General features: G+C 39.8%; 2 protein-coding genes across 5 annotated transcripts; both read left to right on the forward strand.

The window, feature by feature from the left end:
* The first annotated feature begins 1,054 nt into the window (after positions 1-1,054).
* CPB2 (carboxypeptidase B2) lies at positions 1,055-52,923 on the forward strand. The gene is made up of 11 exons (XM_055335622.1): positions 1,055-1,256; positions 17,189-17,264; positions 19,459-19,583; positions 21,078-21,186; positions 24,560-24,661; positions 26,900-27,004; positions 34,938-35,048; positions 38,188-38,281; positions 43,057-43,259; positions 48,019-48,106; positions 52,113-52,923. The coding sequence occupies exons 1-11, from the start codon at positions 1,183-1,185 to the stop codon at positions 52,295-52,297; spliced, it is 1,272 nt and encodes a 423-aa protein (XP_055191597.1). The 5' UTR covers positions 1,055-1,182; the 3' UTR covers positions 52,298-52,923.
* A 250-nt stretch (positions 52,924-53,173) lies between these two features.
* Positions 53,174-145,488, forward strand: ZC3H13 (zinc finger CCCH-type containing 13). Of its 4 annotated transcripts, none has more exons than XM_055335906.1 (20): positions 53,174-53,519; positions 59,588-59,713; positions 60,019-60,128; positions 62,718-62,829; positions 72,814-72,922; positions 80,338-80,477; positions 81,034-81,194; positions 87,795-87,992; positions 106,233-106,543; positions 109,386-109,850; positions 117,050-117,241; positions 121,164-121,247; positions 121,600-122,155; positions 125,494-125,597; positions 125,941-127,134; positions 128,088-128,609; positions 131,178-131,330; positions 132,370-132,570; positions 138,004-138,167; positions 143,216-145,488. In XM_055335906.1, the coding sequence occupies exons 2-20, from the start codon at positions 59,597-59,599 to the stop codon at positions 143,384-143,386; spliced, it is 5,064 nt and encodes a 1,687-aa protein (XP_055191881.1). In that variant the 5' UTR covers positions 53,174-53,519; positions 59,588-59,596; the 3' UTR covers positions 143,387-145,488. The 4 variants fall into 4 exon arrangements, with proteins under 4 accessions (XP_055191881.1, XP_055191882.1, XP_055191883.1 ...); XM_055335907.1 differs by having other exon boundaries at positions 131,181-131,330; XM_055335908.1 differs by lacking the exon at positions 121,164-121,247.
* The last annotated feature ends 79,340 nt before the right edge of the window (positions 145,489-224,828 follow it).

Raw genomic sequence — 224,828 nt, forward strand, 5'->3', positions numbered from 1 at the left:
TATTCATCTTATTGACTTGTTTTGAGTAAGTGAAAAATTAACACGGTTCTCAAATTCTGTAGTATTTTCAGATTCTGAAGTACTCAAAAATGTTTACTCAAAGAAGGGTCCCTCCTCCATCTCGTCTACCTTCTTATTCCTGCGTCTTTTCCACTCAGTTTTCTATCCACCTGCTGTAATTAACCACAATCTAATGGATTTCTGGCCTATTCTCCCGGTGTATCTTTGTCTAAAAATGATCAGATACACAAGTATATTCTTTCAGTGGAGTACCTTAATCCGTCAAATATGTTGTAATAGCTCTGAATCTCAGAGAGAGAAGTTTGAAATGCCAATCCTTTCCTTCTCAGAAGTCCCATTGCGGGAAGGTTGATTTATTTTGCAAATTTGCCTGCCCTGACTTCAGAAACATTCAAATGCACTGACCAGTGGGAATTCAGGTATGACACCTGGGTTTCCTCCACTTGCAGAGGTAAGCTGTGACCTTATAGCAGACAAAATGTCATAAGAGGCTGCCTTCAGAAGGACTCGTGATGAGCTCTGATTTAGATAATGGCTCTTATGGTGAGCTTTCCTAAGTAAATATGATTCTTCAAAGCAACCTGATTTCTTTTATCGCTCTGAGAAGTCTCTAGGACATAATATTCCTACTCTCTTATAGGTGGGCCCATCACTGCATATGAACAGGGAAAAATTTATTTAAATGGAGATTCTGTAATCCTCCATATAAGCTTCCTTCTCAGCCTTGTAAGAGCCACAATGTTGAGAAACTCGCCTTCCACTTCTTCACCTAAGTTGAAAATGTTGAAAAAGAGACAAGGGAAGCCCTCATCAGTTCTCCAGTGGAGACCTCCCCTCAGCATGGATTAGGAGCCATTAGTCCATACTCTAGGGCTATTTTTCTTCAACAAACCAGACACATCTCTGCAACATTACTATACTTTTATTCTCAGCCTCATCTTTCTTGAGGCGTTAACTATCTTCTAGATGGTCAAAAGTAAGAACAACTCTCATCATACTTTCTTTTTTGAGAGTGGAAATAGTAGCTAAGTCAATTGATCACAGAAATGAGAGGGAACATGCCATTATATTTTAACCAGTGTGTAAAGAAGGCTCTTATGTAACCAGCCAGCCTGGCTTTTCCCTCCAGAGAATTTTGTTTTTCAGCAAATTGCTGTTGGGATGAAGCTTTATAGCATTGGAGTCCTTGTAGCCATCTTACTCTTGTGTGAGCGGCATGTCTTCGCTTTTCAGAGGTAACTCAGTAGAATCTTAGGTCGTGGGGGGCCAATTTCCTCGCTCGTTTGCCCCATATGGAATCCAGTCAGTGCACTAACCTGGGAGCAAAATGTTAAAAGTTTGAAGGTCAGCTCTTTCAGAGATTTTCCATGTTGCCCTGATGAAAAGTACATTTCAGTGTAATCAGGATCTCACTAGACCTAGGGTCTTCTGTTTTTGTTTTTGTTTTTCCTTTTCTGGCTCTAGTTTTATTACTGAGAGAAAGCTGGATGATACGGATAATCAGGGGCTAGGGAGATTACAGCAATAGAAGCTTTTATAAAGGTAATTATTTACACTCTAACACATCACATGATTTACATTTTTTTTGTCTTCACACACAAAATATATTAACTGGATAATTTGTGTTAACTATGAATAACCCGACTGTGGGTAACTATGAATATTTTCATCTTGTATATGGAATACAGGGAGGAGAAGAAGGTAAAGGTATGAAATAGGAGGTTTGGCTTGTGTGTGAGTATTTACGTGAATATGAAAGGAAGAATAGGTGTGTTATAAAGAACACCTATGTGAATGTATCTAATTCTTATTTAGCTTAGTTGAGTGATTCCCTGGAGGTTTTCCACTCTCAACCACTTAGAAGAGTACAAATGAACTCCCATTCTAACACATAGACTATATGGCAAGTAGTTCACGCTGTGTGTCATATTGTGATTTATTACCTAGTGAACTCGAAGACTTTTAGAACTAATTTTGTTTCCTTTGAAATTATCTTATTTTTTCCCTTTGTTTTGCTTCTATGATTCTTCTCTGATCGTCTCCAAGACAAATGCCTCTCCACATTTAGTGAATAGTAAAGAGAGGAAGGACATACCAGGGAAGGAAAATTCTATCCAAAATACTTTCTTCTGGGGTATGGCGGGGGGCAGGGGGGGAGGGTCCTGGGCAGCTCAGTTGGTTAAGTGTCTGCCTTCAGCTCAGGTCATGATCTTGAGGTCCTCGGATGGAGCCCCGTGTGGAGTTCCATGCTCAGCGGGGAGTCTGCTTCTCCCCTCACCTGCTTATGCTCTCTCTCACTATCTCTCTGTCCTCTGTGTCTCTCTCAAATTAGTAAAGAAAATCTATAGGAAAAACAAAATACTTTTCTGAGTCAGAAAGAGGCACAGGACAGCATTTAAGGAAACAGAGCTTGACTTGAGAGCCTGATGCTGTGTTTGTACATTATCACTGATTCTTTTTTGTTCAATATGATTGTCAGGTGTCACACAACAAATTCCATCACCAAGTAATGATTGCTAATCGAAACAACATGTGAGTCAAATTGCTAGAATAACTGGTGACTGATGTCTCTACGTGTTATCAATAAGCCAGATGACTATAATTTCTAAGGTCCTTGCCATTTCTAATATCTCATAACTTGGCAATTGGCTTTACTTAAAAGTAGGGGAGAGGGCAGGAGGAAAACTGATCTCAACATGTCCAGCTGGGTACTGTGGCGGTATCATCCAGGAGAGAGGAAAAGGAGGGGACACATGGTTATCTAGCACCTGTGTTGCCTCACGCACTGGGCTCAGCACTTAGAAACATCATCTCATTAAATGCCTACAATCCTACACCCTCGGAATCTTTATGGCGATACCCAACAGAGAAGGAAACTGAGCCCTAGGAAGGATAAATCATTTGCCCCAAACCAAACAGTAAGTGTAGAGTTTGGATTCAAACCCGTGTTCACCTCACTCCCACCTCACCTCACTCCCACCTGTTTCACTGCATAGCATTGGTTCTAGGATCTAGGAATTAGGAAGAGAGCTCACTTGATGGAGGTCAGATAGAGTCACAGTGAGTTTGCAGAGAAGACAGGTGGTCCCCAGTGCAGCCTTGGGGAGAGGCGGGCTGGAAGTCCAGGGTCCAGGTCTTCACCGTGCTGGGTCTTTGGTGGCGTGGTGCCAGCCCCTTGGCAGAGGCCGCAAGGCCTGGCCGGCCACCATCTGGAGCCTGGCATGAACTGGACTCCTAGATAAGACAGTCACTATCTTGGTAGTGTCACAAGCTTCACCAGACTTCACAAGACTGTCGCAAGCTTCAACGGGTCACTTCAAAATGAGAAATCACATGACAGTTGAGCAGATATTATGCCAATAAAGGATTTACACACAAACACACACACATACACACACAGACACAGACAAAGCAAAGAAATATGTGAGAATATTCCTTCATGCACAGCTTTTCTTACTATTTCTTGCTTCAGCATGTACTTTGGAGTCCAATCGATAACTCTGCTTGAAGAGAAGAATAAAAACATGCCTACATTTGAACCAGTCACGGGGTATTGAAAATACGTGTCCATGTGTACTGGGAAAGGCCTAGCTGATAGCTGCAGCTTCGTGGGCAGACGCATACCTGAGTCCACCACCCCCTCCACTAGAAAAACAAAACTGAACTCTTTCTGTGAGTAAAAATAATTTTTTTTTAACCAGCTGTTTCTGAGCTCTGCTTTTCCAGAAACAGCCTATTACTGAAGCTTAAAGAGAAATCTAATTTCATTCAGGCAAGAGACTTTGATGAATTATTTCTGGGGGCAAGCCCGTAACCCCTTCTAGAAAAGAGGCTGGAAAAAAATAAATAAAAATAATAAAATAAAAATAAAATAAAATAAAATAAAATAAAAGAAGAGGCTGTCGCTCTGGCTTTTCCCTAACACTGTTCTCTGTTACTGCTTTCTTGGCCTGACGCTTTTCCTAAAGCACTTGGTATTCAGGCAATGCCTTAGCAGCTGATTTGTAGGTGCATTTTGACAAGTCTCATCAGGCAAATGCCCCCAAACGAAAACAAGGACCCCCCCAAAAAAGGGGTTAAACACGTGACCATCAGATGGCAGGGAGGAAGACAGCAAACAAACACACGGAACCCAAAACAGGTCTCTTGCAAATTGTCCCTTGCTATCTAAGACCACACAGTGTCAAGGGCAAAAATGAAATCCTGGCAGGAACCTCGCAACCAGAGAGAGGCATGCACCGTGTTGTGCTCTGATGACCCGTCACGGGGGCTGTTTATTGGAAACAGGCAGTAGGGGAAGCACAAGGGAGGAAAGGAAGGGAGGTGAGAGGGTGGAGCAGGCCTGCGGAGCGAGGCCTTCTGAACTATGACTAGGCCGCAGGCCTTGGCCCCTCTGTGGGCTTCACGGGTACCTGCCACCTGGAGCCCAGTTTATTCCCTCGCACTGAGGTCGCCCTCACATAACATTTTCATCTTAAACAACAGGGCACCAGGGGCCTTAAGACGCTGTAACGCGTAAATCAAAATTGCAGCCTTGAGCTCGGTTCCATGGCTCAGAGGCGTCGCACCCGCTTTTCAAACTCAAAAATAACCTTCCAGAACCGATGGCGAATGTGAACCTTCCCCTGGAAACTGTCGCTCAGGGCTGGAGCCTGATGAACACAATCCTGTTCTTGGAGGGAACCATGTCTAGGCTCAAAATCTCCGGATTTGCCAAACAAAGCCACAGCTGCGGTTTATTAGTTGTGCCGCCTTGGATACTTTTTTTTTTTTTAAGATTTTATTTATTCCTGAGAGACAGAGAGAGAGAGAGAGAGAGAGAGAGAGAGGCAGAGACACAGGCAGAGGGAGACGCAGGCTCCATGCAGGGAGCCCCATGCGGGACTTGATCCTAGGACCCCGGGGTCACGACATGGGCCAGAGGCAGATGCTCCATCGCTGAGCCCCCCAGGCGTCCCTCGGGGTTTAACTTCTTAGGAACTGTTCAGATTCCACTGCTGAGGAATTCTCCAGACCAGGGCTAGATGCATCTCTTGTGACTCCATGTCCTACCCCAAGGAATCTTGCATTCACTCCCACGTGTTCGTCCCCTGCAGGCGGAGCTATCTGACAGCATCTGAGTTACAACTACCCACCTGAAGTATTTCTTCTTTGGGTTTTAATTACTGTCCAGCCAACTGGAGGCCAGCCACATGCATGCTTGGCCTTCTTGGGAACAAGCCAGGCACCAGTTCTTGTGTCTCTAAACTCGAGGAAGTATGTTCAGACTCTCCCATTACCCCTTGGAAGTCCTCCCTGCAAGGTGGGGATGAGGGAAGTAACACCCCCAAACTTCATCCCCTTTGGGAGAAGGGACACTGATAGAACTGCAACAACTTGCTCCAAAGAAGTGTTGTCACAAATCTTCTCCCTTTCTCCACTCTGACCACTTTTCATAGAATCTTTCTCATGAAGTAAGGGGACGTGGTCAGGAAACTGATCCTCAGAAACTGGGAGTTCTGCATACAGTGACCTCCCTGACCCTCCTCCCATTTCCCAATTCTATTGTGTTGGCACTTGGGTCAAGCAGGTGGAGACAGGGAGTCCTGCTCACTGCAGCTGGAACTTGTACACATTAATATTTTCTGGAACATGTTTACCCTCATCATTTTAGTCCTCGTATTTCCCAATTTATGTTTCCTGCATTTCCTTAAAATTTTTCTCCTTAAGAAAGAGGGATATAGCCATTGGAATAATACATTTTTTTTAACCTTTGCTTTTTCTTTTTTTCTCCTTTCTGTTCATTAACTTTGGTCAAGTACTTTAGTGGAAGGTCCTTACCTTCTAATCAACACGACACTTCCTTCACATAGAACTGAAATTTAGCCTGTTGAGCAATGGAGACCTCACTGCTTTGTAAAAGGCGTCCCATTTCATTGTTAGCTTAAGTTGTTAGGAAATTCACTCTCGAACTAGGATTCACTCATAGGAGTCCCGACTTCATATCAGAATAGAGCTTTGAGTTTTTCGCTCTTTGGCTTGAAATACAGACAAGGGCCACAATCCTGACTCCAGCTTTTAAGACCCTTGGTGGTTAGGTCCCATCCTGCCCATTCATCTTGGTTTTATTTCCTGGTACATCCCAACAGAAGCCCCATATTCCTGCCCAGCCAGATCCCTTGCTATTCCTTGAGCTCTGGTTTTGCTTTCCCACTTATGCATCGGCACTTAGGCCATTTCATCTCCAACTCGCTTGCCAAACGTCTACTGATCTCAATCTAATGGCATCACTTCCCCTTCACTTTCCAGATCCTGCCCATCTCAGAAGTCCAGCTCAGAGTGTCCCCATTCTCTGATGACCTCAGCCCAAGTAACTTCTGACTTTGCATTTTTGTAACAGAGAATACAAACTTACAGAGCACTTTGCATGTTTTATCCCACATGATAGACCTCTGTATCCATTGTGGGTTAGTTTCGCCAGGCAGCAGCATCTAAGATAGGGATTTGTGTGTAAGAAGTTGACTAGAAAGTGGTATTGGGACCAACATTTGTGCAAGAATTAAGGAAAGAGGCCCGAGCTGAGGAGGAACTGAATAATGATGCAGTCACACGAAGCCCTGGGATCCCTAAAGCAGAGTCATTCTTGCAGAGTTATCCCAAACTGGGGCAAGGGCATATGCCTCTATAACCCATATCTATTAGTCATTGGATGTGGACTGTACCTGGGAGGGGGCATGACCTTGCCAGCATGGCCTTCTTCAGTCAAGAAAAAGTCCTGGAAAGGGACTCGAGGAACAGCTGCCAACACTGGCAGACGCTGGGAAAATGATCTATTCCTGGATGGGGACCTGGGCAGCACAACGTGGCATCTCCTACGGTCCAGCCCTTGTGCCAGATCAATCTACTTCAAATATAAGCTTGGGGAGCAGCTCCTCTGGGATTTCGGATTTTACCCAGTTTTGCTGGAGGAAACATACGAGAGGAACATTAGTGGGATTCGCTGTACAGTCCACCACAGCCGACCTAGTCTTGAGACGATAACCAATACTCCTCTTTTTCCTTTTTTACAATCCATTCCGTTTTCCTTTCACCAGCACCTACCGTGGTCTAGATGACTTACCTGGTGAGATGATCCAGCCTCTTGACCTCCAACGGTCTGAGCCTCCCATGACCATGCCCTTCTGGGCCATGACTATTGCACTAGTCTATACACGTCAACACGGGTTAAGGGAGTATTACAGAATGCCTAAGACCAAATACAGTCTTCCCGGCCAGCTTAACTGTGCAAATGCGGCCCTTTAAAGCCTCCTGGTTATCCAGGTCATTTACCTCATCTGGCATAACTTCTCTCTTGTGAGACAAGGAGAATGAAATGACTGGGGAGCAGCAACAGCTCTCAGTTTAACAAGACTCTTGCCATGACCCTTGTGGGAGCTTTTCTCTTCTGGGGACTAGAACTTTTAAATTTACAGAGCCATGTTTATAGATAGCAAGTAAAAATTGCCCTGATTCACCTGGCATGGTGGTGAATAAAGCCACTTCCACTTGGTTCCTGAAACCATGGATTCTAACTCGTGGAGACACCGCATCATATCATGATTATTGATTTAAAACTACATCCTGGAAGATGTTGCCCTTTCCAAGCCAGCACCTCAGCTAATCCATTCTAATTGCTGTATGAGGCTAGTAGCTTCTGGGTGGTGTGTGGGTATGTGCCCAGTGGATCCCACGGTAATGTGCCCATTCTGCGCCTCCCTTGTTGTAAAGTGGATTCCTTTTTTTTTTTTTAAGATTATATTTATTTACTCATGAGAGACACACAGAGAGGTGGGGGGCAGAGACAGAGGCAGAGGGAGAAGCAGGCTCCATGTGGGGAGCTGATGTGGGACTCGATCCCAGGTCTCCAAGATCAGGCCCCGGGCCAAAGGCAGCACTAAACTGCTGAGCCACCTGGGCTGCCCGTAAAGTGGATCCCTTAATCAGATACAGTGTTGGGGTGGGATCCCTTGCAGAGCAAACACTATGTAAGTCCTTGTATGGTAACACTAGTTGAGGCCCTGCAGGTGGAAGAGGCAAATACAGACCCAGAGTGGAAGGGGACCAAAGTAGACAATTCCTCACCAAGTGGTTGTTTGGTCTCTTTGAGGAATGGTGCTGATTAAAGGGCTTGGTTTTGGTTTCTGTTGCTGGCAAGTTGGACGTTTGGCAACAACGTTTGCTCTTTGAATCTTGATGAGTAGCAACTCATCCTGTTGGGCCATGTGTAACTTTACCCCTGCCATCATGTCTGTTCCATTCATGTGTCCTTTGTGCCAACACTGGTATGACTGTGACAGAGGCTGGCTGAAATCCACTGCCCAATTTTTTTTATTTTATTTACTTATTCATGACAGACACAGAGAGAGAGGGAGGCAGAGACATAGGCAGAGGGAGAAGCAGGCTCCATGCAGGGGGCCTAATGTGGGACTCGATCCCGGGACTCCAGGATCAGGCCCTGGGCCGAAGGCAGATGCTCAAACGCTGAGCCACCCAGGCGTCCCTCCACTGCCCAATTATTTTGTTGACATAGTTATTTAGTGCCTGTTGTTTGGTGGGTGCTCTCTGTTACGTGCTACAATGTGATACAAAGGTCCCCCCACTTCCCTAGTCCCCCAAAAGTAGACACCAAGATGAAATTAGACATACAAGAGATGTAGGGAGGAAAATGCTTGAGAGAAAGAAATAAGGAGGGGACAGGAAGAGGCTCTCAGGAGAGACATCAGACTGCAATGCAGGTTTAACCCCTGTGCAGGAGAAAGGGAAGGAAGGCAGGTAGACCACGGAAGTTTTATAGTGCAATTCTAAAAAAGGTTTTGCAAAGTTGGTAAGACGGTTCTTGAGCTAATGTCATCCATCAGAAGAGCCCCTCACCTTTCAGTAATGAGCCTGCCTTGTCATCCCCACCATTTTCAGTTATTAGCTGGAAGCAGCCAGTAAAAACTACGGCCTTAGCATTAACATAGGGACAGAATTCAAGCAGAGCAGCTGGCACTTAGCTTGACAGTCCCCTGAATCTGTACAGTATTACCCCCCAACATGCGTACACACCCTTGGGAGCACATCTGTCTTACCAAGACCTCCAACACGCCTGGCACGTCTTGTTCATCTGATCTAAGATTCACATGATGTCCTTTACATAGTAGCCTGAGATATCCAGACAGGCTAGTTAGTGGAAAAATTAATTCAAGTCAAGGAAGACTCTAACTATATACTGGTGTCTGTCCCAAGTAGATGTGAATTGTTTGTGATGTTTTTTTCTCATGGAGATAGATCGCTCAATTGCTGAACACCATATATCTAATAAGACTCTGCCCAGCGAAGAGGCCACACTGAGCACTGTGGCTACAATTTGCTCCTATTTGGTGGTGTCTGATTGCCTACGCACAACTACTAAGACCCATCTGGTTTTTGTGAAAGCCAAACTAATGAATTTAAAGTGATTTGTGGCAACCACCATTCTTGCATCGTTAGGTCTTTAAGGGTGATGCTAATATCTGCCATTTCTCCCAGAATGCTTCTTTGTGTTTGCTTTTTCTTCCTTCTCCTGCTGAGCGTGAGGGGGCACAGTTTCCCCTTTGGCTTTTCCCACTATGATAGCTCTTACTTTACAGGTAAGGACCTGATGTGGGGGGCGGGTTCTATCAATTACCGAGTATTCCATCTCAGTGTTACATTTGGGGACAGGGAAATGATCATGGGTGATCCACGGACCCAGGGCAGTGCCTCCACCAAGAGCTGGACCTAGATTTAGGGTTCCAGACTGCTAAGCATCAATGTCAACTTGGACCCTGCAAGATGACCTCAAAATGATTGAGCAGTTTCCTTTCTCCAGTGTGTAGAGTTCCTGAGTACAGTTTCATAGGTTTCTTTGGGAAGGGACAGAGGAAGTCATGGTCATACGCCCTTTCTGTACTGTTGCAGGGTCTTTCTTTGTGGGGACTTGCCTCCTCACTTCAGGCAAGAGATTCTGGGTCTAGGGACTGGCCAACATCTGGAAACAGGGCAATGGATTGTGACTTTGGATTGGCATAGCTGTCCTTAGCTTCTCTCATATTCATCCTTGATTTATTTTGATTGTAAAGATTGAGCAATACTTTTGTTGGCTGCCATTTATCTTGCCCTGGGAACTCTATGTTCTCGTAACTAACTCTATAGCTTTCTGTGGGTCGAGTTTTTCTGGCTGCCACTCTGACCTTGTTGTTAATGAAAACAACTGAGCCCAACTTGTCAAAGATGCTTAAACACTGCCACCTGGCTTCTATCGTGTAATGATTTAGTCATGGCCATCGCTATTGGGGAGCTCAGTTCTGTAACATCATCTCTTACTGTCAGCCCTCAGAATCTACTCCCACCTCTCCTCCTGGCCTCCTAACTGGTAGGTAGGGTTAAGTCATGACATAATCTGGCTGCACAAGTGCTGAGTATGCTAAAAAAGGAAAGGGACTATATCCCTAAAGCTGTGCACTCGCCCAACATACAGAATTTGACATTCCAGTTAGATCCTTGGGAAGTGGTGCTAATTGCTGCTAGGATGGTGTTTGGAAGCTGGTAGAAAACAGTGGCCTACATTTAATGAACTAGAAATGTCAGAGCTATTATGGCAGATGGTGAAAGAAAGGATAAAAAAAGTCCTAGAACAGGACATGCTAGAATGAAAAGAGACTGACGAAATACTAGAAAACCCACTGTACTCCCCTGATGGGCTCGGAGGACATTTGAAAACAACAAGGAATGTACTAGCAAAAGGGTCACTAGCGGTATAAGAAGCTTGGCAGTGGCTTTTTCACAGTCAGTATAGCTTTCTAATAGCTTTCCCCCCTGATTAAGTAAGAGTTCTTTTTGGTTAATAAATAATATTGAAAGGCATAAAATTGGGAAGAAAAACCTTTATTTGGATTTCATCACCCTGAGAAAACATCATTAACATTTTGGGGATCATTTTTTCATACATTTCTCTATACATTTATATACACCCTTGTTTAATTTTACACTCATTGAATACCGGGGTCTCCTACCAGAACTATAGAGACCTTCCTTTTAAAAAACAATCTTATTTCCTCCTTCCATGTCCCTCACCTACCCAGTCTTTCATTGTCATTCCCCATCATCCAGATAGATGTTAGCTACGTACTGCTTATTCATTCACCACTCTCTCCTCCTGCTTTTAACACACGTAGCTTTCCTTTTTCTCATTTTTTTCTTCACAAAAATGGGATAATGTTTTATTGGCTTCTCCATTTCTTGCTTCTCTCTTTCAGAATGTCATATAAATCTCCCGCAAGTTAACTGTTCTAAATCTAATTCATTCTTTATAATGGCTACAAAACATCCCAGAATGTGCAGACACTACCAGAATTCAACAATTCTGTTACTGAGAAGCATTCATGTGGTTTCCAGTAATTGTTACTACAAATGATCCTGCAGTACCTGCCTTTGAACATATTTCCTTAAGCACTGGTTGAATAGTGTTCACTAAAACTGTACCAGGGACTGACATAAAATTTCCTATTCTGTTTTTCCTGTGAGCCAGTCCTTCCCTCTTCTGAAAATCAAGGCTCCATAGGCTTATTTCCAGAATTTAAAATCTTTTAATCAGGCTTTCTAAAATAAAACCACCCTCCACCCTGCTGTCAAAGTTATTCTTATAAATCACAAGGGATGTCCTTTTCTGAACTCCTAATTGCCTCTAAGACAAAGACCAGATTTCTCAATGTGCACTCAAAACCTTCTCTAGAGGAGGACGAAAATAAGTTTCAAATTCATTTTTGTTTAGCTATGATCCTATCCTACACTTGGCAACAATGAACAGCTTGCTATGTCCCCAACAGCGCCTTTTTGTCTCCTGCCATGGGGCCTTTATACACTCTAACTTACTCAATCATCTCTTCCATAAAGCCTTTGCTAATAATGACAAGCGTAAGTTGCCATAATCTCTTTTGTATTTCCAGAGCTCTTGTTACATGTTTTTTTTTTAATACAATTTTTATTTGGAGTATTTTTAGATGTACAGAAAAGTTGCAAAGATATTACAGAGTTCCTGAATACTCTTCACTCAGGTTCCCCTACCATTAGCACCTTCCATTACCATGTTATATTTGTCAAAACTGAAAATCCAACATTATCAACATTATTATTATTATTATTATTATTACCTAAACTCTAGGCTTTATTTGGTTTTCATCAGTTTTTCCACTTATGTCCTTTCTCTGCTTCAGGATCTAATCTAGGATACAATGCTGTATCTAGTCATCACATTGCTGACATTTAATTTATCGAATGCATTGTAATATAGATAGATAGATGATAGATAGATAGATAGATAGATAGATAGATAGATAGATAGATAGTTTTTGTTTTAGAGAGAGAGAATGAGTGGGAGAGGGAGAGAGAATCTCAAGCAGGCTCCATGCCCAGTGTGGAACCCAATACAGGGGATTGATCCTACAACCCTGAGATTATGACCTGAGCCAAAATCAAGAGTCAGACACAACCAACTGAGCCATCCAGGCACCTCAAAGTCTAAGATTAGTTTTACTTTTTTTAAGATTTTATTTATTTACTCATGAGAGACAGAGAGAGAGGCAGAGACACAGGCAGAGCAAGAAGAGGGCTCCCCTGCAGGAAGCCTGATTCAGAACTTGATCCCAGGACCCTGGGATCATGACCTGAGCCGAAGGCAGACACTCAACCCCTGAGCCACCCAGGCGTCCCCTAAGATCAGTTTTAAATAAAGAACAAAACATTTTCTTTGTGATTAAAAAAATATATTTATCCCACATTTCAAAGACAATATTTGTCTAAAAATAAAAGAAAAACTCCTTTAAGTTAAAAAATGAGCTCCCTCTGATAAATGCCACCAATATACCTTAATTTTAATGTAAATAAAATTGTTCCTTAGAGGTAGAGTAGAAATTTGAGAATGCCATGGCTGTTAACAGATACCACATATATCTGCAATTCCTCACCTCACTGCTTCCATTCTCTATTTATCCAAATCTCCCTCATCTGCACAAATGGATGGAGAACTGCAGTATGAGAAATGTTATTAAGAAATTCTTTTCTTTCTGATTAGGTTGTATGTAAAAATAAGTCAATCCATGTTGATTCACACTAATCTATTGCCTTGGCTTTGCAAGAATTGCTAAGCAATTATTATTTATTACGGCCCTAGCGAGCATTACAAGGTGGGAAGAAATATGACAAAGCAAAGGTGAGAAAACAAATTAAACCAGGTGTCAACTTAAAAAAGAATCTGTTGATGTAATTCATCACTCTAAGAGGTGAAACTAGAAAACTTCGTGCTCATCTCATAAAAACATATGATAAAATCCACACCCATTCTTTATAAAAACTCAAAGCAGAGAGTAGAAGGAAACTTCTTCACCCTGATAAAAGGTACCTACAAAACTGCTACCAGCATCCTAATGGTAAAACATTATAAAGCTTTTCTTAAAAATTATGCATCATGCATATTATTTCCACTGTCATTCAACACTGTACTATATCCTAATCAGTGCAGTAAGGCAAGAAAAAAACTCTATAAGCATTGAAATGAAAGAATCAAAATTTAATATGTGCAATGATAATGATTTCTTGCAAAGAAAAAAACAACATTTCTACTTTAAAATTATCAAAACTACCAAGGGACCTGGATAGAAAAAACAATATATAATAATTAATTTCATTCCTATACCTCAAAAGAAAGAACTAAGAGATGGAATATTTTACAAATCACCATTTATAAAAGAAAAAAGAAATTTCCTAGGATAAGTATAATTAAAAGTATGTAATATTTTTATGGATAATATTATAAAACTTTTTTTTATAAAACTTTTTTTGAACGTTATTAAAAAAGGCCTAAACCAGTAGACAAATCTATCATATTAACGATAAGGAGACTCAGGAGAATACCAATTCTCCCAAATTATTGCCTTATAATAATACTAATCAAAACCCAAACCTTTTTCATGGAACATAACAAGCTGACTTTTAAAATTTATTTGGTAAAAATATACAAAATGAATAAAAATAAATAAATAAAAATAAAATTTATTTGGAAAAGCAAAATGTCAATACAAGAAAATCTCTAAAAAGAACTAGACAAGGGAGAGGGGAAGCAGGAGCTTGTCCTGTAGGCTGTTAAGATTTAATAGGAATCTACAATCCCACAAATGAATGGTATCAGCCTAAGGATAGACAAGTAAATCCAAGGAACATAAAAGAGATCCAAGAAATAGACCATACCACATGAGTAAGGGTAATCCTTGATCGGCCTGTATAACTAATACGTCCTGAAATAGCTTTATTTGCCACAACAAAAGTTTCTCATTCTTCTCAACAATTGATGAAGCCAACCGTCTCTTCCTGGTCCTCTCCACCACCTTGGAGATCTGAGCTACTTCCCTACTATAACTCCCTTGATTCTCTGCTTCTAGCCCCAGGGTGAGAATACATAGCACGTAAAGACTCCCACCTGCTCTTAACTGTGGCACATCACTCCCCCCTCCCCATATTCCTGTTGCTGAGAACGCAGGCACAGGGTCTCAACACAACCACACAGAAGAATGGGGAATGCAGTGTTTTGGTGTATCCCCAGAAACGAAAAATGACGTGATGAACAAGCAGTCTCTGGCAAAGAGTATGAAAACGTGTATGACAGAAATGGCATAACTGATCCTGGGGAAAGTATTAGGGATTAACAAATGATGCTAAGTAGAAAAAAGCAACTCAAGGACTTCTTTCCAATGCACCCAAATAATTTTCAAATAGATTTAAAAACATCAATAAGACAGACAAAAGACAAAACTAAAAGACAACCTATTGAATGGGAGAAGATATTTGCAAATGATATCTCTGATAGAGGGTTACTATCAAAACTATATAAAGAACTTGCACAACTCAACAGCAAAACAATAGAAACCCAAAGAAACCCCCAAATAGTTCAATTAAAAATGGGCAAAAGACATGAACAGACATTTCTCCAAAGAAAACATACAGATGGCTGATATACGAAAAGATGCTCAACCTCACTCATCATCAGGGGAATGCAAATCAAAACCACAATGAGCTATCACCTCACACCTGTCAGAGTGATAACGAGTGTTGGTGAGGATATGGTAAAAAAAAAAAAAAAAAAGGAAGCCTCATGTACTGTTGGTGGGAATGCAAACTTGTGCAGCCACTATGAAAAACAGCATAGAGGTTCCTTAAAAAATTAAAAATAAAATTACCATATGATCCAGTAGTTCCACTATGTATTTATCCAAAGAGTATGAAAATACTAATTAGAAAAGATATATGCACCCTTATGTTTATTGCAGCCTTATTTACAATAGCCACATTATGGAAGCAGCCCAATGTCCTTTGATAGATAAATGGATAAAGAAGCTGTGATATGTATATATAAATATAAATATAAATATTATTTATTATTCAGCCATGAAAAAGAATGCAGTCTTGCCATTTGCAACAACATGGATGGATCTAAAAAGTATAATGCTAAGTGAAATAAGTCAATCAGAAAAACAAATACCATATGATTTCATTCATATGTAAAATTTATTTTTTTAATATTTTATTTATTTATTCATGAGAGACACAGAGAGAGAGAGAGAGAGAGACAGAGACACAGGCAGAGGGAGAAGCAGGCTCCATGCAGGGAGCACACCCTGGGCCAAAGGCAGGCACCAAACTGCTGAGCCACCCAGGGATCCCCTCATATGTAGAATTTAAGAAACAAACAAGTGAACAAAGGAAATAAAGAGAGAAAAACCAAGAAACAGACTCAACTATAGAAAATAAACTGATGGTTATCAGAACAGAGGTGGGGGGGAGAATGGGTGAAAGAGGTGAAGTGACTTAAGAATATATTTATCATGATGAACACGGAGTAATGTATAGAATTGTTGAATCACTACATTATACACTTGAAACTAATACGACACTGTACATTATACTGGAATTCAATTTTAAAAAAAAGAAAGGCAAAAGTAATATAAGAGAATATCTTCAAAATCTAGAGATTGGGAAAAAGTTCTTAACACATAGGAAACCACAACTATAGATGGGAATGATAGATAAAAATATACCATAAAGAAAGAAAAAAGACAAACTGGTACAAGATATTTTCAATACATATAACTGACAAAGGGTTAGTACCTAGATGATAAAAAAGAAATACTAGTCAATTTTCACAAAAGATAATTGGATGGAAATAACTGTACTTCACTAGTAAATCAGAAAATTAGAAATAAAATTGTAAGAAGGTTCCATTTCACAACCATTCGATTGGAAAAATTAAAAAGTCAGACAGCATCAAATATTGGCTAGAAGAAGCAGTAGGAAATCGTTTCCACTGCTGGTGAAAATATGAAACAGGTACAAAAAGTTTGAGAAATAATGCGGTACTATTCTATGAAATTAAAATGTGTGTACCCCCCACCCCAAGATATAGCAATTCCACTTGTAGACGAATGCCAGCACGTGTGGACTATGGCTACATCCTTCAACACAGATGATAAACTTGAAAATACAATGTTGAGGGAGAAAAACAAGATACGGAACGATACATAGAGTGCACCGTTGTTACAGAGTTAAATGGAGCCAATCAGTCTAAGGGTAGCTTAAGAGTCTACACATCCAAGGATCCACACGTGTATTTAAGAATCCACACTGTAGAGGGACAGTAAAGGCATGAGCAAGGTGGAGATTTAGGGTCGTGGACACCTTTGGGGATGTGGCGGGGAGGCAGAGCCGGGCCCAGTCCTCAGGAGCTTCAAGGACACCCTATAACGCTGGATTTCTTAAGAGGCCTAATGGGTTCCTAAGCATTCATTTAATTAATAAGCAAGCATTGACGTAAACATTCCCTTATGCATCCAATATTGAATTTTTAAAATTAAAACATACCCAGGTGCACACCTGCACACAGAGAAAAAAGAAGTAAGGGCTCCCATTCAAGAGAGTTATTGATCCGGCCGTTGTTCAGGAGCAGAAAGAATGAGAAAGTCTATGTTCTCTTTTTAACACTTAATCCACAGCAAGATCCTCTGTTAACAATTAAAAAGCTTGTTTCCTTTTCACCGGTCTAAGGTGTCCCATTTTCACTTTTTTACTTGACATCAAAATTCTGCTTTATTTTTTCCCCCAGTGGCCAGGTTTTATCTGCTTTTCCTAGAACCTCCAAGCAAGTGCAGATTCTGCAGAATCTTACTACAGCATATGAGGTAATTCCTTCTTCATTTATCTTTACACTTGACCCTTGAATAGCACTGGTTTGAACTGCCTGGATCCACGTACACACAGATTTTTAAAATTTTTTTTTGAGAAATAGAGTATAGTACTGAAAATGTATTTTCCCTATGACTTTGTTTTCTTAAAGATTTTTTAAATTTATTTAGGAGAGAGAGAGCGTGCACAGAGGGAGGAGATGCAGACTCCCCATGGAGCAGGGAGCCCGATGCGGGGCTCGGTCCCAGGACCCTGAGATCATGACCTGAGCCAAAGGCAGGTGCTCACCAACTGAACCCCCCAGGCTCTCCTCCTTACGATTCTCTTAATGACATTTTCTGTCCCCTGGTTTGCTTTATTATAGGAACACAGTATACGAGGCACACAATATATGAGATACGTGTTCTTCATATATGTTATCCGTAAGGCTCCAGTTAACAGTGGGCTGCTAGTAAAGTTTGGGTGAAGTCAAAAGTTATAGGTAGATTTTCAGCTGCATGGGAGTCTGCACCCCTGACCCTACACTCTTCAAGGGTCACGTGTATATTGGCTCCATTATGTATAAATTTTGTGTGCCATGTTCTCTCATATGTTGTCTGACACACACAGACACACACATATAAAGCTGGTATAAGATATATATATATATACACACACAGCTGGTATAAACTCCTCTTTTTAAATTTTGAGATAGAGCACGAGCAGGGGGGAGAGGCAAAGAGAGAGAGAGAATCTTCAGCAGGCTCCACACCCATTGCAAAGCCTGACTCGAGGCTCGATCTCATGACCCTGGGATCAGAACCTGAGCCGAAATCAAGAGTCCGACGCTTAAGGAACTGAGCCATGCACGCGCCCCTAAACCCCTCTTCTTGTAGCCTCCTCCCCTTCCCCACAATCACATGATTCTGCTGGTTGCTACAATCAAAACTTCTTCATTTGTGCTATTGGCCTTTCAGCCAAATTCATAATAATGATAACGTAGAGAATTCAAGTGCATACTTACGGAACACCTGGGTGGCTCCATGGTTGAGCCTGTATCTCTGGCTCAGGCCGTGACCCTGGGGTCCTGGGATCGAGTCCCGCATCAGGCTCCCTGCAGGGAGCCTGCTTCTCCCTCTGCCTGTGTCTCCGCCTCTGTGTGTCTCATGAATAAACAGATAAAATCCTTTTTTTTAAAAAAAGTGTATACTTGCAAACATGTTATGACAGTAGAAGCCCAATAGAACTTTGCTCATGAAGCAATGGTTTATAAAAGCAGCAAAACCATGAGGGAACATTTATCAAAATCTTATGCCTGGGAACCATCTCCGCAGAATGCTTAAGGTGTAGAAAGCTGACAAGAGTTACAAAATGTCATGGTAGAAAATTGATGGCTCTCTTTTTGTCAGTCAAGGTTCTCTAAGAAGCAGACGTCAAAACCAGATTAAAGATGCCAGAGAAGGGGACGCCCAGGTGGCTCCGTGGTTGAGCATCTGCCTCTGGCCCAGGTCGTGACCCCAGAGTCCTGGGATCGAGTCCTGCATGGGCTCCCCGCAGGGACCCTGCTTCTCCCTCTACCTTTGTCTCTGCCTCTGAGCATTAACTTCACTATTTCGAATGGAATAAAAACAATAAAAATAACGACACCTGCCAAGCCTATAGCAAAGGGTAATTATAATGGGCAAAGGAAATGGGTGTGAAAGTGCTTGGAGAGAGCAGAGTCAAATAAAAAAAAAAAGTAAATATTATTGGAAGGCATGACCCAAAGTCCATAATTAGATTAAAGAAAAGCAATACTGACAGGATAATAATGTCAGTTCTTATTAAATTGGAATTTTTATTAAAGTCAACATTTAATGAACTATCTTTCTAGACAGAATTTCATTTCTCCTTTACACGTCTGACATGCACAGTCGGCTCTATAATTGGGTCATAAATATATTCATTCACTCATTTATTCCAGTCTCACCAAATATTTATTGAGCGCCGTGTAGGTCCCAGGCTCTCTTTAGCAACTGGGGTTCCACAGAAGAATAAAACAAGCGCCCTGCAAAATAAATGTTTACACTGCCACATGCGGGAATGGTGACCAGTGGCCAGGAAATGTCCTTTTCATTTCTCCTATTGACACACTTTTATGGCTTTAGCCACAGAAGACAATGATGTGAACAAGTGTTTTTGTTTTTATCAATTTTCCCCTTGAAAATGCAGATTGTTCTCTGGCAGCCAGTAACAGCTGAATTTATTGAAAAGAAGAAAGAAGTCCATTTTTTTGTGAACGCATCCGATGTGAGCAATGTGAAGGCCCATTTACACGACAGCACCATCCTATTCAGGTAGGCATCATTCAATATGGATCGAGTAGCCGTTATAAGCAGCTATGGTGCATTTTACCAGCAGGTAATAGAACTGCTTCCTGCAAAAATAAACACATCGAACATGGCAACATGGAAATCTCTGAAGTGGCCTGGGGATGAAGCCCAAGTGGCTAGAGCTCTTCGACCTTGGACGAGTGGCTTAATCTCTCATGCCCTAGGTCCCTTATCTGAGAATGCCTCAGACTCAGGGATCTGGGGAGCCTCTTATAGTTCCTTCTCATTCCTTCCTTCTCATACTCCCTCCCTTCTGTGCCTAGACCTGGGGAGCAAAATTTTCATTCATCTTAGTAGGTTTTGTTGGTATCTCTTGAAAAAGCAGCTGCTAAAGGGGATTTCTGGTTCCTTCCTTGCTTCACAAGGTCAGTGAGCATTCCTGAATGTCCGGCCCTCAACTAAACCTTGTATCAGAGGCAATTTCTGTTCAGACTCCATGTCCCCTTCCTTTTGGATTCTCCTGTCCCAAGCCTCCTTCCTGCATCCGCTACCTAAGAGCCAGTCTTCCACCAGCCACCATGGCACCTCCTGGAGGCCAGGCTCCCTTCTGTGTATCACCGGGCAGCCTTTCGAGAATAGGCCGCGATCATTATTCACACTGTTATAGGTGCTCGCTGCCTCCCAGGAACTGTGCCGAGCCCTCCTACATGCTGCTTTGTTTAATTCTTATTTAGCTCTGTGAGGTACTATCCTCATTATGCAGATGGAAAAATGTTTCATAGGTCACAAAGGAATCTCACAAGATCACACCGTGCACAACATAGCAGAGCTAAGAGTTGAACTCAGACTTTTCTCATGTCAAAGCCTTGCCTTTTATCTGTTGGCCTTAAAAAAAAAAAGAAAATGATATTAAATATTAAAATGATAGTCAACACTCAAACCAGTCATCCCAAGTGACGGAACAGCTTAATTCAGTTAAAATGCTTGCCTAGTTAACAACGTGGCCCTCGTTAAGAGAATTAACAAGCTCTCTTTCTGATGCCTCCCCTTTCCCTGTTCCTCCAGAGGTTTGATGGTCTTTGGCTCTGCAGAGCATTGGGTACAGGTCAATGGTTGTCACAATGAAAAACAAAAAGGAAAGGCTTTCTGCTTCTCCTTGGTCCTTCACTGAAAGTAGAATAATAATACCTTGTTACTCTGGATTTCGGAAAGTCATCTGTTGACCTGTGTTAAAGACACCGATGAATCATAATAGAGGAATGTTGGTAACAGTGGGGAAAAGGGGGAGGCCCTCCAAGCTCCCACGTAGGAGCCACTTGCTCTCCAGCACCATGTGGCCCCTGAATGTCAGCACTGCTTGCTGCAGTGTCAGGGGTTATTGTGCGCACCCTGCTGAATTTTGGCTCGGTGGATTTCCCCGTGATGTTTTCCCCATGCGCACCTGTTGCTGTGCCTGCAATGGGCCATGGGAAAATGAGTCCGGTTTGGAAACCAGCTCTCCCTCTGGTTTTCCCCCAGAGTCTTGGTGGAAGAAGTGAAAGATCTTATCCAACAGCAAACTTCCAACAACACCCTCAGCCCCCGGACCTCCTCCTCCTTCTATGAACGGTATCACCCACTACATGAAGTAAGTCATTACATTTCTCTCCAAAATTCCAATTTTCGTTTCATTAGCATTGCCATTTCAACCATGTGGGATATTATGAAAGAAATATAATTAGTGAAATAGGCTAAAAAAAAATCATGATTAGGTTGATTATACAGTGGTAACTTATCCTCTTGTAGGTTGTCTTTCCTGAGAAGATTGCATCATGTTTGGTAAACTGCCTCTAAGCAGGCTGTTTGTCCACAGCTGAGAGTATCTCTAACTACTAGGAGTAATACTGCATGCTAAGGAATAACCAGAAATTAAATAATAGAGCCTTTTCATTGAAAGTGCACAAAAAGATTAACAATCCAATGAATCATGTCTTTTTGGACCATTACTTTGATTGTACTCATACTGAAAAAGTGCTACATTATCTCACTGAATTAAAGGAATTTATTCACTCGCATTTAGCACACCGTAAACAAGTGCATTTTATTCCCCCTTAGGAAGAATCTATTTAAACTAATAACAATAACAACAACACCTGTATTTTAATCTTTAAGAAGTTGATTTTTTTTTCCTATCACTACTTACAGGTTCTAATTTTTCTAGAGGGAACCTAAGAAAGATGCTGGGGCTCAATTGACCAGAGTAAGCTTTCATGTAATACTCCATATTTGTTAGTTGAGAGGGTAAATTCCTTGGAGGACTTTCTTTTTTTATATATAGTATGCGCCAAGTAATAAAAATCCCTCAATACCTTTTTCTTTCCTTGGAGTATGCTGTTATACTGCTTAATATAAGCATTTTTATCATCTTTGGCTTGCTGCCCAGAAACTGTTAGGGACTATATCCATGTTTTTAAGACATCTAAGACTTAAGAATCAATTTTCTATTTAATCTTCAAAAGCATCTGTTCCTTTCCAGTTAGTTAAACCAGAACTCAGTCTGCTTCTCGAATCAATGTGCCTGGCTGATTGATGGGGAGCTTAAAACTGCATCCCCCTCCTTTATCTCTCCTCCCTTGTCTCTGTTCTGCTGTGACCTCTTCCCTCCAGGGTCCATCATCAGCCCTGCAGAAGCAAACTCGATGCCAGCAGTTGAGAAGCTCCGTCAGCATGATTTGCAAAATGGGGAAGATAAATATGTCACTGCTGTGCTGAATTTGGTCAAAAGAGGGGAATGCCTTAAGAAGAAGGGTTTTTAAATATTTTTGAAGTATTTTTTAATTACTTTGTTCAAGAAGGTTACTTTTTCTTACCATGTGTCCAGGACAGAGTTGGGAAGATATGGGGGGTGGGGGGTGAGAAGGAGGGTGAAGGAAAGGCCATGGCTGTATTAGTCTGCCCTAACAAAGTGCCACAGGCTGGGTAATTTAGACCACAGAAATCTATTCTCTCACAGCTCTGGAGGCTGAAGGTGCACAATCAAGTTGTCAGCAGGGTTGGTTTCTCCTGAGGAGTCTTTCCTTGACTTGCAGATGCCTGTCTTCTCACTGTGTCCTCACATTCCCTTCTCTCTGTATACACGTCCCTGGTTTTTCTCTGTGTGTTAATGTTCTAGTCTCCACTTCTTATGAGGACACCAGTAAGTTTGGATTAGGGCCAACGGTAACAGCCTCATTGTAACTTAATTACCTCTTTAAAGGCCCCGTCTCCCAAGATAGTCCCAAGATAGTCACATTCTAAGCTACAGGAGGTTAGAGCTTCAATCCTTGAATTTGGAGGGGAACACAATTCAGTTCATAACAATGACATGGAAGAACACATTTTGGACCTCTCTTCCCTCCTATCCTCAATCCTTTAGGGTTCATAGGAACTGTGGCCATCTTGCTCTCAGGAAATTCCAAGGCCTTCCTTCCCCTTCAGCATTGATCTCTCCTTCAGCCCCCACCACAAGGTCCCCTGGTGGGCAAGAGGTGTTCTTTTGTCATTGATTCTCACTAGGACACCTTAATCTACTGTGGAAAGAAAAACAAATGGCAAAAAAATACTGCTTAAAACAAATAGCAAAAGAAGCAAGTTATTCAAAGGATGTCACCTTCATTACACCAGATTAGATTGTGAAATGAATCAAGGTTTCGGTAAAGCTGCCTTCATCCAATGCCACCTCCCTGGTTGGAGGAAATCTACTCAACCATGAATGCTGTGACACAGAGTGGTTTCTTGTAGTAGATCCCTCAGATGTACTCATGCCTTAGAAGAGTAGCATGATAAACAGAGACCCATTGAGGAAATCTCTGATGGTTAGATGCCCAATACCTCAGACACAGACAGCATCGGTATTGGGTGACAGGTAGGCCTTCCAAGAGCTTCTTAATTCCCAGCACCAGACAACCACTCACCCTAGTTATATTACTCTAAGAGGATCCATAGGCAAATGGTGTGGCAGTTCCCATCAGCTGGGATTGCAGTCTGAAATTACCTCTTGGTAAGATCCTAGAGATAAGGGCAAGGGTTGGTCATTCCCATTTCAGAAGGTATAAAAATACAAGTATGGCCCTTGAGAAGTTGGTCTCCATTAAAACATGACTGAATTCCAACATCCAAACCCTGCTTTGAAGTGGGTTTTATTCAAAATCAGGGCCAGGAGGTTTTATTTTTTCCTTCCACTGTCATCTTGACAATTACCAGTACCACTAGACTTCCAGCCAAGAGAAAGTTTCTGAAACAAGCTTCTCAGAGAAAGAGAATATTTTTCCTCCAGATTGTCTTCACCCTTGCCTCCTGTCATTTTGCACATCTTGTTGTGAGTACACAGGTCTCTAGTGGGAAACAATGGCACTGCTATTTATCCTGTACAGAGAGAGCGCCCAGGACTACCTCAGGTTACCCTTGAAAAGTGAATATTTTTTTAAAAAAGTCCCATAGAAATGTGAACTCACAAATGAATGGTAAAGAGGATATCACACACAGAGGCAGGGTTTCAATGTAAAAGCCTTTAAAAATAACTTTCTGGAGATCTACTTTAAAGATTAACTTTTCCTACTTTGCCATAAGTTTCTTAGTCCTTTTCTACTCTCTCTTTAAACCTTGATGTTTTGAAAACCTTAATTGTATTGATTTTCCTAAATAGGCCCAAAGGCTTTGGTTCCTCATTCTTTCTTTATACAAAACTTTTATTTTTTATTTATTTATTTTTATGATAGTCACACACAGAGAGAGAGAGGCAGAGACATAGGCAGAGGGAGAAGCAGGCTCCATGCACCAGGAGCCCGACGTGGGATTCGATCCCGGGTCTCCAGGATCGCGCCCTGGGCCAAAGGCAGGCGCCAAACCGGTACACCACCCAGGGATCCCTATACAAAACTTTTAAAGGGATCGCCTTGCCTTGAAGAAGTTGTCTGCTTCCTTTGGCCAGGGAAATGCCTTGAACTTGCTCTGTGACTGACTTCTGGTTTCTGTTGTGATAGATCTACACTTGGATGGAAATTATATCTGAGAACTATCCTGAGATGGTTGAAAAAATCCACATTGGATCCTCATACGAGAAGTACCCACTTTATGTTTTAAAGGTGTGTTGTGGGGAGACTCGTTGATCTCTCAACCTTGGAGAACGTGTTAATTCTTTCCTGATGTTTATTATAACTTGGATTTTTTTTTCTTTGAGCTATGGAAATATTTGTATTACAAGTGTTCCTCAATTTCAATATCCAGCTATTTGGGGATTGGTTTTTACCTTTACATTCTTTCCCTTACTAATGCAGCATTGGTACAAAAGTGAAAACCCTATTTTTAGACTCTACTCTGTCTCTGTTTTTGTGACGTAGATAAGCCATTTAACCTTCCTGGGTTCAGTGGCTACCTTCATAAAAGGAGGGGAGTTGTCTGGATTATTTTTCCACATTAAGTGGAATAAGGACTTTATTTACTATCACCACCACCACCTCTGACTGGCTTACCTAGAGGGGAAAAAACAGATAGGAATCTGTTGTTAGACAAACACTGACACTGATGTAGTTTTTGGAATGAAAGAAATAATAACCAAACCCAGGGAAGGATAGGAACCAGGGCAATGTTGGGAGCTTGGCAGTAGGGCTGATACGATAGCTTCTGCTCCAATCCCTATCCATTTGGTTATTTACTTTTAGTTGAATAAATTGACATTAGTAAAGGTCAGTGAATATGGCCAAAGAATTTTTGGGAGCCATGAAACCATACTAATTCCTGCTGTTAATTTCTAATTCTACATTTCTTTTTCTAAGCAGTTTCCTCTGCTCCCCACGTCCACCAAAAAAATAATTAAGAAGTTCTAAAAAAAAAAGTGTCAGAAAAATACATTTGATGTAATAACACTTAATTTACATATAGTTTCCCAACATTATCTATCTAAATTGTGAGAGGAGAACCTCCTTAGTCATCCAAAGGTAAGATTTCGAGTTAGGGTTTCTGGATTTTCATCTGTTTTGACAAGAACCTGCCATGCAAACTCAAGCTAGACGTATGAAACTTCAGGTCCTCTTGACAGCTGAGTTGGTCCATCAAGTTGGATCTATGCAGTTGTGGTCTACCTGCCCATGACCTTTGCTTTCAGCCATATTGTGTGCACTCTTTACAACCTGTGTTTCCAGGACCCAGATTTACACATTGGAAGATCATGCTTCCTGCGTACCTTAGCCCCAGTCTTACTTGACAAAGGATGTGTACACAACGGGAGTCTCTGGGATTCCTTTATCTTTCCAGCATCAGGACCAATACTGAGAGAGTTTGCTTGGCACTGTTAGAAAGTTGAGTCAGGAGACTAGTCCAAACAGCTCAAGATTTTCTTTTACATTGAGTAGGTTAAATCAACCAGCTAGTTCTCATTCTGGGTGCTGTTTCACTCTTTGAAGCCAATGCCCTTTGACTTTCCCCCTTGCTTTCTTACTGGATTATCACTAGCTCCAGGTTAGTTTAGAACGAACCTCCCGAGTGCTGGAGAATGGCAATAAAAATTTAATTCTCTTTTTTTTTCTTATTTTGGACTTTCAACTCCACATATTTGCTTAATTTTATAATACTCTTCTTCCTCCCTTCCGTACCCTAATTGTTTCAAAACTAATTTTTAAAAGGAACCATGACTCATTTTGTTTGGAAGTGTTTTTGCAAACACTTCTGAAGGTACCAAAGTCTATCACTGAGGACAGATTGGGAGTTCTTATTCCAGAATTGGCAGCTTGCACTAGCTCCCCATATCATGAATCAGAACAAGGCCTCTGTCCCTGGACCTGGTGGTAATAAGTTTGTGTGAACTGAGATGTGTGCTTCTTTTTGTGTGAAATGGGGAAAGAGTCTAAACATAAGACGTATGCACCCTGGGGAAAATGGTGAGGGAATCCAAGTTTATCTCTGACACCACTGCCTTCCCTTTCCAAAACCTGTCTTTGTTCTGGTCTCCTGCAGAAAGCTGTCCACGCTACATATACCTATTTATCTCACAAAAGTGTCAAGATACAGCCTGAAATACTAGTGCTCTGGCCTTTATTTCTGTACTTCCACATGCAGCTCTGGTAGGACTAGGTAATTGTGGAGGAACAAGAGGGCATTAAATCAAAACTGCTTGCAAACCTCAGTCCTGACTCTCATCAGTTATGTGACCTTAACTAGTATCTTTTAATCTTACCAGCTTATAATGTCCCTTGAAAACCCTCAAAGGAATGCAGAGAATAGTATGTATTTTACAGATTTGTTGAAAGCATTAAATATAAGCACTATATACACGGAAGTTATTATCCTGAAACTTCTTGTTATTGTTGTTGGTTTTCCTTGGACAGGTTTCTAGAAAAGAACAAAGAGCCAAAAATGCCATATGGATTGACTGTGGAATCCATGCCAGAGAATGGATCTCCCCTGCTTTCTGCTTATGGTTCATAGGCCATGTGAGTATTTACATTCTCTTAAGCCAGAGTTTCCCAATGTGTGGCCTAAGACAACATGTGCAGAATCAGCTGGACTGTTTATTAAATGCATTTTCCCAGGTCGCGATATCCTAGAATTCTCAACTTAAACTCTCTGGTGGCGAGGTTTGGTAATCTACAATGTTCACAAATTGCCCAGGAGACTTCTGTGCATATGAAGTTTGAGAACCATAACTTCAAGCATTTAAATTGCTCTAAAGATTGCTCACCTTTTCCTTCCTACATTTCTGTCTAAGGTCAAACGCTGGAAAAATAATCAAGAAATATTTTGCAATTGTAGTATGTTTACTAAGAGCGATATACTGCCCTTGGGCATTGAACATGAAGTACAACATTACAGAGCAGATCATATTTTCTCTCATGTTATAATAGGGGATTTTGCCCTGAAGAAGCCCCTGGCAGCAAAAAATCCATACATAAGACAAAGAGTATGGCATAAAAATGATAATGACCATAAACCTCTATAATAATTGAAAGCATAAAAATTATGCTTCAGTTCCCATATAATGGGGATAAATGTCCTTTCTATTGATTTATACAGAGTCTTTGCCACTGGAAGACTAACTTAAAATATGTGTCCTTCTTACGATGGTTCTTGTCACTGTAGTCACAGGTATACAAATAGAGTTGTTTTAAAAAATTAAAGAAAAAAATAATAAAATAAAATAAATTAAAGATAGCCACATCAAAGGTAAAAACATTTCTGTCTCCACTGGGTCTTATCAAATACAACATCTCTACCTTCCCCTGCCTAGCCATCTTCTCTGCCTCCCTGATGGGAGCTATAGCACCCCTAGTCTTCTGCAAAGTTCCCAGCCACCCATGGGTACCACCTCGACCAAATGAGGATAGCTCTCAACTGACTAGATCCTTAACATAGCCCCACCATTTAATAATCCTTCCCCAAGCTGGGGAGTTTTATTCATTTTATTCATTTTAGGCAGTGAATGGATCACCAGTTAGTGGAAGAAGAAAGGTGAAAAGTGGGCAAGAAAGAACTCTTCTTTTTCATTCCATCACTGACCCTGGAAAGAGCCAGAAAGAAACTCTAATTCGTATTGACTCTAATTCATATTGAAGTCATCCTTACTTGACATCCTTCTCAAATTGACACTTCTTCTCTCCTACAACACATGCCGTCCTCTACCCTTTCCACTTGCCGAACCTTTCTTTACAAGATTAAATGATCTATTCCACAAATATTTATAAATTGTCTAGGAGTTTCCAGACTCTGGGGATACCATGGGAAACAAGATACAGCTCAAAAAACTTACCGTCAAGTATTTTGCCCCAACAACGTTTTTTTTTTTAATATTCATTTTATTTATTTATTCATGAGAGACAGAGAGAGAGAGAGGCAGAGACACAGGCAGAGGGAGAAGCAGGCTCCATGCAGGGAGCCTGACGTGGGACTCGATCCCAGGTCTCCAGGACCATGCCCTGGACCAAAGGCAGGTGCTAAACTGCTGCGCCACCCAGGGTTCCCGCCCCAACAACGTTTATCTGGTTTTTGTAGCCCAAAGCAACACAGTCAATCAACTCCTTTTGATGAACATTTGTGAGAATCCATCCTTGCCTGCCTAAAACTAATCCAGATCGTCTGACTTTCCTAACAACTCAAACAACTGTAGTAGGAAAAATAAAATATTTAAAATTTTTGCGTGCATAGATTTTATATTTAAAAAGAACCCAGATAAGAAGTCTTAGCTTTTAAGTCCCTATAAAGAAAATCTACACCATTCCTGTGTTTCTCCTTTCTTCTTGTACAACGACCAGAAGCACAACACTTCTGACACCAATACATGGGGTCATTCCCCATACCACGCAATTCTGTGACGCCAGCTGTGTGTCCTACAATTTGATTCAATTCTGACACTATCTACCTGGAGAATGAGTCAGATGCCGTTGGGCAAGGGCTCAGTCCCACAAGACTATTCCCTTATTATTTCAGATACCAGTTCAAAGTCCAGGCTGTTATCTGTGGTGTTGACCGATCAGCTACAAATCAAAGTTTCCCACGACCTCCTCCTTAGGTTTGATTAATTTGCTAGAGCAGCTCAAAGAACTCAGAGGAAACAGTTTACTTACTTTTTACCAGTTTCTTATTGAAAGGGTATGATAAAGGATATAGATGAACATCTACGTGGAAGAAATACATAGGGCAAGGCATATGGGAAGGGCCACAGAGCTTCCCTGTCCTCTCCAGATGAGCCACTCTCCCAGCACGTCCACATGTTCACTAACCTGGAAGCTCCTCGAACCTCATACTTTTGATATTTTTAAAAGAGGCTGCATCATGTAGGTATGATGGATCATTAACTCAATTTTTAATCCCTCTCCCCTTCCTGGAGGATAGGGTTGGAATTGAAAGCTCAAAGTTCCTGGCTTGGTCTTTCTGTTGACCAGCCTCCTTCCAGGACCCCACCAGGAATCATCTCATTAGAACAAAAGACACTGCTCTCACTCAGGAAATTCCAAAGGATTTAAAAGTTCTGTGTCAGGAACCGAGGACAAAGACCAAACACTGGAACAAAGATGTCCTTATTGCTCTTATCATTTAGGAAATTACAAGATCTGTGCCAGGAACCAGAGTGGGTGGAGGGCAGAGACCAATATATATGTACATCACAGTCTCTCACTCTCTTCTCCAAGTCAATATGATGCAGTCTCAGCTTAGGGAAACCCATTTCTCTACACATTGGGGAGCCTGAAGCCAGTCATTTCTTCCTATGAGGCCAATTTTAGATCCCTTCTACTTCTGCAAAGGCAGGGGCCGAGGCTGGCTTTTGCATGACTGCATCACTAGGACCAAACTCAGCATCTAGCACATCATAGAAGCCCAAGGAACATGTGTTGGGCATCGCACCTTGCTCAGTACTTGGCCGGCCAACTGGCTTTTTCTCAGTGCTAACCTCCCTCTGAACCTCTGACCTGGAGAACTTTCGTGTAGCTGCACACAAAGTTGGCATCTGCAACCTCAGGGCCTCCATAGAGCTCCTTCTGGTGCCCTCACCTTAGCTGACATGTGGCTTGTGAAGGACACTGCTTCAAAGAACCTCTGTCAAAGAGAGGAGCTGCCAAGGGATCCAAGCTGGGGATCAATGTTCCCCTGTCCTAATACAGGTTTCCCCTGCTTTCCAAAAGTTTGCAATATGTCACTTCACTTTGATGAAAGCCCTCCATTCATATGGGAATGGCTTTCTTCATAAAAGCAAAAAAATGCCCTTCAGGTTTCTTTCAATTAGCAAAAACAGGTACCAATGTGAAAGTGTTTGGAAAGTGGGGGGCACTTTTCACTTTAAGCTGTTTTGGCTTCTGGAAAAGTCTCATAGGCCGCTCTACTTTTGGACAGCGTGGGAAACCTGTACTGCTGTTGCCTTTTTCTCCAAATTCCTGAAGTGAACCAGTTGAGCTACCTTTGTTTTCTTTTTACTGTCCTCTAACGGCCTCCAGATAATTCCTTAGAACCTGGCTCATGGTTCTTTCTTCTTTTCCAATGCTTGCCACTATCCTGGGTGAATTCTAAGTCCGTAAGTGAGATCTATCCAAAGAATCATCTCAGCAAGTTGAACTCTACATCACTAAACCTAACCTCAACTCTATTTTAGTAAATTTCCTCCATGGCCATCCTCTAGATCTCAAAAGTAATTCTCTCCCTGACCTCTAGATCCAGAACATGGCCAAGGACGGTGACCAGAAATGATAAAAGGAACCACTTAACAATCTGACTTCTTAATTTCCTCTCCTTCTACTTCTGTCATTCCCCATACCTCTTCATCATCCATTCCCCCTTTTTCTCGAATGGTCTTGTCCCCTTCAGGAGTTCTAACCTCAAACACCTCACAGAATTAACTGTCCTTCTTCTGAGCTATGTTGTATATCCTGATTTTATTATCATACTTAGAACACTGGATTATTGCTCTTTCCTTTCCAACTTAACACTTTTATCAGCTTATTAGGGACAAAAACATCTCTAAAATCAGTTTTTGTTGTTGTTTCCCATAGCTCAGTATACTGTTTGTTCCACAGAACCAGCATTCAGCATCCTCTTGTTATTTTTAAATTTTAAATTAATGCTTCAACTTTAGACTCAAATACAACTCGGGGCCAAAGAGTACCTAGCATTGTGCTAAATGCTTTATTGTCATTGTAGAAAAACTGGGACTTACAGCTCTTTGCTGTGTTTCTTTTTTTTTAAATTAATTTTTTACTTACTTTTATTTATTTTCTTAATTTTAAATAATTTTAAAATTCAATTATTTAACATATAATGGACCATTGGTTTCAGAGGTGGAGGTCAGTGATTTATGAGTCTTACAAAATACCCGGTACTCATTATATCACGTGCTCTCCTTAATGTCCATCACCCAGTTACCCCATCTCCCTGCTTCCCCTCCAGTGACTTTCAGTTTATTTCCTATGATTAAGAGTCTTTTATGGTTTGTCTCCCTCTCTGATTTCATCTTGTTTTTTTTTCTTCTCTTCCCTTATGATCCTGTTTTGTTTCTTAAATTCCACATATGAGTGAGATCATGTGATAATTATCTTTCTCTGATTTATTTCATCTAGCATAATATCCTTTAGTTCCATCCACATCATTGCAAATGATACTATTTCATTTTTGATGGCTGAATAGTATTCCATTGAATATATATACACCACACCTTCTTTGCTGTATTTCTAGTGGTAGTGGCAGTGATGGTTTATTTTAAAATTTTTCCATTCATAGCATCTTATATGCCTTTTTGTACTAATTTATTCTGTCAAATGGCTACTGGTTAATTTGTTGGCAGGTATTGTTGTTGTTGTTGTTGTTTAGGGTCATTATAAAAACAAAGCTTTGGTGTATTCCAGGAAAACATTGGTGAGTAATTATATGCCATAGGTAAAGCTGATAGGAATCAGACAAGCCTTTATCTCCCATCCCCTAATCTCTCACTCTTGTGTAGGCTTCTGAACCTTCTATTCTCATCTTTTCTCTCTTGTTTTTATACTTACATAGTTTTTATATTTGGACAATTCAACTATGTTACTTGTTGGTAAATCATTCCTTCAACAAATATTTATTTGCTGTCATTTGTGTGTCAGGCATAATTTCTTCAGCCAACTACCTCATTAAGAGTGATTCATTGACTAGATACAAAACCATGACTGTAAATATATTTATAAAATACCATGAAAACTCATTGGATAATACATGCTTGGAGAGCCCCATCGTACACAAATTACAAATTAACAGTAAAGAATTATTAGATTCATAAGCATGTTTAGTTTTGGTTGAAAATGTTATTTTAAAAAAAATCATGTCTTTAAACACAGGTGATATACCAAGTCAGAATTATAAGACTTATAGAATCTTAGAGGTTGTATTACTTCAATGACATGATTATATATCTAGATTATATGTTTTTGAAGTATAAATGGCTGGATAAATATCTAATCTGAAAATGTCTTAATGAGTAATAACATTATTCACAAGGTTAACTGAGAACATTTCTTAGATTTCTTTATATCTGTGTAACTCTGCCCTTAATCCACACAATGCCTGGAAAAGAGCACAGGTTTGCCCAACTACCAAATACAACCCAATCTTACCCTTAGCCAATCAAGTAAATACCCAAAGTCCCGAGGAGGCTATAATACTAGCTAGCTGATCTGCTCAAGTCACCCTCCATTTTGGATTCACATCTCCTCTTATAGATAGGCATTGAAAAACCTCCTTAATGCACAATTTCCCTCTGTCTTTCCTTCTCCGAAGCCTCTCCACTGAGGTCCTGGTTTTATCCTGCTATTGCTCTTCAGATCACCAATTCCCTAAATTTAAAAGCTAAAATTATAAAATTCTCAGAAGAAAGCTTAGAAGTAATAGATCTTTGTGACTCTAGATTGGGTAATTATTTGTTAGATATGATGCCAAAAGCACAAGCAACAAAAGAAAAAGAGATAAATAGAGCTTTACCAAAATTACAAAGCTTAGTGCTTTACAAAGGATGTCATCAAGAACATGAAAAGACAATGCACAGAATGGGGGAAAATATATATAATAAACTTTTATCCAAAATATTTAAAGAAATTTTACAAATAAACAGTAAACCGACAAATAATCCAGTTTTGAATTGGGCAAAGTATCTGAAGAGACAACTCTCCGGAGAAGATATATGAATGTCTTATAAGCATATGAAAAGATGTTCAACATCACCAGTCATTAGGGAAATGCAAATCAAAACCATAATGAGATACCACTTCAGACCAACCAGGATAGCTAAATTTTTTTTTCTGTTTATATTTTATTTTATTTTTAGGATAGCTAAAATTTAAAAAGGATAGTAACAAATGTTGGTAAGGATGTGAAAAAAAATTGGAACCCTCATCCATTCCTGTTGGGACTTAAAATAGTTCACCCATTATTTTACAGTTTGGCAATTCCTTGAAAGGTTAAGCATAGAATTACCATATGACTCAGCAATTCCACTACTAGGTATACAGCCAAGAGAAGTAGATACGTTAGTTTACAAATGTTCAAGGCATCATTATTCATAATTGTCAAAAAGCATGCCCATCAGGCAGCCTGGATGGCTCAGCAGTTTAGTGCCACCTTTAGTCCAGGGCATGATCCCGGGAACCCGGGATCCAGTCCCAAGTCGGGCTCCCTGCGTGGAACTTGCTTCTCCCTCTGCCTATGTCTCTTCCTCTCTCTGTGTCTCTCATGAATGAATAAATAAAATCTTAAAAAAAAAACATGCCCATCAGTTTATGAGTAGAATAATGTGGTATATCCTTATAATGGAGTATCATTCACCAATGAAAAGGAATGAAGTAGTGACTAATACTACAAAATGGATGAATCTTGCAAACATTATGCTAAGTAACAGAAGCCAGATGCAAATGGCTACATATTTCTCTATTCCATTTATATGAAATATCTAGAATGCATAAATCCCCAGAGACAGAAAGTTAATGAGCGATTGTCAGGGCTGAGTGTGGGGATATGTGGAAGAGGAATAACTCCTAATGGGTAAGGATTTTTTTAGGCGGGGGGCTGATGGAGATGTTTTGAAGTCAGATAGTAGTGATGGTTGCAAAATTCTGTGAAAATTTTTTTAAAATCACTGAAATATACATTTTAAAATGGTGAGTTTCCTTTTATGTGAATTATATCTTAATAAAGTTGTTGAAAAAAAAGGGGAAAAAAGGAACACTTGGGTGACTCACTTCAGCATACAACTCTACATATCAGCTCAGGTCTCAATCTCAAGGTTGTGAGTTTGAGCCCCTTGTTGGGGTCCACAAGAAATTCTTGTTGGACTCTGACAAATGATCCCCATTAGCTCTGGAATTTCTGGTCCAAAAAGCAGGACTCCAAACAGAAGAAGTGAGTGAGGGTTCAGTTGTATGTTTCATAGATTTGTTGAAAGAATTAACATTAAAAATTTAGCTCCCCACATTATCAGGACAATGTAGAAACTATCTAGTTGTATCTGAGCATAGGACAAGGTTACTTGAAACTCTGATCAATATGGATAAATGAAAAAGGAGTGGGATTATATCTAGGTCTTGTTTCCTTAAATCTCTGAAATGAGCTGTATTACTTTAATAAAGAGTTCTTTTGCTTCTTGAAGAAAACTTTAGAAAATATATGGTTCTATTTTCTGCCTCCATTACATAATCAGACCTTTTTTTCCATGTCCAAGACATTTGCCACCACTTGGCAGCGTAGCATAATGCCCTAAATTTAGACTTTTCAAGGAGTTAATACTCTTCCTGAAAGTTAAATACACAAATCTAAACATTCCAAATGACTCTTTTTTAAAAAACTAAAATATATAAAAGAAACAGACTAAGTTTAGAAGGAATTAAAAGAGGTATTATTAAACATACTTGGTTTAATTTGCAGGTAACTCAATTACATGGGCAAGAAATGCTGTACACCAATCTTCTGAGGCACGTGGATTTCTATGTGATGCCACTAGTTAATGTGGATGGTTATGACTTCACGTGGAAAAAGGTAGGTAAGGACAAAGAAAATGAAATATGCCCTATTTGGGGATACAGGATACACAGGCTGAAATATTCACAGACTCTTGGATCTTGGCATAATGCTTTTGTTTAAAATATATATATATATTTATTTATTTATTTTTATTTATTTATTTTTTATTTATGATAGTCACAGAGAGAGAGAGAGAGAGAGAGAGAGAGAGAGAGGCAGAGACATAGGCAGAGGGAGAAGCAGGCTCCATGCACCGGGAGCCCAATGTGGGATTCGATCCCGGGTCTCCAGGATCGCGCCCTGGGCCAAAGGCAGGCACCAAACCGCTGCGCCACCCAGGGATCCCTAAAATATATATTTTTTAAATTCTTACTATGGAAAATGTGAAACATATGAATGGAAATAATTGCACGGTAAGCTCCTTTGTACCTATCACACAACTTCATCAATAATCAACTCATGGCCAGAGGCACATGGGTGGTGTAGTTGCTTAAAGAGACAATTCTTGGTTTCAGCTCAGGTAATGAGCTCAGAGCCTGAGATTGAGCCTTGCATCAGGCTCTGCACTCAATGTGGAGTCTGCTTAAGACTCTCTCCTTCCCTCTGCTCCTCTCCCTGTGTACACACACACTCTCTCTCTAATAAATTATTACTAGGAAACTTACTTGCTCTAATAAATTATTACTAGGAAACTTACTAATAAATCTTTAAAAAATAAAATAATCAACTCCTGGACAATGTTTTCTTATGTATATATCCAAACCAATTCTATCTTATTATATTATTTTGAAGTAAATCTCAGACACCATATCATTTCATCAAAAAATATTTCAGGATGCATCTCTGAAAGAGACCTATTAAAAAATAGTAAATTATACCTAAAAATTAATAATACTTGGCATTATAAAAATATCCAATTGATATTTAAGGGTATAATTGTTTCATAACTTCTTTTTAAAATGATTTTATTTATTTATTCATGAAAGACCCAGAGAGGCAGAAATATAGGCAGAGGGAGAAGCAGGCTCCCTGTGGGGAACCCAATGCAGGACTCAATCCCAGGACCCCAGGATCATGACCTGAGACAAAGGCAAACATTCAACTGCTGAAGCACCCAGGTGTCCCTTGTGATTCATTTAGATGTCTTTTAATTCTATTTTAATCCATAAATTCTCCTGCCATCTCTCTCTCTCTCTCTCTCTCTCTTTCAATTTTTTCTTTGCAATTTATTTATTAAAGGAAAAGTTTCTCATTGTGTAGATTTGCTAATTGCATTGCCATGTTGCAATTTAACATTCCTCTGTCCTCTGCATTTTCTAAAACTTGACATTTGGATTATAGAGGATAAACCAAATTCAGGCTTGACTCTTTGGGCAGGACTACTTCATTGTGATTCCGTGTTTTTTATACTGTTTGGTTTTATTTCCTTTAGTGATATTAGCTGCCATCAATAATGATACCTAGATCCATCCATTCTTACTAGGAATGGATGCATAGCATTTTGATTTGTAAAATCATAAACTGCAAAATTTAGAAGAGCATCTTAACGACACTTGCATTCTGATAGAACTGCATTCTAATTAATATGTGAATTTAAGCCTTAGGACCGTTTAATTCAATGATGAGCATCTAAGTATGAGTAAGTTTCCTAGTTAATCTCATCTATACTGGAAACCATTATCAATGGTATTTCTAGCCCATCAACCTCATGATTCAGGAAATTAATTCAAGCAATATAAGTGCAGTCCTTTCTAATTTAATGAGGAGCACATAAAGCATAATTGAGCATATGTAAGTTCAGAAAAGCCTCCTTGAGCAGCACATGTAAACACCAAGGGGAATGAGAGTAATCAGAGTGATTAGAACATAGAGGATTAAACAGAAATTGTTTTACGGAGGAGGTAATTTTTGCAGAAGAAATGGGAATGGAAAAGAGGCTTGATTGGAAAAGTCATCCTAAGTGGAAGGAACACTGTGAATAAAAGTAGGAAGGAGCAGGCAAATCCTGAACTCAAGAAATGAGAAATCCCTAGCATAGTACCTAACACAAATTTGTGTTCAATAAATGACTACATTTGGGGAGCCTGGGTAGTTCCATTGGTTAAGTGTCCAACTCTTGATTTCAGCTCAGGTCATGATCTCAGGGTCATGAGATCAAGCCCAGAGTTGGGCTCCATGTTCAGCGGGGAGTCTGCTCAGGATTCTCTCTCTCTCTCCCTCTGCTTCTGCCTCTCTTCAACCCCTCTCAAATACATACATACATACATACATACATACATACATATATACATACATACATACATAAGTAATCACATTCATAGACTGATCTTATGATCAATTTATTCTTTCTCCTGAATCACAGTAGAACTCAGCCACCCTTTAGATATTGTTACTTCCTCGCTGTCCTTTGTATCTTCACACACCAATTAGTCCCTGCAGTTTGAGAACCTAATTTCTCCAGGGCAATCTTTGCTACCAAACCACAGATCAGGGGTTGGAAGGAGATTGGGAAGCTTGGCAGAAGGGTTGATGAGAGCAGGGGAAAAGGTGCCGCGTCATCCCAACCCCAGGATTTAAACAAAGCCTATGCAACTGTTTGCATGATGAAATTTCCCAGTTTGCCCCAAGAACCCAGTGGGGGAATTTGCTTTATGTTTACAAACGAGGACTGAGTCAGTGAACTCAAAGGAATTATCAGGCTACAGGTATCTTCATAGCTCCACCTCCTGAAGCTTTTAAATGAGAGAGTTGAATTCAATCAAAAGAGAACATTGAAATTCATGACTCATAGTTTTAATTTTAGTTTAAACACAAAGTTATTTTACTTTTCTCAGAAAGAATTAAAGTTAAAGCAAACAAGATTAAAGAAAACCAATAAGCAGCCTAGCAGAACCAAGTGAAATTTCTGTTGGTATAGGTCAAAATTAATCAAATATTACCATTTCGTTTGGCTCAGATTGGAATAGTTTTGAGTGAACGTGATTGAGCCCTGGATAGAAACAAGGGCCATGAGAAAGGAATGTGAAGATAGTAACAAGGTGGAGTGATGGGTTTGCAGGAGAGACACAACCCTGACCACGTAGGCCTTAGAAGTCGTGTCTCTGCTTGAACTGCAAACATGGCCATCCTGGTTATCAGTATTTTGTTTATTTAGAATCGAATGTGGAGAAAGAACCGGTCCTATCATGAAAATAATCGTTGCATCGGAACAGACCTGAACAGGAACTTTGCTTCCAAACACTGGTGTGGTAGGTTATTTGCTTCATTTCTAGCAATGTTTATTCATTTAAAAAGGGATATTCATGAAGCGAGGCTCATAATTCAAAGTAATTAGAGGGGAAGCCTATCTGAATCAGGAATCAGGAAAATAATTTAATAAACTCTTTAGTTAAATGTGGTGCTGCGCATGCGCCCAACAACTCACCTTAACCTCTCTGCCCTGCCATTTCTTTTTTTTTTTTTAATTTTTATTTATTTACGATAGTCACAGAGAGAGAGGGAGAGAGAGAGAGAGGCAGAGACACAGGCAGAGGGAGAAGCAGGCTCCATGCACCGGGAGCCCGACGTGGGATTCGATCCCGGGTCTCCAGGATCGCGCCCTGGGCCAAAGGCAGGCGCTAAATCACTGCGCCACCCAGGGATCCCTGCCCTGCCATTTCATCTTAAAAAAAAAAAAAAACAAAACAAAAAACAACAAAACAAAACAAAACAAGAAAAACAAAAAACAAAAACGGAAATTAGGCCAGTTCCTTTGGGTACCTTCTAGTTTCAAAATTCTAAAATTCTACTTCTCTAGAATAACAAGGAAGTGACTGTTAAAAATCCTACTTCAATGAACAAATGACATCTGTCATTAGGGTATCAAAGTAGAATTTGGGGTGGGTACCTCTCCTTTTTAATTGCATAGGAAAATGTTTCCTTCTACATTTTCTTTGGTTCTCACTATTTACTTAACATGTTTTTTTTTCTTTTATGAATATCATAAGCTTATGTCTAGCACTGTGGGAATTTATCATTCATTGATTTGAGTGAGTTAAAGTACTCAGGGAATATTGATTGAGGAATTCAAGGATATTGTCTGTTCTCAGGGAGGTAGGTGATGGTCCACCCTCCTCTGGGTTACTACATTTAAGAAACAGCTACAAAACATAACTAAACCTAATTATGAACCTGAATCATTTTTATTTTTGGAAGTGGGTACATGTGGCTCTGTGGGCACTACAAAATATTACAAGTGTTGAAGCCACAAAAATCTGCTTCCAGCCACCCCGTTGCCCTACACAATGCTATGTACATGATTGTATGTATTTCCTTTAAAAAGATAAAAAGAAGGGAAATTTTGTGATTTTGAACATTTCATCATTATCTCAGAGTACATACAAAAATTTCACAAGAGTACTTACCCTATTTCTTTAATTCTTCATCCTCTAGGTTAAAAACTTAGGGGTGGGGGTGAATGGGTGACGGGCACTGAGGGGGGCACTTGACGGGATGAGCACTGGGTGTTATTCTGTATGTTGGCAAATTGAACACCAATAAAAAATAAATATATTATAAAAAAAAACTTAGGGAAGAGACCATTATCCACTACCTAATGCAATGCCTGGCATATGCAAGGTTCCCAGAAATTAATTAAGTGAATATAGAATGAATTAGTTCTTCTAAAAGAGCTGCAGATATAATAAGCAAGAAGAGGAGACAGCAGTTAATCCTGCCTGAGTTTTACTCCATTTGTTATTAAGGGAATCACCTAGTGGTTTCTCAGTGAGAGCCATTCTTAAGATTGTCCAATAAAGTGCCCACTGAGGCCCAAAGACTGCCATAGAAGTGATAATTGGGCAGGGAGTCAGAGAAGCAGCAGCAAATATAAAATAGGTCTGAATAGATCTGATGGTTACATAAGTGCCGAGCTGTTTACATAGGTCTCCCCCTGGGTCATTATCTATGTATCCCGGGTGGACAATCCCAGACTTAGAAGGCTAATCCCTTGCGTAAGAGCACAGACCTAGGAAGTGGCAAAGCTGGTAGATATAAAGCCACACTGACGGACTCCCAAGTTATTCCAATTCTTCTATATCTGAGAATCACTCTTCTATTATACCTGCCCTTTTGGAACATCTTATTTCATCTTCATACCCTTTTGGTGCTCCGTTTTACTTAATATTTTTTATGGTGAAGTCAATACTACCCAATTTGAATGGCCAACATGTCAAATATATTCTGTTATTGCCATCAAGACGTATGGTAAGCCCCTCTGAGACATGGCAACCTATTATTACCCATCACAAGAGTTAACGACAGAAGCAGATGCAGCAAGCATAGAGACAAAAGAGAGTGCCAAATAAAATGAAAAGTAATTGTAAGGACTCCTTTTTTGACCAGGGCCCCAGTATTTCTTTAGTAAGCAAACCAGTAAGAAAGAATTAAATCTCATCTCTTCCTTGTCCCTGCAACTAGAATATGCCTTTATGATACTTTTTTTAAGAATCTAAAAGAGCACCTTACTTATTAACAGGAATTGACATATCAAACCTGTTTATTTCATGTTCATTTTCCTCTTTCTTTGTATTAGAATTGTGTGTGCATATGCGTGCATGGGTGTGTGTGTGTGTGTGTGTGTGTGTGTTGGAGATGGGAGTGGGGTGAGGTTATCTTAGACTGCTCAGGCTGTCATAGCAAAAGACCATAAGCTGGGTGGCTTCAACAAGAGAAATTCATTTCTTCCAGATCTGAAGGCTAGAAATCCAAAATGAAAGTGCCAGCAGGGCGTGTTTGTCCTGAGGCCTCTCTCCTTGGCTTGCAGAGGGCCACCTTCTCACTGTGTCCTCACATGGCATTTTCTCTGTGTGCACATTCCTAGTGTCTCTCTCTCTCTCTCTTCTTAAAAGGACACCACCCATATTACATTGAGGTCTTACCTTTATGACTTCCTTAAGCTAATTACTTTCTTAAAGGTGCTATCTCCACGCATAGTATATTGTGGGTGAGGGCTTCAACATACGAATTTTGGGGGAACAGAAGTCAGTCTGTAACAGGTAGCATTTTGTGAGGACTTCTGGTCTCAAACTTCCTGAGATGAATCCTCTCTTTTTCTAAATGTTAAGTTCAATGACAAAGTTTTTGTAACCAGTGTACAGTAGAAAATCCTTTAGTGCTTTTCCTATGAGACTATGGTGTTTTTTCATTATTTTTCATGGCACAAAAATATATATAACATAAAATTGGTCATTGTAACCATTTTTTAAAAGATTTTACGTATTTATTTGAAAGAGAATGAGTTTGGGGGGAAGGGCAGGGAGAGAGACAGAGAGAAGCTGACTCCCCGCTGAGCGGGGAGCCCGATGTGGGGATGGGTCCGAGGACCCTGGAATCATGACCTGAGCCTTAGGCAGATGCTTAACCACTTGAGCCACCCAGGCACCCCCATTGTAACCATTTTTAAGTGTACAGTTCAATACATTAAGGCATTAAGTACATTCACAGTATGTAAAACCATCACCAATATCCATTTCCAAAATTTATCATCACCCCAAACACTGGCTTGTCTAATCACATTATTGGTCAAAAATTAATACAAATGAAGTACTTGGAAAAGCCTTGGATGTTTAGCACAACATTTTCTCATGGGGAAAAGAGTGTTTAACAAACATTAAGGTTGTTTCTATTACAAACAAAAGGAAGAAAGCCAAGCAAGCTTGAGTAAGGCAGGCAGGCCCTGGAAGGATAATGGAGTAGCCCATGGAACCCAAGGACAAGGATGCAGCCGGGCCTCAGAAACAGCCTGGAGCTAGGCCTCAGCACTACAGTGTGCTCTGTGAGTCCATTCTCTCCCCATTTATTACTGTGAAGCACACTGGATTTTTTTTTCTTTTTATTCCAATCCACATGATGACGGTGATGGCGACAAAGAGGAGAAACAACAGTCACTAAACACTTAGTATATACAAGGCACCACGCAAAGTACTTCATATGCATTAGCTCATGGAATCCTCATTAAGTTCTCATTAAATGTATAATTTTCCCATTTAGCAGATAAGAAATTCAAGGTATAGCTGGGTTTAAAACATTTTACCTAAGGCCATATAGCTATTAAATAGCAGCGCCAAGATTAGAATCAAGTGATTGGGTGATTAACAATATGCCTACGCCACTTAGCCTCTTATTGTAAAGGACCATTACCACCGAGAATGTTCATTTTGCATCTCCTGAAATAGCAGCATTTCCTTCATAGAGTTGCATGAGGATTAGACAAGGTATTGTGAGTAAATCTTAGAGTTCGTGTCAACTGGTCATGTTGTTGGTGTTGTCTTCTTTGTTCTACTGAGCAGCTAGACTGACACTAGCATCTTCGTGTTCATTTCAAGTTGTCATTGGAGGGATTCAGATTGACAGAACACAAGCTAAGGACCCAGTCCAGGATTAATCAAATGTTCCCAGGAGGAAATGATGTTTGGGGTCAGAGGTGGCTCCGTGGTCCTCCATTTCTGTGCATTAAAAGGAAGAAAGGTGATGTGTTGGGAGGCAGGCTACCATATGAAGGGATGGATATTTACTATAATCTCTCAAAAGGATGAATAAATATTACTCTGGCCCCCCAAAATCACCATCTTATTCACCAGAATCTCTTTATTTAGTAACTTAGAAGTAGCACTGAAGGTAGACTTCTATATTCTGAATTAAGAAAATGGGGTTTCTAAAAAAAAAAATTGGGTTTCTTTCTCTCACATAGCCACAGTTTTGGAGGCAGGGCTGGCTGGCATCTCTGAGACATCCTTAGCCACTTTCACAAAGGGTGCAAGATGGCTGCTCCAGGCAGCAACTCTTGGGGTGTTTGCTAGGGAGGCATATAAATATTTACTGCAAAAGAAATATAAATATGTTCTTTATAGAATTCTATCTAATCCACTTCTCTAAAAAATGTTGCATCATAGATAGACGATGCTTAGAATGCATTGTCAGAGAAATCACGAATTGCAATAGCTTACGCATCCCCTCTAATCCCACTCTATGAATTTCACTTCAGAGGAAGGTGCATCAAGTCTCTCATGCTCCGAAACCTACTGCGGTCCTTACCCTGAGTCAGAACCGGAAGTGAAGGCAATGGCTAATTTCTTGAGAAAAAACATCAACCACATTAAGGCTTACATCAGTATGCATTCCTACTCCCAGCACATAGTGTTTCCATATTCCTATAATAGAAGCAAAAGCAAAGACCATGAGGAACTGGTAAGTGTTACTTATTTTTTTTCATTAGCATTGCAAGAAATAAAATAATACCTAAGTCAAGAATCAAAAACTGTGGGGGAAAATTTCTCCTTTGGAGGACAGTTGGGTAGATGCTTTATATTTTGGTCTACTCTACTGGGAGTCATCCTAGGTCAGGGTTCACTGAAGGAATGGAAAGAATGGGTTGTACCCTGTGGACATGGACTTTAGTCTAGCAGATAGGTCCCTAAGAAAATGCCAGACACACTGCTTGAAGATCAGGGTTGAACCATTCCACATGGAGCTGATCTACATAGAAAGCCAAAAGAGCAAGGACAAGAGTCTCTGGAATTGTCCGTCTGCTTCGTGATAACTAGCTTTGTACAAGGGCCTGACATAGATCAAGTCCTGGTACAACACTTATCAATTTGATATCGGCATTGGGAATTGCGTACACACTGACCTCTCTAACCCCCAGGGGTCTGGTCCTATAAAAAGCACCTCCAATGTCAAGATTGGAGCAAGAGCCCCCCCAACCTTTTTTTTTTTTTTTGGAATGTAGTAGATGATACAGGAAGTTTGAAGAGGACTCACATAATCTGCTTGCCTTAACTATTTTTTGGTCCCAGCTGTTCTGTGTTTGGGTTGACAGCAAACGATGCAAGAGTGCTTGATGGGTTGTGGATAGGATCGGCCAAACTCTTACCCCAGTTGCTTTCCAGACAATGGAAGGGTTATGGTGACTCTTTTTTTTTTAATTTTATAAATTAATTTTATTGGTGTTCAATTTACCAACATACAGAATAACACCCAGTGCTCATCCCGTCAAGTGTACCCCTCAGTGCCCGTCACCCATTCACCCCCACCCCCCACCCTCCTCCCCCTCCACCACCCCTAGTTCATTTCCCAGAGTTAGAAGTCTTTATGTTCTGTCTCCCTTTCTGATATTTCTCACACATTTCTTCTCCCTTCCCTTATATTCCCTTTCACTATTACTCATATTCCCCAAATGAATGAGAACATACACTGTTTGTCCTTCTCCGGTTACTGTGGCCAAGTTCAAAAAGGGTGTTGCCCGAGTTCTCCTCTGAGATTTTGATGGAATCTTGTCTCACATTTAGATCTTTCATCTATTTTGAGTTTATCTTTGTGTATGGTGCAAGAGAGTGGTCCAGTTTCATTCTTCTGCATGTGGATGTCCAATTTTCCCAGCACCATTTATTGAAGAGACTGTCTTTCTTCCAGTGGATCGTCTTTCCTCCTTTATCGTATATTAGTTGACCATAAAGTTCAGGGTCCACTTCTGGGTTCTCTGTTCTGTTCATGTGACTCTTGCATGAGATCTTATCTTTATGTAGTGGTTTGTTTCTTACTGACCCCTTTTGTTTTGGTTCTCTTTTATACTCCCTCTCTCTCCTTTTATTATTTTTTTAATTTTTATTTATTTGTTTTAGGTATTGAAGTATCGTTGACATACAATGTTATATTAGTTTCAGGTGTACAACATGGTGGTTCTACAATTCTATGCATTACCCTCACCACTAAGTGTAGTTACCATCCATTACCATATAACATAATTATAATATTATTGACTATATTCCCTATGCTATTTATTCCATGATTTATTTATTTTATAATTGGAAGTTTATACCTCTTAATTCCCTTCACATATTTCATACATCCTCCCAAACTCCTCCCCTTGGGCAACCACCAGTTTCTTATCTGTATTTATGATTCTGCATTCTTGTTTGTTCATTTGCTTTTTTTTTTTTTAGATTCTACATATAAGTGAAATAATATATTTGTCTTTCTCTAACTTATATCACCTAGCATAGTACCCTCTAGGTCCATCCATCTTGTTGAAAATGGCAAGATCTCATTCTATTTTATGGCTGAATAATATTTCATTGCATATATATACCACATCTTCTTTATCTATTCATCTATCAACAGGTACTTAAGTTGCTTCCATAACCTGGCTATTGTAAATGCTGCAGTAAACATAGGGGTCATCTATCTTTTCAAATGAGTCTTTTCATTTGCTTTGGGTAAATACCCAGTAGTTAAATTACTGGATCACATGATATATCTATTTTTAATTTTTTGAGTAATCCCCCCTACTATTTTCCGTAGTGGTCTCACAAATTTGTGTTCCTATCAAACTGTGCACAAGAGTTTTGTTTTGTCCACATCCATGCCAACATGTTATTTCTTGTATTTTTGATAATATCCATTCTGACAGGTATAAGGTGATATCTTATTTTGATTTTGATTTGCATTTCCCTGATGTTTGGTGATGGTCAGCATCTTTTTATGCATCCATTTGCTGTCTGTATGCCTTCCTTGGAAAAATGTCTATTCAGATCCTCTGCCTATTTTTTATTTAGATTATTTGTGGATTTGGATTTTGTTTTGTTTTTGTTTTGTTGTTTTGGTGTTGATTTGTATGTCCTGGTTCTCTAACAAGAAGAAACTATAGCCACATTAGGTGCTAGCAGCTGATGATGACAAATATAAGGTTATTTGCATTTTCTGAAAATAGCTCATTTAGAGAATAAATATACTTGATACTTGCAATTCTTCTTCTCAGTGGAAAACCTCTAAGGAAAGTTCCCTTATTGGTGTTATTTTGGAAGAAATGAAAGATTATTTATCATGATTTGGAGATAGAATTATTCTGATTTCCCTTATTTTTGGATTGCTGTTATCACAAGTGTTTGTTGAGCATTATTTTGTATAGAATATTGTATTTGGTGGACATTAAAAGAAGCATTAGGTGGACCCTGACCTTTTAGAGAACATGATATGGTTAAGAAGCTCAGCCATTAGCAAATGCTATAAATAGCTATATTCTAAGTGCAATAACTACTAAATAAGGGGCGCAGATGGTAGACCTCAGTTCTGACTGGGATATCAAGGAGCGGCCTCATTCACTGACTTAGAAGGAAATGCTAGATAAGCTAAGGGATAAAGTCCCTGTCCTTGAGGAATTTATCATCTATTAAGGGGTGATACACAGTAAAGAAAAAAAACAATAAAGGGCTACTGACATTGAAAAACAGATACATTTTTAGCCAGAAATGGAAATATAGGAATTCTAGAGGCATACAGGAAAGGGAGGACATTCAATGCTGAGGAAATGTGTTGCCCACAGGAAGTGTGTTCAGGTTACTGAATGAAAGTAGAGGCTGACACCATCAGAAAGTAGACATGGTCTGCTTGTTTAAATGTTGGAATAAATGTGTATCTTATTCTGTAGACAAGGGGGTTCCATTAAAATTTTTTTGAACAAAGGAATGCTACAACTTCATATGTACTGATACTCCTCTGGGTTATCCAAGAGAGTCACAGTGAATACTAACATCAACCTCATAAGAGATCTGGATAAGCTAGAAGCAAATGTAGTAGGACAAGGGATTTATTTATTAGCCTGCCCAATACTGGGCACATAATCCTTTTTCCCTGATGAGTCTTTAGGAGTTATTAGACATTTTGCACAAGAAGACAATAATAGCTTGTGAGAAGGGAATGATTTACGCATTAGGTATACGTAGTATTTAGAGAAGTCGCATTTAAAGTTTGGTGGTAATTTTAGGGTGTCTGGGTGGCTCAGTCAGTTAAGCGTACAACTCTTGATTTTGGCTCAGCATAGATCTCATGATCTCATGACCTCAGGTTGTCATATTGAGCCCATTGTCAGGCTCTACACTCAGCGCTGAGTCTGCTCCAGGATTCTCTCTCCCTCTGCTCCTCCCCCTGCCAAACAAACAAACAAACAAACAAACACATTAATTAGTTAATTTAATTTAATTCTCTAAAAAAATAAATAATGTTTGATGATAATTTTTTGTAGGATTAGGGTAACTCCAGGCTGTTTGCCTTGAAATACAGTTATACTTCATTTTATATGATAAATGAACTCCTGAAGCCAAAAAAGCATGTAAGAACTATTTTTCCTTCAAGTTAAATAAAATTTTCAATGTGTTGGAAGAGTCTATGTGTAAAGCCACCCAACTGTGATTTCCATAAAGCAAAAAATATTTATTTTTTTAAAGATTCTATTTATTTATGCATGAGACACACACACACACACACAGAGAGAGAGAGAGAGAGATTGAGAGAGAGAGGCAGAGACACAGGCAGAGGGAGAAGCAGGCTCCATGCAGGGAGCCCGACACGGGACTCGATCCTGGGTCTCCTGGATCATGCCCTGGGCCGAAGGCAGGCAGTAAACCACTGAGCCACCCAGGGATCCCCAAAAATATTTATTTTAAAGTTTATTTATTCTTCTAAATATGTATATTTTTCCTTTTTTTCCTAGCTCTATTGAACTATAATTGATGTATAGCATTATAGAAGTTTAAGGCATACAAGGTGATGAGTTGATACACTTATACACTGTAAAATGATTACCACAATAAACTTAGTTAATACCTCCATCACCTTACATAACTACAACTTTTTCTTTTGTAGTAAGAACATTTAAAATCTACTCTCTTAGCAACTTTCATGTATATAAAATAGTATTGTTAACTATAGTCACTGTGCTATGTATTAGATCTCCAGAACTTATTTGTCTTACAATAGAAAACGTATATCCCGTGATCAACATCTCCGCATTTCATTCACACCCCGAGCCCTTGGCAACCGCCATTCTACTTTCTATTTCTTTCTGTACATAATTTGATTCAATTAATAAATAATGGTTTTATTAAGAACTTCTACTTGTCCTGCTTTGAAGCTGCACATGAACTGAAATTCCATATTCTATTGATTTCAGTCCCTAGTGGCCAGTGAAGCAGTCCGGGCTATTGAAAATACTAATAAAAATACCAGATATACTCATGGCAGTGGTTCAGAAAGTTTATGTAAGTATTTCTTCTTAAGATCGTGGAGAATTGTGAGGTGCTAAAGAAATCCATGTGTTTGGTTCTTCTGTGTGGGTTTAATTTTTCTAAATGGACTCTTTAAACAAGATCACATGTAAAATAGTTGTATTATAACAATTAGAAATGGAGGCATAATTGCTATGAGAGCACTGAACAAGGCTATATTAATAAATAGATACACTCAAAAGAAGCCAAAATGATACTTGAGATGTCACGTTCATTACTCTAGAGCAGAGATCATAGAATTGGCATCACACTAGTTGAGTGAAGCAGGAAAGGTCATAAAGGGTCAAAAGAATGTGCAAGATATCCAGGGTCTCCATGCAAAGTTGTGCGGGTTGAACACTATACAAATCCAGGGAACACTATTTCCATTAGATGCATTATAGTGACAGGCTGTGCCCACTAAAGCACACTATATAGTGAAATGTCTTTTGCTTGTATCGCACTGACAACAGCTTGTATATGGCAAACTCTTAAGAAATATTTTCAAATTTAATTTCTACTGGCAGATATTTATCAAGGGATCCTCTTTTGCTTACATTGTGATAGCAGACAATAATTTTCCTCTTTTGAAGCTGGAGGAGGTGGCAAAAGAGGTTGCATGTTTATAGAAAATAAACATGCAACCAGGTGTCAGCAAACTATGACCCACAGGCCAAATTCAGCCCACTGGTTTGTTTTTGTATAGCTTGTGAGATAAGAATAGTTTTACCATTTTTAAACGATTTTATTTATCTATTTATTTATTTATTTTAAAGAAAAAGAAAGGGAGTGCAAGTGCAGGGAGGGGCAGAGGGAGAGAGAGAATCCCAAGTAGACTCTGCACCTAGTGCGGAGCCAGATGGATCTCACGACCCTGAGATCATGACCTAAGCAGAAATCAAAAATCCATTGCTTAACCAACTGAGCCACCCAGACACCTTCGTTTTTCCATTTTTTTAAAAGATTGAAAAAAGATTTTGTGACGTGAAAATTCTATGAAATTAAAATTTCAGTATCCAAAAATAAAGTCTTACTTGAACACAGCCACATCCATTTATTTATGTATTGTCTATGATAGCTTTCACAATAGTAGAGTCAAGTGGTTGTGACATACTTTGTGGCCCACAAAGTCTAAAATACTTATTATATGGTCCTTTGGAGAAAAAGTTTGCCAATCTCTGATGTCAACAATGAAATAGTCAAATATAGTATAATCCCATTGAGAAGTGAAGACAATAAAATAGACCTAAGGGTTTGTGAATGACTGTAGGAGAGAGGGGCTACTTAGTGAAAGTGGCCTAGGAGCTCTCTGTAGGTGACACTTCTGGGAGACCTACCTGATGAGTGTCTGCCAAACAGTGCTATAGGAGGAGAACCAGGGAGAGAAAACGACTTGTGAAAAGGCCCTGAGACAATGTTCAAAGCCCCAAATTTTTCTTTAACAAGTGTGATCTACAGCGGTATAAAAACACATTCATCTTAATAATCGCATTCATATTATTTTCAATAAATTGCTTAAGCACCAGATGCCCTATTTATAGAAAGTCCAGAATCTTCCTCTTCCCCCTCAACTACCCCAAAATATCTCAGAACAAAGTGGGGCCAGCTTGGTCCACGTGAGATCTCTGTCACTTGGTATCACTGGCCTACTGCTGCCTTTGCTGACTCAGGTTCTTGCTCTACCAGAGAGGGACCCCACAGCTCCCTTTCACAATTCAGAACTTTCTTGATTTTCATCCTCTTCTCTACCATTGTTCCCCAAAGCATAACACAGCATCTCAGGGCTGCAGGAGCTTACAAAGCAACTTTCTGGTGTGATGAAATCAGTCTATTTCTACACATTCATTCATTCAGTATACATCTATGGGAATCTGTTCATAAGTATAAGAAAGTGGCTGGAAGAAGAAATGACATATATTGATGGTGGTTGTCAGAAATATTTGCTGAATAACTCATTTAATCCAATGCTGATGGATGTTTTCCAGTATTATAAACAAGACTTTGATAGACACCTTTGTAGTTAACGCAAGTATAGGTAATAGAAAGAGGCAAAAATGATCACTTTGAATGTTATATGATTGTCTACCTGGAAAACAGTAGAAATCAACCAAAAATATTAGTGACAATCAAAAGTTGAGTAAGGTGGCTGACTATGAACAAAACATACAGAAATCTAAAGCTCTCTTATATGCCAAAAATAATCAGGTAGAAAGTAAAATGGAAAAAAGATCCTACTGCCCCTCTATATGTACATATATACACATTGCACACATATACACCAAATATACATATATGTGGATTCATTGTTAAATGTATGTATGTGTGTATACACACAAATCTATCCATATATTTATATGAGAAATCTAGAAAATTTTACTGATATACATGAAAGAAGATAGATAAAAGGAGAAACCTATCATGTTTTTGAGCAGAAAAGCAATATAAAAATGTGTGAGTTGCCCTATGTTAATCTGTATATTTAATACAATCCCAATGAACAGTTTTGAATTTCTTTTGAAAGAATAAATTTGATAGAAGAGCTTGTAAAATTTTGTAAAATGAGACTAATAAGAAAGAATTTGTCCCAATCAGATACTAAGGCACATTATAAACTTATAGTAATTAAGACTATGGAACTGAGCCAGGAAAAGGCATTCAACAGAAAGGAATGGTGAGAACAGAAAGACACTTAAGTATCTAAGAGCATCTAGTATCTCTTAAAAGAGGCATTTCTAAGAATGTTAGTTATTCAATTGAATACAGTTGGAAAACCTGACAACTTACTTAGAAAAAGAAATTGATTTACTGATATATATTTCTCTAAAATAAATTCCAGATAGACAAAAATTTTTTAAATAAACACTCTGCCATAAATCAGGTTGAAAGCTAAATAACCAAATAAGAAAAAATTCACATATTACACAAGGCTAATAACACTAATGTTGCTGTTATAAACAATCTATAAAATCACTTGAGTAGAACAATGAGCAAGGACAACTGATAAAAAAATATAAAGATGGACAATAAATATACCAAATAAAATGTTCAACTCAGTGGTAATCAAAGAAACAAAATAGAATGATTCAATATGATTTTTCACCCATAAAATTGTCGGATGCATAATGCATAATTCCTGTGGATGATATGGGAGAGGGAATTAGGCATATTTATACCCCGCCAATATGGAAATGTAAATTGGTTCAATTTTTTTGGAGGTTATTTGGCAACTTGTGGCATAATTGTAAAAAGTACATACTCTTAGGCTAATGAATCTACTTCTAGGAAAGAATACTCCAAGGAAACAGTAATTAGTAAAACCAAGAGAGGTCATTATAAAGTTGTTTATATTATTTAGAAATTAGAAAAAAAATCTACAGGTCTTCAAGTAAATAATTATTGAACTGAACTGTATGCAGCTTTACAATGTAGTGCTATGTGATCATGAAAAATTTGAAGTCGTTGATACATAGAGCTGGTCACATAGATTATCTTTAGAAATATTACAAAATGTGATGTGATGAGCACTGGGTGTTATACACCACCAATATTGAACATAATTGTTGAACACTACCTCTGAGACTAAGGATGGCTAATTGAATTTAAATTAAAAAAGAAATATTAAAAAACGGCATGTGTAGGATGACCTTATTTACGAAGGGAAAAATGAAGTATGTTAAAGCACGCATTGAGAAAAAAAAAAGCACTAAAATGTTAATGGTGATTATTACTTTTTGGCAGATAGATGGGTTATTTTTGTTTTCTTCCTTAACCTGTTTTTCTTCAATTTCCATTTTCTACCAAGAACTTAGATTACATAATAATCAGAAAAGTGCAGAGCTATTTTTATTTTCAGGGAAAAAAGATCCATTTTGTAAGTTAACTTGAAACACCTGTATTTCAAAGAGTAATTTTTTTTTCTTTCTTTCTTTTCTTTTTTTTCTTTTTCTTTTCTCTTCTCCTTCTCCTTCTTCTTTTTTTTTTTTTTTTTTTTTTTTTGTAGATCTAGCTCCTGGAGGTTCAGATGACTGGATCTATGACTTGGGCATAAAATACTCGTTTACGATTGAACTTCGAGATACAGGCAGATATGGATTCTTGCTGCCAGAGCGTTTCATCAAACCCACTTGTGCAGAAGCTCTCGCAGCTATCTCTGAAATAGCTGGGCATGTCATCAGGAATGCTTAATGCCCTTGATTCTTCACTCTTCTTCCATATTTTGATTCACTGGCTCCCACAACACCAAATCACTGTAGGTGCTCTAAAATTTTATCAGTAGTTTTGAGGAAAGAGTTTCCTCTTCCTTGGTTTTGCAAAAGAACAAGATAAATGCTACCTTAAAATTAAGGCGGGGAAAAAAATAAATAAAAATTAAAAAAAAATTAAGGCGGGAAGGGGCTATTTCTCTTTTCTAAAAAAAAAAAAAAATGTGTAAGAGGCTGGATACGAATTTGGATGCAGGATGTCTGACTACCCACCTCAAGCGACGTGAGCAACTAGGTTCTTGCAGACCCTGGGACCCCAAGGGGAAAGGTGGCTGGAAGCGCATCAAACATCTCTGCTCCAGTTTCCATGGGCTGCTTGCGCCTCTCCAAACACCACCGCGTCCCCCGGGCTCCCCCGTTGCTAGGCGACCGCCCAGCCCGCCGGGCAGGGTCAGACCAGGACACCCCCTCCCCGCGCCCCGTCACTGCTCAGTACACATTTTCCGCGCAAATGAATGAACGGCTGTAGTTATTTGCAGCAACAGATGCGCGGCATCGCCACAGCTGTGGATTGTAAGAAATCATGCAATAAAAGGAGGAAACGCTTGCTCCCCGCTTCACTTTCTCGTGGAAATTTTGGCTCTTCCGGGCTCTGGCCTCCCCCCCCTCCGCCCGCCCGCAGGCTCCGCGGTGAAGCCTAGACTCGAGGATTCCCACCGCGCCCCGCCCCCCCCCCCGGGGTGCCGCCGCACGAGCCGACGTTACGCACGGGGGGGCGTGTCCTCCGAGGGGGCGGGGCCTGCGCGCTGACGACTAATCTGGCGGCCGGAAGCGGTCCGCTGAGGAATCAGGGCAAACACTTGACTTCCGGCGGCCTTTCGAGTGGGTCCTCCCGGCGGCGGCCTGGTCGCGTTTTCGTTGCCTTTTCGGACCCTCCGCAGCGGCTCCTCGTCCTCTCTCGTCCTCCGGCTCAGGCTCTCCCGACCCTGGCGAGGCGGCGGGCGGGTTCTGCTTCTCAGCCGCCCCGGGGGCCCCTCGCCAGCGAAGGGCCGGTTCCCGGGAGCCGCGCGCGCACCTCCTTCTCCTGGTCGTCGTCTCCCCGGGGCCCGGCGCGGGGACAGAGAGTCGCCTCCCCCGCTCCTCGGAGCGGTGGCGGCGGGAGCGCCTCCGGATTGAGCTTGCGACGGGAGTCCGGGGAGGAGGAGGTAAGCTTGAAGTCGGGGACTTGGTGTGGGTATCGGGGGGGGGGCGGGGGTGTCCTCCCCCTCCCCCTCCCTCCAGCGCCCTCGGGTCACGCCGGGATGTTGAGCCCTCCTGGAGCATCCCCCCCGCAGCTCAGCAGTAGCTGCCTGGGTTCAGGCTTCGTTTCTCGCTGTCGCTGTCATTCCGACGGGTGGATGCAGACAAAGACTGTGTGTGTGTGTGTGTGTGTGTGTGTGTGTTGGGGGGGTCCCTCCCCCCCCTTTGCGGGCTTTGCGCCCTATTCGCGTTTGTTTGCGCTGCAAGGGGTTGGGTGCTGGTGGGTGGGGTCGGTGGGCAGGAACACGGTCTTAGCTGCAGAGGCTCCCTCCTCACGCCTCCCAGGCCTGTTAGGAGAAATTGGCCCCTTGCTGTCGGTTGCATTTGGTCTTTTTGCTTATTTCCCCGGCAGTGATGGTTGATCGGAACGACTCGGGTCCCGGAGGTCGAGGAGGGCTAGCATATGGTTGCTTTTGGCAACCCCCCTTGTGGGAAGCGGAGGAAGGTGGCGTGAAAGGAGAGGGGGTCAGCTGTTGAGCATCGTCTCTTCCTCCCTGGGTTCAAACAACCTAACGTGGGCTGCGGGGGGGGGGGGGGAAGAAAAAAAAAAAGATCCGACGTTGATATCCCTTGAATGACACCGGTAGGATCTTGCGCCCTCACACACTGTTTTCGGTTATGTCGTGAAGTTCTTAGAGCATCCGAGCCGCTCTGAAAATGGTAGGCCCACAGTACTAGCTCTTCAGGTCTTCGGGTTTCGGGAAGAACTAAAAGTCTGGAAAGTATCTTCACACCTCAGCTTTTGCAAGACCCTGCAAGCTTTTGCAGACCCTGCTGCCGTCTCATCTGAATGTTCACGCGGTTACAAGCCGTGCTACGTGTGTATGGTGCCAGTCAGCGGAGTCTAGTTTTGTGATATTCTTTTTTTTTTTTTAAGATTTTATTTATTTATTCATGAGAATACACAGAAAGGAGAGACACAGAGAGAGAGAGAGAGGCAGAGACACAGGCAGAGGGAGAAGCAGGCTCCATGCAGGGATCCCGACGTGGGACTCGATCTCGGGGACTTCAGGATCAGGCCCTGGGCTGAAGGCGGCGCTAAACCGCTGAGCCACCCAAGCTGCCCTAGTTTTGTGATATTTAGAATTACTGGCTTTAGTGCCCAAAACCGACAGTACTTTTTTTTTTCCCCCCATGAGTTTTGTGGGCAGATCTGTAGGTTTTCAAATAATTTCCACCTCCTTAATAAAAATAATTTAGGTTGTAAGGTGACAGTTTAAACAAGAGACTTAGAGCGTTGATGCAAGTATGTAGCAATTTGTGTCGGTAAAAAAACAGTTGCACCATGAAGCTTACTTAGACTTTTCCTGTGTGGACCTGGTGAGATCCAGTTTTATCAAATGCACGCCTCTTACTGGCTTGCTAATACTTGCTGATTCAAAAATGAATGTTGATTGCATATTTAAGGTACGCAGATCAATGTACGTATCGGTAAGTTAATACTAAAATCCATCAAGAGGATGCTATTTTCACTTCTCTACAAGTTGTTAGAGTTTTATTAAATTGTCAGTGTTAGTTTTTATTACAGTATGCATTGGCAGTTATATATAGAGCCAAGAGCAAAATTGTGTGATTTACATTTATTGGAAGACTTGGTTTTCAGTGCGGCTTTTGGTCTTCGCTGCTGCCTCCTCCAACCCCTGTCCGTTTCATGTAGAGTTGGAGCTCTTTTAGTACATACTTAGTTAAAAGTTAACTGATGTTGCTATTTAAAGCATCTTTATTCTTTTCGGGTAGTGTGTAGGTTACAGTTCTGTTTATTTCACTTTATAGTGGCTGCTGGCATTGGCTATTTTCTGTTCATAGTCTTTCTAACAAATTATTTTTCCTATCGTTCTATGTGCAGTCATTCATGGTATTGCCTTGCGCGTAGTGGTATAGTCAATTTAGTTCTGTTAATTCTGTTTGGAATTCAATTTGGAATTGTTTTAGTCTGTCTATATGTAAGTAACCTGGAAGACTGTTGTAGAAAGTTATTTTTTAAAAAATTCTCCCAGACTATGCATCAAATAAGCTTAATTTTTTTCTTTCAAAAATATGAAGCATAAATAGAAGAGGCTTTATTTTTTGACACAAACCTTTTACCTTTAGAACTTCAGTGGGTAAGAATTTATTCTACTTTACAGCGCATTTATGTAGTTTTAATTGTTTAATGATTTGACATGACAGTTTTCCTAATATTATGCCGCAGCTTATCCAGATTAAAACGATTTATGCTTTCATTTGTGCTAGGGGAAGATGAGGCCTCAAAAAGATGTGATTATGGATTAAAATGAGAATATTAGAGTTGATATGTTTTATTAGCAAGATATTAGTAATTAGGTTTCAGGAATAACTGATCATTTAAAAAGAGGCTTCTGTATGTTTCCTGTTAGCCATATATATATTTATAGTGTGTAGCTTTTAGTACATTGTGATAAAAGTCTGGGGGTCTCATGACCTCCTTTTGTTGTATTTTCAAAAATTTAAACTCTTATGCCCCCTGTTTTTCTTTTCTCAGTTGAAAAGATATCGTTAAAACCTTGATATCTATTTACTCTACAAGTAGAAGGGAGAAAATAGGACAGTAACTCCATAGACTTTCACCTGTGATACTTGGGCTTTGATAATGATGATATTTGGGAAAGACATAATGATGTGGGTGAAAGTATGTTGACAATTTGAAATCAAAGATTAATTTGAAAACAAAACTGGGGGGAAAAGATTTAAAGTCTCTAAGAGAGGGAAGACTTTAATATTTACATTTTTATTTTATTGTTCCTAACTTTTCTCACATACTTTGAAGCATTTGCTTATTGAAGTCTGTTCAGATATTAATTGGAAAAGGTTTTTCTCTCCTCATTTGAATCTATATTTTATTTGATTGTGGTATATATTTGCCTTTGAGGACCCAAATTTTTAGATTGAAAATTCTAATTGAGTTCATTGGTAACATACTTTTAAATTAAGTAAATAAAATAAATAAATAAAAGTAAATACTTTCCTGATATATTGTAGATTGTATATATGTAGACAAATAGGTTTAAAATAATTTTTTTGTATTCTTTATAAGCATAAAGCATTTTATATAGGTCAATCATTAGTATTTCAGTACTATTTCTAAAACTTATTGTTGACTGCTGATAGAGTTCCTAGGTAGGTGATCAGAAGAATTCCTCTTCCCTTTCAATTAGAAGATTTTAAGTCCTACTTTTTCCCTTTTGCCACAGATTTTTTTTCCTGTCTACGACCTCTCTAATATAGACTTGGTACTCGAAGTCAGTGCAATTTTAGGAGGAAGTCTGACACTATTGGATGCTGAGAATATGACTTTTACTTCTTTGCTGTTTTTCCTTAAATTGGAAGACTCAACAGTAGCTAAAAGTAAAGTTCCAGTGATAATAACTGTGTAGGTGAATCTTGAGTAGTTCTTGCTGTCACTGTTACAAGCAACTTTGTCTCTGTGGGAAGATACTTTTTTTTGTGGCAGTGATACATACAAGGAGGGGTATAAGATTCCATCATCAGTTCTCACTTGTTTGTCTTTGACATAGCAGTCCAGACCTTTTGAAATCTTGAAAGTTTATGTTAGTGATCCAGGATTGGAGAGAAGCCATGCCATGGTTTTCAGGGATAGGCCTGGGGAGCAGTGGAGTACTGATCCAAGCAACAGGTTATAGAGCAGGATGAGAAACAGTTAATATCTGGAGCCCTCAGAAAACAAGAAAGGAGATGCTAGATGATCAGTGTTTCAGGTATAATAGCTGTTGTTGTAATTATGGAAAGCACTACCACTAACTTTTTTGAGGAGAGTGTGTTGGGAGTGGTGGCACGCTGGGAGCAGAACGATTTCCATTGATAGTGGAGGGAAATATGTAAGGTTAGTTAAGGTCAGTCTTCTTGAGGCAGCTTGGGGAGATGGTGTGCCTGTTTTCCACGTTCTAAATAACTAATTATAGCTAATAAGGAATTTTTAGAACTCATTCCATTTTAAGTTTATTAATAGATGTTTAAAAAATTGAATTAGTGAATGATGATTACAGTGTACATCAGTATATTAATATATATAGCAACATAATGAAACTTTGAACATTTGTTTTTGTTCTAAACTATCCGTTTTTTGTGATATAGTCACTTTTTATTGACTCAGATATAAATTGTAAAAAAGTGGTTTTCTCAGTTAATTAAAGCTCTACATTTTCTAGAAGATCTTTTCCCAGTTCCATTTATTTTGGATTTCCTATAAAGAATTTTTCAGTTCTGTCAAACAAATGGACATATGGAATTTTACCACATTTTAGTCTGTAAATTCACTTTTGGGCTGAGAATGAAATCAATAATAATACTAATAATACTAACTTAAAATAGTAACTGCTGTGTGTAGAGTTGGCTGTGTAGTTCCTTATTTGGAGAACAGTTGATAAATATGTGGTTTTATGTTGCAACAAATTCTTACTCATTAATGTGACTAATTAATGACTAATTTTTACACTTATTTTTACAAATTTGTAAGTTCTCTTTCAACTTCTTTGAATCACTAAAGATTAGTTGCTAAGATGGTGGTATTTTATATTAAAAAATAAGAATACACATTTTTTTCCCAGTTTAAAACTACCATATTATATCATTTCCTTTTTTCCTCTTGGTTCATTATCTTTGTTTATTTATAAAATGTTGTCCTTACTCTTAGGATTCTTTTAAAAATGTGACCTTAAAAGAAGTATCTAATTAAACCAAATGTCGTTTATAATATTATTAAACTTTTGATTTGGTATTATCAAAACTTAATTTCCTTTCAAGTGGTATATCTTTACTTTGAAACTACATTAAAGAGCTTTTTGAATTTGTGAACTTTACGGAGACCAGTTCTATATCAAATGGAACTTTTACTTCTTTAGCTATCATTCTTTCTAGTAACTTTTGACTATTGATAAGATTTCAACTAATTGGATTATGTGAAATATGATATGGTGTAGTGTTGTTTTGTTTTGTTTTCTTTAGTTAGGCAATTCCTGCTCAGTTCCCGCGGTTATGTACTAATTTGTTCTAGATCTAGAATTTAATTTTTTTTTTCTAGTATATATCCTATTACTGTTACCTGATGTTTTCATTTCCAGTTGAATCACCTGATTATATACTTGGATATATTGTGTTACGGTTTTAGTTTTAAATGTTTTATTTACTTTTGTAAAATATTTTTACACTTTGTCTTTCTTGTTTCTAATAATGGTAAGATAGCCTGTTCGTCACTTTTAGGATCTTTGACTTTTATATAAGTGTAGCATAAATTATAGAAACATCTTGAGCTCTAGTTCTATAGCCTATTATAGGCTGTATAGTCCTATTTTGAAAGAAAGTCATTTTATCAACATTGAATTTTCTTTATATTATTGGAAAATTAATAAATATCCTTGATTAGACTGTTCTTTTTTAAGCTCTGTTAAGATGAAAAAAAATTTAAATAGTTTGCACTTTTCTACTAAGCTGATTTTTAGAATATACCTAATGTCACAAACCGTATAAAGCATAATATCTATCAGTAAAATTCTTGCCTGATTTTATTTTCCCATTCTCTTTGACATGGCTTTCTTTTCCAATTAACTACCTTATGGAGGATGATAGCACAACTTTTCCTTAAAAGATAGTTAACTAAATTTTGAAAGTTTTATAAGTAACTTAGAAACTAAACATTTTATAGTTTGTTTTCTGAGGTTGAATGTGCTTTGAAAACTGTGAGTAGAATCTTATTCCTTCACTCTGCAGAAGAGTTAGGATTCTAGGCAACAGATTTCAAACTTGTTATAAGTTCACTAATGTGTGGGTTCAAAGATACCTTCTGTTTACCTGTGACCTCTCCTATGCCTTTTTTCTCCTGAGAAAAATTCCCCATAATTTTTTACAGTGTTATCTATAGCTTTATCTACATATAAGTTCTGGGCAGTTAATTTAAAACTGAAGAATTTTACAGTTTTGCCTCTCTCTTTTTTGGTTAAAGTAGTACAAAATGTCAAAAATTAGAAGGAAGGTCACAGTGGAAAATACCAAGACCATATCTGATAGCACATCCCGAAGACCCAGTGTATTTGAGAGGCTTGGACCCAGCACTGGCAGTACAGCAGAGGTGAGTTGTCACTAGAACAGTCACAGGGGTTATCTTGTAATCCTGTTCTTGAATACTGATTTGTATCGTAAAAGTGAACAGGTTGTTGTATTGTAGGAATGTTCAGTAAATTTTTAAAACTGAGTTTCATAAAGGAGGAGTGAAAAGAATTGTTATGTTTTTCTTTTCCTGATGTTTTTATTGTTTGGGGAATAATGTATCTCAGGGTAGCTGGAATTTTGGTAGCATTTGTTTTAATTTTGTCCCACTGGCATATTTTTTCTAGAAATAAATATGAAATTTACATAGTAATATCTGTCTCTTAGACACAGTGCCGTAACTGGTTGAAGACTGGCAACTGCCTCTATGGAAACACTTGTAGATTCGTACATGGCCCTTCACCCCGTGGTAAAGGTTATAGCAGCAATTATAGAAGGTAAATTAAGAACTTTGAATTGTTCATATACTATTAGAAGATGATTTTGTAATTTATCTAGTATAAAAATCTGAAATACAAGCGTATATTTGATCAGATTTTCTCTTTTGGTGGTGGTCTTATCAATAGTCAAAGATCAGTAAGATCTTTTTAGTTGTTAATTTCAAGATTAATAAAATGTATGCTTTAAACTATTTGCTCAATATTTACTGTTTTTGCCAATAGATTTTTTAAATAATATATGTATGACTTACTTCCCCCTACTCCTAGTTACGTACTAAAATGGTTTAAGATTGCAGAACATCATAGATTATTTTTACTGAGGAAAGACTGTTTTTAACCCTTAAATTTTAACAAGGATATAGTTTTAGCTTTTTAAGATGTTTTAAATTCAAATCTAAATGACATACGACATTCTGCTGCAAGCTCTGTACATTAAAATGCATTTGCCAAATCCCTTATCATAATGTACTAATGTAAATGAAAATATATACTTGCTTACACATGGATAAAGGTACTACTTCCTATTTAAGACATCTTTTTGCCTTTAATAAAGGCAAAGCTAAATGAAAATCTAATAAAGACCTTTTATTTTCCTTTCAGTTCAGTTCATGATGATTGTGTTATGGTATTTAAGTATGTAATATATGTAAAGGTTGTCACAAAAACAGTTTAAAGTTGATTGGTAAACAAATAGTTAACCAGTTCCTATAATTGGATGTGCTGATGGCTTTGGTTATACCAATAGTATAAAAACTGAACAGTAGCATTTGTAGGTTTTTTTTTAAATGGGTGAGTGTGTGTGTGTGTATAAATATTGAAGCTTAGTGGAATTTAAAACTCAAACCCTTAACTGACTTCTTGTTCAATTAAACGTACATTTTAGTTTACTTGTGATGCTGTGAATACTCAGTTTTATTGTATTTAGATTGTCATCCTTGCCTTCTGTTAATGTGGGAAAACCAATTCTTACATATGTTTAATTATCTGTACAAATATACACCTAGATAGTGTTTCAACAATTTTAATGTTTTGTTCATATTATTACCACACCTTTAAAATACATGCCTAATTCATCTCTGAAGTTTATTGTTAACTGACACAGAATTTTTATGCAAGAGGTGATTTTGAGGAAAATGGTCAGAGAATTTGTCTAAGATGGGAAAAAATAGTGTCATTGCCAGACTTAGAATAAAGGATTTTTTTTTTGTTATTTTGTGCATGTTTTTCCATTCGATAACCCCCTTTGGATTTGTCTTTTTTTCCTTTTTTTTATAGGGAAGAAAATACGGTTCATAATGTGATTCAGAGATGGAAAGAAAAGCAGTGTAATTCAGAAATGATTAGTCACAAGATTAATAAGCATTCATTGTATGTAGAGCACTCTGTTAGGAGCTGCTTAGGATAGAAACAAGTTCTTAATAAGTTGTCTTATTACATGAAGGAAACCAGGGCACATAAGATTAACTTGTATATCATAATTATAATTTAAAGTATTTAAGTACTGGTTTTTAATAAGAAGATCCACTTTCAAGATCAGATTTAACTGTTTAAACATTTATATATTCCTATAAAATGTACATGCAAATGTTAATGAGATCCTTTAAAGTGAGTTAACTGAAATTATATTTATATCTTCATTATGTGACTTGTATTGATTGATACAAGAATTGATTTGATTGATAACTATTACTTGAAATAGATGTAAATGTTTATGAGATTGTTTCTGTCTTTAAAAAAATACTCACACAGTGTCTTTTGGTCGCCAGTGAGGGACCTACCATTTTTTAACTTCTATTGCCCTTTTTAAAAAAGCTCCTCTAGGAATATTCTTTAAAGGCAGTGTGTTTTCCATATCTGCTTTGTTTTCTCACTTAACAATAGTGTAAAAATAATTGGGAGCCATTTGTCACATTTTCAGTATGAATTATGAAGGCTTACCAGGGTTGAACATAACTATGTATGATTTTCCTTGATTAAAAAGAAATCCACTGCCTAAACCTTGTTTTGAATCCTTTAACTATTTTCTATTCTGAAATAATTTCAAATTTAAAAAAAGTTATAAGAATAACATAAAACTCCTATATGTCCTGTGATTATTAAGATGGATAATTTTCAGTTGTTGATGTTGCATCCAGCCACATATATGTATGCATGATAATACTGTTGCCCCTTATTAATTTTGCAACATCGTGATTTAAAACTTTATCTTCCTACTTTTTACTTTCAAATATAAGTAGTACATTTATGTGATTTTTAGAAAAACAAATGAAGCTGTTAATTACAAATTCCTTTTTCTTGGTTCACACACAGTTTCTTATTCATATCACCAGTACCTGCCACCCCATGGAATTTTATTGTATACATTTCTGATTGTTATGGGGAGAACGCTTGTAAGTGACATATTTTTTATATATTAATATTTAAGCTGAAGCAAATTAATTGTTTTTCTGAATATTAGGAGCCATGGACAGAAAAAGTTTATTGAGATTCATGAGGTATTTCTGTAAATACATTCTTATAAATGTTATATAAATATAGATTTTTGTTGTTTTGTTTTTTGTTTTGTTTTTGTTTTTTGGTTCAAAGGTCACCAGAAAGACCTACAGGGGATCTTAGAGAAAGAATGAAGAACAAGCGCCAAGATGTGGACACTGAGTCCCAGAAACGAAATACAGAGGAGTCATCCTCACCTGTTAGGGTAGGAATGAATTTCCCAAAACAAAGTTAAATTTCAGTAATGACTTATTATATATGTTCCATAATATTATGTTGTGTGCTAAATATATGGTAGATGTGAATAATACCACATTATAATGTTTATATGGATAGTGTAATTTAGGGGAGAAAAAAGTCCTCTGGGAAAACTCCTAATTCTCTGAATCAGTTCTTGGTGGTAATTAAGATGGAGGGAATTGGTTAGTGGAGCTTAAGTTCAACTTCATAGGATTTCTGGATCTTGATGGGTATCATAACTATCTAAAAGTATTCTTAAATCTTCAGAATTCAGCCAGCCATCATATCCTGCTTGTTTCCAAGAAAGGTTAAAGTGGACTATAGTAGGACACTTAGAAATTAAAACAATGAAAGCAAGGCATGGTGTTGACAAAAACTGAACCAGAGAATTTAGGTGAAGGAAGGCACATGTGACCACAAAGTTTAATGGTGGGTTTCCTGACAGTGACGCCAAAAGAGAAATCTTAATTTATGATGTAGCTTATTGAATAAAAGAAAACGTCAATGTTTCATACGTGGAAATCTCATCCTGAGCTTTTTTTTTTTCTTTTCAAGAAACTGACCACCATCCCTAGACGACCACTATGTCACTATAGATTTGTCTGTTCTGAATATTTCATATAAGTGGAGTCGTGCAGTATGTGATTTTGTTTTTGATTTGTCTTTCACATGCCATAGTGTTTTCAAGGTTTATGAAAAATTATAGGATATATCAATATTCTGTTCCTTGTTTTTGCTAAATAATAATCCATTAATACATCACATTTTATTTATCGATTCATTAATTAATGAACATTTGGGCTGTTCCAGATTTAGCACTTATGTATCATGCTGCTGTGAACATCCTGAATAGTTTTTTGAGTGACATGTTTTCATTTCTTTGGGGTTTATATCTAGGAGTAGAATTGGCTGAGTGATATACTAATTCTGTGTTTAATTTTTTGAGAAACTGCTAGATTGTTTTCCAAAGCAACTGCACCATATTACATTCCTGCCAGCAATAAGATTTCCAATTCTGCCTTTGTCAGTGTTTGCTATTACAAACTCTTTGATTAGAATCCTCTTAATGAGTGTGAAGTGGTAATCTCATTGTAGTTTTTGCATTTCCCTGATGGCTAATGATACTGAACATCAGTAATATTGAACAATAAGATGTGCTTATTGGCCATCTGTGTATCTTCTCTAGAGACCTGTCTTTTTCAGATCTTTGCCCCTTTTTAAATTTGGGTTGTCTTTTTATTGTTGATTTGTAAGAACTTTCTATATATTTTAGATACAAATTCCTTATTTATGATTTGCAAAATTTTTCTTCTATCCTGTGGATTATCTTTTTATGTTCTTGATGATGTCCTTTACAGCACAGATATTTTTAGTTTGATGAAATAGTTTATCTGTTTTTGTTGTTTGTGCTTTAGGTGTCTTATCTAAGAAACCATTGCCTAATTCAGGGTCACAAAGATTCATGCCTTTTTTTTTTTTTTTTTCCCAAAGAATCTTGGAGCTTTAGCTTTAGCTTTGATCCATTTTGAGTTAGTTTACATTTATGGTTCAGCCTTATACTTTTTCATCTGGATATCTCAGTTGTCTCATATTATAACCGTTTCATTAAAATTATTGAATTGTTTAAAGAGAAACTTTCTGATCATTTAAGCTGTATAGAAGCTTTCCTATGATTGTTGCTGATCCTCAATAAAACAGCTGCATTACCATTTTACATTATAGTTTGTAGAGATTTATCTTCAGGAACCTAAAGTAATGTACTTTTCAGTATGTAGCTTTCTAATGTCTGATGATAGATACATAATACTGCTTTAGAAATCTTAGATAGTAGTTCTCAGCTAGAGGTGTGTATGTATCAGAATTCTTTTGGAGGAGAGATAGTGTTTTGTGAAATACATGCTGATACTCTACCCCTGATTTACTGAATTAGAATTCCTGGGTAGGGGCTGGGCACAGGTATTGCATTTTGAAGTAACTGATTGCTCAGAATATGGAATGAATTCCATGAGTTGCTGGTAATGTTTAACAACCACTCAGGGAAAAAAGCTCTGCTTTATGGGATTTGCCAATTTCTTTAGCGTAAATACTACCATCATGGTCAGTTTCAAGCTGGCTTAGTGATATCACTGAATACAGATTTGGGAAGAGATAATCATTTTCACACCATTATATAGTATTTTTCACACGTACACATAAATATATGCGCTCACATATAGTGTAATTAACTGCAAGACTAAAATGTACTAAAATATTTAGGAAGTGAATTTTGAATAACAGTACCTTTGTTTTTATTATTTGTGTAATTGTTAGCTTATATGATTTGATTTTTAATCATAGCTATGTTTAACACTGGCTTGCACAGTTCCTAAAGATTTAACAGTTGGTTCTTGTGAGTCAGTGTGAACTGACTCTAGCACACCACTAAATGGACTAGTTTAAAAGGCAAACATCTGGAATTCATATTCTGAAGACATTATTTTAGGAATTGTTTTTTTAACTCTGCTGTCAGTTTCCTTACCTGTAAGTGGAGGCAGTAGCTCTATCAGTGTTTTGCTGTGAAAAAAATATATGTCAAACAAGTAACATGAGTTGCTGGCTAATCCACGATGACTCTTTAATAACTGGTATGTACAGGGATTAGAACAGCTCTTGGCCTTTCCTCTAATATAAATTAGTGTTAGGCTCTTAATAGATAAACATCAGCGTTGGAAATTTAGGTTGTTAACAGATATCTAAATCTAAGTATATTGCTGATCATAAAGGTTTATATGTTTAGCATATTCAGTTTAGTAGACAGCAGAGTTGGCCTTTCGTTAAGAAATAAAAGCTTGGAGATCCCCGGGTGGCTCAGTGGTTTAGGGCCTGCCTTTGGCCCAGGGCGTGATCCTGAGGACCCGGATTAAGTCCCACATCAGGCTCCCTGCATGGAGCCTGCTTCTCTCTCTGCCTTCCCTGCATGGAGCCTGCTTCTCTCTCTGCCTGTGTCTCCGCCCCCCCCTCTCTCTCTCTCTGTGTCTCTTATGAATCAATAAATAAAATCTTTAAAAAAAAAAAAAAGAAAAAGCTTGATTCTTACTTTCCCTAGGTGAGAAAGCCCTCAGAGATGCCGAGTGTCATGCCTGCCTAAGTGTTATAGTGACAAGAGTGATCAGGTTTTAGGAAATTCCTGATCCAAAACTAGACAAAACTGTTAATAAGCTAGGATACCAGGGTGTTAATTATTTTGAGTGATCTGTCTGACAGGATAACAAGTACTGATCATTTCTATGGTACATTCCTACTGCAACACATGTGTCTGTTGATCTTTATGTGATGAACTTCTATGGGAAAGTCAGATTTAGTTTAGGTAGGGGCAACTATAGGTTAGATAACATAAGATAGCTAAGACAGGTTAAGATACAAACATCAACTCTAGTGCATCTGAGTTGTGAGGTTGATAACATGTGATCTTGTGGGCATACAAATTCATAAGTAAATAAATTGTAATTCTGTAGAGTATGGTAGTATGACAGAGAGATACACAGAACACAGTGGAAGGAATAACTGCCTGGGGAACAGAGAACATTTCACAGAGGGAAATGACATTTGCATTGAGTGTTGGAAGGATAGGTGGGATGAAAGATGGGATGGTGAAAGTTTAGAAAGAGGAGAAAACCACAGGATTTTTACATCCATGTTCTTGAGAAATATTTCTAATTACAAGAAATATTGGTTTTTATACTAGGTACTTAGGTATTAGTTGGCTTCTTAGAATGAGTCAGGAAATAGTCTCTTTGCTTCTATTTTCTGAAAAAGTGGGGAATTGCTGTAATTTCTTTCTTAAATGTTTGATAGAATTCACAGAATTGATAGATGTGAATCCATCTGGAACTGGTGCTTTCTGTTTTGAAAGGTTATATACTGATTCAGTTTCTTTAGTAAGTACAGGCTTATTCAGATTGTCTATGAGTTTTGGCAGATTGTCTTTTTTGTAGAATTAGACAATTTCCTCTAGGTTATCAAATTTGTCATAGGATTGTTCATAGTATTGATTTCTTATCCTTTTAATCTCTGGGGTTTGTAGCAGTGTCTCCTTTTTTGTTTCTGATACTACTAACTTATGTCTTTTCTCTCTTTTTTTTCTTAGCCTGACTAGAAGCTTATCAATTTTATTGATCTTTTTAAAGACTGGCTTTAAGTTTAAGATTTTTTTTCTTCTATTGATTTCCTGTTTTCAGTTGATTGATTTCCACTCTAATTTTTATTACTTCTTTTCTTCTGCTTACTTTAGATTTAATTTGCTCTTTTTCTAGTTTTTCTGAAGTAGAATATTAGATTATGGATTTTTTTTTTAATTTTTAAAAAATATATATTCATGAGAGACAGAGAGAGGCAGAGACATAGGCAGAGGGAGAAGCAAGCTCCCTGCAGGGACGCCGATGCAGGACTTGACCCCAGGACCCCGGGATCACACACTGAGCTGAAGGTAGACATTCAACCACTGAGCCACCCAGGCGTCCCTAGATTATGGATTTTAGATCTTCCTTAGAAGTGCTGTACTTTATTCTCTAAACACTATTTTCACGGCATTCTATAAATTTTAGTTAGTTGTATTTCATTTTCCTTTTTTAAAAGATTTATTTAGAGAGTGTATGTGTGAGCAGGGGGAGGGGCAGAGTGGGAGAGAGAATCAAACAGACTCTGCTGAGCGTAGAGCCCCACATGGGGCTTGATCCCAAGGCCCTGATCACAATGCAAGCCCAAATCAGGAGTCAGACACTTCAACCAACTGCCCTACCCAAATGCCTCTCACTTTTAGTTTGAAATATTTTTAAATTGCTCTTGAAATTTTTTTCTTTGACCCATGTGTTAATTAGAAGTGTGTTGTTTAATCTCCACATATTTAGGTATTTTCCAGCTATCTTATTGTATTGATTTCTAATTTAATTACATTGTAGTCTGAAAGCAGACATTGTATGATTTTCATTCATTTAGAAGTGTGTTTTATGGTTGAGAATATGGTCTATTTTAGTAAATGTCCCCTGTGAGCGTGAGAAAAATGTGTATTCTGCTGTTGTGGAATGAAGTAGTCTATAGATGTCAGTTGTATCCAGTAGATCGATGGTGCTTTTGAGTTCACCTATGTTCTTACTATTTTTCTGCCTGCTGGATATGTCCATTTTTGACAGAGTGGTGTTAAAAACTCCTAACTATAATTGTGGATCATTTCTTCTCCTTACAGTTTTATATTGGTTTTTACCTTCCGTGTTTTGACACTATGCTGTTAGGCACATATATATTAAGGATTGTTATGTCTTCTTAGAGAATTGACCCCTTTATCATTATGTAAAGCCCCTTTATGTCCCTGGTAACTTCACTTGCTTTGAAGTCTGCTCTGTCTGAAATTAATGTAGCTATTCCTCCTCTCTTTTAATGTTAACATAGTATATCTCTTTCCATCTCTTTCCTTTAACTCTATGTTATCTTCATATTTAAAGTTGTTTCTTGTAGACGGCATGTACTTAGGTCTTATTTTTAGGAAATTTTTTGAAATTAGGAATTCACTAATGATGTTAGTGTTTTGTGAAACGAAGTATATTTTTAGAGCAGTAGGGTTGAATGTTTTTTTAAGAATTTATTTATTTTAGAGATAAAGAGAGGGAGCAGGAGGGAGGAACAGTGGGAGAGAGGCACAAACGACTCCATGAAGAGCACAGAGCCCCCACTCAGGGCTTGATCCCATGACTCCTGAGATCATGACGTGAGCCGAAATTAAGAATTGGACAATTACCCAACTGAGCCATCCAGACACCCCTGGAATCATTATTCTTTAAAAATAAGACATGAAAAAAAATCCTTTATATAAAACATTGAATGTTTAAAACTTGATATTCTTTACTATGATAATTAGTACTATGAAAATAGCTTTAGGTTAGTAATGGATGTATTTACATAGTTATTTTAAAGTAAATATTAGTACAAGGGGAGAACTTTGTTGGTATATAATTGAGTTAATCTTTGATTAAATGTTCTGTGATAATTTTTGTCTGTTAGTCTCAGAGTAAATTTCTCTAAGTAATTTTGGAAAGATGTAAGGAAATATATAAGACTATACGGGATAAATAGAAATGGTAGTTGAAGTGGATTTTTTTTTCCCTTCTCATCTTTGTCTCATGTAATACGTAATAATACTATTCCCTGTCATTAACAAAGAACAAACTTGTGTTAGGGATAAACAGACTTCATTTTAGGAACAAAATGTCATTTATAGTAGTATGGCTTAGAGTGGCTTCTTCTGACCAATGGTTGTGGATAAATCCAAGGGAAAATAGTTGGCTATACTTTAAACAGTAGGCAAAGTTTGATGTGATTGCTAAAGAATTGTTAGTCTTGTTAAGAATTGTTAGTCTTAACTTTCCCTTTCAGCATAATTGTGGACTATAAACTTTTAGGGTCTCCCACTACAGTAATACTGGGTCCTGAAAAAGTGACAACAAACACATTTTAAATGCATTGCTACTTTCTCAAAAATGCAAAACAGCAGCAAAAACAAAGAAATACGAACAGGGAATTGAAACCAAGGATTAAGTAGCAAATGTGAAAGCTAGTGGTGACCTTGAGACTTTACTCGTATTAGAGCTGTAAATAGAGACAAAGCCTTTGGTCCATCTGTGGAGAGAGAATTGTTGAATTAGAAGATGGACCTGAAGAACTTAACCAGAATACAGCACATAAAGACCGAGTTATAGAAAATGTTGAAGAGATTCAAAAATGTGGGGGAAATACTTAGAAAGTTTAATGTACCTTTAGTTGGAACTCCATGAAAAAATAGAATGTAGGAGAGTCAATACTGAAAGAAGTAGTGCTGTGAATTTTTCTGTAATTGACAAGACAGAGCTACAGATACAAAAAGCACAATACATATCAAATAGAATGTTATTATGCAATTGCAAAATACCAGAGTTAGAGAAAATATTAAAATACCCCAAGGAAAAAGGCAAATCATCCTACAAAGGAGCAACAGAATGACATCAATAACAATGGAAGCCAAAAGACAGCGGGATAGTATGTCCAAAGTGCTAAATCTGTCAACCCATAGTTGTATACCCAAAAAAACTATTTTTCAAGAATGAGGATATAATACAGACATTTTCAAATAAAATTGAGAGTGTTGAGTACTAGGAGACCTTCACTAAATAAAGAGTGTCTAAAAAGATATGCATCAGGAAGATAGCAGGATGACCTTAGAAGGAGGGTCTGAAATGTGAATAGTAAAGGTGAATAGGGAAAATGTTTACTAGGTTAGATAGTCTGTTTTGTTATGGCCTTTGAAGTTGTCAACAGTGTGGCCTTGTACTTTGAAGAGGTGAAGTGTATTAAGAGTGTAGAGTAAATGGCTTTGAACTCCACAAAACCACTCCATCACTTTTTCATTTTGTAGCTGCATTGTGTTTTCGGGGAATTAACCCCAGTTCACTGTTGGGGCCTCTTTAGTCTAATGCAGTCAAAATAACCCCAGTCTCCTTGCTGATTAGGAACCAGGCCTAAGTCATTTCACCTGTGGATTACCTTAGTATTAGTTATTGATTTAGATGTGGTCATGTGACTGAAGTTGGCCTACTCAAACTGAAGGAAAGAATTCTTCATAATTGAGGGAGAGGCACACTGGGAGAACGTAGATTGCTTCTTATTATGGTAAAAGAAATATGCCTTAATGTGAAGTCAACAGTAAGAATAGCAGAGCTGTGAGAAGGGAGAACCACCAGAAAGTTTGATCTCTAATGATTTCAGCATGTTACTAAATCACCTAGCCCTGAAGTTTGCTTTATTTTATGTGAGATTGTAGTTTAAATTTACAGTTTACAAGCTTATAGTATCTTATTTAAGCTCCACCCAAAACTTATCCTCCAAAACAAGTTAGACTCGTTAATAAATCATAATTTCAGTTCTATACCAGAAGTAGAAGCCATATGCTGTATACTGCTCTGATAAGACCAGATTAATTTTAGTTATTACATTTTATTGAAGTACATTGTCAAATTAATATGTCCAGGGAAGATGACTGAGTGAGGAAGAGTGTGAGAATCCCGAAATGTTAATATATGATCATTGTGAACTATTTCTTTGGCCTCATATAAGAAAATATTGAAGAGCTTTGGTAACTGTTTAAATATTTTGAAGGGCTGTCTCATGAAAGTAGTAGTATTTTTACACGATCTATACTTCAGAACTGATTCCAATCAGAAGGAATCCTGGAGAGGTATAAGAGAGTTGTGATCAGTATAAAATTAGATCAGTTTTAATAATTAGAGCTGTCTGAAAATGGGGACAAGGGGATGCAACAGTGAAGAACCATCAGTGGAGATATAGGGAGTAAATTTTTTTTTCTTAAGTTTTTCTAATAGGACTTTTATAAATATGTAATATTTAAAAATTTTTTTCTATATAGGGCAGGAAGTTGTTGGATTATATTATTTACAAAGACCCGTAATATTTTATTATTCTAGTTACTAATCCAGTTATTGTAATACTGGTCTTCAAATCTTAGCTTCAATACTTCTTTTTAAACCAAATTCTTGGTAATGCCTCCTTTCTAAGAATTCATAATAAATACTATCTATCCATACATATAATGTTAAAGGAATAAATGTGAATATAATATAAAATGAAAATAATTTAAAGTAAAAGTCCACAATCATTTATTGTATTCCTAAAATGTAAGAAATATTTAAAACCAAACATTTTTCCTAAGTTCAGCATAAACTTATTTGACAGCAAAATCTGATTTTAATTGACATGAAGCTAATTATAGTCTTTATGGCTCTGAAACCCTTTTTAACTAAATTAGTATTTGGATATTACATGATACCTGAAGTAGAAAACAATATATTTTTCAGTAATTTGGGGATGACTTCCTATAAAGAATTTTTGATACAACTTGTACTACTGTATATTTATAGTGAGTTTAATCCACAGAACATTCAAAACTTGCCTGGGGGACACCTGGGTGGCTCCGTTAGTTAAGTGTGACTCTTTTTTTTATTTTTATTTTTATTTTTATTTTTATTTTATTTTTTTTTATTGGAGTTGAATTTGCCAACATATAGCATAACACCCAGTGCTCATCCCATCAAGTGCCCCCCTCAGTGCCCATCACCCCAGTCACCCCCACCCCCCGCCCACCTCCCTTTCTACTACCCCTTGTTTGTTTCCCAGAGTTAGGAGTCTTCATGTTCTGTCTTCCTTTCTGATATTTCCCACTCCTTTTTTTCTCCTTTCCCCTTTATTCGCTTTCACTATTTTTTATATTCCCCAAATGAATGAGACCATGTAATGTTTGTCCTTCTCCGATTAACTTATTTCACTCAGCATAATACCCTCCAGTACCATCCACGTGGAAGCAAATGGTGGGTATTTGTCATTGATGTCAGCTCAGGTCTTGATCTCTGGATTGTGAGTTCAAGCCCCACATTGGGCTCCACACTGGATATGGAGCCTAAAAAAAAAAAGTTACATGGGATGTAGATTGATAATCTATATCTATAGATTGATAATCTTTAGAATATATTTTACAAATAAAAATAGATTGTTCCTTTTTTTTTCCTTTTGTCTTACATATAAATAAGATCCTCCCTCCCTTCTTCCCTCCCTCTTTTCTCCCTTCTTCCCTTTCTCTTTTTTTCTTTTGACCTTACCATTTTTCCATGGCTATCCAGTGCTTATTAAATATTTGCATTGTATATTTTAAACTCTTAGTTACTCCTTACTTCTACCAGGTTGCTGTACTTTAGTAGTTTTCTCATTGTGGTGCTATCCTGGAGTTTGTCACTTCTACTTAGTGAGTAAATGATTATCTGCAACTCAGTTTCTTTAATGAAACAAAGACAAAGCTAGAAATATTCTGTATTTCAGTAACCATCCCATAATTTTTAAAAATATAGTAATCTGTATGTTTGTATATGCTTTTTAGAAAGAATCTTCAAGAGGGAGACATAGGGAAAAGGAAGACATAAAAATCACTAAGGAGAGAACGCCAGAAAGTGAAGAAGAAAATGTAGAATGGGAAACTAATAGAGATGGTGAGTTTCAAAAATCTTTGTTTATATAGTCAGTTTATTGATTATTTACATTGTAGATTTTAGGGGGATTCAAAACATTTCTCAACTGTGATCTCCTTGTTGTTTCAGAATCATCTTATTGCCTTGTTTCTACCTTACTGAGTTAGGATACAGAAAATGGCATATGGTAGTGGAACAAAGGCAGAGAATGCTGTTCACACTGCATTTTTCAACTTGCCCATCCTTTCCCCCTGCTAGAACTTTATTGGGCACCATCATAGTCCTTTGAAATTATATTACTTTTCTAAATTTTTTTAGTTCCTCAATACCAAGGTGAAAAAAAATTAAATCTAAATTTTGTTTGTTTTACATAAAATATTAAAGTGAGTTTTTTAAATCTTAAGGACCTGGGAAAGTTATTTCCAAGAAATTGTAGACTTTTTTCTTTCAGAAGAAATCCATTTCAGATAACTGAGACCAGGGATTTGTTGATGAAAAATAACAAAATCATCTTTGCATCGTCTTAACAAATTAGCTTTTTTTTTTCCACACCATCAATATTCTCTCTTCTATACTTCTATGACCTTCTGAAAGTGAGCACTACAGCCTCACACTACCAAATACAGAGAAAGAGAACTCATATTTGTTGCTTTGAGTGTGCTGGGCATTTTTATGTAATTTATATAATATTCCTTATTAATTCAATAGCTTTGTATTTCTGCTAACAGATGACAGAATTAAAGAATGTAAAAATTTAAGCAACTTCCACAGCAATAAACTAAAAACTTAGACCAGACGTTAAAAAACAATTAACTTTCGGGCCAGCCGGTCACCTGGTTTTGCAAGTAAAGTTTTGTTGGAACACAGCCATCCTCATTTGGTTACATATTTCCTGTGGCTGCTTTTTAGCTATAGTGGATGAATAGACATCTGTGAGAACCAAGAGCCTGTAAGCCTAAAATGCTTTCTGTTACATTTTAAGAGCAATCTCTGAAGACATATTCTAATAGGTGAAAAATGTGCTGAATGCCTCTCTGGTAACTTGAACATCAGTATTTTTATGAAAATCCATTCCATCTTTGGACATTGTTGTCTACTTAAAACTTACTCCCAAGAGCACATAGGAAACTTTCCTATGATTAGTTTATAGGGATTTCATAAGCCAATTTTATACCTCTACAAAACAGCAGTAGAAGCAGCTATGATGTCCCATTATAGTTGCTTAAGTAGTTAATATACTGAAACAAAATATTACAAACCTTGACTATTCAAGGTTGGATAGTGAACTTTATGAAGTATGAAGGGATTAACTCCGCATTTTTTCCATCTTAATTATTTTTGGATAAAAAAACACTCAAATGTACTGAATACTTATCTCTAAAAACAAAAATTTTTCTATTCCCATTTAAAAGGTTTGTAAAAGCCTAAGACAGTTCTCTGCTTGTTTTCATAATAGCTATTTTAAACCCTCTCCTTAAATCTCCCAGTGGACCTTTCATAGTTCCTGTCAGCTGTTTACTACACAGAGACAATACACTCACCATCTACTAACTTTATCAACTTCTTGATACCACACTTATAAATTAGTCTTCTTTTCCCACCCGACCTTTACTGTTTCTCTTTTGTTTTGGGTAAGAAGCCTCCCTTCTGCTGTGTAAGATTGTATTCCCCTTTATTCTGGATTCACTTTCTTCCCTGCTCTGCAGTCTTGCTCATTTGACATAAATTCTTTTTTATATCTCTAACATCCATCTGGATACACTTTCTCTTCTCTACATCTGACTCTAGCCATCACCCTGCTTGTCCCCACTTTACAATTAAATTCTTGAAGGAATTCTGTACCTTACAGTCTTTATATTTTCACCTCAATACTTACTCAGTTTTCTGACCCATGTCTTCACTAGAACTGCTCTTCAGGGTCACTAATAACCTCCTCTTTGGTAAATAAATGGAGACTTGCTTGTCTCTCTTCTGTAATCTCTCTGTAACAATCTCTCAAATGTCTGGAAGCACTTCCTGTCTTCTGGAAGCACTTTCCCCTTCAGTTTCATCTATCTATCGCTCTTCAGGTTTTCTGTCTTCCTTTGAAACCCTTCAGTCTTGTACAGGGGTTCCTTGTATTTTATCTCTCTCTTAATTGTTGATTCCCAAGGCTTTGCTCTAGACTGTCATCTTTAAAAAAAACTAAAGTGATTTTACTACAAGAGGCTTTTCTGTACGAAGTTCCTTTAAAAGGTGAGTAGATTCCTTCTATAGTAGATTTACATAGGAAATATACACATGGGTACTTATTACAGCTTCTCTTAATTGCAACTCAAAGGTTTTGATTGTTTATATTTTAAAAATATGTTTGAAGGAGGGGCACCTGGGTAGCTTAGTGGTTGAGTGACTGCCTTTGGCTCAGGTCATGATCTCAGGGTCTTAGGGTCGAGTCCTGCATCAGGCTTCCCGGCAGAGAACCTGCTTCTCTTTCTATGTCTCTGTTTCTCTGTGTTTCTCATGAATTAATAAATAAAATATTTAACAAAAAATATGTTTGAAGGAATACTGATGCATGAATTTAGCCATTTTAATCCCAGGATAATGAGACTGTGAACTAGTTTAATAGACTTTCCTTCTGCATTTTCAGTCTAAAGTAAATAGCAATTTTAGCTAGATTCAGAAGAAATTGCTCTATATCAATATTTCTCAAACTTTTGGGTCTAAGGACACTTTTCACTTTTTTAAAGGATCTCAAACAATTTTAAGAAAAAAAAAGATTTGAGAGAGGGAGGAGAGAGAGAAATAGAGCATGTGCACGCAAGAAGCAGGGAGGGGGAGAGGGAGAGAGAGTGTTAAGCAGACACCACACTGATGCAGGGCTCAGTCTCAGCCACCCTGAGATCAGGACCTGAACCAAAACCAAGAGTCAGACACAACCAGCTGTGCCACCCAGGCACCCCCCTCCAAACATCTCTTAACTTGGTGGATTATCTGTTTTAATTCTTACTGTATTAGAAATTGAATCTGAGAAATTTTTAAAATACTTATTTATGAATTTATTTAATAAGGACAGTAATAAACCTAGCATATACTTTTATGGAAAATAGATATGTTTTGCAAATTAAAAATAAAATTATGGGGAGGGGCAGTGTTTTACATGTTTTTATCAATCTTTTTAACATCTGGCTTAATAGAAGACTTGTAGATTTTCATATCTGCTTCTGCATTCAGTCTGTTAATGATATTACATATCATGTGACTTGTGGAAAACTCCACTACATACTCAAGAAGGAATGATAAACCAGTCAAATACTATAGTATTATAGAAATATTTTTGATCTTCTAAAACTCCCAGAATTGTTTTTGGAGTTCCCCAGGAGTCCTCAGACCATTCTTTTTGAGAACCACTTGTTTCTATAAGTGGCTTCTGCTTTCAGTTGTTTTCCCTTTACCTAGCCACCTTTTCCCAATTTTATTTTTTCCTTCCAGATGAAATCATGCTTTTAGGGCATCATTAGCATCTATCTATTAAAGACTCCAGTATCTGAAGCTCTCAATTGAGGCATCCATTAAGGGATATCGCTGAGTTCCTTATCTTGAGAGCAGTGCTTTTCTACTAGGTCCCTCAAAGCTAGGGAATCATTATTTGATACTTAGTCCCCTCAACCTAGATATTTATAGAGTCCCAACATTTCTACCTACTGAATATCGTTTAGAATCATCTATTTTTCTGAATGACTAGTAATATTTTAGTTACTAAGATACTTATTACCATCAAATATATTTTACCAGAATAACTTAACCTCATGCCTTGAGGTTAATCTTATCACCTAATTCATTCTCTACTTGAAAGTCAAAATAATCTTAAAAGAATTTTTTTTTACTATAGTATTCATTCAGAGGAATGCATGATTCATGTGTGCAACTCACTGAGTTTTCACAAACAGAACAGACTTGTATAACCAGCACCGGAATCAATAAATAGGCAGTGATATCCATAACCTGCCTTGTGCTCCCTTTCCAGTCACTACCTCTCAACTCCTGCCTCCCAAAGATAACATTTGCCCTGATTTCTACCACCATTGATTAATTTTATCTGTTTTTGAGCTCTATATAAATGGAATCTACCGCAGTACTGTTTTTATGTTTAGCTTCTTTTACTTGAAATATCTTTTTGAGATTAAACTATATTTATTGCACATAGTTCTTTAATTATTATTGCTATATAGTATTGTATGAATATACTGTAATTTATCCAGTTTTGAGCTGAATAAAGTGCTAGTACTATTCTTAATCATAACTTTTGCTAAACATGTACCCATTTCTCTTTAGTTTATGCCTGGATGTAGGATTGCTAGGCCATGGAATTTGCATATGTTCATCTTTAGTAGATGATGTCAAATTAAACACAGTTACTGTTTTTCATATGGTCTGTCTTTGTCTTTTTCATTTTAGCCATTCTGGAGGTGTGTGCTAGTATCTTATTGTGGTTGTTTTGTTTTTTAAAGATTTTATTTATTTGCTCATGAGAGGCACAAAGAGGCAGGGACATAGGCAGAAGGAGAAGCAGGCTCCTCACAAGTAGCCCAATGTGGGATTCAATCCCCAGAACCCAGGATCATGCCCTGAGCTGAAGGCAGACGCTCAACCGCTGAGCCACCCAGGCAACCCTCTTATTGTGGTTTTAGTGTGTATTTCCCTAATGGCTAATAAAAGAGAACTTTTTCACATTTATTGACCACTGTACAATCTGTTTTATAAACTGTGTGTCCCAGACTTGCCTATTCTGTTGTATTAACTATTTTTAATTGTTAAGAATTCCTTAAATTTTTTGGATATAAGATCTCTATCAGATACATGTATTCCAAATGTCTTCATCCACTCCATGAGTTGCAAAATGCTCTTATGAGAGAATAAATGGCTTGACTTCATTCTTCTGTTTAAAATTCAGATTTCCCAGGTTGCCTGGGTGGCTTAGTCGGTTGAGCCTCCAACTCTTGGTTTTGGCACAGGTCGGGATCTTAGGATTGTGCACTGAGCAGGAGTCCCCTTGAGATTCTCTCTCTCCTCTCCCTGCTGGTGCATGCACGTGTGCTTGCTCTCTGTCTCTCAAATCAATAAATAAAATCTTTTTTAAAAATTTGGATTTCCCATTTCCTTCAGGATCAAGTACAAATTCTTATTGTATGGAACTTTTCATTATCTTGTTGCTTCCTATATTTCCAATCCTTCACCCTCAAGTCTGTGTTTTTTATTTGGTTATTTAAATTTCCTTTTATTTATTTATCATAGGAACTAGTGTAGTACTGTGTGTCTAGTAAATCTTTAAAAAAAATTTTCAGACTTTTAATCAAATGTATATGTTAAAGACAAAGGGAAATATTTATAATTTTTATTCATATGTATCTACTTTTTATTTATCTATGATTATTGCATAAAATAGATTACTGAAAGCAAAATTATTATATTAAAGGGTATGAGTCTTCTCAAGGCTTTTACTCATGTTGCCAAATTACTTTCCAAGATAGATATATGTCTAGTTTACATTGTTACCTTCAGAAAATGAACATACCTTTTATCTGTACCTTTGCTAATACTTAGTATTGTAATTAGGAAAAAATGACCCTTTAATACATGAAAAAGTCATATTTGTCTATCATTTGCATTTTTTTCTTTCTGTGAATTGCCTATTTGTGTCCTTGCTCATTCTCCATTGAATCAGTAAGAACTCTCTATACATAAAGAATGTCAGCCTTACATATTGTGTGTATTTTTCTATTTTATGTTCCCAAAAATCACTTCCTTAGGGTACTTGGGTGGCTCAATCAGTTGAGCATCTGCCTTCAGCTCAGGTCATGGTCTTGGGGTCCAGGGATTGATCCCCAGTTGGGCTTCCTGCTGAGTGGGGAGTCTGCTTCTCCCTCTCTCTCTACCTCCCTCCTCTGCTTGTATGCTCACTCTCTCTCTCAAATAAATAAAATGTTTAAAAATTCAGTATGTCCAGTCATTTTATCTAGTAGAAATTTTATGTCCTTAAATATTTAGTAATTGCTTTCTGACTGAAAAATGTGATTTAGTCTATTTTCTGTATTTATTGAAAAATTATCTTCTAATAGCAGATGAATAATCAATTTAGTTACACAGTTAAAGGCTGTGTAGCTACCCTCTCAGTTCCCAGACATAAAAATGGATGGATAGTTGGCATTTTAACATATTTGGTCTATGCATGACAATGATGTTCATTTTTTTTTGTGCTTCAAGCAATCAAGTAGGACTATCTATTTTCATTGCCTTTTAGTTCTTCATTTTATTTCTTTACCCCAGGTTAAGGGATGGTGATCTTCAGTGCTAAAAGTATAGTTTGAGAGGGCACTTCAGTTCATAAGTAGTCAAGTCCAGCATTGTCATAGGATAGAACAATGATAGGATACGAGTCACTGAAATTCCTTCCTCTAGGTTTCATGGAATTATTTTAGAGGGTGAGAGGTGGGGTGGCAGTGTCAATAGCCACTGAAAACTTCTACATATTGTGATGAAATAGCTCTGCACACCATTCTTTCTTTTTTTGTTCCCCACTTAACCAGCTATCATATTTTTTTCATTGGAAAAGGTGAATGGAAATAAAGACCTGGTATCAGATCTTTTGAGGAGATGGACAGTTTTAATCTAAGGAACTAGTACTCCTCCCTTATAATGGAAATGTTACAGATCCTTCAGACATTAGCTCCTATACACATTAATATTAAAATTACCAAACTTCAGTTTAGAAGCAAATCATTTGTGTCACTAATAAAAGAATATGGAAGCAATGTAGGACACCTAATGTAACCTTCATTTAATACTAATGAATCCTTAAAAAAAAAAGTCAAGGAGATAATGAAATCAGTCATACTTAGCATGAAATATTGAAGGCTTTGGTATCTTTAATATTTATAATTTACATGTGAGCTTTTAATTGTATCTTTTAAAATCCCATCTCCCAACCAAAATCCCAACCCCAGGCAACTCAAAACCACTTTCAGAAAACTCAGAAATTTTAAAACTATTGGGTTTTCATAGAGAATCAAATGATACTGATTTTAATCCTTCATAGAAACAGTATATATTTCTTTTATCTTTGAGAAGTATGTTATTCTTTTTTTAATTATTTTTATTTGACAGAGAAAGCACGTGTGCACATAAGCAAAGGAGCTGAGGCAGGAGTGGGAGAAGCAGGCTGCCCACTGAGTAGGGAGCCCGATGTGGGGCTTGATCCCAGGATCCTGGGATCCATGACCTGAGCTGAAGTCAGTTTCTTAACCTACTGAGCCACCTAGGCATCCCTAGAAGTGTGTTATTCTAATGAAAGAATCTACCATTTCAATTTGTATAAAAAATTAGTGGAACAAATTTCTCTAATTTTTGGTATAGAAAATTGATAGTTTCTGACAAGTAATGGAATTTTTATTTTAAAGATTCTGACAATGGAGATATTAATTATGATTATGTTCATGAGTTGTCATTGGAAATGAAACGTCAGAAGATACAGAGGGAATTAATGAAGCTAGAACAAGAAAACATGGACAAGAGAGAAGAAATTATTATTAAAAAGGAGGTATGCTATTTATTGAAATATATGTGATCAGAGAACTCATTAGCTCCTTGATCTGTCTTAAATTGTATTAGGATATTGACACACTGATCAAATTATTGTATATCAACTATTTCATATATGTTAGTCATTTAATGTTCACATTATTTGATAAATATTTTTGCTTTTGAACAGGTGATTAAACAGATTGTCTTGTGTAGAATCACTAGCTAATATTGAACAGGATTTGAATCTATGTATGTCTATTTTTTAAGCCTAAGATATTTCTCAAATACTTGTTTTAGAGATACAATTTATTTGAGTATAATAATGTGATTTTTCTGAGGAGATTTTGAAGTTTTATAATTTTAGTTTGCTTTATTGATATTATGTTATGGCAGTTATTTATCATACTGGTTATAAGCACATGTTTAGGAATCAGATTAATACATGGTGGCTATAATAGCCCTTAATATTTCATCTGAAGCTAGGTATGCTTTAGAAATACCTGCTTTGTTGTTGATTATAACAGCCATAATTGGAGGAGTTTCCAAACTGACTTACTGAATACTTTTAAAAGGTTTCACCAGAAGTGATTAGATCAAAATTATCTCCATCACCTTCTCTGAGAAAATCAAGCAAATCTCCAAAGCGAAAATCAAGCCCTAAATCGTCATCTTCAGCAAGCAAGAAAGACAGGAAGACAACTGCAGTATCCTCGCCCGTATTGGACCAGCAGAGGTCAGTAGGATGGTAAATAATGTCAGAATGAAATCGCTTTTTCTGAAACAATGCTTAAAAGAATTAGTAGATTTACAGAAGGGTACTTACAATACATTCAGTATTTAATGTAAGTTTTTTCTCCAAAAAACTATAAAATGAAAGTTTCAATTCAAAATTAAGAAAGTTATACAGAACAGCAAAACAGAATGTCTGTGTCCCACCTACATATGCTTCAGAGCTTTTTATTTTTTAAGAATAAAACATAATACATATATATATGCTGTCTTTCCTCTCAAAGTTTTTGTTTTTGATTTTTGTACAAGTGTGTTTATACTTTCATATGTATTATTTTTTATTTAATCTTAATACTTACATAATAAAGCTTTGCTTCTGCAGCTTTGTTTTTTATATTTATATTGATGTATTTAGCCTTTTTTCACTTGTGTACTTATATATTTACTTTCCTATTGAACATTTCAGTTTACAGATATTCACTGTTACAAGTTACATGTAGTGAATGTTTTTTCTCCTTGTGTATGTAGTCATGAGATTAGATTCTTCATAGCATATACATAGCAGAATGAAGATATTGTTTAGAATTATTCCAGTAGCCAGTTGAAGAAATAAAAATAGAAATGATGTAATATGATTACATTGAGGGACTAAGAGAGAAAGACTTCCATTTATTGTTTTTCTGTACTATTTAAATTTTGTTTCATTTTATTTTTTTATATTTTATTTATTTATTCATGAGAGACAGAGAGACAAAGAGAGGCAGAGGGAGAAGCAGGCTCCATGCAGAGAGCCTGATCCAGGACTTGATCCTGGGACTCTAGGATCACGCTCTGGGCTGAAGGCAGGCAGTAAACTGCTGAACCACCCAGGGATTCCTAAATTTTGTTTTAATTAAAGCACATACATGAATATTCTTCAAGACAAAAACCTAAACTAACCTCTTCCCAACATATTAGTTGGCAACTGTTTGAACCCAAAATAAAACTCTTATTTGTCTTCTTCCTTCCTAGTTTTTAGAGGCTTTAGCCATATTTTAGACTCCAGTTACTTTCTGCCTAGATTATTATATCCTACTAACTTTATTTTATCCAATGCCCTCATCGCTACACACATAAACATTTTATTCAGCAACGCCAACCCATTCATCTTACAGATGTTGTGAGAGAAATCTTGAAAGAACATTCATATACTATGTCATAGAAAAACTCAATGGTTTTCCATTCTGTTGAGTAAAATTCAGATTCTTTTTTTTTAAAATTTTTCTTAAATATTTATTTGAGAGTGGGCACACATGAATGTGTGCGTTTGAGTAGGGGAGAGGGCCAGAGGGAGAGAAACAGGCAGATTCCCCACTGAGCGAGGAACCCAGTGTGGGGTTGCATTCCAGGACCCGAAGATCATGACCAGAGTCAAAATCAGATGCTTAACTAACAGAGCCACCCACGTGCTCTAAATATTAGATTTTTTTGGGCAGCCCTGGTGGCACAGCGGTTTAGCGCCGCCTGCAGCCTATGGTGTGATCCTGGAGACGCGAGATCGAGTCCCACATCGGGCTCCCTGCATGGAGCCTGCTTCTCCTCCTGCCTGTGTCTCTGCCTCTCTCTCTGTATGTGTTTCTCATGAATAAATAAATAAAATATTTTTAAAAAAATAAAATAAAATTTAGAATTTTTAAGATGACATTTATGCTTTGATCTTTTAGTCTTAATATTTTTGTCCAGTCTTCCTTCTGTTGCACCTTCAATTTTTCAATGTCTAGCTCAAATTCTGTCTTTCCATTAAATCTTTCCATTTATCTTTACTGAGCAAAATTTCTATTCCTTTTGTATAACTATCCGATTTTATTTATACCTCCCTCTTAATATTACTATTTGCTTTGTATTTTATCTGTGGCATACATGTATTACAATCTGTTAAATTTAAGCTCCTTGAAGATTGGGGTCTTGGTGGTTCATTGTTTTTTTCTCCCCACTGCACTTGCTTTGCATAGAGCTTTTACATTGTAATAAGGCACTCTGTAAAGTTGATGTGATCCTCTCCTTTGCTCCTTGGATTAGGTAAATTAAATGTTGCAAAGAGATATGGAAGAAGTGAACTGTAGAGTGATGTGATCCACTCCATTTGTTCTTATTCTTTATCCTCTTGGCCAACAATTATATAACCATCCCTGAATTCTTTCCATTTCTGGAAAAACAAAAACAAAACAAATAATCTGAAAACCACCTTACCAGAAATATCCTTCTTTGGCTTTCTTATCCTTTCTTTTTATAAAATATTTGAAATCTAATCTCTTTGTAGAAAGTTCTTTTAACTGTTTAGATGAGGCTTAGTTTTATTCGTCCTTTTTCATGCAGTCTTCTCTTAACTGTTTTATTAGTAATTCATTTATTCTTAGTATTTAGCATAAATAATTACCTTGATTTAACTACTACATTTCTTGTATTCTAAGATATTAGTGACTTTAGGATCCACCATTAATTTAATCATTGAAGTAGAAAAGCTTGGAAAATAGTACATTAGAGGTGCAAAGAAAACCTTGAAGTATAGCATTTCTTTAGCCATACAGTTTACAGTGTGTAAAGTATGTCAGATCATTAGCTTCTGGTTTCATTGCTAAATCATAGGTAAACTGCTTGAAGGCATATTAAGCAAAAAGTAAGGATTAGAATTTCAGTTAAAATTCACTATGGTGGTTTAGCCAATGCCAGTAAATCAACTGAGGTGACACTCAGGTAAACAGACTCCTTGGTCTTACATTGTTATCATATTGAGTAGACCGCATAATTACAGACAAATTGAAACTCATACTTCTCCCTGACAGCTGGCAGTTTTCTTTGATGTTCATTGTGAGATATACCCTGATAGCAAACTTTAGGCAGATATGTGAGATACAATATGGCTTTGAATTAGCAATGTGTTATCTGTCTGTCCATCTACTTGGTTTCTTAGTTTTTATTAAGTTTTTCTTTATAGCTTTTTGTACAAAGATGTACAAAGGAAGTCAAAAGCTGTTCAAAAGAAATAGCTTTGAGGAAAGAGAAAGGATCTAAAAATGGTAGAAGTAGATAATTGAGCTCTATGTCACAAATAGAAAGTAGGCTTTGTGCCACTAAAGAATAATTAGTTGATTCAAAAAAATGTTGAAAGATCGTGTTGACTTCAGGATGTATGAAACCAATCTTGCCCCCTGTAGTTGGAAGGTACTTGGAAACCCTATATTGTAACATAAGTATGATTTCCAACTACACCTATTTTTGAAGGTAAAGTGAAGAAATTCTGTACTTTAGTGAGTGTATTACTATAACCCTGGTTGTTGTAATAGCTTATTCCCAAAATGTGAGCTTAATGCTACAGAAGTTTATTTCTGTAAATAAATACATTTTTACTGAAGTAAAATCAAAATGGGTGTTTCTGATTAATAGGTTGCTCTCCCTTTTTTTTTTTTAAGATTTTATTATTTATTTATTCATGAGAGACATAGGGAGTGGGGGTGGGGTGGGCGCGGACAGAGACATAGGCAGGGAGAGAAGCAGGCTCCATGCAGGGAGACCAATGTGAGACTCGATCCCCGGACTCCAGGATCATGCCCCTGGGCAGAAGACAGGCGCTTAACCACCGAGCCACACAGGCGTCCTGGTTGCTCTCCTCAACATAGAGATGCAGTAAATTAGGCTCCTTGAGACATGGCTCCACTTGGGGTGTTATAGACATCAAAAAATTGAATGGGCAAAGAAAAAATTAATTGGAATATTGCTCTTATTTGGCTGTACAGTTTACAATTGCCTGGAGTATGAGAGTCTTTTATTAGTTAGGCCTGGAAGTGGTGTACATCACTTTTACTCACATTTTTTGGCCACAACTTGGTCATTTGGCCATACCTGATTTCAAAAAAGTCTGGAAAGAGTCAGTCATGGTTCAACACTGTGCCAATCACAAAATTTAGTAAACACCTAGCTAGTCTGTCATAGGAAGTAATGTGAAAATACAGTTTATATTAAGAATTCCTCTATTATTTTATGTTTAAAATAAAATAATTTTGATAGTAACTATTGTTTTTGTTTTTTAAGTAAAAAATAGAAATGCAGGCATTTATCACTTACCTGATAGATACATTAAGAGTTTGAGTCATCTCATAAATATATAATAAGGTATGTGGCTAATATGGTTCCTAGTAGAGGACAAAGGTGAAAAATAGATTTGGTCATGCATTAGTAATTTTTGACTTGCTGCATAGTTAGCCCTCTCTAGGATAAAAAGAGATAGGGATAGGGCATCTGGGTGGCTGTCCATGAAGTGTCTGCCTTCAGCTTAGGTCATGTCATGATCCTGGGTCCTGGGATCAAGCCCCGTGTCTGGCTCCTTGCTCAGTGGGGAGTCTGCTTCTCCATCTTCCCCTACCAGTCTCCCTATTTGTGCTCTCTCTCAAAAAATAAAATAAAATAAAATAAAATCTTTATTAAAAAAAAAAAGAAATAGGATGCCTGGCTCAGCGATTGAGTGTCTGCCTTTGGCTCAGGGTGGGAACGCGGAGTCCTGGGATCAAATCCCATGTAAGGCTCCGCACAGGGAGCCAGCTTCTCCCTCTGCCTGTGTCTCTGCCTCTCTCCCGTGTCTCTCATAAATAAATAAATAAAATATTAAAAAAAAAAAAGAAATAGGGATAAGGACTAAGAGAGCTAAAGTTTCTGAGTGCCCAGCATGGTCTATTGATTTTATACTTTTATCTTTTTAAAATTTTGCCAGGAATTTTAAGGAAGATGCTGTCCATTACCTTTTCATAGCTAAGGAATCATGGGATTAGAGACCTCAGGGTTACAGGAAGCAAGTTCTAGGATTTAGACTGAGGTCATCATTTATCAAAACTAAAAGCGAAATGACAGGTGAAAACTTACCAGGTCCATGAAAATAGAGGGCTACTTCAAAACTCAGTACCAGACTAAACAGTGTTGCAAAAAACAAGAACAAATTTAAATGATAAATTCATAATTTTAGTACAATTTGAGAGAATGATTGCATTGAGATGATGAGACAGTTGACACAAAAATTAAAGCAATCTGAACAAAGATATTTTGGGAGAAAAACAATTTTTAAAAAACTGAAAATAGCAGAATGAGATTCCCAAATTTAGAGCAAGACGAATGAATACTGCTTTTAAAAGAATTACTGAATTTGAAGACATATTTAGGATATTGCAAAGCAAAAGGAGAGATGGAAATAATAAAAAAAAATAAGACATGGAGGGGAGAGATCCAGGAGATGCCTTAACTGTAATAAAGCTAACCAGAGAGACTTGGGCCATATGGAGAATTGATGAAATAAAAATTTTTAAAAATTGAAAGACTTAAGGTTTCGGACTGAAATGGTTCACTGCGTTCCTGAGGAGGTGAAAGAAAGAAAGGAAGGAAGGAAGGAAGAAAGAAAGAAGGAAAGGAAGGAAGGAAGGAAGGAAGGAAGGAAAGAAAGAGAAAGAAAGAAAGAAAGAAAGAAAGAAAGAAAGAAAGAAAGAAAGAAAGAAAGAAAGAAAAAGAGGAAAGGGAACCTAGATATATCTTGGTGAATTTTTTAATTTCCAAGGAAGAATGTTTTATAATATTCCCAGCTGAAAGACTGGGTAACATGCATGGGGGAAAAAATGGACACTCTGTATTTTTCATCTTCAACACTAAATGTTATAAGATATTGTAACTATTTATAGAGCTCTGAGGGAAAAGGATATTAATACTGTATTCAAAGGACTGTACAGGTATGAGATAAAGACAGACAATTTTGAGTATATAAGGGGTCAAAGTTACACCATTTGGATAAAATTATTTAAAGTGCCAAATCAAATACATACATAATAATCAATTCTAGGTAGATTAAATATGAAAGGTAAAATTCCTAGATTTTAGAGGATTGTTTTCATAATCTTAGAATTAAGATTTCTTAAACAAGACTCAGATTTAAATGAATGTTTACTAACAGTGTTTAGGATTTCATTTATAAACGATGTAATTTTGGGTTTGTTATGATAAAACATGGAGGCCACCTAAAAAACTTAGCAATCTGAAACTGTTTAAAAGAAGTTATGGAGCATATCTATGCAATGAAATCTGAGACAACCTATAAAAACAATTACCTACATCCAGTTTTTGTCCTAGAAAAGAATCCCATGCTATGTTTAGTACAGAAACTTTTACAAAATATTAAAATAGGATTAGGGGAAGGGGAAGAGACATGGAAAAAGTATGGGCATGTGTCCAAGGTGTTAGCAAGGGTTATCCTTGGGAAGTGCAATTATACATGATTTTATTTTATTCACTACTTTTCTGTATAAGCTAAAAAACATTCAGTTCTTGCAGTTGTCTTATTATTTCTTTTTCTGAAAGAATCTCTTCCTACTTCACTTTCTCAGATAACTACCCTTTAAAATTATAGAAGTGGCAAGTTTAATAATTTGCTCATTTCTGTGTTTTTTTCTAGATATTGATTACTAACATAAAATAGTAAAAGGCAAGGAATGCTCCCATTTTTTAAATATCCTTTGTTAAAATTTTAAAAAAATACCCATTTGACCTTCCAAAAGTATTTGGACCCCTAATGATAGCTTTGTATTACCTTCAGGAATTCAAAAGGCAACCAGAGTAAAAAGAAAGGACCTCGAACTCCTAGCCCACCCCCTCCTATACAGGAAGATATTGTTCTGGGGAAAAAATATAAAGAAAAGTATAAAGTAAAAGATAGGATAGAAGAAAAACCAAGAGATGGAAAAGACAGAGGACGAGATTTTGAAAGACAAAGAGAAAAAAGAGACAAGCCAAGGTAAGTAGGATTGTCTGTTTTTTAACAATCTTTTGTAGAATCTAAAATACTCAATTTTCAGAAGCTTTTTTTAGTATTTTAAAACTCTGTGTATGTGTATTTAATCATTCCCATGTTGAGTTAGGGATAATTCAGTAAACATTACCTTAAACATAATAAAATAATGAAATTTTCAATCTTAATCGTTTTTAAGTATACAGTTTATAATGTTAATAAGTATATTCACATTGTCATGAAACAGATCTCTAGAACTTTTTCATCTTGTGCATCCGAAATTCATTTGAATACCCATTAAACAACTCCCTTTCCCTCTTCCCCCAGCTCCCCAACCCCTAATAACCACCATTTTACTTTTTGTTTCTATGAATTTGACTATTTTAGATACCTCATATAAACGGAACCTGTGTGTGTGTGTGTGTGTGTGTGTGACTGGTTTATTTCACTTGGCATAATATCTTCAAGATTTTTCCGTGTTGTAGTATGTGACAGGATTGCCTGGCTTTCTAAAGCTGAATGATATTCCATTGTCTGTATATCCATTCCCCTGTTGGACATATGAGTTACTTCCACCTCTTGGCTACTGCAGATAGTGCTGTGGTAAACACAGATGTGTAAGTATCTCTTCAAAATCTTTCTTCTGATACTTTGGATATATACCCAGAAGTGTTGGATCCAGAATTGCTGGATCATGTGATAGTTCTGTTTTTAATTTTTTTTAGGAAATTTCATACTGTTTTCCATACCACTTGCCTTGTTTTACAGTTGCACTAACAGTGTACAAGTTTCAGTTTCTCTGCATCCTCACCAGCATTTTTTTTTGTTTTTTTGGACAGTAGCCATCCTAATAGGGGTGAGGTGATATCTTATTGTGGTTTGACTTGGTATTTCACTGATGAGTGGTGATGTTGAGCATCTTTTCATATATTTGTTTTGTTATGCCCAAGATTGCGAATCCGAGAAACCACCAAGGAGCCGACACCAATGCAAACACACGAGGGTTTATTTACAAGCTCGAGCTTGGGTCCAAGTATACCCGAAACAGCGAAGCAGGGACTTGGACCCCGAGACTAAGAGGCTTAGCAACTTTATAGGGGCCAGTGGCCAATGGGATACGCAGAAAGTTGCACAGTCATGCTGGTCCACTCGCAGGTGGCTGATTGAATTACTTTTTGCCCTAAAGTATCCATTTGAACTGGCCTATCACTGAGCCGGATTTCTGGTTAGGGTGTGCCTTGGACTTGACTAGGGTGGGGCAGTGCCCTAAGCAATAAGCAGGTCAGCACAAGGCAGGTGCAGCACAAAATGGAGTCAGTCCTGCTCTGCTTGTCCAGGGGTAGGGGATTTTGTTAAATTTCCTGGGTCCCACAGTTGACCATTTGTGTATCACCTTTGAAGTAATATCTATTTAGTGGTCTACCCAGTTTTTAATTGAGTTATTTGATTTTTGTTCGAGTTTTAGGAATCTGTTATATATTCTGAATACTAACCCCTTATCAGATATATGATTTGTAAGTATTTTCTCCCTTGTCATAGGTTGTCTTTTTATTCACCCTGTTAATAATGCCCTTGATGCACAAAAGGTTTTAGATTTATTGTGGTACCATTTGCCTATGTTATTGTTGCCTGAACTTTTGGTGTCATTTTCAAGATACTGTTGCCATCTCCAGAGTTACAAAGATTTTCCCCTATGCTTTTTTGTGGAGGAGTTTTGTAGTTTTAGATCTTACACTTAGATTTTTAATCCCTTTTAAGTTAATTTTGTACATGGTATAAGATAAGGGTCCAGCTTCATTTTTTAGCAGGTAGATAATCAGTTTTCCCAGCACTGTTTTTAGAAAAGACTATCTTTTCTCCATTGAGTGGTCTTGGCACCCTTGTTGAAGATCATTTGGCCATAGGTGCAAGGATTTATTTCTGGACCTTCTCTAGTACTCCACTGGTCTGTTTTTCTGTCTTTATGCCAGTACCACACTATTTTGATTACTTAGCTTTCTAACAAGTTTTAAAATGAGGAAGTTTAACCCCCTCACTTTGTTCCTCTATATGAAAATTATTTTGGCTTATTTACATGTCCCTTGGAATTCTGTATTATTTTTTGTGTGAATTTTTTTTTTGGCTGAATTTATTTATTCTAAGTGTGTGTGTATGTGTGTGTGTGTAATCTGTAGGGTTTCCTGTATATAAGACCCTGTCATCTGTGAATGAAGATAATTTTACTTCTACCTTTGCAATTTAGATGCTTTTTCATTTCTTTTTCTTGCCTATTTGCTCTGGTTAGAGTTTCTAATACCATGTTGAATAGAAGAGATGAAAGCAGGCATCCTTACCTTGTTCCTGATCTTAGAAGATGTTTTCAGTCTTTCACCATTGATTATGATGTTTGCCATGGACTTTTCATAAATTGCTTTGTTATGTTATGATAGTGTCTTTCTATTCTTAGTTTGTTGAATGTTTTTACCATGAAAAAATATTGAATTTTGTCAAGTGTTTTTTCTGCATTTGTTGAGATGATCGTGTGACTTTTGTTAATTCTTGAACCATTCTTGCATTCCAGGAATTAATCCTACTTTGTCATGGTGTTTCATTTAATTTGATTTGCTAGGACTTTGTTGAGAGTATTTACATCAGTATTCATCAGGAATATTTGGGGATCCCTGGGTGGCGCAGCGGTTTGGCGCCTGCCTTTGGCCCAGGGTGCGATCCTGGAGACCGGATCGAATCCACATCGGGCTCCCGGTGCATGGAGCCTGCTTCTCCCTCTGCCTATCATTCTCTCTCTCTGTGTGTGACTATCATAAATAAAATAAAATTTAAAAAAAAGAATATTTGTAGTTTTCTTGCAGTGTTTATCTCAGGCTTTGCTCTCAGGGCCTCACCGAATAAACTTGGAAGTATTCTCTCCTCTTTAGTATTTTTGGAATAATTCCAAAGGATTAGTGTTAACTCCTTTAAATGTTTGATAGAATTCTCCAGTGCAACCCTGTGGTCCTACGGTTTTCTTTTTGGAGAAGTTTTAAATTACTGATTTAATCTTCTTACTCATTATTGGTCTGTTCAGTTTTATTGTTTCTTAAATGAGTCAGTCTAGGTGAGTTGTATGCCTAGGAATTTATCCATTGTTTCTATTCAGTTTGCTGATATATAGTTTTTCATAATACTGTAGTACAATTCTTTTCATTCATGTGGCATCGGTTGTGTTGACCCCACTTTCCTGATTTGTTATTTGAGTCTTCTCCCTTTTTGAAAAATCTAGCTCAAGATTTGTCAATTTTGTTGATATTTTTAAAAAATCCAACTTAGTTTGGTTGATTATTTCTATTGGTTTTCTATTCTCTATTTTGATCTCTGCTCCAATCTTTATTATTTAGTTCCTTATGCTTTGGATTCATTTGTTCTTTTTGCAGTTTTTTGAGGTGTCACATTAGGTTGTTGATTTGAGATCTTATTTTTATTTTTTAAGATTTATTTATTTATTTATTTATTTATTTATTTATTTATGACTAGAGAGAGAGAGAGAGAGAGAGAGAGAGAGAGAGAGAGAGAGAGAGAGAGGCAGAGACACAGGAGGAGGGAGAAGCAGGCTCCGTGCTGGGAGCCTGACGCGGGACTCGATCCCGGGACTCCAGAATCGCGCCCTGGGCCAAAGGCAGGTGCTAAACCGCTGAGCCACCCAGGGATTCCCCAAGATCTTATTTTTAAAGCACACATTTATATAGCTATAAAATTTAGCACTGCTTTTGCTGCATCTCATTAGTTTTGGTATGTTGTGTTTTCACTTTCATTTGTTTCAAGGTATTTTCTAATCTCCCTTGTGAGGTGGCCTTTGACTAATTAAGAGTGTACTGTTTAATTTCCATATATTTGAGGATTAAATGACATAATACTTAAAAAGTAAGCAAAGTACTCAACAAAATATGCTCTTTATTTCCCTACTTAAATAATAAATTGTGGTATAATAATATTTAAAAATCCCTGTTTGCAGGTTTTTACTTATGCAAATTGAGTTTTTCTACATTGTGATCAGAAATGATACTTTGTATGATTTCAGTCTTCTTGAATTTGTTAAGGCTTATTTCATGATCTGAAATGTGGTCTGTCCTCCAGAGTATTCCATGTGCGCTGGAGAATGAATGAATGTTCTACTATAGTTGGTTGGAGTGTTTTTTATATGCCTGTTAGGTCAGTTGATCCATAGTGTTGTTCAAATCCTGTTTCCTTACTGTTTTTCTAGTTATCAGCAGTAACTTTTTGGTATAAAAGAGCCAGCCAGCGAAAGAGCTGAGATCCTTCTAAAACTCTCTTCATTTTAAATTTAATAATTTTTTCAAAATGTAGAGTTAAGTTAGTACATTAACTAATTTAGATTCTTTCTCATAAACAAGTTTTTCCACTATTATAATAATAGTCCTTCTTAAAAATGTTTTCAAAACTGACAAATTACAAATTCTTGATTGTTAAAATTCACTTATTTAGTGCCACTTAAGAGCAGATTTCTTTTTAATTAACTTGAAAGTAATTCTGTGGTGCACAAGATTTATGAAACAAATTTAATAGGGATGTCTTTCCCCATCCACTTTTAAAAATTAGTTTTCACATTTATCCTTTCATGAAATTAACATTTCCTCAAGAAAAAATGTAGCTTTAGAGGGCTCTCAGTCTCTGTTTTAACTGAGTTACATTGTATTAGAAGATGCACAAGCCTTGAAGTTATACAAACAGGAACTTGTATCTTGGCTCTGCCAGTTACAGGGTGTGAGACCGTGAGTAAGTTTGTTTTCTCTGAGCCTCTATTTCTTCCACTGTAAAATGTGTGCTACTGCCTCATAAGGTTGAGGTGAGGATTCAGTGAGATAATGCTTTTAAAAATAAGCAAAGTACATAATTAGATACACTCTGTCTTCCTGCTTTAATGATAAATTACAGTGTAGTGATATTTAAAAATGCCTTTCCATTTGCAGATTTTCACTTAAGCTACATAGGTAATAGAATGTAACCATAAAGATTTTCTTTCTTTCTTTTTTTTTTTTTAAGATTTTATTTATTTATGAGACACAGAGAGAGAGGCAGAGACACAGGCAGAGGGAGAAGCAGGCTCCATGCAGGAAGCCTGACGTAGGACTCGATCTGGGGTCTCCAGGATCACACCCCGGGCTGAAGGCGGCGCTAAACTGCTAAGCCACCAGGGCTGCCTTCTTCTTCTTTTTTTTTTTTTTTCTAACTGGTACTTGCACAGCATCAAATTTAGAATCAGCTGTTGGTAGTAAGGATTCAATGTGAGTGGTTGGGGGCATTGGGTGGGTGGGGAGGGGGGAGCTTAAGTACAGAAAGCAGTAGTTTCCAAATTTTACTGCACTGTGGAAACTGCCTGAAAGTCTTTGAAGAGTATTAATATCTGATTTCAATCCCCAGATATTCTTTCTTAGTTAGTAGGGGGAGCAGCCTTGGCGTCCAGATTTTTAAAAGCTCATTGGGTGACTCTAATGTTTAACAAAGTTTAGGAACCATAAATTGCAATTTATTCTCTCATTTAGAGAAGCTCAGAGGGAGGCAGTCCAGGACCTATATACACTGTTTGTTCTGCAGAGTCATTGGTGATCTAGTACTGTCTTCCTTATGCATGCTTCACTAGAAAGAGCCAGCATCCACAAGCTGGGGGAGCAGCAGAGGGAGAGGGCGGAAACAGACTCCCCACTGAGCAGAGAGCCAGACAGGAGGCTCCATCCCAGGACTCTGGGATCATGATCTGAGCTGAAGGCAGATGCTTAACCAACTGAGCCACACAGGCGCCCCCATGCTTCCTTTTTCAGGGTTATCCAGTGGTTTAATATCACTACTGATGACTTAATATTTTTCCATCCATAGTCCAGGCAGCAGAAAAATTATGAAGGGAAGAAAGCCTTATAATTTTCCTATTACTTTGTATATAGAAAAAATCTGAACTTGGTTTATTTTATCTAAGGAAATGAAGCAGCAGAACTAGGAGTATGAAGAACTGCATAGGTACCTTACTTGCACTGGAGTTCTGAAGCCGTATTTGACAAAATTGAATAAGGCATTTTGATTTAGGAGGAGTTAATTTAATTTCCAGGGTTTTTTTTTTTTGAGGTGTTCTCTTATTTTAATATATTTCCATTACTTTGAAAGAGAACTTATTATTTCTAAAACCAGATACTGTATTAAGAATCTTCATCATGCTTTCAGATTGGTGTGGTATGTAATTAAAGATTAGTGTCAGAATTCCTTTGGAGAAAATTGTCCTTAAACATTTAGATTTTATAATGGGTTTATTCAGAATATTTTGGTTATTAGGATGTGTTGTGCTTAAGTGAAAGTATGCTAGTTCATTTATTCAGTTACTGGGTATAGGGTAGGCATTGTTCTAAAAGCTGGTGATAGAACAGTGAACAAAGATATTCTCAGAAGCTTTGTTACTACAGGTAGAAGTAATAAGTAATCATGTGTATGGAAAATAATATTTCTCTGAATATGGATTTTCTTTTTTTTTTCTCCAAGTAAAATGTTGGATATAGAAGATTATTTACATTTATTTCTTAAGGATGGTTCCCTGTGGGCACCCCAGGTGGTTCAGCGGTTTAGCGCCGCCTTCAGCCCAGGGCGGGATTCTGGAGACCTGGGATCGAGTCCCACATCGGGCTCCCTGCATGGAGCCTGCTTCTCCCTCTACCTGTTGCCTGTCTCTCATGAATAAATAAATAAAATCTTAAAAAAAAAAAAAAAAGAATGGTTCCCTGTTTAGTTACTAGAAGAATAGGCATATGTGTAGGACAGATGATACAACAAAATCATATGATCCTATGGCTTAAGTCCATTTTCCTGTCTTCTGTGTCTTGTTCTGCAACTTGATAGATCAGGGGCTCCTAACCTGAGATCCATTAGTATATTTCAGAGGATCTGCAGATTTCCTGATTTGTGGATAAAGTTTTACCTGTGTGTGTTTTGGTAAAAGGGAGAGAACCTATTTCCTTCCAGGAAAAAGAAAAAATGATGATTCTCTGCCACTGATCTGGCAGTGAGATTTTTTTTTTGTATATTTTTTTTTCTTTTTTCTTTTTTTTTTTTAACATTTTTATTTTATTTTATTTATTTATGATAGTCACAGAGAGAGAGAGAGGCAGAGACACAGGCAGAGGGAGAAGCAGGCTCCATGCACCGGGAGCCCGACGTGGGATTCGATCCCGGGTCTCCAGGATCGCGCCCTGGGCCAAAGGCAGGCGCCAAACCGCTGCGCCACCCAGGGATCCCTGTATATTTTTTTATTGGAGTTCGATTTGCCAACATATAGCATAACACTCAGTGCTCATCCCGCCAAGTGCTCCCCTCAGTGCCCATCACCCAGTCACCCCAACCCCCTGCCGACCTCCCCTTCCACCACCCCTTGTTCATTTCCCAGGGTTAGGTGTCTCTCATGTTCTGTCTCCCTTTCTGATATTTCCCACTCATTTTCTCTCCTTTCCCCTTTAACCCCTTTTACTATTTTTTATATTCCCCGTATGAATGAGACCATATAATGTTTGTCCTCTGATTCACTTACTTCACTCAGCATTACCCTCCAGTTCCATCCACGTTGGAGCAAATGGTGGGTATTTGTCGTTTCTGATGGCTGAGGAATATTCCATTGTATATAGAGACCACATCTTCTTTATCCATTCATCTTTCAATGGACACCGAGGCTCCTTCCACAGTGCGGCTATTGTGGACATGGCTGCTAGAAACATTGGGGTGCAGGTGTCCCGGCGTTTAACTGCATCTGTATCTCTGGGGTAAATCCCCAGCAGTGCAATTGCTGGGTCATAGGGTAGCTCTATTTTTAACTCTTTTTTTTTTTTAAGATTTTTAAAATTTATTTATTCATGAGAGAGAAAGAGAGTGAGAGGCAGAGACACAGGCAGAGGGAGAAGCAGGCTCCATGCAGGAAGCCCGATGTGGGGACCCGACCCTGGGTGTCCAGGATCACAGCCTGGACTGAAGGCGGCACTAAACCGCGGAGCCACCCGGGCTGCCCTATTTTTAACTCTTTGAGGACCCTCCACACAGTTTTCCAGAGTGGCTGCACCAGGTCACATTCCCACCAACAGTGCAAGAGGGTCCCCCTTTCTCCACATCCTCTCCAACATGTGTTGTTTCCTGTCTTGTTAATTTTCCCCATTCTCACTGATGTGAGGTGGGATCTCATTGTGGTTTTGATTTGTATTTCCCTGATGGCCAGTGATGCGGAACATTTTCTCATGTGCGTGTTGACCATGTCTATGTCTTCTTTGGTGAAATTTCTGTTCATGTCTTCTGCCCATTTCATGATTGGATTGTTTGTTTCTCTGCTGTTGAGTTTAATAAGTTCTTTATAGATCTTGGATACTAGCCCTTTATCTGATACGTCATTTGCAAATATCTTCTTCTCCCATTCTGTAGGTTGTCTTTTAGTTTTGTTGACTGTTTCTTTTGCTGTGCAGAAGCTTTTTATCTTAAGTCCCAATAGTTCATTTTTGCTTTTGTTTCCCTTGCCTTCATAGATGTATCTTGCTAGAAGTTGCTGTGGCCAGGTTCAAAAAGGGTGTTGCCTGTGTTCTGGCAGTGAGAATTTGAGTACCTTCTCCCACACCTTCATTGGCCATCAACTTTGTTGATGAATCTGCTCAACTTTGTTAAAAATATACTCTGTTCCCAAAATATTTATTAATTTGAATAGCACTAAGTTCTGTCATATTTGGAATATGGTTATTAGTTTGGAGGCCATGGTTATTAGAAGAATGTTTCTAATCAGTGTCTTCCCATTTGAGGTAGACTTTACTGAGCTTTAATTTACTTATTTATGCATCATTGATCAAAACCTGAGTACTGCTGTTTGCCCAAGAAAAAAAAGTTATAAATTTTATTACTCCAATTTCCCATTACACTTTTGTAAAATAAGCTTTTCATGACTTTGTATAGAAAATAGTAAAATCTTGATTACTTGGAACTCAACTAAATCATTTTTATTCTATAATTTGTTTTAGAAGAGGTGTAATATACAGGAAAATTAAGTTCAAATTAGGTATTTAGTCAGAAAACCACTTATGAAGGAAATATTTTGAATATTCTTAACCTGTTATAGCTAGATAATCTCATGTGGATATTTTGCAATGGTGTTTTTTAGTGGACCTGTAATATCTTCTTCATCAGTGAAAAATCCGTATTCTATATACTTTGTTGAATTAGGAAAGTGAACCAAATTACTAGTGTACTTTAAAAACAAAGACTTAAATAAGCACAAACTTTATGGGTAGTAGTTAACCAGAGGAGTTAGCTAGCAATTTGTGTATATAGCTCATTCTACTCGACATTTAGTTAAATATGGTTTTATTGATGGATGGTAATATGTTTTAATCAAAATGCTAAGATGCAGAATTTTGTGTTTAAGTGAGAAGATAATATTGAGAGCATAGCTATTCACTAAAAAAAAAAAAAAAAAAAAAAAACTTCATTTTAATTACCTGAATGTAGAAATATATTTCTTGATAGTATAAATGTCTGTATGATGAGTCTTACCCAGCTTTGAAAGACTGATGTGATCATTTAAAACTTGCTGGCTTTGACTTCAATTTAGGAGAATAAGCAAATTACCATCAAAGTGACAGTCATGTTTCCTTTCAGTGATTGCACGCATTTATCAAAATAATCAAAATGTTTCAGATTGACAAAGAATATTATTTATTGGATTTATTCAGTATTCATGTAAAAGTACCATGATCTGGATTGCAGATCTTACCCTGTGGCCATGAGCCACAGGACAAGGAAGGATCCATTTGTGCACCAAGCATTTTCTATAGACAGAATTATGGTTTCTTGAGTAAATGTGCACTAATACTGCTGGGCTGTATATAGAGGATGGGAAAATGTCACATTAACATTACAATTATTATGGAACATTTCACACACATAAAAATACACTAGTATAATGACCATCTTGTTTTGTGTATACTCCTATATACCTTCCCTTCTCCAGTGTTACTTTGAAGCAAATCCCAGACATTTTACTCTTTCATCCCTATAGTTTAGAATATATCTCCGAGAAAAATACACTTAAAAATATACAATCACATACCTCCATCACACCTAAAAGGAAAAAAGGAAAGCAGTATTTAATATTAAAATGGGACCTTTGTGTTCAGGTTGGAAATTGCTTATCTGAGACATTATCTTTTTTTCTGCATTTAATCGAGCCCTGTGTGTAGACCTAAAAAGTATCCTCATGTGAGGACTGATTTGGCTAGGGATACAAAATTAAGGCACTTAAAATGTAACATAGCTGAATATAATTCTGTAATACACTAAATTTATAGTAGACTTCTGTTAAAGAGGAGTTTTATTTATTTATTTGTATGTTTAAGCTGTACACTCAAAATGGAGCTTGAACTCATGCCCTGAGATCAAGAGTTGCCTGTGATACTGACTGAGCCAGCCAGGCGCCCCCAAAATGAAAGAGTTTTATAAATATCAAAATAACTCAGTTACATTGGGGGAAAAAGAAGCAATTTCACAATAAGTCAAATTGATCAAGTCTTGGACTTTCTTTCATAGGTGATATTGGGAAAATTTGTTGAGCTATCTAAAGAATCTCTTGTTTTGCAGCCAAATCTAGAATGGTATTTATGTCCCTAAAAATTGTACTTTTACCTTTTGTCCAACATGTTTGGTGAAATTAGACTTGAGAGGGAGAACGATTTATTCTCAAGTAGTTTCCGAGAGGCTTTTCAGCAGCAGGTGGTTGGAAAGTTTGATCCTGTTCCAGTAATTGCTACAATCAGAAGTGTATACCATGGTAAATGGAGGCCAGAAATTCCATTCAGTAAAAGTGTGGGGCTGCATTCTATGTGGTGAGATTAATGAAAGACACCCAAACTTGGCACTAGCAAAATCCATCCCAACCTGGCTGTGGTTTGGTGCCATCTGGTGGTAATTTTTTGACTAACAGTTAAATCATGTGTGACCGGTGAGAACTTTTACAACAGTGGCAAGGATTTTAAGAATCTGCCTTAATTTAGTTACCTACTTTGTTGGCCTTGCTAAGGAGATGTTATGTCTAGGAGATCAGTCCAGAGCCTTGAGAACTGTTCTTCACCTCCCTCCTTCCTAAGACTAGATTTTTGCTGTTTCTTGGTGTGGTCTCTCTTTGACCTCACCACCTCATCCCATCCCAGGAGAAAGTAATAACTTTAACTTGCTCCACCAGGTAGGGGATAGGAGCCAGTTGTCTTAATTCATGTTATGCTGGTGTGTGTTGTTTCTGGATTTCATTTCATTTGGAATACTGACTCTTATATTCCTAAAGTTCAAAAACAATCTTCCTCATGTGTGCCATGGATACCAGGTACTTGTCTCTTCCGAATTTCAATAACAATGGTAGGTACAGTTTTTAGCTAAGTCATGTGATTGAGAAAATCTATGTAAGGCTCTTGAACAAGATTCTGAAAAATTCAATTTATGGTAAATCTAGATTTGAATAACATTTAAGGATGTGTTGATTTAAGGGTTATTTTAACAGTCGTCATTCTTTTTTTTTTTTTTTTATAAATTAATTTTTATTGGTGTTCAATTTACCAACATACAGAATAACACCCAGTGCTCATCCCGTCAAGTGTCCCCCTCCGTGCCCGTCACCCATTCACCCAACAGTCGTCATTCTTAAGGTTTTTGAAATTACTTCATTTCTATATAAATGCAAAAATAAAATTGTTAGAATTGTTTTTGGGTTAGATTTACTTTTATGATGTCGAATTGATTTGTTTGCTTGAGTCAGATCTGTTTTATAAGTACCATTATATTTATGAGGAGACATCTTTCAGAAGATTCCTACAAAAAAAGTATTCTCCTGTTTTGATAGTTTGTTCACTTAGAAATGATTCCCCTTCCAGAGAGTATTTATTACTTGCTTCAAAGGGACAGTAAACTCTAGGTTTAAAAAGCAATCATCACACAAAAGCATTTTCTTTCTCCATCTTACATAGTTATTTAGACAGGTAAGATTTTTTTTTATTGTGTACTTGACATAATGTTCGTTTAATTTTAGGTGTAACAGTGATTCAACTTCTGTATACATTATGCTGTGCTCACAAGTGTAGCTACCAACTGTCACCATACGACGCTGTTACAATACCATTGATTATATTCCCTATGCTGTACCTTTTATCCCTATAATTATTGATTCCTTAACTGGAAGCCTGTATCTCCCACTCCCCTTCACCCATTTTGGCCATCTTCCCTACCCCTCTCCCCTCTGACAACCATTGGTTTGTTCTCTATATTTATGGGTTTGTTACTGCTTTTGGTTTGTTTATTCATTTGCTTTCTTTTTTAGATTCCATATATAAGTAAAATTAAGTGGTATTCATCTTTTTTCAGTCTGACTTATTTTGCTTAGCATGATACCTTCTAGGTCCTTCCATGTTGTTGCCAGTGGTAACATCTCATTCTTTTTTTTTTAATGACTGAATACTATTCCGTTGCATATGTATACCACATCTTCTTTATCTATTTATGTACTGATGGACACATAGGCTGCTTCCATATTTTGACTATTGTAAATAATTTTGTAATAAACATAGGGGTTCATATCTTTTCAAATTAATGTTTTTGTTTTCCTTAGGTAGTAAATGCCCAGTAGTGGAATTACTGCATCATATGATATTTCTATTTTTAATTTTTTGGGAGAACCTTCATAGTGCTTTCCACAGTGACTCTACCAACTTACATTCCCACCAACAGTGCATGAGGGTTCCTTTTTGTTCACATCCACACTAATACTTGTTATTTCTTGTTTTTTTATTCTGGTCATTCTGACAGTTGTAAGGTGACTGTGGTTTGGATTGGCATTTATCTGATGATTAGTGATGCTGAGCATCTTTTGGTTTATCTGTTGACCATCTGCATGCCTTCTTTGGAAAAATACCTCTTTAAGCCCTCTACCCGTTTTCAGTTGGATTACTTGTTTTGTTTTTGTTGTTTGGGGGTTTCTTTTTTTTGTTTTGTTTTGTTTTGTTTTTAGCTGTTGAGTTGTATAAGCTCTTTGTATATTTGGTAACAACCCTTTACCAGATACGTCATTTGCAAGTATGTTCTCCTGTTCAATAGGTTGCCTTTTTGTTTTGTTGATGATTTCCTTAGCTGTGCAAAAAGCATTTTATCTTGGTGTAGTCCCAATAGTTTATTTTTGCTTTTGTTTCCCTTGCCTGGGGAGACATATCTAAGAAAATGTTGTTAAGGCCGATGTCAGAAAAATTATTTCCTATTTTTTTTTTCTAGTTTTTTGGTTCCAGGTCTTTAATCTATTTTGAGTTTATTTTTGTGTGGTAGAAGAGAGTGGTCAGGTTCCATTCTTTTGCATGTGGCTGTACAGTTTTTCCCAGCACCATTTATTGAAGAGGCTATCTTTTCCCCAGTGTATATTCTTTGTCATAGATAGACTGTATAATTGTGGGTTTATTTCTGGGCAGTTTATTTTGTTCTGTTGATCATGTGTCTATTTTTGTTCCAGGCCCACACTGTTTTAATCACTATAACTTTGTAATATATTTTCAAATCTGGAATTGTGACACTCCAGCTTTGGTTTTTCTAGTCTATTTCTAGCTATCTTACTGTTTTTTGGTGCAGTTTTAAATGGAATTGTTTTCTTAATTTTTTTATCTCATTATTAGTGTATAGAAATGCAATCAATTTCTGGGTAGTAATTTTATATGTTGCAACTTTACTGGATCTCCATGTATTACTTCTGATAGTTTTTTGGCAGAGTCTTTAGGATTTTCTATATATAGTGTCATGTCATCTACAAATAGTGAGAGTTTAATTTCTTCCTTACCAATTTGGATGCTTTTAATTTCTTTTTCTTGTCTGATTGCTGCAGCTAGGACTTCCAGTAATATGTGGAATAATAGTGATTAGAACGGACATCCTTAAAAAAAAAAAAAAAAGAACGGACATCCTTGTCTTGTTCCTGATCTTAGAGGAAAAGCTCTGTTTTTCATCATATCCAATGATCCAGTTATTGTGGGTTTGTTATGTGTGGCTTTTATTATGTTGAGGTACGTTCTTCTAAAGCCACTTTGTTGAGAATTTTTATCATAAATGGGTGTTGAATTTTGTCAATGCTTTTTCTGCATCTGTTGAGATGATCATAATGATTTTTATCCTTTGAGATCATGCTAAATTTTGAATGACACATCCCTCCCTAAAACTCACCAATGATTTTCTTCAAGCTTATAATAAAATCTGGAGGAAAAAAAAAATCCAGACTTTACTGTCACCTAGATGACTTCATATCATCTGGCCCCCGCCTACTCTCTGACCTTCCCTCATGTAACTCTTCACTTACAAATTGTAGTTATCTTTGTCTGCTTTCTGATCTTCTCGTATATCTTGATTCCTACTGCCTCCTTAGTGGTTGCTGAACCCTCTGCAAGGCAAAGTTCTTTCCCCACATTATCAATTTCTGGCTCAAATTTCATCTCCGTAAAGGCCCTTCCTTCTAAGCATCTTAACATTGTCCCCCTAAACTTTATTTTTTGGACCTATCAATTTCTATTTTCATTACTGTTTTTACAGACTTCGTTGCATTAACTACCTGAAATTACTTTGCTTTCTTGTTGGTGGTGGTCTTCTAGACCATATAGTTAAGACAGACTGGTTTTCAGTTCTCTGTCTCAGTTATCTTAGGGTTGTTGTCATAAAGATGAAATGAGTTAATACATGTAGAGTACTTAAAACAATGTCTTGCACATAGTAGCAATATGTGTGTTACCTGCTGCTGTTATTATTGGTATTATTATTATTGTTACTATGTTAATGGTTTGCCTGTCTTTTTTACTTCTGTATTCTCAATGCCAAAAATATAATGCTAAGAGCATAGAAGATGCCCATTTAATATTTGCTCAATAAATTGACTATTTTATATAAAGATATGTTTATTATGTAAAATAACAAAGCCTAAATATTTCTGTTTGTAAAATCTGTATCATGTTATGTTGTATTTTACCACTGGGAATAATAGTTGATTATGATAGTGTCCATAGTCCATTCATTTGTTGTTTTAGGGGGGTTTTTTTGAGTATACTTTGCATGATGATTTTAAATGTTATAAATGTTAGTTACACTATGAAGGCATATTTTTGTATTTGAGAAAGAGAAACTATTTACTGAAAGAAAAAAATGGTACTATAATTTTAAGAAAGTCTACAATAAACATACTGGTTTGTAGGTGAAATTATTGTATTTTGAATGAGAGAAGTTTTTCTTTATAACCTTCTTAACTTTCACATGTTTTCCCCAAATGAAATATACCCTGAATATTCTCATCCCACGTTTTGTCCTAATTGTAGCAGCATTAAACAACTTTAGATTAGAATCAAGTCAGGCTAATGATTGGCATTTTCCCTAAGCTATAAACCACAGTGCTCTTGCTGATTATACAGGTTTCTTTTTAACGTATTGAGCTTCTCTTCATGCAATAAACTCTTTTCTTTATTTGAGTGTCAAATGTCACCTCTTTTTTCCCCTCAAACAAGAAACCAGCCAACTCTAAAGCCTAAGAATAGTTGATCTAAAATTACTGCTATTCTAACTGGAAGTGTATTTTAATATACCTCTGCAATAGTGTAAAAAACAACATATCAATGATTTTGGTCAGGTTTCAAGAGAGTTTTATTTTCTACCTTTTTTGAATGCAGAGTGAACATAGACCCAGGTCCAATTATGTTGACATCCATAATTTGACATATCCTGTTTTGGTAACAGATTCTCTCTTTTTACTTTTCTTTTTAGTTATTAGACTTTTAAAAGAATAATAACAGGAAAATATAAAGATGCTGTTTTAACCAACTTGGGCTGCTTTTATAAAATACCATAGGCTAAGTGGCTTAAACAACAGACATTCATTTATCATAGCTATAAAGGCTAGAAAGTCCAAAGTCAAGGTTCCAGCAGATTTGGTTCCTGGTCCCTTCCTGGTTCATAGATGGTTGTCTTCTCACCATGTCTGCACATGGAGGGGAGAGAGTGAGCTCTGGTCTCTTCCTTTATTTATAAGAATACTAATTTCATAATGGGAGCCCTACACGCAGGACCTCATCTAGACCATTTACTCCCAAATGCCCCCACCTTTAAATACTATCACGTTGAGGGGTTGTACAAATTTGGGAGGACATAGTCCATAACAGATGCTTTTAAATTAAACCAACAGTTCTCTTAATTTTTTTTTTTAAAGATGGGTAAGAAGAAAAATGCTGAAACCATAACTTGACAGTGCATTCGTCCTCTGACCTTAACTTGATAGGTTGATTTTCCTAAGCTTGAACTGAAGTTTTTTACTCCATGCTATCAACACCAAACTTGAATAGAAATGTGATTGGACTGTATTGTGTCTTTTAAAGATAGCATTATGAACTATTTTACGTTTTGTGAACTAATCACCAAAGGGTATTGTAGACATCCTTGAAACAATTTTTGGTATGCACGATAAATAAAACTAACCAAAATGTCAATTCATTGGAGAGCCACATCTCTTCTTTTATCAATTTAGATATTTCCAAATTGACCAGAACCTGACAAAATTGAAATTGGGAAAAAAACACCACAAACAATAATCATTCTAATTCTCAATCTTGCAGTATTTTTCTGTTCAGTTAAATGCATTTGAATCGTCATTGATCATAGCTGGTTTTCCAATTTGAGTAAGATTCTTGAACATTTCTACTCATACCTCTAAGTAAATACATTTCTGTTCAGTCAGTTAAATTATAGTGGCTTATGGGTTTTTTTTTTTTATGAAAAGCATGAAGGTTTAGTGGAATTGCTGATACCTAGTTTAGGTGAATGTGGTGATCTAGTTAGCTGACTTTTTTTAGTCAACTGTTATCCAAAAGGTGGTTTTTATTTGCTAATATCTTTGTTCTGCAAAATTCTCTATTATATATTGCATCACTTTCCTGAATCAGTAACATATATTTTATGCATTTGAAGCTTTTATTGATAAAAGGTCTAAGGCATCATTTATAAACAACATAGTTTAGGGCAGCAGTTCTCAACAAGGATGATTTTGACTCTCTAGGGACCTTTAGAAATGTCTGGAGTAATTTTTTATTATTATGAATGGGAGTGAGAGGGAGGATGGTACTAGCTTATGGTGGATAGAAGCCAAGGATACTGTTAAACATCCCATGATGTACAGGATAGCCTCCACTACAAAGAATTGCTGAATACAAAATGTCAGTACTGCCAAGGTTGACAAACTCTGGTTTAGGATTAATAATGATTTTGCCACCATTGTGGATATTAAAAAACATTTGTCATAGGTCCTGAAGGTAATTTTAAAATACTTTGACTAGAAAAAATAAAATACTTTGACTAGGACTACAGAATGTTTTTGAACAAACATCTAGTCCTCAGAATGATTGAGGAATATGGTACTAAATCCAGATATGTGGTGTCTGGAATGTAATTTTTTAAACCTTAGTCCTGTTTGTTTTTAGTTATTGCACAGATGTGTGTGTGTTCCAGCTTTCCATCACACACACATTTTGCATATTCAGTATAAACCAGGGCCCAGGATTTAACAGATTGTAGGAGTGATTCAGATGTACTTTGTATGGTTAGAAAAGGTGATTTGGAGGGCATAGAAGAAGCCGTCGTTAAACCAAGACTTGTGAATTTAATCTGTGTTGGCTAAGGGTAAAGGCCGGTTATTTAAGATAAAGACAGTATAGACTGTATGTCCTTTCCTTAACTGTCTCATTCTTTCCCCCTCGTAAATGTCAACCTAGACAGTGCAGACTTGAGGTTTGGCTTAGCTGATGAGGACTTTTCCCTTTCCCACAGCTTTGAATTACAGGCATTCTCACAGCCACTTTCTATCTAGATCTTACGAGTATGTTTTCTCTTTAGCCTCTTGTTTCCTGCCTCCAAGTACCTATTTCACACTGTAAGAGATTATCTCTGATAAGAGTGAATTCCATACTTTAAGTGAGGGTAATATTCTCTACCTGTGCTCAGGAAGAGTGCTGCTTGGAGCCAGAGCTTGGGAGTAAGGCCATATATATCTCATCTAGAACTGTTGCCTCAGGCTGACTTAAAATCAATAAGATATTTTAAAAATTACTATATAGCATTGTGAATTAAACTTTATCCTGGAATTATGATTCATACTTTTAGCTTTAAAATTCAGGGTTTTTTTTTTTTTATTGTTGCTTTTCTTTACAGGTCTACTTCCCCAGTAGGACAGCATCATTCTCCTATATCTTCTAGACATCACTCATCTTCCTCCCAATCAGGATCATCTATTCAAAGACATTCTCCTTCTCCTCGTCGGAAAAGAACTCCTTCACCATCTTATCAGAGGACAATAACTCCACCTTTACGACGCTCTGCTTCTCCTTATCCTTCACATTCTCTGTCTTCTCCTCAGAGAAAGCAAAGTCCCCCAAGACATCGCTCTCCAATGCGAGAGAAGGGAAGGCATGACCATGAACGAACTTCACAGTCTCATGATCGACGTCATGAAAGAAGGGAAGGTATGTACTGTTCTTTATCTTGATTTTTTTTTTTTTAGAGTTCTTTAAGTATTTTCTTTTTTGTTTTTTGTTTTTTTTTGTTTTGTTTTGTTTTGGGGTTTTTTTTTTGTTTGTTTAATTTTATTTATTCATGAGAGACACAGATCGAGAGGGAGAGAGGCAGAGACACAGGCAGAGGGAGAAGCAGGCTCCATGCAGGGAGCCCAATGTGGGACTCAATCCCAGTACTCCGGGATCACGCCCTGAGCCAAAGGCAGATGCCCAACCGCTGAGCCACCCAGGAGTCCCAAGTATTTTCTTTATTAAAAAACTGCATGTTCAGATTTATTGTTTTAATAAGAGAAAGAAGAGAACTGTGTCGTGTTAAATTTTCTATAACCGAGAAGAATTCTTGAGGGCAATAGGAAGTGCTTTTAATGACACAGGAACCTAAGCTATTAAATGCATGTAAGTGCACATTTTTGTATATACTGAGGTAATGCTTTCTTCAGTGAAGGTATTTTAATTGAGTACTGTCAAGTTCTAGAAATTTTTGGCTATCTGATTCTTAAAACATCCTTCTAATTGCTTAGTTGATTCTTTAAAAAAAAAAAAAAAAAACAAAGAAGTGAAGGAAAGAAAGGCAGCAAACCAGGGGGTAGAGTTTGAAAGCATCAGACATGTTTTGATAAAGAGGTAAGGGCCAAGGGAACATTCAGAAGGTTGGTGTAAACCAAGTGATCAGTTTTCTAGGTGTAACTCAAAAAAGAAGTAAGCAAAGCAGTTTTTCTTTCAAGATCCCTGAGAATTAAGTTAATTTTGGATTTGCTACTCCTTGTTCAAGCTGAGATGCTGTTATTATCTGATAATATAGTCTAATAGTTCTCATCTATTTCTGTACTCCTTATCCAAGCTTCTTGTCCTTATTTTTTTTTCCCTAACTTCTCCTGAGTTAATGTTTAAACATAATGAGTACTCAAGAAATACTTGCCTACTTGCAGCATTTCTGTTTAATATGCATTTTAGAATAAACCTCTCTGTGAGTATAATATAGAAATCTCATGTGAAACATTTTGAATTTAGTTGTTCTCTTCCTATCAACAGCGCAAGCAATAATTAATCAAGTTCTTTTATTCAAGAAAATCGTGAATGCCCAGGTAGGGACCAGAGAGAGCATCTATTGTGTAGAATTATGTCTTGTGTACATGATTTTGCAACCAGAACAGCACAGCAGTATTTATGGAACATTGGTAAGATAGGAAAATTCCCTTAGCACCTATCTATTAATTTTAATAAGATATTTAACTATAGTTGACTGGAAATATAGTGTACATTTCATGACTACTTGCTGAGTGAAAACTCTTTAATGTGTTTAATATCTATGTTTTGAAATAATGAGGGGAAATAGTATGCAGTAGAGTTTTAAAAGAATTTTAGTGTGCTAAGAGTGGTCTATATTACAAGAAGAATCCATTTAATAATAAACTATATGTGTTTCTTTGTAAAGAAGATGTTTCTTTAACCTTCTATATAAGAGATGTAGCAGATGTTTGTTCCTTTATTTAGATGTCATCATCTGAAATAAGAATAATTTTAGTGGAGGAGTAGGGAGGTAGGTAAAGAACAAAATATAGTAACTAGATGTATTTGTAAAGACAGATGGGAAAATCACGAAAAGGATCTGGTACTGAGTGAACATATTTTTCGGCACAGTTGGGATTGGAGAAGGACTGGAAGTTATAGATATGCACAAAAAGCGATGGAAACTTATCAAATTCTTGCCTGGTGCTTCTGTTCTTAAATGGCATTTGCGGATATAAGTATATGGACATTGTAATTGTCAGGAGAGATGAGTTATTACTGTGAAAATATAGGGGGTCTTATGGATACTAGGTGTTTGGGAAAGTCTGAGACCTGAGAAAGTCTGTAGACCCAGCCACCTGAGATAAAGAGAAAAGAAAGTAAATTTACAACAGGCATAAGGTTACTTAATTGCTAAGGTAGCCTCAGATCTTGAGGCAGTTCCAGAGTTTCAGAGCAACACATGAAGGAATCTGGTTTAAAAACAAGGCAGTGTGTTTGTTTTCTGAGATTCTCTTGTTAATCATATCAGATTTATGCTGTAATCAATTTATGCCTATTCTAGGCATATCTAAAGAATAGTTTCTATCCTTTGCAAATTCCCATTTGGTAAGGTATTGTCTAAGCCACTTAGGTTCTGGGCCTCTTCTTCATTTAGACAGTGACAAGGTTGAATTATATAATCAGTGAGTTCCCTTTCAGCTTTTCAAAAACTAGAGTTCTTTCTTATTTTTCTTTGAAGTGATAGAACATGCTTTAAGGAGAGAAAACTTAAGAGAAAGGAGTGATTCCACTAAATAGTCCAAGAAAAGAGAGGGTAAAGAACAGTATCTCTTTACCAGCCAGGTTACTAACTGTAGGCCACTCTAAAGTGCTTCAAGTACATTTGAAGTGGTCATGGATGGTTTAGTCTGGGCTAATACTTGGTAGAGATGGCTAAAGTTGCTGTGTACCTCTGGATCTACAAGTAGTTTCTAAAAATAAGCCATCACTGATATGAGATCAATTTATTTAAGATCTGTAAGTATGGGTAAGTGGACACACAGGAAGATCCTCTTCTAAGTTTATCAAGAACACGGTTATCCTGGTATTAATAAAATTACCTTTGGAATTGCAGCTTATGTATGGTTTTAATTTTCTTATTTGCCCATGTTTTCTTTTTATTTTCTGCAAAGAATATGAATTACCTTTTTAAAAAAATTTTAAGCTCTATATATGTATTGTCTAGTTTTTCAAAGTTTTGTAAAAGGAATTCTAGTTGATTTCCGAACTTGCTTTACAGAGACCAGAAGCAAAAGGGATAGAGAAAAGGATGCAAGAGAAGAAAGAGAATATGAGCAAGATCAGAGCTCTTCTAGAGACCACAGAGATGACAGAGAACCTCGAGATGGTCGGGATCGGAGAGATGCCAGAGATGCTAGAGACCGACGGGAACTAAGGGATTCTAGAGACATTCGGGACTCCAGGGAGATGAGAGATTATAGCAGAGATAACAAAGAAAGCCGTGATCCCAGAGATTCTCGGTCTGCTCGTGATACCCATGATTATAGGGACCGTGAAAGTCGAGATACTCATCGAAAGGAGGATACCTATCAAGAAGAATCCCGAAGTTATGGCAGAAACCATTTAAGAGAAGAAAGTTCTCGTACTGAAATAAGGAATGATGCCAGAAATGAGTCTCGAAGTGAAATTAGGAATGACCGGATGGGCAGAAGTAGGGGGAGAGGTCCAGAATTACCTGAAAAGGGTAAGGTTTTTGACTTGTCAGTGAACTGTATCTTGTATGTTTATATAGAAATTATTAAATCTTTTAAGGTTTCTTTTCTAAATATATTCTTTTTTACATTCATTATCATCATTTTGTCAAAGTAATTTTCAATTAATTGAATTTTGACTTTTCCTCTAAGCTCCAAATAGAAATTGTTAAATTCCTAGGAATTAGGAATTTGCTCAAGTAGCAAAAGATAAATGGGTCCTGATTAAGATCCCCTGGTTAAATTATATCTAGTCATGCCTACCCTGTTGATTAGTGTGGGAACACTAAGAAAATTACTATCAGACAAAAATGGTAGAGTCCAAAAGAAATAATTTCTATGAAACAGGTGTATATATGATAAAATGATTATTAAAGTGAGACTAAAAAAAAAATAAATAAAGTGAGACTAAAATGTGGGCTTTCAAAGTTGCTGGTATCAGAAATGACTGAATTCCTCAGTATACATGTGCTTGCTTCAGACCACCTCAGATACTTGCACATCACAATCTTGAGCCATTTTTCTTCTTCCCCTAAAAAGCATTTGCCAACACCTAGTAACTACCTACCAAAATGTATTTGTCTCCAAACTTCTTGGACTGGATTAGTTTTGACCTCCTTTCCCCTCCCCTCTTTTCTCTCCTCCCCCAAAATACTGCTGCAGAATTCTGAACATTGATTCATTCTTTTGGTCTTTTGGTCTGTCTTGGGCAAAATTATAGCTTCACGCTAAGCCAAAGGCCCCTTGCATTCTCTTTCATAGTTGGCTTTTCTTGGCCCTTTGTTTTTTCATATACATTTTTTAAATGAGTTGTTTTTTTAAAAATTTCATGGAAAAACTAGTTTTTTTATTTCAAATGCATTAAATTTATGAATTTCTAACTTTTTTCTATTAACGTCTTATATATGTATTTTATTCTTGGGTACCCAACATTTTTGGTGCTCTTGCCTATGATACTTTTAAAAAGTCTTTCTCTTTTTAATAATACATTCACATGGTTCAAAATTTCAAAAATATGAAAGAGTATATTGTGAAAAGCCTTTATCCCTGACCTCATTAATTTTTTTTTTCTTTTGCCAATTTTGTTTGTATCCTTCCAAGAAATATTCTACACAAGCAGATTTGTATGTCTTCTTGCTATCTCCCTCTGGTTTTACAAACATAATTTTTAAAACTGTACATTACTCTATACCTTACCGTTTTCACTTTAAAAATACTTTGGAGGTCATTCCAAGTCAGCTTGATAAACAAGTAACCCTTTCGGTGCACATTATCTATTGAAGATATGATATACTGTGAAGGTTTTTTTTAAGTTTTTATTTAAATTCCAGTGAGTTAACATACAGTATAATCTTAGTTTCAGTGTATAGTGTAGTGATTCAACATGGCCATGCAACACCTGTTGCTTATCACAAGTGCCCTGCTTAATCCCCATCACCTGTTTAACCCATCTCCCCACTCACCTCCCCTCTGGTAACCATCAGTTTGTTTTCTATAGTTAAGAGTCTGTTTTTTGCTTTGCCTCTCTTTTTTACCTTTACTCATTTGTTTTATTAAATTCCACATATGAGTGAAAAGGTATGTTTCTTTCTCTGACTTCTTTTGCTTCTTAGTGCAATAGTTTCTAGCTCCATCCATGTCATTGCAAATGGCAAGATTTCATTCTTTTTATGGCTGAGTAATATTCCAGTGTGTGTATATATGTGTGTGTGTGTGTGTGTGTGTGTGTATGCCACATCATCTTTACCCATTCATAAGTCAGTGGACACTTGGGCTATTTCCATAATTTGACTTTGGTAAATAGTGCTATTGTAAACACTAGGGTGCATGTATGCCTTTGAATTAGTGTTTTTGTATCCTTTGGGTAAATACCCAGTAGTGCAATTACTGGATTGTAGGGTTCTATTTTTAAATTATTTTTTTAAGATTTTATGTATGTATTCATTAGAGAGAGAGGCAGAGACATAGGCAGAGGGAAAAGCAGGTTCCTCGAGGGGAGCTCAATGCGGGACTCAATCCTGGGATTCTGGGATGCCCTGAGCCGAAAGCAGACACTCAACCACGGAGCCACCCAGGCATCCCTATTTTTAAATTTTTGAGGAACCTTATGTTGTTCTCCAGAGTGGCTGTACTAGTTCGTATTGCCACCACAGCAGTGCAGGAGGGTTCCCCTTACTCCATATGCTTGCCAACACCTGTTTCTTGTGTTGTTGATTTTAGCCATTCTGACAGGCATAAGGTAATACAGCATTGTAGTTTTGATTTATATTTCCTTGATGATGAGTGATGTTGAGCCATCTGGAGGTCTTTGGAGACCGGTATCTGTATCTGTTGGCCGTCTAGATGTCTTTGGAGCAATGTCTGTTCATGTCTTTTACCCATTTTTTAATTGGATTATTCATTTTGCAATCCCTGTCAAAACGCTGTTGGTGTTTGCTAGAACAAATAATCATAAAGTGAATACAGTAGTTCTTTCTTATCTGCAGGGGATGTGTTCCAGGATAATGGCTGGATGCCAGAAAACTGAGATAATACTGAACTCTATATATACTGGGTCTTTTCCTGAACATACACACCTGTGATAAAGTTTAATTTATAAATTAGTAAGAAATTAACAATACCCAGTAATAAAACAATGATAATACACTGCAATGGAAGTTATGTGAACGTGGTCTTTCTCAAATTACCTCATTGTTCTGTACTCACCCTTCCTGTGATGAAGTGAGCTGATAAAATGCCTATGTGATGCGATGAAGCGAGGTGAATGATGTAGGCATTGTAATGTAACGTTAGGCTACCACTGACCTTTGAGGATATGTCAGGAGGAGGATCATCTGCTTCTGGACCCCAGTTGACCGTGGGTAACTGAAATTACAGAAGGTGAAGCCACAGATAGGGGAAACTACTGCAAATCATATATGGATAGATATTTAGGTATTCTAGTCTTTTTTGTTTTTGAACAGTGCTTCAATGAATAACTGCCTATAAGTGTCACTGAATATCTTTTTAAAGTAATTTATTTTCTACCACTTACTCTTGGTGTATGGAAATGATAATTGATATTTGTATATTAATCTTACATTTTTATGTTGCTGTAATTTCATTGGAGATCTAATTAGATTCTCTTAAACATTTATGCCTGGGAACAGATTTGGCTCTTCTGATTATTGTTGAGCATCTGCTGATCTCTTTTAATATAGTGTTGAATATAGTGGTATAAGGGGCTTCTTTGCTCTGTTTCAGATTTTAAAGTGTTACTGTTGGCATTTTACTGTTAAGCATGGTATTTGTAAATTTTTAACATTTTTTTTATTGCATTACAGATGTCCTCTTATTTTCCTAACTTGGGGAACAATTTCTATCATGACCATTTTTTTCTGTATTTTGAGAAGGTCATGGTTGGTCTTTAGCCTCTTTTACTTATGTATTTCTTTAAAATTTAGAACTGGGCAGCCCTGGTGGCTCAGTGGTTTAGCGCCGCCTTTGGCCTGGGGTGTGATCTGGAGACACCAGGGATCGAGTCCCACGTCGGGCTCCCTGCATGGAGCCTGCTTCTCCCTCTGCCTGTGTCTCTGCCTCTCTGTCTCTCTCTGTGTGTCTCTCATAAATAAATAAATAAAATCTTTAATAAAATAAAATTTAGAACTATCCTGGAATTTCTAAGATAAATTGAATTTTTCCATTTTTTAAAGTTCTGGAATAGGTTAAAATTTGATTTTGAAGTAAAGTTTTCAACTGAGATTACATTTAATTAGTGTGATGATGGTAAATACTTAACAGCAAACTCTTCAGAAAAAGTCCTGGCCTTTAACTTTTGCCAATTTTCATGATATAAATACTATTGCCATAGCTGATTTTGAGCTACTAACATGAGAAGACTCACACAATTGACTCTCTGAAGCTAATGTGAACTGGTTCTAGCATGCCACTGCATAGTTCATTTTTTTATGTTCTTATTTGGTTTGGGAATCAAAGTTATACTAGACATACAACATATGTTGGGTAGTGTTCTTTTTTCCTCTGGAACAATTTATATATGATTAGTTATCTATTCTTTGACAATTTAATATTTGTCTATTCTCGTTTTCTGTTTTTCTGATGGTTAGAACTTTTACTACCAATTGAGTTTCTCCTTAAGAGTGATAGACTTAGTTTTTTTTTTTAAGGTTTTATTTATTTATTCATGAGAGAGAGAGAGAGGCAGAGACACAGGCAGAGGGAGAAGCAGGCTCCATGCAGGGAGCCTGAGGTGGGACTCGATCCCAGGACTCCAGGATCACGCCCTGGGCTAAAGGCAGGCGCCAAACTGCTGAGCCACCCAGGGATCCCAGATTTAGATTATTATAATAGTTACAGATTTTTTTTTTCTTAAAGCAGTGTGTAATAACTTACATTTTTCCAGGAAATTTGTTTTCAAATTTTTCATACAAAGATGTTCCAAAATTTCTTTAAAATCTCTGTTATATCTATAACTGCATTCCCTTATTTTTCTTACTCAATCTTGCCAGAGATTTGTTTTGAGTCTTTTCAAACAACTAATCTTTGGTTTACATCCTTTTTTGTCTCTTTTGTTCTAATTTCTACTCAGGTTTTTCTTTGTTATGAAATATGTGGTAATTGAATTAGTGACCATTTTAAACACCTTGTAAGTTCTAATATGATTTCTTCCTTGACTCATGAATTATGTAGAAATAGCTTTATAAATTTCTAATCTAACTTTTTAAAATAAATCCCCTTAATTTTAATTGTTGTCAGAGAAGACTTTGAAGTCAGGTTAGCTGTGGCTCAGAAATTTACAGAAATGTTCTGTTGTGTGCTTTTAATTTTAACTGTTGGATGCAGAGGGCGTCTCAGATCAAATTCGTTATCCATAGTTTCAAATCTATATTTAATTATTTTTTGTCTGCCTTTTCTAACATTACAGAGAAATGAGTTAAATCTTTCACTGTCATAGTGAATTTGTCAATTTCAGGTAACTTGATCAGTTTTTGCTTTAGATATTTTACAACTTTGCTGTTAGGTACACATAGGGCAGATTATTCCTTTTATCACTGTAGAATGTTCCTCTTTATCTCTAATAGTGCTTTTTATCTTAAAGGATCTTTTACTAACATTTCTTTTGGTTAGTATTTAGTAAGTATCTTTTTTCATCCTTTCCTCCTTTTTGTATCTTTTTGTTTTAAATGTGACTCTGAACAGCATAGGTTAGACATGTTACACATATGTTGAATCTTCTTATTGTATCTTCTCTGATTCTTAACTTTCAAATTTTCATCTGTCTCTCTTTTGTTTCCTGGGTCATATCCTCAGACATCTCTCTCTCTTTTTTTTAATTATCTCTTAGCAGCACCTAAGCTGTTACTTACTCATCGTTAGCCTTTTTATGTAGCTCATTTCTAGTTTTTAAAAAATGTCTTAAATTTCTTCTTTGGATCTTTAATTATTAAGATGTTTAAACTATTAAAATGCGTTAATAACAGTATGTAGAATTCTTTTATAATTCTTTGTGGACTCAAAGCCTATTATGTATAGAGTGTGTGTAGCTCTGTGCATTTTTTTAAACCACTTTATCAGGGTATGATTGACATGCAAAAAGCTGCACATACAGCTTGTATACAATTAATGTATACAACTTGATGATCTTGGAGATAAGCATATGCTCATGAATCTATCACTACAATCTGTGCCATAAAGATATCCATCTCCTGCAAGTTTCTTCTTGCTCTGTCTTTTCTATTTTGTGTGTGTGATTAGAATGCTTAATATAACATCTACACTCCTATCAAATTTTTTACTTTCTGATAAAGTATTAACTGTAGGCACTGTGCTGTACTGTAGACCTCTAGGACTTATTCATGTTATACAACTGAAACTTTGTACCCTTTGACAATACCTCTCTCTTTCCTTCTACCTCCAGCCCTTGGCAGATAGCATTCTACTGTTCTAGGAGTTCAACTATTTTAGATTCCACATATAAGTGGTATCATGTAATATTTGTCTTTCTGTATGTGACTTTTCTCATTCAGCACAATACCCTTCAGGTTTCTCTATGTTGTCTCAAATGGCAGGATTTCCTCTTTTTTTTTAAAGGATGAATAATATCCCATTATATGTCTATACCACATTTTCTTTATCCATTTGTCTGTGAGAGGATATTTAGGTTGCTTCCTTTTCTTAGCTATTGTAAACAATGCTGCAGTGAACATGGGCTGTCTCTTCCAGATCCTGATTTCAGTTCCTTTGGATATATACACAGTAGTGGGATTACTTGATCACGTTCTATTTTTCTTTTTTTTTTTTTCTTTTTTTTTTTTTTTTTGAGGAACCTCTGTACTGTTTTCCAGTAGGGGCTCTGTAGCCTTGCATTACCATTACTACAATCAAGATACTCAACTATGTATCATAGGACTCCTGCCCCTTTCTTTATAGCCACACTTAAACCCCCTCTTTTGTCTCCAACCCCTGGTAACCACTAATAGGTGTCCGGGATCTTATAATTGTTATTTCGCAAATGTTACCTAGTTTAGAATCGTGCTGTATGTATCCTGTTGAGATTGGCTTTTTCACTTGCATAATTTCCTTGAGGTTTATCCAAGTTGTTAACATGTATCAATACTTTGTTTTTTATAGAAGACATTTGGGTACTTTCCAGGTTTGGGCTTTTACAAATAAAGCTACTATATAAATGTTCATTTCCCACATTTTTAATGAAAATTTCCAGGTACCACTTAATGTCAACAAAGTACCTTGGTTCTGTACTGGAATGTTTTTGCTATAAATTGTAATCAAAGCAATAATATATATCCATTTTTTTCATTACTTTCATATTTCTGTGAATTAGATATGAACAGATAATTTTCATTTTTTGTTTCATTGAGTTTTGGAGTAACTGAAATGAATCTTTTTGCTTTATGATTCTGTTAAGACTTTTTTTTTTTATCAATAGAAAAAACCGGGACTTAACTTCCCCAAACCCATCATTAGACAACTTGGGTATTCTGAGCCAACGTTTAATATTCTTTTCAACGATGATTACCATACTTTGAAACACCAAAACAAAAACAAAAAATACCAAAACAACCCAAAACACCTTCTTTATCTGTATGTTTTTTGGGAAGAAAGATTGTGACTGATGAAACTTGTTTAATAAAGTGTATGTGTTTAAACATTTGTGTGAATATCCTTTGTTTAGGAAGTCGAGGCACAAGAGGTTCTCAAATTGATAGTCACAGTAGTAGTAGCAACTATCATGACAGCTGGGAAACTCGAAGTAGCTATCCTGAAAGAGACAGATACCCTGAAAGAGACAACAGAGACCAAGCAAGGGATTCTTCCTTTGAGAGAAGACATGGAGAGAGAGATCGTCGTGACAACAGAGAGAGAGGTTTGTCAAATGGCTTATTACTAAATAATGGCCGGCAGTGATTGGGAGAATTTTTTTAAAAAACCATTATCAATTTACTTTTTAATACATCTTTTAAGACTTTCGCTTGTTGACACATTTGAAACTATTATATATACTCATATAATCTTCCTTATTTACTTATTTTAAGGGACAGTATGTAAATAACTAGCTGTGAGAGTACCAGTTTGGCAACAGCATGGGTACTGGGGTGTAGAAAGTATTTGCGTACTGCAAGAACCTAGGTGCCCTACTTTATGTCCTTTGTCTTAACAAAGTAGCATACAACCCTTTAAAGAATGTAGATGTTTGGGTACCCATTCTGGGCATTTCTAATTCAGGAGATACTTTCTCACCGAAGTATGCTGGCCACTCAGTCACTAGCTGTGATAATAAACAGAGTTGTATACAGGCTGTCAGAAGAACAGAGAAAAATTGATGATGGTAGGGCTGCGGGTTGTTTGAAGAAACATTTTATGCATGTTCCTTCTTGAGAATTTACAATACTTGCATTAGCTGATTTTGTATTCTTGTATGTCTTAAGCTAAACATTTTTGGTTACTGTATTAGATTCTACTCTATTAGATTTACTCTCTTAAATCAGTTTTAAAGCAAAATTACTAGAAGTCCTTTTAGAAGTACTTTCTTTAACAAGCATTTATTGTCTATATGTATTAGGGCCTTTAAGCCCTTTAAGTCTTACTAACTTTGGTTATTAAAGTAAAGTTTGCTGTAATGCTGAGATTAATATAGTACAAAACTTGATTGAGTAGGGAATTGAATAATGATGCTTCGTAGTGGGCTGAATCACAAAGGCAATGGTGTATGTTGATATGGACAATAAAGAAAGAACAAAGTCACTAAGACATCATGTATTTTGGGATTATAGGTCAGATTTGGTTGAATTGAGTTTGTTAGGCTAAGCCTTATGCATTTGAGGTTAAAGGATGTGCATGATTTCCTTAGTTACAGATGAGGCTAGAGTTTATATGTTGTGTTGATATCTGAAATTATATCTTTCCTAACTCTTGATTCACCTCTCCTTAATCTAACACTATGTCCTCATAACACTGTGCTTTTTTAATATCTCTTCTCTCCCCTTCCCCCTTAGTTGGATATCCTAGCTCAGGTTTATTTCACCTTATTCCTGAATTCAGTAGTAACATTTGGTTTTAATCTTATATTTAGTTCTCAACCATACATGTATGAAGTTTCCAAGGAACTTTGATAGTTGTTTTATATATATTCCCTGACTTAATATTGTAAAAGATAATAAGATACTGTAAAAGATATTAACTCAGGAAATATATATAAAATAAATAAAATCTTTTTATCTTTATAATATCCCCGTGAGTGTAGGTGTGATAAGAGAATTCACATTTTATAACTTTGGAGATTTGGGGTAGGAAAAGGATAGTGATTTTTCCACTATTACAGAGAAACTAAGTTCCAGAACTGGAATTCAAATTCAGATCTTCTGACTGCAAGTTCTTTCCTCTTTCTGTTTTACTTTTCTAGAATTACTTCAATAAATATCAGTTGTATGATTGAAATAGAACTATATTTTTGAGGTTACTGTATTTATTGAGTACTCATGCACTTTGCTAGGTTCTCAAAGTACGGTAGTTCTTGTGCTTATAGAATTTAATGAGAGGGAAGATACTTCTCCTTCCCCCCCAAAAAGAGAAATGACTATTGAGTGCAATCAAGGACACAAAGAAGGTGTCCAGATAGAATAAAGGATAAGAGAGGGACCTACTTCAGACGACTGTATGAAAAATTTAAGGAGTTGACATTTATGCAGAAACATAAATGTAAGAGAAGCTAGCACCCTGAAGATTAAAAAACATTCCATGCAGAGGGAAGAGAGTGTGCCAATTCTCTGAGATAGGAAATAGCTTAATTATGTCCTTGAGTTTGAAAGAAGACCAGTGTGGCCAGAGTATGGTGAGCAATATGAAGATTGATAGAGGTTGAGGATAGAGATGTACCCAGGCACCTTGTTCTGTGCTCAGGAATCTCAGTATTCCCTTTAGTTCTTTACAGGCTGATTAGGATACACAGAGACAATTGGAGTGTGATGAATACTACTACTGTATGAAGTTCTGTGAGATGACCGACGAGCAAACAGAGTTCCAAGGAGATCAGGAAAGCTTCCTAATGAGTTTGCTAAAGGGAACAGTGGAAGATACATTTTGCAAGGAGAGGGTATAGCATGTGCAGACACACAGGCCTAAAAGAAACATAGGCTTTGGAGTAGTAATAAATTATGGTGTTGGGAGTAGAGGTATGCCATAACTGGTAGACAAGGAAAGAAGTGGGGAAAAAGGATTGGTGAGAGACTGTAGGTCGGGTTCTAAATAGCCTAATAAATCAGGCCCAAATTTTTTATTCAGTTACCTTTTCACTGCCCACAAGACAACTGCTTTTAAGCAGTTGGAAAAAATAAAGTTTTCATGATGAAAGTATAAGTGAGTGTGGGGAAGGACTGAAGACAAGGACACCAACCAGTTAGACTTGACGTCATAGATATTTAAGAAGAGGTGATCAGAGTTTGTAAATGAGATTTCCAGTTTTCTTGAATGGGTATGCCATTCATTAAGATAAGGAAATACATGAAAGAAATACATTTTTGAGGAATGTGTTCTGGGGAAAAGATAGGCAAAATAGTTTAGACACATTAAAGTGACGTTTTCATATCCTCTCCATTTCCTCTTAAATAAGAGACACTGTCTTTTTGGTTGGGGGAAAAGAGAATTTTTATTTGTCAAAGAGTGAAATAGCTTATTCTCTGACCTTGATATAACTGGAAATTTCAACTATGAATTACTGCAAGTTGCAGTATTGAATATTAGGTTGTTTTGTGATCACCGTGACATTGGTATGACCCCTAAACCAGGAATTAAACAGTCTAGTACCATAAGTAGAGTAGCATTTGGGGAATCAAAAGTGATTAGTAGAACCATTTTAAGTTTAAGTTGGTTTCAGCAAAAGTAAAGAAGGGTTTAAGAGAATTGACTTCTAGTTCTGATGTCCTAACAAATCTGCCATCTCTGTAACTTTGGCCAGTCAACCCCTGGACCATAATTTCTGTGTTTTTAAGAAGAAAAGGGCTGGACAAGATTTTGTTTCGTTTTAGCTTTAAAAGATTATGAACTTTCATATTGATCTGTAACCTCTAAAGAGTTAATATACATGTAGTTCTTGTCTTTCTCATCTGTGATAAGATAGGAAATTCAGCCTACTATATTGAACTCTTTCCTTGAAATACCCTAAAGTTATTCTGCTTAATAAGTTGATTTTAGATATTCAACTTGAAAACCTGTTGACCGTACTGTAGTATGACCTCTATGACTAACCCATCAACGTTACTACTTAATACGAAAATAGAAATGCTACAGTAGCCTAGATCCTACCACAGTGAACTACATTCAAAATTGGCTAGCTCTGTGGAAGAGTTAATGCCATTTTCATATACTTTTTTTTGGTCCCAGATTAATTTCCTGCTCAACGGGGCATTTGGGCAGCATGTATTCATTTTCTCTGTGTTTATATGATTCATGTATTGAAAAAAAAAAAGATTTATATAAAATGTGATGAAATTATCAGTTAACATTTTTAAGAAAACAGCTCTTCATCTGAGTGATCAGTTATACAATTAAATGAAACTTTTAATTTATCATAAATATATATCACTGAGACAATTTACATTTGATTACTTCAAGATTGCTAAGCATCAGTACCCTAAATATTCTAGTTTGATAAATTAATATGCAGCAACAATTATTGACAGATGTTTTGTTCTACTATATTTTCCTCACATAATAGCTGCACTTTGATGTGTATATATTTTGGCCTGAAATTAGAGGTGTGACTTACGAGGGAAATTTTTTTTTTCCTTCAGCTCCTATGTTCTACACCTCCTGCTGCCCCTATCCTTTGCCACCAGTGTTCTCAGGTCCTGCTGGGGGGACAGAGAAGATCAGAGGTGAAGGGTAGAGATGGCAGAAAGTGGGGTTGGAGCAGTGGGCTGGAGGTAGGGTAGGGAGCATGCAGAGAAAGCTCAAAGGTGGATCAGTGGGAGGCGGGAGGGGGGTTGTTGATGGGGAGCAGAAAACATGCTAGTTAGAGGGCAAATAAAACTTAACCTTTAAGAAAAAAATGTATAAACATCTAGGGGTGATTATTTGGATGGTTAACTTAAAAGTAAATATAGCACCTGATTTATATTTGCTGCCAGTGTGACCCTATACACAGATAAAATTTAAGATTTGCCATATTGTCTTACCAATAGGTTATCTGTCAAATTAATCACTGACAAAACTTGATTTTCATTGTAGATCAAAGACCAAGCTCACCAATTCGACATCAGGGGAGGAATGACGAGCTTGAGCGTGATGAAAGAAGAGAGGAACGAAGAGTAGACAGAGTGGAGGATAGAAGAGATGAAAGGGCTAGAGAAAGAGACCGGGAGCGCGAGCGAGACAGAGAGCGGGAGAGAGAGAGGGAGCGTGAGCGGGATCGGGAGAGAGAAAAGGAGAGAGAACTGGAAAGAGAGCGTGCTAGAGAGCGAGAGAGAGAAAGAGAAAGAGAAAAAGAGAGGGACCGTGAGAGAGAGCGAGATCGGGACCATGATCGAGAGAGGGAGAGAGAGAGGGAGCGAGATAGGGAAAAAGAGCGGGAGCGAGAAAGAGAAGAACGGGAGCGGGAGCGGGAGAGGGAGCGGGAGCGGGAGCGGGAGAGGGAACGAGAGAGAGCCAGAGAAAGGGATAAAGAACGAGAGCGACAGAGGGATTGGGAAGACAAAGACAAAGGGCGAGATGACCGCCGAGAAAAGCGGGAAGATACCAGAGAAGACCGCAATCCCAGGGATGGACATGATGAGAGAAAGTCAAAGTAAGAATGAGATTCAGTTGTTTAAAGTTACATGTCAGTAAAGAGTTCAAGAAGTTTCATTTAATGCTTTTTAGTGTGCTCCTAATAATGTACTGTTAATTCTTTTGCCTCTCTACATTTTCCTATATTTTATTATATATATTTGATGTTTCATCTAAGAAGAAAAATACACTCCTGTTCTGTTTCAATAGCCATGGATATAATTAATCATTCGTGTAGTTAACACGAATGCCATTTTTGATGTCATATTGTCTTATTCAACTTTTATAGACTTATTAGTAAGGAATCCAACTAAAAGTGATAGAATCAAGAAACTTACATCTCATCATATCCACCTTATCACTAGTTAATGGAGTTGACCAGTCACCAAGGAGTATTTTCCTAATAATCTTTCATGCCTTTTGTGTACTTAAAACTCTGGAGTCACTACTCCCAGTGACGGAAGCATTCAGTGTTTTAGAACTGAAGAAAGTCCTGCAGTCACTTCATGGCTAGAAGAAGAGAGATAGGAGTTGTCTTCTCTAAGCAGTGGAGTTATAGTAGGTTATTGGGATCAAAAGATGTGTCATTATTTCAAATATCTGAGAGCAATTTCTCCTTTCTTTTTTCCCTTTCTCTCTCTTTTTTAATCAAAAAGGATTTATTTGCTCAGGCGTCAGGGAAGTCCATGGTTAGTGTTCATTTGTTCTCATGGGACTGTTTTCAGGCTTTCAAACAAAGCATCAGGAATGCTCTCTCTCCACTGTTTTCTTTTGTGTGAGTTCCAGCCCCAGAAAGGTTTTCTCCAGATGTTGGCTAAGACGGTCCCAGGGTATGCCTATCAGCTTCACAGCTGCCTCTGTATGTTGGGGCTCTCAATAGTTGAGGAGGAGACAAGGGAGCTAAGTCAATCACTGTAGCCATGAGGGTTTTGGATCCGGTCAATTTTGAGGTTTTACAGACTTAAAACCAACCTCGTTGGAGGTAACTGCCTTTTTTTTTTTTTTTTTTTTTTTTTTTTTTTTTTTTGCAGCTGGGATAAACAGTACGGTTAAGTTTGCTAAAAACAACTCTGGAAATAATTTATAAATTCAATTCTATTGCTTCTACCTCCAGTTCATTTAGGAATTCTTTCATCATTGCTACTGTAGATTATGGACAAAGAACAAAGCTCAGAACTGGAGGCTTCTTCTGTTAGGTGTTGGCTTCCCTTTAGTCTGCAGCCAGGGTTTTCTGTGGATGACCCACTGGCTTCCCTTTCCCCACTTTAAAAAAAAAAAAAAAAACCTTACATTAACATTAAATTTAGATACTATCTTTAACACATGTAGGCCCACAATACATATTATTTCTCTTCTCTGACCTTCTTCTCTCTAAAATCCTGAAATCTTTATTTTTCATTATCAGTCCTGTGCTTTGATTTTATGTGTCCGTGATTCTGATCTCTGCTTACAGTGGCAAAAGTTTGTTCTGGTTCTGTGTGACTGCACAATCCAAACATTGCAAGGACCCCAGAAACTTAGGAGCCAGAAGGTCTATAATAGCTATATAATAGCTATATGAGATTAATATCTTGATGTTTTTATCAATTGTATTGTCATTTCAGTAGTTGAATTTATCCAGAACTTTTTTAACCCCTATTATGCAGAAGATTTTATTTGCTGAATTGCCATACTATTTATTTTACTCTTAATTTTGTTTCTGTAGATAGTTCCTTGAAGTTAAAAGTTCTTTTTTATATATTTTAGTTATTCACTTTATTCTGGTAAGTCAGTTATCTCTTGCTGTATCAAACCACAGAAAAAGTTGTTTAAAACAACAATCAGGGCAGCCCCGGTGGCTCCAGCAGTTTAGTGCCACCTTCAGCCCAGGGTGGGATCCTGGAGACCCGGGATCGAGTCCCATGTCAGGTTCCCTGCATGGAGCCTGCTTCTTCCTCTGCCTGTGCCTCTGCCCCTCCCTCTCTCTCTCTCTCTCTCTCTCTCTGTCTCTATGTCTCTCATGAATGGATAAATAAAATCTTTTAAAAAATAAAATAACAATCAACAAAGCTCATAATTCTGTAGATTAGCACTTTTGGCTAGGCTCAGCAGAGCAGTTCTTCTGATCTTACTTGGTATCACTTATGTTTCCAGTCAGTCTAGAAGTTCTGCTGGGTCTGGGTGACCCAAAATGGCCCACTCCCATGTCTGGCGTTTGGTGCTGGCTGTTGGTTAGGGCATCTCATTTCTCCGCCGGTAGTCTAAACTTTACATATAACGAACGATAGAAACATACCCAGAGGGCAACTGCAGAAGTTGCATTGCCTGTTGAGTCCTGCTGACTCTCCAAACTTAACACTGTTCTTTCACCACATCCTCTTGTCATAGCAAGTGAATGGGCCAGCCCAGATTTAAAGAGTGGAGAGAGAGTTAGTGAGAGCTTTGGATAGGGAGTTGTACAAACTTAGGTCTGTAAGTTGTCATACTTATTTCCTTTATACCACCTGGTTACTCATCTGTGTAAATGAGCTGTCAAGGTGATAGGTGTGCTGCAGTATTTTTGCAACTTTTGACCATAGTATTTATAAACAATGTTAAAAAAAAATGGCCAAAATTTAGTGAAAAAATAGGCAAACACTGGAATAATTTAAATATCAGAGATAAAAATCACTAGTCGTTTATTATTTAACTTAAAGAATAAGAAGTATAGTGAACACATGAATTATTTTATTAACTTGCCACAAATTATTTATTCATGAGAGACAGAGAGATAGGCAGAGAGAGAAACAGGCTCCCTGCAGGGACCCTGATGTGGGACTTGATCCCCAAGCCAGGATCACGCCCTGAGCCAAAGGCAGATGCTCAACCACTAAGCCACCCAGGTGTCTCAAGTGATTTAGCTCTACAAAGAGGAAGGAACCAATTTTTCCAGTATACCCACAACATGACCGGCCTTGGGCTTATGATATAACTAATCTAAATTCATGTCTTTTTTACTCCAAAGCAAATACTAAGGTTTCTTATTTGGCTTCCCAACATACAGTATTTCTTTGTCATAAAAATGTAAAATTAATAAGTTTTAGTAGATGTTGCATTAATATATTAATGCATCTGTTGTATGTTACTATCTTGTAGTACTTAAATCTGGTGATTTAATGAAGAACGACCTGTTGCCATGTATTTTAAGTCCACAATTGTGTTTCTAAAAGTGAGGAATTTTATTAAAGATACTGAATATCTTCTATATGATATAGTTCTGACATACCGCATTCTTAGAATTTTACATTTTAGTTATAGTAAAGAAATAATACTAAAAGCTAGTAAAGAAATCACTTTTACATCCCCTCGAAATTTATAAATTATATTTGTCCAACTTAGGAAGCGCTATAGAAATGAAGGGAGTCCTAGCCCTCGTCAGTCACCTAAGCGCCGGCGAGAACATTCTCCTGACAGTGACGCATACAACAGTGGAGATGATAAAAGTAAGCAGAATCTAGTTTCTGTGTTTCTATATCCACATTCCTTTGTAACCATGAGACTATCCTTTGGCATTAGTAGAAAATGATGAAGTAAGATTTAAAATTATTCCTGCTCTGCTGCCTCTGAATATCTCCGTCTGACTAAAGTATATGTTAGAAATAGTTATTTTATCATACTGGCACTGTCCTCTCCTACTATTTATAACAAAGCCGTATTTTTAGTGAAATTATTGCCATTTTTAACATTTTTAAATGAAAAGTGAGAGGTTGGGCTATTATTATTTCTGTGTAACATGCAATGTTGTTTACCTGGTGAAAGTGTGATTACTTTCATCTTTTTGTATAGATGAAAAACATAGACTCTTGAGCCAGGTTGTACGACCTCAAGAGTCTCGTTCTCTCAGTCCATCACACCTTACAGAAGACAGGCAGGGTAGATGGAAAGAGGAAGATCGTAAACTAGAGAGAAAAGAGAGTTCAAGGCGCTATGAAGAGCAAGAGCTCAAAGAGAAAATTTCTTCTGTAGATAAGCAAAGAGAACAGACAGAAATCATGGAAAGCTCAAGAACTCGTGCACAAGACATGCTAGGACACCACCTGTCCGATGATCGAGACACATCTGATCGAGCTCATGACGAGAACAAGAAAAAAGCAAAAATTCAAAAGAAACCTATTAAGAAAAAGAAAGAGGATGATGTTGGGATAGAGAGGGGTAACACAGAGACAACATCTGAAGATGGTCAAGTATTTTCACCCAAAAAGGGACAGAAGAAGAAAAGTATTGAAAAAAAACGTAAAAAATCCAAAGGCGATTCTGATCTTTCTGATGAAGAAGCAGCCCTGCAGAATAAAAAGAAGAGAGGTCCACGGACTCCCCCTATAACAACCAAAGAAGAACTAGTTGAAATTTCCAATGGTAAGAATGGCACGCTAGAGGATTCTCAGAAAAAAGAAGATACAGCATTCAGTGACTGGTCTGATGAGGATGTGCCTGACCGTGCAGAGGTGGTGGAACCAGAGCATGCTACAATAGCCGCTACACCTGGGAGGACTCCTTCTCCGTCTTCGCTTCCTCCTCCTCCTCCTCCTGCAGCTGCTGCTGCTAGTACGACTGGCCCTGCCCTTGCCACTTCTGCTGCCACCGCCTTCAGCACATCTGCCACCACCATTTCCTCCTCTGCTACTCCCACCAACACCACCAATGAAGACTCACACAGAAAATGCCATAGAACACGAGCGGAGAAAGTAGAGGCACCTCACGTCACTATAGAAGATGCACCACATCGCAAGCCAGTGGATCAAAAGAGGAGTAGCAGCCTGGGGAGCAATCGGAGTAACCGTAGTCATACATCCAGTCGTCTGCGTTCCCCATCCAATGATTCTGCCCATCGAAGTGGAGATGACCAGAGTGGTCGAAAGAGAGTACTGCATAGTGGCTCAAGAGATAGAGAGAAAACAAAAAGTCTGGAAATCACAGGAGAGAGAAAATCTAGGATTGATCAGTTAAAGCGTGGCGAACCCAGTCGAAGTACTTCTTCAGGTAATAAAATTGAATTATCATCTAGCCAAGTGTTTCCTGTCTTAATATATTTTATACAACTTTATATTTTATACAAATTAAAATTTTAAAGTAAATGCTAAGTTAGTTACAAACTACAATTACCTTAAAGTTTAAGGAGCTTAAACATTTAACCATGCCACCAAAGTGTTACCTGTTAGGACATTAATACCAACGTTATAATAGAGATACATTGAGTAATGTCCATCAGTTTAATATCAGGATATTAGTAAGTATATCTTGGTGGATGGGCTTATGTATTCAATCCCCTTATCGATGCTTAAAATTTTAACCTTCCTACTCTTCTTCCTGCAGCCAGTGTTTTTTCTTTTGACCACAGAAAATAAGGTAGGGCAAAGGAAGAGATCAGAAAATGAAGTGATCAGTTCTATTAATGCTTACCTATTCTGTGTATGTATTTCTTGGAAGGTATTTTGTGGTATAGTGGAAATACACGTTTCCTTGTCTTTTACATATTTTAATTGAGAGAGGTCAGTTTTTCCTTAAAATGAGTTCCTTGAGGGCAGCCCCGGTGGCTCAGTGGTTTAGCACCACCTTCAGCCCAGGGCGTGATCCTGCAGTCCCAGGATCGAGTCCCATGTCGGGCTCCCTGCATGGAGCCTGCTTCTCCCTCTGCCTGTGTCTCTGCCTCTCTCTCTCTCTCTCTCTCTCTCTCTCTCTCTCTCTCTCTTTCTCTCATAAATAAATAAAATGAGTTCCTTGAATAATTGGGAATATAGAAACTTCAAATTGTAAGCTTTATTTTCTCTTTTTCTTACCTCCTATTGAAGTATAGTTGAAATATAGTGTTAACATTAGTTTCAGGTGTATAACACAATGAGTTGACTTATGCTATGCTCACCACAAGGGAAGCAACAATGAAGCATTTTGTTCTGCATCTTCTCATGTGTTAACTTGTTGTCTGTTTATTTTAGATCGCCAGGACTCAAGGAGCCATAGCTCAAGAAGAAGTTCTCCTGAGTCGGATCGACAGGTCCATTCAAGATCCGGGTCATTTGATAGCAGAGATAGGCTTCAAGAACGTGACCGATATGAGCATGATAGAGAGCGGGACAGAGAAAGGAGAGATACAAGACAGAGAGAATGGGACCGAGATGCCGATAAAGATTGGCCACGGAACAGGGACCGAGATAGATTGCGGGAACGAGAGAGAGAACGAGACAAAAGGAGAGATTTGGACAGGGAAAGAGAGAGACTAATTCCTGATTCTGTGGAAAGAGACAGGGACAGAGACAGAGACAGAACTTTTGAGAGTTCTTCTCAAATAGAGTCTGTTAAACGCAGTGAAGCAAAACTGGAAAGTGAACATGAAAGAGACTTAGAAGGCACTTCTCGAGACTCTCTTGCTTTGGATAAAGAAAAAATGGATAAAGATCTAGGATCTGTGCAGGGATTTGAAGATATAAGCAAAGCTGAGAGAACGGAGAGTGTGGAAGGTGAGTGCCATACATTTTTGTCTTAGCTTCATTCCTTTTCAAATTACATAGGAAAACAAAATATTTTCGTGTGAAGGTGTTCTACTGATAGGCATAAGGAAAAGCTCTATGGTATTTGAAAAATGTGTTCCCCTGATTGGTACTATCAAGTTAGACTTGGTTCAAATGAGCTAAATGAAATAAACACTTAAATGCAGTGTCTGTAGATGTTAAAAAGTAGTTATCACTTCCTTTTCTTAGAAATTAAGAAAAATCATATAAATGGAAGTTATTTCTTGGTTTAGAGATGGACTAAATAACTACTAGTGATCCTGTTTTCCAGGGCAGTTGAGAACAAATACATGAAACAGTACATACTCCCTAAAGCTGCGCTTCCGCTCTGGCCCACTCAGAGCCAGCCTCAGCTCTGGGGAACATCATTCTCCACCGCCTCACTCTTTCTTCACCCCCAGTCTGCTCTACAGACTGACTCATGCCTCTGAACTCTCTGAAGGCGCTGCACGCCAGCCGTCCTTGTACCCTGTCTTCCCATTGCCTGGTAGCTGTTTGCCCTTTTATCCTCTCTTCCTCAAACGTCAACTCCCAGTCTGTACAGCATTGCCTCTGTGAAGCCTTCTCTGCTAACGGGACTGTTTCAGGTTGCCATAAGCACCTCGTCTCTATAGCTTTTACGGCATCCTCACACTGTATTACCTGGAGTTTTCCGTGGTTTTCTCCCCACGATGCTGTATTCCTTTGTTAGGGACCATACATAGCTTTTCACTTCTTTATCATCAAGACTATAGCAAGGACACAGTAAATGGTTGATGAATGAAAATAGGTTCTCCCTCTGCACACATACCCTACCTCTTAATTTGTTGGCGAATTATAAGCTAGCTTCACAGTAATGGCTCCCCGGCTCTGGTACCAGCACTTATACCATTGTTCTGATATAACTACTCCATTTCAAGCCTTCAAGAAACTTCTGGGATTACTTGTATATAAGTGGCAATATTTTACTATTCTTTTTATTTGCCATATTACAACATTGGGCCCAGAGTAAAATTCACATTCTTTTGGCACTATAAACATCTTTGTCTGATTAGACATATTCCAATACACCATCTGTTTTATATATTTTTTTCTACTTGACAAACATTTCTCAGTGTTCTTCACATTACATTTTCATCTCAATTTTGGGTATAAATAGCCTCAAATCATGAGCCATGGTACTAATGGAAGTACAACCTTGAGATATAATTGAATATAATTGAACTAATCATTATAATAGCTCTCTTGTGACTGGAGTCTGTGCCCTTCATCCTTAAAATATATATTTTACTGGTTGTGATCACAGGATTAACATAGCATAGAAATTTATAGGTGAATTATCTTTGGTGAGATGAAAAATCTGATTTACCTAAAGGAGAAAAATGAGTTGGATAAACTTGAAAAAATAAAAATCCTATTATTTACATTTATGCTTAGATGTATATTTGTATAATGAAGGTATTAAAGTTGGTTACCGTGGAAGTGAATTGGTGGAGGTGTAAGATTATTACAGAATTTAATAGAATAGGAAATTATAGGATGACTAGAAACATCTCATAGTTCATTATGTTTTGTTTGCTGCAAATTTATACCTGTAAAGCAAAGTGTTGCATTTTGATAACTAGTGTGTGGATAACTGGTGATTAAAAATAATAAATTAAAAATAAATGAAAATAAATAAATTTATGGGACACCCGTGTGGCTTAGCAGTTGAGCGTCTGTCTTTGGCACAGGGCGTGATCCCAGAGTCCCAGGATCGAGTCCCTCATCGGGCTCCCTGCATGGAGCCTGCTTCTCCCTCTGCCTGTGTCTCTGCCTCTTTCTCTCTCTGCCTGTCATGAATAAATAAATAAAATCTTTTAAAAATAATAATAAATTTAGGATAATTTTCAATGCACAACTAACTCACCAGGTGACAAAGCTTAGCCTTAGGTGGTAGTTGAGAAAAATTGATAAAAATAAATAAAATGTGCTTGTGGTACCAACAAAATGTTTTTAAATTATATTACAACATTCTTTTTAAAATTGTGTTGGGATAGGGAAGATGAACCAGGAGATGGGCTGAGGATTAATGGGACTTTTACATCACTGCGGTAAAGCTCTTCGTATCATGAGCTAAATGTTATGAACTAAGATTTAAGTTTCAAGTAAATATTAATAAGTTTGCAAGTCTTCTAAGTTAATGAACTTATTTAGGTAAAGAAATTACTGCATCCTTTTGAAGTTACTAAATCTGGATTTACTTGAAGTTTTATTATAAAAAATTAACACATAAGCAACATTTAATAAGTTATTGGTACCTTTTGTCATATTTTAATTGTAATCTTACAACTTGTTTTGATATTGCTATTCATACTGTGTTCTTGCCATTAAAATTGTTTTAAGTTTTCTCTTGGAATTGTCAAGTATTTTGAATAATTAAGAAATTTAGTTTTCTAAGGAAAAAAATACTTTTAAGATATTTTTAGTGTTTCCTTTTTGGTTTCACTTAGTTGTCCCTTAGATGTACTCTTTGACATGAAATTAATCTTTCCAAAGCAGGAGATGACGAATCCAAATTAGATGATGCACATTCATTAGGATCTGGTGCTGGAGAAGGATATGAGCCAATTAGTGATGATGAACTAGATGAAATTCTAGCAGGTGATGCTGAAAAGAGGGAAGACCAACAGGATGAGGAGAAGATGCCAGGTAATCATTTACAAGAGTGGCTGAACATAAAAATTATCTGATTTATGATATGAAGGTATTTTTTGTTCCCTTTCAAGCTGTTCAAGTTAATGAAAGGCAGAATTCTTCCCTTTGTGTTTCATTTAAGACTGAAAGGCCAATAAAATGAAAATTACAGTCTATATGCTCTGCTTTTAAGTAGACATTGCCCATAAATTGGAAAGAGTCTCGTTTAAAATAGCAGAATTCTAAGATTTCCATTCCGCAGGTTAAGATTCATATTATATGACCTGGAATCTAACCAAATACTGATTGCCTAGCAAGGTTCTAGATAGTAGCTATATGGTTCAGAGCTTCAAAATTGTGGTGAAAGCCAACTTTTGAAACAATCATTTAAAATTTATAATCAATGAAATTATATTTAAACAGTATATACTTCTATCAGTTTTCTGAATTCAGTAATATTTTCCCTTATAGTATACTTTATGCATTGCTAGAGCTTATTCTAGTGACCACCATGAAGCAACATCCCATCAGTGTTGCTGTTGAATCATCCCAATTAGTCTAATTGTTATAACTTTTTAAAAATCACTGTGAGGGTCTTTGCTTTATATGGGCATGTAAAATATTAAAATTTAATTGACTTAATTTGTTTATAAATTTCACAATTTTTTCTAATGTAGAAGGTATGTATCATTGTTATCTTTTTTATTATATGCCATTAAGTTCTTCTAAGTAGAACATTAATTTTTTTAATTGTTTCTGTTAGTGAATGGATTATTTGTTCTCAGTATTAAATAGCCACTGCCTGAGTTATTTGTAGGAATGCATTTGGGTTTTTGTTTGCTTACCTGTTTTCCTTTGGTGAGGTATATTGTAAAGGTCCATAGATTCTAAATGTTAGCTTTTCATTTTAAGAATAGGGTATTTTTGGTTCAAAACACTTGTTATTTAACTTGAAATTTAATGATTTCTGTATTTTGCAGTTTCTCTAAAGATAACAAGAATGCTATTTCTTGGTGTTTAAAAAAAAAAAAATCCTGTTCTTAACTTTTTACAGATCCATTAGATGTGATAGATGTGGATTGGTCTGGTCTTATGCCAAAGCATCCAAAAGAACCACGAGAGCCTGGGGCTGCACTGTTAAAATTCACACCTGGAGCTGTTATGCTAAGAGTTGGGATTTCTAAAAAGTTGGCAGGTTCTGAACTCTTTACCAAAGTCAAAGAAACATGTCAGAGACTTTTAGAAAAACCCAAAGGTAATTCTATTCTACTTTGTACAGTGTCTGCTATAACTATTAATTTAGATGCCTTTGGAAAGGGTGCTGTTCTTTTCTCAGGCAGCATTCACAGTATAGGAACTTTCTTCTTTCTTCCTTTTTTTTTTTTAAGGACTCACTTATATTCTTTAAATATTTGAAATTGTAAAAAAGGAATTTTGACCATGAAAATTAAAGTCCACAGAAAAGTGGATGAAAATACCACAAATGATCTTTCTTACCATAATTACTTTTTAACAAGTAAGTTCAAATGTCAGAGCCCTCAGTGGTGTTCCCTAAACCAAACAGAGCCTAGAGGAGTGGACTAGATATTTTTTTATATCTAAGAGAATTGAGCGTCTTGGCAACCCTTTCCCCCTGGGAAATGGGGAGTTCTACCCAAACGCAAATGTGTAGGTTGAACCTTTAACAAAGGGATAAAAACTTAGAAGTTGATGTCTAGGCCAGATGGTCTGGATTCCTTAATAGGCACACCACTTCTTAGCTATTATTTAATCTCTGTGTTAGCGTCACCATTTAAGCTGGGGATAATTATTATTGACCATCAACTTCGTAAGATCTTTAGGAGGAGCAAATGAGGTGTAAAATACTTAAAATTCCTGACATGTAGTAACAATAAATATTTTCACATTGATTTTAGACTTTATGGCAACAACTTTTCTATAATTTTTTCTGTTTTCTAGAGTATTCTTTTATTTATGCATTTTTTTCTGTTCATCTGGTTCCTACTTTATTAATGGGAGGGAGATGATTAGGTCATAAAAGAAAGAAACCGTAAAAGCAACATTTAATTTTATATCATGTTTGTGAGAATAAAAAAGTTTAGTTAAAAAAAATTAAGCTTTTTACTAATATAAAATTGAAAAAAATGTTGAGCATTGGTTTTAACGTGTCCCAATAAACATAAAATGTATGTGCATGAAACGTATATAAATTATCATTGTGAATGTGTATTAACTTGACAAATGACCAAACTCTTGGGTTCCTGCTTCACTCTTCCTTGTTTGGTTGGCTTGTGACCTTAAATAAATAAATCCTGTAAGTATAAAATGATGGAACAAAAGCCCTAAGGTCTTTCCCACCTTTGAAACTGTTTGCCCCTACAATTTTGCTAACCTGTAGAAATGCAGTTTGGCCCTAACTTGATGACATACATTGTAAAGAAGGGTTGTTGTTTACCAATCAGATCTCTCCTATTTTTTGCTGTGATAGCTTTATTAGAGAATGAGAGAACTGATACGTGATGCTAAATAGAAGTTTCCTAAGGAATAGGACTTAGTTTACTGCTGTATCCATTGTCTAATGACGTTAGACATTCTTAATAATTACGCTATTGCTACAACAGTACCCAACACACAGAGGTTCAATAAGTATTTGTAAAATAAAGTACTGATTTTTTCTATCCCATGTAGTCTATTTCAGTGCCCCAATACTGAAGAAAGAATATCACTAGCCCCATATGTAATTTGTTTTTAAAGATTTTATTTACTTATTCATGAGAGACACACAGAGAGAGGCAGAGGGAGAAGCAGGCTCCCTGCAGGAAGCCTGATGCAAGATTTGATCCTAGGACCCTGGGATCACGACCTGAGCCAAAGGCAGACACTCAACCACTGAGCCACCCAGGTATCCCTGCCCATATGTAATTTTTTTAAAATTCTAAGGTTGAAAACCGAAAACTTTATATACTGAAATTAAATTGTTTTTTTCTAGGTTTTCTGTGTGTAGAGTGATAGATTAAAAACAACTGCAGGGGCGCCTGGCTGGCCCAGTTGGTAGAGCCTGCAGCTCTTGATCTCAGGGTCATGCGTTCGAGCCCCGTGTTGGGTAAAGAGCTTACGTTGCAGAAAAAGTACAAATAAAACAGGCTCTTGAATAATTTGATGGTAGTCATTTCAAAACCACAAAGATACTAGAAGTTTAACCATGTCTTACTTTCTAAGGACATGTGCAAGTATGTGTTTTGTATTCTGTGGTAGCATAGATAATAGTTTTCAGAGTATGGCCTCTCACTTCCTTTGTTAAATTTATTCCTATTCTTTTTTGGTGCAATTTTAAATAGAATTGTCGTAATTTCTTGTCTGCTACTTTGTTACTAGTGTATAGAAACGCATCTGATAAGGATTCCAATAAAAAGAAATTTATCATAATGACCAATTTGCAAGGAAGAATGTGGGCCCAGTGCATATTCTTTTTGTATTTGTATCTATAGTGGAATGGTAGTTAATGTTTTAGGGGTTTTTAGGATTTTTTGTGACTGTCATTGATTGGCTCAAACACAGTTATGTATTAATCACCTGAGGAACTGCCTTTGTTCCTAATGTTGTGTGCTGGTCCAACTGTGGACGTTCTGTAGATACGGTGGTAGGACCCTGGCACTGTATTTCAGAAAGCTCCTCAGATGATTCTGATAAACGCCGACATTTGCAAACTGGTTCTGAGTTTTTTCTTTACGTTTGTTTACACTTGTCTTATATTCTGTACCTGTTGACAGGTATGTAAACCTATTGACCAGATACATTACATGAGACTAGTTTCTTGTTAATTATCTAATCTCACTATACTTTGCAGCTCAGGAGATGAAAGTGAAATGGGCAGTTCCATTCATCCTCAAATGCGTCTGTTTTGTTTTTACTAGGTGTTACTTACTGTTTTCTTTTGTGGACTCTAACAGTGGCTTGTTTGATCATGTCACCCAGGCAGTTATCTGGTACCTTGGTACTCTGGCTGGCTTGTAGAATGCTAGCTTTGAAATTACTATTCTGTTATATATATATATTTGGATTACTGGCTGGCCTTACTCTTTTCTTCTGACTATTCTTTGTCTATGTTAACCCAACCTCTTTATTTTCCATTACACTTTGTAAAACTAAAAGAATTAAGGAGAGATTTAAGTGTTTTCTATCTTTGCATGTTATGACTTAAAACTAAGTGATTTTAATTTAATACATTGTTTTTATAGTGACCAAGTCTAGAATAAAATCTGCAGGTTGTCTAACACCTAATCATTTTCCTGATTTTTTTTTTTAGAGGTCACAAAATGTAGTTGTATTACTGCATTTGAATCTTGCTATAATAAAGTCCTAAAACCTATTCTAGAACTTTACATAATAGTTGATGGTAAGCAACATACTGAATTTGACTTCAGGGATTCTAACTTGAACATTTCTTCCCAGTCATGAACAGGCACCAAAGTCTAAATTCTTTTGCCCTAGGCTGCTTGTGTTACATCTTCAGGTGGCTGTCTGAATATTTACTTTTGTTTGAGACTAGCAACATAACTACATGTTCAAGATCTTTCAGAGAATAGGTCTTTTAAATTTTTGCATTGAAGTATGATTAGCACCAAGTGTTATGTTAGTTTCAGGTGTACAGCGTAGCGATTCAGCAACTGTGTCATGCTCTGTTCACCACCAGTGTGACTGCCGTCTGTCACCATATGCTATTACAATACTATTCACTATATTCTCTGTGCCATACCTTTTATCCCTGTGGTTTATTCATTCCATAACTGGAAGCCTGTACCTCCCACCACCCTTCACACATTTTGCTCATCGCCCACCCTTTTCTCCTCTGGCAACGATCAGTTTGTTCCCTGTATGAATTTGTCTGTAGCTTTGTGGTATATCTCGATATCTGGGATTGTGATCTCTCCAGCTTTGTTCTTTTTGCCCCAAGATAGCTTTGGCTATTTGGGCTCCTGTATGGTTCCATACAGATTTTAGGATTATTTGTTCTAGTTTTGTGAACATTATTGGTATTTTGATAGCAATTGCATTGAATATGTAGATTGCTTTGGTAGCATAGATAATAGTTTTCAGAGTATGGCCTCTCACCTCCTTGGTTGAATTTATTCCTATTCTTTTTTGGTGCAATTTTAAATAGAATTGTCTTAATTTCTTGTCTGCTACTTTGTTATTAGTATATAGAAACGCAGTTGATTTCTGGATATTAATTTTGTATCCTGCAACTTTACTGAAATCATTTGTTACCTCTAGTAGTTTTCTGGTATAGTCTTTAGGGATTTCTGTGGCTAGGACTTCTAGTACTATGCTGAATAAAAGTGGCAAGAATGGACATCCTTGTCCTGTTCCTGATCTTAGAGGGAAGCTCTCAGGTTTTCACCATTGAGTATGAAGTTAGCTATAGGCTTGTCATATATGGCCTTTTTAGTGTTGTATGTTCCCACTAAACCCACTTTGTGGAGAGGGGAGTTTTTATCATGAATAGATGTTGAATTTTGTCAGATGCTATTTCTTCACTAATGAGGTAGGATTTTTATCGTTTTGTTACTGAACCATCCTTGCATTCCCAGAATAAATCCCACTTGATCGTGGTGAATGATCCTTTTAATGTATTGTTGAATGTGATTTCTTAATATTTTGTTGAGGACCTTTACATATGAGTTCATCAGAAATATTGGCCTGTGGTTTTCTTGTTTTGTGGTATCTTTGGTTTTGGTATCAAGGTAATGCTGGCCTCACACAATGTGTTTGGAAGTTTTCTCTCCTATTTTGGGGGGGAATAGTTTGAGGTGAATAGGTATTAGTAGCTTTTCTTTAAGTGTTTGATAGAATGCACCCGTGAATCCATCTGGTTCTGGACTTGACTTGGGAGCTCTTGATTACCAATTCAGTTTTGTTAGTAGCAGTCGGTATCTTCAGATTCTATTTTTTTTATTCAGTTTTGACAGACTATATGTTTCTAGGAATTTATCCACTTCTATTTTGTCTAGTGGCATATAATTTTTCATAGTACTCTCTTATCTTGTATATTTCTCTGGTGTTGTTTCTTCTCATTTCTATTTATTTGTGTCTTGTTTTTTTCCTTGAGTCTCACTAAAGATTTATCTATTTTTTCCTCTTCTTGGAGAACCACCTCTTGGTTTCATTGGCTTTTTTTTTTTTTCTTTTTTATTCTCTGTTATTTCTTTTTGCTCTGGTCTTTATTATTTCTTTCCTTCTACTCACTGTGAGCTTTCTTATTTTTCTAGTTCCTTTAAGTCTAAGGTTAGATTGAGATTTTTCTTACTTCTTAAAGCCTGTATTGCTGTGTCCCCAAGATATTGGACTATTGTGTTTTTATTTTCATTGGTCTCCATGTAGTTTTTTGTTTTCCTCTTTCATTCTTTGTTGACCCATTGGTTGGTTTTAGTGGCATGTGGTTTTTTTTCTTATAATTTCTGGTTTTATACTGTTGCGGTCTGAAAAGATGCAGGATATGATTTCAGTCCTCTTAAATTTATTGCAACTTGTTTTGTGGCCTAACATAAGTATATTGCCTTTAATATAAAATAACTTTAACCAGTGTTATGGGAACTTTGATAAAGTATAGACTATGTGGACTATTTAAACGGCCAGTAATTCTTTCCTATTTTAGGAAAACTTAATGCCTGTTTGTTTTTATTGAAAGATGCAGAGAGTCTTTTTGAACATGAATTGGGGGCTCTCAACATGGCTGCATTACTACGAAAAGAAGAGCGAGCAAGTCTTCTTAGTAATCTTGGACCATGTTGTAAAGCATTATGCTTCAGACGAGATTCAGCAATCCGGAAGCAGCTTGTTAAAAATGAGAAGGTACTGTTGTTTCCTTGAGAAAATATGCAAAGTATTGAATAGTATGAATGGCTTTTTTTTTTTCATTTGATTGCTTTAAGGTGAGATTAACGTCCATTATCTGCTTTTATGAATTTGCTTTCTTAGTCTTGTACACATGTAAAAGGAAAAATTGTACTTATAATTTTCATTTTACTTTAATAGTATTGATGAACATTTGTGAATGGCAGTTATTCAAAATTAGATGCAATAGTTTAAAGTACTCTATGAAATATTTTCATTTGTGAAAAGTTACTGTTTCTAATGTTTTATTATCTAAACAAGATGGGAAATTTTCCAGACACAGAAAGAACAGTGAGGATATTTATAAGAAATAGTGTTCATGAAAATGTACCGAGTCCAAAGAAAGGGAATTGAAATAGAAGAGAAATAGAAATTTAGAGTTGGGAGAGATCTGATCGTGAGAAATTTTGAAAATGTCTTAACTTTAAAAAAGCGTAAGAGAGTTGGTTTTAAAAGGTTAAAGAAACATTCATTAGCTTTTTACCTAGGGACATTTAAAGAAACACTGCTAACAGAAAGTGTACTTCATTAAAGAAAAATACACGAAAAACCAAGGGATGAACTCAATTCCAGAGATTAACATGGAAACAGATATAAGGCATATTAAAGGTCTGGCTCAGAACTACTTTTGACAGAGTTGCTATAGTCATTCTTCTTTGCATTCCCATTTCATATACTACTTCGTTCCCTTCATTCTATTGCTTAGGTACCCATTTCTCCTTGCAGCTTTTCTCTGTTGGAAATTTTTCTAAGAGAATTAAACCCCAGTTAGCCCTAAGAATCATGTATGTAATGTATCACCTTCTGTTTTGTGTATCTAGAATGGTACTACTTCCATCCTCAGTATTGAATTTGAAAAATAATCCATCATATCATTTTCTGTTGGCTTAAGTAGGGGACTTCAGTTGAGAAAGGCTGCAGGTTTTGCAGTCTTACCAGAATCCTGCCCCCTTTTTGTAAGAAATATTTTGTAACATTATCTAGTTCCTCCTCTAATATGCCGTAATGCCTCTCAAAAATTGTGACAATCAAAAATACCCTTGTAAAATTCTCCTTGAGAACCTTGTAACCCTTCAGTACAGGGCACAGACCATTAACTAGCATGTGACACGTTATAAAAAGTTCTAGTGGCACAGTATAAATGTCCTAAATGACCCATCTAAAGAAAGCAAACTGAAAAAAATTAATTTCAGATGCTAGAGAATCTCATGAAAAATGCTAAGAAAAATGAACAAAAACCTTTAAAATGTGTAACTATAAAAGTACAGAATAGGACCATTCATTGAAGGATGTGGTACTTACTGGATGATGAGAAAAAAAAGAAAGCCATTAAACTCCTCTATAGGCATTGCCTTTATTTAAAGAATGAATTTTAAAATATATAGATCATACTATGATATATCAGAAGAGATAGATGAAGGATACCAAGGGAACATTTAGCTGCTTTAAATGAGTTTAACTCTGATTTGGTATTACAGTATTGAAAATGTATACAGAACATGTTGCAAGCTGAAGGAAAGAAATAATACCAACAATAATAGGAAAATAGAAGTAGTAAAAACCAAAATTTGACTCTGAAGAGATGAAAAAAAATGATAGTCCCCTACAAATCCTACAGATATTAAAAGGATATTATAAACCACTCTATGCATATTAAGTTTGACAATTCAGAAGAAATGGATCAATTGCTCTGCGAGTCACAAAGCACAAAACTTCCTCAAGAAGTAACAGATAACCCGAATAGTCCTATGTCTGTTTCATTGGGTTTTGTTTTTATTGGAGGAGAAGTCTCTTCACTGTCAGATGGTTTCACTGGCAAAATCTACCAAACATTTAAGTTAGAAATAACACCAGTTCTACATAATTTCTTCCAGAAAATTGAAGAGACAGCAATACTCCCCATCTCATTGTATGATGCTAGCAGTACTCAAATGCCAAAACCAGATAAAGACATCACAGGAAAACTACAGATCACTATCTCTCATGAATGTAGACATAAAAAATCCTCAAAATTCAGGTATCGGGCAGCCCGGGTGGCTTTAGTGCAGTCTTCAGCCCAGGGCATGATCCTGGAGTCCCGGGATCAAGTCCCATGTCAGGCTCCCTGCATGGAGCTTGCTTCTTTCTCTACCTGTATCTCTGCCTCTCTCTCTCTCTCTCTCTCATGAATAAATAAAATCTTTAAAAAAAAATCTTAACTCTTTAAAAAAAAAATTCAGGTATCAAATCCAGCAATATGTAGAAAAGACTATACCGTTACAAGTAGCATTTATCCTCAGAATGAAAGGCTGGTTTAATATTCTAAAATCATTCAGTGTAATCCCCATAGGAACAGACCAAAAAGAAAAGTAAATACCTAATCATATCAATTGATTTAGAAAAATCATTTGATAAAACTCAGCATTCCTTTATAATAAGAATTCTTAGCAAGCTGGAATTAGAGTCTACTTTTTAGGAGGCATCTACAGAAATCTACAGCTAACATCATACTTAATATAAAAGTTTGAAAGATTTCCTGGAGAGAACAGGAAGAGGCATGATGCCCAGTCGCCACTATCCTACCCTACATTTTACTGGAAGTTCTAGCCAGTTCAGTAAGAAAAGGAAAGAAAAGGTATACAGATTGGAAAGGAAAAAGTAAAACTATATTTGTTCACAGACAACATGATTGACTAAAGTTTTAAGGAATTTACCAGAAATACTCTTAAAACAGTCTGTAGAAGCACCTGGAAATTGAAATGAAGGGGAGAAATACGTTTTACAGTGACTTCCCAAACAAGAAGTACTTATGTATAAATCTAACAAAACATGCACATTATCTTATGTGCCAAGAACAATAACACTCTGATTTTTAAAAAATCAAGGAGGACCTAAATAATGGAGAGAGACATCACATTCATGGGTTAAAAGACTCAATATAGTTAAGATTAGGATTCTCTCCACATGGATCTACAGAGTTAACACAATGCATCAAAATCCCAGCAGGGTTTTTGGTTGGTTGGTTGGTTTTGTAGATACAGACAAACTGATTCTAAAGTCTATATGGAAGGTCAAAGCAATTAGAACATACAGAATAATTTTTTTTTAAAGATGCATAAAGTTGAAGGACTCCCAGTACCCAATTTCAAGACTTACTATAAAGCCACAGAACTCAAGATAATGTACTTGCATCAGGGATGAGACACTTAGATTAATGGAACAGTCCAGAAATAAACCCACACAAATATGACTAGTCACCTGTGGGGGGGGGGGGGCTGAAAAACTTTTAATTAGACTTTTTATTCTGAGATACTTGATCTTCAAAATTTTAAACTTCTATAAAAGCGACTGAGAATGAAAAGACAAGTATACTGGGAGAACATATTTGGACATCACTTTTTGTAAAAAGGACTTGTATCTAGAATATTAATTCTGAAAAATTAACTGTGAGAATCCATTTTTAATGGGCAAGACTTGAATGGACAGTTCACCAAAGAGGATCTATAGATGGCTAATAAGAACATAAAAAAAATGTTTTAACAATATTTAACCACTAGAGAATGCAGATTAAAACTTAAGTGAGATACCTTTGTGAATCTATTACAATAACTTAAAACCAAACAACAAGAAACCCCGGGGTGAGAATGCAAAATTCTCAAATGGTACAGCCACTTTGGAAAACAGTTTGGTTGTTGTAAAGCAAGTACTTACTATATGACCCAGTAATCCCATTGCTAGGTATTTACCTTAGAAAAATGAAAACATATGTTCATGTGAAAACCTGTCCAGGGGCAGCCCGGGTGGTGCAGCGGTTTAGCGCCACCTTCAGCCCAGGGCATGATCCTGGAGTCCTGGGATCGAGGCCCACGTCGGGCTCCCTGCAAGGAGCCTGCTTCTCCCTCTGCTCTGCCTCTCTCTCATGAATAAATAAAAATCTTAAAAAAAAAAAAATGTCTACAAAAGCTTATAGCAGGTCTGTTCATAATCCAAACACTGAAAACCACCCCAGTGTTCTTTACATAGCTAATTGCTAAACTGGGGGACACCCATATAACGACGGATTACTAATTTATAATAAAAAAATAACCAAACTGTTGGTACTGTCAGCGAGCGACATGGATCAATCTCAGAAGCATTGTGTGGAGTGAATTTAGAAAAGTCTCCAAAGCTTATATACCGTAGGGTTCCATTTATTTGATGTTCTGGAAAAGGCAAAACGATTAAAGAGACCCTGTCATTGGTTGCCAGAGGTTAGAGCTGGGGAGAAGGTGTTATGTGAAGCAGCACATACGTCTAAACTCAGAACACGGGACAATCAGTTTACTGTATGACAACATACATTTTTTAATAGAGATATGATCAGGGACCCGCTGCTCCTTTAAGGACCCCGGAAAGAAGACAGACGGCAGGGTGCTCCACATAGAACCCACCTTATTTCAAAATTTATGAACACACTTGGAGAACATTAAGCAAAACTTTCGGACAATCTCCAAAAATGCGAATGTAGCTTTAAGTTAGAGTAACAGAAATAACACATTTTAGCCGAAGGGAGGCTGTAGGGTCCCAGTACACCGCACCGATGGGCGGGCCCTTCTGGAGGACGTGTCCGCTTCCGGGGCCCTCATTTCCTGGGACAGTAACAGACCAGAAAGGAAGGGGAGTGTTCAGGGCTGCTCCTCAGAGGCCTGAGAGGTCGTCATGGGAGAGGAAGGTTGAAGCAGTGCGCGTGCGCAGCTAGTCCGTGGGAGAGACTTGACTTCAGCGAGCTCAGGAGCGTGCGGTGATGGTTTGTTCTGTCGTGGGAGAGAACACCAGTTGGCTGACGGCAGGGACTGCCGAAGAGACGTGCTTTAAGCAGGGGGCACCTTCGAAAGATTGCTCTCGTTTCTAAGGTTCGTTGAGCCTGAAAAACATTTCTTAATTTTGCTTTTAAAGAGAAGTTAAAGAGAAGTTACCCTGCCTGTGTCCTGCTGTCAGCCAGTAACATAGGTCTTTTTTACATTTTGTTTTTGTTTTCTTCAAATCAGGGCACCGTAAAACAAGCTTACACTAACGCCCCAGTGGTGGACAACGAGTTGCTGCGGTTGAGTCTTCGGTTATTTAAGAAGAAGACTACGTGTCACGCCCCGGGGCACGAGAAGGCTGACGATAATAAGCTCCCACAGCCCAGTGTCCAGCAGGAACTGTGTGTGTCGTAGGACCGGAGTCCAGTGACAGTTTTGGTTCTGTGTTCCTTCAGGGTTACGTACTCTTTTTCAGAGTTCTTTGGTTTGGCAAACATCACTCATGACAAAGACAGAAAAGATGTATCAGCCATGGGTAAAAGGGTGAAGAACAACTTTGATATGAAGTTTAAAGACACTAGTTTTGGCTAACTTACAATTTTACATAAATTTTTACACAGTACTTGATATTCATGTGAAATAATGTGAAAACATCTAGATTCAGCAGTTTATCTTTTGTTAAAACTGAAGACTTTGGAAAACAGTTGCCACTGCTCTTGCAACCTACGAATATTTTTTATGAAATGGAGCCACTGATAGGTTTTGGATCATCCCAGCAGAAACTGATTTTATTCAGAAACCATGTGTTCGCAGAATGAGTACACACACTGCAGCTTTGTGCTGTACGGGACTCTTGAAAGTGGATGCTGGTCCTGCATGCTGTCTGTGTTCGTGGGCAGACCTCCAGTAGGAGGGAGCCAAAGTCCTTTTCTGCTTTTCTAAAGTTCTAAAAAAAAAAAAAAATTACTAATGGATCTTTGTTTTTTTAAAAATATATGTGTATTGTTACAATGTATATTGGACGTGTTTGGATTCCATATGGTTCTGTTTGTTACCAGAGACTGTCTACTGTTTTTATTTTTAATAAATGTACCTTTCCTTTCCTTGTTCCAGATTCACTTTGCTCTTCATTGATCTTATTCCTGATGTTCTGAAACATTTGTCATCAACATTATGTTTCATACTTCAAATATTATACTGCTCGATAATGCAATAGGAGTTGAGGATATATTTTAAATACAGCTCAGTAATACTTGAAACAAACCGGGAGTTAACAAACCTTTGTCATCTGAGCTTTAAAATCCATAACCGTCATATTTTTCAGAGCTATAACCTTTGATTACATTGAACTGTCTAGCTTATAAAATGTAAAATGACAATTTTTTAGAAAAGAATTACGGTATTTGTTTTATTCTGTGAGTATATATGTAACTCATAAGTGAACTTTTAGAAGGATTTAAAATGGACTCCAGGCTGCAGAATTTGTGGACAGACAGCGGTAATAATAAAGGAAACCAATCAAAATTAATTTTTTCCCCCATTGGCTCTCACAGGTTTTGTTAAAACTGTAATCCTGTGTTACCTGTGTCAATAGTTTTATATCCTCTAAAGGTAACAGTGTTACTGCTGTAAAATTTCTGTTCAAGAAACATTCACTGTATATGTGATTTATATCAGATAACTGACCCAGCACAGGAAATGGTCACATTTTCAAATGACTTTGAAAGCATGTATGAGAAAATGGCAAGCAGGGGTGGGGAGTGTAACCAGATTTTCCTGGTGTCTGTTTCTTTTTCCCAATTAGTAGATATTTTAAATAATTAAAAAAAAGTCTTTAACGACCCTGAAGAATAAATATCCTTTTAAAAACTACTTTCTAATCACGCTAGATAGTATTCACTGCAGCACAAGCATTTAAAGTCTTAGAACTTCTAATCCTATTTCCCAGAATTGTGGAACAAAAATAATGGTTTTCCTGTGTTGTCAGCTGACCTTAGGAATCTTCCACAAGATGTGTATTTACAGAATGAAAACGATGTACTTAAATTTGCCATATAGTCAAATTTGTTGCCTTTTCAGGTTTGAGTTTCTTTTTTGTTACGTCATCGTGAAAGAAGAGCTATGGGGAGCTAATCCTCTGAACACTGAGTCACAGTATTCAGAGCTTAATGTTCCCAGTAGGAACATAGTAGTGTTGTCAGGTCTCCCATTTTTTTTTTTAATCCAAATATTCTAAGTATTGCTAATCATAGACCCTTAAAATTCATTAAAGCAAATCTTACTGAGTTTTCTGTAAAAGCTCTTGGGCCATAATTAAAGTCTCAATGAAATCAATATTCCTGAAAACATCTGCTAGTCTAGAAGTTATTTGCTAGTACGGTTGAAGGTGTGTTGCCTCATAACTGATGGATCAAGTTTGTCCATTTCCCGTAACCGCACAACTGGACTCCAGCTGCTGGTAATAAAAGGGTTGGCAAGAATGTCTGCAATCCCAAATAAATGAGTGTTTACATGGACCTCTGAGTCACTTGTTGGATTTGTTTGGCAGCTGTCCTCACCATTCGGTTTGTATTAACCGACAATAGGTAACTTTTTTATTTTACAAAAATTATGTAACTGTACCCTACTTGGAACTTGATCTGCCGAAAAATCTAATGTGTCGCTTCTCTTCATCCTGTTCTGTAACTGCAGGCTCTCCTCATCCTGCCCCGTGGCCACAATAGGATTCTGTGACTTGACTTCATTAACTTGAAGTTTTGTGCCATTAGCAGAATATCCCACATTATGTGTTACTGTTCACTTGGGTAAAGATTAGGGTCTATGTTATGTGAATGGTCAGTGATGCTTTCGAGTCTCAGAAGAGCCAGCAGCTGAGCCTCAACGTATTTTAAAAGATTCGTGGTTTCCACTTCAAGATGGTAATAAAAGGCAGATCCTGAACTCAACCTCCTCCCACAGACACACCAAATCTGCAGCTACATACAGAACAATTTTTCTCTGAAAAGCAAAAACAAAAATAGCTGAGTGACTCCTACACATTGGGCAAAGACAAAAACCCACAACGAAGCAAGTAGGCTGAAAGTAGGCTGAAATAAACCGCATCCTCGGGACAGAGGCCCACGGTCAGGAGGGAACTCCCAACCCTGAGCCTCTCCGGGGGTTGTGAAGAATTTGAACCCCACGTCTTGACTTTTAAGAGCTGCACCTGAGAGACAAGGCCCCACTACGTCTAGCTTTGAAAGGCAGTGGGGCTTCCATCCAAGAGGCCCCCGTCCCAGGGCCCACTGTAGAGGCAGCATCTGAGGAGTGTCCAGACTTAAGAACTGTAAGCCTCTTTTGCATAAGGTATGGGCCTAATTTAAAGTCTATCTCGGGGCCTACTGAAACACCAACCACGCAGCCCGGTGGGCACCATCTCTAGGAGTTCCTCTGCCTCGTCCCAGCTCACTGGTGTCTCCTAGGAAGGAATTTGTACACTGGTCTGGCACCCCAACTTTCATGGCTGCTGCTCAGGGGACACCTCTTCATTGCTTGGCTCTGGTGACCAGTGGGGTTTATTGTGGGTCCTACAGGGTTGTTAGAGATCCTACAATCAGTTACTAACTGGCTACCGCCCCCAGGGCTCAGCACTGAGGCTCAGTCTTTCCGTGAGAGTGGCCCATGAGCTTATCTTGATAGCTGTGGCCTAAGGGACAGGATTCTAACTAAACAAATTTGCATTTAGGGGTCAACTGTAATCCTTTGCAGGGACCTAGACGGGGGTGTTCGGGGAACACTTCTGACTCTTCCACTGCTGCGCTCCAGACGCTCCAAACGGATCTCCCAGAGAGCGGCCTGTACATATGTCTGGTGGCCTGGTTTTTGTGGTGCGACCCAGGGAAGCCCCTCGATTGCCTGGCTTCGATGGCCATGGGACTTGCATTCCTGGGTCCTACAGGGCTACAGCAAATGGAGAAGTTGATCTTGGTTGGCTACTCGCCCCGCCCACCCCCCACCCCCTAAAGCACAAAGCAGAGAGATAGCAGTCTGAAACACATGCCAAGTTGAGGCTTATTTGCTTGTCTTGGAGCTTCAGCCCCAGGGACAGGCTTCTGGTTTGGTGCATATCTAGGGGCCTAGTTAGGCACTCTCTGGGGATGGAGGCCACCTGTGGTTGTCACTTGTGCACTCCGCCTTTCCCTTATGCCACATTGTGAATGTCTCTGAAAAAGAAGCTTGTGTGCATATCCATTGCCCTGGGTTTTGTGACTGCTGCCCAAAGGACATCCATTTAGAGCCTGGCTTTGGTGGCCATGAGGCTTGTGTTTACAGGTTCAACAGGACTATAGCAAAGAAATAGTTCTTATCTGGCTATGACCTCAGGGGTCAGTGCAGAGGGAGTAGACGGAAAGCCTCATCTCCCAGTCTTCTACAGAAAAAGGTACGTTTACATATATTAAGAACCAGACCTGGTTCCCAATCAGCCTACCAAATAAGTGCCGCTAAGATCCCACTTGGGACACTGACAGGCCTTGGAATACCCTCAACTACTGGGAACCACTAAAAGTAGACTGCTTAGAAATTCACAAAGAGAGGATCAAGCTACAGTGGGATCAAACGGCAGGTTTCATCCACACAAGACCGATCCTTCAAGATTGGGAGGGGTGACCTTTACAGAGAGTTAAGGGAAATGAAGGAGCAGAAGAATATGTTCCCAGTGAAAGAACAAGTAAACCCTCAGGAAGAGAACTTAAGGAAATGGAGATAAGTGCTTTCCCTGATGTAGAGTTCCAAATAATGGCCAGATACTCACTGAGCTCAGAAGAAGAATGGACAAAAAATTAAAAATTGCAACAAGGAGATAGAAAATATAAGAAAGTAGAAAACAGAAGTCATAGAGCAATAACTGAACTAAAAAAAATACAATAGTGGGGTTCAACAGCAGACTAGATGGAGAAGAAAGGATCAAAGTCAGGGCAGTAAAACTCAATAAGAGTAGCAAAAAGAAACAAGAATAAGAAAGAGTTAAGATAGCTTTAGGGACTCCTGGAACATGAAACAAACTAAGATTCCTATTATAGAGGTCCCAGAGAAGAAAGAGGTGGAAAACTTTAACAAAGTGATGGCTGAAAATTTTCCTAATCTGGGGAAGGAAATGGACATCCAGATTCAGATCCCAGAGAGTTCCTAAAAGGAACCTAAAGAGACTCACACTGACACATTATAATTAAAGTGCCAAAAGTTAAAGACAAGGAAAAATTCCTAGAAGAGGCAAGAAAAACCATGTATAAGAAACCCACATAAGTCTGTCAGATTTTTCAGCAGGAATTTTGCAGGCCAGAAGGGATTGACACAATATATCAAAGTAATAGGGAGAAAATTTTTAAAAAGTCAACCAAGAATATCCAACAGGGGCTTCTGGCCCAACACAGTGACATAGGACAACCTTGAACTCACCAAATTACACCTATTTAAAGAGCAATTGCTCCTAAAGACCAGAGGGCCAACTGAACAGCTTCTGCACAACAAAAGAGGGAATGGAGAAAAAGGGCAGCAAGAGAAATGGGGATGGGGTACTGAAGGGAAACCCTACCCCCAGTGCTGCAAACTGTAGCAGGGAGGGAAAGTCCTGAAGGATGGGAACAGATTCCTCTGTCCTTGGGTAAGAAAAAAAGTCACGGTTTTTTTTTGTTGTTGTTGTTTGTTTTTGTTTTTAAATTTATTTATTCATGAGAGACACAGAAACACAGGCAGAGGGAGAAGCAGGCTCCCTGCGGGGAGCCTGATGTGGGACTCAATCCCGGGACTCCAGGATCAGGCCCTGGGCCAAAGGAAGGTGCTCAACTGCTGGGCCACCCAGGTGTCCCAATCTTTTTATGGTTTTAAAAAGCAACTAGCATTTAAAGAGTCAGCCCTAGAACACCACCAAATGGTGAGGGAGCTGCTAGAAATCTCTCTGGGTGGGAGGGCTGACAGACACCATCTACGCTCTCCCTCTACCTCAAAAGCACATAGCATTGTACCGTCCAGATGCCCTAAACAGCCTGCCTCCTCAGGGAGCCCCAGGCCCTTAGCTCATGACAGCCTCAGCCATCCCACCAAGGCAGCTGTGGGGTACACTTGGGGACACCCCTGATTGGTGCTCACTCTAGTTCCAGCCTTTGTGCCAAGGTGACACTGTGCAAAGCATCCTGAAATACTCCAGGCCCACACCACTTCACTTTCAGGCGGCTTGCTAGGGCACCTCTTGTGCAGAGTGCTCCAAAACCTCCCCGCTGACCTCTGTTTTGGAACCAGCTACCCTGCCAGGGTGCCCCTTGCCGAGGGTCCTGAGAACCCCAGGCCCATGCCTGTGTCTGCTTCAGCCTGCAAGAGCACCCCCTACATGGAAACACCCCCACCTGTACCAGCCTCTGCTCCAGTCAAATGGCCAGGGTACCCACTGCCTGAGCACCCCAGGACACTTCAGCTTGCACCAAATTCACCTTTGGCTACACCACCAGGTTACCCTCACTCTGGGGAGTCCTGGGACAACCTGGCTTAAAGCCATTTCAGCTTCAGCTATCCTGCCAGGGCACCCAGTGCACGAAGAACCCCAATCCACAACACCCACCGCTCCAACCAGCCAGCATAAGTTACCAAGCACATGAGGGATGCCCATAAGCAAGACCATTCCTTCAAGTTTAGGAGAAGTATCTCTTCTACCTAATTTATAGAAAAGCACAGAAAGACAAGCAAAATAGGGATATGGAGGAAAATGCTCCAAAAGAATGAACAAGAACAAAAGGAAACATAATTAACATGCCTACTAAAAAATTAATAATCACAAAGATGCTCATGAAAGCTAGAGAGAGGAGTAGAAAAACTCAGTGAGATCTTTAGTGAAGATAAAATATATAAAAAGAACCAAAGTTAAAGAATACAACAACTAGAGGGAAATTAAAAATACACTAGAGGGATCAACAGATTAGCAGATGCAGAAGAATGTATCAGCGGTCGGAAAGACAGGGTGGAAACACTAAAACTGAACCACAAAAAGAAAAAAATTTAAAAGTGAGGATAAGCTAAAGGATCTCTTGGACAATATTGAACAAACATTTGCATTATATGGATCTCAGAAGGAGGGAGAGAAAGGGGCAGAAAACTTATTTAAAGATATTTTTTAAAGTGGGGGGGGGGGCACCTGGGTGCTCAGTGGTTGAGTGTTTGCCTTTGGCTCAGGGCATGATCCCAGAGTCCCGGGATTGAGTCCCACATCGGGCTCCCTGCAGGAGCCTGCTTCTCCCTCTGCCCGTGTCTCTGCCTCTCTCTCTCTCTCTCTCATGAATAAATAAATAAAATCTTTAAAAAAGAATAAAGATTAAAAGATATAATAGCTAAACTTCCCTAACTTAGGGAAGGAAACAGATATCCAGGTTCAAGATGCACAGAGTTCCAAATAAGATGAACCCAAGGAGGTCCACACAACACCACATAATAATTAAAATGTCAAAAGTTAGAGAATTTCAAAAGCAGCAAGAGAGAAACAAAAAGTTATGTATAAGGGAAACCCTATAAGGCTATATAAGCTGATTTTTCAGCAGAAAATTCTGTAGGGAGTGGTGTGATATATTCAAAGTGATGAAAAAAAAAAAACAACCTACAACCAAAAATACATGGCCAGGTTAGCATTCAGATTTGAGAGACAGATAAGGAGTTTTCCAGATAAACAAAAGATAATAGAGTTAATCACAACTATACCAGCCTTGTGAGAAATGTTAAAGGTGCTTAGGTGGAAAATAAATGGCCATAATTAGACACGAAAATCATGAATAAGAAGATGTAAAATATGACAGCATACACATAAAATGTGGAGGACAGAATTTAAAAACAGAAGTTTCGTTCTTTTTTTTTTTTTTTTTTAAGAATGTGTTTGAACTTAAAAGACCATCGACTTAAAATAGGCTGCTGTATACTTAGGTTGTTATTTATGAACCTCCGAGTGACCACAAACCCAAAACCTGTAATAGATACACAAAAAATTAAAGATAAAGTATAACACTCAAGAAAACTATCAATCACAAAGAGCAAGAGAAGGAAAAAGAAACAAAAACAACCAGAAAACAGACAACAAAATGACAATAAGTACATATCTATCAATAATTACTTTAAGTGTAAGTGGCCTAAATACTCCAGTTAAAAGATGTAGGGTGGACAGGGCATCTGGGTGGTAAGTCAGTTAAGCATCCAACTCTTGATCTCAGCTCAGGTCTTGATCTTAGGGATGTGAGTTCAAGACCCATATTGGGCTCCATGCTGGGTGGAGCTACTTAAAAAAAAAAAAAAAAAAGATGTAGGGTGGAGAGATAGATTAAAAAATAAAATAAAAGACCTGTTTATATATTGCCTACAAGAGATTCACCTCAGACCTAAAAACACACACAAACTGAAAGTGCATTTACCATGCAAATGGAAGTGGGGGGCAAAGGGGGGAAGCCGAGGTAGCAATACTTATATCAGACAAAATAAATCTTAAAAGAAAGACTGTGGTAAGAGACAAAGGATGGCATTACACAATGATAAAGGGATCAGTCCAACAAGAGGATATAACAATTGTAAATATCTATGCACCCAACATTGGAGGACCTAAAAACATAAAGCAAATATTAACAGAGATAAAGAGGGAATTTGATGATAATAAAATATTAGTAAAGGACTTGAACATCCCACTTACATTAATGGATAGATAATCCAGGCAGATTATCAATAAGGAAATAGTATTTTTGAATGGAATGTTGGACCAGATGGACATAACAGATATATAAAGAACATTCCATCCAGAAACAACAGAATATATACATTCTTTTCAAATGCACATGGAACATTTTCCAGAATAGATCACATGTAGAACATGCCTCAATAAATTTAAGAAGATTAAGATTATACCATGCATTTTTTTCCAACTACAATGGTATGAAACTAGAAATCAATCACAGGAAAAAAAATTGAGAAAACACAAACATGGAGTCTAAACAACATGATAACTACATAACCAATGGATCAATGAAGCAATCAAAGAAAAAAATACACAGAGACTAATGAAAAAGAAAACACATGGTCCACAATTTGGGGATAAAGTGAAAGCAGTTCTGAAAGAAAAATATTTAGCAAAATAAGCCTAGCTTAAGAAATAAGAAAAAGCTCAAATAAACAATCTAACCCTAAACCTAAAGAAACTAGAAAAAGAAAACAAAGCCCAAAGTGAGAGAAGGAAAAATCATAAGGATAAGAGTAGACGTAAATAACAGATTTTTTTAATTTAAAAAAAAATCAATTTAACCAAGAACTAATTTTTTGAAAAAATAAACAAAATTGGCAAACCCTTAGCCAGACTCCTTAAGAAAAAAAGTGAAAGGATCCAAATAAATAAAATCAGAAATGAGGGGCAGCCCTGGTGGCTCAGCGGTTTAGTGCCGCCTTCAATCCAGGGCCTGATCCTGGAGACCCAGGATCAAGTCCCACATCAGGCTCCCTGCATGGAGCCTGCTTCTCCCTCTGCCTGAGTCTCTGCCTCTCTCTCTCTGTCTCTCATGAATAAATAAATAAAATCTTTAAAATAAAAAAAAAAATCAGAAATGAGAGAGGAGAAGGAATAACTGACATCACAAGAATACAAAGCATTATAAGAGAATACTATGAAAATATTATATGCCAACAAATTGGACAACCTAGAGGAAATAGATAAATTCCTGGAAACATATAATTTGTCAAAACTAAATCAGGAAGAAATAAAAAATCTGAACAGATGAATTACTAGTGACAAAATAGAATTGTTAATAAAAAAATGACCAAATCATAGAAGTCCAGAAGCAGATGGATTCACAGCTGAATTCTATCAAGCATTTAAAGAGTTATTACTATATTCCCCAAACTATTCTGAAAAATAAAAGAGGGAATATTTCCAAATATATTGTATAAGGCCAGCTTACCCTGATACCAAAACTAAAGGTACCACAAAACAAAAAAAACCACAGGTTAATATCCCTGATGAACATAGATAGCTAAATCCTCAACAAACATTAGGAAATCACATTCAACAATATGTTAAAAGGATCATTCTTCATGGTCAAGTTGGATTTATTCTGAAGATGAAGTACAGTTTAATACTTGCAAATCAATAAGCATGATACACATTTTTTAAAATGAGGGATTGAAATCATATGATCATCTCGATACATACAGAAAAATATTTGATAAAATTTAACACCAGTTCATGATAAAAACTCCCAACAAAGTAGATTTAGAGAGAACATACCTCAGCATTAAAAGGGCCATGTATGACAAACCCACAATTAACATCATACTTAATGATAAAAAAAAAAAATGAGCGCTTCTCCCCTAAGGAATAAGACAAAGATGTTCACTCTTGCCACTTTTATTCAATGTAGTATTGGAAGTCCTACCGACAGGAATTAAGCAAGAAAAAGAAATAAAAGGCATCCAAATTGTTAGAAAGAGGTACAACTATCACTCTTTGCAGATGGCATGATACTATACATAAAAAACCCTAAAGTCTCCACCAAAAATTTATATGAAGTAATACATGAATTCAGTAAAGTTGCTGGATACAAAATTACTACCCAGAAATCAGTTGTGCCTCTATGCATTAATAACAAAGTAGCAGAAAGAGAAATTAAGAAAACAATTCCCTTTACAATTGCACCAAAACAATAAAATACCTAGGACTATATTTGAAAACTAAAAGACCTGTACCCTGAAAACTATAAAACATTGATGAAAAAAGTTCTAAATGACTCAAGTAAGTGGAAAGACATAAATGCTCATGGATTGGAATAAATTGTTAAAAATGTCCATAGTATGCAAAGCAATCTACAGATTCAATGCAATCCCTGTCAAAATACCAAAATTTTTCTCTGAAGTAGAATAAATAATCCTAAAATTTGTTTGGAACCACAAAAGACCCCAAATAGCCAAAGCAATTTTGAGAAAGAACAACGCTGGGGGTACCACAATCCCAGATTTCAAGATGTATTATTACAAAGCTGTAGTAATCAATATAGTATTGTCCTTGTGCCTGACACTAATAGAATACTGTATGTTAACTATATCAGAAGTAAAATTTAAAAATAAAAACACAGTATGGTTTGGGAACAAAAATAGACACGTGATCAATAGAACAGAATAAACAGTCCAAAAATAAACCCGCAATTATATGGTCAATTAATCTAGGACAAAGGAGGCAAGAATATACACTGGGGGAAAAGGTAGCCTCTTCAAAAAATAGTGTTGGGAAAAATGGACATCCATATGCAAAAGAATGAGACTGGACCCCTTTTTACACCATCCACAAAAACAACCTCGAAATGAACTGAGGACCTAAATGGGAGACCTGAAACCATAAAACTCCCCAGAAGAGAACATAAGCAGTAATTTATTTATCTGACATCAGCCTTAGCATCATTTGTTTAGGTATGTCTCCTCAGGCAAGGAAAACAAAAGCAAAAATAAGCAATTGGGACTACATAAAAATAAGAAGTTTTTGCAAAGTGAAGGAAATGAGCAAAAAAACCAAAAAGAAAACATACGGAATGAGAGGAGATATTTGCAAATGATATATCCAATAAAGGGCTAGTATCCAAAAATATACAAAGACTTACACAACTCTACACCAAAAAAATAAATAAATAAATAAAAAAGAATATCTGATTAAAAAATGGGTAGAGGATCTGCACAGACATTTTTTTCAAAGAAGACAGAGATGGCCAACAGAAATTTGAAATGACGTTCAACATCACTAATCATCAAGGAAATGCAAATTAAAACCAAAATGAGATAGCACCTCACACCCGTAAGAATGGCTAAAATAAATAAGAAATAATAAGTGTTGGAGAAAAAGGAACGCTCATGCCCTGTTGGTGGAGATGCAAACTGGGGCAACCACTGTGGGAAACAGTATCGAGGATCCTTAAAAAGTTAAAAATAGAAATACCATATGATCCAGTAGTTTACCCAAAGAAAACAAAAACACCAATTCAAAAAAGATGTGCACCCCTATGTTTATTGCAGCATTATTCATGATAGCCAACATAGGGATGCAACCCTAAGTGTCCATTGCTAGGTGAATGGATAAGGAAGATGTATACATAAATACATACAGACACAATGGAAGATTTCTCACTCGAAAAAAAGAACGAGATCATGCTATTTGCAACAACATGGATGGACCTAGAGGGTATTATGCTAATTGAAATAAGTCAGACTGAGAAAGTCAAATACCAAATTATGTCACTCATAAGTGGAATTAAAAAAAAAAAAAAAGACAAGCAAACAAAAAGCAGAATCGGACCTGTAAATATAAAGAGCAAACTGATGGTTGCCAGAGGGCAAGAGGGTAGAGGATGAGCAAAACGGATGAAGGGGAGTAGAAGAAATGGGCTTCCACAAGAATGAATAAACCACAGGAATAAGAGACACGGCATAGGGCATAGAGCGAATGATATACCATTGTATGGTAGCTACACTTGTGGCGAGCATAGCATAATGTGCAGAGAAGCTGAATTATTATGTTGTACACCTGAAACTAAAGTAACATTTTGTGTCAACTATACTAAAAAAATTTTTTTAAAGAAAATTTTAAGAGTACTCTACCAACAAAATTTCTTTTCTTTCTTTCTTTTTTTTTTTTTTTTTATAGAATTGAAGAAGAGTAAAGAGTTTTCCAGACAAGAAAAAGCTAAAGTTGTTCATCACCCCTGGACTGCCCTGACAAGAAATAGTAAAGGCACTTCTTTAAGCTGATATGAAAGGGTACTGATTAGTAACAGGAAAACATTTGAAAGTAAAATCTCATTGGTAAAAGTAAACCTACAGTAAAATCCAGAACAATCCAATGTTGTAAAGGTGCTGTGTTTATCACTTATAAAGCTAATATGAAGATTAAAAGGCCTAACTATATACTGTAATATATACTACCTAGTATATACAATTGTAATAATTTATAATGGATATACGAAATAAAAAGATGCAAACTGTGACATTATACAAAATGTTGGGAATGGGGGGATCCCTGGGTGGCGCAGCGGTTTAGCGCCTGGCTTTGGCCCAGGGCGCAATCCTGGAGACCCGGGATCGAGTCCCACGTCAGGCTTCCGGTGCATGGAGCCTGCTTCTCCCTCTGCCTGTGTCTCTGCCTCTCTCTCTCTCTCTCTCTCTCTCTCTCTCTCTCTCTCTCTGTAACTATCATAAATAAATAAAAAATAAAAAAATATATAAATTTAAAAAAATGTTGGGAATGGGGGAGTTAAAATGTAGAAAGAGTTCTACTTAAGTTGTTATCAACTTAGACCTTTGTAAATATGTCATTTTATGTAAGCTTCACAGTAACCACAAAGCAAAAACAACACAAAAGGTAAAGAGAAAGGAATCTAAGTACATTACAATAAACAACAACAACGACAAAAAAATCGAGTCACAAAGAGAGAAAGAAGAAAAAAGGAATTACAAAAGAACCGGAAATCAATTAAGAAAACAGCAATAGATACATACCCATAAATTACTAAGTGTAAGTGGACTAAAGTCTCTGGTTAAAAGACAGAGTGGCTTTGTGGGTAAAAAAAATAAACAAGACCCATTTATATGCTGCCTATAAGAAACTTACTTCAAATATATGAACACATAGCCTGACAGTAAAGGAATGAAAAAAAGATATTCCATGCACATGAAAACCAAAAGAAAGCTAAGGTAGCTATACTTGTCAGATGAAATAGACTTGAAGACAAAGACTGTAATAAGACACAAAAAAGCTCACTATATAATAATAGAGTTCAATCCAACAAGATGATATATAAATATTTATGCAACTGGCAGAGAAGCACCTAAATATAAAAGCAAATAGTAACAGATCTAAATGGAAGAAATAGGTAGCAATAAGGTAGTAGCAGAGGACTTTAATGTGCTACTTTCGTCAATGGGTAGACCATCCAGATAGAAAAATCAATGAGAAAATGACATTAGACCAGATGGATTTAATGAAAATACAGAGCATTCCATTCTTAAGCAACATAATATACATTTTTTTCAAGCACACATAGAATATTCACCAGGATAAATCATGGTAGGCCACAAAATAAGCCTTAATAAGTTTAAAATTAAAGTAATATCGAGCATGTTTTCTGACCAACGTGATATGAAACTAAAAATCAATTACAAGAGAAAACTGGAAAATTCAAAGTATGTAGAGATTAAACAACATGTTATACACAACCAATGACTCAAAAAAGAAATTGAAAGAGAAAATTAAAAATGCCTTGGGATGAATGAAAATGGAAATACAAGATACCCAAACTATAGGATGCAGCAAAGTGAATCTAAGAAGGATGTTCGTAGTGATAAAACCCTACCCTAACAAACAAGAAAGATCTTAGATAAAAATCTAACTTTGTACATCAAGGAACTAGAAAAAGAAGAAACAAACCCTAAAGCTAGGGAAGGAAAATTTAAAAAAAGATCAGAGGAGAAATCAATGAAATAGAGACTAAAAAGACAATAGAAAATAACAATAAAACTAAGAGCTGTTTGTTTGTTTTTTCAAGAAAAAAACATTTAGCTCAACTCACAGGAAGAACAGAGTAAAATAAAAGAGATCAATAAGAGTAATAATAAGTAAAATAAGAGTTCAAATAAAATCAGAAATGAAAGAGTGTATGTCACAACTGATACCACAGAAATACAAAGGATTATGACGCTACCTGAGTAATTATTCTCCAACAAGTTGGAAAACCTAGAGGAAATTGATAAGTTCCTAGAAACCTATAACCCACCAACACTGAGTCATTAAGAAATGGAAAATCTCAACACACTGATTACCTAGTAAGGAGATTGAGTAGGTCATCAAAAAAACTTCCAACAAAACAAAGTCCAGGACCAGATGGCTTCAGGGATGAATTCTACCAACAATTAAATGAAAAGTAATACCAATCCATCTGAAACTCTTTCTAAAAATGAGTAGGGAACACTTCCAAACTCATTTGATGAGACATTAATACCTGATACCAAAACCAGAAAAGAACACCATGAGAAAATAGAATTACAGGCCAATACCTGGATGAACATAGATGCAAAAATCATTAACCAAATATTAACAAACCAAATTCACTGATACATGAAAAGGATCATATGCCATGATCAAATGGGATTTACTCCAGAGATGCAAGGATGGTTCAACAAATCAGTGTGATGCACCCCATTAACAAAATGGAGGATAAAACTCCTGTGATTACCTCAACAGATGCAGGAAAAACACTAGCCAAATTTAATGTACATCATGATAAAAATTCCTCAACAAAGCAGATATAGAAGGAACCCACCTCAACATAATAAAGGCCATATATGACACACCCACAGTTATCATCAAACTCAGTGGTGAAAAGCAAAATACTTTTCCTCTAAGATCAGAACTTGACCAGGATGCCCGTTCTCACCACTTTTATTTAACATAGTACTGGGAGTCTTAGCCAGAGCAATTAGGCAAGAAGAAGGGGGTGCGGGAGTCATCCAATTTGAAAAGGAAGAAAGAAAACTCTTTTTACTTCTTGCAGAGAACACAGTATTATATATAGACAACCCTGAACTCCATCAATATATATATATATATATATATATATATATATATATATATATAAAGAACTGATGAACAAATTCAGTAAAATTGTGGGATACAAAAGTCAACATATAAAAATCTGTTGAGCTTCTATATGCTACTAATAAACAATCAAAAAGGGAAATTGAGAAAACAATCCCCCTTATAACTGCATCAAAAAGAACTAAGCACCTAGGAATCAATTTAACCAAGGAGGTAAAAGACCTGCACAATTTTTTAAAGGTTTAATTGATTTATCTGACAGAGCGAGCCAAAACGGGCAGAGCAGCAGGCAGAGGGAGAGAGAGAGAAGCAGGCTCCTCACTGAGCAGAGAGCCCAACGCGGGGCTCCATCCCAGGACCCTGGGATCATGACCTGAGTTGAAGGCAGATGCTTAACCAGCTGAGCCACCCAGGTGCCCCTAGACCTAAATATTTAAACTATAGACATAGATGACAGAAAAGAACAAAGAAGTGGAAAGATCCCCCATGTGGACTGATAGAATTATTATTGCTAAAATGTCCTTACTACCCGAAGCTATCTACAGGTTCAGTGCAGACCTTATCAAAATTCCAATGGCACTTTTCACAGAAATAGAGCTTAGGTCCTAAGAGGCATGGTAGCCTTTTATTTGTTCTCTTAGATCACTTCCTGTGGATAAGCCAGCTGTCATGTCCAAGGACATTATGAAACACTCTGGAGAAGTCCATGCAGTGAGAAACCAAGGCTTTTGGTCAATAGCCTTGTGAATGCGCCATCTTGGAAGTGGATCCTCCAGTCCCAGCCAAACCCTCAAACCTTCTAATTCTTTAGCTTAGGGTTTCTTAAATTTTGTTTTTGTTTTTAATAGGATTTGTTCCTCCATCAGAAGAGAGAAAGGATATGGCATTTAAGTCACACTTTTTTATGTTGTTTATTATCTTCCAAATAAGCTGGATCTAAAGATAGCTGAGATTTAAAGATTACTAGAACATAATTTGGACGTTTTTCAACCTGCATCTCCTAATCATTCCAGATAAACTCTAATGGGAGGAATTCTTCTGTAGGTGCTTCTCTGGTAAGAAAACTTTGGATCGACAACAAAAAAAAATTTTTTTAAGAAAAAAAAAGAAAACTGTGGATCAAATAAGAAAACTCCATTCAAATTAAATGAGATTAGCATGTAAAATTGCTGTGTAGACTGCAAAGTATAAATGCAAGGTAACTGCACCTATCATTTACATCTCACTAATTCTTTACAGAGCAGTAGTATGGGCTGAGTTGTGTCTCCCCCCTTTCTCCAAATTCACATGTTGAAATCCCAATCCCAGTACCTCAGGGTATAATGCATTTGGAGATGATTAGGTTACAATTCATTACAGTGGGACCCTAATCCAATATGCCTGGTGTCCTAAGAGGAAGAGACACCATGGGGGTACACTTGCACCAAGAAATAACCATGTCAAGAGGCAGCAAGAAGGATAACCATCTACCCATCAAGGAGAGGAGCCTCAAAGAAAGTCAGCCCTACTGGTACCTTGATCTTTGACTTTCACCCTCCAGAACTGCCTAAAAGTAAATTTCCGTGTTTAAGCTACTCAGTGTGTAGTAGCTTGTTAGGGCAGCCCTAGTGAATGAACACAGGTGACATGTAGTGTGGTCACTTCTCCCTTCTGTACATGTTCACAGCCACAGTTCAAGCACAGATTCACAGTATTTTAAAAATACTTAAAGAATTAGGCTTTTATTAAGCTTTGCATGCAGTAACCTTTAAACGTACCACACGATGTATCTGCAATTAATCAAGCCCCAAAGTAGTTCATTCTTGCAAAACCAAGAAATTAGGGCAAAATACTCTAGGACATATACAGGACACCTTCTTAGCACTTGCAGGTAGGGAATGGGGAGTTATACCTTATTTCTGACCTCTATTGTGATTAAAAAAGAAAAAAGAAAAACACACAAACTCAGGAGACTTCTATAAAAGAATGATTAAGAAGAATGATTCTGATTTTAAAGCATATCATGTTTAGAAACTAACAAAAACATCAAAATGACACCAAAACGCCCGTTTACGCTAAATCCTAGATCTCATCATTTCTTGATTTGGACCATTCAACATCCTCCTGGCTGCTGCTTGTTATTCAGACACTCTCCCTCAGCCCTATCTTCCTAATCCGTTCTCTACATTGCCACCAGAATAATCTTTCTAAATTATCCTGAAATACAGACATGATTGACCTGGTTTCTAGCGGGGGTCCTGCCACTGTCAAGTAAATAAACTTAAGAAAATCACTTAATCTCTTTGAGTGTCATTTTCTCAATCTATAAAGTAAAGGAGTTGGGTTGTAGGTTGTTTTAAATTTCCAGGAATTTCTCTGTCACTCCTCTACTTAAAAAAAAAAAAAAAAATTCTGTGAATGCTTCCGTGTTCTAGGGGAACACAGTCCAGACAGAGCTTGGTCTGTGAACACCATTCACAATCTCACCCCAACCTACGTTTAGACCTATCTCCCTCCCGTCACCATTTCTCTTTCTTTTTATACCCAATAGAGCTCCAGGACTCTGTAGGCTTGTTCATCTTCTGTGAGATTGTGTCTTGGCTATTGTGCCTTATTTACCTTTGTGTGTCTAGATTAGGACACTGACAGGGTTCCAAACACACTACCCCAAAACAGGGCACCTTGATGTATTGAACATTTTCAACTGAAGGAATTTGAGAAACAGCAGATGCAGGAAGATCTTGCTGACCTTCCCTCCTCCCTTGCCCTTGAAATACATCATAAGACCCTTGGGTGAGAGGTGTCCCTCCCTATCTTCAAGATGGAGGGATGCTGAGAAGAATCTAAGGTCTTGCAAAGAAACTCCCAGTTTATTACATTTAGCTCCTACTCTTTTATCCTATTTTCCCCACAACATCTCATCCTCATCAAACCTAGCAAAGAAAAAAAAAAACCACTCAAGTTTAACAGTTTCTTTAGGTATTTTCTTATGAAGCCTCTTATGTTGCATAAAATTTATATTAAATAAATGTGAATGTTTTTCTCCTATTAATCTGTCACTTGAATTTCCAGGCCTAGTCAGGGATCCTAAGAAGGCTGAGGAAATCTTTTTCCTCCCCTACAGCATGGTGCCAGACACGTAAGTAATTTCATAACGTTGGATGTTGTTTCTCCTGCCTTGAACACCACCTGCCTGCTCCTTGCTCCCATTCTCCCTTTATTTTATATTGAATCTATATTTATCCTTCAGATACAGTTCAAATGCTTCTTCTTTGATGAACCTTTTCTCATTCCAAGTTAAATGTTGTCTTCTCTCTGCAGCTTGTTTTTGTCTCTCATAGCATCCCTCTACTGGACACTGGGTTTACTTTTTATTTTTCTATTTTTAAAATTTAAATTCAATTTGCCAACATATAGTATAACACCCAGTGCTCATCCCGTCAAGTGCCCCCCCTTAGTGTCCATCACCTGGTTACCCCATCCTCCCACCCACCTCCCCTTCCACAACCCTTTGTTTATTTCCCAGAGTTAGGAGTCTCTCATGGTTTGTCTCCCTTTCTAATTTTTCCCCACTCAGGTCCCCTTCTTTCCCTTATAGTCCCTTTCACTATTTCGAATATTCCCCGTATGAGTGAAGCCATATCATGATTGTCCTTCTCCGATTGACTTACTTCACTCAGCATAAGACCTTCCAGTTCCATCCACGTCGAAGGAAAAGATGGGTATTATGGTCTCTATTCTGTTACTTCTCTAGTTACATTCTAGTTGGCTGGGTCTGTATGTGCCCAGCTGGTTTCCCAGACTATAAATAACTTGAATTCAGGGACTATTTTCAAGTGAAATTTTTAGTACCCATCTCATTCCAGCACGGTGAGCTCTTTGCCCTTGAACATAGGGCTACATTAATCAAACAAGGAAGCCGTTAGACCAGGTGATTCCAATGTCTTAGGAAGCTTCCTAAGCAACCCCAAACCTCAGCTTGAAATGCCTCAAGGTTAAGAAACCAAAACCTAAGGAGAACTAATCACAAGCCGCCAACTAGGCTTTCCCAAATTAGGCGAACACTCAAGCTATCACTGACCAGATCATTTCCTTGTTTTGCTTCCACCTCTTCTCCATAAAAGTCTTGGCCCAGGTGGGATGCTTCCACTGTGGCACTTCCTGGTTCCAATCTTTTTGCCCAGATAAACTCTTAAGATGTTTAAACGTGCTTTAGTTTATCTTTTAACAAAAGGGAACGCTCAAATGTTGGCTGAATCTGGTTGTGGAATAAGTGAAATTTGCCTACTCAGTCATAAAATTTATGGAGTTTTTTTTCCTTCACATTTATTCCTTGAAGTGAGGACAGGAGTTTTGTGATAGCATCATTAGAATTGGTCAGGTTCCAGTTAAGTTCACCTAAAACTTTCATTCATTTAATGTAGCTTTTTTTTCATATTAACATGTAAATATAGCTAATAAAGTTTTCTTAGGCCTCATTAATTTTTACTCTCAATTCCCAGACTTCAGTTCTCCGCAATATTTTTCCATGTTAATTAAATGACATCTGTAGCGATGGGGGGGGCCTGGGGGGGCGGGGAACGGACAAAATTATTTAAAATAACAAAAAAATTATTTTAAAAGGGAAGCTATAATACAGTTTTCACACTTGGGAAGCAATCCGTCGCTATTGTTATCTCCATCCTTGCCCTCGGGCCCCCCCATGGATAAATGCCAGTTCTTTCCATCTGTACTGGTGTCTCATGGGTAATATTCATGAATTCATTACAACTGTTCCAAATCATCAAGGGCAACTGAAGGCAGTGCTAAGCTTCGTTAAAACTATTACTGTGGTTAACCAGTGGCCTAAAACATCCACCACCATGGATTTAGCTTTAGGAAGTTAACCAGCAAACCTGTTAACCACTGTTGAGCAGTGTTACAGAGATTATTGCTTAATTAATCTTTGTATTGTGCTAATAAGGTTGTTTAAATAGGTTCATCCTTGAATTTGATTTTTCATAGAGAATATAAATTCCCTAAAGGGCAAATGTGCACAGACTTCCTATTAAAGCTAGCCATCCAAGCAAGAAGCTCTTTGAGTCATTTTGAGGTTGAAAGGGCTAGCAGGTAATTTCATAATAAGTTGATGACATTTCTAGTGGCTCTATGTGAGATATTATTACCGTCTCTCCTGAAGATCTTTGCCTCTTTGGAAGGAATCTCATATTACAATCCTTAAATAGATACTGGCTTTTTATTTTCAATCAGACTCCACAGGGTATAGCATAAATTAAACTCCTAGCACTAATCTTTAACAAGCAGACTTTGGTGAAGATGGGAAACAGCAGCACTGCCAGTGGTGTCACTGTTCAATCAAGAATCCATTAGGTTAAAAGAAAAATTCTATCCAAAGCTTCACATAATTAAGCCAGAGGAAGATCATGTTGGACAGGGATTTTTGTTATTGTTGTTGTTGTTTTGTTTTTGTTTTTCAACTGGGGGAGTCTAGTTGACTTCCCACTGGCTTGTCACGTGAGGTTCATATGTGAGCAGGAAAGATCATGTCCCAGACCTCAGTGGATCCTGGCTGGTACTGGCACTCCAAGGACATTAGCCACTAGTTAATCCTTAGTGTGTCCCAGGACCTTGGTGCTGGCCTCCTCTCCCCCTGTGAAATGCGAAATAGACTAAATATTCATAGAGACATGAAAGGACACTGTTGTTTGAGTGGGGTACGTGCAGGGAAGGAGAATTTATAAGCCCAGGTAAGGCAGAGATATCTATCTTCGAAGTGGCTGATAACTGCTGGCCATTCACACCATTCTCCTGTTTCCACCACCCCTACTCCAAAAGCCATCTGTGTGGAAATTTCTTTCCTCTGTATCTCTCTGTGTGGGAAGAAGCAAATTCCTCTATTTATGACACAGAGGATGGGTAGGAGGCATTTCCTTGATCTAGAATGTGTTTTGTATACATAAATTGAAAGTTACTTCAATTATAAAGATGTTTTTTCCTGCTGTTGGTGCATAATGTTGAGTAAGCCTTTTTGGTATTTTAACTGTGAAAATAGCTTAAATACTGAGAATTGAAATGAACCTGCTGAGCATAAGTAATAAGTGATTTTAATGACTTTCACAATGAGTTCATAAAATACATTAAAACATAAGTTTAAATAATGAGCTCTCTGAAATCTAAGTACGTAACATACTTTTAAGCTGCAATTAGCTTAAGCCAGTTTAATACTTATTCAGTTGGAAACAGCTTTTAAACATTAAAAATTGTGAACTAAAGACATCTATGTTGAATCAAAAAGACTTTAACCTAACTTACCCACAAGTAGGCTGAAATTATATTTTGATTTGAATGAAAATCCCAAAAGTTAGGGGCTTTATGGATAACGTTGGAATGTAGCTCATTATTATTTCATAACTCAGATTTTATTGTCCTATGCATGATGCAGTGGTCTTAGATACACACCTTATCTACTACTTAGCATTATGATGTATTAAAATAGACCAGAGAAGAAAAAGTTAATTATTGGTGTCAATGGTTATTCTTTTTTGTGTTTCTTTAATTATAGTCATTTTGCATAATTCTTAGAACCTGGTTGATAATGTTGAGCTTTGCCCTTTTGTGTTCCAGAAATGGCTTACTGCAAAGAACTGCCCTTCCCCACAAACTTGGGTAAGACTCATAGACGAACCCCTTGCTTGTCTATGACATGGCCAGACACAGATCTCCAAATTCCCATTCTTTGTCTCTTACATGATCAGCTGGACAGTTTGTCCCCACTCTCAATCTGTACTAAATATCTACTAATTTAACTCGACCAAACTTTAGTTGGGCTTCTCTCTTCTCCTAACCCCTGGATCTTGACCCATCCTTCAGGAGCCATTCCTCCTTATACCCCCTTCAAAGAACCAGCCTACTGCAGGGAAAATCATTCGCTGATCAACAGTACCCATTAATCCCATTGCCTGCTCTTGTCCTTTCCAGCTTGTTGGCTCCTCCCTATGAAAGAAAAAAATTCTTTTGCTCAACCTCCTTTTGCTCAATGCTTGCAAATCTTATGATTGAGCCGTTCTCTCTATTATCATAGTCTCTCTCTCCTCTAATTGCAATAGTCCCTTTGCAAGTTTACAAAACCCTTTCGCCTATATTATCACACTTCTATCCCCTTCATGTGACCAGTGAAAGAGGCATTCTGGATATGAGGAGAGAGAGCTCAGAAAGATTTGTTCAAGGCCAGTGGTAAAGCTAGGCACTTCCTCTTCTCAGGCACACTGCAATCCTATATTTTCCAGCCTCTTGACACACAGAAGTGATTCATGTGACTTTCAGGCCTATCACCCACTAACTGCCATGAGAACACCCATACTCTCTTCGTTCAGCAGCTGTCTAGACACAACAGAGAATTCATCAGGAGACATTGAGACCCTACAGAGCTGTGACTTACAAGCTGGAAGGGCCCAGGTCCTTCCCCTGAGCAATGACTCAGGGGAAGGTCACTTGATCAGTGTGTTAAACTGCTGAGATTTGGGCCATTACAGAAGCATACCCATCTTGACTGAGAGAGAAGGTCAGTATATGAGTCAACAGAAACTACTCTTCCTGGTTTAAGCCGAAAAGAATTTATCAAAGAATGTGAACAGATCAGAAAACAAGTTTGAAGTCTATACAATCAGGAGTGGGGCCCAAATCACATGTATGATCACTCCTGTCTGTAGCCCTGGACATGGACCCTACAGCTTGTCTCGGATGTGGAGGGCCTACCATGCTCCTCCTAGGAGCCCTGGTATTGCTGTCTCCCTCAGCAGAATAGAGACTGTGGGATAGCTGCTTTTCCCTTCCCTGAATGAGTTTCAGGTAGTCTCTCTGAGTCTAGTCCCATATCTGGGCCCAGCCACAACAGGAGGCTGGGAAAGGGAGTTTCTTCTACTTTGGGGGAAACATAAATTTGCTGGGCAGAGAATTCCCCAAACATAGGAAGGATATTCAAAGATGCTGAGACTAAAAAATGCAAAGATCCAAGATAGTCAAAATTCACTTTTGCTCACTGAATGTGGCATTGTTGTCAACGGACACTGATTACCCTCAGCTCCAGAAGCATGGACAGAGGAACTACCACTGGATGAATGATTGCTGTGTGCCAGGCAAGTTCCCAAGTTACAGGTTCCTCGTAAACCTGTAAGAAAACTATCAGCACCTCACAGTTTTCTCATGAAGAAAGGTACAAAACAATTACCTGATTGCCAAGGTCAAATAGCTCTATCAGGCTTCAAAGCACATTTTCAACCACTATGCTATCAAACTGTCATGTATGCAATATGCTTCCATTAAAACAAGACCAGTGTCATAAAGAGAAGTACAAATTTTAAAAGGATTCATTTTTGTGAAATTGTCATACAGATTCTGAAGTTAGTCTTGCCTTTCCTGTCTGGCCGTCAAACCCTCTGTTTCCCCCTCACTCACCCACTACAGTTCTCCTATTTACTCCAAATTTCCAGCTGTCTCTCTCTTTTCCATGCTTGCAGAATTTACCCTCAACTGCTTATCAGCTAATCCTCAATAAGGTATTAGCTGATAATTTATTGATCCTGTGAGAGTCATAAAGCCATTGACCCAAATATTTACTTAGTGCCCAATTAAGTACCAAGCAGTATTCCAGATGCTGAGAATAAAATGTTGACAAAGACAAACTCCCTATCCATATAAAGCTTATAATCCAGCAGTGTCAACAGATGAACAGATAAAACATTAATCATAAAATATATTTTTACAAAATAAGTACTATGAAGAAAATTAAAGCCAGGAGGAGAGCAGAGGTACTATTTTAGATAAGGTGGTAACCTCTCTGAAGATTAGAGACTTGAATAAGATGAGGTTAGGTTACTTTGCAAAAGTATTTCATGGATAGTATTGTGTGCTTCCAAGAAGCAACATATATTGTCTAGATGTTTCTCTCTTTTTTAAAAAAATAAAATTTATTAAGATTTTATTCATTTATTTGATAGCACAAGCAGGGGGAGTAGCAGGAAGAGGTACAGGGAGAAGCAGACTCCCTGTTGAGTAAGAATCCTGATGTGGGACTCAATCCCAGGACCTTAGGATCATGACTTGAGCCAAAGGCAGATGCTTAACCAACAGAGCCACCCACCCAGGTGCCTCTAGATGTCTCTCTTTTTGTGATGGTAGCAGCCACTGATAATTATTGTCCACATCCATTGTTTTATTACATGATATGAAATAGTATGATTCTATCATTCTTTCTCCCATTTATAAACTAGAAGCTTTCCAAAAGAGGAATTTTTCCTCGTGAATTATTTGATGACCATGACGTGCAGTTCACACAGGAAGGCAAGATAAGCACTTATTTTTTCCTTCTATTTACCGGTCACCCCCAGGGGTAACTGAGTTTTTCAAATTTAGAACTCATGGATTTACACCAATTTCATCGTCTTCAATCTACTGCAGGTATTATTCATATTGATACCCCAGTTATACTGTCTCTGGCCAATGGAAATATTTTCAGGTTGGCTCCTAAACTTTTTTGGCACAACTTTTTTAAACCTTCTTATTTTCTAGTATAAGAAGACATTTCAGGGATCCCTGGGTGGCGCAGCGGTTTGGCGCCTGCCTTTGGCCCAGGGCGCGATCCTGGAGACCCGGGATAGAATCCCATGTCGGGCTCCCGGTGCATGGAGCCTGCTTCTCCCTCTCCCTCTGCCTATGTCTCTGCCTCTCTCTCTCTCTCTCTCTCTCTCTCTCTGACTATCATAAATTTAAAAAAAAAAGGAAGATATTTCAGGATTATTTTGTACATTTGTTGCCAAGACCTGGAACCAACCATTTCTCCAATGATCCTTGTTTCTTTTAGTGGGAAATAACATTTATCGATCAAGATTTGGTCTCTGGGATTTTTCAAAGGACAGATCTATGAAATACATGTATTTCTTTGAAAAGGTTATAATAAATTATGAGATTATACTAATACAATTCAATTCAGAACTGTATGTTTTTCACTAAGTCTCTTACATCAGTGTCTTCTTTATTTCACGTCAAAAGTTCTACTTCCTTCCACTCTTGCCATTTTTGTTCAACAAAGTACTGGAAGTCCTAGTCAGAGCAATTAGGAAAGAAAAGAAATAAAAGGCATCTACATTGGAAAAGAGGGGTGGCCTGATGGCTCAGTCGTTAAGCATCCAGCTCTTGATTTTGGCTTAGGTCATGATTTCAGGGTTTTCAGATTGAGCCCAATGTCAATCTCTATGCCCAGTTTAAGATTTTTAAGCCTGCTCAAGATTCTTTCTTCCTCTCCCTTTGCCGTTTCCACTAAAAAAAATTGGGAAAGAAGTAAAACTGTATCCATTTGCAGATGACATATTATACCTAGAAAATCCTAAACCTTAAAAAAACCTGTTAGGACTAATCAAAAAATTCAGTAAAATTACAGAGTACAAAATCAATTTACAAAAATCTGTTGCATTTCTACACACTAATAATGAACTATCAGAAAGAAATTGAGAAAACAATCCCATTTACATCAAAAAGAATAAATGCTTATGAATAAATTTAACCAAGAAAGTGAAAGACCTATACAGTAAAGACCTATAAAACATCCATGAAAAAATTGAAAGCCCAAACAAATGGAAAGATATTCTATGCTCATGGACTGGAAGAAATAATATTGTTGAAATGTCCATACTACCCAAAGCAATGTATAGATTCAATACAATCTCTATCAGAATGCCAATGGCATTGCTCAGAGAAATAGAATTTAAAAACTCTAAAATGTGTATGAAACCACAAGACTCTAAATAGCCAAAGATACTTTGAGAAAGAAGAATATAATAATCAAACTATATTGCAAAACTATAGCAATCAAAGCAGTATGGTACTGAGTTCCAGTCCAACATGGCAATATAGGGAGAGCCTGAACTCATCTCATCCATTGACACACACCAAATCTACACCTATCTACAGAACTGTAAGCAGATTGACCTGCACTGGGACACAGGAAAAAAAAAAAAAAAAAAAACAGAAAAAGCTGTGGTTTAAAAGAACAACTAGAATATAAAAGATCCAGCCTTAGAACTCCACCAAATAGGAAGTTGAAGCTACTGCAACTCTCTAGGTTGGACGGGTTGGGAGGTACCACAGTCAATGCTCACCCTCCACCTTGACAGTGCATGCAGATAGGAGAGGGGTCCAGGCTCCCTGGCTGGTCTGTTGCCTCAGGAAACCCTCGGGCCCTAGTTCACACCAGTCCCATGTGCCCTGAAGCACAAGGGGGGAAAAGCTGCAGTTTAAAAGAGCAACTAAAGTATAAAGGAAGCTGTCCTAGACCTCCATCAGTGAGGGAACTTGTGGCACTCTTTCTGGGTATGAGGGGCTGTTGAGTACCATGGTTTCTATTTGCTCTCTACCTTGACAGTATGGATGGAAGCAAGGTCTGGGCACCACAGCCTGCCTGCTTCCTCAGGGAGCCCTGGGCCCTTAGCCTGCACCAACTCTAACCATCCCATCGAGGCAGCCCCAATGCAGCACACACCAGGTCAATGTTTACTACAGCTCCAGCTATTGCACTAAGGCAACACAGGCCCAAAGCACCCTGGAATTCTCCAGATCTGCACTTCTTCATCTCCAGATGGCTTACTAGGGCATCCTAGGTGCAAAAGCACTCTGAGACCTCTTGGCTTTAGATACCCGCTTTAGATCCAGCTACCCTCCCAATGTGCCCCCTTCAGGGAGCACCCAAAGAATCCTTGCCTGTGCCTACCTTGGTTCCAACTGCCCCAGCAGGGCACACCCTAATGCCTTGACTCTAATCACCTCACCCAGGAACCCCTTGTTCTAAGTGCCCCAGGACTCACCAGTTTACATTCACTTCAGCTTCAGCTGTCCTCCCATGATGCACTCCATGCAGAGACCCCCAGGACTAATGTGACTTATGTTCACTTTAGCTACAGCTTTCTGCCAGGAGGTCTCCTGCATGGAATGCCCCAGGACCCATAGGCCCATGCCTCACCTCACATTCAGTAATCCCACTGAAGCTCCCCCTGCACTGAGCACCCCAGCAACCCCTGGACCACATCTCACCTTGTCTCCAGGCATCTTGCCAGGTTGCCCTCTGCATGGAGCATTCCAGGACACTAGCTTGCCCTCATGTTAGCTTGAGGTGTCCTGCTAGGTATCCTCTGTACAGAGAGCTCCAGGACTGCTCTGGCCCATGCCGACTTCAGCTCTGGCTACCCCACCAGGGAAGCCCAAGCCCATGCCAGACACAGCTCCAGGCAGCCAGCCAAAGTCATCATAGTCTATGCACATAACAACAATATATAAGACCACTCCTTCAAGTTTAGGAGGGCAGCTGATCCACCTAATTCATAGAAACAAACACAAAGTCAAGCAAAATGGGGAGACAGAAGAATATGCTCCAAAGGAAAGAACAAGAGAACAAGACAAAATCCCAGAAAAAGAACTAAATGAAATAGAAATAAGCTACATGCATGATAAAGAGTTTATAGTAATGATAATAAAATATGCACATCAGACTGAAGAAGAATTAAGTGGAACCTTCAATAAAGATAAAATATGAAAAAGAATCAATTAGATTTAAAGAATAAAGTAACTGAAATGTAAAAAACACCATAGGGAATCAACAGTAGATTAGCTGATACAGAAGAACAGATCAATGCTCTAGAAGACAGGATGATGGAAAGCAGCCAAGCTGAACAGGAATAAGAAAGAAAGGAATTTTAAAAAGGAGGATAGTTTACAGATCTCTTGGACCAGGTCAAATGAACAATAATTTACATGATAGGGGTCTAGAGGAGAAGATAGAAAGAAAGGGCAGAGGACTTATTTGAAGAATTAGTTGCTGAGGCACCTGTGTAGCTGTCAGTGGAGCATCCAACTCTTGATTTTCAGCTCAGGTCATGAGATTGAGGCCAGCAACTGACTCCTAGGAGTCTGCTTGGGATTCTCTCTCTTCCTCCTTCTCTCCCTACCCCCACACCTCTCTCTCATAAAATAATAATAATAATAATAATAATAATAATAATAATAATAATAATTGCTGAATAGTTCCCTAACCTAGAGAACAAAACAGACATACAGTTTCAGGAAACACAGAGAGTTCTCAAAAAGATAAACACAAGAAGGTCTACAACATGACATATAATAATTAAAATGTTGAAGATTAAAGATAAAGAGAGAATTTTAAAAGTAGCTAAAGAGAAGCAAAAGTCCCATAAAATGGAAATCTCACAAGTCAATCAGTTGATTTTTCAGCAGAAATATTGCAAGCTAGAAGGCAGTGGTGGGTGTGATACATTCAGAGTTGAAAGAAAAAAAAACTACAACCAATAATTCTCTACCTAACAAGATTATCATTCACATTTGAAGGAGAGAGAGTTTCTAAGACAAACAAAAGCTAGAGGAGTTTTTCACTAAACAAGCATTATAAGAAATGTTAAAGGGAATTCTTCAAATAGAAAACACCATAATTGAAGGAAAATTATGAATAAAAAGATATAAAATGTGACAACATATACATAAAATGTAGAAGAGTAAAAAAACTCCTTAAGAATGTATTTGAACTTAAATGACCAACAATCTGCTATATACTTAGGATGTTATGTAAGAACCTCATGGTAACCATAAATCCAAAACCTATACACAAAAAAATGGAAAAAAAGAAAGCCAAATATAACACTGCAGAAACTATCAATCACAACAAAAGAGAGCAAAAGAGCAGAAAAACCACCAGAAAACAAATAACAATAATAAGTACATGCTCATCAATAATTACTTTATATGTGAATAGTCTAAATACTCCAGTCAAAAGACACAGAAGGCAGGATGGATTTAAAAACAAAACAGGGATCCCTGAGTGGCGCAGTGGTTTGGCGCCTGCCTTTGGCCCAGGGCGTGATCCTGGAGACCCAGGATCGAATCCCACGTCGGGCTCCCGGTGCATGGAGCCTGCATCTCCCTCTGCCTGTGTCTCTGCCTCTCTCTCTCTCTCTCTCTCTCTCTCTCTCTCTGTGACTATCATAAATAAATAAAAATTAAAAAAAAAATAAAAACAAAACAAAACAACCCAAGATCCATCTATATGCTGTCTGTTGCCTATAAGAAACTCATCTCAGACCTAAAGACACACACAGAATGAGGATGAAAGGATGGGAAAAGATATTTCATGCAAATAGAAGGAAAAAAATAGCCAGGACAGCAATGCTTATATCAGAACAAAGTAGATTTTATTTATTTGTGGGGAGGGGGTGTGTCATATGTTGGTTTGAATTTAAATTTTTAAATTTTTTAAATTTAAATTCAATTAATTAACATATAGTGTTTTATTAGTTTCAGAGGGAGAGTTCAGTGGCTCATCACTTGCATACAAGATCCTGTGCTCATTCCATCCAGTGCCCTCCTTAATGCCCATCACCCAGTTACTCCATCCCCCCTCCCACCTACCTCCCCTCCAGCAACCCTCCATTTGTTTCCTAGAGTTAAGAGTCTCTTATGTTTTGTCTCCCTCTCTGATTTCATTTTATTTTTTCCTCTCCCTTCCCCTATGCTCCTCTGTTTTGTTTCTTAAATTTCACATGTGAGTGAGATCATACAATTGTCTTTCTCTGATTGACTTATTTCGCTTAGCACAATTCCCTCTAGTTTCATCCATGTTGTTGCAAATGGTAAGATTTTGGTTTTTGTGATGGCTGAGTAATAACCCATTGTGTGTGTGTGTGTGTGTGTGTGTGTGTATACACACAAATCTTTTTCCATTCATTGGTCAATGGGCATTTTGGCTATTTCCATAGTTTGGATATTGTGGACATTGGTGCTGTAAGCATTAGGGTGCAGGTGCCCCTTCAGATCACTACATCACTACATTTGTATCCTTTGAGTAAATACCTAATAGTGCAGTTGCTAGGTCATAGGGTAACTCTATTTTCAACTTTTTGAGAGACCTACATACTGTTCTCCAGAGTGGCTGTACCAGCTTGCATTCCCACCAACAGGGTAAGGGGGTTCCCCTTTCCCTACATCCTCACCAACATTTGTTGTTTCCTGACTTGTTAATTTTAGCCATTCTGACTAGTGTGAAGTGGTATCTTATTGTGTTTTTGATTTGCATTTCCCTGATGCTGAGTGACGTGGAGTTTTTCATGTGTCTGTTGGCCATTTGTATCAGACGAAGCAGACTTTAAAAGAAAAACTGTAACAAGAGACAAAGAGCAGTATGTAATGATAAAGGGATAAGGTGTAACAGTTTAAATACTGGACCACCTAAATATATAAAGCAAATATTAACAGACAAAAGGGAGAAATGGACAGTAATATAATAATAGGGGCATTAATACCCCACTTACATTAATGATAGATCATCAGGCAGAAATTCATAAGGAAACAGTGTCTTTGAAAAACACATTAGACTAGATAGGATTAACAGATATATATAGAACATTCCTCCCCAAACAACAGAATACACATTTCTTTCAAGTGCGCATGGATTGTTGTCCAGGATAGATCAAATGCTAGGCCACAAGACAACTCTCAGTAATTTTAAGACAATTGAAATTGTGAAATTATATCAAGAATCTTTTCCAACCACAATGGTATGAAACTAAAAATCAAACACAACAGAAACTTTTAGAACACAAACACGTGGAGACCAAACAACATGCCACCAAGCAGCCAATAGGTCAACAACAACAACAACAAAAATCAACCAGGAAATAAAAAGCACATGGAGACAAATGAAAACAAAACACAATTGTCCAATGTTTTTGAGATGCAGCAAAAGCAGTTCTAGGAAGAAAATTTATAGCAATACAGTCCTACCGCAAGAAACAACACCTCAAATAAACAAGAAATTTTATATATAAAAGAAAAAGAAAAGGAAAAACAAAGCCCAAGGTTAGCAGAGGGAAAGAAATAATAAAGATTAGAGCAAAAACAAATGAATAAAGACTTTAAAAGTAACAAAAAAACTTGGGGGGAAAAAAAACTCAGTATGCTCCTGACACAAAGATAGACATATAGATCAATGGAACACAACAGAAAGCCCAGAAATAAACCCACAATTACCTGGTCAATTAATCTTAGACAAAGGAGGCAAGAATATACACTGGGGGAAAGACAGTCTCTTCAATAAGTGGTACTGGGAAAATTGTAAAGCCACATGCAAAAGAATGAAACTGGACCACTTCTACCGTACACAAAAATAAACTCAAAGTGGATTACAGATACAAATATGAGATCTGAAACTATCAAACTCCTAGAAGAAAACATAGGCAGTAATTTCCCTGACATCAGCTGTAGAAATATTTCCTTATAGATTCATCTCTGGAGGCAAGGAAAATAAAAGTAAAAATAATGAGATTATACCATAATGAAAAGCTTTTGCACAGTGAAGGAAACAGTCAAGAAAATGAAAAGGCAACCTACTGAGTAGAAGAAGATATTTGCAAATGATGTATCCAACAAGGACTAAATATCTAAAATATATAAATAACTCAATACCAAAAAGCCAAACAATCCAACTAAAAATGGGCAGATAATCTGAATGGACGTGTCTCTGAAGAAGGCAGCCGGATGACCAACAGACACATGAAAAATGCTCAACATCACTAATCAGCAAAATATGAATCAAAACTGCAACAAGATATTACACCTGTCAGGATGGCTAGAATCAAAAACACAAGAAATAACCTGTGTCAGTGAGAATGTGGAGAAAAATAAAGCCTTGTACATGTTGATGGGAATGTAAGTTGGTGCAGCCACTGAGGAAAATATGGATTTTCCTGTAAAAGTAAAAATATTATATGACCCAGTAACTCCAGTGCTGGATATTTACCCAAAGAAAATGAGGATAGGGGTGATTATACCTTTTTGAATTACTATGTTTATTGTAGCACTTATGAAACCTAAGATACGGAAACAACTTGTGTCCATCAACAGATGAATGGAGAAAAAAGTTGTGGTAGATACACAACGGAATGTTACAGAGTCATGAAAAAGGAGGAGATTGTGCTGTTTATAACAACATGCGTGGACCTCAGGGATATTATGCTAAAGTGAAACAGGTCAGACTGAGAAAGACAAATATCATATGACTTCACTTATATGTAGAATCTAAAATAGAAAAAAAAAAACAAACAAAAAGCAGACCCATGATAGAACAAACGGATGGTTGCTGGGGGACGGGGATGATGAGCAAAGTGGGTGAAGGGGACTGGAAGATGCTAGCTTCCAGTTATGGAATCAATAAGTCACAGGGATAAAAGAGCACAGGGAATATAGTCCACGGTATTACAATAGGGTTGTATGCTGACTTACGGTAGCTACCCTTGTGAGCACAACATAATGCACAGACTTGGTGAATCACTATGTTGTGCAGCTGAAACCATTCAACACTGTGTCTCAACAGTACTCCAAAAAACAAGAAACAAAAAACCAAAACCATTATGGTAGTGGCACAAAAATAGACACATAGATCAATGGAACAAAATAGAGAGCCCAGAAATAAACCCAGGCATCTATGGTCAATTAAATTACAACAAAGGAGCCAAAAACAAACAATGGTGAAAGGATAGTTTCTTCAGTAAAAAATGTTAGGAAAACTAGATGGTCACACGCAAAAAGAATGAAACTGGATGCCCATCTTATATCATACACCGAAATCAGCTCAAAATGGAGTAAAGACTTAAACAAATGTAAGATCTGAAATCACAAAACTCCTACATGAAAACAGGTGGTAAACTCCTGTTGGTCCTGGCTAGGATTTTTTTTTTTTTTTTTGGATCTGACATCAAAAGCAAAAATAAACAAGCAGGACTACATCAAACTAAAAAGCTCGGGTATAGCAAAGGAAGCCATCAACAACATGCAAAGGCAACCTATAGAAGGGGAGAAAATATTTGCAAATCGTACATCTGATAAGGAGTTACTACTCAAGGCATATACAAAATTAATACAACTCAACAGCAAAATGAAAAAAAAAAAACCCACAAGCAATGAGATTTAAGAACGGGCAGAGAATCCGAACCGTCAATAGACACGTGAAAACGTGCTCAACATTAATATCAGGAAATGCAAACCAAACCGCAGTGAGGCATCACTTGACACCTGTTAAAATATCTATTACCAAATAGGCAAGAAATAATAAGTGTTGGCAAGAACGTGGAGAAAGGGGAACCCTTGTGCACTGTGGGTGGGAACGTACACTGGTTCAGCCACTATGGAAAAAACAGTGTGGAGGCTTCTCCAAAAATTAGAAACAACTGCCAATTAATCTATCAATTCCACTTCTGGGTATTTATCCAAAGGAGACAAAATAACTCTCTCAAACAGATATCAGTAACCCCACATTCATTGCAGTATTTTACAATAGCCAAGACGTGGAAATGACCCAAGCGTCTGTCAGAGAAGGCACGGATAAAGGAGATGTAGTATGTGTGCACAATGGGCTATGATTCAGTGAAAGATGAATCATAAATAGGAAGGAAATCCTGTCTTTTGCAACAATGTGGGGATCATGAGGGTATTATGCTAAGTGAAATAAGTTAGAGCAAAACAAATACTATATAATCTTATCTATATGTGGAATCTTAAAAAAAAAAAAAAGAAAAGACAACTGGACTCGCGGATACAGAGGACAGATTTCTGGTTGCCAGAGACACGTGGTCAGGGGTGGCAAAAGTAGGTGAGGGTGGTCAAAGAAATACGCTTCCAGGAGTAAAACAAGTTCAGTCCTGAGGATATGATATCCAGCATGATGATTATGGTTAATACCTTGTTATACATTTGCAAGTAGTAGGTCTGCAAAGTGTTCCTCACAAGAAAAAAAAATTGTGATGTAAGACGCCAGCTAAACTTGTCATAGCAATCATGTCACAATTCCAACAAACATCGAATCATTACGTTGTACCCTCGAAGCTGATTCAATGTTATAGGTCAATTATGTCTCAGTAAGAAAATGCTGCTTCTCAACAACATCAGCGTTAACTACTTATTTACCTTTCCCCACAAGAGCCCACACAACCACCTCGGGACAAGGACACCTTCGCCACTTAGCAACAGTAGGACTACAATTGGTTTGCCTTTTCTTTCTTTCTTTTCTTTTTTTTTTTTTCCAATTTTTGGCCTTTTATTATCAACCTCACTGAATCTCTTGGTTATAGGTATTATTTTTGACTACAGCATAATTTTAACATGTGGCTTTTCTGTTATTCTGAAAACCTTTTAATTTTTTATAGGTGAGTTAAGCCTGCTTGACCTCTCCTGCTATGGCTGACGTATTTCATATTCTTTTATCATGTGGCTCCCTGGCTTACTTATTCTCTGGAATATATCTTTTGTGTGTGGGAGGGTTTGTGTTTTTATCCAAAATTTAGCTTTATATTAATGCTATTTAATATTCTCAGTCCAGCTTTTTAGCACACCATCCCTTCTCTACTTTGAGCAATCCTGACAGTAGCAAGAAACCTCTTCTCTCCCCTCTCATCTCTATCCTCAGGAATTTAGTTCAAATTAATATTGTTCTCTCACAGTTCATATTAGGAATCTGCCGATAAGCTTCTCAACCTTGCCTACATTCCCAAAATACTCCATATCTTGATGGCCGAGCTCCGTATGCGTTGTGACTACCCCATCTCCCATATTTGCATCAGGTATATTAGCTCTACAGGTCAATCCACACTCAGCGTTCACCACCAAGGCCCGTGCCTCTGCTTCACCCCTCACTCGGCTGGAGCTCGTCCTTGTCAGGCAGGGCTCAAGGGAAGAACATTCCCTGATTGCTAATAGGTTCATAACAATCCATCGGGGTCATCATCCTCGAAGGTCAGTTGGCCTGGATACCCAGTCCTTGACTCACATTTTCTCACCTTGGGTATTTAAAATTTCCTGCCCCTTACCTTCTGGCATAAAACATCGTCGTTCGAACATCTGATTTTCTTGTGACATGCTTTCCTTTAAAAATGACTTGATGGCCAGTTTCTGATCAGTGTAGGATTTTGAAAATTAGCGCTTTGCCTTGGTAGCCGGACAGCCCGAGGTGGGACCTGTGTTCCCGCGCATGACAGCTGTATGGTCTGAGCTGTAAAGTGGGGGTGAAGCGGGCCGAGATCATTCTGACGACGGGACCAGGTAACGTCTATAAAGAACTGCAGCCCTTCCAGTGAAGCCAGCTACCACCCTCGGTTTCTTCTCAATGGTACTCCTTTTTCTGCAGAGAGGGACACACTGAAGGCTGCAGTGTGGGAGCCCGGGCACGGATGGTCAGCGGAAGGGACTCGTGGTTCAGGAACTTGGTAAAATGCTTCTGGGATGAAAGCCCCCTTAAGGAGCGTCTAGCTTAGGGGCTCCCGGGTGGCTGGGTTGGCTCAAGGTCCAGCTCTCCATTTCTGCTCAGGTCATGATCCCAGGGTCCTGAGATCGAGCCCCATGCTGGGCAAGGAGCCACCTTCAGACTCTCTCCCCCATCTCCCTGTTCCCCCTCCTCTCCCTCTTTGGAAAGAAAGAAGAAAAGAAAGGAAAGGAAAGAAAGAAAAAGAGCATCTAGTATTAATATTAAAGAAAAATGGCAAATTTCTCTTTTTATTAGTTCCTGTTTTTCATGAGGATTTGCATTTTGTTTTTTGTTTTTTTTTGTAGGGTTTTTTGTTTTGTTTTGTTTTGTTTTTTGGTATTGCCACTTTCAATCTTTGCCCTTCTCCTGCTCGGGAGAGATGTCTCAGTCGCTTGAGTTCTTTAAATAATGCTTATCAGGTGATCAACACTTAGCCAGCTTTATCAGTTCTCTGGACAGGCCCACTGACTAGTACAACCGGCCTGTTAGCATGAAGAGCGAAGAACCACCTCGTCCGCCAGGTTGCAGCTCTCTCCCAGCGTCGCGTACCGGTTCCGTACATTTGCCATCAGTGGGGCCCCCTAAGGATGCATTTCTAGGATTCAGAACAAGAGCCATCTGCAAATGTGATCTGGGCCCAGGAAAGATGCCAAACGTCCTGAGCTGCTGGCCATAGACGGGCCTCGGGGGGGCTGCGTGGAATAGTCTGAGGACCAGTCCTGGGGCCCAAGCTGGAAAAGCAGAGGAAAAGAGGCCCGATCCCAGATAGCTGTGGTGGCCCTGTGCCCACGCTGGTCTTCTCTCCCTCCAGACCCAGGTTCTGGAAGTCCTCCCTGGAGCTGACCCTTCCAGCAAGCAGGAACCGCCTTGGCTCCCGGGCTGGGGCACCTGTGGCCAGGTAGCCTTGGCGTAGACCTCTCCCCGGGCTGGCATGGGAATAAACTCCCACCTGCCCCCAGCCTGTGTGGAGCCCCACACCTGTGGAGACGAATCTGGTTTTAATCACTGAAACCTCTGCCCCTCCTTTAATTATCCAAGGAGCATCACGGGGTCACCGTCCCTTCTGCAAACACTCATTGCCCCTCTTTCGTATGCACACCTAAACGTCGGAGAAACGTCCAGTGCGGTCATCAGATGGGATTTGTGACCTTCCGTGGTGCCCAGCAAGCTGTCTCTGCGGTGAACGGGATGAATGGGGCACACGCAGCACACCTCAGACTCCTGCTGTCCTTGGGGTTAGACTCCTGGCTTCTTGACCCCCAGCAAGGCCTAGCTCGGTGATTCCATTTTTTTTTTAAAGATTATTTGAGACACACAGAGAGAGAGAGGGTGTGCAAGTATGAGCAGGGGAGGGGGAGAGGGAGGATTTACACCCCTCCTCCCCGCTGAGCGTAGAGCCTGACTTGAGGGACTTGATCTCTGGACCCTGAGCTCATGACTGGAGCTCACCTCTCCCCTGCCACAAGGAGAAAAACTGTCAGATTTAAGCAATCCTTCCAACACGCTTGGGTCCTGACGTGATTCTACTGAGGGCGCAATCACTCAAAAACCCATTTCTTGAAATGCCTGGGTGGCTCAGCAGTTGAGCGTCTGCCTTTGGCTCAGGGCGTGATCCTGGCGACCCGGGATCAAGTCCCACGTCGGGCTCCCTGCATGGAGCCTGCTTCTCCCTCTGCCTCTCTCCCTGTGTGTTTCTCATGAATAAATAAATAAAATCTTTTTTTTTAAAGAAACATTTCTTGAACACCTACACTGTGTGGGAGGCACAGGAAACAGCAGAGAGCAAAGGGAAGAACTTGAAAGACTTCGGGATGGTGCAGGGAAGGAGCCATCCACTGTTCATATTTTGGTGGCACTCACGCAACTGATGTCTGAAATTCAGGGACTCCAAGTAGCCATGACAAGGTTCACTGAGGAGCATTAATCCACCAACGCCTCCCTGGCAAGGGGGTGGGGAAGCTGGAAACAAAGACTTTTTTTAAACGGACGCATCAAAACTGCAATGATCTCGCCTCACGCTGGTCAGAAGGTCTAAAATTTACAACCTAAGGAACAGCAGGTGTTGGAGAGGATGTGGAGACAGGGGACCCTCTTGCACGGTTGGGAATGCAAACTGGTGCAGCCACTCCGGAGACCAGTGTGGAGGTTCCTCTAAAAATTAAAAATAGAGCTACTCTATGATCCAGCAATGACACTACTAGGAATTTACTCAAAGAATACAAAAAAAATAAATCTTGATTCGAAGGGATGTTTATAGCAGCACTATCTACAACAGCCAAACTATGGAAATAGCCCACTTGGGGTCCATAAGCTGAAGAATGGATAAAGAAGGGGGTGGTATAAAAAAGCATCAATTTCCACTCAGTCATTAAAAAAAAAAAAAAGAATGAAATCTTGCTATTTGCAATAGTAATTCATTAGTATTATGCTAAGTGAAGTCATCAATCAGAGAAGAACAAATACCATATGAGTTTACTCAGATGTGGATTTTAAGAAACAAATGGGCAAAGGGGAAAAAAAGAGAAAGGCAAACCAAGAAGCAGATTTTCTTTTTTTAAGACTATTTATTTGAGAGACAGAGAGCAGGGGCAGAGGGGGAGGGAGAGGCAGCTTCCCCGCTGAGCAGGGAGCCTGAGGACCCGAGGTCGTGACATGAGCCGAAGGCAGACACCTAACTGACTGAGCCACCCGGCGCCCAAGAAGCGGCTGCTGTAGAGAGCAAGCTGGCGGTTACCAGAGGGGAGGTGGGGGGGATGGGGAAACAGGTGATGGGGATGAAGGAGGGCGCTTGTGACGAGCACCGGGTGAGGCATTGAAGTGCTGACCCACTGTGTTGTACCCTCAAACTAATACAACAGTGTATGGTAACCAACTGGAATTTTTTTTTTAAAGATTTTATTCATTCACCAGAGACAGAGAGAGAGAGAGAGGGGAGAAGGAGGCAGAGATATAGGCAGGCTCCATGCTGGGAGCCTGACGTGGGACCCCATCCCAGGACCCCAGGATCACACTCTGAACCAAAGGCAGATGCTCAATCACTTGAGCCACTCAGGCGTCCCCCAACTGGAATTTAAACGAAGACTTTTTAAAAATGGACATTCCCCAAATAACTAAAACAAACAAACAAAAAACCCTAAACAAAACAGGGAAAAAACCTAAGAACCCAAAGCACAATGAATATGAACAGGGCACAGGCGCCCTTGGCAGATGTTCAGAGGCAGGCCCAGTACGCGCCCCCCGCCCCTCCGGGAGGGGACGGGGGCAGATCGGGCTTCATTGCCACCAGGACCCGAGGGCCCTTCCGTGGGAGGCCTTTTGTTCAGACGTAATTTAATTATGATTAAGTTAAATCATAATTTAAGTTTCAAAAGCAGGTGCAGAGGACCCAGAGACTTCCATCGGTGACAACATCCCAGGGGGCCACAGCGCATTTCCCCAAGTCAGGAAGGTGACGCTAGCACGACGCCGCTATCCAAAGTGGAGGCGCTTCAGCTTGTACGGGTTTTACTCCGCACCTGGGCGCACCTGGGCGCACCTGGGCGCAACTGCAGGCCGCGGGCCTGGCGCACCCGGGATGCGGAACTGCGGCAAGGGGTCTCCGAAGGGCAATCCTGAAACAGATCCCAGCAAACAGAGAGGGAGGACCCCGGGCGCCCAGGCCTCGGCTGCACCTGCCCCCCCACCCACCCCCGGCAAGGAGCATCAGACTTAATGTGGGGGGCGGGGGGCATTTCCAACAGGTGCTGCAAGGCGCTGGCCTCACCCGCCCTGTCTAGGCCCCAGGTGGCTGCTCTACAAACAGCAGAGCAGACATGGAAAGCAAGGCCACAGCTCCTCTGGCTGGGCGGGGGGAGCACCGGTCACGGGGAAGGGGACCCCATGCCTAGAGGCTGTCATGGCCAGAGTCCCCACCAACCCCTCCTGGCCGGGCTCTGAGGGACACGGGGCCATCAGCAATGCAGATGTCCCCTTTGTCCTCCGACATCCCCCCACCAAATTACAGGGACTGGGCCAAATCACCAGCGTCAAACATCAACGTGGAAGGGGGCCGTTCTCCGGATTCAGAGCAGGGAGGTTAAAACCCTAGAGGTCTTCCTTGTGTGGAGGCCACACCCTATTTGCTCCAAAGTACCGGCAAAGTATAATCATTTTCCTTTGCAAAAGTTGGCTGAACCCTCAAGCCCGGACTAGGGCATTGGGGCCAAGTGTTTAAGGAAAGCCCCAGAGGCCTTGGGGGAGAAGGGACAGCACGGTGCCCCGGTGGAAGGAGAGCTCAGGCTCGGGGCTCTAGCAGGGGCTGGGGGGTCCAGGTGACACCTGTTCTCAGGGCCCATCCCATGGCCTGGCCACGCCTGTCCCTGAACAGGATGGAGCAGACACAGCGGAGTGGGCCCAGAGGGGTCGCGCACGGAGCCTCCTCTCATCGTTGGCAATAACGGGGACACTCCGTTCTGAATTTCTTCCCCTTGCTCTTGGCGGAAGGGCTGGGACTGGGTGGAAGTAGCCAAGAGCCCAGCCGTGGGACCAAGGGGATTTGACATTGAGACACGCTAGGTGCCCTGTCGGGTCTCCACCACAGCTTCCTCGGAGGGCCTCTGGCCTAAGCAGAAAGCCGCTCTGATTACTCCCCACCTAGAGTCTGGGCACGAACATCCTCCATTTCTCAGAGGACCTTGCCTCAAATGGTTGAACCGTAGCTCCCCGGATTCGTCACCGCCAGCCAATACGAACACCATCGCCTCCACCCGCCGAGGCTCCGAGGACAGACGCGTGGCAAAGGGATGTTCAAGCCCCTACTGTGTGAGGCCCTGCACTAGGGGCTGTGCCCTTTGCGCCAGGAAATCCTAATGAAAACTGCAGTGGGGTTCGCACCCGCATTTCCTACCCAAGCAAATGGAGAAGGGGGGGCCTGAGGTCCTCCAGGACTCCTGGGTCAGCCTGACTCCAGGGTCTGCATGCAGTCCCCTGCTGGGTGGCAGCTCTTACCAAGACACTGCCGGTCATGGGGGGGGGCGGCATGGGAGTAAGGGGACCCCTCAGCTCACAGCTTGCCACTTTTCTCTACTCAGGTGTGTTCCTCCCCTACAGCCCTGGTCAGCGCGGGCACCTGCCAAGGGCACACGGACGGGCCTTGGGGCCTTCTGCTCAGGCCTCCATGCCAGCCTGTGAAGCTTCTTGCCGGCCTCGCTCTGTGGCCCACGGTGCCCCCTCCCCGCCTAGGTGCTCAGATTTCCAGCAACCTTCAGGTTTAATCCGTCGAACAGCCCCAGAGGATGTTCCCTGTGACATGGAGCATGCCACCGTGTGGGACTCAGCAATAAAAGGGGGGGGGGGATTACCGGCATTTAAATTCTAAAATTAATGACAAGAGGTCAGAGTCTTGAGAACATCTGTTTCTGGCATTTTCCAGGGGGCCTCCAGTCGGCAGGCAGCGCCGAGCCATGCGGTGATGCGCAATTGAGTAGGACCCTGCACGGCCCCGTGACCAGGGCTGGGGCCGGACGGTGGCACTGTGTCTACTGAGGCTCAGGGCCCGGCCCCTGTGTGCAGGCTGCCGTGCCCTGGTCTGGAAAAGCCGGGGGTGTATTTCCCCCCAAGTTTAAGAGTTCTGGAACCTTCGAGGAAAAAGTCCTCAGGCCAAAGATGGGAACTTTGATGAGCCCGGTGGCTCAGCGGTGGAGCGTCTGCTTTCAGCTCAGACTGTGACCTCGGGGTCCTGGGATCGAGTCCCCCATCGGGCTCCCCGCAGGGAGCCTGCTTCTCCCTCTGCCTGTGTCTCTGCCTCTCTCTCTGTGTCTCTCAGGAATAAATAAATAAAATCTTTAAAAAAAAAAAAAAAGGGAACTTAATGTGGCCTGGCGTCACACTCCCCGGTACGGCAGCCCGTGGCCACCTGTGGCTCTTTAACCACAGTTAAGAGCCAGTCTGAACGGAGATGTGCTTTAAGTGTAAAACTTAAACACGCTTGAATCTCAAAGGCTGTGTGTGGGGGGAAAAAGTCACTTTTTAGATTGTGTTGTTGAAATTAAAGTATCCTGGCTGTATTGCATTAAAATAAAATATATCCTTAAAGTCCATCGCGATTGTTCCGTTTGCTTCTTTCCAGCACAGTACTCACACTTGCCTACGTGGCTCACGAATTTCTGTAAGGCGCTCTTGCTCTGGGGTTTCTGTAGCATGGTGTTTTGGGGCAAAGGGGGCCGTTATCAGCCCTAGAGCACCACTCAAATTCTAGAGGGTTCCTCGGGGTCACCCTGACTGCCGGAGACATCAATGACACACGGCGGGTATTGGGCATGAGGAAGGTGGAGAGGCCCGGCCCACAATGACGAAGAGCCGTGTGATGTAACACGATGGTTAGCCCGTGACCCGCATCACCGAGTCCCACCAGCCAGGATACGGGTGGAAAAATTGGTTATACCCACTGAGGCCTTGACTAAACCCCATTTAATATATAAACACAAGGGCTGGGGGTTTGCTTTTTTTTTTTTTTTTTTTTTTTGGCACTAACTAGAGTTTCCAGGGACGCAGCTGCTGTGTAAATCGAGGAAAGATCGCACTTTGTTTCACTGGAACGTTACCAAATGTTGTTCATCACTTTAGAAATTCACAGCACTATTGGCAACGCTGCTCAGGGTATTGGGGTTGCCAGCGTTCACGCCGCCATCGCACCAGGCGCCGTCATTCCCTGAGAGGTGTAAACTCCTGCCTGCTTCCCTGTGTCTTCTAGGGCAGTTGGATTTTTGAGCATTTATATAGGGAAACGCACAGCGTTGTATTTAAATTCCTTTCCCTTTGTTCCTCCCATATTACAATTATAACTTGATATTGGATTTTTTTTTAAAATGCGTGTAGGTGAATCATACTACCGGAAAGAGGTTCTTGACAAACTCCCCCCCACCCCACCCCCTAAAAAGGCACGTTGCCTCTGATGGAATTACAAACCATCCCTTGAATGTGGTCATGCCCGCTCTTGACTCCGCAGGTTGACTCTTTGCTCCATAAACTTAACCCTTCTCATTCTTGAGGTGTCAGACGCAGTGGGCCTCCCTCAAAACAGTCAAAAGGTCACCTGCTGTACGCTCCCCCGCACTCCGTACTTCCCTTTGCTCCATCCTTCATCCCGTGGACTGTCACTGTCTGCGCATTTATCGTCTTCCTCCCTGGACCGTGGGTTCCAAGAGTGGAGGAGCTGTGTGCGTTTGGTTCGTCACTGCATCCTCGGTGCCCAGTGCATGACCGAGCCCCCTCGTGCGTGCTCAATGCTTAGTGAATCAATTAAAGGTAATGAGACAGAGGTGGGATCTAGAGAGGCATGGGGGGACTGGGACTGCGGGCAGCAGCAGGCTGGGCATGGTTGGCAGTCCCAGGGGAGCCCAACACCTTGGATGTTGGTAGGCAGAATAATTCACTTTGCATCCTGGCAGATATGGCTGGGAGTCCCAGCCCTGCTGGTCACCACGTTAGTCATCTTAGCGAAGGTCATTGACCTCTCTGAGGGAGTAAGAGTACTTGCCTCATTTGCTGAGGGGCTTGAGAACAGCTCGGAGAGCACTTACCACAGTGTCTGGCAAATAGCAGCAGGTCAGCAAGTGCTACCTGCTGTTCTGGTTATTGCAGCCCCTCCAGAGAGGCTGGATGTGGCCCTCACAGAAGGCCGAGTTGCCCCCCTGTGAGTACCCACCTCCTGGAGGGAAATTCTGAGATTCAGTAGCAAACCCCCAAAATAGCCTGATTCAAACACGAGCAGAGAATCTGAGTAGATGTTTCTCCAAAGAAGACACATGGATGACTAACAGGTACGTGGAAAGGTGTTCAACATCCCCAAACAGTGAGCAAATCACGTTAAGTCGAAACCGCAATGGGGTACTACCTCAGGTCAGGAGGACAGGGTGGCTGTTAGACAGGAGGATCCCAAGTTGAGGACGTGGAGAAGAGGGGACCTTCGTGCCCTGCTGGTGGGAATGTAAACTGATGCAGCCACTGTGGAAAGACGTAAACTTTTTTCTATTTTGCATGTTTGAAAGTATCTATATTTTGTCCTCCTACTTATTCACTAGTGTGGCCAGAATAGAAATCTGGGCTGAAAATAATTTTCCCGTGGGGTATGGAGGTTCCTCAAAGATTTAAAAAAAAGAACTACCATAGGACTCAGCAGTCCTACTCCCGGGTATATACCCAAAGGAACTGCGAGCAGGATCTTGGGGAGATACTTGCAGCGTTAGTCACAATAGCCAAGAGGTGGAAGCAACCTAAACGTTGACTGATGGATATGGATGAACCGATAGAGAAAATGTGGCCTATACATATGACGGAATATCATTCAGCCTTAAAAAAGGAGGAAATTGGGACGCCTGGGTGGCTCAGCGGTTTAGCACCTGCCTTTGGTCAAAGGGCAGGATCCTGGGGTCCCAGGATTGAGTCCCGTGTCGGGCCCCCTGCGTGGGGCCTCTCTCTGTGTGCCTCTCTCTGTGTGTCTCTCATGAATAAATAAATATTTTTTTTTAAAAGGAGGAAATCTGACATTTGCAACTACACGGACGAACCTGGAAGGACATCGTGCTACGTGAAATAAGACAAAACTAGGACAAGAGATACGCGATACCTCTTATAGGAGGAATCTAAAATAGTCGAACTTACAGACACAGAGTGTAGAAGGGTATTTTCTAAGGGCTGAAGAGGAGGGATACGTGGAGAGTCCTTAGTCAGAGGATAAAAGGTTTCAGGAAGCATCAGATCCACAGGCTGAGTAGATCCCAGAGACCGACCGCACAGCAGAGCGTCTGTAGCTAGCAATACGGTGTTGCACACTCAGCACTCTGGTAAGACGGAGGGTCTTACGTTAAGTCCTTCTCTCTCCCACATGGACACATGTGGTACGAGGAGGCTTCTAGAGGCGATCAATACATGCATGGTCCAGATTATGCGGGTGGCTTCAGGGGTGCACGCTAGTCTCCAAACTCATCAGGTTATGTGCATTAAAGGGGTCAGCCTTTTGCAGGTCAACCATACTTCAGCAAAATGCTTAAGAAAATAAAGGCTCGTGGACCAAAAAATAAGGGGGAAAAAAAAAGGTTACATCCACCAAAAACATCCCCAGAGAAAACCCCCCAATAATGTTTGACCAAACCTTTGGGCGCCCCGGGCCCAGTCAGGTTGACACGTAAGATTAACCCTCACGGTTTATAGGGACACGTCCCCACTCAGCGGGGAGCAGCACCACTGCTTCCGAGCTTGGACCCCCACGGTGCAGCACAGTCCCTACCGCTTACGGACACCACGGCCGGCGGCTCTGACCCCGGCCAGAGAACTCCCACTTCTCCCACGCTGGCTCCCCACGACCCCGATTCCCGATTGGGGCTCTATCCACCGTCACTGGCTTGTAGGCCGAACAGGAAGCCTGGAGGTGCTCAGGCCGAGGTGCAAGCCCATGAAGCCCGGCGCGAGGCCTGGTGTTGGAGGAGCTTAGAGCCCCTGCCCGGTACCGACTGGCACCCCCGAGGCCAAGAGGACAGCAGATCTCCGCGCTCCTCCCGCTCCACCTGCCGAGGGCCCAGGCCCCCACCTCGCACACCGGGGCCAGCCAGCTCGGGGACGCAGGTGCGCCCAGAAGGGGACGAGGAGCCCCCAGACATGATCAGACCGCACACCATACGCACAGGATCTCCTGTAATCGTCACAACAGCAGAGCTCTCCACACCCGACAGACCTAGAGCTGCAGAGAAGGGACTTGGGGACATGAACAGACGTGGGGCCCAGACCACTGCTGCCTGGCCCGGTCTCTCGGCGACCCCACAACGCCTCCCGCAGACGCAGCGGGACGGTCACACTCATCTACCGATGGAAAGCCCGGGGCCTCCGTCCAGGGTGGGGGGTGGTCTCCAATCTGCAGGCTGGTACAGGGGGCTCCCCTTCCCCTGGGCTGCCCCAGGGCCTCCAGATGTGGGCGGCCGACTCTCCCAACCACCGCTGTCCACAGCTGGGGCCAAGGCTCAGACCAGTTTGATGCCCAAACACGGGCTGCTTTTCGCTGCACTTCAAGCCCACCTCAGACACGTTCCAGGAAAGGAGAGGAGAGGGGCTGCCCAGGAGGGGCTCTCTGCTCCCCTGTGCACGCCCGACCGGGCTGCCAGGGGGCCCCGCCACTGGCTCTCCCGCCCACAGTTCTGCTCTGGGCCAGGGAGCTCTGCTGGAGCTCAGCTGAGCCCGGCCTTGGCCCCTCGTCCCCATCCCCGACCCCCAGACGGCGCTTCACAGCCTACCTTCCCCTATACTTCTGACTTCACCTGCTAACCCCAGAGTTGGCAAACGGGTGTCGGTGGCCGGGTGCTGCTCAGGGCCTGTTGGTTTCTTACTGGGACCTGCCCAACCCTCCTCTTGCACACTTTGTCTAGGGCCGCTTTCCCTAAAATGTCACAATCGATAGTGGCCGTAGAGACCCTGATGGTCCACAAAGCGTAGACTATTTACTATTGGTCTCTACACCAACCCCCCCCCCCAAAAAAAAAAAAAAAAAAACACTCCTACAAATGTTTGCCAGTCTGCACTAAACAACCCCAGGAAGCAAATGCGATACTATCATTTCCTAGTTACAAATAAAAAATAAAAATAAATAAAAAAAGATAAAACCAAGTTGCTCAGAAAGCCTAACTGGTTTCTTAAGGACACAGAACCCATTGGCAGAGCCAAACCAAGAGCCAAATTCGTATTTAAGAGACGGGAACACAGGAAAGGTTTGCACCAGGGAGCAAGTCTCTGAGAATGCCTCTGGGCCCAGTGACCTGGTCTTGGTGGGGAAAAAAAAGGGGGGAGAAAAAAAAAGAGGAGACAAGTGTCTGTTTTTAAAATGTGGTGGACAGTCAATACCTTCTCAGCCCGTGGATCAAGAAAACCAGCCTTGAGCATGAGGCTGCGGGGTCTGCAAGGTCCTGGGATTTTCAGAGTTAATATTTTATTTACTTTTTGGTTCTTGAGTAGAACGAACACAACCCATACAACCCCTAGGTGCACGGGAAGTAAATGGGAGAAAGGAGCCCGTGGGGAAGGGAGCCCTGAGTTCTCCCCGCGTACCCAGGGAAGCCAAGTTTCGGGGCGTCTCCTGCCTCTGGCCCAGCCCCTCACCCCAGGCGGAATTTGAACGGCCAAGGCAGCCACGCTCCGAGCCCCCCGTTTGTGCACGCTGTCTAGAAGCGAGGTTAGGGCTCAAGGGCTGTTCTCGTGTTTTCCTGTTTATGACAGAGACTTGGAGCCTTTCGTTTCTGATTAGAAAAGAAATACTGGGAAAGAAGTTCTCTCTCTCTCTCTCTCTCTCTCTCTCTCTCTCTCTCAAAGAAGATCTTGAGAAGGCACAAGCAGGAGGGGGGCAAAGGGAGAAGCAGGCTCCTTGCTGAGTAGGGAGCCCGATACAGGACTCCATCTCAGGACCCTGGGATCACGGCCTGAGACCAAGACAGATGTTTAACCAACTGAGCCACCCCGGCGCCCTCTCCCGTGACATTTCCTAACAGCCACATGGCATCTCCTTACAGCTCCATCTCCCACAGCCTCCAGGTCCCCAGGCCTCCTGGGGAGTTTAGAATGGTCCGGGCAAGGACGGGCTGTGGGGACTTTGCTCTTGGTCCTGAACACCAGGGGGCTGTGGAGCGCCAACCTGCGCAAGGGAGCCAGCCCCGTCCTGCAGCAGATGTGGGAGGCTGGAGTGCCTCGGAAGAACAAAAAAAAAAAAAAAAAAAAAAAGACAAGGCAAGGCCTGGGCTACCAAGGGGAGTGAGCCCGGGAGGAAGGAGGCGGGAGGCTGCCAACAGGAGTCAACTTTCCTGGGCCAGGCGAGTGGTGGCCTCTGCAAAAGGCTCCTCCCGGATTGTGCAGTGTGCGGCCGTGCAACCATACACAGCAGCTCCGAGCACCACCACCTCGGCTGCAAAGATTCCAGAAATGGATTTTGGAAACCGGAGGTTGAATCAAGCTTACCAGGTATAAATAGAGGTCTTTGGGTATAAGAAAGAGCGCAGCAGAATAAAAATAAGAGAAGCACGTCCAGGCTCCTGGGGCCGAGCTGCATTATTCATGACCCCGGCCTTGCCGGGACGCCTCACCGGGTATTAAGGGGTCCGAGTGCGGGAGCAGGTCAAAGGCAAGCGGGGCAGGGAGGGCGACTGGAGGCGTGGGTTACCCCTGGCCCCCGGGGTGCCTCTCCCCCAACCAGAACCAGGAGTGGGGCCTGTATGTTCCCAGCCAGCCCCATTGTCTGCCTCCACGTCAATATTTTCCATCAATTTCTTTCTAATACCCCTAAAACCCAGATGTTATTAGCTGCAGCCAATTTTTTTTTTCCAGAATTGAAGGAAATTAAATGCATGGCTTGCTGGGAGACAGGAGGGTGATGCTTCTGAAACGTGCAGGTGTCCCCAGAATGGCCCGGGGTGGGGTGGGGGGCTGGAGAACTCCCCGACCCTGGGCCCAACCCCAGTTTAGGACTCAGTAGTTCTGTGCAGGGGGCTGGGGAAGCCGTGCTGTGGCCTGAGGACCGCACCCCGAGAACAGCTGGCTGATAAACCAAGAGGCTTGGCAGATGGGCTGCAGAGGCGGACCCCGAGTCCCCGACCCCCACCCCCACCCCCACCTCTGTGACCGGGAGCAAAGGACCCTACCTGCCTGGCGACCTCCGCAGCTGTGAGATAGTGCTCGACAGGGACAAGCTTGCTCACCAGGTGATGAGCCCTGGCACAGACGCCCCCACCTGAGGCTCCTTTGCGGGGGACAGAGGGGGACAGAGGGGATCCCGTAACCCAGGAACACCCTACCACCACCCACCTCCAGCTGCTGGGAACCTCTACGTGGTCTCCTAGCTCTAGGATTGGCCTGTCGTAGGTGCCTCGTCCTAGTGGAATCCCACTGCGTTGGTCCTCTTGCGTTTGTCTTATTTCACTTAGTGTGTCCTCAAGGTTCATCTGGGCCGTGGCGTGTGTCCAAATTTCCTTTCTTTTTAAGGCTGAATAACATTCCCCGGATGCAGGGACCACGTTTAGTTCGATTCATCTATTCCTGGGCACTTGGGCGGCTTCCCCCTTGGCGGTTGTGATCCCACTACGATTGCTGTCGTACAAGTACCGGAGTCCCTGCTTTCAACTCTTCCGGGGGTGTACCCAGAAGTGAGGTTACTGGAGTACACAGTGATTTTAGGTTTAATGTTTTGAGGAACCGCTGTGCCATTTTCCACAAACTTGGAATTTAATCTTCCACCTCACACCTCAGAGCTGTTCAGCAGAAACAGGGATGCTGACAACCTCGCCAGTATCCTCCCAAAGGGATTGGAGGCCAGCCTCCGCCACGGGGCTTACGGCTCTGTTGTTAGGGGCTTAACTAACCTCCACACTTATATATGCAGAAAACTAACACTGGCAGGGACCTCAGGGGGACCGTGACCACCCCTCACTCCACGAGATGAGCCAGGTTATAATCCAGAGACGTGAGGCTGCTACATAGCTTTACTGGCTCTTCACTCCACAGGCCTCAGTCCCAATGTCACCTCCTCAAAGACCTCAGCCACCCCCTCCCCAGTCACATCTAGGCTTATTTTCTGCACATCAGTCTAGAAGTATTTTACCCGTTTGTCTCTTCCAAATGGATGTGAGGGCAGGTGCACGTATCCCCGTTTTCAAAGTTTGCACTACACTATGCTTTTACGAAAGACCCTGTTTCCACTAACATATCCAAAGAGGATTTTCAGTTTCAGGAGAAAAGCACAAAGTAAAAATAGCGCCCAGCACTTGCTGCACAGCAAGCCCCTCTGGAAGCACACACCCTGAGCAGCAAGTGGGGCACCCGCAGGCTCCTTCTCCAGAAATACGCTCAACAGCTCTGTAGTTTAGAACCATGTTTGTGAGTAGATGTGCTTTGTCACAACGTATGGCAATACATTCGTTGGTGAGATGTGTCCTAAGGTATGAGGAAAGCGGAAGAGGTTATTTTTTGGGTCTGGGAATAATCGAAAATTTTTTTTCCATATGGATTAATGATAATTGCTTCTTTATGCCATTGGTCTACAAAAGGTTTCATGGGAACACTAAGCTTTTGGACAGCTGGGATTCCTGTACCTTTTCGGTCTTAACCACAGCAAAAATAAAATACATAAATAAAAAAAATCACAGCATCTACAATTGTGCCTGGCATGCTGTAGGCATTCGGGTGCTTCCACTGAATGAATGAAATATAAATATCTTAAGATACACAACTCTGATATTTGCAAGAAAAATGTCCTGAGACGTTCACAATTCTCTCAAGTATATACTCTCAAAAAAAGACAACCAGTTAGAAAGAAAGAACAAACACTGAGATGCTCCCTAAGTGACTGACTTCAGCTCATCAGTTCTTACAAGGAGCCCAAAGTTCAAATGTTAATTCCACAGATGCAAGGTCTCCACTCTTTCCACAGGTCTGAGATGGATTGGAAAGGACTAATATTCCATTAGAGAGTCAAGGTCTTTGATTGCGATCGCACTGATAATTTCCTTTCCATTAAGAGGTTGAAGCATTGTGGATGTTTTAAGGAGGACGGTGATGCTTTTCTCAGTAATGGTCTCTCCTGGTATAAATATACTGTAGGTAATAAGACAAAGTGAGGGGTGGGTGGGGTGGGGGGAGGGGGCCTTGGCCTCTCACCCCATCTGTATATGGGATCAGTGTTGCTATCCCTGGTTCTAAAGTTTTCATAGGAACATCACGTGGACCAGAGCAGAATTTCCCGGAATGCTAGATGTGATTTTATTATTTTTATATCTACTGTTTGAAAAATGAACAGAACAAGGGGAGACCTTGCCCTGAGCCCGAAGGAAAGCTAATTAGGGTAGGCCAGGAGGGGAGATCATGAGCCATACACCCCAGACCACTAGGTTCATGATGAAATTTCTGATTGTGGTTTGGGGCTTCCCTCCCCTTCCCTATAGTCCCCACAGCCTATACCTGACACCCACTGCCTGGCTTTTCTCTGAGCTGCTTGTCTCCTACCAGGTGCAGCTTTCCTGTGACGGCAGTTTGATTGAAAGAGAAGAAGGGGCAAGGGACCCAAGCCAGAGGAAGTCAGTTGGCAGGACAAGGGTGTAGCCGTATAGGGGTTCTACTCATGCCACTAGGTCCTACCTATCATATCTCCTATCTGGTATGTCCTCTCTACTTCTCCCCAGCAAGCTGTATTCCCCCACCCCACCCCCGCTCCTCCTAATGAATATCTCTACCTGACTCGGTCATTATCCTCCCTCTGAGTCACAGACTTGTATTTGGCAGGGGTCTAAGAGCTCATATGTCCATCTTTTTTTTTTCTTTTTTTAATCAGAGTGTTTTTTTTAAGATTTTATTTATTTATTCATGAGAGACAGAGAGAATGAGAGGCAGACACAAGGAAGAGGGAGAAGCAGGCTCCATGCAGGGAGCCTGATGTGGGACTCGATCCCGGGACTTCAGAATTGTGCCCTGGGCTGAAGGCAGGTGCTCAACCACTGAACCACCCCGGGATCCCTTCATAGATCCATTTAAGATGGGCCTAGCTTCTTTGAGAACAGCATCTGCCTCTTCTGCTTCATCGTAAGTCCTTCCTGTATTTAATAAGTACAATGAGTGAAGGCTAGGGGATGGGGGCCCACGAGTAGCAGCATCAGAGGAGCTTAACGGGGGAGAGAAGCAACCAGAAGAGTCATGGGGGACCAGAGCAATGGAGAGTTAAGGATGTTGATAGAGAGGGGAAGATGAGACAGACAATGGAACTATGCAGAGACGAAGGAGAAGGCACCAAAAGGGAACTTTTGGGTTCAAAAGTTAAGAGATCTTCACCACAGAAGTTGGAGAAAAGTAACTTTGGCATAGTTTCAAGGAAAAGCCAGTCTAAAAAACGTTTAGTAAATGAAGGGCAGTACTCAGCGTTGGTAGATGCCCTTTCAAGCACTGCTCAAATATAAACTGATGTGATGCTGTTGTGAGAGCTTTAAAAATTATTCCAGACATGGCATATAGACAAAGAGGTAGCATAAGAACTGTATCACAATGCTACTTATAATCACAAGAAAATGAAAGAAGAAATAATAATCATTACCATCATAACCTTTACAAAGTATAAATCACCTAGGACTACGATATCATATTTAACCAAACTTCAGAATACAAAACTCTATATTCAGTAGGACTTAAATTTTGTAAAGTAAAAAATTGGGTTAGATCCATCCATCCATCCATCCATCCATCCACCTTATATTTTTGTATCCAGCTCCATAGATAAAAAGACTAAAAGGGAAACTTACTAGGACATTTAGTAGTCAATGGATATATCTACACTGTGGGCTTATGGGTAATTTTCATTCTCCTTAATATTTCATGTATTTTCCAAATTTCTGAAGTAAGAGTCATGCTTATAATCAGGGAAACAGATAAGATTGCTTTTAAAATAGAATGAGCCTGTGGTGAGGAAGTAGAGCCAAGGATTAAAGATTGTCTTTTAAAAAGTTCAGAAGAAGCAACGGGGTTTTGGTTCAAGATAGTAACACAGGAAGCTCCTGAACGCACATCCTTCCAAGGACACATTGAATCTATAACTACATATGGGAGAATTTCCTCTGAAAGGAATCTAGAAACTAGCTGAAAGACTTTTACGCAACAGGCAAATGAGGAAAATCCCACGATGAAATGGATAGGAGAGGCTGAGAAGCAATTTCCCATAAAGCCCATACCCAACATGGTAACCTGCAACTAGAAAGGAACTCAGAACTCCCAGCTTCTTCCTGAGGAGTAAAGAGTTTGGACACCACACCTGGTACCCAAAAATTTAAGACTTCCATCTGAGAGATGGGCTCCCAAAATATCTAGCTTTGAGAACCAATGGGGCTTATTCAGAAGACCCACTGAGGGGGATCCCTGGGTGGCGCAGTGGTTTGGCGCCTGCCTTTGGCCCAGGGCGCGATCCTGGAGACCCGGGATCGAATCCCACGTCGGGCTCCCGGTGCATGGAGCCTGCTTCTCCCTCTGCCTGTGTCTCTGCCTCTCTCTCTCTCACTGTGTGCCTATCATAAATAAATAAATAAATAAAAATTAAAAAAAAAGAAGACCCACTGGGCTACAGGGAACTAAGAGTTCTTAACGGGGTTGCATGGGCTCTCACACACCCACTATGGCTAACACCTCAGGACCTACTGGAAAGGCAGCAAACAAACCCAGCCTTTCCATGAAAGAGACCTATTTGCTTATCTTAAAAGCTTTGGACTGAGAATAAGGCTACTAATTTAACACATATCTAGGGGATGCTGCAACACATTCCAGAGGCCAAGGATGCTATCAGACACGATCTTTGGATTCTCCCTCTGCCTTGCTCCATGTTGTCGGGATCTCCCAGAAAGGACTTAATGCACATGTCTGGCATTCCAGGTTTTACATCTCCCACCCAGGGGACACTCTTTGATTGCCTGGCTCTGATGGCTAATGAGGCTTATGTTCATGGGCCCCACAGGGTTATAACAGAGAAACAGTACTTAACCAGGGATTCTCGAAGGACACAGCACAGAGGCAAACAAAAATACCCAACTCCCAGTCGTCCGTGAAAGAGGTATATTTGCATACTTTTATAAGCTGCTGCCTGAGGATCTAGCCTCTAGTTAGCCAGCATCTAGGTGCTGACTGAGATCCTCCCCTTTGGGACACTCCCAGATCTCAACTACTGGGATCCACTAAGAATAAAGAAGGATGCTTGGTTAATCACAAAGATTTCAGAGACAACCAAGAGGTAGGGCATGGTTGAATGATTAGATTCACTTACACAAGTGAATAGTAAGATTATTTCATCAAGACTGGGAGAGATGGCTGTTTTATCTATGTATAGAAACCAACACAGGGTCAAGAAAAAGGAAAAACAAAAACAAAAACAGAGGAACATGTTCCTAACAAAGGAGTAAGATAAAACCTCAGAAAAATGCTTTTTAAAAAGATTTATTTTAGGTGGGGAGGAGCAAAGAGAGAGAATCCTGAAGCAGACTCCCTGCTAAGTGGGGAGCCGGACACAGGGCTTGATCCCAGGACTCTGAGAACATGACCTGAGCCAAAAATCAAAAGTTGGCCATGTAACTAACTGAGTCACCTGGGTACTCCCCTCAGAAAAAAAATTTTAATGAAATGGAGATAAAATGATATGCCTGATAAAGAATTCAAAATAATTAACAAAAATGCCTCATAAGGTAGTAAAATAATACATAAAAGTGAGAATTTCAACAAAGAGTATTTAAAAAGTACCCTAATGAAATCAGAGCTGAAGAATATAATAAAAGGTTCAAGAGTAGACTAAATAAAGGGAAAGAAAGGATCAGCAAATGGAAAAACAAGGCAATGAAATTCAATCAGAGGAACAAAAAGAAGAATGAGAAAGTGGGGTTCTAATTCATGACAGTGACGTAGGAAGATTCTGAACTGACCTCTTCCATAGTATACATCAAATTACAACTATTATGGGATATAGAAACTACAAAATAGTAAAACAGGTCAATGAAACCAGGAGCTGGTTCTTTGAAAATATCAACAAAATTGATAAACCTTTAGCCACACTTATGGAAAAAAGACTCAAAAAAAAAAAATCACAAAAGAGGACAAATAACACTATAGAAACAATTATAAGAGAATATTATGAAAAACTATATGCCAACAGATTAGACAATCGAGGATAATTTCCTAGAAATATAACCTACCAAAATTGCAGCAGGAAAAAATAGAAAATTTTAACAGAGCGAACACAGCAAGGGGGCTGAATCAGTAATCGAAAAATCCCCAACAAATAAAAGTCCAGAACCAGACAAATTTTTTTAGTTTTGCAAGCAAATTCTACCGAACATTTAAAGAAGAGTTAATATCTATTTTTCTCAAACTACTCGAAAAAAATACAAGAGGAAAGAATACCTCCAAATTCATTCTATGGGGCCAGTATCACTCTAATACCAAAACCAGATAAAGATACCACAAAAGAACTAGAAGCCAATATCTCTAATAACATCTAATATCTCTAATAACATAACTCTAATATATCAGTTATCTCTAATAACATCAATATCTCTAATATCATCTAATAACATCAATAAAAATCCTCGACAAAAATACTAGCAAACCCAATCCAACAATACATTAAAAAAAATCATTCACCACAACCAAGTGGGATTTATTCTTGGGATGCAGAGGTGGTACAAAGAACCAACAACAAACAAACACAACACAACAACAAAAAGAACACACACACACAAACCCAAAACCATTATAGGTCAATATCCATGATGAACATAAATGATGTTCATGATGCAAAAAATTCTCAAAGTATTAGCAAACTGAATTCAACATTAAAAAGATCATATACTATGATTAATTAGGAGTTATTCCAGGGTGTATGGATGGTTCAGTATCTGTAAATCAATGTGATGCATTAACAAATTGAAGGATAAAGATCATATCTTGATAGATGCATAAAAAACATTTGGCAAATTTAACATCAATTCATGTTAAAAACTTACAAGAAACTGTACAGAGGGAACGTATTTCAACATAATAAAGCCATATATAAGCCCACAGACAATACACTCAATGGTAAAAAAAAAACTGAGCTTTCCCACCAAGATCAATAAGATCCCATTTGTGCCTTGTTTATTCAATATAGTCCTGGAAGTCCTAGCCAGCGCTATTAGGCAAGAAAAAATTTAAAGGCATCCAAATCTAAACAGAAGAAGTGAAATTGTCTCTATTTGCAGATGACATGATATTATACATAGAAAACCTTAAAGATTCGACAACAACAAAAAAACATGTTAGAACTAATAAAGTTGCAGGATACAAGATCAATGTACAAAAATCAGTTATACTTCTTTACACTGATAATGAATTCTCAGAGATATTAAGAAAACAATTCCATTTATAATTGCATCAAAAAGGATGAAATAAATTTAACCAAGAAGGTGAAAATCTGTATACTGACAACTTTAAGACATTAAAGAAAAAACTGAAGATGACACTCAAAGATATTTTGAGCTCATGAATTGGAAGAATATTGTTATAATGTCTGTACTATCCAAATCTACAGAATCAATGCAATCCTTATCAAAATTCCAATGGCATTTTTTTTCCACATAGCCAACAATCCTAAAATTCATATGGAACCACAAATGACTCAGAATAGCCAAAGTAATCTTGAGGAAAAAATGATAAAGCTTTTACAGTTTCCTGATGATAAAGCATCATACTTCCTGATTTCAAAGTCTAGCACAACGCTATGGCAGTCAAAACATCATGGTGCTGGCATAAAAAAACAGACACATTGATCAATGGAGCAGAATAGAGAACCCAGAAGTAAACCCATATTATAGTCAATTCATTACAAAGGGGCCAAGATCATACAATGAGGAAATGCTAGTTTTATCAACAAATGGTGTGGGAAAACCAAACAGCCTCATACAAAAAAATGTTGGACCACTAGCTTATCCCAAACGCAAAAATCCACTCAAAATGGATTACAGATAAACAAATATAAATCCTAAAATCATAAAACTCCTACAATGAAACAGGAGGGTAAGCTCCTTGACATCAGTGTTGGCAGTAATTTTTCAGATTTCACACCAAAAGTCAAAGCAACAAAAGCAACAACAAAGCAGCAGGGTGATAGCAAACTAACAAGCTTCTGTACAGCAAAGGGAACCATGGATAAAATGAAAAGACAAGCTACCAATGGAAGAAAATATTGGTAAATCATCTGATATGGGGTTAATTTCAAAATCTATGAAGAACTCCTATATCTCAGTAACACACACAAAAAAAGCCCTGATTTTAAAATGGAGAGAGGAACTGAATAGACATTTCTCCAAAGATATCCAAATGGCAAACAAGTACATGAAATACGCTCAAAGTCATTTATCAAATGCAAAGCAAAACTACAGTGAGATACCACCACACACCTGCTGGAAGGGGTATTATCAAAAACACCAGTCAGTGTTAGTAAGAATGTGGGGGAAAGGGAACCCTTGGGCACTACTGGTGGAAATGTGAATTGGTACAGCCAACCTGGAGAACAGTATGAAAAATCCTCAAAAAATTTATAAGCTGAGACTACCACATAACTCAGCAATTCCACTTCTGGATATTTATCTGAAGGAAGTGAAATCCCTACCTCAAAAAGATACCTGCATGCTCATGCTCATATCAGCATTATTTACCATAACCAAGACACAGAAACAACCGAAGTGTCCATTGACGGTTGAATGGATAAAGAAAATGTGATTTATAGAACGAAATATTGAGCCACAAAAAGGAAGGAAACCCTCCCATTTGTGATGTCGATGGACTCTGAAGGCCGAGTGAAATAATTCAAAGACAAACACCATACGATCCTACTTATACGTGGATTCTTAAAACAACCTGACTCATAGATGCAGAGAACAGGTTGGTGGTTGCCCAAGGCAGAGAGTGGGATGGTTGCAACAGGTGAGGAGAGTGGTCAAAAGGTACAAAGTTTTAGTTAAAAGCTGAGTAAGTCCTGGAGGTAAAGTGTACAGCACGGGGGCTATGGACTATAGTTTTTTCAATTAAAAAAAAGTTCAGTTGAAGTGAGGGGGAGAGAAAAAAAGTGGTTATTCAAGGGGCAGCAAGGTTTGGGAAGGATCAGTTAAATTTATTTTTTTAAGGCAGGGTAGAGAAGACCGTCCTTTTAGGCAGAGAAAAATGCAATATGGATGGTGAAACCAGAGACTCAAGGGCAAAAGTAATCCATTAAAATGACCACGGCCACGGGTGCAGAGCGGTCGCTGGGGAAGAGGGTCTTAGAAGAATGAGGGACCCTTCACTCTTGGAAGGTTCCCAAGGAAAGAGGAGGGAGGGGAGAGGAGCCCGGAGCGGTCTTAGAGGAACACGGAGCGTGTTCTCCCTTGGTGCAGAGCATGGGGCCCATGGCTGGTGCTGGGCTTGGCCCTCGGAGAGCCAGAAGCACCCCACTTTGTCTGCATCTCCACACCTGGTACCAGGGTCCTTCTTACCTTCTCATCAAAATATATTCCAGCTACCCACAGCTCTGTGTTCCTATTGCTCTCCTTTCCACAAAATCTTGCAGAAGCAACCGACACACGGACGTAGTAGGTTCCTGCTTGGAGGTATAGTGCACGTGGCAGGTGGCTCCTGGGGGAGCACAGAGGAAATGGTGTTTCCTCCCGAACGGCGCTACAAACTGGCCTAAAGCTGAGGCCATCACCATTGCCATCTGTCCAAGCCCGCTCCCCTCACAGATCGCTGTTCTTCTCTTAAAGGCATTGAGGACCAAACGGGGGGCTGAAAATCAGAACCATCTCGGGCAACCTCCCACCTGAAGGGTCCTCTCAACTCTTCCTTATGGGGTTTTCCATGCCAATCCCAGGAATATTCTCAGTTCAACAGTTGGCCTGAGGTCCTGATCACCTCTCGGAAGGAGGACAAAAATACCTGACAGATGGTCCGTCTGCCTCCAGTCTGTTCCCACAGTGCCCCTCTCCTGCAAGGTCTTGCTCCCCTTGGCTTAGGGACCTTGGACAAGGAGCTCTCTCCCGGTGAAAGCCCCTACTACTGTCTTCTCTTGGCCAATTCCTAATTGTCTTCCAGACTCGGCTCTGACCCTGCCACTTGGGTCCAGACTCTTCCTGGCCCCAAGCAGACTTTGCTATGTAACCTTTGAAACTGTAAGGCCAGGCATGCAGCCCTATTGGTTATCCCCACACCCAACCTGGTCTCTGGCCCTTAGTGACTGTTGAAGGGCAACCTGAAGAAATGCAGACTGCTCACAGCTTCATCTACTCAGACCACCAGGGGATGGAAATTACATCCATGTGTGCTAGGTCTACTCCAGGCATTGTACCAAATACAGTATCCTAAGTGCTTTGGGTATACTCTTTCAGGAAGTCTCCAATCAACACAGGGAGGTAGAGGCTGTTATTTCTCTTGCAGACGAGGAAGCTGGCTTAGGGACGGAAGGAGTTGATTCAAAGGCAGAAAGGCAAGGAGTTGATTCAAAGGCACCCAGTTTGCACCACTGGCTCCAAAGTCCCCTATAATCCTGGTCTATGTAGCATTACATCTATCTCCTTCCCCAATTAGACGCCCTCATAATTGCAAAGTTCAGGGAACTAGAAAAGCTACTCCTCTGCATTGCTTGGGGCTTCTAACAAATAACTTTACGTCATGCATGCATCTTTAAATATCTATTTCTTAACTTCACATCAAGCTGAGAGGTCCCCACAGGCAGGAACTAGGTCTTATTCATCTTTTGTACAACCTATGGCTCTTGGCAAGCTGTGGTTATTTTGTAAATAATGACTGATGTGACTATCAATCAAATTATTTGTTGATTTATTAGGTGAAACTATGATGGTGAATTTTCTGGAGTCAGAACAGGAAGTATTTTTGAGCAGATGGCTCATTCCGGCACCCATCAAATTGCACTGGATGGGTCATTTTCTAAGCATGGGGCCAGCCCTGGGGATGTAGCTAAAACAAATTTAAATTCATGATGAATTCATTAAAAATTCCAGGGCAAGACATCTTTCAGGAGCACTAATGACATCCACATTTAAGACTACATTCATTCTGTATGGTTTAAAGGTTATTAAAATGAAGTGCAAACAAACAGAATGGTGACAGGGCCCTGCCTCTGACAAGGAGCCCATCGAGGGACTCAATCATCCGTAGCTCAGCTGTTCTTTAATACGACTTGACATCTTCTATGTTGCATCATTTTTCTCGGGTGAGTTACCCAACGTCCCACTTATGGGACACTTGTCTAAACAACACAGGGAGCTTGGGGAAGGCTATGCAACTGGAAGGCGTGATCCCCATGCTGTAGGTCTTGGCTGTGCCATGGGTGGCCTGAGAACCAGCATGTGTAGACTCGAGGCCACCCACTCCAGGCTGTTACTGCCTCAGCCTCCACCTGGCGTGGCCAAGCAGTCTGCCGGGACCGGGCACTGACTTTAGCTCCTCGGGCAACGGCCGAGGTTGTCCTGGACAACGGCCCACAGAGTCACAGGCGAATCGGAGTTCCTGATAGGACTTCTCCAACAGCCCTCGTGATAGGTCTTCTCCCCTGCCTCCCAGGGTCTTCCTCTTGGATTTCTTGAGGACAGAACTCTCCAGAAGCTTAACAAAGTTCCACTCTTTTCATTTGAATGGACTCATCTGGCCTTACTCCCAGGAAGCCCCAAAAGCCCTACTCCACCCACCAATCCTAAAGGCGTGTGCCCAAGCTCCTGCAGCCCTCTCTCTGCCTGTACCCTGCCTTGACCTCCCCAAGTGTCCCCTCAAGGCACGCTGTGTACCTCCTCCAGGACCTGTGGGTAGTAAGCTTATTTCAGGTTCCTTTGTGGTCTTTTGTTGAACTTCTGCTTCCATCCCACACCCCAGTGTTCTACTGGATATTCATCTGACAAGGACACAACATAGCAAACAGCAGGGACACCTGGAAACTTGTAGGGTCTCATACCACACCCCAGATCTCTGGAATCAGGATCCTCAGCTTAACAAGATCCGTAGGTGACTGGAAAGGTCCTGGAGTTTGAGAAGCACTGTGGAAATCTCTATGATTCAACTGGCCATGCAGGACTGACAAAGGATATAATTTCTTAATATAAAACCTTTTCAATAAGATCTGTCCCATACATATACCCCTTTGTTGGATGCCTTAAACTTGTGGAGGCATAATTGATCTAACATTGTGTAAAGCTGGAGGGGAAGAGGCCTATCCTGACTATTTACTTCTACAACGTGAACCCCACCCCACTGCACTCATCATCTCCTTACCCTGATTTCCCCTATGACAGTTGTTCACCTTCTATAATAGGTCATACATTTGTTACATAGTTCACGCTGCCTCCTGCTAGACTTGAAGTCCATAAGGGAAGGGAGCTTTGTCTGCTTTGCTCACTGGTCTACCCCAAGCATCACAGATTTGAGCTCTGCAAGGGCAGGGATATTTTTTATGGTCTTCTAGCCCCCAGCTCAGCCAGAGGCTAAGTACAGAACTAATGATTCTTAATAACTGGAGGAAGAAGTGGCTGGTGCTCCCAGGGCCCAAAGACCCTTCCGTAGTGCAGGACTTGCAGCCTGTCTTTTTGTTCTAAGTCAGTGAAGAGTAACCTCGAGTCTATACCTCACGGGTAGCAGGACCAGGACATGCAAACTGGAACCGCTTTGAGATTAGTGGTAGGGTGGGTAGGAGACTTAATTCTGCAGCTGCAACAGCTGTGCAGGAGGATGGTCTCAAGGAGCTGTGACCTTATTTACGGGGCCCACTCAGTTATCTACAATCCAGCTCCAGGAAGATAGATTAGAGAGTGGTCTCCATGGGAGTTCTCAAATGCGCTCAGATATTAATAATTTGTGGCAAGATAGTGCCACATTGCCCCACTGGCATTCCCCTGTGAAATAAAGTAGGTCAGCTAGATTGTAAACTTGTGTCTTGTTCCCACAGAACACAATAATGTGGTTTTTTTATTTGAAAGAGGGAAAATGTAAACACGTGTGTTTTTCCAAAATTGGCTTTTTACGCAGACAGCATTGTGTATCCCAACTCAGAGAGAAGACCGGGAGCACAAACATGCATAGGGGTAAGTGGTGGGAGGTAGGATTTCCCTTTTGCTTCCTGCCCAAACACAGCTCAGGCCTCAGTCTCAAAACAAAAATCGAAACAAACCATCGGCCCCCAACATTCCTTTCCTTCTTCTTCACAAGTCCCAAGTTTTATATAGATATAAGACTTTTTTGAGGGAAGCACATTTGATTTTTTTATGAATATTTAATAAGCAGCTGTGAATGAGATCCCTGTATTATGTCCCTTTCAGTAAAACAAAGGGTGACAAAGAATCTTGTCACCGAACACCATCTGCATTAATAGAGGTATCACATGATGGTTTCTGTTAATCTACTTGGTCCTGGTACTTCCAGTTCTAAGCTCCTGAGGGAGGGGATCAGGTCTTAGATTTCTGCCTCAGTGTGGAATCATTTGGTTGCAAGAAAAAAAAACAATCCAGTTGAAACGAGGTCACCTTAAAAAAGTGTTTTGTGGGGAGGTTATAGGAACACCTCACAGAATCAAGTATAGGAGGTAGAGCCAGGTCGGAGTTCAATGGGAAAGGTGAAAGACCTAGAGCTACCCTGCCATTCCTCGGGGCCAGCGGTCACAGCACTGGCTGGTTATCCATGCCTGTGTCCCCAGCACCCTAACCAATTCTTTCTTAGGGAGGTGTTGGTTTTTCCCCAGTGGGAACGCCATTGACAGCTTGGGTGGGGCAACTCTTCATTGGGCTAATTGTCCTGCTCAGAGCTAGAGATTTAGCATCCCCTGCCCCGGCCCAGTGGACGCTAGTAGGGTCTCCTTACAAATTCATCCTAGCAACCTCAAATACCCCCATGCCTTTCCAGACACCTCCCAACTCTGATAGCAGAGGTACACGTCCAACACAGCATCTTAGCTCACATTCCCAGGAGAGAAACTGATTGATCATTCTGAGCCATTAAATCGGATCCTCGTCCACTCAGCCATGAACGTACGTGTGAATCTTAGCCAACCACAAATCAAAGGATACACCCAACGTTGCCAAGACCTCCCTCTTCCGTGGGTGCTAAGGGCAGGGATAGTCCCAGAGAAGGGACTGCGACTAAGGACTAATGGTCTAATTTGGCTAAAGCTCGGGACCAAGGGAAGGAATGCTCAGGGATAATTTCATTTGCTCGGGAGGCTCCACCAATGTTCAGTATCTTGCCATCGGTTTGGAATCAATGCCTATAGGTCATCGAATTCCCCTTCCCTTCTCCTTTGAATGCCAACTTTCCTCCCACTTTTTTTCTCCATTTCCACTAGCTCTCCTCTTGTAGTTGCCTGGGTCTCCTCCCAACATTTAGGTCCAGAAACATGTGATCTTAGTGGCCCCGGGGCCCCTTGCACACAAGATAACATAGCGTTAGTTTACTCAGACTTGTAGGGACTGTTTTGTAGTCCTAAGAACATAGGATAATGCCCTAATTTACCCCCCAAATTAACATACTTTTTGCTTATGTGTTTGCCTTGCACAGCTGTTCACCATTTAAAGAGGCCATCACAGTGCTCAAAAGATAATCAAAGAAGCTACTTAAGATAACATGCTGCCTTTAAAAAAACAAAAAAGCAAAAAACAAACAAACAAAAAAAAACCCCACTAATGCCCACGCTGAACTTAGAACGGTAATGAGCTCAGGCAGGAACCCAACTGAGACCTCCTCGGCCAACCCACCCAGCTGGGATATTTGCATCTTATACAAACCATTTTTATGAGGCTGTAAATTTCCTAATTTTACAGTTACAGGTCTTAATTGTCACAAATACCATTTCTGCACGTATCTTGGCAGACGGAATTAAAATTTCCACATGATCTGAAAATGCTAAATTGTTAATAGCTTCTCTAGGGCTTTGTGACTTCATCTGACCTCTTTGACGATTTCTTTTTTTTTTTTTTTTTTTTAAAGATTTTATTTATTTATTCATGATAGTCACACAGAGAGAGACAGAGAGGCAGAGACACAGGCAGAGGGAGAAGCAGGCTCCATGCACCGGGAGCCTGACGTGGGATTCGACCCCGGGTCTCCAGGATCACGCCCCGGGCCAACGGCAGGCGCCAAACCGCTGCGCCACCCAGGGATCCCCTCTTTGACGATTTCATCATTGTTTATGCATATAAAAAAAATCTAGGCTCATGAGCTTAATATAAGTCTCCAGGCATTTTTTTTTTCAGTCCACTTTTGCTGCTCTTTGATATTCAAGATAGAGGACTGGGTTTGAAGAGTAGAGAGTGTATTGGTTGAGACTTATCAATCCCTTTCTCACACCAAGTTATGCTATAAGCACTCAGAGTACAAAATAACGGAGGCACCAGTTTTTAACCCAGCACAGATTATGAACACGATAGTAGTTCACTTTAAAGTATTGGTTTGTAACACGCAATCACAGTGGGTAATCCATCATTTTTGGTTGTTTCATTCAGTATTTGGCTCTTAAATCTGCCTTTCCTCTTACAATCTTTTTCCTGGAGGAGCTTTAACCACATTCATTTAGGGGGTTTTGAAACTGCTCTATTATTTGCCGATGTTTTAAGGTCATAAAGCTTTTTGGAGTTGACTCAAACTTAAGTCCCAATTAGCATTTAGTCTAAAAATTATCTTTGAGCTGTTTAATAACTATTTTCGAGCATTCGATGCTATCCTATGGGAATTCTTCTGAGTTTTTCCATTTGCTTGTGTTTTATTGGTTCTGTAGGTTTGGGGAACATAGAGAACATGTTCACAAGACAATAAACTTAATGAGCAGAGTTTGATTTAACCATGAAACAAAAGCTTGTGCTTCCTGGAAAATATCTTTTACATGAAGTCAAGGTGTAGTTTCTTTGTATCGTCATTATCTGCCCTAGTTGATCAATGAATACTTGGTAAATACTAAGCTGACTGGCTCAGGATCCAGGTCTTTTTTTTTTTTTAAGATTTTATTTATTTATTTATTCATGATAGATGGAGAGAGAGAGAGAGTGGCAGAGACACAGGGAGAGGGAGAAGCAGGCTCCATGCCAGGAGCGTGATTCAGGACTCGATCCTGGGACTCCAGGATCACACCCCAGGCCAAAGGCAGGTGCTGAACCCCAGAGCCTCCCAGGGATCCCAGGATCCCTTTTCACACCAGGTGGGCATGGCTGATGGAACAAGGGAGCGATGGGAATATATGGAAACTGAAGAATTTGGACACATTTGTAAAGGGTCTGATGAATCCTGCTTGTGTGTCTGACTAGGCCATCTTGTCCTTAAAGTATTGGGTCTTCAGAGACGCTGAGTCAGTCTTTTAAGTTAATGGAAGAATAATGGAGGAAAATCCTAGCTAATCTTGCCAGCTGCAGCCTCACAGCCATGCCCCTAGTTTACCCTTCTCAAATGTAATTCAATTACCTCCACTTTGAAACTCTTCGAAGTTTTCCTATGGCTTTGCAGGGAAAATCTACAAATGAGTGGGCAAGACCTGTAAAGCCGGTTTCATTTGGCCTCTGGCCACATGTCAAAGGGCTTCCCATTGGTTCACACCATTCCAGCCACAGGGAACGGCATGGAGCTCCCGCATTGAGCCATTTTTCCTCGCAGGTGTACACATCTATCCAAAAGAACTCTCCCATCCCACCCAGCTTTTACCTGCCCTGGTAGGCTCCGAGCAAACTCCTTTTCCACCCATCGAGACCCAGTTCTAGCATTACCTCCATCAGGTTTTCCCCAACCACCAGTCCCCTTCAAACAACTGGGCTCAGCGTTCCCTCCTTGCTCACACAGCTCAAGGTTCAGGCTTCTATTCCAGCAGATAGCGTTGCAACTATTTTTCTCCAACAGACCGATAGTTCTCTCCTTGATCACATAAACATCAACTGGGAAGATTTTTTTTCCTCCCCAACAATACCTATTGTTAGGCTGCATTCTTGAAGATTCAAGTTTAGTAGGTGGGGTTAGGCCCAGGAATTCTGTAAGTGCTCCAGGAAATTCTGATGGCCACTCCTGTTTGAAAGTCACCTACTGAACTGTGGGTTCTGAGCAAGGCCGGGACTGGGTCTTTTTTTAATATTTTAATTTATTTGAGAGAGGGAGAGCATGAGGACCAGCAGGGGGAGGAGCAGAGGGAGAGAATCCGCAAGCTAAGCATGGAGCCTGATGCTCAGCTCTACCCCAGGACCTTGAGATTAAATAAGGGCCACGCAGGGCTAGGTAGGGAGAGAGAGAGGGGACTGCAAGATCAGGCTCATGGAAATCCCCAAATGTTGGGATGAAAGGAAACCAGAGATAAGGGAACCAACCAGACCACCCTGCCCTAGGGGTGGGTGGGGAGGGTGTGTCTCTTATGACAGTCACCTGTGACCAATAACCAGCCAAAAGGAAGCCATTAAAGAGGTCATCAACCAGTCCTTACTCAAACCAGGATGGCATGACAACAGTAAAGCCACAAGCTCCCTGGTCAGTTTTAAATAAAATACCATTGGTGGGGGCCCTCGTTGGGACCCCTCTCACTCCTGAGCGCCTTTGCTGTATATTCACTTAATTAAACTATCACGTTGCTCACTCTCCCCTGTCTGGGACACTCGTTCTTCTACTCCGAGAGACAGGAACCTCACACTCCCACACTTCAAGATCACAACCTGAACTGACAGGAGGGGTCAGACCCTCAACCAACCAAGCCACCCAGGCATCCTGTGGCTTGTTCATTTTTGACCTATAGCAGGATGGTACTTAGACTTTCAGTCAAAAGGCGATAAAAAAAAAAAAAAAGAGGGGGGGGCGGTTGGCAGAGGGGTGAAGTAGAAGTGTTCTAGGCTCATTGGAAGAATGGTACCCTCTGGGGGAAGATACTACAAGTTAAAAACAGAGTTTTGTGAAAAAAAATTTCCTGGTTTAGCTGTAAGGACCGGATCTACTTCTCTAGAAGATGTGAGCCAGCAGATACACCGAGAAAGGCCTACTGGTATCTGGCAAGTGGGCCACGGCCAAGCCATGGAAGCTATTCCTGGTCTTCTAAGCCCCGATCTCAACCATCCACAGGACACACATCAACCAGCCTGCCGTACCTCCCCTCTCTAGTCCTCTGACACCCAGCTTAAAGGGCTTCTACCTCTGCCACACGCACAAATTATTTCCAAGCCTTGCCAGGTGTCCCTATGCTCAAGCCAATGTGAGGGGCAATCAGGCTGCCCTCATCCACTCTGCAGAAAGTGGGGATTGGCCTCAGGGCTCCACTGGCCAGGCCTGCCCCCTCCAGGCTGATTTGCTCTGAGATCACATCTGCCCTTGGATGGCATCTTGTAGAAGAGGATTAGACAGGCAAGAAGAGATTCTGGAGTGGATCTGGAAAGAAATCTTCCCGCCTCTTGAGTTTCCCCCTTGCCGGGAACACTGCCATTATTCCCTCATACCAGGATTGGGGCTCAGCGCCATGCAAAAATCAGCACTCCCTCCCCAGGACTGCCAGACTGAGGCAAAAACAGATCTTTCTCAACTTCTGGGAAAACTCTCTCAACCTCCTGGTTTTTAGGGTCATTGGAAAACAGCCCCCAGGATCTTAGCAGCCAAGAGGCTCAGTATAAGGAGTCTGGTTGGAGCTGACTGGAATTGCTAATGACTGTGGGGTTTTGTTTTTAAATATATGCCCTGGTTAGGGAAGGAAAACTCATTGTGCAGGGTGCAGCATTTCAAGCACAAAAGGTGACACGAGGAAGAGTTATGATCGCAGCAAGCGCAATGCGACTCCACTTTGGGGCCCTGCCAGAGTCCCCATAAAACCCTCCTTTTTCTTGAGTCTACACCATGAGCTCTTATGTGATCAATTTAAGAGGCTTTTATGAGATGCCAGAGCACGTTACTTAAAGCATTCCCATTTATTTTGCTTCACTTTATGTTTTTATTACATAGAATTTGAATTAAATCCATTTGGCAACAGTTTACCATGGAGGGAGGTGGGGGTCCATCGGGAAGAGAAAGGAAATTTGTTGTCGAGGGGAAAACTCCCTCAGTCAGGCAGCTCCAGCCTCAGTGGAGCAGAGGGAGGTAAGGGTGCCTCGGGGCAGAAAGCACACTCCCCCCCCCCCCACCTTGGGGAGATTTGGGAAGTTCCTTACGTGTCCCCAGGGCCTCCCTCCCTCCTACAGTGTGGGGTGATTTTTCTAAAGTTTTGCCCACGATTGTTCTGTTCCAAAACGTCCAAAGACCTCACATTGTCATCAGAATAAAGCCCAGGTTCCACACTGAGGCCAGATCTTAGATGACAAACATCACAATCTGCCTCCACAATTTGATTTAGGATTTTTTTTTTTCCTTTTCTTGCCTCTTGCCCTCCAGCTACATGTGAGCTATTTCCTGTTGATGCCTCCTACTCACCAGCTTTTAAATCCTACCCGATGGTCAAGGCCCAGACAAAATGTCACCTCAGCCTCAACGTTTCATCTAATTTTTCTGGAAGGAAGTAGTCGGTTCCTGCTCTGAATGTCTATGGCATCATATCTGTGCTTCTGTAGGATAATGATCACTTTCTAACCTTGGTCCCTATGGAGCTGCATTATTCAAAATTGTAAGTCTGGAGCAACAGCTGCCTGAACATTTTGTCTTTGAATCATGCTCAGCACCTAGTACAGTGACTTGACCAGCAGAGCAACCCAATAAATACTTGTTGAATAGTTATGTACATGCTGACCCCAGAGAGCAACTTTAGAATTAGGAAGCAAACCAAAAAAAAAAAAAAAAAAAGAATTAGGAAGCATTTGCCACTTACACTTACCTAAAAATGGGCCATAAGTGCTTGTTTTAGAGGATGTTCCCGGAGTCACAGCTTCTCACATACCACTCCAAGAGCAGGCCTGGCAATCACATAGATTGACTCCAGGGTTCCTCTGGCCAAGCCGGGGCCACCGCCAGGCTGGCTCGTTCCAACGTCAGAAGGCTGCGCTTGGAGGGCATCTTATAGGAGAGTACTGATTAGCAGGATTGGGATCCACTGGTGGCAATAAAGGGACCCTCGCCCAGCCAGCACTATTAAAACAGGGTTCATCCTCAGGATCCACAGGCAGCTGTAATCAGGCCCAACTTTAAAAGATGCACCTGGAGTCTGGGTCTGGGGACCTTCACTTTGGTCAGGCCTGGCGCTCACATCTGCTTCCTTCTGCAGGGCCACCGGCAAGCAGCCCCTCCATCCAGGCAAGCTCCCCCCATGTCCGCCGCATGACTGGCCAGCGGTAGTTCTTAAAACCAGTGGGTGAATGTGCTATCTCTATTTTTGTTTTTAGTTTAAATTTCTGAACAAAAGAATTTGATTGGTTTGGCCATTTTTGGAAACCAGGTGACTACAGTCCTTGGATCAGGTGCCTCCCTTGGGGTCCTGTGGGCAGAGGCCAGGGTGGAGGGATACCTGAGCACCTGCAGGTCTGTGCACTGGACACTGTTGGTCAGTGACCACTGCATGCCTGTGGAGTGTTGCTGCCTGCCCTGTACAAGGAGGACCCTGCAGCTGGCGGGGGCATGGTGGGGGGATGCGGGGGGTGCTCTGCTCCCTGTGGGAGCAGCAAGAGAAATGCAGTAATCAGAAGATGGGGTGGCTAGGTCACCCAGGTGTCCAGGCTCTGAACACACTGTGTGAGAGTTGAGGGGGGGAAATGAAATAACTGCAGGTGACCCCAGATTTGTTGGGAAAACAAACTAAAAACTAAACACAAGGGACCAAAAAGGGGGGCAAACGAAGTATTTTAAGTCCCCAGCTAGCAGCTGACGCGTGAGGACAGTCTTCCGAACTGATACACTCAACCCCTTATTAGAACCTTAGAGTTCATTTGGTCGCGGGTCCTTATTTTTAAGACCTTCGGGATTTGGCTTTGGATCCCTCAAGAGAAAAAAGGGAACCATCAGGAGCCATTGCCTGATTAACGCCTAAGACCCAGCAGTTTCTGAGGTTCATTGCCAGCTTTGCCTGCAGAAGTGGCTAATGCTGGTTCCGCTCCTAACAAGCTCCCGTTGCTCCCGTCCCTGGCGCCTGGATAATCCCGGATGGAGAGCCGGGCTTAGCTGCTCAATCTGGGGACCACAAGCACGAGTTATTTCTTTTAGCAGAACCAGGCGATCGCCCTCCTGTATCTCTGAGGAGCAGCGGGGTTGTGGGATGCAGGGAGGAAGTCTGCTAAGATCTGATTGTGGGGCACTAACCATCGCGGGGGTGCCCACGACCCCTCCCCGGTGCTCCAGCAGCTTCTTTCTCCTTCTCCCTCCAGGGATGCTCCGGCTTGAGAGGATGAATCCAATCATGATCATAAGAGCCAATGTCTTCTGGATGCTTCTCTATGTGTCAGGCACCCCTGCAAGCGCAGCTCACAATTACCTCGTTGGATTCCCACAACAGCCTGGGGGGGGTGGGGGGTGGGCGCTGTGCATGGCTCTAACTTCCAGATATGCTCTGCTTTTAGAGGGGGGCCTCTGGAGCAGAGAGCGGCGGTGAGCAGGCTGTCCGAGGTCCCAGCCCTGGCAGGAGGGTGGCACCCCGGTCTCTTGGAGCGCCTCCGCTTACGTCGGTGCTTCTCCCAGTCTGGGCTGGGAATGGAGCCCAGGGGAAGGAGGGCACGGGAAGGCAGGGCCCAGGCCACACACAGGGGACTGGACGAAACCTGCAGGATCTGTGACATGAAGCAAGTTACTTGACCTCCCTGTGCCTCGTTGTCCTTATGTGCAAAAGGAAAAGAGCAGCAGTGCCTGCTTGGTAAGGAGGTTGAGAGGACTAACTGCCCCCTGGAACAAACCTGGCCATGAAGGGAAGTCTTCAGTATTGCCATCATGTTGTTTCCCACCCCGGCGCTGACTGTGGCCCATCCCGGGGGGCCCCCCTGCTTCCTGGGGCAGCTCAGTAGTAGGAAGCCATCTGAATGGCCGATTTCCAAAGAGCTGCCCCACGAGAGGGGCTTTCAAGGATGGGACTTCTGGATCTACACCAAGGTGACGGAGACAGGCCGTGGCACGGGATATTAGTTCATTTAATTTGCACAGCTTCTGAGACCATAGACGCTCTTATCCTCCTGTAACAAGTGGGAAAAGTGAGACCCAGGGAGACTAATCAACTTGCCCACCATCAAAATCGGGTAAGTGGGAGAGCCGGCTTCCCACCCCGGGCCCTGAACCCGGAGCTACCTCATCTCTCTGCTCACGGAATCATGGTGAGCGAGCAGGGACCCCTGGGAATGTACCCCAATGGGATCTGCAGTCAATCAAAGGGCCCCTTGTCTGCTTTTGGTCTTGTTTTCCATCAAGCAAACCTGCTGCCTCCTGCTCCTGAAACAGGCACCCCCGCGGTGTCCTGGGGGGAGCCCAACTGCTCTGCAGACGCACCTCCTGGGGCTGGAGGGTGGGGGTGCAGGTGGGGTTTCCATTTCTCCTCCTCCATCATCACCCCCACCCCACACAGAGCCAAAAAAAAAAAAAAAAGAAGAGAGAAAGAAAAATATCCTTTGTGTGGCCCACAAGATTTAGATTTAGGCATCGATCCTGCTTCAGCACCGAGACCACAGAGACGTGGGCTGGTTCCTGGGCACTTTGGTCAATGATTTTAATTTCACCTTATTTGTCGTTTGCTTTCTCTGGAAGACTTCTACAATCGCCCCGCTCTGTCCCCTAGCTGGCTGTCTTCAGATCTCTCTCATGTCCCTCTTATTATTTGTACTTTTATCCTCTGGGGGGAAAAAACCCAACATCTTTTCACTTTGTCATTTCTTGGGGTTTGCACGAAGCCCACAGCCCCAATTAGCACCTCAGAAGCATGACACTTGACACCTGAGTTTCCAAGTCTCACCTGCCACCTGCCGGGGCTGGGACCACCGCCTCTTCATCCTCTTCTCCCAAATCTGCTGACCCAACTCTGCTTCCTTTGGAGGAGAACAAAAGCGGGGAGCGCGCCGCCTCCGAGGCCCCGTCACCACCCACGTGCAGAGCGGCAGCTCGTCTGAGATGAGCTCAACGTTTGCTCAGGCAGCTGCGGTGCTTCGCAAACAAAAAGTGCACGGTTATTTCCATCTCCCGAAAAAGAATTCAGCTTCGTCCAATTCACACTATCTTCCTTCTTCCGATAGAAAGATCCTCGGGGTGGTTGCCCTGGGCATTTCAAATTCAGGCGAATTCCATTTCATGCCGAACTCCCTCAAAGACAGGAGACCCCCAGCCAGTGGAATTTTGGGGTGTGGGGGGACTTCACCTGCCTGCCCCCCACCCCACTCTTGCCTGAAAGCAGGGGGCCCCTGACCATGGGTGTGCTGTGCACTCCTCCTGTCTTGAAGGAGGAAAAGCGGAGTCCTCCTAGCCTGGAATCTGAGAAATTCGTTATTCACCATGGAGAGCATCTCCTGCGTGCCAGGCACTGGGGTGCCTGGGGGGCTCAGACACTGGGGTGCCTGGGGGGCTCAGACACTGGGGTGCCTGGGGGCGCTCAGTGGCTGAGCATCTGCCTTTGGCTCAGGGTGTGATCCTGGAGTCCCGGGATCGAGTCCCACGTCGGGCTCCCTGCATGGAGCCTGCTTCTCCCTCTGCCTATGTCTCTGCCCCCCTACTCTCTGTGTCTCTCATGAATAAATAAATAAAATCCCAAAAAAGAAAAGAAAGCAGACACTTCCTTGGTTCTAGGAGAGAAAAAAAAAAAATTAAGACTCCTGTTCCGGTCTTCTAAGTTGAGCATCATTGGAGAGAACCTTCAAGAGAGTAATAGATGGAGATAAAATACCAGCTTTACTCTTGGTAAAGGCCAGACTGAGGCTGTGTTTGGATACGCAGCCTCCTACCATGTCCCCCACACCCGTCTAGTGCACTGGGGCAGAGCCAGACTCCCCAGGCCTCCCAGAGGTGGAGCGTGCCCCCCAGCTCGCTGCCGGGCCCAGAGCAGGGAGGCACCCCGGCTGCCCCCCAGGGACCAGGCATGCAAGAGAGAGGAAGGCAAGAGCCCAGCCCAGCCAGGCCCTTGGCCAAGCGCCCAGGTGCTCCACGCTGGTGACTCCTTGCAGAGAAGGGGTGAAGGAGGGTGGGGAGCGGGCCAGGAAATGTGGGACACGGAGCTGGAGATACCCCCCAACCAACCCACTGCCTGCCCCCCCCCCCCCCGGGAGAGGACAGCCCTGCATGGAGAGGCCAGGAAGCAATGAGAGGCCAGGAAGAGCTCGGGAAAGCAGGTGGCCTTGGGGCTAAGCCCGGGATGGCGGGCCCGGCCACCCAGCCACGTGGCACAAGGACGAGGACGGCTGGGGCTCCGGGCAGGTGTGCCCAAGGCCAGGTGGGCGGCCTAGGTCGGTCGGGCCCTCGGAGCAGCAGCCTCCTCCCTCGCCATCCCATCTGCAACTGAGCCCAGCCGCTCCCCGGGGTGCCTGTCACAGCAGGTGCTCGGCAGCCGTCCTGGGGGCTCCCCTCATATCCCCAGGGCCGGGCGGGTCCCCAACCACGGAGGCCGCGCCCCGAGTCACCTGCTCCCCCCGAGCCTCCGCGACGATCCCTCCAGGAGTGATGTTTGCACAAGCTGGCTGTGCTCGCAGCCACGGTCCTCGGTAAATACAGAGTTTTATTATTAGAAGGTGATGAATTTTTAAAATGCCAATTCTGGCCTTTTCACCGAGGCAGAGGATAACTCCGGGCTGCACACGCTTGGCTCCTCCATCATCAGAAACCTCACAGGTCTCAGCTCTGGTCAAGGACGTGACCTCGTGCCCGGGTCAAGGTTGCGCTGTCCGGGGGATCAGAGACAGCCTGGGGGGCCCGCCAGGCCGCTGGAGTCCTGGGGAGGCCCAGGAACCTGTGTCCAGCGTGGCGTGGTAAGGAAAAGCAGAAAAATCTATATTTCATGTAAAATTTCCCGAAGGTTAAGCAGGGACCTCAAACTCAAAAACTTAAAAAGAACATGGTGAGGCCTTAACATGACACATCTGAGGGCCGGGTTTGCTCCCTCCCGCTGCCCCCACCCCCCACCACCCCCCACCCCAACCCCCTGCCTGCTGGCTTCTCATCTCTGGAAACTTGGCCCTAACGTGCACATCAGTGGACCCGATGGCCAGAAGGTCTCAAGGAAGCGAGTCGTGGTCACCCAGGGGAGGGCGAGGTCTGCACTGTGCATATTTGCAACTACTGGTTCTTAATAGTTTCAGCTTTCCACTCATTTTCCCTTCCGTGTTTTCAGTGGGATGAGTTGTCCTAATACAGGTTTTGGCTCTGTAGCCCTGATTCTTAGCCGAATGGGAAGGCTGTCGGGGTGAGGCCCACACGCAGAACCCGTGTGGGGCCACAGGTCTTGGGTTGAATCATGACTCCGTCACTTTGTGGCTTTGTGATTTGGGCAAATCTCTTCATCTCTCTGGGCCTCATCGGCCAAAGAGGGCTGGTTGCAATCCCTCTTTCAAAGGACAACTATGAGAAATACTCACAGGGAAAGCACCGAGCTCCCTCTTGGGCAGAGTTTGGAAACCCCAGCTGTAGGATCTCTTTCTCCTCGATGCCTCACTCCTAACCTAGAACCACAAGGCATGCAGAAAGCCAGGTAGATAACTTCTGGGGAGAGAAAAATAAGAGATCAGAAGCAGCCAGCATTTGGGACACATCCCTAAGTCTCAGCAGGTCACTGAGCTAACCTGGAAATAATCTGGAACATGCCCAACCGGCCTCTTTTACTGATGGGATCAAACAAGCTCACAAAGACATAAAGTTTGAGGCATGGAGTCCCCATAACCACTGGGACCTGTGTGGGTATAAAGAGATTCCTTTATCTCTTGGATGAGATGATTTCCCTTCTGCCTCTTGGGCTTGTACCAGAATGTTCGATGAGACCCTCTCCCATGGCATACATTGTTCTACCTCATTTTGCTGTTGTCTGTGGACATTAGAACATAAGCTCGTTGGACAGTGGGTAGAGTCTTCATTTCATTCATCCTTGTACCTCCTTCCTCCCCCATAAGCCTGCCTGGTGGCTGCCAAGTACTTGTGCCAAGAAAAACCTCAAAAACCAAAGAACTTTATTAAGGATTGGGCCATGGAGCATTAACACCTAATACCTAAATTCTCCACTAATCCCACTCTAGCTTTTGTCCTTTGATAGTTTCCTTGTCCTTCTCCAGTTGAAAGCTCTTGCTGATATAAATTATTGCCTCTACCATAATATTATTGTCTGTCTCCCTCATTACATTATAAATTCTTTGGTTGCCCATAAAACTTATTTTTAAAGATTTTATTTATTTATTTATTTATTTATTTATTTATTTATTTATTTATTTAGAGAGCATGGTGGAGAGGGGCAGGAGAGGGAGAGAGAATCTCAAGCAGACTCCCTGCTGAGCATGGAGCCCGATGCAGGACTCCATCCCAGGACCCACGAGATCATGACCTGGGTCAAAACAAAGAGTTGGCCACTTCACCGACTGAGCTGTCCAGGTGCCCCATGAGTGTCCATAAAACTTTAAATGTGACACTATTTAGAAATAATGGACTGTGAAGAGGAGGAACTGGTTCTTTTTACAAAACTTCTTTACTGAGGTGAAATTCACATAACACAAAATTAACTGTTTTAAAGTATACAGTGTGGCGCGTTGAGTCCATTCGCATTGTTGGACCACCTGCAACTGGTTCCAAAACGTTTCCATCATCCAGAAGTAAATCCTGTACCCGTTAGGCAGTCACTCCCTATAGTCCTCTCCCAGTCCCTGGCAACTCCAACCTGGGTCCTGTCTTCTTAGACTTACCTGGATATTTCCTATAGGTGGAATGATATTATATATGACCTTTTGTGTCTGGCGTCTCTCATTTAGCATGTTTTTAAGATCCCACCATGTTTTAGTATGTGTCACCACTTCATTCCTTCTTACAGCTAGCCGGGTAATATCCTATTGTATACGCCACATTTGATTCGTCCATTCCCTTGCTGAAGAGTGTTTTGGCTGTTTCCACCTTTTCATGTGATGAACATTTGTGAGGAACTGGGTCTTTGTCACCATTGTACTTCCAGCACAAGAGGCTTGTAATAGATATCCGTGGGTAGATGTCCAAAAACTGGTTGTGAAAAAAAATATGCCAGTGTAATAGATTCACATTTCCCTATAAGCTTAAAGGGTCCTGCTCCCTCATCTCTAACTCCAAAGAAAAGAACTCACAGTGTTCAGTGCTTTGCAGATGTTACAAGTGCTGATGTGATGACAGTCATGGCAGTAATAACGAAGAACATGGGAATGATGTAGTCCTGGGTTTCACAGAAACGCAGATGGTGGCAAGATTGGGTCACTTACCTATTGTCCTTTTTAAAAAAGATTTATTTATTTATTTATTGGGATGGGTGGACAGGCAGAGGGAGAGAACCCCAAACGGACTCCCCACGGAGTGGGAAGCCAGAGTGGGGCTGAATCTCATGACCTTGAGATCGTGACCTAGGCCGAAGCCAAGAGTCAGCCACTTAACCGAATGCACCACCCAGATGCCCCAAGATTGGGTCATTTAAAGATAGGCCGCCAGGCCTCTGGGTGGCTCCATTGGTCGAGCCCCAGGTCATGATCCCAGGGTCCTGGGACCGAGCCCCACATTGGGCTTCCTGTTGAGCGGGGGAGTCTGCTTCTCTCTCTCCCTCTACTGCTCCCTCTGCCTGTGCTTTTTTCTCCCTCTCTCTCTCAAATAAATTAATTAAACCAATTAATTAATTAATTAAAGGCTGCCTATGTTGTAGATGTTCCTCAGCACCTGTAGAAATCCAGAAAAAGAACACAAAAGGTCTAAGATTGGAATAGACCTTCTCATCAGGAGCCTGGAGAGCAGAGCCAGAACATGCTGGGTGTGAGCAGTGGGGTCAGGCCTGCTGGAAGTGACTGGTGGGCACTGGGGGGGCTGGGGGGGCACCAGGCTGACCCAGAGTCAGAGAGAAGCCATGGCTAGAGCAGGGACAGGCCCCTGGGATGAGAGCAGCACAGCCTCGAACTGGAGAACAGTCCCCACAGGGAGAAAAGCTGGCAGGCGTTGGCCTTTTCAGGGGCGCCTGAACACACCGTCAGGAACTATTTTCAAGGTGTTTGCATGACTAGAAAGCATGTCCTGGTCAATGTCATGTTTCAAAGTCTAATGAATCACACAGTTTTGCTGGTGGGGGGCCACTCTGCCATTGTGCTTATGGAGAGCTTGAAATAACCAGTGATCCCACGTTCATGCACTTGCTCTTCAAGCATTTATGGAACACCAGCGATGTGTGTGACGCTGTGCTCCATGCAACAGCACGGCCACGGGGAGCTCAAAGCCTACAGGGGCCTACGGTGTGGTCTCAAAGATGGAATCAGAATTTACCAGAGCGACGTGAGCTGCGGAGAAGAGGCATGGGGTTGAAAGTCCACCTTTGAGGAGATGGAAAGATAGGACACAGGTACAAGGGTTTTCCAAGTTCAGATCATACAATTATTCATTTTAAAACATTCGAGATGATCTATAGTTGGCCAATATTTGAAGAAAGGAATTTGGGAGTAAAATACCTTTTTTTTTTTTTACATGTAAGTTATTATAACACGTATTGTTATAACAATAGTTACCTGCCCACATTCAGAAAAGTAATTGAAGTGATTTCCAATAGGAATTCCTTGGCTGGGAAAGAGAAGGCTCTGTGATCTGATGTTGTGGCAGAGCTGCTGGCAGTCCACCCGTGGCTACTCACTCTTCCTCCTCATGGCCATTTCCTACTGCCTGAGAGCTTTCAGCCCATGGGAAAGACGGGGTTAAATTCCCCACATTTCCCAGGTGGGACCACCTCTGAGATGCTGTTGACATTGTCTCCTGGAGGCTCCCAAGATGACTGAGGCCCAACTGCCCACTACCACATCTTGCTCATTAATGCCCTCCCTATTGGCTCCCTTCCCTTCTCTTTCTCACTTCACCACTCACTTACCAGGACTCCCGGGGAGCCCCTCACAAATAAACTCTCTGCATTCAAATCTTTGTCTCAGGGTCTGTTTCAGGTGGAACTCAACTGCTGTGGATTGAGCTGGGTCTCCCAAAAGGATACGGTGATGGTCTGATCTCTGCTCCCCCATCTGCGCCGGTGATCTTTCTTGTTTGGAAATAGGATCTTTACACATGAAATCACATTAGGAAGAAGTCACCCTGGATTAGGGCAGGCCCTAACGACTGGCACCCCTAGAAGAAGAGGAGAAGGGACACGGACTCGCACAGGGGGACGGCCCCGTGAAGACGGACACAGAGATAGGAGCGACGCATCCACGTGCCGAGGAACGCCAAACATTGCCAGGAGCCACCCGAAGCTACAAGAAACACATGCAAAGGATTCCCTCTGAGAATTTCCCCCAAGGAACCAATTCTGTCAATACCTAGAGTTTGGTTTTCGGGCCTCAACATCTGTGAGAAAATAAATTTTTATTCCTTTGATACATCCAGTTTGTGACCCTTATTATAGCTTCCCTAGGAAACCAATACACCAACCTATGATAAAATGAATGTTTCATTCTTCTGAATTTTCTGAGTCTGGGGCTCTTTGGTTATATTTAGCATCCCAGGGGGCGGGGTGGGGGGAGACGGTGGTCAGACTGTGATGTCAGGAGAAATCAGGCAGATAGGAATGAAATACAGGGGTAGGGGTACATAGACTCTTCTGGAGTCCTCCTGGGTGATTACACCCAATGAAAATAAGAATGTGATCCTATTTTACAAACAGAAAGGACTGGAAGTGGCTGATAGTTCTATAACATTTGTAGCTCTCTTCCACACACACATATAACTAAGCGGGCACAGCTTTTCAACGCTCAGGTAAGTTGTCGGCCATCTTTTGATGGATCTCAGCTCTAATTAAATATGGTCACAGGAATATGTATAACTTTAATCTCACTTATGACAAATTATATATTCCAAACCTTTTGGCTGTATTTCTATTCCATTTATAGAAAGAGAGAGAGAGAAGGAGGGAAGGAAGGAAGGAAGGAAGGAAGGAAGGAAGGAAGGAAGGAAGGAAGGAAGGAAGGAAGGAAAAAGCAAGCAAGAGGAGAGAAAGAAAGAGAAAGAAAGAAAGAAAGAGAAAGAGAAAGAAAGGAAGGAAGGAAGGAAGGAAGGAAGGAAGGAAGGAAGGAAGGAAGGAAGGAAGGAAGAAAAAAGGCAGTCATTAAGCTCTCTGAAAAGTATCTTAATTTTTTATTAAAACCCAATTCCAGTTTTCAAACCTTCAGATATTTCTCTCTTCTTTTATCCCCCTTTACTGAGCTAGCTACCTCTTCCCTTACTTGCGTGCCAGCCCTTTTCTGTAAGAAATACATCTCCTTTAAAATGTTTGACCTTGAGCCTGGAAGGCGGAGGACAGAGGAGAAGCCCCACAGCCCAACAGAGACATTGCAAACCCACTCCCGAGGCCGGGGGAGACGGAGCGGGAGCACTTCCCATGTTTTGGTACCACCGACCTCTCCTCCTGGCCTCCCATCCATCCCCTAGGCCACAGTCCTCAACCTGGTACCCAGAGCAAAACACTTGGTGGGCCTGTGGCTGCAAGTGGCCACCCCTCTCTCTTTAAAGATATGATGGGGTCTTGCAGACTGGGGTTGCCATGGTAACTTTCCAAGGCCATTCTCCACCAGACAGAGACATCCCAACAGGCAGAGACGGGCGGTCAAGGAAATCTATCTTGACATGCAGTTGGCGTTTTAATTTGAGGCAGAGTCAGAAACTCTGCCTGCACCTCGGGGTGACCCTTGGAGCAGGAGGATGCAAGTGATCGAAGTCATCTGTAATGTCTCTAATCAGACTCCCTAAGGGGGGAGAGCACTGTCTGGAAGCCCTCTGGGGGGCGGGGGGAGAGGTCTCTCCGTAAGAGAGAAGCCCAGCTGAGCTATAGAATCGGTAAGTGCTGTGAAGAGCAGAAGTCAAGGACGCTGATCCCTCCTGGACAAGGAGACCAGCCCAGTCTGGCTCTTTCTCTCTGACTCCCTCATCTACTCACTCACTCTCCCCATCTCCCTCCTAGAATCTTCCCGCCTTACTGGGTTCTTCCATTCTTGGGGGGATATGCCATATTGGACTGCGGTGTTCCCTGGATCGTGGAGTTCAGACCTAGCCATGCTTCCTTGTTGCTTAGCTTCTCTGGACCCCAATTTCTTCACCCATGAAACGGAGCAAGCGTGGTGGAGGACACTGCTCAACAGGACACGGAATGACACCTGTAAATAGCACAGAAAGGGAACAGAGCCCCCAGCAAATGTTGGTTCCTTCTCCTCTTACATCGTTTCTTCTCCTTGGTAGTCTCTGCGTTAAGAAGAGTGACTATAAATCAGAGATTACACATGTCCCTTTAGTTCTAGGGGTGCTTGGTGAAAGTAAATGGGTTTTGCTGTTAATTATCGTTCAGTTGGAGGAGAGACTTTCACAGCATAAACACACGACCTCCCAAGAGAGTTGGGAAGGGACAAGCAGAAATATCACTGGACAAAATCTTGCTGTGGCCCCTTCCAATGAGTCCGGACCACCGAGGGCAGGGGTAGGAGGAAGCACAAGTGTCCCCAGCAGCACAACAATGTGAATGAACCAGATGCCACTGGACCATACACTTAAAAATGCTTAAGATGGCAAATTTCACATTATGTGTATTTTACCACAGGTTTAAAAAGGAGTGTCACCATGATTCCTGATTTTTTTAAGTCACATGATTAATTCATTAAGCTAAGGAAAAAAAATCCATTTAGGTTTTTTCGTTTGTTGTCGTTAATGACCACAGTGGCAGAAAAGAGGCACTGAAAGACTTTGAAAAGCCAGGGAAGGAATGAAAAGTTGTTAACTCCCCAAAATCACAAGCCTTTGAACTAGGATTGTAGGCACACATGATCCTGGTGTGTCTGCAAGCTGCCTTTAAAATACGGTTTTTGGTTTTCTTTCTGAATGCACCCGTATTTCACCCCTGAAGGTAAATTAATGTGCATGAAATGGCAAAGTTATTAAACAAGTGCATCTCTGATGTCAGAGCTGGAAAACATTTGAGGGCTTCTGGCTTCCCTGGCGACCAACCCAGACACCCACCCCAGGGAACACAGCCTCCTTCCCGAAAGAAGGCGGCTTCTCACCTGCCAGAGGGGCTCCTGGTGAGGCCCTAGGAAAATTTGGGGTAATAAAGGTGGCTCGAAGGCTGGTTGTATTAAATGACCACTTAAAATGGCAGGTGCAGTCAATTCTTTAATGACTCTTCCGCGGCAGCATTTGGGCTTTTGTTTGCTTCAAATTAAAAATGAAGGTGGGCAGAAGAAAAGCAATTTCAGAGAGACTTTGCTGAACATTTTCCGAGCCTGTGGAGTTTCATTAGCATCGCTACCCCCAGAAAAAAGTATGTCAATCACAGATCCAGGAGTCGGAAGGGAGTATAGCATTCCAGAACGGCTGTGGCCCAAGGCACGGGGGATAGGCACTGGCGTCATGAGGGGGTTCCTGCCGTCCTGGGAGCAATGAGGCCAGACATTGGAGGCCACTCAGGACAGAAAGGGACAGTGAACTCTGAGCAGGGTGAACCTGGTCCTGGCCCCCTGGCTGAGGAACAGAGCGCCTCTGGAGGCCCATCTACGACGAGGGCTCTCTGTGCCCGATCCTTGAGACTCCGCATCAACCTCGTACAGTAGGAGTAAAGAGCTTACCGAAGTGAGCCCAGGTGGTAAAGTGTGGGACTAGGAGGGCCCGAGAGCCCTGTCTCCTGCCACCAAACCCCAAGCTCCATTCTGTAACCTGGGAGGAGGTGGTTTTCAGGTCAGGAGGACAGTGTGGGGGCCGAAAGCGCCACTGAAATGCGGTGCTGCTAAAAACAAAACAAAAACATGAGAACCCACCAACACACCAGCAAGACCCCATCGAGGCCACGTTCTTACTGCCTGTGTTGAGTGATTAATGGGGAGCCCTTGAGGATGTCTATGCCACATCTTTAGGGGGTTTCTCCAGCCACAGGGTGGGCACAGGCTCAAGTGGAAGGATTTCAGGAGAATGTCAATGGTGTGGCAGTGAGTTGGCTTCAGGGTTTGGACTTTCTCTGTTTTCCGAGCAGTTAGTTATACTTTTTCTTTTCTGCACCTGCTACCCCTTCGTGGGTCGGGGCGGGGGGGGGGCAGCATAGCGAGCCAGTCACAAGTCTGCCAAGCCCTGCCTCTTCGTAGATGTGTGACTTGGGGAAAATTACTTGCATTCTCTGAATGTACGCTCCTTTTCTAGAAAACGGGAAAAGTAATATGTGCCTCCTGGGGTTACTGTGAAAGACACAGGAGGAAAAGCCATGTGACACTTGGCAGAGTGTCACACAGGTCTAAGTGACAAACACCATTTTCACTCTTAGGAATGGATGGGAGCCCCTTGCTCTTTCCACATGGCTTGGGTGG

This window comes from Nyctereutes procyonoides, unplaced genomic scaffold, assembly GCF_905146905.1.
Source record: "Nyctereutes procyonoides isolate TBG_1078 unplaced genomic scaffold, NYPRO_anot_genome, whole genome shotgun sequence".
NCBI lineage: Eukaryota > Metazoa > Chordata > Mammalia > Carnivora > Canidae > Nyctereutes > Nyctereutes procyonoides.

What these genes read in the sequence shown, in the direction of transcription:
- ZC3H13 (XM_055335906.1), top strand. Translation starts at nt 59,597, where the DNA reads ATGTCAAAAATTAGAAGGAAGGTCACAGTGGAAAATACCAAGACCATA. An exon ending in TATAGCAGCAATTATAGAAG is followed by an intron (nt 60,129 to 62,717) that starts GTAAATTAAGAA and finishes TTTGGTTCAAAG; the next exon opens with GTCACCAGAAAGACCTACAG. An exon ending in TCGTGACAACAGAGAGAGAG is followed by an intron (nt 117,242 to 121,163) that starts GTTTGTCAAATG and finishes TTTTTCCTTCAG; the next exon opens with CTCCTATGTTCTACACCTCC.
- CPB2 (XM_055335622.1), top strand. Translation starts at nt 1,183, where the DNA reads ATGAAGCTTTATAGCATTGGAGTCCTTGTAGCCATCTTACTCTTGTGT. An exon ending in ACCCACTTTATGTTTTAAAG is followed by an intron (nt 24,662 to 26,899) that starts GTGTGTTGTGGG and finishes TTCCTTGGACAG; the next exon opens with GTTTCTAGAAAAGAACAAAG. An exon ending in GCTTATGGTTCATAGGCCAT is followed by an intron (nt 27,005 to 34,937) that starts GTGAGTATTTAC and finishes TTTAATTTGCAG; the next exon opens with GTAACTCAATTACATGGGCA.